We start from the raw sequence: 252,011 nt of genomic DNA on the forward strand, positions 1-252,011 counted from the left end.
AAAAAGATCTTTCAACTGCATTTAGTTAAAATTGTCAAACAGCGAGAATCCCAGGCCAAGCAACTGCACAGACTGGCTTTGCTTGGAGTTGACAGAGAGAGAGAGAACATGACACCACCAGGTCTAATAGTGGGTTCTTATGCTGGGAGGAGAAAAAAAAAAGAAAAGAAAAAAAAAGAGAAAAAAGAGAAAAAAGAAAAAGAAAGGCAGGGTTTTCCCTCTGTAAAATGTGGAAATATAGGTGTGTATATACATTCCAGTAATAATCAGTTGTTTTCATAAGCTACAGCAGTCTGCAGTTTTTTTGTACATCAGCAGAATGGCACATGAAACATATGTCCAAAGTGTATTACTCAGCCTGTATTGATTCAAGGCTATATAGGGCTGAAAATCTGTCAAGATTTTTTTGTTAGTTGTAAACAAAATAGTATTTCCCCAAACTCAGCCAGAAACGGATATAGTTCCATACAAAAATGGGCAATGGGGCATCTAGAAAGAAGACGCAATGGAAAAATTGGGTCACAGAGAGCTGTACTGGGGTTGCTCCACTGTAATTGCTCAGATGCATTAATCAAACCTTTCTCTTTTGTGACCCATGCTGTAGACAATTGATGATCTGCCTCCTCATCCGCTCAAGCACACTGCTGTTCGACTCCTCCAGCTCAACTGTTCCAAACTTTGCTAAGCCATACCTGACCTTTCAGACAGATAGGACAGTGTACTTACATGACTACATTTTGTGCACTAGAAACTGAGTTTATTTTGCTAAGTTTAATACCAAGTTAAATATTTGACCCTTTTGCCTACAGTTGCTAAAACAGGGATTTGCCACAGGAAAGTGCGAGACTGTCTCTCGCTGCTCCATCAGCAGTATTTACTGCAATGCTTGAGCACTGGGATCATGTGAGTGAGCTGCACCCTCCTTCCCCTCCCCTCCCAGACTCCCCGCACTGTGTCTGTGTCTGAGCCCATTGGTAAAGCTGCTCTTCTCTTGTGAATCATTTTTTAAACACCTTTCCAAAATCAAAGAATGATGTATTTAAGAAAATCGTTGTGTACCGAGATTCAGAAAAGAGCTCTTTTTTCCTGTGCATCTGTAACAAGAACTCAGAGGATGTATCTAATATTACAATGTGGGTGTAACTCTTATCGTAATGCAAATCAAGGCTCCAGTCACCAGTGAGGCACAGGGAGCTGCCTGCCCAGCACTCCAGTCTATTCAGAGCCTTACTTCTTTCCCTGCGGATTTTAGATATTACCATTTTTTTTGGCCATACAAGGAATGAGTTCATGTTTTTAAAACCTTCATCAAGCTGTTTATGTTCTTCACTGCTAGAAAGTGAAATTATAACTAGGATTGGGGAATTATTCTAAATATATTGTACAGGAAAAGTGTTTCTGCAAAGTACAGTCAATGTTGTCAGCTTGGTACTGACATTTCTAATGCTGAAATTTCCTGAGAATGCTTTTTAGAAAAGGTAAAAGAACAAGTCCAGTTAAAAACAATCCACAACAACTGGCATAATTATTTCTGAAATTGAGTTTAAACTTAGTTTTCCACAGTGGAAAACGGTGATATTGGCAGCTTTAAAAACACAACTTTTCCCTTGAACATTCACCTGGCCATTTCTTTTTTCATTCTTTTAGACAGAAATTCTCTCAGTCTTCAGGTTGACAAAAATAGAGGTAGCATTCACTGGCCAAAGGACAGTCCTTGGAAGCTCTTGGTCTGAGGTTACATCCACAGTTTCTCCTGTAAAAAAAAAAACAAAAAACAACTAGAATTTGAATTAATAACGTGACAAGGAAATGTGGAACTTCACCTTATTTCACAAGACTCATGTATTGTACTTTTTCTCTGCTGTCCAGAAGTTATCAGTTGTGTGCCACAGTGCAATAATTTGCCCAGCCTGTTGTAGAGAAGTGGATATTGCTGGATTTGGAAGCAAATTCAACTGCAGAGCCTCAGCATACAGCCAAAGCTGGGATCAATACACAGCACAGCTTTGCTCAAGTGAAGGTTCATAGCACTTGTCTCCCCCACCCTGCTATAGTGCTTATACTATGTAATAGCTTTTAAAAACCCTTTTTTGTTTCCAGCATAGGAGTAGCCCAGCTATTAATGTTTATTTGGAGGAATGTGTTGGAAACTGCAGTGTCAAAATTCTAGTTTACTCTCTTTTCCTTCTGTTTTAAATGTCAGCGTAATTCTATGTCTGTTTTAAAAACAAACCCAAACCACTATTCTTTAATCAGAAACATCAGTTCTAGGAGCTCAGAATTTATGAACAATCCTAAAATAACAAACAAGTGCAATCGTTCAAGTAGAAGAAAATGTTTTGGTAAAGGAGCGGGTTTCGGGTCAAATCATTTAAAGAGTATAGTGAACTCTGGTTGCTTAGATTGCACGTGTGCAGTTATGAAAAGCTGTTGTGCCCTGATATTTTCAGTCCACAGTACACAAAAAAGCTTTGCTATCACTGTTGAGACTTGCCTGGTTTTCCAGGTTGCCTCCTTCCTTTCTTCAAGATGGTGCCAGCTTTTTCACTTTCTAACAGCTCATCTATTTAGGCATAGAGACCAAACATGACATTTGAGATAAGGATACGATTAAGAGGTGCCTTACTGGTTCATGAGTTCCAGCAGCCTTGCAGGATTTGGGTAAGGCCTTTGCATAAGGGAAATCCATCGAGAGAAATAGCCTACTCTGGCATTTCAATTTTAAAAGCATAGTGAGCTCTGTTACAGTGGAGTGTTACTGTAGGCTATTTAGTAACCCAACAAACTGAAATGATCTTGATCATGAGTGTCTTAGAAGAATGTTTACACCTTGAAGGAAAAGATCTTAGCCTAGCCAAAGCAATTCTGAAGTTTTTTAAATAATCGTTTTAAAACTGGGAAAGACTGCCGTATTAAATAAATCTTTTGACTGAGTCAGAAAAAGTACATTGTTGATAGCATCAACAATTCACAGATATTTCAGTGCTCTGAATAACAATTAAAAATGTATGAATAAAAGCTTATAGATGTTCACATGACGTACAGTTGAGTCAATACCTACTAGGGAGACAAATTTAGTATTATTTAATGCTACCATATGCCTCTTCTATGAAAATACTTTATAACTCAGTGACATAAAATACAGAAAGCCAAGACGATTTGAGGCTTGAAGATAATTCCAAAGAAATACTGATTATGTTTCTTCCCAAATCCACTGTTTCCTATGCTTTGTGGGAAATTGAGTAGAAAGTAATAATAAAAATAAATTTCTGCCTTTCTCGAGATTTGTATAATACTGGTACATATTCACTGCATGTCATTAGGGTCTCGATTCAGCAAAACACCTATTCTTTTGCTAAAGCCCATCGTTATTCAGGGTACCTTTCAACCACTTGCTTAAATTTTACACCACGTTGGAATCTGAGGCAAAGAATGGGCTTAAGTGTTTTTCTGGACAGGTATAACTTGCTGATTTGAGACAGGAAACCTACCTTGAAGTCCAAACAAATGACTTTCCTGTTCCAGATTCAAATCAGGCATGAATGTTTTCATAGTAAAAACCCTTGCAGAACGTCTTACAGCTCTTTCATTTTCCAGCTACTGATTTTAACCTCTTCTGTCTCATTGACTTCAGCCAAATCCCTTTCCTTTACACACTTTGTAAATGTGAGACTGAGTGCAAACTGCTATATACTTAATCTGATTATATTAATATATGGTAACACACAAGGCGCAATAATTATAGCGTATTTAAATTCCCCCAAATGTCAAGGGGGTTATTGGTAGGTGGCTAATATATTTTAAAAATGACCCAAAGTACTCTCTAAACCTAAATGGTTCATGGTTTTAGATTTCTCCATCGTCTTCTGGCCTTCTGCCCCACTGCTGTAATTACCTTAACTCCTCACCCAATAATAAAACTCTGAACAAATCCTGTGCCTGCTATTAAGTAAAATTAAAGCTTAGTGCAGATTCTCCACATTCTTTCTTCAGCTGTGGTGCTTGACAACTTGCATGGTACAAATGAAACACACAAAGCCTTTAAGCCACCCCATTTTTTTTTTTAAATATAACTCTGAGCTTTCTAATGTTGATATATATATATATACGTGAAAAACATTTGATGTTGGTGAAAAGCAGTTCCAGATTCCCCATTTCTATAGAAAACTCACTGGTGTAACAAAAGAGAATCAGTCATGTAAGCTTATATACACACTGTACCGATTTGTTTCCTCCTGGATCTCATGCAAGCCCTTGTAAGGAGAGGCAGCTCAGCTTCCAGGTCCACCCTGCCCTAGGTCTGTCTGAGGTTGCCAGCAGGAGTGAAAATTGCAGGAATACATTTCACTATGAAACCAGCTATCCTCTAGCTACTGCATCAAAATCACCAAGTTCCTGTTCTACCCGTGTGATTTTCAAGTTCCAAGTTGAGCTCTCACCTCTCAAGCTTTTACTTATCGGTGGGCAAAGACCACTTTGGTGTACCCACAGTTTAAAAATGTTTCGGTATCACAGAGTAAAATTTTAAGAAATATTGAACTTCTAACTCATCAGTTGGTCATCCTGTCACCAAACCGAAATGCAAGCTCAATACAGCTAGGAAAACCAATACAGAAAATAAGGAGGTCATTCATGAAACAATCAGCTAGTATCTTGGCCATTTTCAGCTACTACAATGTCATGTAGAGGTAGAAGATGAAATGGTGGGGAATTTGTTGGGTGTTGCATAATATACGTATTTAAAGAAATGCATTAATGTTCGCAAATTTTAGTGTTTACTTGTTGGTATATTTTTCTTCTCAAGATTTTTGGATAAATAACAACAAACCTTCAAAACTCATGAAAGTCTATTCTTCCATGAGGAGGGTGCCAATTCTGCAAAATACACACAATCTTTAAGAAAACACAGAAAGTATAGCTCCAACTAAGCCATACACAAGTTTGTGCTTAAATTAGGCATAGGAACAGTTCTGTTGGCTTTATTCACACGCTTAAAATTAAGCATATGTTTTAACACTTCACTGGATTAGGGCCCATGTCAGCAAAATAAATTTCTTGGGAAGAAGTAATAAAAACGTAGCTTGCAGTGAGGGACAGCAGAACCATTCACAGCTACAGAAGCTTTAAAACACTAGCTGGTATTTATGTATTTAAAGAAGAAATCAGGCGTTAAACAAAACATTTATTTGAGATAGGTATCTAATTAGTCTGCTACAGAAGCACCTTCATTTTTCTTAATTTGATGAAGAACATTTTTTGCATCCTTGCATCCCTGAAAGCAAATTAAACTACTCATCAAGGAAAAAAAATGTTTTGCAAGCACAAGCTTCAAAAGCAATTTTTCCCACTGCTTAGTAACAGCCTGGTTGTTCCAGAGGTACCATTGCATTCCCTGGAGAAGGGGACAGACGGGAGGCCAAGCTTTTTAAACACTGAGTTTCATTACACACATGCACCTGAATTTGCTTATTTAAATGATTTACACAACAAATCATATAATTGCTTATATAAGTATAAACAAATGCCAGCTAACTAATTATCTTGTATGCATTGTGCACTGATGTGTATTTATTTTTAAGGCTAAGAACCTCTCTAAATATTTGGTATTGTAGTCTAGCCTTTAAAGACAACTTACATCATTTGCAAAAGCAGAATGGATACAATTCTACTAGATTGCGTCTATGTTCATTTTGTTTTTTCCAGCAAAAACTTTCTGTTGCTAACAACAGTGCAGCAAAGTATGAATTCTAGTGTAGATATAGCTCCTTTGGTGTTTTAAGTGCAGTGCTATCTGGCCCTGTTCAGAACAGATCTGTCTTGTATATGGAGACAGCAGTGGTCGCAGCAGCTTGCTCTTCAATTGCACTTTGGCTCTTCCCGGTAGCAGTGGAGCTGTACCAGCCGGCAGTCCTCTCACTAATACCCTTACAGAGAAAATGTGTGAAACTCTTTCACAACAACCGCTTCATTTATTGCCTTAGCATTACTTCACACCTGAATCACCAAGCAATGTGTGTGCATTGTATTTTCTATGTTTTCCAAAGGAAAGTCCTCCATTCACAAAACATGATTGTTCCTTTTCCAGTTAGTTTTTTCTCCCATCTTTAGTAGCCCTCTCCTTGTCACCCGTTTTCTGAAGGGGACAAGCTTGCTTGCGCTCACCCCCCGGTGCCAGGCAGAGCTCGGAGCCCAGGGGACATTTTCAGAGGTGGCCAGGATGACAGTTCAGATTCACCAACAGTTAACTCAGTGCTGTGTTTTTAAATAGCTGCAGTAATGGAACCATAAAAAAAAATCCCATCAGGTTGAGGTCTCCAGTTTGAGAGATTTTTCCTAATGTACCACATATTTTAAAGCTTAATCATCAGCCCTTCTCCAAGCAAAACTCCTACCCATTTCAGTTAATCTTTGTCAGAATCAGTCCCAGTGCTGGGTAACAGGCTGCAGTTAAAGTACAAATTAGAAACAAGTTTCTAATCACAGAAATGACATTCTGAAATAGTCTTCCAACAGCGACGGGGAGTGAAAACAGTTTCAAAATGGAATAAAAGCCTATTATTGCAGCTTCATGTAACCAAGTTCAATAAACCATTGAGGTCTCAGCCAGTTCAATTTCCTAGCTACCAAAATCCAATACCTGGTTGTCATCTGAAATTTATATATGCATTGAACTGTTACTGATTAAAATAATTGTCACTGAGTATTTATTTTAGTGACACCACCACCCTGAGAAAACCAGAAGATTCAAACTACTGTTAGTAACTATTTGTTTTATAATAAGCCATTTGTAAGCTTGCTTGTAAATACCTGATGGCCAATAGCATAAACAGATTTTGTTTTTAATTTAGAGAGTTTCAGTTTTATTTTTAGGAGTAATATTTCTATTCAGAAACCTTGCAACAGTATTTTGCACAAGTTTTTGTTCCAAATAATGAAGATCTACAAAGGCAATGCATATATTAAATTACAAAAGCACCTGTGCATTCCCAAGGCAACAGATATTCAAGTAGTAAGTGTGTTTCAAGTATGATTAGTGCTCTTAGGAATTTTGAGGTTGCAAATCAGTACTTTATATTCTAAACTAGCTTCTACTCTTCAGCTTATATAGGAGAGAAAAAACCTCAAAATAACATACAACAAAGGACCCAGAAAAGAAAGTCAGGTTTTGGTTATTATTCTGATTATAGTTTTCCTAACCCTGAAAAGACAAAGGAAGATCACAGTGAAAGAAAAATAGATGTGGAAAACAATAAAGACACATTAGTAAGCTGGTGCAGCTGAGACTTGTGAGGTACCTGTATAAAGAACAAGTAACACAGCACTCTGCACACGAGGAGGGCAGAGGTGATTTTTAAAGTGTGGAAGTCAAGATGCCCTCAATAACCGGTTTCCTTTTGGCTGCTTATCTGTGATAAATCATTAATTTAGTGTATCCAGCTTTTAGTTTAAGGATGTACAAGCCATTCATTTTGAGTCACAATTCCATCTACTTTAATTTACAGCCTTTATTTATCATACCTGCAGCGTAAGTAAATTTGTAGTTTGCAGCTTAGATAATGCAGCTTCAAAAAAAGAATCACATAGACCACGTGGCTGTGTAACTGGGCAATGTAACTACAAGTGCTTTCTGTTTCTTTTAGAGGTACAATGAGTTGTACAGGAAAATTACATATTAGTAGTCACCCTGAAGCAATGTAGTGATGAAAAAACTACCTGGTATCATTTCAGAATGGAATCAAATAGAAATGTAAAAGGGAGGGGGAGAAAGTTGCATTACAGTGTGTAATTTTCAGCTGAAATTAAAGGACATGCTGTCATAGATGAGGCAATCAAATAATAGTGTACAACATTAAAAGACAACACGTTGCAATAAAGGAGTTGGCTTGCAGATAGTACACCTACATTTCTTGTAAGGTGTTTCATATTGCAGTTGTCTCACTAAAATGAAGAACTCTTCCACGGATATCTTGGGGCCAACATTGCCTTTTATTCATATAGATCTGTAACAAATCCTAGAAATTGCTCTAACCATCTTACGATAGAGAAACAATAAAAACTGGATAATTTTGAAACAGAAATAATTTGACCCAACTTTTAAGAAAAAATGTGTATCTTACTTTGGGAAGTACTTTTAGCAGTATTGTGGTGATACGACTTAAGGCACTGAAATTAGGCTGAAAATAGCTATTGAAATATAGAAGAGTTGCAGTATCCGTATCAGCTTACGTCTTCTTGAGATAATGCAGTGCCCTGCCTTTAAATATGTAGATCAGATAATCAGAGCATTCAAATATACACTTAAAACCTTTTGCTGAGCACAGCTCCAGTGTTGCTGTAATATAGGTAGCAGAGATACTTTCTGTTCTGTTTACCTGGCCAAGCATTAAATTAATACAGCTTTTAATATTTCCACTTAAGGAAAAGATCGGTAGCTAAAAAGAGCTTGTTTAACAAATCGGTTATATATGTTAAAAGGTCTCATTACTGTGGTTTTTGTACAAATAATAAACATTTTAAACTCCACAAAGTCTGTGGTCCTGTGAGCATTAATTCCTGGTTTAGTACTAGCTAGGAGAGCATTTCAAATGTAAATCTGAAGGTTTTGGGTCGTTGACCTTGTGGAGCTGACTAGTATAGATTGTAGTGAGCTCCTGTGTTTGTGGTGCAACTCCAGGTAGCGTTAAGCAAAATTGTTCAGAGCATCATACCGGCAGCGATGTGTGCTACGTCAAATCTCTCTGTGTATGCAGAAACTTTCCCATCTGGCTCACAACAACCTGTGCAGAAGTCACGGGAGGAACACCAGGCTGCAGAAGGTACCAGACAGCGGTTTGTGGCACGTAGCTACAGCCCCAGCTGGTTCTGCAGCCCGTCTGGAGACAGACCCCTTAGTGGTCAAGGTGATTCCATGAGCAGAGTTCTCTCGTGTCACCACTCAACACACAGTACCTGGGCCATGGTGGCAACATGTGCCTTAAAGACACTCTGCTTGAGAGTGTGTGATCAACAGATACTGCAAGCAGTACGATCTGTCTTTTAATCACATAGCATAATGCAGGGCGGTTGTTTGCATGTGCAAGAACTGTTTGTATTGCTACCCTGGCAAAGTAAAGGGCAGAGGGAGAGGTAATACTGTTGTCTTATTTTTATGGGAAAGACAAAGAAGAATAAGTGAGCGAGAGGTTCCTGTCAGGAGTAATGCCTGAAACATTGTCAGTGAGGACATTTGTTGAGCATGACAATTCCCAACATTTTAATCCTGTAGGAAGATGCTCAATATTTATTTCCATCTGTAGTAAGAGAAAAAATAAATACGGTGCCATCCACCTAACACTGGAGACATTACAAATGTCACAATTAAAGGCAAGTATATAGGACAGCACAGCAACAAACGGGTTTGTATCAAACAAATCTACACATAGAAAAACCTCCCCAAAGAACAGAGAGCAGCAGAATTACCTGGGCAGGAGATGGGTCCTTCACCCTAGTGCAGGACAGATTCCTTGGCATGCATTAAGGAAACCCAGGCTGAATGGAGGCACATGGGGAACATGGACCTGTTGGCATTTGGCATGCATTCAACACCAAATGACCCGAAAACATAGAAACCCCTCACCCCGACAACAGCAAAAGCTGGTAAATAGATCAAATGCATCACTGAATTATTTCAAAATACAGAAAAGTTCCATCATGTGAATATTTTTTTCTCTTCCGTGATACTTTCAACATAACATTTTTGCCTTGTATTAGATAAAATTCTAACTATTATTAGAATTCCTTTAGTTTCCAACATGCTTAAAACAAAAGAAATTAAAAGTTCTCCTGGTGTTTACTGGTTCATTTCTACCAGCGTACTCTGGCAAAGTTCTACAATTCTTAGATTTAAACTTATGAACGAGTTACTCTCCTTGTTATTTGTGATTCTGTATTTCCTTTAAAACTCAAAACCTATGCCTTTTGATTGCACAGTTTTTAATTTTCTTATTCATAGCTTATTAAAAACATTTCTACTAAGACCAGTTCACATTAGTTTGTTTCAGTTCTTTTTTTTGAAAGTGCCTGGCTGACACATGTTCTCACCTTCATGAAACGATCCTTTTGTAAAACAGGAAGAACTTCCAAGTAAACAATGTCATATTAGGCTTTATAAACAAGAGTGAAGTCAGCAAGATACAGAAAGTAATCTTGCGCTACTCAGCACTGGCTTTCAGAGTTCACTATGGCTTTAGATCAGTTTTATTGAAACCGGAGAAGAGCAACAACAAAGGATTAGAAGTCAGAAAAATGCAACCTACGAGGAAAAGATTGAAAGTGCTGTTTGATCAAGAGAAGAAAAGGCTGAAGGCAGATAAAATAACAATCTTCAAATACGGAACAGTTGCTTACAAAAAAAAGGGTTTAAATTGCTTCAAGGTTTGTGGCTAGACCTTAAGTGAACCTTTCTAAACAGTGAGTGCAATGAAAGCATTGCAATAGCGAGGGGAGTTCACACAGTTCCATCTTTGGAGATCTCTACAAACAGGTTAATGTATAAACATCTGTCGTCTGCTGTAGGGTATAGTTCACCCCACAGGGGATGGCTTGAATTACTTCTGTAAGTCCCTCCCCAGGCCTATTTCTATTATACATGATTCTAGTTATACAATAAAGATTTGTAATTAAGATGCAAATATTTTTGCTAGCTTATCTCAATTTTTACTGTTGTGATCAATTCCTTTATCAATGTAAAATACTACCATGTTAGACACATGCAAAAAAAATGTTGTTCAATATAAATTAAAAAAAAAAAATCTAAATTTTTAAGAAGTTTTACAGTTCACAGAAGTCTATACCTCTCTTCTTTACCTCTTCCCTCAGACTATCAGGTGATAAAGGAACAAGTCACTTTATTCTTTAATGCTATTTGGTATTAAAAATTATAATCTCTTGCATTATCAGTAAGAAGACTGGTCCACGAGTACTCCAACTTCTGTATTCCAATTTATATACAAAGAATTGGAAAGGATCTCCTGGCTCATGAAGCCCAGGTGCCTGTTATCAGAGTCAGCTGTGCACTCTATAATTTATCAAGCTTAAAATTATTTGCAAAGTTCTGTCTTAAAACAGTGTTTCTATTATATTGACTGGGTGGCTGTTCCCAGAGCTCTCACCTCTAATGTTTCAAAACTTCTTAAGTTTTCAATGTAAATTTAGTTAGGGCAGTTTACACTACTTTGTGCCAGTACTGACTTTTACCTTAAATATCTCCTTTCTGTTCCCCAGTGACAGCTGTCCTATCCCCTCTCGTTTTTCAGGTTATTTGTTTGTTTGTTTGTTTGTTTTGTTTAGGAGTTTTTTGTTGTTCTTGTTGTTAGGGGTTGTTTTGTTTTGGTTTTTTGTTTGTTGTGTGGGGTTTTTTTTTGTTCGCTTGTTTGTTTTGTCTCTTCTTTAGCTGGTCCCTTGGCCACCTTTCCTTTTCTGCTACTGATTTTAATCTGCGCTGCATTAACTTTTGCTGTCCCTGGTGTGTTTCTTTGACATCCAGATGGACTGGACACAATGCTTTCCTTGTGTGCTGGTTTTGGCTGGGGTAGAGCTAATTTTCTTCATAGTGGCTAGTATGGGGTGATGCTTTGGATTTGTGCTGAAAATGGTGTTGATAACACAGGGATGTTTTAGTTATTGCTGAGCGGGTCTTATATAGAGTCATGGCCTTTTCTGTTTCTCACACCACTCCACCAGCGAGCGGTCTGTGCGTGCACAAGAAGGGACCAGAGGGGACACAGCCGGGACAGCTGACCTCAACAGATCAAAGGGATAATCCATACCACATATCATCATGCTCAGCAATAAAACCTGGGGCAAGAAGAGAAGAAGAGGAAAGGAGAGGACATTTGGAGTGATGGCATTTATCTACCCAAGTAACTGTTAGTGTGACAGAGCTCGGCTTTCCTGGAGATGGCTGAACACCTGCCTGCCCATGGGAAGTGGTGAATGAATGCCTTGTTTTGCTCTGCTTGTGTGTGTGGCTTTTGCTTTACCTATTAAACTGTCTTTATCTCATCCCATGAGTTTTCTCACTTCAACTCGTCCAATTCTCTCCCCATCCCACTGAGGATGAGTAAGCAAGTGGCTGTGTGGTCCTTAGTTGCTGGCTGGGGTTAAACCATGACACATTGTCAGCAAGAAGATCAGTTAGTAAAGGCTCATACCTCATCAGTGTGGCATAATCTAGTCCTAAAGTATATGTTGTGTTTTATCTTATTTTTAATTTTTCTCAATATCTTCAGTAATATTTCCTTCAATATTTACAAGCTTTGCCTAGGGTTGAGATCTGATCAGTGGATCTAACTGCTTATGTTGTAGTCTTCCTTCATCTTAACCATAGGCACGGTACTTGCTACTTATGTCCTTTCCTCACTATCTGACCAAGTCTCAGCTATTTATTCAAAATCTTTACTTCCATTTCATGTGCTAGTTCTTCCAATATACTCATTATTTTAATGTATTATCTCTGTCCCACTCTTTAAATAAGCACATTCAGGTATTTCAACTTTGCTGCCATCCCAGATGTGCTCATTTCCATTTCTTAGTGTTAAACACCCTTCGCCTGAAACTGCATATTAGGGGCAATACCATTTTTTACCTATACTTTCCCTCCCTTTACTTGTTTCCATGTCCTGTCTTTCCTCAGATGGTTGCTTACTGGCACTTATTTAAACCAGAGGACACCAGTCAATATTCTTACCAGCTACATTTTGCATGGTAGCCTGCAGCACTCAGCAGAAAGGAGACAACTAGTATTTGGCATCCTCCTCAACCTCCTTGTTGAAGTCTCTCCTACATGCATGGTCTGCACACCCAGCCCACCACAGGTAATTCTCATGTAGGGCCTCCTGCATCCCATCTGTTAGCCTGAGTTACTGCATAGTTCAAATTGAAAAAGAAGGGTTTGGGGTCAAAAGTGGAAGGAGGAAGAAAGAGCATGTGTTTACAGCTCAGTGCCAGGGTTTTAGGGAGAGGTGACACCTGAGGTGTTGTCCCCATGCTGTCAGTGCATTTCACTCAGACGTGGTGCAGTGCACAGCGCTGGCTGCTCCTACCAGCTCTCTGTGGATCAAACGCAGAGGCATGAGTGCTCCAAGATGAGATTCACAACAAAATCACCCTGAGCAAATGAGAAGTCCTGTGTCTCATTCACATTTCAGTACCTACTGACAACGTGGGAGAGCGAAACCTGCCGCTGCGGTGTGAATTGGTGTGCCTTTGGATGGAGAGGCAGGTAAGGAAGCAGGCTGGGTGTTTTGCAGGCTGCATGGCTGCAGTTAGGCACCTGAATTCCACTTTAAACCAAACCAAAGCACTTCAGTGCTGACAGTTATGTCTTTATCAACCATTTGCTGATAAAACCTGAGTCCAACAGAAATTAAAGAGAAGCTTTATGGCTGTGGACTACCTGACTTTTCTATCCACTTCAAACTCCCTAACCTCCGCAGCTTGCGTGTTGGTAAAGGAGCAGTAACACCCTAGCAGAGTTTATGTAACTGCTACTCAATATCGCATTAAGCTTCCTCCATCTGACATGTAAAACTTCCACCTGCTCAGTCATCCAAGTCCTGACTTGAACTAACGACTCTTGATCCTGTTGTGCTATATTTGCTCCCAGCAGACTGATAACAAAGTGTACGGAGGAGCGCCTGATCCAATTTATGCTATAGCCTGAGAAGGTAATTGTTTTACACTGGCCGTTATCACCTAGCAGCAGGATCAGTCTAAGTTTGTTGCTCTCTAGAGAAGGAAACTGCAAATACAGTGAGACATCCGTGTACCATGGTGTTTTAGAATGTCAGAGAGCCACTACTGTACCATTAACTATAATTTTAAGCTTTGAAAATGCTGTCACTAAGTCATGGTATTTTGTCATCACTGTACTATTTGTGAAAATCTGTTTCTCTCCATTGGCTTCTTCTTTCATCTCTGCGGTTGGCAGCCTTGTTATTTGTTTTTCTGTCTAATGGAAATTCTAGAACTACTGGTAGAAAGTGAAGTGTTCCTATGAAAAACACATGATTCCCGTGCTGTGCCATTCCCCCACTTTAAATACCTCTTTATTTCTGTTTAAAAACTAATACTTTACAATGGAAATGAGTACTGTTTTCCCTCCCCCCAATATTTGTTCCAAAGGCAGCAGGAGGTTTTAAAAAGTTTTTTCTCTCTAAACTTACCAGTGAGATAATTCTGAGTCACTGTCAAAAGTTTGTTTCTGTCCACCCCCTTCTCTTTTGCACAGAGACGTTTTCACAAATCTCCTTTTATCAGGCAGTGCTGAGAGTAGAGCAACTGTGGAGTCTCTAAAATGCCAGCAAATATGATTTGAGTTTGCAGTGATAAAGTGGAGGAATAACCAAAAATTGTAGCATGCTTTAAAGATTCAATCCTGCTCTTCGTTTGAGCATTTCCTTTGCCTCATCCACACAAAATAAAAATAAAAAAGGCCAGCAAGTACAGAATAAGCCTCTGTATTCCACTAGAGCAGAAGAAAGCAGCTCATAGGTTTTCTGTTTAAGCAATTTTGTAAAGCTCTGGTTATCAGTGAAGCTTTCAAACTTCTAAATCTGGCAATTTTTGTTGCTACCTTTATGCTCATTACAGGTCTCCAATCTCCAATTTGCACACAAGCGCCCTCCCGCTCTGTTCCTGCTGCTATGTGCAGAATCAGCTTTCTGGATGTTTCCTCACAAAATACAATGCAGCCCAACTTACCACCTGCAAATAGCTCCATCTGCTCCAAAACAATTTGTGTATAAAGAGAAATGAAGAGACAAAGAGCTTCATTCACCTTGCTAGAGGGGGATCACTGGCAGTACTTGCTCCCTCTCTATAATGCTCTGGGAAGCCAATTCAGTGAACCAGTGAGGTATTTCCTTCCCACCATTCCATGAAATACTATTGGCTTTATGGTTCCCTTCTTTTCCCACTTATCTGGCCATGTTAGGACAGGAGATGAGAGTCCGAAGGATTTAAATGCAGTGTTGGCAGGGCAGAGATGCTCTAACACAGGAGAAACATTTCTGGGGCTGTTGCATTGATGAAGGAGACTTTTCACATTCTTTCATTCCTGGTAGAGGTCAGTTTTAGCTGACATCTGTACTAGACACATTCCTGGCCACAGACCAGAAGATCCACAAGGAAAGATGACCATGGCACTGGTGCTGAATTCGGCAGATCCTTATGGAAACAAGACCTTCAGATGACCAGGGACACCTGGTTGGTGAATTCAGGTTTGGATTAGGTGGAAGCAGCAGTGGAGATGCTCAGCTGCATCGATGGCAGCTGTCCCTGGGCAGGTGGTAGCAGAACTTGAAGTGTGTACAGAAAACTAGAAATTCCCAGGGCTCCTCAGGTGCTAGAAACTAATCTTCTATTTCCAAAGTCCTTCTGCCCCAGTTCTCAGGAAGCATATGAAGGACAGGCAGATAGGATTAAAACAAGTAATACGTAAAGAAATCCCAGCTTATTCTACTGATATGAGGAAGGACTTCATAAAGAAACATTTTATCTTGTTAGAACAAGAGTGTTGTGCCAAAGTTACTTCTAAATTGTGATAGGTGTCTATATCCCTTACTCAGTGTGCATCTGTAACCAAAGGCCAGAATGAGCATTTAAGAGAGAAAAAAAGAAATGCCGCAGTGTGAAAAAAGAGACTGAGGAACTAGAAAGAGAGTTTGCTTTCCATTTCCAGAGGCACAATGAAACTAAGTGCTCTACATGAACTATCCCATCAATAGCTTAAAAAGATTAGGAGAGGGGCATTCTTTTCGTGCGCATGACCTTTTCACGAGCATGGCAAATAAAATAAATAAGGAGAATAGTCCAAATACAGAGGTGAGTTTATATTTAAACACAAAGTTCATGTTCAAGTTTCTAGGAGAAGAGTTGGAGCAATGTGGAATAAGCTTGGAGCTTCTCATTCTCTTAAGATCGAATTGCATAGTATTTTTAGACTTCAATACTGTACATGTTTTGACCCACAATGTAGTTAAAGTCTTCTTTTGTTTTGGATCTATTATGATTTGTTAGCACTTGACATTCTGTAAACTGCGGCTGGCATATACTTTCATGCTTTCATAGACATAGAATCAGTGGGGCTGTTTTGTTTTGTTTTGTTTTGGTTTTTTGGTGGTTGTTGTTTTTGTTTGGTTGGTTGGGGTTTTTTTGTTTTTTTTTCTCCAGTAAACACAGATTTATAATGTGCCAAAAACTCTACAGATTCCTTCAATCAGAAGTCAAGGGGGAGGCTTTCAAAACATTCTATGATCTTTTATTTGAGACACCTCATAGCTTTTTGTGCAGGCTTTCCTTCCCAGCAAATAGCACAAGAGCTAGCATGCTGAACAAATAAATATACAAAGGTTATTGAATGTATAACTCTTTCCCGCCAAGCAACCTACTTCTACCTTGCATGCATACACTGCAGGTTTAAATTGCAGGCATAATTTTATTCCCTCAAAACAAAACAAAACAAACAAACCCTGTAAGGATTCAGGAAAAAATGTTACTGAGACATGGCAACTTGTTTTATGTGTGAGATTACTGAAGATCAAAAACCTCCAAAAATTATTTCTGACTGTTGAAACACCTGTTTAGACCTCACCTTAATGTTCACGAGGCGCTCCTGTGCATCTGGACCCCTCCATAAGGAAAGACGTGAAAATTGCTTATGAGAAACACCAAGTTCACGGTCTTGTGATTTTCTGACTTGTAGCAAGTTTCTAATAACAGTACCTAGCTCTAACAGCATCTCTGGTTACATACATGGAGTGAACATGACTTGATAAGGCAAATAGTCTTGTGCAATAAGGTAAGTTTCTTTCCTCATCTTAAATACCTAAAGCAGAACTTGTGTCTTTAAAAGTGGAAAAAGCAAACGGCTCTCATGAAAGAGTTGCTTTGGAAGCGCTTCTTGCTAGTGTACTTCAGACTTTGCTTACCATGTTACAAAGCTGCACCTCTCAGTCTCAAAAATCAAGCTAACTTATTCATAACTAGCCATCTCTGAAGCACATAAACACATCCAAGGAATTAAAACCACCTGCCAGTTATCGTAAGTGGACTGGTTCAATGTAGCTGGAAGATTCATTTTTGTTAGATAAAAATTATATACTTTTGGGCTCCCAAGATCCACACCAGCAGTCTTCAGCTTAAAAAAAAAAAAAAAAAGCTAGAAGGAAGGAAATAGAAGCACCCTAACCACAGTATTTCACAACACTCTATCTGTGCACAAAGTTGATAGCAAGTTCAAGTCTCGTGGTAGGGGCTGAGCTGCAGCGTACTCTGCACTGGCAGCAAAGGCCACTAAAGGCCACTTCCCGCTGTGCATGCCTGCAGCCAGGCCAGCTGCTTCTCCTCCCGTGAGCCCTGTCCCAGATTGCATGGGAAGGGAGGTGCATGGGTTCAGTCTCTATTTCCACTGCTCCTCTTCAGGCGATACAATACATCAGGTGATACAGGTATATAGATAAAACCTACACTTTTACTTATCTCTGTATTTACTCTTATACTGCAAACTTTTCGGAGTAAGAACTGGTAAGGTCCTGCCATAGTGAAACAACCATTTGGAAAAAGTGGTAGCATGGTTAAGGGTAATAAGGATATAAAATTAAACCCATTTTTCACCTGTCAGCTAAGAGAAAATACTGCCACTAGCATCTGGGGACAGATTTCTCATCTCCTTTGCCATGTTGGTGTTGTTCAGTGATTTCTCCCACTACTTTATTTACATAAGTTTTCTATTTCATCTATTCTCTCATCTTGTGTATATCCCAAGGCTCAAGCTTTTTATTCTTCCTTTAACCAACAAAAATATTGAAGTTATTTTCATTTTCCATTCTCTTTCCATTTGTCTTCTGTTCACAACTTCCTTTCTTGCTGCTGCGTTTTCCGCTTCCCATTTCTGTATTTCAGTTCCTGGCCTTTGTTTCTGTCTCATCTCAGTCTATAAACTTGGCTTCTTTTCCTTCTCTCACCCCCTGTTTTCACAGTCTCTCTTCTTGACCTTAATGCAGTCCTGTGTCACTACAAGTAGCCTGCTAAACTCTCAGTAGCTGTGTGGTTTTGCATGAGGGTACCTGCGCACACGCACATTTTGTTGCTTAACTAACTGCCTTGGGCTACCTTGGGGGTCTCCCCCATTCTCAATGACTAATTCAACACCACAATCATTTTGTGACTCTTAAATGTGCTAAGGAGGCTGGTTCTGAAAGTGCCCATAGTAAAAAGCTCCTTCAGATTTTCTCCTTCCACAGAGTGCAGTTTTTTGCCTGTCAGAGCTGTCTTTAAATCTGTGAGTGCCCAGATGGCCTGCTCCCTGATCTCCTGTACTTTGCTGGTAGAAGTTTCTCCCCAAACTCAAACTGCACGTGCTACCAGCATTCAAAAGAATGTGTGAAAAACACACACTTGCTCCCCAGCTCAGATTTTCTGGGGTTTCTGATCTGTGCAGACTAAGCAGTAGCTGTGAAATAGTCTAGTCTGTAGTTCACATCAGTTCTTGCTCTCTCTCTCTGAAATCCTCCAAGTCATCTATTTGGGTTTGCCCACCTGCGGTCTCGCTGTGTCTTCAAGCCCTGGACTCCCTGGGAAAGGCTGCACAGTGCCTGGACACAAGCAGCTCCCAAACCCCAAGGGCTCCCCAGACACCCCTGCAGCGGGAGCATCCCTACTGCTATGATTACAAATGCCCGTCACTATTTTGTCACCACATTCGTCTCAGATATTCAGAAATGAAGGCCACCCCAAGAAGAACTGCCAGGCCCCAGTTCAGTCCTTTGCATACAGTGTAAATACAGCCTGGTTTGGTTGAGAGGTGGATCTAGTCCTTAATCAGGCAGTGAGTGCAGTAGTATGGCTAAGTATAGTAACCACTTCATTTACAGTACAGTGACCCAATAATTATGCAAGATAATACTGTATGCACTTAGCTAGCCTGTGCCATTCAGAGCACTTGCCAATAATACACGAGCACATTTCATTATCTCCTTCCCCAGCTCATGGCTCTTTATAAACAGTCTGTTTTCTCTCGAGATCACTGGAGCTATGACACGGAGGACTGCCTAGGTATATTTAACCCTGCAGATCATTCCAACGTGCTTCTTTAAAAGAAGATCATATTGTTTTTCCTGCTTTCCATTTTTGAAAGGCTAAGCTTTGGCCAGAGGGTACTCTACATATCTGGCTGCAAACAGACTTCTTGGAGCCAAGCAATGCGGTGCCTTGACTAATTTCAGCATTCACTTAAGCTAAATTATTTATGATACTCTCTGCACAGGCCTTTCTCTGTTGTTGTTGTTTTAATGTTGTAATCTCAGCCAGAATAAAAGGATAATTTGCATGCGTTTTCAGCTACTGCACCAGCTCACACATGGCTCTGAAGACTGATGCCAACTACAATATATTCAAAGTTTGAACTGAGTGGCCAGAAAAGGGAAATTCTGACATGCCAGTAAATCATGTCCCTAATGGTGAGAAAGCTTAACATTTTTACGTAAGCAGCTGAAACAACATCAGAAACATTTTCCAATGATACAGTTATTCACTTATATCAAAAGCTCATCACCTTTGCTGCAGCAACATAAATCTGCATGATGTGAAGCAGAGAATGGTCTGTTTTCAGCTCCGAGCTGGTATTATGAGTCCAAGTTCATCACCAGCAGAGCACAGCTCCATCATCATGAGAATGTAAAATGCCACACAGACAGAGGGAAGAAATATAACTATGTTTTTAAGGAGCCTTCTAGTTTCCAGCAGGCACAAGGCACAGGAGATAAGAAACAAAATAAAAGTTACAAGAGAATGCAGAACAGAGAGGTACTCCCGCTCCACTGGCTGGTGGCTTGCCAAAGAAAACAACAGAAGCAGGGATTAGAGCTTGCGATGTGCGCGTTAGAGCAGGACTACCTATTCCCTGCCTTTTCTCCTCTGAAAAGCTGCCATGTGAGGAGAAACATTCCTTTTATTATTTATGGGGACAGCCACTCTTGTTTATTATGCTCATGTTACTATGCTACATGCCAAGTACAAGCCCGCTTTTTCATAGAGAGGTTTTTCTTTGTGCAGAGGGGAAAAAAAAAAGAAAAGAAAAAAACGCCTGTTTGCAGGATTAGTGAGGAAATTAAAGCCAGCGTAGAGAAAGGAGGTCTTTCTACAGGGCTGTGATTCTGCTTGGAAAGGCGGTAGGAGCAGAGCGCAGCAGTGCCCCGACACCGCGGTGCTGGCAGGAGGGATCTGCCTGGAAGCGTTCCCGCTGCCCCAGCGCTGCCCCGGCACAGGGAGCCCCCGAAGCCCCAGGAGCTGAGAACTTGCAGCAGAAGAAAGATTGAACAACTGATAATCCGAACATCAGCCCTTGTGCAGCTTGTAGGAGATGCGTATTTTTTCCCCCTCTCTGGGTTTGGAACAATGTTGATAGGAAGTAAAGGAAAACAAGTTTATTCCTCCCCCTCTTTTGTTTTTTTTTTTTGCAAGGCAGCTGAAGGACAGCTGACCTATTTTCTGCGTTCTGCAGCACAGGAGGCTCCCCAGCACCTGATCACTTCTTTGTGCCTGTCCCCTGAAGCATATTTAATACTCAAAGGCCTGGCCCTGCTCAGTGATTGCAAAGGAGGAAACTCTCAGCTGCTCTTGGAGTGCAGCCTTCGTACTGAATGTGGGCAAGGATTTGAAACAATCTACCAAATGCAAAGCAAATCTCAAAGCAGAGGGAAGGGAAACCGGGCAACAGTTCTTTCTGTGGTAGATGGCAACGGATTTACTGCCTGGCAGTTCACAAATTGCCTACAGCTGGGGGAAATTGCTAGTTCAATTCTCCCATGTTTAATGTGATTACTGGTACTAGTTCATAGGCTTAATTTCATTCCCTTGAATTCTTCTCTACTAACAAAAACAAAACAATCAAACAGAAAAAAGCGCAATAAAAATCTCTTCCAAAATGCATTTTTCAAACTAGGAACCTTCACTCATTTTGTCTTCAGAAGATATTTTTTTTCTTTTGAACCAAATTATATACAGAAAGAAATTATTCTGGAAAAATGAATATGCTGTATTGTATGGAAGAAAGAGAACTCTTTCTCCCTTCTCACTGGAGTTTTTAAAAAAGACTCTGACTGATGCCCCTTGAGTATATAATCTAGGAATTAAATATTTGGATTTGAGGAAAGCAGAAAGACAATAGATTTGCAGCGGTCACATGAAAACCTGACTTGGATGGTGAGAGGGTACAGCTCTACCCAGCCAGAAGAGAGGGATAAGTATGAAGCTCCAGACTTCAGCATCGTAGCTCCCACACAGAGGCTTGGTTCTGCCAGAAAGGGATAAGAGAGTGAACACAAAGACTCCTATCTCACACCTCATTTTTCAGATTTTAGCCTTAAAATACAAGCTACAGCAACATAGTTCCGTTTTAGAAACCACTTGTTGCTTCACAATCGCCTTGCAACAAGAGGCTGAGCAAACATTTTCCTGTTTATCAGCAACACAAATACTGTGTGACAACAGCAATACTTCAGGTAGAATGTTTTTTCTTTATCTGCGTGATTGGAGTTACAGGACAATTTGCAACAGCCAAAATAAACATACCATAAAAAAATCTATTCCAACAAATTGTGTTTTTCATGGTATGAGGCTGCTAATATAAACACTGCAAGCAAATTTTAGGTTTAACATACCAGTTTACCGTTGCTTGCAGTAAGTGGCTGAGCTTACTTGGATTTCATCCTTAATACAGTATAAATAGTTGTTGCAGATAATGTATTTAATACCTTCCCAAGGCAGACGTCTCCAGATTATTGAATCAAAAAGAATGATAGCTTTCTGTGCTCATTCAGTCTTGTCTTAGTGAGTTTTGCAGATATGATTTCTTACATGGACTGAACATGGATGTTTTATTTTTCATTTTTCTCATAAAGAGGCAGAAATCATGGTGATATTATAAACAAAACATCTGATATATGGCAACGCAATACTAGTCCCTGTATTATCCTCTGAGTCCACTGCGGAATATGTTTTGCTTGCAAATTTTACTACCTTTTAAATTTATCTTCTCTGTCACCGAAACTGTCCTTTTAACTTAATTTACAACTGCTTAATTTATTTAAGCATTTCTAATCATGCTTGCCAATGTTTGTCTCACTGTCTCTAATTTGTTAATTAGCATTTGTTGCATATCCGATTATATTTTACTCATTGTTGGCTTAATTTACATTGAACAAGCCACAAACAGTTCTTACTAGTTATTATCAGTTTAGCTCATTACAGGATTAATGTTATGCCATTGTTGACATAAAACTACAGTTAATAATTCACTTCAATGCCTTCAGCCTCACCCCCACGGCAGTCATGGAGTTATTCTCCTGCTGTTGGTATCTTTGACTGCATGGCCCAGCCCAAGCCAGACATTATCTGGCAGGTTTAGAGATGAATTATGTTCCAGAGATCTCTTTTGCATCATCATCATCTTCTTTCATCCCTTCACTGTCTTCACCTAATGAATGTCAAACCAACTCCATTAGCTTCAGGGGAATTACTTTTATTTATAGCGGGAGACGGACGGGCTTAGTGAGCTCTATTTCCTGCCACATCCTGACAGGCACGTCTCACTCCAGTGCCCTACAGCCTTATTTTCTTTACTCCTGCATTTTCTCCTACTTCAGGCTTAGTTCTGGCTTTTTTGCCTTGTTGTTGGTTCAGGTGCTACCAGCTGAGCCCTCCCAGTTCTGCCCAGAGCTTCTCAGTCCTGAACATTTCCACCTGCATTCCTTCCACTTGACAAGTTTATAACATTTTTAGCCACTGTCTTCTAATAGAAGGTGTCTGCAGCCTCTTAATACCTTCCTTCCAACCTCAGTGTATTTATAAAAAACCCAAATTTAATTTCTGGTGTACCATCTGAGATTATTTTCCCTCCAAGTGACCAGACCTTCTCACACAGAAGGAGTGAGTAGGCAAGGAAATCCCTTCTCCCAGCCTCAGTGGACCTGACGTCTTCCCTCCTTTCACCATCAATCCTCTCTCAAGCCCTCCATGCTCTCAAAATAGTACAAGATCACACACTTCTCTCCTTCTCAAAGCCCTCCTAAACCCTCCAAACTTTATCCACTGCCGTAACTGATTATCTAACTCGCCTCTTTTTTGTTTTGTTTAGTCTTCAAATCCAGATGAGCTCTTGCCTTCACAAATCCTTTCCCCTATCAAGGGCCCCACGCTCCCCCTTTGGTGACTCCTGCTGAAGCCTTCAGTAGGGAAGAAACACACCCAGGCTCCCATCCCGGTGGCTGTGCCTTGTCCTGCCAGCCCAGGGCCATGTCCCTGGAGTGGGGGTGACATGCCATCACAGTCTAAAGGTGCAGGATAAACCTTCTCCAGAATCCAGTTACTGGCCACTTCTGGAGGATGAACAAAAGCCTTTATTTTGGCTGAGCAATGCCCCTTCTTCTTCTTAGAAGGATGGATATACCAGTGCCCACAGCATGCAGATCTGAGCCCTCCACACTGTCTTTGCCTGCGGTTGTTCGAAATCCCCCCTGGTTGTGTTTGCTCACAATACATACTCCAAAACTCAGAACAATTTTATTGTGTTGCTCTCCCTGGCTTTAGCTCCATTGATTGTGTGCTAGGAGTGTAAGGTCTTGGTGGAATAACTGGTATCAACTCATCTGTTTCTAAACCATGCTGCAAAGTGTAGTTATGATTGTCCTGGGGAGGCTCTGGGCACCACTACAATACTAATAAATGGTTGGTAATAATAAAAATAAAGGAACAAACTAAAAACAAATAGCAGCAGCAGCTGGCAAGAGCCAAGAGACAGGAATGTTTTCCTTTCTTTGACTTTTTATTAAAGTTAGTAAAAAATTTGTATATGAGAAATCTTTTCCAGCAGAAAATGCCTCTTTTTTTTCCCCAGAGTGAAAACTCACCAACAGAAACACAAAAGTTTCTACAACACCATAGTCAAATTTACTCCGCAGTTATGTTCATTTACTGAAACAAACCATTGTAGGCAAATGCTAACATTTGATAGGAGTTCAAAGAGAATTCATTAAAAATGCTTAATAAAAATGATGGAAATGCTGAAGAAACATAGAAAATGAATAATTTTGAATACTATCACACAGATCCAGTTGCACAATCTCTGCTCAAAAATTGCAGTCTGTTTGAATATATTGAATACGTAAGCGTGTGTGCATGTATTCATATATGTGTATAAATGCATACAAATACTTTTACGTGCTTAGCTGTTTCACAGCCTTACAAAAATGTCATGACCCCCTCAGGTGCTGACATTTGTTGCCCTTGCTCTGAGGCAAAGTACCTGGAAAGACGGTCCCTGCTAAACACTCGCCCCATGACTATCAAGGGGTATACAGGACCTAAATGGGTTATTATTTGTCAAAAGTTCATCTGTCTTGACATGGAAATAGGAAATGCTTTGATGTACTGAAACAAAACCTACTAGTTTTTCTCCCTGTTTCTGGAAGTGCCTCAGCCTCCTTTGCTGAGGAGCTTTTCTTGCAGCAGGCCGCTGTGAGGGCCGCCCGCAGCCGGCCTCGGCCTGCTGGAGTGGGGCTTTCGCTCCTCGAGTGCAATAGGTCGCTGGCTTTAAAAAGTTTCACGTTTCCACCTTGAGTGGAGCTATAACTTTTCCTTGTTGTAAATAATGTCATTGTAATTTCGGTGTAAATTAAAGACCCTGATGATTAGTTTCTTATATTTGTTCTGCAACCCCAAAGGAAATAAAGAACCTGGTAAGGAAAACAGGTATCCAATGAATCACTCTTCTGTTGATTGAATGAGGTTACTATTATTTGTAAAGACTTTAAAAAACATGACCTGTGCTTCTGTGTTTAATTTTATTATTGCTGACACTTCTAGTCAATATAATGCAATGTTAAGGCCGGCTGATTCTTTGGCAAACTTAGTTCTTCTAAATGGCATTGGCATTCACTTTCTGTTGGCAATTGTAGTGTGTTACTTAGCTCACATAGTCAGTGCTGCCTTGGACAGTATGAATATCTGTACCAGTCGGTCTGATCCAGTATCCTATTTCCTATCATGGACCATAGCAGATGCTTAGAGACAGAGCAGAAGCAGCATGGACAGGGTGATCCTTTCTCTGATACACCTTTCCAGCTTCCAGCCATCAGCACATAGGGGATTTCTGGAGCCAGAGATGGCAGATTGTTGCATTAATAGGTCTTGATTGAGCTATTCCTTATAAATTGCCTAATATTTTCTTACAAATTAATTTATTCTTTTGGCTGCCATGTCTTCCTGCAGGATGAATTCCACAGCATAATTGTTCTCTGTGTGTATTGACTTAAACCTGTTGCCCGATCATTCAGATGACACCTAGCTTTTCTGATAGAAGATGGAATGAAAAAGTGCTTCCTGTATACCTTTTCTCCTGCCTTCTTTGTTTTACAGCTATCACATCTCCTCACTATTATCTCTGTTTTCAGGCTAAAAATGACGAACTCTTTAGTTGCCCCTCACATTCCATACCTCTGAGCATCCTTTCTCTCTTTCCTGACTTTTCTCTCATTTGACCAGCTCTTTCTGAGATAGGGGAACAGAACTGCCTGCAATAACCCCAGTGTAGGTAGATGATGAATTTCCATGGTGAAAAAATGATGTTTCCTGTTTAACTCTCCTTTCCTTTCTTACAGACTTTTTTCCCTCTTTCCGAGTCTAATGCAACCATTTTCAGAGAATTAGCCACTGTCACTCCAAGGTCCCCTTCCTAAGCAGCAGTAAGTAATTTAGTACCCAGCGTTCTGCAGTGGTAGCTAATTTCTCTTGTTCCCTGTGTCCCCTGGTTTGTATTTCTCATCACTGAATTTCACCTGCCACTTTACCCCATCTTTCAGTGCACTCTGTACGTGAAAGAGTTAATTCTGAATGCATGGAATGGGAAAGAACAAATATTACATGCATTTCTGATGTATGCATGTATGCATCTTGTCTTTTAATTATCTCTAGCTCTATTTGAACAACATACTCCCCCCTTGCTAATAAAGCTATGCTGATCTCTCACTGACATCCTCAAATCAGAAAGAATTGCTATGTTTTGTAGCAGCATAGACTTCACAACATAGTACAAACTCTACCATGAATACTTTGCTGTTTATTCTGTCTGGAAAGTAACCTGTTGTTTGAATATCTTTACTGATGTTTTATTGATAGGACAGAAAATGTCTAGCACATTCTGATTAACGTTTGCCAGTTAGTTTTCCATAATCATGTTCCATCTGAAACAGGTAAGACTTGGGCATGTTATCATAGCCAAATAATGTATTTTAGCACCATCTTAGAGCTATGAGATCTATATAATGATAATCTGGTTTTTATTCCATATTTTTAAAACGTTAGTGTTGGATTTCTGTTCCATGTGATGTCAAACAAGAACGGTAATAATTTATTCCTTGGGAATTGACCAGTTGAACTAGTGGGCATGGGCTTCACACTGTTTGAATGATTTCACATCAGGCTGTCATCAGCACAAAAATCTCAAAGCACTCTTAGGTGACTACTTCAGCTTGTCTCTGAGCCTTCTTTGAAAGGTCTTCTCCAGAAAAATCCCACATCACCAGTTTTCCTGTTGCCAGTTATACATTTTAAGATATACCATGTTTTCTACCAAAGCGCTCTTTCTAGTTTTATTCTGTCCTTTTCTTTCCTTTGCGTGTCCCTATGGGATAACTTAACTCTTATTCAGAGTCCTGCACACCAACAAAAAAGGTTACTAAAGTGAAAAAGGAAACATTAAATTTGTAACAGGAGGACATCAAGGCAGTAAAAACAAAAATTCAACCAAAACTAAGAGTAAAATTCTAGTAAAGAATAAAATCCAGTTAAGTGAACTACTTCCCAATTAATTTCCCACTTTTATTAGAACACAAATGTGACAGATCTTCAAATCTACTGGATCTTTGGGAGTTCCTGTGGCTGAAGGACTTTCCTGACATAAGCTCATACCTCTGCAGTGGGTGTGTTACCTCCCTGGCTCCTTCACCACATGCCCCTTTAGAGCTGTGCTGCTTCCCTAATACCCATTTGCAACACCTGACTATTTCCTGCACAGCTACAGTGAAATGACGTTTCACCCTTACATGACACCTCTTGCCTTACATCTGTTTTTTGGCCCTTGTAGGCTTCTGTGAGAAAAGAAGTGTGATCTCAGCTGCCATCACTTAAGAATTTGGGAGACAAATGAACACAATCTGGAAAACTGGTTTCAAAAAAGCACCCCCTCTCTTTGTTACACATTATGAAAATACCAATGAAATATTTTAAAAAGTTATCCCAGAACTAGTGGCTATGGATAAATGCAAGCTGAGATGACCGGTGGCAACCACCAGAGCTGGAGGTGTATGCAAAGTGTCAGTGTCTGAGGGCTGGGATCCCCAGGTGCTGAGTTTTGGGGAAATCTCTCCTGCAGGCACAGACCGGCTCCTCCTTAGCAGTTAGCAAGCAGCAGAGATGGTCTTTTGCCTAGGGAAACCACGCTGCCACATATGCTAAACATATATTTTAAAAAGGGCTTTTTAAGGCTATACTCTAAGTTTTGAACAGTTAAAGTATAAGACTAAGGGATAGGACCTAATTATGATAATTATTATCTGATGATGCATGGTTTAGTTTCTTGTAACCATTTCTTTGAACAAGAGCCTCTGAGACTGTTTTTGAAAGACTTTCTTGCTGAGTAATTTGTCAGGAGATCAGGTTATTTCAGAGACTTTGAACTCAAAAAAGTTACACATAAAAGAAAAGAAAGTTTCACGGCCGCAATTATGCTACACGGGACCTAGAGGAAACCTGGGCCAAAGGTAGCAGCACATCATGGATGCAGCCACCTCGCTCCAGGGCAGACAAACCCTGAGCAGTGTGAATTTGAGCTGCTCTTTACCACTTGGCTGTAGAATTATAACCTGGAGTTATGGTTATTACACTGTTTGTACATGACAAGAAGATATGTTTTGTGCCTTTAGAGCCTTTGATGAAAGGCTCTCAAAGCAATTTATGAACATTGAGTTTCCAGGGAGCCCAGTAAAATTCCTGTTAAAGAGTTTTGGAAATGGATGAAGCAATGTGCTGTAAGTTTAAAGTGCTCATTCATCAACACACAAGTAATTTAGCAGCACAGGCCCAAAGCCCAGAAGCTTTTCTGATGCTTGGTAAGCCCATAATAAATGCTACGAGATGACAAAAGGGTTCCCAAGGCAGGGCCCAGGAGCTGATAAGGCAAGAGTCGCATTCCAGCCTCCTATCTCCTGTTTACTTCAATCTGACCACCGGGCAGCATTCTTTCCAGTGGAAGGAATAAAGTGGGAATCTCCTTCTTTCCTTCCTTCTGGAGGGCTGGGCTCCATTTCTGGGCAGAGCGTGAGGGTTTACCTTATCAGGAGAAATTCCCCTGGGCACAGCCTGACAAACAGCTCAGCCACAGGCACCATGCATTCGTGCGCTGCAGCAAGAGGAAGAGCTGGCAGAAGGCGCACTACTCTGCAGTGTCTTTGGGACAGATAATATTGCAATGACAACGTGATCAAGTCTGAATGGTCTGGGAGCTTTAATGGGTTGTAATGGAGCTCTCTTATTCAGAGGTTGCATGGTCTGCATAGTTCGGAGCATTCCCCAGTACATCATCCTGTGCGAGGCACACAACACAAGTTTTTAAATCTCTGAAAAGTGTTTCCCGTGTCGAAGTTGCTGACCAGCATTTCCCGCTCTGTTGTTTGAATGCAGGAAGGGAAGGCAGCTCCTGCTGATAGCAGGAATAAGTCTTGGCCTTGTGAAGAATTGTTTTTCCCAGAGCTGTCAGGAAATAGTAGCAAAGGCATCAGCAGCATGGCGCCCTGGAAAGGCCCGAGGCAAAGGACATGCTGCCGCTGTGTTCATACAGTACCAGCCCCTTGCAGTGCGGGAGGTACTGGGGGCTGAGTGCCTGGGGACAGCAGGAGGATAGGAAGGTTCTCACCAGCTGAGGAACAGCCTGTGGCCTTGAGGACCCGTGGCCAGATCTGCTGCACCAACGCACTGCCTTGTCACCTGGGTGAGTCTGGTTAGCAGCTATGGCATTAGTGTTGCAGGCACCTGTCTAGTTCATATGGCACCATTGTTGACAGTGTCCCCAGGGGGAAAAAGGAAATAAAGGTGCCTTGAAGATTTACTTCTGCTTTTCCCTTGAGCTGAAGCCCTGCAAGGTCCAAATATCTGCTGGAAGGGCAGCCCAGGGAAGCTTCTGTCACAGCTTCGCTTGCTATATATGGCCTGGGGATGGCCAAAGGATTTCAGTCTCTCTCTGACTCCTTTAATAAACATTACTTCCAATGCAACAATTTAAAAGAAAATTGTTTGGAGCACAGGCTCAGTTTATTGAGGAGGAACACTACACTCAAAGGGAAGGGAAGTCCCCAGATGCACTCTGCGTGCAGCAGATCCAGATGGTTTGCTTGGTCGCTCTCTAGCCATAATCTATAAGAGCTTTTTCTCAGCTGGGAGGAAACGCTCCTGCTGGAAGCTCTGGTCTTCAGCATCAGCACTGGAAGAGCCCCTGCTTGCATCACACCACACTGCAGTGTCACATCTGTCCATCCTGTATCTAAATAAGTCCCTATATCAACAACTGTGTCCCAGTCAGAAAGGAAGGATGTTTTGGTTTACTGAAATGCATACGTGTTTTACTCCTTTGTGTATTTTTTTTGTCAGTTAATCTGTGTGGGAGTGGAGACTAACTTTTCATCTCTATTTGAAATTGTGCAAAGATCGTACTTGATTTCAGCAGGGTTCTCTGGGTTTATGTAACACTGTTAATAAATAATTAGGCACATTTGGAGGGACAAATAACAGCAGTTTTCCTTTCAGCATATAGAGCCATACCTGTGAGGCAGGATCTTTTCCAAATACGTATTATTTTGTCTACAGGTGGGATGCTCTGTACAAACAGTGACAACTGTGTGTTCCTAATAACTTTTGCAAAAATCGCCAATATCATCTGTTAAAAAAGCGTCTGGAAAATCCACCTTAAAAAAACCACACCAATGAAATGGCCTGCCAAGCTGCAGCTTCCCGATCCTTCCATTATAAAGAAATGTGCTTATGGTGCAATTTATGTAGGCTCCATATTCCAGCAAAAATACATCAAGCAGTATCAGGTTACCAGAATCAGTCCTAAAGCAACTGTTTCCTTGAGGAGGAAGAAAAAAAAGCAGCAGCAGCTTACTTCACATTCAGTAAATCGTGACACAGAGCTCTCGGGGAAGTAGCTGGAACATGAGAAATGAGGGGTTTTATTCTTACGAAAACCTAATATGGTAACTAAAAGCAGAGGAAACACCCCCTTTCAAAACTAAACCATAATCAATTTTCCAGCAAGGACAGTGTCTCCAGACAGCATTCTATCTGTTACAGCAGAACAACACCTCCCCTCCCTTTTCCGAGAAATTTCCTGAAAAAACGTTGTTATCTCTACATCTTCAAATGCTGTGAAATGCCTTGTTTGAAGAGTTTGATGGCCAAAATGTTTTGACCCTCTGTTTGAGGTCAAAGAGGCTTCCTGAAAGAAGATCTAATACTACAACCTCCCACTCACTACAGATAAGCTTGTGTTCCGTCTTCCAGCAGAAACTCACATTTCAAAGACATGGTTTGAAATAAAAATAAATAAAAGGTTTTCATCTTTTACTGAACTGCTTAGTTTGGTTTTTTGTTTTTGTTTCGGTTTTTTTTGGTTAGGGAAGCAGATATTAGCAGAAGCCAATGCAGCTGCTATAGAGGGTTATTTGTTTATTTGTTTGTTTTTTAAAGAAGTTACATGCATGAAACAAAACTAACCCACATGTTCAATCAGTAGGAGTTAAACTAATTTCACTAGAAGCCACAATCATACATTCATCAGCTGAAAACATCAATTTTTATGCAGGATTTTTTCCCTTATTTTTCCCCACTTATCTGGAGAAGAAACAGCAAACACAGAAGGAAACTTGAGCCCAGACAGTTCCTTATTTCAGAGGCTAACCTGACTACTAGAAGAGGACTTTTGCAAAAAGTGGAAGTGACCTATTTAATGACCGTGAGTCATTTTCCTCTGTCTTCAGACTGGTAGTTAGCTGCCATGCACCCGTTCCCCTCATCCCCAGTGGAAGAGATCTTGTTTTGCTGACCATATGTATGTAGCTTTAACTGTGAAGCATTGCAAAATGTGCCCTGGAGACAAGGGTGAGCCTTAAGTACCTGGATCTACATAAAACTTCAGCTTTACAGGAGTCTTCTTTTGGCAAGCAGTAACTCTGTAGTTACACAGCTGAGTATTATATTGTGTTACAGGGTAAATTCAGACAGGCATATGCTTGTTGAGAACATGTAAAAAAAATCAGATCTGCAGAAGATACTGGCTCTTCTACTTCCTCAGCTGATGTGATCACCTGCTCCCATTGCTTGACTTCTTGAGCCATAAGAGCAAGGCAATCCTGAAGAGGCGACACCCATGTGAGGTATTTCACTTACATACTGGCAAAAGCAATTAAATTTTTAGAGCTGATGCTGCATTATGAGTTTGGATAAATGTAAGAGTGTGACACTGAGTATTTGATCTTTTAAGTTTCTTTTTGGAAAATGTGAACAAAGCTGCATCTTGCTTGTGCTATCCAAGCTCACCTGTGACTTTCATTCACGTAGCCATGAGATCCTAAACATGCCATTTAGTTTCCGGGCACTTCATGGTAATCCTCTCATGAATAGTCACTATGCATGCAGAGGAAGAGATTAAAAACCAAATGGTTGACTCATGCCAATCTAAAGACCGGCATGCTGCAGACTCATTAATGAATAGCTCTGCGAGCTCCCCACATGCATACCTGCCCTTTCTGGGACTCTGGGCTGCCACTGTGACCGGCAGCTGGGTACCGTGCTCTCCCCTCACACCCAGGCCTTCCACCCAGTATAAACTGTCAGGAACCCAGCATTTCCCTGGCCTGACCAGGTCTTTGTCTTGCCACCACAGCCACTGGTGGTTTGGCACCTCTTCTGGAGAACTCTGCAGCCCCAGACCTGTAATTGCTGGCAGACTCAGGGAATGGCCCTGGGGTCTCCTTTGCACAGCTGTCCGAGGCTTGCAATGGAATGATCACAGTATCTGTACCATTTTCTATGCACAGAGTCCTTTTAAAAGTGAGAGAAGAGGAAGGTATTTGTATAGTTTTCTCTCCCTGTCCATCTAGTAACCATTGCTTTAAATAGGTACTGTTAGAGTCTTTGATTGTTTAGTTTCACAATTCCAGATTAAAAATAGGTGAGAGCCAAAACTAGGTGCTAGAACAGCCTTGTGACAAACAGTGGCATTCCATGGCATTAAACTGAATGAATTAAGTCTTTGAAAAACATCTGCGTGCCTCTTGCAATTTTCCATTAAAAAGAAAAAGCACCTATGAGCAAAGCTACTTTCTTATGTTAACAAATTCTTACCAAATAATTTCTTTCCTACATGCAGTTTACCTTTCTAGAAGAGTCTACGTACAATGTAGATTGAAACTTCTTATGGTTTTTACAATGTTACTACAAAACGACATCTTATCATATGGTAAAATCATTTCTCCATTTCAGTTTCTCTTTCTGCCACTGTTTGAGGCTTCTCTATCTCTTGTAGCTTTTCTTACCTTCTCTCCTGTAACTGTTTCTGAAGATTTTCATTATTCTGTCCTTCTGTGACAACCACCAAAATCTCCTCTATGGGCCAGTTCTTCCATCATGCCATGAGCAATTTATATGGTATTAAGCATTAAAGGTGAAGAGAAGAAAAAACCAAAACACAAACCAACAAAGAAATCAACCCTAGAAACTCAGCCAGAGACTTCTCTTTACATGGTGTTCTTTCACCACACATGTGCAGCGCCAAGCTGGTCTTAAAATAAACTTCCTTTAACAGTTTATATCCTCCAACCTCCCCCCTGCCCTTGCCGGGTAGTTCCCCTCTTATCAGCCTCTTTCATTTTTCAGGTGAGTTTTTTAGATACTTTATAATCCTACAAGGACATAGTGGGCAAGAAGGAATCCAGCTTCCAAATGCTTTTATTTCTGCCTTGTCTCAGTCTGTTTTAAAATATATGAGATCTAATTCCTATTAAAACAAAACTCGTGTTTGAGTTTAAAAGCTCTTTTACAGTCTCAGGAGTGCCCAACTTAAAAAAAAAAAGAGTTTGGCAGATCTGCCTCAACGTTCAACTTGGAGCCCCATCACACCACCTTAGGTTGTGCTTTCTCAAGATGCCTTGCAATAGTGTGACAGATACCTATGTCCTACCTTCAAACATCTGGGTGTTATTTTCACTTGGGGAAGAGACATTTGCTTCCTCTAGTGGAGCAGAGACAGAATCTGCCCCCAAACTTGCAGAATTACAGAGACACAACACTGTAGAAAGCACAGATCAACCTTTTTGTCTGCCTTTACTTGTATTGCTCTTCCTGATCTTTGCTGGCATATGAGATTTATACTTGATTGTATTACAGTGGGGAATCAGAATAAGCTCCATAGGAAGAAAGGTCATAGGAGGAACCACAGAAATATCAGACAGACTTCTCATTTTAATTGGCAGCAACACATCCAGTTCAAACAATGGCCAGGAGTCTTCCATTTGTTAACTGAAAAGAATTTACCTTTTTAATACACACCCATTAAGGCACAGCATAAACCTAAAACCCAGAATAATTTAGGTTGGAAGGGACCTCTGGACCACCCAACCTCTGCTGCGCAAAGCAGGGATAACTTTCAGGTTGCTCGAAGCTTCGCCCTGTTGAGTTCGGAAAACCTTAAAGGATGCATTTTATTTCAGTCAGGAGTTCCCTGTTCCCAAGCCAGTCCCCTGACAGGACTGCTCATTCCCTTGCCCATCAGAATGGGCCATTCTGGTACTCCAAGGAAGCTCTTGCAGATCAAAAGACTGTGAACATCCTTCTGCTGCTCTATGGCAGCCTCCCACACTATCCTGAAGTGATGGAATCTGCTCTCCCATAGTCCAGGATTATCACCCTGATATTTGCTTTCCTTTCTCTCCTTGGGAACTTAAATTTTATCATTTAATGGTGACAGTAGTGTCAAATTGTGATATAAATGCAAGTTGTCAGGTAAACAGTAGAACAGTCAGAATATCAGCTTATTTAAGAGCAAATAGTTTCCAAACAAATCTTTATAATACAAATGTGAAGCTCAGAAATGAAGCCAAAATGAGATGCCAGTGAGAGAGACGAGTGGGCATCTTCCTATTACTCATCATTCTAGTTTTTCCTTGCAAGTTTTACCCAGCAATGAAATGGTTAACATTACTAAACTGTACATCGCTGCATGACTTAAGCAACAACATGCCATTAAGATGAATAGCAAAAGTTCAGACCTTTGAAGATCTTGCTCCGCCAGCCTGTAGACACCTTTGTATTGCTTATCTTTGGCTGACATTTTCAAAACCATCCTCACAGCCATTTGAGGGCCAGCAGGATGTTTGTAAACTATTAAAGGCAGTGGATAGGGCACAAAGGGGCAGCACACACTGCCCTCACAGTATGTGTCCACATGATTTATACGCTTCTCTTGGGTCTTATATGCACTTGCTCCTCCCTTCATCTGTATCTTTTTATAATTGCTGTAAGAACACTTTGTACAGATAGAACAGCAGAAAAGCAACACTTAGAATGGACATGGCATTATCTCACTTGTAAAAAAAAAACACAACCCAAAACCACAACAAAACACACACATATAATGTGTATGTGCATGCACGCATGCTTGTATATGTATGGTCACTAAAATTTAGTTTACCAGTTATTGTTTTTCTTCCTTTCCATCCCTGCCTTGTTGACATCCAGAAAGAAATTGCCATTAACAATAGTTTGGAAACTAGCAAGCATGAATTTATGAATAGAAGTTCATTGCTGTGCTATTTTGTAAATCATTAGTACTTCATTTTACATACCATCCGTAACATCCCCAAACAAGAATCTGATTGACTGAATATGTTTTGGCTTTAGCTAATAATAACTATTCTATTTTAGAGACATAAACCATTGCTGCTAGAGTGTGGTCCTAATGAGGAGTTTGTGTTTGAGGAAATCAAGGTCTTGATTTGACCATGGCAAGGAGTTACATCCAAAAAACTTCTAATCTTTTCTTCAGTCTGCCAGACAAGTTGTTGCTGTATTTAGGCAGCCAAGCAAAGAAACCTCTAGCATTTCAAGTTACTTCTGATGCATATACCATGGGCAAATGAGAATATTATGATACAGCAAATAAAAGTATGAGAAATTCCCAATAGCATGAACATCCTGAAAAATATTGACAGCTCGGCCTTTCAGGCTTCTTCTCAAAATGGATGAAAAGCAGCCTGTCAAGCAGCAGCTGAGTAGACCGCCAGTTCTTTTTCCGTCTCTTCAGACTGTGGCTGAGATCTTAAAAGTTATTCAGCCAGTTGACACACATCTCAACAGCTTTGAGGATCTGGGCCTTGGTTTCTTCTGTCAGGGTTATGCAGACCTCTTTAAAGTTCCCTCTACTTAGGGGTCCCATTTTTTTTTTCTTTTAATTTCCTTTCAGAGTTAATTAGTATTATGTTTATCACAGCAGCATTTAGGTGAGTCAGTGCAGAGTGCTACTGACTCTACAGATACAGGCTCTCCGTGTTCCCTCATCCAGCCTGTGACTGATAGCGCTGCTCCTGCACTACTTTCGAGTCCCATGGTAGTGGTGGATGGATTGAAAGCCCTGACTTTAATGAGGTGTCAGCTGCCCTCAGAACCCGCTCCTGTCAATGCCATAATCAGGACCTGCCTTGCTCCCAGCAGCTCGCAAAGTACTTTGTCTATATCATCGACTCTCATCTGCTGCGTTGCTCACGGTGTATACTTTCAAATCTATTAATGTAATGCGATCCTTTTAGCAATTGATATTGCTTTTAAAACCAATTTGTTCTGCACTCAAAGGCCTCTAAGCTCCCATAATACTAGGATTGGTGCCTGCACACTAAACTCTGCTTGCTGACAGAGGTCTCAGAAAACTATCTGGTTACACATCAGGCTGGTGTAGAAACAGTGAAAAAAGAAAAAGAGAGGGACACATTTTAACTACACTTGCTAGTCTTCCAGAATTGCAAAAATCCCCTCTGTTGTAAGTTAAGGATAAGCAGTTCCTCACATGCTCATGCAGCTTAATGACTATTTAGAAGCTCTTTCTTATCACAACCTAGTGTAAAATGCTGATCTTGCGCAGCAGTTCTGAAAACAGAAAGTAGAAACCTGTGGTTTTAAAATATTTTAAATACACTTAATACATCATTACAGTGTTTGTTGGATGAATTTGAATTAAACAATGAGGGAGGTAAAATAACTCCAGTCCCTGAGCACTTTAATCTGCCTTAACAGTGCAAGAGTTCAGAGGAACAAAGGCTTACATAAAGCCCATCTGCCTCTCAGCCCCTTCCCCAAGTACTTCAAGAGTACCCTAGCCAGTTTAAATCATGTTTGAGAGAGTAGCAGCCTCTTAAATCTAATTTCATAGAAATCCAGGAGGGAAGAAGAAGGGGGAAAGAGAGAGAAGCCCAAAACAGTGGCCTTCCCAAGTACTTCCACAGTATCTAAATGAGGTGAGCAGGACAAACCTGGAGACGATGGTCAGAACCAGCCGAGAGTCAAGACCATAAGGCAGTACAACAGCAATGAGACAGGTCTGAGGTCAAGCTGGAAATTCAATCCAGAGGTCAGGGTTAAGATCAAGTTTATTGATGGCTGGGGAGGGCCACAACAACAGAGCTGTGCTGAGGTCTAGCCAGGATGTCAATCTGCAGGTTGAGGTCTGGGTCAACAAGGCCTATAACAAAACAAAGACACAGACAAGCTGGAAAGCATCAACCCTCCAACACAGCTCAGCCAGGGACTGACAGCCCTAGGCTGGGCTTAAATGGAGATTCTGGTCTCATGGGTGTGGGTGGAAGCCCCAGCTGAGGCTGATCAAGGCCATTAATGCTTATTAGTGCACTCAGAGGCCTGACATACACTGACTTGATAAAGAAGATATCTGAGTCTACTTAGCAGTTACCAAGAGCTACTGAAAATATCCCAGAGGCTGGTGTGGCTCAGGTAAAACCATGCACCAAGGATGGCTTGCTGCAGGGATGGAAGCTGCATTCTGTTGTTCACACTCTTATTGCTGTCCTTGCATTTCCCCTGTAAAAACATGTTGGGAAAAATGAGGCTAATGTCTTGTTTGCTTTAACATTTCCTCATACCCACCTGAATCTTAATTGAGAAAAACAAAACAAAAGTCAGTATCAAAGGGTCAATGTGCTGAAAACACACACACACGACATATGCATGCAGTCACTCCCTCTTTATTGAACTTAAATCCATAAATGTAGATATTATATTAGGCAAAACAAACAAATGTTTCTTCTTGGGACTGCTTTTCTACTGCAATTAATTTTGATATCTACTGAAAGGGTAAGAATTATATTAGTACTATGAGAGTGATTATGCCAGCCAGCTGATGATATGAAAGTGGCTATGTTAAAGCTTTTGCTAGGCCACTGAGCTTTCCCAGTGTGAGCTCCAGAAACATGAGCAAATTCAGGCTGAGCTGAATTGCTGATTCAGTCATTATACTAAAACTGCAGTGCCTCCTTGTCCGCCGAACTTGGTGCTTAGCTGAGTGTTCACCATCTGCCCCACTGTGAAATACTCATAAATGTTGCAATCAATAGACTATTTGGGATGTGTGGGCAATGCTGGAAGGTAAAAATATTCTTTCTTTGCCAGATATATGTTAATTAGTTTTTCATTTTGCACATATGGGACAGTAAAATGTATTTGTTTTCTTGCCAATAAAGGAACATTTTCTTAACACTCCTTAGTCACATTGGATCCGCAAAAGGAGAAGTCTCTGATGTTTCCTGTTGGGTTTATGGTTTACATTACAATTCATACACAAATGCTTTTTGGCATCTAAATCCCGAGCTAGAAGTATTTTTAAAATTATGTCCTGAAATAGGAACTTCAGAACACTGTGTCGGCATCTGGCAGATATCTCAAGAGTGTCATGAACTGTTACTACTTGAGGAACTTGGCAGGCACTCCATGAGCCCTGTGTACCTTACAAGTGTGTAGGAGTCCACTAACGGCTTAATTGTTGAGCATTTGTACAGCTAGTCTCTGTAATGGGTGTGTGTCCACCCATCAAACTCAAAAACACGTGGTGGTCCATGCAGATTTCACAGGACACGTCTGAGCTCCTGAGCAACGAAGGCTGCTCAAACATGAGTAAGAGCAACCCACAATTTCATAAAAGCAAGCATTTCCTCAGGACAAACCTTGAACCACTAATCAGTCTCACTGCTCGAAGCATTTGGCATCTATGTTTCCATCCCTGTGTGTTTTACAAAATGCCGATATGCATACTAAGGCTGAAAGCACTTCATAAAGTGTCTGGGATCTCATGTACAATAGTGTTTCCTGGTAGGAGAGCACGGGGAGCGTTGCCGGGGCCCTTGGTGGGAGGCAGTGGAGAAGAGCAGCGGGCCCCAGAGTATGCACGCACGGCTGGCGATGACAACTGTTCTTGCCCAGGGTGGAAGACATAACTGCTGGTAAAAAGTGGTGCCATGTTGAGACATAGGGGTTGCTTGGTCCTTTTGTAGGACTTTTCCCCAAACCTAATTGACATTGTAGCCATGCTTTGTGACTGCTCAAGAGCAGCAGCAGCTGTGCTTGCAGACCGAAGTTTGCCTGGAAAGCAGACTTCATATCCGTCTCCTTAGCTAGGCCTTTGCAGAGGTCTTCTGGTGGGAGTTGTATGCGTGATGTCCTTCAGAACATCTCTGGTCTGCAAATATGCTCTTTCTGGACAAACTTTTGCTCCTTTAAGAAGACACATTTACCATACACTTTGCTATGGCTAATGGGAAGGCAAGACTTTTGCCATTTTTTAGGGTCTTCATGGAAAAAGTTACATAAGTCTACACAAAAATGTTAATATTTTTTTCATGGCTTACTGAAAATTCTGGCACAGAAACCACATATCTCCAGCACAAAAAACAATGGCTTTGGCACTGTCTGAGCCATGGAACTAAGAGCTGGAAACCCAGGAGCCCTACTGGGGTGAACAGCAACACCGGGGACTTAGGAAAGGGAGTTGAGGAAAACAACCATTTTCAACCTGGGTGTGCACACCACCATGAAGTGTTGGATAGCTTTTCCCAGATGTCTCAGTGACACAATTACTTTGCCTCCTGTTTTTTTTAGCAAAGCAGAAAAATGTCCCAAATTGGGAAGACTGTAGAGAGAGGTGCAAAAATCAAATTAAAGACGATGGAGTAAGACAGTCCCACAGCCCACCTCCTCCATGGAGCAGGAGAGAAGTAAAAAAACAGAGTATCGGAAAAGTAGGGCCCTAGGTGAGAGGCAAGTGCTCCTTTGAGGGCTGTGCCACATGTGCTTATTTAAGACACTAGCTTTCCTAGAGCTGAGTGCCTTGTCAGCCCCATCCTCCCCAACAAGAGCTAGTATCTGCCCTGAGAGTGTTAAATTTCCACAATAGTTGAAATGAACCAGAATGCTCCTGCTGTCCATCTCTGGGCCTTAGCTGCTGGGACCAGGCAGGAGGACACATACCCACAAGCCCTTGGCTCCAGTATTTATTGCTTCTTGCCATGCAGTTTGGACAGTTGTAGAATATGTTGCAAGACAAAACTTCTAACTCTGGCCTTCATTTAATTTGACACTGGGTGAAGCCTTTATTCTACATCTTTCTTCAGTGCATAGAAATGTGTTTGGTCTATATTAAATTTTTGTTCTGTTCCAATGGTTGGCATCGATTGGTTTCATTTTTTTTTTGCACTATAAATGCTAAAATAAACAAATCAAGGTCCCAAGTGGTGGTCAGGGATTTTGCCAGACCATGGGAAGTAGTGGGCCCCAAGAGGCTCTGAAAACCATCCAGAGAAATACAGTACAGAAGATCTGCACCGAGCAGGAATAATAATCCATTCCAGAAGCTAGAAAATATTTTCCAGGAGACTCGGCAATTGTGGCTTGAGATGGGGAAAGAGAGAAGGAGAGAAAAAGAGAGACAGATAGAGAGGAACTGCCCCTTTACAAGGAAAATGGAAAAGTCTGAGAAAATAAAAGCCTCTGTTATTGCAGGGTACTTAGCTACGAGGAGACAGTCACTCAGCAGAGGGTTTGCATCTCCAGAGATGCAGAGACAGTTCTTTGCCCACCCATAGAGTCATAGAATCATAAAATAGTTTGGGTTGGAAGGGACCTTCAAAGGTCGTTTAGTCTAAACCCTCTGCAATGAGCAGGGACATCTTCAACTCGATCAGGTTGCTCAGAGCCTCGTCCAGCCTGGCCTTGGATGTCTCCAGGGATGGCACAAGTACAGACAGGCAAAAGCTGCAGGAAGTCTTTGTTTACAAGAGAGATTACAAATATGGCTAGTAAATAAGAATTTTAAAATTTAAACTCACCTGTACCAGCCTCTTAGACCCACAGGATGAGGGCTAGAGAGGTCAATAACTCATCTGGCCTGAGCCTCTCTAAGCTAGTTAAGTTTCAGTCCTTGAGAAGGGCCATTAGGTTTTGGACACTCATTCTCATAAGGAGCCCAGCGGATTGTCTAACAGAAGCTTGTCATTTAGAAAGGCCTGAAGCTTTGATGCGACCATAGCTTGACATGAAGAACTGACCACTTTCTTTGGCAATTTGTTTTAAGGCTTATGCTCACTGTTAAACATTTCTGATTATTTTCTCATTTGAACTTGCCAGGCTTCTGCTTTGAGCTATTGACTTTTGTTGCACATTTCTCTCCTAGATTAAGAGCTCTTTAGTCCATGACATGTTCCCCCAGGAGGGAAACATCCTCCGTAATTGAGTCATTTCTCATCTTTTATAAGTCTTTATTAAACTCAACAGACTGAGTTCTCCAAGTCTTTGCTATGGTCTTTTTCTCTAGACCTTGCATAATTTTTGTGGCTGTTTTCTGCACCCTTTCCAATATTTCAACAACCTTCTAAAACTATGGGCATTGAAATCATCTCCCTAATGCTGTACACAGGGATGAAAGTACATGCCTGCTCAAACTGGATCTGGGTAGTAAAATTTTCTGTTTGTTATTCTGAGATGTTTTTTTTTCTCAGTTGCTATCAGAAGCTGACCTGCATTCCAGCTACTAATGAGATCCCACTCCCTTGGGTGCTTTGCTGATGCCTCTTGCCCACACGCTCGGAGTCATACTGATTGCCTGGCTTGCCTTTGAAAGGTTAAATCAAGTACCTTTGTGAAGTTTTTCACCTCTTTTACAGCAGAGATCAGTCACGCATCTCTCACTTGAACAGCTCCTTGACAATGTGACCCACAGCTGATGCCTGAGATGTTGTAGTCAAACTACAACCTAACTGCTTGTTGGTTCAGCCCGGTCATATCTAAGCCGCATTGAATAACCTGCTGCATATGGATGGCCATCTGAAGGGAACCAGCTAATGAGCTCTTTGGAGTGGCTTCAAGCCCTGTGTTAATCCCTTTGGAAGAAACCACACAGACATTGTATATCATCAGTTTCTTACAGGAATGCTATGTTGTAAACCGGTGCAGACTTCTAGTGACTATGTTCCCATCTAATTTCCCTAACAATTCATTTTTCTGCTGCCTAGGATCCCTCCCTTGTCAGGCAAACTGAGTGCAGTGCTGTCAAGTGTGCTGGTAACCTACTGTGATGTTGGCTGAACAGTCTGCATTGTTCTAGTGTCCTTCTGGTGTTTCAAGATTCACTAAAAATGAGTATTTCTAGGCCAGGAACTTCTCCATCATCTCTGTAGGTCTCTTGACTGCAAGATTTCTAGGTCTGCTGATTTTCAAAATATTCATTCTGAGTCAGTGTGGTTTAATATAGTCCTCTTTTATGAGTGGAAAGAAGGCATTTATATGCATTAGCTTTCTGGCTTCAAATACAGATAAGAACAGAATAATTTTTTTTTTTTTTTACATGACCATTGATCCTTTTATCTTCTTTACCAAGGCACCATTTCCCTCTTGTAACATTCCTTCCATCAAAGTAATCATATTGTTGCTTATCAGAGAAATACAGCCGCTCCATTCTTACCTGTCTTCAGCTGCTGTTTACATCTTCCATGTTCCTAAAGCTCCAAGCTCTTCTCTCTTTTTAATGCGTAGTTCATTTCACTAGAATATTGCTCCTGATGACTGGAGACAATTTTCTGAGAGACACTAAAATATTCATACGACCTGAAGTTTTGGCATCTGGGTCATTCTATAGAAGAACCTATCCCCTTCAGCAGAGAATTCAGGCTCTTGTGTGACGTGCTCTGAATTTCACTAAATTTTGAAAATTTAACTGAGAGTGAGTGTTGCAACTGTGTAGATCAGTTTAGATCTGCTTTTGGTCCCAGTTTACTTCCTTTTAACTCAAGCTTTCTTTTTCTCTTCAGTTTTACCAAATTACTAAATCAGTTTTATATGATTGTCAAATACACTTGTCTCAAAGTTAATAATCATTCTTCTTTTATCCGCTTTTTTTCTCCCAACGCCTCTCAGTTCCAGGAAACTATTTTTTTAAAACAATATGTCTACGACTCATCAGCAGTGTCTTCCATTTGCCCCTACTGACTGTCATGCTGCTACAGGCAGGCTACTATCAAGTTTCAGTCCAGTGACTAACTACCTTTATCTAGTGTAAAGAAAACCAAAAGATTTACCTCTGTGGACACAATACCCTTTTGTTAGAAATACTTTTCAGACAAGGATTATCTTGTAAGGGGATCTTACCTCTTCAGAATTTTTTTTTAAGTAAAGCAGTTAGTCATATCTGCTCTTTCCCAGCCCTCCCAAAGTCTCCGTCTGCAGCTTTGTGCTAGAAACAAGAGCAAAATGAAAGGAAGAGTAGAAGCAGAGAGACAAAGTAAGGCTGGCTGAGAGGCAGACAAATAGTGAACTTCACAGACACTCTTCTCAATCCTAATCTGTTTCCACTGGTTTAACCCATATACTTTATTTTGATCTCTGGAATGCCTCTGCCTCTTTTCTGCTTAATGAGACATAATTAACAAATACTTGTGTTTACCCTAAACCCTGTTTATTTGACAGTCCATGTTATTAAATACTCAAAGCAGTATTGCTTAGACTATTTTCAGTGTTGACAATATTTCTTCCGGTGTACAAATCTCTGATACTGGTACAGTTAGACACTATGTAGGATGCAGTATTCTGATTATAAATCCTCCAATTTCCCTATGTGTGGGGATTTTGGGTTTGTTTTTCCTATAACAAAATATTCTTATCAGAACGGAGAGAGCTTTAAAAAACACTTGCTATTTACTTTTGTCTGAGTTTTAAGTTTCTATTCTGGAAAGCAGAAGAAATAGAAAGTGCTGCTTGATGGCAAGAAATGACAAATGTAGTTCTTCCATTTTTGTGTGTGAAGAGACAGACCTGTTCAGTGAGACCTCTAGCTGAATAGATTTCTTAGTTTCTGTTGAAATTGAACATAAAATTATCTCCTGTACCTTGCATATCAATATTTTTTCTACCACAGTGATGATAGCTAGGGAGTTGTTAAATTCAAAAACAGGAACATAACTGGATAAATAAACCTAAGGGATCTCAACCCATAGAGACTTTGTATCCAGGTATTCAGCCAACCCAAACTGGAAGTGTTTGTCTAAGAAAAGGACTTGTATTTCCTGTTCTGCAACAGGCCCCTTGGTAATTAATGTGCCAATACAAAACTCTTCATTCACCAATGCCCTGCACACATAGTGTGGAGCTCTTGCAGAAGTCCTGAGGAGCCCCAAGCTCAGCAACAAGCATAAGCTTGAGTCAGCTGATGCAGGTTTAGCTGGAGCCAGAAGAAGCAGGAGTGTGTGGGTAATAGAAAGGAGAAGGGAGACAGTACAAAATGTACATTTCAGGTACAAGGTAGCCGAGAGTAAAGAGCCTGTAGTAAACCCAAAGCAACAAGTAACCTTAAATCCCAGCACAAGGTCGTCTCCAAAGGAGCAGACTGTATCCCATACACTTACTGACTAATGGTTCACACTGGAATGACCAGGCAAGACCACTCAGACACTCCCACCCAGACAACTGGCTGGTTGACAGGACCCCACAAAGCAGGAATCAAAGCCAGGAAACCCTCCCAAATGCCAATTTCAGATGTGGATTTGCATTCTTCCATCAGTCTCATTCCTAAACCCTGAAGGCAGCAGGTTGGACGGTCAGGCAACACCAGAAAGCACCTTCTGAGACAGTTGTTTTATTGCTGAAAAGCTGAATGGTATTTTGAAGCAAAAATTGTGTTCTGGGTTATCCAAAACTGAAGGTACTGAGGCGACTTGTTGGAGCCAAGGAAACTCAGTCGCAATCCTTTACGCCAAGTATTTTGCACTTCCAAAGTAATCACAGAGCTGTATCCGTAAACACACATAGAGTGTGTGCAGGACCTCAGAGCAGGAATAAGGCAGGAAGGGAAAGTCACTTACTGTGTGACCAACAGTGCTTGCTGTCCGGTAGATAGGGTCTATAAGAAGGCTGGAATTGAGAAATTTATCTATTGTGCCTTTTTTGTTTGTTTTAAGAAGCTTTTGCCAAAGAAGATGCCATTTTACCAGGAAATAGCTTTTTGACGTAATACCATATTTTTTGCTGCATTTCTCTGGACAGGTGACTGGACTGAATGCCTAGCTCCATGAAAACAACTGAGATCAGGCCTCCTCATACAAAGGAGCCGTTTTCCATTGACACAGCCTGTTTTTGAAAATATTTATGAAGGCACAGGAAGCATGAATGACACTGGAAAGACTGCTACCATTAACGTTTCTAACCTGTGCTGATACATTTTTCTCATTGTATCCCAAAGCAAAGCTGGTGTGGGAACAAACACTTTCCTAATTTCATGACAAGCTGCTCTCTGAGCTGGATCCCAGGCATAGTGCGGTCCTGGAAAGACCCCGGTGAGGAGACCTCTCCACACTGAACTATGGGCAGATTTTGGCCCATTGAATAGGGAGAGAGAAAAATGAACAGACACACCTTTACTTGGTGCTTTAATTTGGCCAGTCCATCAGATGAGTGTAAAAGAATAATAAGATAAGCATGGAAAGAAGGAACATGATGACAGGCACATGGCTAGATCTAGGCTGGCTGTAAAGAGAGGCAATATGACCACTTTCAATAACAGACTTCTTTACTTCCACCTCATGCGGGTAGGCTGGAGAGCCCCGGCTGTGCTTGCAGAGGCAGTCCTGCAGCGGGCACGTGGGTGGTACCCAGAGGCTGCTGTTTGTGGAGAGACTGCATTGTAGGCATCACATCAGCATCCTCCCACATCTGCTGTGGCTGAATCCCAAAGCGTCTACCAAACCCCTGGCTCAAGGGCCAAATCCAGCCATTTGTATGGGAACGTGGTCTACCTGTAAGCTACCATCCACAGGGAGAGGAAGGCACTCTGCAAAGAAGCAAAACATATGTTTGTCTCCCCTTGAAAGATAAAATACTGACTCTTATTAGCAGACCATGCATGAAAAATTTATGTATTGCTCACTGCATTGCAAAACATAAACTGAGTTTCTCTTGGTAACAACTTTCATACGATCCATTTGGAGAACATCTGTCACATTTTCAGTAAGTTATTAAAGATTATTCAGCATAGAGGTTTCTTCTGAAACAGTTCGCTTCCCACAGGTCAGCCATCACTTTGAAACAACCAACCAGCCCCTAAAAAATCTCTTTTCAAGGTTAGTGCAGTCATGATGTCCATAAGGGAGCAACAAGGGGAAAGCTTTAAAGAGATTAGAGATTGACTTGGCATATACTAACAGTAAGACTGACTGTAGTTGTCTATCTTGTGTATCTTTCATATTGTGTTTGCAGTAAAATAAGAGTTATTTGAGTGCTTTGCTGTGTTTCACCATAGCTTCATAGGTTTTGAAGTTGAAAGACATGGTTAGTTTTGACCTGTTCCATCAGGACTCAGCTATTTCTGAAAAATTTCTTTGGATAGCTTGCTCCAGTGGCTTATTTGGCTCACTACAAAAAACGATCATTTACACATGAACTTGGCAAATGTCAATTGCTTCCATTCCAGTTTGGGAGGTTTTATTACAGTGTCTTGAGAAGAGTGACAGTTGTGTGAATGAGGCCTTTTAAGTCCCATTGGCAGTGCAGAAGGGGCTAAAATTGCCCTGTTACAAAGAGCAGCAATTTTCATGATTCTTAGAAGCAGACCTGTCACTCAGTCTTGCAAGCGTGCCCAAGAAGTCCTGCTGGGCTATTATTTCCAGATTCGGAGATAATAGCTTTGAGGACATGGCAAGTGCCTGCTGGTCTGGAGCATCAATCAGTGGTGTGCAGCAGCAGTGCAGCAGCAGTGGAGGTTGAGCAGGTCATGTGCAGCCATGGGCTCCAATTGACTTTCAATCATTGTGCATGCTGAGATTTCTTTTCCTGATACTATTTTAGCAACTCAGCAAATGCAAAGACCAGATGAAAGATGATGAATTTCCTAGACTAGCTAGAAATGAAATGTAAGCAGTGATGTCTGTGGGGTAGGGAGCAGCCCTCTGTTGTAGTAGCTCCTGCAATTTGTTTAATGTTTGTGGGTAGCTCCAGTCCAAATCCTGCTCTATCACATCTGGATTCACTGGCACATCTGAGATGTCCTAATGGTCACAGCAGTGAAGAGCTCAGAAGCCACATCCCAGCCGTAGGACTTCTTACTTCCATCAATAATAAGAAATTGCTGGAAGTTAAGGGGATAGGAGCCAGAGCAGCAATACAAAACATTGTGGCTCTAAGAATGAGAAAAATGTCCACACAACAATGGTAGAAAAATATTTTGGATTCCAATAACAACTATGAGAATACAAATTTCCCAGGGGCACAGATTTGTTAGTCCTCTAGGATAAGTACACCACGATAAAATATAGCGATAAAAAATTACTGATTGAATTGCTTGGAATGGCATATGGAGAAAGGGGAAGGCAGGAGAGGTAATGGCAATAAATCATTGTCCTATCCAGCAGGCTTCCATTGTTCAGAAAGAAGGGCAATTACCAAGGCATACCACTGCCCCGCTTTCAAAGTTTAACATTCCTATTTGATATCTGATCTAGCAAACAGTGTTAGGAGGTATCCAAGCAGCATGCACAGCACTTTAAACGATTAAGGGAGCAGGGTGCTTGAGCACGTTGGCATTCTAGGCCATAGTGCTCCAGTAAATAAAGACATACATACATATGCATCTCCTTAGATATTTGTTAATATGGCCCAAATTTGGTTTCAGTGAGAAAAGAAAAACACATTCCAGGCTCAGTCTCACTGGTGTGAGGTCTGAGGCTGCTGCATCCCTGAAAGAGGTGGGCTTGTGCTGCCAAAATCAGAACCTACCTCTACTTCTTTCCTTTCTAAAGCTGTGGTTGTACCCGGGCTGGACTCTGGCTCTCCACTTCTAGAGAAAGGTCTCTAAAGAGTTGGCAAGATTGGGTGTGCTGTTCAGACAGAGCCACCTCTTTGTCCTCCCCAAATAACAGCCTAGTTGTCTCCAAATCCAGTGACTCTAATCGCACAGGACAGATTCAAACCTAGAGATACTTCGTGCTCAACGCAGTGAGCGTAACACCTATCCTTGAAAATAAAACACAAAGCTACAAACTTACTTCAGCACAAAATCACAAATACTTTGTTTTCTGCGTCTGCATTTATCCCCTCCTGTTTCCAGTGATCATTGGAGGGCTGACCATGAATTAAGGAAACAAAAATCTTTCATCTGATTGCATGTTTGCCCATCATAACCTTGCTGCCACCTTCCACAATGGTCCCAGCAACCACTGACAAGTTGGAGAACGCTGTGCCATGAGTTGGGGTGTTAATTCAGGGGCCCCTCTTGCTGCCCTCGTGTCTGAGCCTGGCACCCCACCTTGACTCTGAAGCCCAGTACAAAACAGGGCTAATGAGACTGATCTGCCTCACTGGGCTGTGCATGTGTGTGCACACAAGACTAAGACTGAGGCAATTATTTATAGATATCCAGTGGACACAGAGTCCAACTGAGCGTATAGCCCAGTATGAACTGGGTGTTGAAACATCAGTTTGGCTTGTCTGACCTTTAGCCTCACATTTCTCTTTGTGGTTTGAACCACCCTCTCCTCCCCCGAGCCCAGACAGGGTTTAATGATTTGAAAGAAGGAAGAGTCAGCACTCAGAGTATCTCTAGCAGTGATGGGATAAGGATAAAAGTCAGGCAATATTTGCAGGGAGGGTACTTACTGTGCATGTTTCCCTTCACTTTTGAATCATGCTTCAACTCTCCATGTCACTTATTAAGCCTCCTGCGGGTTCAAAATGAATTTGCAGAGCAGGGAAGGAGCTACTGTAACCAGCATCTCTACACTGCAGGTGAAATCCTCTGTTGTTTTCACTCTGCTTGGTCAGAAACGTGGTCCTCCCCTTGCTGCTGTGCTGTGCAAGGAAACTTGGAGTGAAAATAGACAGATGATAGGCAGGGTTTCAGCCTGCTAACCCTGAGCTAGTTAAAGCTGACGTATGCCTTTCACACAGGTGGGTGTCCTGTCAGCATTAGCTCCTTCCTCGGGGTCATACTTGCTCTGTAAGTTTCTAGTGTTGGTCTTCATCTCAGTAGTTACCATTTCACTGGCTGTAATGTTCTGGCATTCAGAAGAGATATGCTTTCATTTTCAGCAGAGAAAAATACACCGTATCAAGGCAAGATCAGGGAAGCAATCTGCCCTCTTCGTCCTCCTCAGCCTTCCTCCCATCTTCTTTCAAGAAGTTTCAGCAGCAAACACATCTGCTGGATGGTTTGTGATAGATCTGAATGCTCATCAAAAAGACTCCCAGAAATCAAGTCTCTTTGTAAAAAGAAGCAGCTCTCAAGTCCTATTAGTACTACTGTCACCTCCAAGCTACTAACAGCAGACCTTGCACATGTAATTCTTTGCTCCTCTCTAATTTTTTTTTTTTTTTTGCCACCTGTCTTAAGCAGCACTTTGTTAACAAGAGATGTGAAAGTCTTTTGAGCAATACATGGCATGGTCCAACAATCCAAGTGGATTTGCCTGCACTCCACTCAGGAGGCTGGAGAGCATTCTAGTCTGAGGGGCAAGGTCTTGCCCTTATGAGCCAAATCCAAGGATGGGGATCAGTAGATAACCATGCCAATAGACCCTCCACCTCCTTTGCATTTGCACCTACTGATGAATCTGTCAATGACAGCTGGAACTTTTTGCTGAGCTATCATGGGGAAGTACCGACATGCAGCACCTGAACAGAAGGGTGTCTCGTTCCTAGAGACAAAGCCATGGGTACAGCATTTCATATCCAACTGGCATACACAGTCTAACCCAAAGCAACCTTGAAAGATGGACTGTCCAGGTGAAACCTTTTTGTTCAGTGGACACATTCACGCACTCACATGTCCATGTAACCACAAACTGCTAATAGAACAGCATTAGTTCTCGTATAAAACACTAAACTGAAGAAGCGCCCTTTCATTATGCTTAGGCTTATAATGTTAAAAAAATCGTGGAAAGACTTAACTGTTGAACTTACTGTTCAAGACCAGTTTTCCTGTCATTGGCTATTTCTATGTCGTAAGTGGTGGTACCACTGTTGCCACTGTTAGGTGCACAGTGCAATTGCTGAAGACCTTTAACTGCCCGGGAATGTGCTGAATTTCTCTTGCACTTATCAGTTATGTCCCACTTGCCGTGAATGATCGACCTCTTGAGCCATTAGGACTGCACTATTTTCCTGCAAGGGTTGATACTACTTCTTTTTCTGTACATAAATTCCACATCTTGACTCCCAGCCCACACTAATTTATAGTAACCTAAATAGCAGGACTCACAACAGCATTACTTTTAATTTTAAAAAATTAAATGTGAATGAAATAACCTGTACTTGAGCTACAGTGATACTAGCTGCTTGTTAATGCTACATGAGTGAGAACCATGCAATGAATGCAGGTAATCTGCCTCCTTCTTCCTGATAAAACAGCTTTAATACATTCTTCTGGTAGGTATTTGCTGAAAATGAGACTTACAAAAACCCTTGAGCTACTTGGATCATCTGCCTCAGTCCATCTGAGCTATGTGATCTCCCTTTCCTGCTCCTGACAACAGAATCTATTTTGCTTATTACCTTCACTTTGTTGCTGCAGATAATTCTATGTAGCTTTTGGATATCAACTATGGAAACCATGCCAGCTTCTCCAAAGTAGGTTTTATTGGTAGCTTGTCAAAATTCAGTGGTGACACAGAATTCAGTTTCATCCCTGCATTTTGGAGCAAGATAAACCACTCTTTGATATTTAAGGAGCCTTAGTTCTTTAGCACATAGCTGTTTGCCATTGTCCTTTGGCAGCTTCTTTGGACACCCTCACAGCAGGATTGTTTCTGTGAAGGGCTGAAGTCCTGAATTCCTGCCATGCTGTTGCGGAAGATGCTGCTGGGCCTTACCATGCCCAGGTGAATCTGACACTGGGTAGGAGCTCTGGCTTTGTAGTTGCTGCAAGCATCCATACCCTTCTTTCCAAAGTCCTTTCCATTCCTTTCCTGCCCTGTGCTTCTGGCCTATATTCAGACTCCCTTATATATTGCCTATGTCCAAGAGAACTTTTAAACAGCACCCAGGTGACCTAGGCCCCCAGCTGCCTCTAAGGTCTCTAGAGAGGCTGGTGTGACAGCCCTATACCTCTTGTTTTAGTTGTGTCTCTAACTCACCTTTAAAATCCAAGCAATTCTGCTCACCCCTCTCTTTCTTCTGGTCACGTATCCCCACCTCAAGCACATTGTGCTGCTCCCACGCTGCTCCCTAGCTCATGGCCTCTGAAAGGGCTGGTAGGAGAAATGCATTGCAGGGTGTTTTCCCCAGTGAACAAGAGAGCTGATGCAACAGGACGTGCCTTCCACCAAGTGGATCAGATGACAAGGAAGAAAAAAAATTCTCTTTGAGACCTGCACTCTGCAGAGACAGAACCACCGACTGACGAGGTCCTCCCTCCTGTCATTCCTGCAAGCACAGAGACAGGCTGCCATGCAGAGAAGTGGGAGGTAGAGGCTAATGGAGGAGAATCAAAGCCCTCTCCCCCCGCTCAGGAAATAAATTCTGTGTATCCCAGAGGACATGAAATATGTGCCTTTCGAAGGCAGACATTGCTAACACATTCATGCCTAAATTAGGCCCCGTTACCATAGACCAGATCTTTCTGATATTCAATATATTGTACTAGCTTCTGCTTCAATAGGACTCTCTGAGGTCTCAGATGCTGGCAAGATGCTTTTTAGCACTTGGTGCCCTTGCTGCTTAGCGTGGTGGGAGCGATGAGTGGCTGCTCTACCCAGATCTCACCTCAGTTGCATTTCTGTAACCAAGTCAGGAAAGTGACAAGCAAAACAAAACACATTTCAGCACAAATTCCTTTTGTTAACAGGCAACCATAGTCTTCCCTTAATGTCTGAGCAAGAGACAATCACAGCCACAATTGCTTGTGTGTTGCTTCTGGGATTTGGAAGGATGAACTCATCACGACCCACCACCCCACTCACTTTGAGGCATTTCTGACTAGGCTCATGTGATGTGGTTGCCTCCAATTAGAAGAGACTGGGACTGGTGATTCAGGAGGTCACTTCCAGTCCTGCAGCCCTTAAATAGTATGGAAAGAGTTAGTCTGAGGTGGCCAGTGGAAGGCAACAATAATTGTTAAAAATGTCTCAGGGCCCGGTAGTGTGTGACTAGGGCAGGAGAGGGGAGATTCTGGTCCCAGCTGTTGCTTAACTCGGTTCGTGAGTTTTGGCAAATCTTTAATCCCGCTGTCCTTTATGTTCCGAGTATATTTGTCCCCTGGGAGTGATGGTTCTTCCCAGCCTGTGTAAGGCCCTGTGATCTGTGGGCATCATTGACTCATGCTGGCTACTGGCAGTCAGTCTGGGTCAGCAGCAACAGACTGACAGAATGATTCAGTGTCATTAGAGGTGGCCAGGATACAGTGTTGTACTATATACAGTTTCGTATCAGTTGCACCTAGATCGCGATGGATGCACTCATCACATCTGCAACTGTCCTTTTCCTGCACCCTGATTCTGTCCTGGGGATGTCTCCTTGCAGAGTTCAATAGGCACCATCGCATCTTCTGCTCCAACCCTCTGCAGCGCAGTTACAGATTCAGGAGTATGCTTTTATTAATATAATGCAGCTAATCTGTTGGGCAGGCTGCTTCAAGAGCCTCTACTCCTAAAAAAAACCCCAAACAAAACAAAAACAACAAACAAACAAACAAACAAGCACACAAAAAAACCCCACACCAAAACCAAACCAAACCCAAAACCACACAAAAACCAAAAGTCAAGCAGTCTAATTAACTGCCACAGAATAAAGCCCTTCCCCTCTTTCCCACACGCCTGCCAAATATTAGATAACATCCTTTTACATCCAAACTGGGAGAGACCCCTGCACACCTTGGGCACACAGAGCCTCAAAGCAACTTTTCTTATTTATGAAATAAATATTTATGAAGAAATATGTTTGTATGAATGTGTTTATGTTCACATGTAATTATGCAGCAGCCTGGCTTTTTACAGGCTTCTCTCTGTCTCCAACAAAGATTGTCTTTAATGTCTCAATGATGTACCAATTCAATATTTACATCTCTTTTTATTGTGCAAGCAATTGTATGGTGTCTCACAGCAATATTTCCTGCCTGTTATAAGCAGCACCAACAACTGATTTTCATTTCCTTAAAGAAGAAACCCACATTTGTGCTCTCTGAAGGCAAAAAAATGTATAAAATGTGTTTCCTGAGGATTAATTTCTGGGCATGATATGATGCCAGTCTCGAGCCCTTGTGCTGAAAATTGTTGCTCTGCAACTTATTACTGCTAGTTCCTCCTTTAGCTTGCAGATGAGAGTGCACATACTAATAACTCCGCAGAATAATACATGTGGTAAGATATTCAGTAATATTCAGCTTTACCCATGCATTCTTTCTCCTCTGTTTTTGTACAGAGTTCCCCTTCTTCTTACAGTTAAGCCTGGACATATTTTTCTATTTTAAATTTTCCAATGATTTGTACAAGAGAGTATTAAATTGCTAAAGGGCATATTAAGTATTACAGCTCTGTTAAACTTGAATGAAGCAATACAAGTCTGGAACACATTTAATAAATCTGCAGCTTGATAAGCAAACTTTCTTTGCCGAATCTGACATTCCATTGCACTAATCACGTACGTGAAAGAGCTGCCTCTAATTCTTTTATTCTTTTAACTTCCTCACCTCAGGACTCAAAACAGCTGCAGGCCTCCCATTTTCTTGGCACCATATAATTTAAAACCCTTTCCATAGCCTTCAGAGGAAGGTGTGCAGGAGCCGGCCGCTGCAGGGGCTGCCGAGCTGTCCACATGGCCTCACTGGAGCACCCCTTGCTTACATTTTTCCATGTTCTTTTTTTTTTTTTTTTTTTAAGTTGGAGAATGGGCACATAGCACATTCAGCTCTGAGGAGGACTCACAGTGAGTGTATGGAAGTTGTATCAAGAAAACACCTATGTCAGTGAATGCAGGGAGAAGAGATCAAACTAGGCCACCCAGAATTGCCTGGGAAAGCTTGGAGACTCAAAGCAGACTTTTTATTTTTAACTTTTCTTTTTTTTATTGATTGTTCTCTCACCTGAAAAGCCTGCAGGTCATTCCCAGGGTGATTTACCTCCTTAATTTCACCCACAGGGGCAGTGGCTGTTGGATTAGGGTCCATGAGGAAAAGCTTGTGCAATGTGAGACCATTACAGTGGCAATGGAAGGTGGCAAGTCAGTTTTGATGTATGACAACTCTTCTAGAAGGCTTTTCTTTGTGTTCTGATTTCTGTTGGTGGCGTATCCCATGTCTGTCTTGCTCACTGCACTTTCTTGTCTTACAAAGTGTCTCTGGTCTATTTGCTGCGTCCTACACTTATGCTTACCATAGTAAATGAATTAATCTGGGAAGATTACGAAACCCGCTTCAACAGAGATTTCTTGCCTTAGGATGGGTCTATATAAACTCTCAGACCTGTTGATAAAATAGCAAATACAAAAACCTCTATGCCTCTATGATGAAAGCTTCTGCTTTCTCGTATCATATGATAAATAGCCTTATTACAGTCAACACTTCTTGCCTGAGATAGCCTCTTGCACAGCCCTAGACTTGCTCTTGATCCTAAACTGGAGGGGAAGGCTGACAGTGGCAGAGTGTATACACAGCCACATGGCTGCTGTGCTCTTGGAAGAGCTCCTGACAACTGCTTTACTCTTAGAGCTGCACCTGTGGCAAGTCAGTGAGCTGAACAATTGTTTGACGAGATTTAATTCCTCTATTTGACATCCCTCTTTGCAATGTCTCGTAGTAACTCCATTTCAAGTGATGTAAAGAGCGACAAAATGTGAGCATTATTTTTGTGGCCCTGCAGTCAACAGTGCTTCACGAAACAGAAGCACTTTTCTTCAAGGAAGTGCAACTGCTAGAGAGTGCTCAAATGGCTGATGTTGCAGCACTGGCAAACTCAAGGAGAGTTTCTCAAGTCCCTTGACAGCTGCCATCAGGAGCCAAAAAATTGTGTCTGTTGCCCAGGACCCTGGGCTTTCCCTGGGGTGCAGCGTGGGGCAGTCATGTCTCCAGGGACTCCCGATTCCTCCTCACTGGGCCATCAGCACAACAGTGTCTGTGCCCATTTCTCACTGCTCATCCATTTGAGAGTGTGCCCAGCTGTGTGTCACTGTACCCAGGTACCACCTGGGCACTCAGCTTCATGCCCAGGAGGAGCAAGACAGGAGGGTAAACAGATGGAGGAGATGACAGGGTGCCTGCCAGGTAGTAGGCAGGATAGGACACAACCTCTTATTCAGGAGAAGGGCAAATGGTGATGACAAAATCGTAGCTGCAGGATTGATGGCTGAGTCCTTGATCTTAGTGAGAGGAAACTGGGTGTCCTTCTCCTTTAAAGTGAATGTACAGTAGAAGGTCCCCACGCCTGTGCCAGACTGGCAGGACAGAAAAGGAAAGCTGGTCTGTGTGAAGAGGGCGAGTACGTATTGACAACAGGAGCACAAGGCTCCTCATGCTTTTCTGATGACACGCTTCAACCCAGATCAAGCTCTTTAGGAGTGAGCTGCCTCATGTGTCATAGCCCTCAAATCCTTGGCCTCTGCACTGAGACTACCAACGAGAATGCCAGCTATGATAGTGGGTTTATTTTCACCAGACTGAATGGACTTCCCTCTCATTCCACAGAGAGCATGAGACAGCTGTAAGTTAGCAACAGCTTTTCCTTGGAGAGGGGCCCAAGGCATAAGATTTAAACCACCTAATCTCTCTCTGTGCCCGTGTCCCAGGATCTATGTTCTGTCCGAATCAAAAAAGTGAACAAGGAACCACGGGTGAGTTCACCTAATGGTAATTGCCCATACTACTCTGTATGGTGCTGCTGGAGGAGAGGTAATGGGAAGGGGTGAAGGTATGGGGGGGAAGACTCCTGTTTAAAGTGAGGTGCTAGGAGGAGACCTAGGCTCCTGCTCCTGAAGTGCGAGAGTGGGCAAGCCACATGCTTCTACATGTGCCCTGCAAAGCTGGGATTGTAACAGTCAATGGTATCAAGAGAAAGAGATATGGGTTAGGCTATTCATCTTTCCTGGGCTTTGAAGTCACCAGAAGAAACGTACCATCTGTGCAGAAGTTTAATTTGTTCTTCTCACTGCCAAAAGTCCATGGGAGTATGGTTTTGCAGGTTTTACATTTGTTCATCAAAGATTGTTGAAACCCCAGCCTGGAAAGGACTTTTCACATACTTAGTTTCTTTGCTTGGCTCTTGAAAGTAAGTTGTATATTATCATTTCAGTACGCAGCAAGACACTTCCTCTCTCTTCCTCCCTCCTCGAGCAAGCCTGTTCTTGCCGTGATCTCCAGAGACGCAGCCACTCCCTGGTTTTCCTCTTCGAAATCCTGCCGCATTTCACATCATCTCCCGCCTGTAACCTCTTGCTTTTCTGGGTGCCTGGATGCTCGCTGCCTTCCAGAACCGTTTGTTTGGCAGCCCTGGCCCTGTCCAGGCTCCCTCAGGCAGCTCGCTGCAGCCAAAAGCCCATCCTCCTCCTCCTCCTCCTCGCCGGCTGCCCCGGGCTGCCCGAGGCGCCGCAGGTACCGGGGCCCGGCAGATGCAGACGGGAGGGCGCGAAGCAAGCCGGGGCTGGGGGGGGCGGGCTGCCGCCACCCTGCCACAGCCGAGAAAAAGTGCTAATCCGAAGGGAAACCACGGAGCCAGATCCGACACCGAGTGTCTGGGGCTGCTTTGCGAGCGGGGGCCAGCCCCGCTGCTGCTGCCCCTGCCCGGGCGGGAGCTCAAGGCGGCGGAGGCGGCGGCGGCGGCGGCGGCGGCGGCGGCTCCCTCTAGTGCCCGCCCGGCCCCGGGCCGGGGGAACGGACCCGACGGAGCCGGCACCGCGCTCCGGGCAGCTCCGGCGCGGCTGGGGAGGCAGAGGGCACCGCGTGTCCTTGCGTGGAGCGGATTGTCGGGTTTGTCCGCTGTTTTCCTCAGAGTAATTCTGGAGGAGAAAAAAAAAAAAAGAAAAAGAAAAAAAAATCCACCCCCAAACCAGAGAAGACGCTAAGGGGGAAAGGAAGGCCTTCACCTCTTGCACGAAGAATTGTTTGTTTGCTTTTCTCCACTTCTCATTATAGAAGCTATTTTTCCCAAAACAGGATGTTGGGCCAGGGAGAGGTAATATAAACAGATGCATTCTTTGAAAGCTTGCAGTGCATTTTTGCGGAGCACAGGCCCTGCACAGAAATGCAGAGACCCATGAGGTGTGGGAACAGGGGACTGCAGCAGCCGGAGGAAAATCCCTTCCTCTGAGACAAGTGAGTCAGCTCAGAGCTTCCCTGGACTTTAGCACTTTCTTTCTTTATTTTTTTTTTTTGGAGAAGCAGAGGGCACAAAGCTGAGATTTAGAGGTGAAGAAAACATACAAACAAAGCTGATATTGGCCAGTTGCTAGAAGAAGGCTCGAAACAGTATTATAGGCAGACTTGCTTCCTTTTATGAATCTGCAGCAGTAGTTAATTTGCACCAGCAGTGGCCTTCACCGATGGGAACCAAAAGGAAGAAAGGATCCCATCCCTACTCAGCTCCCCGCAGACTGGCTCCAGCACCTGAAAGACAATGACTTCCAGCGATATTAAGCAGTTTCACCTGGATCCATCACTATGTCAGGACCTGGGCTGAATCCTTTCCCTGTTGCTGTGTGCTCATTTTTTATCAGGTGTGGGCTTTTCACAAAGTGAAAGCGACGAGGGCAGGGAGAGTGGAGCCCGAGAGGCTGTGACTGGCCTTTCTGCCAGCTCCCTTATGGATATCCAGCTGCTTCATACCTGCACAGGGAGTATCTTTCTTTATCTCCCCTTGTACAGGGTTCTGCTCCTTATGCCTCATCATCCATCTCACCTCTTTTTTGGTTTCTCTGCTCTGGTCTCCAAACTTCTTTCAAACTTCATGGGAACAAAACCCTTCTGTCTTTCATGTCTAAAAACCCTGTGGAACTCCAGAGGGCCATAGCTAGTGTTTTGAAGCTGTACACATATAGCTGCTTATGTTCCTGTACAATGCAGAAACCTAACACATGCTAACTGCCTAACTGCAGTGCTGTGGTGGGAACTTGCCATTGCAGTGTGTGCCAGACTGATTTTGCTCCACTTAGTTATTTCAGATTGTGGTTCCCTTTAGGGTGGCACCTTCAATGGGATCTCTTGGCCCTGAGCGAATTAACAACAACCATTTAGGCAGTCTCCAAGCCTGAAGTCCCAACAGCTAATGCGTCGCTTCCCTGAGAATAAGCAATGAAGTCCCAGTGCAATAATCTTCAGGGCTTGTCCACACGATTTCTCTGCCAGGTCTCCTCTTGAGAAATGCAAGTGGGAACAATGAGTAAGGGAGCAATACCTTTTGATTCACCAGACTAAAGCAAACTGCTTTTGGAGGGACAGGCTGGAGGAAACAATGGGTACTTGGGTTTGGCTTTGCTGCTAGTTTTTTCTGAAAGACTGTTTCATCTAAACTGAAATGACTGGCATGCACTGGAGGGGAGGGAAGAAGGAAAAGCTAGCGACCGCCCAGGCACCGAGCACTGCAGCCTAGGCCCCCTCAGCAAGAGGCTCCCGCAGTTTATCTTGCATTCATCCACCTCTTGCATAGGGTCTCCTCTGCATACAAAGCATTTTTTGGTTGTTTTCAATTGCAGCATCTACTGTCCAGTTGAACATTAACACTGTGAGGTAAACACAATATTATTAACATTACTATTAGTCATTGCTATTACTATTTGATCTTAGATGTTGCCTGTAAGAGGAGTCTTGAAGGATATGACGTGACACTGTTGGCTTCACAGTCCATCAGGGCTGGACAAAACCTGGAGGGATGTTTTGGGGAATCATAGAATAGTTTGGGTTGGAAGGGACCTTCAAAGCTCATCTAGTCCAACCCTGCTGCAATGAGCAGGGACATCTTCGAGTAGATCAGGTTGCTCAGAGCCCCGTTTGGCCCGGCCTTGAATGTCTCCAGGGATGGGGCATCTACACCCGGTGGGGATTCCCTATCCTGTTTCAAATGACTTCTCCCAGCTCTCTGTCTGGCAGGAAAATGAGGAGGTTTTCCACGTGGATAATTTCCCCAGGGAAATTCTCAGTGCCTCCTTTTTATTTCCAGAGGAATATAAACTAGTGCAAAGTTTCCGAGTGGTTTAGAGAGCTACATTCAGCTGCCTTCCAGTGGTGTCCAGGCACCCTTCCGAGCTTGGGACTGACACAGGAGAGAGGCAGAGGCTGAAGTTGCACCTCGGCTGGATGTTGAGCAGGCTGGGGCACTTGCTGCTGGGATCGGTGGGAGGCAGAGGAGCACGATTCCCGCCTGCAGAGACGGTGTGTAAATAAGGCAAACAGCGCAGGCGCTGGGGTTTGTGAAGCCTGGCTGCACCGCAGCTATTGTGATCCCTGTTATTCAGGAATTCTACAAAACTGTACCAATTCTCATAAAAGTTCTGCAGAGTAGATAAATACTACACTCCAGTCTTTGTGGCGAGGGGAAAAGGAAAGCTTTAAGCAATTAGGCTGGGCCACACAGCGATTCGGCAGCAAGCCGGGCTGCCAGCTGTGCGGGGCTCCCGAGGCGGCGATGCCACTGCATCCTCCTCTGCCGCCTGCGACAGCACGGGCACAGCACGGCAGCCCGGGCAGCGCTGCGAGGGAGGGGCTGCGGAGGGGGCACTGCTGGACCACATACATTTCGTAATGAAAGAAAGGGCCTGACCTTCCTCATGTTTGCGTGAAGCAGCAGCTTTCTTAAAAGATGCCAACTGGTGGCTAAATGCTTTTTTCCATGTTTGCACTGGATTGCTCCAGTGTAAGCTTTGCTATCTGTTCTGCGCTTTTCTATCTATTTTGCAGAGAAGTTAGAAGCTCTTAACTCTGGTCAGAGCTGTTCTTGGCCAAGGTTTTGCCGAGGCCTCAATTCCCTTTCTCGTGGTGAGAACAGAGAGAGGGGCTGGCTCTCATCTTGCCTTCCTTGCAGGAGCTGGCTGCCATGGTGCTCTACCTACGGAAGATGAAAATGCTGTGGGCTCCTTTGGGGTGACTGGTACATGCTCAGGAGGGATCAGAGTAAGTTTGAAAGGAGCCCCGTTCCCTCAGGCAAAAAGAGGACATTCCCTTTTCTTTCCAAGGAGCAAAAAACTTTTTCCTTTGACTCAAAAGATATTGTTTTGGAAAATCAGAGCTGACCACACAATAATTCCATCTCCTTCTCCCAGTTTTGGAGTGATAAGACATGCGCGATGCTGCTTGACACTGTGATATTTATATGACAAAGTAGAGGTCAAATTTGCTGAACAGTTTCCAAATTCCAGTGAGGTTTATCACAAAGAGTCCCATGCACGGACCCAAATGGTGTGACTGACAAGGGCTGGATTGTGGAGTCACTAGAAATCTCAGTTTCCAGCCAATGCTGATGGGCCAAACCATGTTCTTTGGGGCAAAACCTGCTGGAAAGCTACAATTACATTGAGACTCCAGGGGGTTTTCACAGAAGAGTTTCTGACAAGAAACCCCACTGTGAAGAGCTGTGTATTCCTGCTTCAAGGAGCAACACTGTCCTCTATCAGCACTGTCGTGCCTGGGTCTGGTGAGAACCAGCCCAGAGCTCAGCCGCCTGTGGGGAGGCAGGCAGGAGGCTGCTGCTCTCCCTCCCCGGCACCCTCACATCTCCCCTGCATCCCTCCAGCCTCCTTGGAAGAAAGTTGCTGCTGGGCTCTCCTTGCCAGCTTTCTGTCCTTAATAGTGGAGGAAGAAAGGTTTTTCCCACAGCAAGTGCTGACAGGACTAGCACAAACTTGTCCAAGGGAGATTTGGCAGAAATGCCCACCGGCTAGCTATGACCGAGAAACTGGCTCCATTTCCCTCTCCCCGCTCAAACACCAGCCTCCAGGGCTGCTGCTGACACCGAGTGTCTCTTCACATCGGAAGACTGGCACTGTGGAGGCTTCTTTGCACCCTGATGCGCTCACCTGCCAGCATATTTCAGCCTCCGGCCTGAAGCCAGAGGGGACGGATTTGGCATTGCTAAGCCTCAGTTATTTCAAAAGACAGGCCAGGACTCGCCCTAATACTCAGAGCAGAAACTAGATCTGGAGCAGGAGTGAAGCTGACACCTACAAGGTAGGCTCAACCTCAAGAGCCTTCTCCCAGTATCAAAGTTTAGAGCAAAGCTCAGCAGCTCATGGTCCTCCATAAAGCTCTTGGACACAGGAGTTTGGACTACGTCCCTGTTTACTCACAGTTCCTTAAGATGCTCCCCAGAAGATGTTGGCAAAAGCTTTAACAACACGTGCTGTTCAGGTAAGGGAGGGACTGGGAGGAGATGAGTGGAAAGCACCAGATCTCCCAGCTGAGAGGCACGTACCCCTGTCTGATTGCTGGGGAGGCTTTCTGGTTGATGGACACACCAGACAAAACCAGATACTCGGTGAGCTGGGTGAGAACTGTCTTTTCACTCCGTGTTGGTGTTGGTTGCTGAACAGTAAGGCGTCACTTCACGTTCTGGGTTTCTAAGGACTGTGGAAAAACAAAGGAAAACACAACTTAGGCTACATACATGAACACAGGTTTGATGACTTTTCAGGTAGGCTAAAAGCGCCACATATTTTGGGAGAAAATGTGACCATATTCTTGCAAACGGCTAAATTTGGAAGATGTGACTTCACCCACCCATCCATGTGCTTATCTGCTACAGGATCACCTTTTCCAAACATAAAGCTACTTATAGCCACGCCAATTCTGCAGGTCTTATGCAACTAAATAGCAAAGACTAGGAATTAATCTTTGTTCCAAAAGGACATAAATGGTCTGCTGAAGGCTAAAAAGTCATTCATGTTTAGGCAGTTACTTGAAAAGTTTGCAGAGTTTTAGGGAAAAGATAACGGGAGACAACTCCATATAACTAAAATTTTCCATGGTACTTGTTTTGCCTTCTAAAATCCAGGGCTGATCTTAAGAGCAGGAAAGAAAGTTCAAGGATTAAGACACTTGGCTAAATTATAATCAGTGTTTTTTCACAACCTTCCTGTGTGACATTGGGAGTATCACTTACCCACTTGCTGTACCCCTTCCCAAGGTATGAAATGGGGATAACAGCACTTTGTTACCTCCACTGTGGATCAAAAGGATAAAGACAATAATTTTCCAAGACACTGAGACAATATGGTTAGTGCAGAAATACCCTACACAGATTGACCTTTGGAAATATACCAAATACGGTCTGTGGTTTGTTCAAATAGAAACAAATGGATAAAGTGAAAAAGAAAAAGGCTCACAGCTCTTCAGTGAGGCGTTGGTACCTCATTGCCACTGCTTCTAGCACAACTCTCCAGCATGATCTTGGGAATCTTTTCTTTGGGAAATGAGAGACTAATGACTAGAGTTGATTTCCCCTCCTTGAGCTTACGACCACAAAAACTAGACTGGAGGCTCCTAGAAGAGAAATTCCCATGTGCTGTGGGAAGCCATACCCTGGACTGTCGCTCTTTCGTCTGCCACAGACTGTAACAGCCTCTGTTTTTTTCCTGAACCCACACTGGAGATGATCATGACTTCAAAACTGGGAGATGCAATTAGCCTTTGCTACCTGAAAATGCTCCTGTGAGCCCTGAGGTTATCTAAGGTCTCCTGTATTGTCATGGCCTGGTAAACTGGAAAACTGTATGAATACTTTCCCTTGTGGCACAGTAACTAAATATTACTCTGCTCACTAGTGGCACCACTGTGCTGAGAAGGATTTGTTTCATTCAACTCCTGACTTGCACTCAACCTGGAGAGAGGTTTGCTGGAGGATCAAATCTATGTCTCAGATCAGCTCCTGCACATCAGATACAGGTATAGGCTGTGTGCGTATACTCTGCCAGGTTTCTGAGGTAGAGTGGCAATTCAGCAGTGCATGGAAAAGCCCCCAAATGCTAATTTAATACAAATCACAAATCTGAAGCAGCATTTGATTTTGAAACTCAGGTCTTCCAGATGAGCCAAAGCCATAAAGAGAGTGAGCAGTTTGTGTAATATTTCTGCCGAGTGCTCTATGCCATCCTAGCATTTAGACTGTTATTCTTAACCTTGAATAGCACCACCTCCATGTATTCCTGCTAATTTCCTCTTGCCACAGCACCAGTTCTCGTTGTGGTGTGGCAGAATGCTTTGCCATTGGCCTTTCTGCCCAATGGATCCAAAGAAGGGAACAAAAGGATAACAAAAGTTTGCACAAATCACGGTCCTACTATGCCTGCTTGACAGCAGCATTATTAACTTACTCTTTCAGCCACAATTAGTTAAATACAAAACCAGACTTGCATTCTTCTTTTACCTACTCAGAAAAGGAAATCCACGTTTATATTCAAAATCCACATTCAAATATACCACTGGTCAAATCTTACCATCTTACAGCATCTGAAAAGCCCAATATGTATTTGCAGAAAACCTCCCCCAGCTTCACCATTCCCTATTGCCCCCAGAACATTCTTCCACCCACCTCCAGGCTCTTCCAGTACCACAGTATCAGCCATGGGTGCTGGGACACAACCGTTGTGCTGTGCCGCTGCTTCCATTACACACACCTATTTTCAAAAGCTTAGAACTGAGCTTCGAAGTTCACTTTATGCTGCAGCTTGGCGTGCAGCGCCATTTCTGGGCAAACCGCAGAAAATGTATGACAGTTTTACAGTTGTGAGACATCAGCAACTGATTTATGCTGGTTGAGATTCAACTTTTGACCTTCAAAACAAGATCCCTTCCATCCACTTCCAACGTTTTGCAGGGGATTTTTTCAGCCCCCCAATGGCTGCTTCTCACAGAGCTGCCATCCAGCACCCTTCTCACCACACCTGGAAGCACCCAAGCAGAGCCCAACTTTGCAAACACTCCCTTGGGACAGACCATGCAAAAGTGGTCCCGGTGGTTCCAATACCACTAGACAGGGACTTCCAAGGCTTGGTAACACTTTTTTGTTTTTTCCCCGTGGAGTCTGTATATGGAGGTTGATATGTAACAACGCTCAGTTATTTTCTCTGGTCTTGGCTCACGCAAGCAGATTGATCAACCATGTTTTATATGTTTGCTGAACTCTTTGCAATAAAGGCTGATTCCTTAAAAATAAAAGAGAAGCAATGCTGTGGTATTTTATTACAGTGTTCTAGCTCTCAAAAATGTTGCTGTGTTGTTTTAGGCTATGGTCTAATGTCACAGATATTCCCTTCCTTAAAATGGAGGGAAAGATCAGAGCATCATTACCCTTAACTGGGAATTACAGACCTTTATTTTTTAAGAGGATGTAGTGTTTTATTCTTTGGCAGACAATGGTTTTTTTTTTTCATTTGATAAGAGGATCCAAGTTGGCATGCAATGTGGTTTCCTTTGTTACTTTACATTAAATACTTTTATTACATGAAATATTGAAAGGATGAAGAATTTAATGGCTAGAATCCACAGATCTCTTCTCCAATGTTTCAAATGTGTAATTTTGTTTGTCTTTATGATACTATGTAACATTCTGTATTATTCAAACAATTCATCAAAGGTTCAATGATAAAGACTCACAAAGAAATTAAAATGCTTCGAATACACAATTAGTTTCACTTACCTTCAGTTCTGCTGAGCTACGTCGCTGCACAGAAATAGAGAACATTATAGACACTCTGACTTAGCCTTGCATCATCACAACAATTTATGTGGAAGAGAATTACATTAAACAGGAAGAAAAAACCTGCACCATTTGTCACTGCCACTTGAAAGTTTAAACTAAAATTTATTTTTTCCAGAGCGCTGCATTTTAACAATGGTTCATTCTCTCTTTGGTGTGAAAGCACTGATATTTCACTTACATTATTAATATAACATTGCTTTGGACTATTGGAGCTTTACTGCCTGGCCAGCAAATACCACATCTGGTAAAACACTGTATGGGGACCAAGCTCTTTCTCTCCTGCATAAAACTTCTTTCTACTTAGCAGCCATAAAGCACAGGAGACAATCTATTTTGGGGTACTTACTGCACATCTCAAGTGAGTAAAATAATTCCACCTTGACTCTCACATCTCTAGACAGTTCAGGACAGAGAATAACCCATGCACTACCTGTCGCAGTCTCGCTGCCAGGGTGAGACTTGCAGATGACAAACACAGCTGTGTCCAGCCCTGTTCTGCAAGGTGCAGCTCCAGTCTCTCACCCACCACTGCTGCACGCAGGCAAGAAAACTGGTGTAAGCAAGTGGACTACAGTACTAGGAAGAAAAGTACAAGTTTTATTTTTAAACATCACTGGACTGAAAAATAATTGTATGGCTTATTTATATCTCAGGAGATGGTAGTGAATAAATTAAAGAATATTTCATCACAAAACATACATTGCTTTCATTTATAGCTAAGCTAATGTACACATATGTTTTCTTATTTTCATAAATGTCAAACACCCACCTTTTTCCCTCCACAGAGATTTACAAGTACATGCATGGCACTTCCTACAAAGCTGTCGTGGGCTAAAGGCTTACAAAAATGATTTTTTTTTTGGAATAAGAAATATTCATCAGACCAAAATATAATCATTTAAATCAACTTCTTCCTGAGCAACTTAGAATTTGGAATGTGCTGAAAAATTTCAATAAATAAATCAAAGACTAACCAGCTTAAAACGTACCTTTTAAAAAGTAAAACATATTTCATGACAGACAAAGAGTCTGTAGGACCAGGAATCTTAGACACTATGTGCCAGATAAATTTATGAAGTACCATTCAAGGAGGAGAGGCTAAGTTGATTGTTACGAAAAATACAACAACATTAAAACCCAGTGAGTAAATCATTAAACAGGTTTTGTATTTAGGTTATAAGTAGTGATGGCTGGAGATACCATTAAATAAACAGACTAAAATAGACTTTATGGTAAGCGGCAGTGAACTTGCAGGAAGGGTGACTGTGTTAAGTGACTGATTATTCTGTTACAATGTTGGTAAAAAGAATGCAAACAGAAATTATGAAAGGTGTGAATATTAGTTTTCTTTCCAAAATGTAACAACTCCACAGTGTGTAAACTAATCATTACTCTTTCAATGTAATTTCACAGAAACCACTTAAAATATACAATGCAGCAGATTTGTATTTTAGCTAGTATGTTAGTTGTTATCTGTGCCATTTTCAGCTTTCTTTAATGTAGTCCCCCATGGTAGTGCATTGCTACCACCGACCTGGGATGTTAATAATGAGAACAGAATCTTCCACATAATATTTTCTATGAGTTAGCTTCTTGTCTTAACACAATTATACTTCTTTATTTTCGTTCTCTGCGTGTAGGTACAGTAAAGACTGACTGGTGTTGAAGATGGGCCATAATGTTCATGGGCTCTCAGCAGGCTCATGGAAGAGAAAACCCTCGGAAAGAACATTTGAGCTTAGCCCGAGTTTATATGCCTCGTCCATCACAAAATAACTTTTGCTTGTTATTTCAAACTGCAGGATTACCTTGCAGTCAACAGACACACTGCTGAGGCAGCTGCAAAATAGGAAGCAAAACTTGCCTGGTAGATGTTTGAGAAAGGATGTGAGTTGGACAGAGGTGCATCGCCTTGAGGGGTTACTTGGGCTCATCCTGGCAAGAGTTGCAAATCCTCATCCCTGCTTCTTTCCTGTGCCCTGGGACAGGAATTTATTGCTATTATCCTCTACTCGTTCAGCTTCTTCTGGTCAACAGAGATGCACGAGAGGCCAAGGCCTCATCAAGCCCCTCCCCAAACTCCCCTATTCTGCCTTGGAGCAGATGGCCAAACAGCTCTGCCCATTGCTGCCTGCAGGCCTGTCGCTTCTGCGCCAGCAGCCCTGGCTGGCTGTCGAATAGCCAGCAAGCCTGCACCTCACAGGGAACCCTGGGGACACCCACCTGAGAGACAACAGCATGTCACATACCGGAGCTATTCCCCTTTTCCGCACCAGCCTCTTCCTAATGTTTGCTGATAATACTTGTGATTAACAAGGGCAACTTTCACAGTGACTATCTTACCAACCTACCACTGAATCGGCTTTGGTTTCACAGTGTACGCCACCTTCTTTGTTTTATCATTCTGAAATATTTCACCTAGAGATGTTGTGTATGTCCGTATTGTTAATTTAACTTCTAGCCATGCTAGAAGTCTGGTGTTTGCAATGGTGGGGCAGCTGCGTTCAGCTTCTGATGTGAACAATGAAACTCTGAGATTGCAGAAATACCAGTCATGCTTAATAGCAGTTCCAGATCATCTACATTTTTAACGAGTGACTTTTTCTGTATCTCTTGGGATTTGTGACCCATATGAAGAATAAAAATTTACAAATACCCTTCCTGAACACAAAAACCATACACAGCACCTTTTCCTTCAGAGTCTAATAGAAACATACTCAACTGCAGAAACAAAAGTCTACAGTTTAGGTAACCCTGCCTTATGCTTCGCAGCCAGTGTTGCCATTCACTGACCAGGTAACTTTTTCCGCTCTGTGAACTAGAGGAGTTTGCCAAAACCATCTAGTGCCTGTAACTTGCCTTATGCCCACTAATATTAATTTGCCAGAACAGCAGCCTCGCTCCTCCCGCAGTAGGTAATTCGGAAGCCATTATCTAGCTCTCTCCTGAGCCTGTTATCCTCCATGTGCACAGACATGGTGATGGCTCTAGCTGTACCACTGGGACTCTAGTGCGCTCTGGGCAGAAAAAGACACTCTTCCCACACAGCTCACTGCCCACAGTGCACACTGCCGGTAGTTAATGCCATAGTGATATGCAATGAAGACTTGATTCTGGAGAAAGAAAGACATGAGTTTGTAAAATTCACTTTTCAAGATCGCCTTATTTATTCTTTCATGTTTTGCAGGTTGCCAGAGGACTATTGTGTACTCCAAAAGTTATTTTGTGATGGACGGTAGATACTTATCTCTTCGACTATGCTATACAGCAAGGATGATATAGAGCCAACACCCTATAATGAAACAAACCTGCAAAACCAGGTATCTCCTAATGGCCCCAGCATGTGGGAATGGTCTCTTCTGTTCCATTTCAAATGCTGCTGCTCATTAACTCCGTTCCTCAAGGAATTACTTTTAATAACAATTAAAAAAATCTTAAGCTCAAGGGGTCACCAGAAGAGAAAGGATAGCTCTTCCATCCATCACCTTTTATAGATATCCTCTAGCCACTTTTCATCATCTTCCTCATCGTCTATCGGTTCCTCTGTTTCCAAGGGAGAAGGAATGAAGAACTCGGGTCTGGGATGTGGTTTCCTGATATGAGACTTCAGTCCAAACTTGCGCTTTAGGAGGTGGAACTGTTCTTTGACATAGTAATAAAACTCGTATTCATATCTCATGCGTTGGTAGAGGACCTGTATTGCTTCCGGAGACGGGACGGTCTTTTTCACTGTCACAGTCAGATTGCCAAGTTTCCTGTGTTCTGTAAAATAAAAACAAGCAACATGGTGCATACTGATTAATGAGACCAGATATAAACTTTTTTTTTTTCAAATGATTAAGGCATGGCCCTACTACATCACTGATACAAATGAGCTCAATCTGTCTCCTTAATGATGGATTTACTTTTAACAAGAGATGAAAAAAATACAGATGTTTGAAGTTAGACTTGCATGTTTAAATATGGCTAGTTCATACATGGCGTTTGGCATCGCATGTAGTCACCGAGGATCTTAATTGGCAACAGTTACCTGACAGTGCAAATTGGGTCATACAGTTTATAAGCATAAACTACATGTCTGTGTAGTTACATAAACCTACATAAACCCACAATCTTCCCTGGCTTTGGAAATTTTGCCTGGTGCATGTGAAAAACATATCCAGCACACAGCTGAGATAAGCTAATCAATTATTCCCTCTGTGGCATACTACGGCATGTCTCAGCTGTGCTTTATCATTGCTCAAACCTAAACAGATATATATCAGCCTGGATCCATCTCAGGCTAGCACCAAAGCATTGCTGGCATCGGCCACGTGACACCTCGAGACTGAATGTGCCTGTTGACTTTCTCATCCTGCTATACCTATTCATTAAACTAGACTCATCTTCCTGTTGTGCCCCAGGACTGGAAGATTTCAGCATGTTTTTCTTCACCTGACAATCTTTGCTTTGGTAAACTGAAATAAAATACCTTTATTGTTGATAAAGAATTAGAGTTACTAACAAAAATATTGAATTGCCTCTTCGCCCTCTCTCTTAATAGATTATTCTAATATTGGAAGCTAATGTATTTAAACAAGGTGTAAAGCAAACTCTCAAGGCAGTAATTTTGCTGTTTTGTACCAGATGGCAACAGGCTGCCAGATCATCTTAAGTATTTTCTTCTCCAAGACAGAAACGTAACTGAAAGTCAACTGTGATGAGAAGAACAGAAAAAGCTGGAAGTACTAACCTGTAGCATCACTGTATCCCCCCTAACAACTGCAATTTTCTTTAGGAGCAGTGGAGATGAACGTTACACTGATGAAGTACTATTATAGCTTCTATAATTAGGTTTTCCGAAAGCTCAGTGCTCCAATTCAGTACACCTCACGTGTTACTCTGAGAGAACACGATGCCCGTCGAAATGACGGGAACAGCCTCAGAAAACACCTGGGTCCAGACAAGGCAAGAAGAACGGGCTTGCATGGAAGCAAAGAGAGGCCAGGTAGACATTAATAATAAACGTTTTTCATGGCAAGGATAGCGAGACAGTTCAGTAGAGCATGCAAGTTACAAAAGCTCTATTTCTGGAAGTTTTTAAGAGCAGATTCATCAATTCTCTCGTGAGGGAAGACACTTGACTAGGGGACATCTTAAGGCCATTTTCCATGACTCTAAAACCAACAGATTAATTTTAATCTTGTCAGTCCTTACTTCACTTCCTTGCTCTTTGCTACAACAGCAAGGTCTGCATGACATTTTTTTTTTAGTTTTGTTTTGTTCCAGGATAATGTCTTGGCTTCTGCTGCTCATTCTTTCCTTAGTATTTATATCCTCTATTTGTGCTGCCTCAAACGCCAAACAGAAATCCCCATATTCTACATGACTACATAGATAAACTGTTGCAGTGCAGAAGAGCTGGATTTTGTTATGGAAACTTACTTCTTATTGTAACAGCAGTTCTGGAAGTTGGAGGAATTCAAAAGGGACAGGCCATGAAGCATGGCAAAGGAAAAACTTAGAAAGAGGAAGCAGACGACAAAGAACGTTTCATATTTCCAGAGTCCCAGCAGCAGCAACCACCCTCACTTCCAGAGAGAGTCCCTGAATCAAAATGAGAGTTTTGCTCCCATGAGCGGTCCTAAGTGAGTTCTTCTGAAGCACCTGCCAGCAAAGCTGAGCAGCTTAGCAGCTCTGCAGAGAAACATGCTTACACATAAGGCTAAGGGATGGACCAATGCTTCCTAATAGGAAAAGTGAGCTGTTCTTGGGATTCCACAAGCAAGCCATTCATCCAAGAGAAATAAGCAAGAATTATTTTTTAGGGAAGAGAGGAATTTTAACCAAAGGAAAACCACATATTTCAAGAGGTAATAAAGGATGAGTAAGTCCAGCTAGCAAGCACAACAGCAATGATCTTTAGACAAAAAGTTAGTATTATGCAAGATCTTAAATCTTGAAAAGTACAACAGAAGGGTAAAGCACAGGTATGTGAACATGAACTGCTTTCTTTACATTTTAAATTATTAATGTTCATATAGCCTAGGATATCCACACATACGAACTTATTCTAATTTTCAGATCATGGACACACATTTTCCTACTTCAGAGTAAAGGAATTAAAGAAAAACAACTGAAAGCTGTTAATTTTAATACTATGTGAGACAGCAAGTGCTGCTGGGCTGGACATTCACATATTCATTTGACTTCATTGTGTGACACACATCTGGTGAGGAAGAAAAAAGTTGCATCTGAAAGAGGTCTTCTCCACCTCAGTTTTGCTTACCAATTACAACAGAGTAATTTGAAATGTAAGAAGGATACAATACAAAGAGAGAATAGGTTAACAAGTTACCAAACATAATGCTGTTCTAAATCACAGAAAAAATACGTAAAGCATTCATTTTATTTTGCATTTGTACTTTTAATTCCTTCTCTAAAGAAAGAATGGCTTTCATTAGTTGGTAAAAATTAGAACATGCTGCTCTGTAAATAAACGGAGATTGTACACCAAACGTTGTAGTTCTTTACACTGAAATCTCTGTCTCTGCTTATATATCTAAGTAATTAAACAACTTAGTACACAGAGTTCTTTGTTCTTTAATTACAGTGATATATGCTCTATACTTACTGGCTGTTCACAGTTTATTAACTTGTATAGTTTTATTTAGATAGGAGTTAAATGATTACAATATACAAAACCTGAATCAAAATAAAGAAGTGATCTTTAATGTGCTGCCTAGCTAAGAAAAAGTTTAAAGGCAGGATCATGAAATTCCTGCATTTAAAATAGACATTAGCATAGAAAGCACTACCTGTCACTAGTGAATAGGCAGATTATTTTTGGTGAAAATATTTAGGTTCCTCAAGAGCTTATTCTCTTCTACACCACCTTTACCAGAGACCAGAAGAGCCCAGCAAATGTCTCATCTTTTTAAATTTTCAGACAGATGTTCACATTGCTATTGATGGGTATGAGATGAATACACTCCAGGAAGTACACTACTCAGTGTCTGTCCTTAGATGAGACGGCAACTGCCTTCTGATGACTGAGTACTTCAAGACATTCCGTTTTCTGGTGCTTAGTTGGTAGCTTCCACCAGCTTTGCAGTCTGGTTTTCTTTACAAACTAGGCAGCAAACATACACTACTAAATATTGCATTTATTAAGCTTAAGCCTTTATACTGCTTGCCAACTTCATTTTTATTTTACATAGGTTATTTCTGTCACAGAAAAATCCATTTACCTTGCTGGAAAAAGCTCTTTACTTCTAGGGTCCCTCCAGGACTCTAATTGGGAAAAGCCCCTTCTTGCAGCCCCAGCTCCCTTTGGCGGCTGCTTCCCCAGCAGAGCGGGGCACTCGTGTTGGGCCCAGGAGCGCTGCCAACCACAACAAGGTGCCAAGCACCAGGCTGTTTTCTTGGGGGGGTGGTCGGCACGGGGCAGGACCAGCCACAAGGGAATTTAGTGGTGGTGTCCCAGGCAGGGAGCAGCCAGACGCTGCGTTCCACCCTCGTGGCGGGCAAACTCGTCGTCGGGATTTGCAGTAGTCACGACATAGAGGATTCCTGGATGCATACAATTCTTCTTTGGTCTATGCATACACCTAAGTGTACAGATGTATACATACGTACAGATAGAAACACCCAGGCTTTGAAAGGCCACGGGAGCGACAGAGATTTCTATGGCTTCCGTTGGTTCCCCTTGCAGCGTAATCACCAGTAACCACAGTGCGTAAATAGCTGGGAGGTGCTGGTTGTCAGATGGTGTGTGTTGGGGCTGTGCCTGGCTGCAGGCTCAGCCTTTTGATAAAACAAGTGAACTTTGCTTTTTTTTGCACTTGAATTTTATTTAGACTGGTTTCTAATCTTAAACACTCTTAGAAGGCTCTTTAATACAAATATGAATGAAATCACAGAACTGCCCCTTGAAGTCACCTTAACCACCTCTCCTCATCATAGAAGCAAAATGGAAAAATTAGGTAGATCTGGCTTAAAGCCAAAACAACAATCTGCATATACTACATAAACCCAGCTGTCCCACCAAAGGACCCCCATTTTACGACCTTTGAGACAGCTAACCATATGGAGGGCAACAAACTACACCATTTACTTTTTAGGGTTATTTTTTTTTAAACGGTGTTTGCTTTGGCATTCTTTTAAATTACTAAAAAGAATGTACTATACAGTAACCCAACCTCCCAGTGCAGGCTGCTCATGCCTTGAATAAAGACTAAACGCAGGTATGTAGATATGGATGAAGAAAATTAAATTATTTTCTGTTACCCGGTGATGAATATTTAGCATTACTTTCCCCACTGTGACTTTTTTCTTTTTTTTTTTTCTTAGAAAAAACCCAAACCCTAAGAAATTTGCATTACTTACTGCAGCAATCCAAACCATAGGGAAAAGTGGTTTTTACACTTTGTGGCTCAAAAAACCTTGGACTGCCATATTTGGACAAAATGATCCTAAAGGCATTCTCCACCTCGAAAGAGAATTTCGGAGTGACGCTCTCTGCAGCACCCCGCCGTTTCGGCGGGCACGAGGCAGAGGATTGCTCCCCAGTTCTGCTCCTGGATGAAGGCGCAGGGAGCCCAGCGCCCTCGGGATGTGCTGAGGGGAGGTGAGCCGGGCTGCAGCCAGCGCAGGACGGCTGTGGGCGAGCGTCACTGCCCGCTCCCCTGGCGAAGGTTGTGGTGGAAAAACCCCACGCTGAGCTGTGCTGCGTTAGGGCTGTGTGAACACGATGGCTGTCACAGATATAGTAAACTCATTTCCTGGACTACACAGGGAGGCCCTGCGTTTCAGTTGTACGCAGCTGAGCTGCAGCACATACCTACTTCTCCACAGTTTTAAATGGAAAGAAATGTATGTCACTGTGGTTGGATGTGACGTATGAATCGGCGAGGGCCTCTGCTTGATATGCCGCTCAAATGATCGCTGCAGTGCTAAAACAGGGCTCTGATGGCTATGCTAGAAATGATCTCCCTCCCGAATATCAAACTGCAGCTCAGCAGAAAATGTTCTGGCACAATTGATCCGCTTTTCAGACTTGAAATTTTGGCTCTTGAAGGATATCTGGGAAAGGCTAGTTTTGGACGAACAGATGTGATGCTGATGTGTTTGGCTCACATGCTGTCTCTCCTATGGCCACGGGGCTGCTGCAGCTGAGGAGCGCGCGGGGCCGGGGCAGGTCCCAGGTCCTCCGTGCCCGGCGGGAGGAGGGCGCTGGTGCACTGCGGCCGTGCTGCACGACCGAGCACCTCGCGTGGGCTCACGTTGGCTACGGGAAAGCAGGGACTGTGGAGAACACCTACCAGAGTCACTGACCAGGAAGAAGCGTATTGAAAAACAAATTTGATGAAAAAGTGAGCAGTAATCTGTCCCATAGCATCTACTAGGTTTGTCTGTCTGAAATACTATGAATCCCAATTATTAACCTCCTTACTGCTAGTTTACTCTGTTCTCAGTTATGCACATCAACAAAATAATGTTTTAACAACATGTAGATAAAGATTAGACACTAGTGCATACTGAGGACAGTTACACCGGGCTCACCAGCAATGCTTGCTTTGTTTTCGCATTTCTGTCCTAAACTATTGTGCTGCTTTGATGACATAGAATGACTCCTAACTCCAGGGGACTAGAAGAATTCTAGCCCGCTGGCACACAGCTGTGTCCTGTCTCCTAAAGGTTAGATAAGGATCTCTCTGAAAGGACAGCTCTCCGGGGGTCATGGAAACACCCAGAACTCCAGAGACCTGCAGTCCTAGGCAAATCAGATGTCCTCTTGATCCAACAGGGATTTTGAGAGCAAATACACCAGACTGCAACTAGCACAGACACTGCAAAATGATGGCTGCCTATGACAGAGACTGAACTAGGTGAGATGGTTACAGCAATGCTCTTTCTTCTTTCTTACCACCACAATGAATAAGGAAAACAGAGGGCAGAATAATGTCACTGTTAACCTAATATAATTTCGTTATCAACATTAACATGGACAAAATGCATGGAGCTCAGAGAATGATAACCTGGCAAAGAAAAACAGAGGGATACCAAAATAGAGATTAGCCAGGAAGATCTCACAGACATAATCTAAAAGACACATAATAAAACAACTACTAATGCTCAAGGATGTAAACACCAAGGAGGAGGCATGGCACAATTCAGAACAAGGAAGAAACATGCTAAAAAAACCCAAACCAAAACACAAACGACAAAAAAAGAAAGAAAAACATCAGTGAATGTAAGAAGTACTTTGGCCAATAAGGCTGAAAATAACAAAAGAAGCCTCTTCCTACAGTATGGAAGTAACATATATTTGGAATCTATTGCACTGGTCTGGCTCTCAACTGGACAGTGTAACAATGACATGCATCCAACAGTGTTCTGAAATACTACTTAAGCTACTAAAGGCATTATATCACTATTATGAAACACTTGCCCTACAACACACTCAGCAATGCAAATATATAACTTCCTCCATACTTTGTAAACAGCTACACTATCTGAGGTCTCTTCTCCAGCCAGGAAGTATTTATCATGAAATCTCCAGCTCTCCTCTTGGAAACTTCAGTGTTCTGCCTTTACTCCCACCAGTTCAGAGCTGTGGATCCAACAACGTGGATTTCCAGCAGCATGGGACACCTCAGCCAACCCCCCTGTACCACACACGGCCTCTGCTGCTGCCCCAGCCTGGAAACCTGCTGTATCTCATGCGTGACCACATAACAAATCTCAACAGGATCTTCTAAGAGACTCCTTTGTTTGGCGCACTTTAATGTTGCATTCCCAGTTAAGGAAAGTTAACACAAAAGGGAAAAAGAAAAAGAGCTGAAAATTAACCCACATTGGTAGAGTGAAAAGGCAGATTCTTATAAGAATGTGGCCAGGTACTTTTACTGCTGTTAAGCAACTTCTAAGTTGAGCTAGACAGAGTTGGAGGTGCCAAAACCAAAGTCATCTGCAGAGGAAATGCCAGGATTCTCCAGTTTGAGTTGCTGAGAGAAGAGCTATAGTTCAGTTCATGTGCAATTTCTAATATATCTTTTATAGCTGTATAAGTATTATTGAATGGATCTAGTCAAATCTGCATCTGACAAAAGCACAATCTAAAAATAGGTTCTTACAGATAGCCTGTGAACAGTGTTGCGTAACAGGTTACGCATATACTAACATTAGTACTTTTTTGCAGGCAGAAGAGCAAGTTGCAGTGATTGAGACAAATTTCAGCAGCACTCATGAGCAGAAAAAACTTCACCACAGGTATGTTACACAGAAAATATGCAGAGATATAGCCTGGGACTTGAGAACCTAGAGCAGGCATCTTGTTTGTGCTTCAAGTCACAGTAGACTGCAACCTGTGATTTTTGTCCACAAAAAGGAAGCAATGGAAGAGACGTGCTGTGGAAGCTTAAGACGTCTACGAGGGATGGAGCGAGGTAGAGGTGTCTTTATTTCCATATATAGCATCGATGAGTGCAACACTGGCATATAGCAGCCAGTTCTGTAACCACATCCTAAATCAGACAGGGTATGAAAACAGTCTCAGAATGAATACTGGGGTTGGAAGGGACACTTTAGAGAAGGATGATAAATTAATTCTGGTCAGCTTACCAAAAAAAGAAGATTGAGAGGTGACTTGTTTACAGCATCTGCATATTTTCATAGTGAGAAAATTATGGATACTGAAGGGTTGGAACCTGAAGCCAGAGAAATGCGGACTGGCAGTAAGGCACAGCTTTTTAAAGTGATGAAGGTGATTAATCACTAGAACAAAATAAAAAGGGTTGATTTGCTATCACCTGATATTTTTACATCAATGCTGGATAACTTAACCAACTCCAGTTGGTAATCTCTGTGCAGAAGTAAGAGAAACTGTGTGGCCTGTAGCACACCAGAAGACAAGCTGAATGAGCCAATGGTCCATTTAAGTCTTTCCTTGATGCCAATTCCAAAAGTCTTGCATGTGTCAGCCCCAAGTGCAGAGCACCACTTTTGAAAGCCTTTGTGCCAGTACCTTTGAGATACCTCAATGTGCATGCCATTTCAGGAGAAGTCTGAAGACCTAACTGGCTACCTTTTCCAGTTGTTGACTGTTCAAACCTGGTTACCACCCTGCAGTCTCAGGCCTTGCAAGAATGTGAAGTAACACTACATTTTTAAAAAAGTGGCTTTAAAAAAATATTAATTCTAAGTGCTGCCTCTTCCTGTCTTCCTAGAGCATACATTTGGCTGTTTATTGCTTTATATAACTACTGAAATGAGAAACAAAAGCAAAACTACTAACCAGGACTAAAGTAATGGCCAATAATAAAATTTATGCACTGCCAAAGTAAAACCACTACTGATAGGGTATACAGGACTGGAAGATGTACATTACTGTATGAAAGCTGCTATTAAAATGGAGGGGGAAAAAAAAAATCAGTTCTCTTCTCCCTTGTGAGAAAGCTGCCAGTTCTAAGAAGATTTTCTCCCAACTATGCCTGCACGCAGACAACTAAAAGCCCTGAAATTGCTTTATTTCTTATTATTGCAAGTTACAGGCGGTCAAGAGAAAATTCTCTCTTTTGCCCTTAGGTTCTTTTGTGTATAATGAGTGACTGAAGGCAGCCAGAGGCTGAGGCACTGGTGAAGAAGGAAGAATGCTACCAGAGCAGAAACAACACACTGTTCCTTTCAAGTTCACCCCCTCCTGGCCCACCGCCCGACTGCCTTGGCCATGTGCCAGTGTCTCGGGACAAAGGCTTCCTCCTCTGGCCAAAACCGAGGAAAAGGGTCCGTTGTTTAACACAGGCAGACTTGTTTCAGCCAGAGAAAAAACTAAAAAGAAGAGGAATTATATTAACTGGAAGTCCTGGGAGAGGAGAGTAATCTCCTAGTGTGGCTAATGCAATTCTCACCCCATGCTTTTCCCGCAGAGGGAATGTCTTTATCCTCTACAGTTCAGGCTAGAAGGCAAAGTATAATGTCTCAACAGGGCTAAAGCCCTGCTGCTGCCAGGGTTTTTGTATCCCCCAAGGTTACTATCACCAGAAAAAAGAATGCATCTTTTCTCCTTCCAGGAAGGCCCAGGCAGCCTGCTGCTCCCCTCCATGCCAGCACTAATCAGCTCATGTGAAGGGTGAGTGTCCTTACAAAAAGACAGAAATTTCTATGCACCAAGCAGTCTGATGGATAAATAAGCCGAACGTTTAGTTATACCAGGACTTCACAGTGATCGAGGCTCCTGCTGGATTTCCACAGTCATTAAACCCACGTCAAGGTGACTTCACACCTGGGCTTTTTGCTGCCTCTGCAACAGAGCCTGCAGCCCTGCTCTGCCACGGGGAACTTAGGACGCTTGTGTTCCTGCAACTTGAGAGGTTGTATCCCTCCCTGAAACCTCCGAGGCAGATGCTGTTGCAGAGGTTAAACAGAGACGCGGTGGCTCTTCACACCAACCTCAGCACTTTAGCAGCACAGCCACAGGAGATGGATGAGGACTTGAAAAAGGTCGAAAAAAATCCCTAGGTCTGGTGTGAGCCATTTGATTCTGAGCACCACAGTGCCTACGTGAGGTGGGCTACCTCAGAGGCTGCATCACAGGACACAGCGTCTCAGTGAGCTGTGGCAGGAGACTTCCCTTAGTAATTATTTATACATCTGAAAGTTTTCAGAAGCAGGTCCCAACTCAAGGAGAAGTGCCATTTCAATCTGCTTGGGTTAATATAAATGAATACAGGACATTTTTAGGTGCTTAGGTGCTGTTCAAACACCACTGAGATTTACACATGCATGTACTTGCTCTGTATTCCAGGCAATAGATTTTCCTCCTGAAGGAGGGAGAAATGGCATTTCTGAGACCATTTATGAGACAACACCTGTGCAAATGAAGGCCTTCCTATGCACCCCGTGCCTCTGCACCAGCCTAGTAGCAAAGACAACCACCTCCACAGTACTTCCCATCTGTCTGCAAAGACTTATGTGACCAGCTCCAGCACACCTTGACCGTGCCTGCTCGTGCGTCAGCACTGAGAGCAATCCATTGAGGGAATGGCGTTTACTCAACCATCCTTTTTAATTCAACTTGCATTTAACATCACTGTGCTGGCAGGGAAGAGATACATGGGCACATGGTTCTGCAATCTATCACCTTGTTTACAGGAAGTATATTCTCAGTAGCCTGAACTCTATTGCTGGTTAAAGGAATTAGCCAAGCACTCTGAAAATATCCATGAATCAGAAAGGGAGGTTTACATGGTATGAAAAGCCACTGCTCCTGCACTTAGTCCTACAAATTGTCTTACATCTGGAGTGTTTCAATTAGCAGTTTCATTCCAGTGTTAGAGAGACTGGCTAGTATTAAAGTTTCCAGGATGACTGCACTGTTTTGATTTAATGACAATACTAGCCCTGACATAATGACTACTGTGCTTCAAGGTTATACCATATGAAACTTTCCCTTGTCCTCAAGAAAACAGGACATAAAATGAGCTGCTGGCTTTTTCCATTTCAGTATTTATGGGCACTCATAAACATTAACCCCTCTAAATGAGGATAAAATGGGACAGAAACCAGGAAGGATGTGACAGCAATTAGGAAGCATTCTTCAAGAAAAAGCAGTTTTTGGAGGGAGTGAGGTTACTAAAGAAACCCCTAAACCTGCAGCAAACCAGGCTTTTCCTGAAGAACGTTGCCATTTGCTACATTGCAATCTTCAGGAGCGGCAAAATAAAGGCTCCCAACATTATTCGCATGACATGCAACGTTAAGAGTTGCATCAAGATAAAGAGAAACCCTGTTGTGGTGGGTTGATTCCAGCCAGCAGCTGCTTGCTCACTCCCCCTGCCCCAACCATGCGATGAGAGAGAGAACAGGAAGAATGGAAGTGACAAAAGTCATAAGGACAGTTTGATACATGGGGAAAAAAAATAAGCAATGCAAAGTGTATCCCTCACCATCTCTCACAGAGAGACCAGTGCTCAGCCAGTCTCTGAGCAACGGCCACCTTGGAAGCCAAACCCCCTCTTCTTCCTCCTCCACCTCTGCTCTTACTGCTGAGCATGATGTTGTGTGGTATGGACCATCCCTGTCACCACTTTGGGTCAGCTGCCCTGGCTGTCTCCCCTCCCAGCCTCTTGCCCGTCCCCAGCCTACTGACTGGGGGTGCAGAGCGAGAAGCAGAGAAGGCCCTGATGCTGTGTGAGCTCTGCTCAGCAACAGCCAAAATCCTGGTGCGTTGTCAGCTTCCTTTTAGACACAAGTCCAGAACACAGCACTATATAGGCTGCTCTAAAGAACGCTAGCTTGAACCCATCCAGAGCCAGCAGAGTAAAAGCGGCTGCTGTCAGGTGTGGGCAAACCTGACACATCTGTCTCCAGGAAATTTAAAATACACCCAAAATACATACACAATGCATGTAACCGGTGCAATGGATCAGCTGAAGTACCCACTCAGTCACTTTACTGAGTATTTGAATGGCGGCCAGTAGTGGGTGCTTGGTGGAGCGGCCAAGGCACAGACCTCGTCTTCCTCCTGGTTCTGGTGCTCAGCAGCTCTGCACCCCTCGAGCCAGGAGCTGCCTGGGGGGCTACAGAATGCAGTGACACAGCGAGCTTCTCCACAAATGCAGTGGTTTTGCAATCCTAGCGAGGTTCTGGTCATCAGCATAGTGTGTTGCAGGGAGTTCCACACTGTAGGCATTTGTTGGTTTAAAAAACACAACAAACCAAACCACACAAAGGCTGCCAACCCTTTATGTCTATTTTAAACTTTTAAAAACTGAGTCTCCCTAAGAAATCAAGACTAATCATTCTGCATTCAATCTTTTTGCACTTTTTCTTTCTGTTTGTCCCACTTCACTTGTCTTTTTTCCAAATTCAGAGGTCTATATATTAAATTTATTTTCCTATGAAAGCCATTCCATGTCCCTGACCATCTCCCTTCTTCCTGCTTAGTACCTTTTCAAATTCTGTTAGATCCTTTTTGAGATGGTGTGATTAGAGCTACAAATAATCAATGGAAAATGCTGCAATTTGTGGTGAAAAAGCCATACAACATATCTAATTTTAACTGTTTTCATATTTAAGAATCAGAAGTTAATTATAACCTATGTGTTTTTACCACAGATTTGAACTGTTGCTTATCCCAAAGCACAGACTGAGATTACTCCTTTAACAAAAAAGGCAATTCCAGGGCAAGAGATTTCTTTGACTTCATAGGCTAATTCTAAAAGCAAGAGGGGAACCTATAAGTAACTTTAACTTATCTGGTAAACATAGAAAATATCATTAAGAACCAAGAGTTATCATTTCAGTGCCGAATTTAAACAGATATTTCTCAAAACAACAAATCTGATTCTGAATCTCTGTAATCTTAATTCAATTTGCTAAACTTACCAGAAGAATAAATGCCTTAAATTTCACTCCTGCGCAACAGTTCAAAGAAATCCTGAAACCATAAATGATCATCTTTTTAAAGTCTGCAGACAGAATGCGCTATTGATTTAAACCAAACAAACAAGAAACCCAAACAGAAAATTTTAATGAAGTTCTGTGGAAAACATGATGAAAAAGTTATCTGAGAGAATGGTACATTCAGGGTTTCCATAGTAACAAAAACAATTAAAAAAAAAAAAAAGGGAGCTTTGTAAAGGCCTGTCCAAAAAAAAGAAATGAAAAAAATTCATCTCTAGGAGGCTTGGTGTATGTTTACATGGGAGGGGCACCTGCTGTGCTGGATGTGTATATGCACTTGCACCTGGTGGGAGGGCCCCAAGGCCCAGGTTTTGACCCAGGTTCAGCACCCATTGGGAGCTCAATGCAGGCAGTCCGGTTTTGTCTTAGTGCTGACTATACGGGTCACAGAACCTCGTTCAGTGTCTAGATGGAGGCCAAGTTCTCCTGTGAGCACAAAGGTGCTGGGAATATGAAATTGTGACTCTGAGCTCTTTAAAAATACATTCCTCACAGGCTACTCTGGTGTGGCCAGTGACTATGGTCACTGGTTTCTAAACAAACACGGTAACCCGGGCACATCACGTTCAGCTGACACTTCATCCATCTGCTTGCCACAGTGGTTGACAGCATTTCTGGCACATTCCCAGAGCATTTAATTTCGTTAAGTACATTTACTGAAGAACTGAAAACCCCTAAACTGAGCAAATATTGAGTCCTCAAAACAACTTTTTTTTTTTCATTTGGTCTGAATAACAGTGGGAATGAAAAACCACAAGGCTGAAGGAAGTGAAGGGACTATTTATGTAGCATGGGAAAAATTAAACTGAGATTCAACACTTTAAAGTGGGTGACATCTGTTTATCAAAATAGTTTGGTTGTATCTCTTTTGCCTTTGATTATCCAGTCTGTCTGCTAGAACTTAGAAACAGGGATGCGGTGCTAGATTGGTCCTTTGATTTTAGTGGCAATCTGTGTAAGTCCTGCCACTACTTTGAAATCAAAATGTTGGTCTGGCATTACCAATTGTTAATAAAATACACCAATGTATCATGTGCCTTTCACAGAATCACAGAATCACAGAATGTTAGGGATTGGAAGGGACCTCGAAAGATCATCTAGTCCAATCCCCCTGCCAGAGGAGGAACACCTAGGTGAGGTTACACAGGAAGGCGTCCAGGCGGGTTTTGAATGTCTCCAGAGAAGGAGACTCCACAACCTCCCTGGGCAGCCTGTTCCAGTGTTCCGTCACCCTCACTGAGAAGAAATTTCTTCTCAAATTTAAGTGGAACCTCTTGTGTTCCAGCTTGAACCCATTACCCCTAGTCTTACTGTTGGTTGTCACTGGGAAGAGCCTGGCTCCATCCTCGTGACACCCACCCTTTATATATTTATAAACATTGATGAGGTCACCCCTCAGTCTCCTCTTCTCCAAGCTAAAGAGACCCAGCTCCCTCAGCCTTTCCTCATAAGGGAGATGCTCCACTCCCTTCATCATCTTTGTGGCCCTGCGCTGGACTCTCTCCAGCAGTTCCCTGTCCTTCTGGAACTGAGGGGCCCAGAACTGGACACAATATTCCAGATGAGGTCTCACCAGGGCAGAGTAGAAGGGAAGGAGAACCTCTCTCGACCTACTAACCACCCCCCTTCTAATACACCCCAGGATGCCCTTGGCCTTCCTGGCCACAAGGGCACAGTGCTGGCTCATGGTCATCCTGCTGTCCACCAGGACCCCCAGGTCCCTTTCCCCTACACTGCTCTCTAATAGGTCATTCCCCAACCTGTACTGGAACCTGGGGTTGTTCCTGCCCAGATGCAAGACTCTACATTTTCCCTTGTTATATTTCATTAAATTTTTCCCCGCCCAACTCTCTAGCCTGTCCAGATCTCGCTGGATGGCAGCACAGCCTTCTGGCGTGTCAGCCACTCCTCCCAGCTTGGTGTCATCAGCAAACTTGCTGTCACTAAAAGTTCTAGAAGACCTGGGATGACATTTTTGGTAAGCTGTTTGCTAAAGTGTAAGATGACAGACTGAGGTTTTATTGCTATCGGCCATCGGCATTGGTACAGTGGCAACTAACAGGCAAAGTTGTGCAAGCTGCAATTCGTTCCTGTTATTTTCAGCTAATAAGAGCTGAAAATGCTTGACTATGAAAAGGGATTGCAGTCCCATGGGAGCTATTCTCAATAATATCAGGATGTATATATATGTATATGAGGATGTGTGTATATGTGTGCCTATCAGGATGTCTTTCTTTCAAGGGCTTGGACACCAACAGCACTCATCGTTTTTCACCATGCTGACTGGAAAGAACAATTTGCCATTTGCAAACAAAACAAAATAGTCCTAACAAGAGAAATCTGTTTCATTGTGCTTAAAAAGATTACACATCCTCCATGCTAAGCATCTCACCTGGTTGTTAAAGAAAATAATTTGGTTTAACACACAAAATCATGGACTAAACTAAGGACCCAAAACCAGAAAACCTCTTCCAAGTGCTATTTGGCAACCAGGATTCCCAGATTGTATCCTGTCTCTAATGCCTTTTAATTACCATCACAGGCACTCAAAATTTAACAGTGAATTTACCACTTACTGAATTAAATTCAGTATGGGAATTGACAGGATAAGAATCTAGAGGGGAAAAAAAACCCCCTCACCAGAAATATCCACCAATCCTGAAATAATAACCCTAAGGAAGACATAGAAAGCACTATTACCTGATACCTTTATGGCAAAACTGGACAAACGCTAGTCCCTGTGAAGCAGGATTCAGTGTGGAAAAGCAGCTTGAGGACTTCTCAAACGCTGAAATATAAGAAGGGGATGGTGCAAGACCAGAGACACATCTCACATGTGCTGCATCAAAAAAACCTCGGAGAGAACACGGCAGAAGCAACTGGTGAAATTACCTCGCTGCCTAATACCTGAGCTGGTTTGTTTGACCATCCTCCCTTACCCCTGCTGGTCCTGCCATGCTTCACGCTCTTCAAGATCCCTTCATAGTTTTACTATCCAAATGCTTTCCCCAGGTTTCCTGTCTTCTGCAGTTTATTCGCTCTAAGTGCTCTTCTAGCAGCGGCTTTGGTGACCATGCAGGGGTTTCTCGAGAGTTTACTAGACCAGATCTTCCTCTTCATTCACCTCCTTTGCTCTTGGCAAGGAAGTCCTGGCCTTTTGCTGTGTTTCTTTTCTCCACAGGGAACTAGGTCATAGAGTTTGCTTCTGGAAATGTTGCAGGAAAAGATACTACCAAGGGTGCTAAAAAGCCCTGAACAAACCTCACAAAAACCCCCAAACTATTCCACCAAAAGCTTAGATCAAATAACAATGATGCACAGATTTATCTAATGGATAGACAAGGAGAGCACTAAGAAGACACGATATAAACTTTGCTTTTATATGCATACTTTGCTTTATACGCATACTTCATCCTTGCTCTTACAAACACTACTGTGCACCAACTGCTTGACAACATCCATCTCTACACAACTGTACACCTGTATACAGCATGAGCGAGAAACATTCCTGCTGTGGAACTCCAGGCAGCCACCCAGGGCATCAAATGAATCCCCAAAGAGATAACCAGCCATTCACCTCTCCTGAGTGATCATGCAGAGAGCTCGGTTTCCCTGGTACATTATTCAAGCAGCTGATATTAAGCAATGTCAATAGCCAGTGACGTAAACCAGGTTTGTCAGCTGCCTGAAGATCCTTCAAAGATCAGTCACAGCTACTGCTGAGATTGGCAGGGCACTTACAGGGACAGTGGAGAGTGGAAGAAAACTTAAAAAATAAAATAAGACTTCAATACCCAGCAAAATATTTAGTGGTATTTAGGCTAAAACAGAGTTTTCTGTGAATATTTTCTTTCAACATTTTAAATAAATTTGCTTTGGCTATGCTGTCATTCCTGTCACGTCCAATTTCCACTAGCTTTCAGGACATCTATATTATATATCAGCCACATATTAATCTCACACTCTCATTTTATGTAACAGAAAAAGCACAAGTTCTTGCTCAAGCAATAAACCTCCAAACTTGCTAACATCCCAAAAGCCCCGAGAGCGCAGCTCTGCAAAGCACTGGGGGCTCCTTGCAAGGCAGCCACACACCAAATACTCTGCTGCAGCAACGTCAGCATGCTCCACGTGTTCCCCCAGCACAGGCTCAATACAACTGGCCACTGGGCTCTCCCAGTAGCTTTTGCTGCACTTCTTTCTGGCTAGGAATAAGCAAACAACAGAACAACGCGCCCTCTTCTCTTCTGCTAGGTCCAATGGTGCTCTTTATCCGTCTCCTTTTCCCCCTTCCACCCCACAAAATGCATCGCATCATGTAGCTGACAGTTTGGAAATGAATCAAAGCAGTCAAGCAGCAGGAGGAGCAAAGACCGAGACAAGCATGCAGATTTTGTTCTAAGCCCTGCATTTGCATGCTCTGTAATGCTAAAGATGTAATGACTCACAGGTCCCTGTGTACTCAAGCACAGCAATACATCACACAGTAATACAACTTCACAGACCCTCCAAAACTCAATTGAAAGAAACACTATGGAAGAAGACAGACCCCTACAATTACCCTGTTTAAGATTTTCACTACACAAAAAGTATTAGATGGGCTCATATTGCAAAAGGCACAGCAATATGGTACGTAGCTTTATCATTGATCTGGCAGAACACAAGAAATAAAGTTTCTTCCTATGGTGGATACTCAGAGCTGGTTAATCCTGTAGTTACAGGGAAGTGAGACCAGAGGAGTCAAAGCAAGCCATGGGGAGAGTGAATGGATTGTGAAAAGAATATTCCAGGGCCTGAGAGCAGAGCAGGAGCGCTTGCATGGGCAGGCAAGAGATGCTGCTCCAGACTATCAGCAAGCAGCAAAGCAGGGAGAGATGGGTAAATGCTGGGGTTTATATGTCATTTTAACTTGAGCAATTGGAGGAAGATGACAATTAAAGCACTGGTCCCTGGATACCTCTTCTATTTCTCTTGAGCCTCCAATTATTATTTTTTGCTTTCTTTTCAATACTCTCATTTCCCCTGAGTATGCACTCATCAGCAACTCACATTCCCCAGAAATCCTCCCACTAGCCATATGGAAAGACATCCATGCTAGAGGGCATAATGCTCTTCTAACATGTAGATGCCTTTAAAACCACAAGTCATTTTCAGTAACCAAATTGCACGGAGGTGCATGAAGAATTCCTCCAAGACCTATTTTGGAGGCAAGTGAATTCAGCCAACTCACAAACATCAGCAGTAATTTCAGTCCAGTAAGAATGTTTGGTATTCTCAAAACCTTCCCCCAAACCACACACCTCTTTGCACGTGCACTTCTTTCAAAAATATTTTTTTCTTGGTCTGTTTTAATGCTCACTTTTTGCCCTCAGCCTGTATGATAAAAATGTTTTCTAGGTGAGCCCTGGAGAACCAAGCAGACCAAACACTAATGCTCATATGGAATTTATTTAGAAGGGGGGTAAAAATCCCTTAAGTTGAGTAGTTATGTTATTTTGAACTGGTTTTATATTTTATGCGTACATAGTGGAGCTGGAATTTCAGGGCTGGCTTTTGTTCGCATTCATCATGAAACATTTGTTATATGAGCTGCTGCTACTGCTACCAAAACAGCTGCTACTCACTGCTACAAAACCAGAGACCAACTCAACAGTTTCTTTCTTCCTCTGGTAAGTCTATTATAGCTGGCAAATGAGGTCTGGTGTTTCTCCAGAAAATTACCTTTATTTGGCTTCACTGTCATCCTTGCCATCTTTTTGCCTAGCCAGAACACAGGACTTGAGAGAGAACGGATAAAACAGAGCAAGAGCAGGCAGGTACTGGTGCTCCTGAATCACCTACAATTAAACATAGCTCAGCACTACAGCTGTATGAACTCCCTGCTTTGCAGCTAAGGCAGCACCTCAAATGTGAATGTCTTTCCTTCAGCTGCTCTTGAGATTTAGCCTTTTAGCCAGTATTTAGCCTTTCTGTCCTGTGTCACCATTTTCCACCATTTGGAAAAACTGAGCCATGGCTTGATCTAGTTTTGCATAAAAATTTCTTTGCCACAGAAATGCTGCTGCCCAGTGGCTAGGGTGATCTGCAGGGGGCTGATTCCCTGTGCAGAAAAAAATGCTCACCCATCTGGCAATCTGAGCACTTTCCTACCAACCTGGACACAGACCAGGACCCAGAGCATCACTGTATGGCAGTCACAAGTGCTGAGGACAGACCTCATCAACTGCATGTGAGCTGAATTTAAATGTGTTGCTTTCTTTGGATGACTAAAATGCTTCAATGTTGTTCTTGTTACCTCCTGGTAATTTCATATTGGCAGTGGCCTCTCTCACCTCAGTTGCATCTTTTTATGAGAACATTTACCCCAGGCTGGAGCGCAGTCCCTGTGGGATTCCCCTGCTTGTTTAAAGCAAGAGGACACCACCGAACAATTAGTGCCTACCTCTTTAACCAATTTTATCCTGCAGGAGAACATCCTCATATCCCAACAGCTCATTTTCTTTAAAAGCTTTTGGGTAGAGATCCTGCTGAAAATCACAACTGTACCACTGCATATCCTTGTGCTTGCTGACTCCTTTGAGTAACTAGCTGATTTGTCAGGCTCTACAAACACCATACTGACTCTTCCCAATGGTCTATTAATCCCATTCTTTACTATAGTTCCTACCAGTCAATAATTGAATTCTTTCTCCTGTTGCTGTCCAAGTGACCACTGCAGCCTTTTAAAAGCTGCGAGTAATGTTAACTATCTTCCATTCTTCCAAAATAGCTGCTGACTGAACATCAGGATACACTGCAGAGCTGGCAATTTCAAAAGGGATCCTTGATGAATACTAGCTCTGATAGCAGCACTCCTGACACTTCCAAAGAACAAAGATAGCTGAGGAGAAAAAAACGCCACACCCTAACACTGAATCAGCTATCTGCATTATAGATGGCACCTGCAAGTCACCGAAAAGTTATTCAAATTCGGTCCAAACAGTACAATTGCAACTCAAAAGATGAGATTTATGAAGTGCAGTAACAATTGTGCAAATGTTGGAGATAGAAAAAGCAGCACACTGGAAAGAAGATACTAATTAAAGAACACAAAGGGAGTGCAATTTGGAAAAATGGGAGGAGACAGGGAAGATGACCCTAGAGAGCAGCAGAGGGGAGGATGCTCTTTCTTACTGCATATGTAAATGTCATTCCACTCCAAGAACAGAGAAAAAGAACAAAAAAGGATTCTTCCCAGCCATATTTAGTAAAAACCTTCTTGGAGAGCAAGTTTTTGAGAGGGACAGATGAAAAAAGGCTGGGAAATTCCAACGAGGAAAGGAAGTAGGGACCATAACCTCCAGGAAAGACTCACTCTTGGAAGAGCAAACTGTGTCCAGGGCAGGTAAAGCAAAGGGGCTGGGAGGAAGGAGCACAGGCCTGGTGTGAAGCTGTGCTCAAGGGAGCAGACGATCCCCTCTGGAGCGATGGCTGGTAGACATTCCAAAAGGAATCCTGTGTAGCAGCTGAGAGCTGCACTGCTAATATATTTTCTTCATTTTAATTTTTATAACTTTGAAAACAAGAGCCAACCCTTGCACTTTGCTGAAATTTATTCTACTAATTCTTTCCCTTCTTTTCTAATAGTAATAACCGTGATCTTAAAGATGACTTAGAGTGCAATACACTGCGTCTTCTGGGAGTAATTGGTCTATTTACAGTGGTACTCTGGGGATGTCTCTTCCCTGAGAGTGCCTCCCTGCCACCTCTGCCTGCTGCCCACGGTCTCCCTCTCCCCAGCTCTCTGGTGGGCCACCTAGTTCTGATGTGGTTGAAAAAAATCTTTTAGTATAAACTTTAATGCCTTTAGCAAGCTGCGTGCCAGAAAGTGCCTTGCTATAATTTCACACCTAGGTTGTCAGAATTTATGCTTCTTCATGTTTTCCTCATTTTAATTATTACAGCATTTTAATTTTTACAGTAGTTCATTTTTATCACTGTAAAAACTTGATTTTAAACTGCAATGTTTATATGAAAACCCAAGTAATTCCTTAGGAAGGCCTGATCATCTCCACTGTGCAAGAATTGCAAGTAAAAGCTTTTTTTAATAACGAATTTTCTTTTCTGTAGTTACTTTACCTTCAATATTTTTCAAAACATTTCTGAGCAATCAAAGATACTGTCTCATGGTACTTGAATTGCTCTTGCAAGATGCCTCAGGGATAAGAATAATCACTTTAACCTGTAGCCCATTCTACCACTGATACAATGGGTAGAACCTATGATTAGCCTGAGGGAAAAATACAATAGCCTTCTTTGAAGACTTAAAATATGATTATGCTCCTAAAAGCAAAGTAAATAGTCAGCTCTGAGATCTGCTCCATACTGTTCCTGTGTCTTAAATTGCAAATATGCTCAGTTTTCAGTTAAAGGATGTTTCTCCCCAAACACTGACCCTGAAAATGTAACATGGGACACAATGAAAAGCTAAATTCTCAGTTGTTTTGGTCCTATTATTAACAAAAGTTTTCCAGATTCTAGCCTCAGCCACCTTGTGCAACTTGCTAGTTTCCATGTAAGTCAAATGAAGACCTGTGCAAATGTACTGGAGTTGCAGCTGGGAACAGAAGGAGGCCTATTAACTGGGATTTAATGGCCATCTGCTTCCTCCTCTGTGTCTTCTGTTGCCTCAATAGAGGTCAAAGTTGTCAAAGAGGCAATTTGCATAATCTGTTACTGCTATAATTTTTATTCAAATGTTTATTTTTAAAGTAGAAGCTGCAACAGAGGTTTTTCAGGAATGTTACTGATTAAAATAGCTTTATGATTTTATTTAGTAAGTTAGTCAAGAAGGAATTAACTGCTGTTGCAAGTTTTAACCATCTGTCATTAAAAAGTTTGTGGTATTTTGTCATCAGTGACCCTGAATTATTTATGAGATATAGTTAATGCTGTATCTGAATGCAGCTTCCCCTCTGTGCCAGAGCTTTAACAAAGCTGCTTGTCCATGGGTTTTTCATGTCGTTATACAAGGAACAGGAAACATTCAAAAGATGCATTAGGGAATCAACCTCAGATGAACAGCAGAACACTGTTACAAACCATAATGTCTTTAGTGATTGACATGCTCATTAGATAAACATGACAGTTGCTTGAAAGATACCAGCACCAACCTTTCAAAATGATCTGACACACACACAAAAAAAATACACATGAATTCTTGATATGTGGGATGCAAGGGTTTATCTGACTAGCCCCTTGGGATTTAGACGACAAATAAGTTTTGTTTTTACTGCAACAAAGTATGAAATTACATCTGTGTGGGTTTAGTCCAAAACCAGACAGCCCATCGGTAGATCTAACAAAAGGAAACTGAAACGATGCAAGTATCACGAAGACGTGGGATGAAATGCAAAATCTGGAGGCTGAATTCTTTTGGAATTGCACTAAAAGCTGAAGACAATGCTGTCAGTGGTCTCAGTCTTCATAATCCTACAGGTATGAACACATTATAGAGAAAGCTTAGAGAGGGGAAACTCCACTCATGACAGAGAGGCTCAAACAAGAGCATGCAAAAAAATAGTGTATTTGTCTTCAGGTAGAGATCCTGTCAGCTGACGGGAAAGAGCAATATGAAAAAAGTGGTGGAGAGGAGTAGGAAAAAGGTAGCAGACTGCAGAGCACAAGTTCTGTATATACAATGTGTATTATAGCACAAAGATTCAGTAACTATGAAAAAATAGTTAGTCTATCACTACAATACATTGTAGGTTGTCAGAGCCAGTCTATGAGCTCATATGTCCTGAAACTCTAGTAGCAGAGAAACACTTGATATAGGTTTTTCAAAGGATGACTTAAGGGAACATGGCCTTCACCTTCTACTACGACTCATTCTGAGCAGAGGCTTTGCAAATTCAACAGCTATGAAAATCCGAGCCAAAAATAAGGATCTAAAAATCTGCATTGTAACTGGCAAGCAGAGAAACCATATCCCTCTTTGCCATATTCCATGGTGAGACCTGGAAGGCGGCCAACCTCTTTGAACACCAGCAGCATTGGGCAGGGGCCCTGTGGATCAGCACTGGCCCTGCTGATTCCTCCAGTTCATGTACCATTCCCACCATCCCAACCTGCCAATATGAAATCAATTTCTCACCTGATCTAAATGATTATTGTTAGTGCTGCTGTACTTACAAAGTCAACCAGTCATCTTGACTCTAAGAGAAAGCAGAACCATAGCCACATGTTTGGCAAATGGACCTGTAAATAGCACTTCCCTGCACCGTAAGCTCAGGGAGCAGATTTACCCAGCGTGTCATTGTCAACTCAGACTGTCAGCTACCCCACTTTTCATCTGAAAATGCACCACTCATTTTGGGCTACAAGACACATTTATAGGCAAATGCTCTGCTGTGTAACCATGCCCATATGAGCTAACTCCAATCTAAGAAGTACATGCCAGCAAGGAACAGTAAACACAGTGGACCTGAGCCTGGATGCCTACAAGATCCACGTGGGCTTGCAAAGCCATGCCCCTCTCTTGCCACACCTTTACTGTTGCTTGTATTTAGCAATGCGATTGATACTATCTTGGATAAATCTTTTGGTGCCACAGTTCTGTCTCTCATGCAACACACACATAGTCTGGAGTGGCTTCACCTTCCTCAGCAGAACAAGAACTGCAGCTGTTATGAGCTGTCAATCTTTGCTGTAGAACTTGCCACAGAGAAGTTCAGCTTCTGCAAAAACTCTTCCAAAGACCTAGTGGATCTTTTGAAAAACACAGTCATGAGACAGCCCAGAACTGCTCGAATCCTTCCAAGAGCTCCTATTCTGAAAACTGCTTAGTTTATTCACAATGGGATTTGAAACCTCTGAAAGACAGAAAACAACATATTTTCCTTTTATGGAATCAGAAAAAGAAAGGATATTTCCACCGATTGTGCTTATCACTGATCAGTGCATCCACTAACTTAAAGGCACCCCAGATCAGGCAGTCTGGTTTTGTCCCTGCTCTCCAAACCTTTATTTTCCATGGCTGAATAGCTAAATAATGTATCTACAGCTTTTGAGACTACCTTCAGCTTTATAAAGCAAACCAAGGAGCAGATTAGTTGTGCAGAACATCCTAGACGCTATTGACCTAATTGTGAAAAAACATCCTTGGGATATACACTGTGGCTGTTTCTCTTTCCCTGCCTTTCTTGCACACAGCAAACAGGGAATTTGTTTTACAAGAAACAAAAACATAATTAAAAACTATTTCTAGAGCTTCAACTGCCTGTTTTAGCAAACACATTGTTTTACAATGTTCTTCTATGTAATTTTGAAAGTTCAGACTTCAGAAGGAGAAGAAAGAAACTATTTGTTCACATTTCCTATTAATTTCTATTTTCAGAACAGGATGTTGGGTGATAAAGAAGAAAATGCCACCCAGGCAGAATGTAAATTCACATGGCAAGATGTTAAAATCCCCTGAAAGTCCTTGAAAAAGCAGGGAGATTACACCACCTTCTGGACAAAACTTTTTAAGCCGCAAATACAGATCGCTTCACCTAATGGATGGGAATGTGCCATGGAAGCGTTACGCAGTTACTTACTTGCCAAGTCCAACCTCACGTTTTACCTCCACAAGCAATTTAGAATTTTCCTCTTCTGTAGAAAACTATCATACACATTCAATCCTCTTGAGAGTATTATTTAGGGAAAGCACAAAGTTGTTTTAGAGTGTGAGGTAAAAAAGACTGGACTCTCCAAAGTTTTTGAACATTTGTACATGTTCAAAGTTTTCCCAAACTCTGTTTTAAGAAAGTAACAGATGCAAAGAAGTGATGCAAAAAATCTCAGCATTCAAACTGAATCTAATCCAACCTGCTTTTATTCTCACATCAAAAATGCAGATGTTTGTAGGAGAGAGAAATGCTGTGCATTTGTGCACAAAAGTTGAGCCAATATATTCCCTTTTCACATACCAGTCATAACCCTCACCAGAAAGTATGGCTCATGAGAAGCAGGCAGACTATTAGAAGCTGCAGACCACTTGTCCTCATTTTTTCTTCCCTTTCATTTGTGCTGAACAAAGGCAGAATATAAAATTATCACTATTTAAAGGCACTGCACAAGAAGTACTGCCTCCTTCCACCTACCTGGACTTGTGCAAAACATTTGACACTGTCCTGCATGACATCCTTGTCTCTAAATTGGAGAGACACATATTTGATGGATGGACCACTTGACAGATAAGGAGCTCGCTGGATGGTCACACTCAAAGAGTTGTGGTCGACGGCTCAATGTCCAAGTGAAGACCAGTAACAAGTGGCGTTCCTCAGGGGTCAGTATTGGGACCGGCACTGCTCAACATCTTTGTCATTGACGTGGACAGTGGGATTGAGTGCACACTCAGCAAGTTTGCTGATGACACCAAGCTGTGTGGTGCGGTCAACACACTGGAGGGAAGGGATGCCATCCAAAGGGACCTTGACAGGCTGAAGAGGTGGGTCCATGCAAACCTCATGAATTACAACAAGTCCAAGTGCAAGGTCCTGCACACTGGGTGGGGCAATCTCAAGCACAAATGCAGGCTGGGTGGAGAATGGTTTGAGAGCAGCCCTGAGGAGAAGGACTTAGGGGTGTTGGCTAATGAGAAGCTCAACATGACCCGGCAATGTGTGCTTGCAGCCCAGAAAGCCACCTATATCCTGGGCTGCGTCAAAAGAAGCGTGACCAGCAGGTCGAAGGAGATAATTCTTTCCATCTACTCTGCTCTCATGAGACCCCAGCTAGAGTACCGTGTCCAGCTCTGGGGACCCCAACATAAGAAGGATGTGGACCTATTAGAGCAACTCCAGAGGAGGCCACAAAGATGATCAGAGGCTGGAGCAGCTCTCCTATGAAGACAGGCTGAGAGAGCTGAGGTTGTTCAGCCTGGAGACAAGAAGGCTCCAGGGAGAACTTATAGCAGCCTTCTAGTACCTAAAGGGGACCCACAAAAATGCTGGAGAGCGACTTTTTACAAAGGCAGGTAGTGACAGCACAAGGGGTAATGGCCTTAAACCCAAAGAAGGTAGACTTAGATTGGATATAAGGAAGTAATTCTTCACCATGAGAGTGGTGGGGCACTGGAACAGGCTGTCCAGAGCAGCTGTGGATGTCCCATCCTTGGCAGTGTTCAAGGCCAGGTTGGATGGGGCTTTGATCAGCCTGGTCTATGGAAGGTGTCCCTGCCCAAGGCAGTGGGGGTTGGAACTAGGTGATCTTTAGGGTCCCTTCCAACCCAAACCATTCCATGATTCTGTGACTTCTTTCAACATTTCTTACTGAGAGTTTTTGCTCTTGGAGGTTGTGCCTGCAAAGACATCCATTCCAGCTTCTTCAACGGAAAAAAAACCAAAACGTGGGATCCTCCCGCCGTCCCTTTGCTTTCTTCATATCACAGCAACTTTTCCAGCAATGACCCTTAGTTCCTAAACATTTCCAAATGCGTAGCATCTACATATTGCCAGAGCAGCCCAAGAACAGGGTGGGAGAAACGCTGCCGCAAGAATTTAGTACTAAAGGTGTCAGTCAGAATATAGGGAGCACTGCTAACGAAGTGATGGCCTGGAAGGGGTGATAAGGAAACAAAGAAAAGCTTCTCTCAGCCTTCTCCACTTGCAGAGAGTTTTATTTTGACAAGGAGTGGGAAAATGCTCTCTTCTACTTAGAGCACAAAAAGCATCTGAAGGCATGTCTCACCTTCAGCCGTGCCTCAGCACAGAAGCAGTCTTCAGCATGGTGCAAAGACTTCAGGGTTGATCCCACCCTTTTCTTAACTCCATCAAAAAAGGCTTCATCATCTGCCTCACGGGACCTCAGCCTTACAATAAAGACAAACGGCAGCAACTCTCTCCTTACTGGGTTTAAGGAGAAGGGGAAGTTTATAAATTGAAAACATCAAGGCTGTGTCACTAGCATTCATGAGTAGAATGGAGTTAAAACATCAGCAAGTTTATATTATTTGGGATAGTATTACTACTACAGTTTAAAACATTCCCTGTAAATGTGATTCCTAAGAACAGTCACATTTTTGTTGCATTTTCAAAAAAAAAAAAAAAAAAAAAGAGCACATTTTACAGTTTACCTGAACAATATAATTTCTTCCAGCTGACAGTATGAGTAATTTCATTGCACTCAATAAAATTCACTGTTTGAAAACCTTAAGTCAGTCTTTTGCTTTAGAGTAAAATTTACGCATTCTCCATGCAAAATGTAACATTCAAGAAACAAAGATTTTTTTTTTTCTGGTATTGGGAAGAAGTGTTTTTATAGGGCTTCTGGTGCCAAAGAAAATTTATAAACTCCTGGAGAAAGGTGAGAGGATATGGGTTATTTCTGAGGTGACAAAAAACATTTTAGTGCCTATTCTTTTACATAAAATGCTGTTAACTTCTACCCCATGCCACGGAAGTTGACAAGGTAGAAGAAAATTCTATGTTTTGCTGTGTATAGTGTGCATTTTCTGCCTCTCAAAAACACCAAAGATACAAAACCCACATGTGCCCATTTCAAAAGAGACCGTGTAAGTATTCTCTGCATTCTGGCTACCAGCCAGGCTATGGAAGTGAGTTATGGCCAGCAAAAATGAACAGGACTGACCGGTTATTTTTCTTTCAGTGTGCTCCTGAGAGCGAGGAGAGATTTTATACATAAAGCTATGCTACAACTATTTCAGGCCTTTCAAGGAGTTAAGGAATACTTCAAAATTTGAAGTAAATATAATCCAAGGCTCTGCAACTGGACCCTATCTGCTTCAATGCTGGAGAAAAAAAAGACAGAATTTTGAGTTAATTTTACTGTGCTAACAAAGAAATCTAGTAAACCCATATACATATCTACAAAATTTATTCTACCCATGTATCAATCCGTCCATCAACTCCACAATCTGACTGCCACCCTCCCCCTCCCTCCTGCCCTTCCCTTTTGATCTCTTGTCAAAGGCAGTTCTGGCTGTCAACGCAGGAAGAGTTTGTCACTTTGGCCAAGACAAGCAACAAAACACAGAGTCCTTTTGCAATTCTTGACTTGGTATCAACATTAAGAAAATACTTAATTTCAAGGAGGGAGTGGAAAACGAGAAAAACAGGAAGCCTGTAGCTCTAAAGTACTCTACAAGATAAAACCAGATTGGTTCCAATGAAAACTTTAGCACCACAAAGAGCTTTCACATTTTGTTGTGCATTGTTATAAAACACACAAGTCAAAATATTTGGCATATGGATTAGCTGAAGGCAACATTTTTATTAACGCAATGAAGAAATTTATCCTCCTAGTGTCCTCTGACACTAAAATTTCCTGTCATGCAGAATTGCCAACTCTTTAAAATTCACAAAATTTGAGAAAAAATTGATGTGCATTTCAAAATGTGACACCGTCAAAAAGTAAAGGCCAGCACAAATACAACAGCTGGCAAGCAAAATATATTAAAAAACTCAATAACTAACTGTTAGTGATAATGACTGAACAAGTCAAGTGCATTTCACTCTATTTTTTTTCTATTTTACCTTTCTTCACAGTTTACTTCTGCCAGCTTATGTAAAACAAATCATTAGCATCACTGACAAAAGCACTCAGGTCATCTTGCATTAAGCAGTTATCTGTGTCATAACATATATAGACAGACACCCGCACTCACGTTTCTGTGCTCTCTGATGTAAATGTCCCACTACCATTCTGTTCAATAGAGTCACAGTTTTACTGATCTTCTGCTTTAGAACAATGGCAACAAAGTATTTTTGAAGGTAAAAAGGCTCCAGGCTTTGTTTTCTAGCTAGGAGGAGGGCACTGGGCAAGTGTTCCTTAATAAGCGTTGTTGCATGCTGCCTCAGATGAGAAATTTTACTACAAACACAGAAGAAACAATGAAGCTTGAATATAGCTTGCATGGTTAAAAGAAACAGAGATGAGAAAAAGTTCCCAGATTTCCTGATTTCTGTTAGCATCAACCTATACTGAAGGCTCCTGATAAGAACAAGTTTGCTTGGATGGGAGCTGCAGTGATCTGGCGCCTGCCCAAAGAACCCGTAAGGAGGAAAGACAGTCCCAGCTTTGGGAAGAAGAAGAAGAGCTTTAACCCAGAACTCCTGGCAACATATATTAAATGCCCATGTGATTTTATGGGTTTGATAACATTCAGCAGTTTGCTTCCTACAGCAAGAGACAGGTGCTTTTAATTGTGTTTAGATTATGCCTATTGCAGTGGAGCCTGGTGCAGAGATTCACTGACCTGGAAGCGAATCACCTTTCTGTATATGACCCTTCACTGTGGTTTTTTCAGCTCAATATATTCAAGTGACAAAAGATAAGTTCTGGAAAAGTTTTATTTTCTTCATATGAAAAAAGAAAAGACTGCCATAAGAGTATCTCAGGTAGAGCAGCAGGTCAGCAGACAAAACTGTAAATTGTATAGATTTAATCTGCAAGTGTTAGTTGCAACAGAAGGTCAGTTTTGGCCCAAAGTATCTGCTGCTTTGTGGGGTCATCACACAGCTTGACAGAACAACATCTCTTCTTCCCAGCACTTCATGATGCAACAGCAGAGGGTGTTGCAGATCAGGTCTAAGGTGCCCTGAGGAGAACAATGTAGGACTTCTTACACGCATTTGGAATTTTTTTTTTTCTTTCTGGCTGATTCTGTTTTTTGTAAGCTTACCACCAACTCAGAAATAACATGAAAATAATTATGATTGGAAAAAAAAAAAACCAAACATAAGCATGTATGAAAAGAGGAAGAGAGAGTTGACACAAGGAAACTGTTTCCTTTCTATTCTTCTTTGTCAATAAGTGAATGGGAAAAATAAACCAAAAGCTTAATCCACATGGGAAATACCAAAGTAAAGAGATCTTCAGACATGACACAAGATCAGTCTTACACATGAAATCTCAGAGGAAATCACTGTTCTGAAACAGGGGATCAAATCTCCCCTAGATACCGGAATATACACAAAGATTATCCAGCACTTAACAATTCTGGGAGATTGCTTATTTCACACCTGACAATTTCTAGGGCACCCTGATGAAAATTGAGACCCTGCATGCTGTTCGTTAGCTTCCCCCATCATAAGAGAACTGAAAATCTATGGTGCACTGAACAGCTGAGGAAGTCCTACAGATTCCCAGAGAGAAAGTCTGCTTAATGCAAAGAGAGCATCCTTCTACCGATCCCCCGCCGCCCTGTTGTCTAACATCCCCATGGTAAAACCTTGGAGACTGAATTGTGCAGACATTTAGGAAGACTTCCACATACTTCTGCTACGTTTTATTTTTTAATTTACAAAGAAAAGAGAAATAACTGATCCAAAATTGGGCACTTCTCCCATGTTGATACCATACAATGCTCTCCTTATGCCTGTTATTGAGCAAAATAGCTCTATGGCTGGATATAGCACCATAAGAAAGTAACACACCTTCTAAACAGCTGCCTTAACTACCTTGCTGCAAGCAGATGATGACCCACTGAAATCATGTTTAGGGGAGGGGTGCTACACTTTCCCAGTAACATTGATATCATTGCTAAATACAAAATTTTCAAAGATGCATCCTGGAAGCAGGGATTGGTGCACGGTCACCTGCGATTTCCGGTTATGGACAGAAACCCATAGTTTCTCCAAAGTAACTGATTACTGTGCTAGCTGCTCTTAGTCAAAAGCAAGTGATCAGCTGCACACATTACCAACAAAATTTAGTCTTCGATCCATTTGATTTTAACATACAACTTGGTACAAAACACATATTTCAGTGGCTGCAGGCAATTCACACTAACGTGAATGCAACTGAATCATCAAGCAAGAAGGGAAGTTTTACCCCTCCCTGGTCCATACGATGTTGATGGCCCAGTCACATGCAAGCAGGATATCAGTTCTGCCAGAATGACATGCACAGCGCCACAGAAACATCGTATTTCTTGGTTTAGGTATAGGACACAAGACTGTGTTCTAATTAAGTCAGCTATAAATAAGTGTGGGGAGAGATGGACTGATGCAGAAAAGAGAGAACCCTTTCAAATTGACTGCAGGGTCCAAATTAAGGGGTAGATTAAGTGCTCTCTGTTTTCATTTCTTTACTCGAGTCTCCTAAGTCTTTTTCCTCAGCGTGCTTTGTACTTAAAGTGCTGTAAATATGTGTTCTTATTTGTACTTTATCTAAAACCAGTTTAACCAGAGGTTCATTTCATTTCAACTCTTACTCACGGTTGAGGGAAAATAAATATCCTGGTACTGGAGAATTTCCAAAGTGTCCAGCTCCCCAAACCATTTCGTGAAGGTTTACTTAGGTAGATATTGCTGACAACATTTTGAGAATATTTTGACAGTATTATTTGAGAGCCAAATATGACAGAATTAAAAGAAGAAAAAGCCATTTCAGGGGTAAACGGGAAGCTTTCTGGCATGTGGCAAGATCACTGGAGCACCGAATACTTGCCCAGGAATGAAAACCACACAGCAATATCAAGAATAAAAGCAGAATACATACCCTTCCCCATCAATCAAATCTGTTCCCTAAAAAGAAATTAACACTCTTCATTGAATACAAGGTATAAACACATGCCTTTCAGCAGCCATGCAGATTTTGCCAAAGTTTCTATAAGAATAGCTTTTTAATTGGAAAAGTTACCTGGATTTTTGTAGATGCTAAGCACATCCTTGAAATAATGAGGTAAGAATCTTTCTAATAAAAGCAGCACATCCTCCAACTCCTCCAGAATGCCCACAAGCAGAAAATTTTCATTAACGTTCAGCTTTGCTCTTTCAAGGGCCCATTCACCAGGCTCCCTGTATGAAATTAATGGAAGGAGAGAGGAGGAGGAGAAAAAGAAAGAGTTTAAATATGCATTTACTTGAGAAATTCAAGTCAAGAACACAAGCGAATAAAAAAATATTGTGTTGTACTTAGCACAGAACATTAAAAACAAACAAACAAACAAACCCAAACAACACCAAACCTGAGTGGTTTACTGAGCATTTCCGCACAACATATAGAATTGGTTTGGCATGTAAACACACGATCACATTAAAAGGAGGTTGATCACTGCATGGAAGTGCTCCATCCTGAAGTTATCTTTTGCCAAGTTGTTTATAGGCTCAAACTTGTATGTATACTCCTGTATTTTGACTCGGAAGCACAACCAATCTCATGGGAGGAATGACTTCCTTGGATGACAAAGGGTGCGAAGGGGTGATGGTGTCATAGAATCATAGAATGTCCTGAGTCAGAAGGGACCCATGAGGATCATCAAGTGCAACTCCTGGTTCCTGCATATGACAATGTTGTGTCCCTGAACCACACCAGGAGAACTGCTGCCAGCAACCATTGCCTGCTGTTACCCAGCAAATACCACACAGGAGGCCACTGGCCTGTTCCCACCTTGTTCTTCATTTTAACTTCTGCCAAAGTCTCTATGAGCTTCCCTTTCCCTGCCACTACCCGTGGCTGCCCTGCAGCTTTGCTACAGGATTCACATTTGTTTGCTCTGACTGATACTGGTTTTGAAGATCAGTTTAGGGTTATTCTGTCTTTTTCTCCAGTGGGAGAAGCTGGTAGGACACCAGAACATCTTTATGCTTCTCTCATAGTTTCATGCAAGCACAATTAGGTTTGACAAGTATATAAATCTTAAGTCTCTTAGACGAATGTATTAATTTATGTCCTGGGAGTAGCAGTCAGCATTTATATTGATAAGGGATATAACGCCAGTGTCTCAAAATAAAGGAAATCAGCTTTTTCCCAGGGTCCAGCTGGTATGATGAACATCTGAGTGACACAGGCTACCTGAAAAGGGCTGGCGATCATACCTCTGCCTTGACTTGCATTAGGCTACTGCAAATTCTATGTGATAGTGAACTTCCAACATTTGTCAGAAGCCCATTTGATGACATGTGGAAAAGCTTATTGCTCTACACTCCCACTAGAGCAGACTTTGAGCAGGTTTTTCATTCCCTACCACCTTCTTTGCATTGGTCCATTTTCTGTAAGAACAGAGTGTCCTAAGAAACACTATGAGCCTCCTTGCAGCTCCTTGTAAGACTAGGAAGCAGCTGAAGGAAGCGCAAGGGCATAACAGGAGACACATCTATAACAAGCTACAAAACAGTACTTCAATATACTGCTCAGAAACCCCTTGGAGATATGTGGTGCAAGTATTCAGACATGTCACTGTTGTTAACGGGATTACTCATATATACAAGTTAAGTGTGCAAACATAAGCATCATAAGCATTTGCAAATGAGGCCAAAATACATTAAGAAAAAAGTGTAATGAAAATGAAGTAATGAATCTGTTTAGTTTCTTAATCATACCCTCACTTATGCCAAAAAACTAAAGCAAGATTTTAAAGCAAAGATACTTTGAAACTGAGACATAAGAAACAAACACATTTTCATTTGTTATTACTGCTATGAAAAAATATGGCTTTTGAAGGACATTTTTGAGAACATGTGCATGTTCCACTACAGAGAAGCAGTAACAATAAATAAATAGAACACCTTGAAGTTGAACCAACCTAATAAAGAACATGTTGTGACCAACAGTATGAAAGTACTTGAAAATAGGAAGGTATTTAAAATTAGTCACGTATCATTGGATGAAAATCTACTATGCAGTATCAATAATACAGAACTATGAGAACAGCATAAATAGACACAATAAAAATGAACTAGTTCAATTACAGCAGCAGAAGTCTGCACTTCACATAGTTTTAAGCATGATTACTATTTCTTACACTGACATAGAAACCTGAAATTCCTCAGACACAGACCTGATACAAGCATCTGAGCAGATCTAAAATGTATATTACAAAATCACAGTGCAGGTAAAATGAGGAACGAGCACATAAGGTCACTGCCATTCTCACCTTGCCAACCCAGAAAAGAAAAATCTGCATATTTACATCCAGATTTGATGAATTATTCAAGTATTACATCAAGAAAAAAAGAATAGTACTACATTTGCATTACTATCCTTACTCCAAAAGATATGCATGCAGTTACCACATACAGTGCGACACGGTATTACACTTTTCTCTTGTACTTCAAAAGAACTGTTGCTTCTTTATTGCCAGTTTCTGACAAAACGTTGGCAATAGCTATTTCTGAACAAATCGAGATACCTTATATATATTTACCTGCATCTTGGATGCTGTCCACAGAAATATGGTATGATGTAAAATAACCTGGGATTGGAACATTCAGGGTAGTTTTCAAGGATACAGACATTAATGTCCTGTGGGAAGGAAGGAAAAACAAAAAAGAGGTTGAATACCGCACTTCCTTTTCTCTATTAACAGGTGTTTTCTTTGTCTCATGCTTTATGCAATCATCTCCAAGAATTGTGCTGAGGCTATGCCAAATACCTTAAAAAGTCATTTACCAGTCAATTTGTCTACTTCCAAATATCATTAGAAAGTTTCAGTAGGAAAAAAAAAAACCAAGTGATTTTTGTCCTAGAGATTACTGAATGATTCAAAACGGGACACATGGATCAACTTTCATACTGAGTTATATTTAAAATATTCAGGAGATTATTTTCAGACTCTTCTTTGTTCTAAATACACCCTGGGGGAAACTTGAAGTAGCCAGAATAAATCAAACTGAGACAACAATTATTTTCTTTATATCTTTTTTTTAATTCTGCTTCATTGAATGACTGGAACGAATGTAAGCTGTAATTTGCACAGCTTACTCTTGATATAAAAACATACATCACTTTTGATTACAATTTGTACATTCCTCAGATGTTCAGAATTGAGTTTATTGTGTAAACCCTCACTGAGAAAAGGGTTTATTAGAAAGTATTTATCATTTTCCTCATGTATTGCTTATCTAATTAGGAGCTATTTATCATTTTTCAAAGACTAGGCATAGCTACTGAACCCCGAGGAAATGTATTCCATTTCTAGTTTTACTCTGGCACAATAATAAATGTACCTGCAACTGGGATTGAACTCCCCTATCCTTATTTAGTCTAAAAGATCCTTACTCTGCAAGCAGACCCATTGACTCCAAAGAGGTGCACAGGGCAAAATAAAAGTGCAAGAACACGTCAACAAAGATGAAAGGATCTCATCTTTGCAAAACCAATCTTCATTCTTACTCAAAGATGCATGCTTTTATAATGCAATAGGCTTGACACACATCAACATAAAACCAGTAACTAACCCAATTCATACTTCATCAAGTAAATAAAGTGCGATAGAGAACACTTCAGTGGGCAACATGTCCTCCGCCAGACAGAAGTGCTGGGCAAAGTGGCAGCCAGGAAGAGCATCCCCTCCTCCCCCGGGCAGCAATGGGTACGGGGTACGGGCCTCCAGCCACTGCATCCGCTTCTGAGACCTCAGAGCAGAAAAGCTCCTCCCAGAACTACATCCCTCAAGCCGAACTCCATCAGTGTCACAATTGGGTCCGTAAGCCTCTTAAAGCATATTCCTGTTTCCTCCTCTGCCTTATGTTTATATAAACCAGATTTTATAAGCACATCAGAAGATCTTGGGCTGGGAAGTAAATCACACGGAGAGGAATCATCAAAGAAAACAACAAAAAAAATGCCAACAGGGATACAAACAACCCACCTCCCCTGCTCCCACCAGTGTATTCAAGCATATAGAGAAGGGCTTGCCTTAAATACGTACCAGAAGATTAATGGTGAAGACCTGAATTTTGACATTCAAGGCCTTGAGCTGAAGCCACCCAGCCCCCCATTCTCAATGCTACGAATATTACTAAGAAATCTACTGGTGGCACAATAAGGTGGCACAGGCAACGTGTCCCTCCTATCATCCCAATAGCTTTTTTTTTTTTTTTAACATGAATTAAAAATTGCAGTTCTTAAAAGGTTTATTGTGCCATTACTATAGATGTCACCAGAGATGTTTTCAGGGATGCATATTTTCAGCTTTTATAAGAACTTGCAGAGACCTGCAATGAATTAATAAATCTCTTAGAACTGGAAAAAAATTGGAAATACTGTCTTGAAAATATTTTAAATTATGTCCAAGCCAGCTTCCACTTGATTAATGGATTAATTAGAATGCAGAAAAGCTTATGTAAGATTTAAAAATCATTAGTATCATCCAACTAAGAGCTGTTTCTCTTTCCTTGCTCCTATACAAAGATGAAGTGACATTAACTCAAAACAAAGAAACTCATTGTTTCTTTGCAAGAATAATGAATGCAGTGAGTCAGAAAATATTCCTGGAGATAAATAAGTATCAACACCCAATCCAGAAGCATAACAGGGATGTTTTTGTCGTTCTGAAAGCAATTTTTGATTAATATGGCTGGAGAAACATCGATACAATAAAAACAATGTGAATTCATGTGGAAAATCCTGCAGCTTTAACAATCGAACAGCTTATATTTAGTCAAAAAGAGATTTTTAGTATGCCTTTCTATGTAAACTGCTGTAGGATCACTGAAACAACTGGGACAGCACTAAACTATTGAGTGGCAATTCCCTTAACATTTGATTTGCGGAAGGAATGCAAAAAGAGGAGAGAGCAAAATCTCTCCCCCTTCTCACCGATGCACTCAAGGTTTAAGATAAAGGCCAGGTATATTTTTATAGGAACCTTCAATTTTTCACCACACAAGAGCACACATTTGACGTTCCTGACATCAGAAGCTCCACGTTTACTCTGCAGTAAAAGCACCGGCCCTTCCTAGTCTGCAGTTCACCACCACTGCTGTGATCTACATTACAGTGCTGGAGCATCCTGCTGCATTCGCAGCACGTGCTTGCCTTCCCTATTTTAATGTATTAATAATTTGTGAAATAAATCACCAGCCACCACCCGTCCCCTCAGAGGAGATTTTACTTGATAATAATTATGCAGCTCCATGAGATGTGAAATCAGAGTTTTTAACTAAGAGGTGGGGCAAAAGTAAGGTTGGCCTGAGGTGTGCTGGTCATTCCAAAACTTACCCAGAGCTGAAGGAAGCTGCTCTTTGGTTGCTGCTGGGACTTACAGGAATTTCTGGGTTTTTTTCTGAGCATGAAAGCTAAGGTGAAATTTCATTATTCTAGGCAGTGTTGTTCTGTTAGCCCGAGCAACATTAATGCTACATTTCCCAGTAAGAGCATGTTTTCCCAGCAGGACACATCTTTCAGAGCAGAAAGGTCTTTATGTGAGACAAAAAATTGCAAGGTGACAGATGACAGCCTTGCTCATTTAAATCACTGGAAGAGCCTTGTAAAAAAGATTATTCAAATACAGCTGAGAAGGATAGAGAAAGAAAGAAACAGAGCTACTTTGATCGTACCCCTCCACAATAAAGAAAGAGGAATTTTATTTTATTCCTCAGCTCCTGGCTACAATCCACACCACTCACATCCCGCTGGGTTTCTGTCTCCAGCAGGCAGAGGGATGCCCGGGAAGTAGCCCTGGGGATGCAAGTAACAACAGAAACAGTCTTTCTTTTTAATATTTTTCTATTGTTACAATTTTGGCTGAAAAGGTAAATTGCTAGTGTCTATTTCTTTCTTCTGTAAAATTGTCTTTCATATAAAAATCACAGTGTGCTCTATTCTACTAATTGGTCAACGAGCCAGACTACTCATCTATCAGAAATATATCAAAAGTGTGTTATTAATATATTTTTTTTAAATTATAACAAATGAACCATTTTATTTGCCCTGAGTTCATACATGCAACGTTTGAAGGAGGAAGTCTGCATGTGATTAAAAATACCTCGTGAATACAAAATCCCTTTGGAATTTTAATGCTACCACAAAAAGAAAAAACTTTAAAGTATTTTCTGTAAAACAATAAGCAATTTACTTAAGTAGATTTCTTTAACTCATTGCAAATACTGTACCATATACAAAAAGATGTGATCTTAGATTGGAGAGTTCTTCTCCCCCCTCCCCCAATATAAAAAACTAAAAGTACTGGAAGAAATAATCACCTTGTTTTTTTTCAGAAGGAACACCTAACGTGTTTGGCGTTTTATTGTTTGTTTATGTATTTTTGTTTAATAATTCTTGGGCTTCAAAGCATTCCCTATTTCTTGATCCTCAGTGTCTGAATCAAAAAATTACAGAAACACCAGATTCTGCCATGGATGTATGGCATTTCTTAGTATCCCTAACAATTTTAAACGAGGAATCATAACTCAAATACATACACGCCTTGAAAGTATTTCCCTATTAATCAGCCATTATGAGAAGCCAAAGAAATGGCCTTTCCTTCTCTCACAATCAAAATGAAAAATATGAGTCTTTCCACGCCCTGAGTGGGATACGCAACTCCAGTGAAACCAGGAGATGTTGCCGACAGCCCAGCCCCAGTGCCTGCTCCTTACTTAAGTCTGAAGGTTGCAGATGTGAAGTTGAGGTGTGTCATGGAGGCTACAGAGGAAGGAGTGACCTAAATAAATACCTTTCAAGTTTCCATAAAAGGAAATGAAATAAAATGATGTGGAAAACCAGTGAGTGAGCCCAGTCTACAGTGACCTCTCCCGCTTACAAGGCTGCTCTTCATACGCTGCTACAGTCAGTGCAGCAGTCTAGTCCTCACTGTCGCCAGCCAAGGAAAATTCTTCTGCTCTACTGAGAGCCCCCAAGAATCCTCCAGTGGCTTGTAAAATGTTTTCTCACATACTTGCTTGGTGTTTGTGAAGAGGTCAAGCTGACCATTACATCCTCAGGAGAACGTTGCATCATATGAACTAAATATGACAACGCTGAAATAAAAAAGAAATCTGCTGCGTTTTGTGACCCCTAGTTAGGGAGCTCTGGGTGGCCACAGTGAGAGGGAAGAAAATGTAAACACGACGGCTCAGGAAATGGCTTGCAAGTGTTAATATGAAATGAAAGAAGGCAAAGAACAGCTTCCTACTCTGGAAGGCTGCAGGAAGACGTTCCTTGCTCTGGAGACACTGAAAAGTCAAGGTATAGTTGGAATTAAGGTTTTCGAATAAAAATGTAATGTGACTTATTAAATGTTATTTAAGAGCACAAGTTATTTACACATATTTAAAGAAAATAATACACAATACAATGCTTATTTTTAACCCTAATTAGAGAGGTTTTTACTTCATCGGGTGATATTCAATCTCAATCCAATATTTAGGTAACTAGAGCTGTACAGCAGCAAGATGACCTCTTTCTTTCAAGTTCTGGATGCACTTGGTCCTGGTTTGTGCACCTATGCTAAGGGCACTCACAGCAGATTGCTGTGGGGTGTGCAGGTGCTGGGCGTCCCTTCCCAAACCAGCACCGCCAGCGCAACTGAAGCCAAGTGTTTCCCAGCCCATGCTATTGTGGCACTGGGCCCCTCCAAGGAGGGCTGCCAGGTGGGATGGATCGTGCCAGACTGGGTGGGATGACGGTCCTCTGGACACAACAGCAAGCTGGAGAAGCCTACTGGGACACCAGTGGCAGGCTGCAGAGTGAGCAGTGGGCACTTCAGGGAGAAGCTCCACAAGATGGCAGAGCTGATCTAGCCAACCAAAACATGGGTTTCTGTCCCCGGATGTCCCCTGCACCAGCTGCGAGAGCACTTTGATTCCTCTGCAGGGTTCACCAGCTCAAAAACAAACAGAAACCCTTTTCTTTCCCTCTGTTGTCTTCTGGTCTTCTACCACAAGAGCAAACCACACAGGGCTTGCTCACAGAAATGCTGTGATGCCAGCACATCCCCCTCACAGTGACACAGGCCGTGTTTAATGACTTCAGTCAACCCGTTCATTTCTTTTAGTTATTTTGCCGCTGCAGTCATTGCAATGACTAGGAAGCTGTCACTAGAGCATGTGGCAGCTTCACGCCAGCATGGCCTGTCCTCTATCCCCAAATACTGCCACTGCTGAAAAACGCACCCACGGTCCCATCATCTCCGTCTGTGGCACTTTGCAATCCACGGACACCAGGGACTTCTGTCTTCTGAGCTACCTGGCAGACCTTGGGTAGCTACTGATGAGACAGCAGAGGTGGGACTTGCGTTTCATCCTGAAGAGGAGTGACAAGGATCTCAACTGCTGTGAAAGAGAAGACTACATTGACCAGAGACATCTAGTAAAGCCAGTCCTCTGGTGGGTCCATGCAGCAGATTTAGGTCCGTCTTGTGAAGACAGATGCTACAGCAGATGGAGGCCAGCGACAGGATTTTGGGAACTGGAGCACAAAATGGTGAAGCACTTGGGGTACCCAAACAGTCCAGGCTGTGCTCCCCAAAGACAACCTCTTCTAGCTGGCTTCACCATGGCTTTCCTCCTGGAAAGCCAAGAGGTACACTGTTTACTTCAACAGACAGTACATTTGAAAGCTGAGCTAAGGTTTGCATTTTAAAACTAGTTTCTAGTCACAGATAATATTCCTTTCAACTCTTTCTAGCTTGGAGTGTCTGCTTTTGAAGAGATACACTTCTGAATGCTTTGTACAGCTCCTGAAAGGCCGCACAGTCATTTCACATCTTTGCAGGTATTAAAGTTCCTTTCCTCCGTGTATTTGTCAGGAGTTGGAATATGCTTTTTAAAAAAAAAAAAATCCTTGACCTCTTTAATTCCAAGAAAATCCTCACTATCATTTCTTCAACGAAACACTATTTGCCTTCATCTAAATCACTTATTCAATAAAAAGCAGCAGCAAAAGCAACTGGAGAACAAAAAGAATGGCCCTCTCATCACCCGTCCTTCTGCAAGGCCCGGTGCACTGCTAGAGAAGGAGACGGGTTAACAGCCTGTGCAGGAGATCAGAAGAACATCCTTCAGAAAGTTTCAGGGACTCCTCACAGCAGCACTTTGGATGAGCAAAAGCACTCTTAAAGCCAGTTCATTTGATTCAAGCTGCTGCCCTCCAGCCATCTTATCTAAAGGTTAGTTCAAAAGAGCAGCTGTCCAGTAAAACAAAACGATGTGCTTGTACAAATGTGTTGTTTTTTTCTCCTCCCCAAATAATTTTTCACTTCTTATTACCTGGAAACAGACTCTCTTCCCTTCTCCAGTTTTTCAGATGCTTCCTACAACCACCACTTCTGTCAGCAAATCATCAGTCAACCACTTGCTTTGACACGTGGGGGTGTTTACCTACAAGCTACAATAAAACCTCTCTCTTACAGCTGACTGGTTTTCCCACAGGTGAGCAGAAGTCCTGGGGACCAGGAGTTATGGCCACATGCTGTCAGTAGCCAGGGGCTACCAAGGCCAACCTGATGTCTGGCAGAAAGCCCCTGGGGAGTCCCTGGGAAACAATGAGGACAACTGAGAAGATTGGACCCTGCTGTGTTTTCCTGATAATTCACTGGGCTGTTTTTGAACATAGTCGTTCTGGGGAAACAACAGACAGCTACAGACAGAGGACACATTCAAGTGACCACATTTCAGCTCCTCTCCATATTGACCTTTTGTCTAGCCAGGCTACTGCAAGCCAAAAGGCTCCAAAGACATTTTGTTTGCTCTCTCAGAGCAAGCTCCCTCTCTAGCATTACTGGTCTGGGTAGCGAGTCACATCAATATGTTGGCTTCAAGTCAGTCAACTATGTGTACAAGAAAAAATACATTAAAAAAATGGGGAACATAAAGGTCTCTGCTTTGAAAAAAAAAATATTTAAAGAAAAATGCACTTAAGAAACTTGAAAAAATCTCTACTTCTCCAATGTTTAACCTAAACAAAATTAAAGGAAAGGAAGCATTTTTGTTCATTCTCTAGCAAGGCACTCACTCTCATGAGCAGGACTGCTACACTTCCCTCTCCTGAGTCTCCAGAGACCCCCACGGATGGAGAAGACAGGCCAGACAGCTCTCTTTCCCTCCAGGCAGGGAGAAGTCCACCCACCATCTTGTGAAAGGGTAGAGAGAACTGTCTGCAAGTGCTCTTAGTTGACTTAAGCAAATAAGATTTAAAAGTACTTCTGGTGCTTCTGATAAAACCTTGGGAAACCTGGACATATATATATAGATATATATTTTTTTTTTTTTTTTTTGTTCTCCCAGTTTCACCTCCAGGGAATGAGTTTTCACCAATTTACATGTTCAGATTGAAACTGAACTTACCTCTGTACCCAAAAGAGCACCCAAACTTTAAAGTTTTAGTAAATATGTCTGCCATTACCCATGTGTAGTATGACCGCTGTTCTCACAGACAAATATGGCTTTACTCTAGACAAGTGTATGGTCATCTCCTTGCTGCCCTATCTCTTTGGGGTGTGCACAGCATACCACCACCCCAGGCCACTGAACAGCAGCAGTGCTGTAACTCCCCAGAGCTTTCTGCTAAGCTCACCTCACCTGCAGTTACAAGACCAGCTTACAGATTTACTACTAAATATTTCTGTTTCACACGCTCCAGGGTAGCACATCAATGATACATTTGAGAGAAGGGATGGGAAGCTTACCGAACCCTTAGCAACTACAGATGACTTGAGATCAAACCTAAATATCAGCAGAGGTAGCATAAAAAGGAATACAGAATCATAGAACGTCCTGAGTTGGAAGGGACCCACAAGGATCATCGAGTCCAACTCCTGTCCCTGCACAGGACAACCCCACAGTTCACACCATGTGTCTGAGGGTGTTGTCCAGTCTCTGCTTGAACACTGTCAGGCTTGGGGCCGTGACACCTCCCTGGGGAGCCTGTTCCAGTGCTCCACCACCCTCTGGGGGAAGAACCTTTTCCTAATGTTCAACCTAAACCTCCCCTGGCACATTTTCCTGCCATTTCCTCAGGTTCTGTCACTAGTCGGGAAGAGGTGAGGCTGCACCAGTGCAGAGCAGAGCGGGACAATCACCTCTCTGGCTGGCCATGCTGTGCTTGATGCACCCAGGACACGGTTGCCCTCTTGGCTGCCAGAGCACACTGTTGGCTCATGTTCAACTTGCCATTGACCAGAACCCCCAGATCCCTCTCCACAGAGCTGCTCTCCAGCATCTCATCCCCCAGTCTGTATGTACAGCCAGGGTTGCCGTGTCCCAGGTGCAAAATCCAGCACTTGCTCTTGTTGAACTTCATGCCGTTCGTGATTGCCCAGTTCTCCAATGTGTCCAGATCCCTCTGTGGGGCCTCTCTGCCCTAAAGAGTGTCAACAGCTCCTCCCAATTTTGTGTCATCGGCAAACTTACTAAGCAATCCCTCAATTCCTGAGTCTAAGTCATTTATAAAGACAATGAATAGTGCTGGCCCTAAGATGGATCCCTGTGGAACCCCGCTAGTGACTGGTCGCCAGTCCGACATAACCCCATGTACTAGAACCCTATTACTAGAAATTTCTATTACTAGAACCCCTTCTACTCCTCCTCTCAAAGCTTGATGCTTTTCCTAATTGCATCGGTAGGGTAGACATTTATACTTGCAAGTTAATGAAACTTCATTTTGTTTCATAGCATGAGATAATTTTTCTTTCATTAAAAAAGCCTGTACTGCAAGTGTACAATTATTCAAGAGAAAATTCTATTATTAAAATCTGGAGAAAAAGACAAAACATTTAAAAATGTTAGGATATGAAGGCTGGTTCATGTAAGTCACCTTTTAATTGTGCTCTAATGAGGAAACTTGTCTTTTTAAAGCTAGCCTAGGGTAGCCTATGGCTTGCTTAGATTCAATCTGTGCTGTCTTTACATCAGCACTGCTTTCCTTTTTTTTTTTTTTTGTGGTAGAGGATAATTCTGCATTTTGTTTGAACTGACTTTCCAATCTTTTCCAGCAAAATACGTGTTTTTCATTTTTAACCCCAGACCACATAAGCAAATAGGTTGCCCAGTTTAATTCCCACTTGTTTCTTTTTGACAGACTCTTTTGGCTGAGCTAATTTGCCTGGTTTTCCTGCCAACAATGTGTTCAGCTCTTCTTCCTGGCATTCTAGCAAATGAAGCAGCAGCTAATAAAACAGCATTTTCTGCTGTCTACATTTTAATTTAGCGCAGGCACAAATTATTAATTCATATACAAACTTCTGTCTTTAACATAACAGAGGTGATGAACTATGCCCACAATGCTACTATCTGGATGTGATAAACATTAAACATTTGTAGATCCCAATTTTCTAACTTATAATGACATAGAGAACTTATAATGACATAGAGAAAATACATAGGTGGATATTTTTCTCTCTTCTCTGTTATGAGAAATCGTATTATTAATTTGTCAAAGATCAGATTTGCCAGTTAGAATGGAATCACCTTACAGTTTTAAGCAGGCACCTTCTTGTATCTTTTCCATTGCTTTTGTATTTTTCACCTCAAACTGTCTTAGCATGGGAAATATATGAAAAAAATAGAAAGAAATTATGCCAAAAAAGGGAGAGTGCCTGCCAGCTGGAAGAAGTGCATAAGCATTAAATAACCATCCTGTTACAGAGGGCACAGATCCAAGGAAGACCAAAAATACAGACCATTATACTGTAATCAAGAGTGAATCCCAGTAGCAACTAACAGCAGGGAGACAGTACATCTGTTAATTCTGTTTACTAACACCTATTCATAAAAGAACCTGGAAAATTAGTCTGCTCGGATGATGACCCTTAACAAAGTCAATTAGTGATGGCATACATTCAATACTGCAAATGCTGAGCAGGGAACACCTCCCATCCCAGGGATTTCTCAGCCCTCCCTAATGCAGCACTGTTGGACCCCAGCCAGCAGATGCCTGTGAGAAAAGTAGCGAGTTGGCAGATACATCCAGCAATTTACGCTCAGGAAAGGTAGCTCTTGAGCACAGATAAAGGTATTCTCTGACAGATGATCGTCTCAGCCTGGAGGTGACTATGAGGCTGAAGTCAGTGGGCTTGAAGTGGACAGAGATGCAGGTGGTGGGCGAGGGTCCTCCTGCCAGGCTGGTTCCCTTCGTGCCCGGCAGTGCAGCGCAGCCCTGGCTGCTGCCCGTCCTGGGAGGGAAGGCTGCTACAGCAAACCCAGGGCATCAACAAGCATTTTAGTCCATCCTTTGCGAAGGGAGAACCAAGCTTATCTAAATTTCAGAATGTCATTTGTCCAATCTATTAATAAACATGGTCACATCTCTCTCTAATTCCTATCAGTGCTTTGCTGCTCCTACTGTCAGAAAACCTTTACTGCTGTCTGATGTGGAAACACCTTAATGTAACTTTTTGTCTTGATCTTGTTGAACACAATGAATAACTGAAGGACATCTGCTTCACAACGCATTTTTATTTGTCTAGAGATTTGCATTTCTCTACAGTATTTCCTTTTTAAGACCATCTTCTGGACTGTCTTCAACTTCTTACAAGTCCTAAACCAGAACACTTTCTGACTTGGGCTTTTTCAGCTCAGAGTAAAGCAGAAAAGACCCTGCTGGTGTCTCTGAACAAGAAAGCGCCATGGAGGGAATTAAGGAATAATTTAATGCGTCTGGCTCCTGAAGCCCAGTATCTTTTTTTTGACCTGAAATGCTGGATCCCAGAAATCATTTGTGCTACACATTTTTTAAAAACCAAATTGGAGAAGATACAGAGGAAATCATCATGCTACACTGCAGATCATCACCTCTCTTAATACACCACATCGTTAATGTTAAAAGACTCACTGTCCAGCCAAGCACATTATAATACTAAGACTCAGTGTATCCTGGATTGAGAGCAAGTCCTGCTCACAACTGAGCAGTGATACACACTACAGATTGCTCAGAATGAAAAATCATGCCACAAAACACACCATAGCAGATCTGGGATGCTTTCACATACAGAAAAGGGCCCTCTAGAGAGCATGTAAGTCAGGAGAAAAACAGTATTGAACTGACACGACAGTCAAGGATGCTTTAGAAAACATGGATAGTAGGAACAGAAGATTGCCAGAACCAGGTAGTAATAGATGACACTATAATGAAGAAGGGAAGAATCAACATCAGCAGAGAAAGTCGTGCCTCTCCAGTTTCCAACAGGTCTTTGATTCAGTCACTAAGGATGTGATAAACAGTCCTGTGTTCCTAAATACTCAGGGAAACAACAAACAAAAACAGAGGAGAAGCTGATAAAACACATGAAGCTAAGGAGATGAATAAAGTGGCTAGTTTTCTTAGTGCGTTGAGACACTAAGTAGGGTTGCACAGTATCAGTGCCAAAACATCTCTTATGCATTACAAAGAAGGGTTAACAGTGAAGTAGCGAATTTTTCAGGGAATCATAATGAGAGCAGATAAGAAATCTGACCTCAAGGAGTTATACAAGGGCCCTATACTTGCTGATTAGGCAATAAAATATTAAAAGAAATACAGTGCTGGTAAATGCGTAGGTCCTTGCAACAGGATACTCTGCATGACAAAGGTACAACTGGTTTTAAAACAAAAACCTAAAAGAATAATAATAATTAAAAAGGAAATTATAAAAGATATATTCATAGAAGAAAGGTTGATCTATGTGGAAGCAGTGTTTGTCTCAGGAAACTGGTAAGTTGAAGAATGTCAGGAGCTGAGAGGACACTGGAGGGGAAGCAACCCTTTAGCCTCTGCCCAGCCTGTACTGACTTCCCTGGCTGGGCAGGATGGTGCTCATGTCTCAGGAAAGGCTTAAAGCAGAAAGTTCACACCTTTACATATGACACAACATCATTTGCACAAATATCACAGGAGTTCAGTGTTTCAAAATATTGCTCCATTGCTACAATACAGAAACAGCTATTTTAATAAAAAGACATTTCTGTAGTTTACATTTTTCTCACGTTTTCTTTCCCCGGTCAAATGTTCTCATTCCTTTAAAGCTTGACTGCATGCACAGAAATTATGCTCAGCAGATTTTAGTAATATACATTTTTGAGGTCTGGGCTAACAGAAACACATTTAAGCTCTATGAATGCCACATCATCTTGAAGCTAGCATTATGCTATTTTTAGTAGAGGCCCACAAAAAATATTTCTAACAATACCAGAGTGTAAAAGAGGCCTATTAAAACAAGTATTAGAATTCTGGATGTTAAAAATGTCAGAGACAAGCAATCCATGAGCCAAACGGAAATTAATTTAATCGGCAATGAACATTAAATATTATTGTTCTTGTACATCCCACCAAGACAGAGGCAAAACAAACAAGAGAGATCATTCTATTTGCATATATTTTTACAGAATTTCAAATGAAAAGAATTAGGGAGGAAAATGCCTACTTTCTTCAATATAAGTCTTCAAATTAAAAGAGTATACACATGGAGAAGGAAAGATATGCCACAAGAAATCTAAAAAAATATTGCACGCTTCAGAAAAGCAGTGTTTCTTTTAATTATTAAACTTCTTTCATCTGCATCTGCTGCAAAATTTTAACTAGAGAAAATGAATACTGGCTAGCTGATGCATCTTCAAAGTTTTATTTCAATATACTGCTCAGTTATATTAATAGCTTAGACTATCTGTTGTCATGAATTCCAGTGATATAATTCCCTTTCAGTGATGCTAATGGGAGAGGGACTGTATGCAACAGCTTAGCAAAAAAAGAAAAAGAAACCTGCTGCTGAGCTCTCCATTAAGAAAGGAGAAAATATATGACAATAATAATGCAGTACAGGTTATAGATTTATTTGGTTTTGCCCATTGTTTTAAGTCAGATGATAACTCTTAAAAGCACAGTACTGACTTTTAGGAAAAAAAATAACTGGCTTCCTCTTAGCAGTAAGGTCTAAATATCTTTTACATCCCCTCCACCTACTACACTTGTGGTGGCACTTTACCATAAGCCTTTCGAATGGTGAGAAAAGAGCTAGAAGCGTGAGTTGTGTTCTAATTCTGCTTTCTTATCACCCTTTTCCCCAGCGTCACCTGGCTTTGAATCTCTCCCTTCATCTCTCAGGGCTGAAATGCAGAAGGAGCTGCAGAGCAGAGAACACCACCACACTGCTTCTGCTGGTGGCCTCCCTGCTGCTGCAGCTGGGGGTGGTTTCTGCTCTGCTGCCCCTATTTCCTTTCCCTAGTTATAAACTTCCCCGTGCTGAACAGTTCTAATGCTTTTCTGGAAAATTACTGATCCTCAGCATCATTCGCAGCACTGCCATTCCTCATGGCAGCCACAAAATGGAACAAATGTATCGATCCCACTTTTCAGTTTGACAAGACTATCACTGTATTGACAACTCTAAGTATTTAAACACTCCCAAAGTTATAAGGTTCAGAGGCATAATTGATGTTCCTATTTGCCTCGTTTTTAATTTTCTGAATCTTGAGTCATCTGCTGAAGTCCTTTCTACCACTGTGAAAAACAAAACCATGCCTTCCTCCCGCTATGGGAATCCAGAATCTTTCAATGCCCTCATCTCAGGTGCCAAGGCTTCAAAAAGCACAGCAAGTAATGAGATCAATTATAAGATCACGGAGGTTAATAACTCTGCTGGAAGGAGAAAAAAAAAGTGTAAAATCTGCTTCTTTTCTTCTTGTTTATCAAGGACATCATCTCTTTGGATTAGATTTTATTTTTTCCTTCAACAACTGATGAGCAGTTTAGTTTTGTTTGCTTCCTATTTTTCCTTTAAAGAGAACAGAAAATTAATTTTTTAAAAAAATCTCATTTAGCAGTCCATATTCACCATGGAAAGTTTCCTATTTGCCACCAGTTAGTAGATTTTTCCCCAAGAAAAAGGAAATTACTCCTGACAAGCTCAGTTATGAATAGTGGCTGGCTTTGCTTGGATTAAAGTTCATAGGAAAAAGTTGTGTTCAAGGTAACCTGACTAGACTGTGTTTCAATAATTCACTGAGCAGTAGGCAGCTTTGCTGAAACAATGGCATTCCATTTTCCAGACTCCAGAACAACAAATAATCAACTAAACACCCTTTGTTGCAGGTTTTTTTGGTGTTTTGTTTTTGATTTTATGTAAAGCAACTATAGTTACAAGGAACAGAAGAGCTTTGAAAATACTAGTCAACGAGGAAAAAAAAAAGAATGCTTAGAATAAAACCAGAAAAAGTGAACACTGCTTTTACTTCAAAGGAGAATTTCCCTATTTCGTTCATGGGCAATGTGTTTTCTCAACTGACAGAGAAGGTCTGCCAGTTATTCTGAAAGATGGAATTATACCTTTTCATTCAAGACAGGCCCCCACCACTCCCATGACAGCTCACAACCACACAAAGTCTTCAGCAAATTGGTGAGGGACACTTACATTTTTGAGTAAGGTTATTCTACTTTAAATAGTCATGTTAAGGAAAAAAAAAAAAAGCACATCTGAAACAGCTGATGCCTGTTTCTTGTGTTCTCATATTTCTTTGTCTAAATAAGCTGGAATCATAACAAAGACAAAAAGATGAGCTCCTGACAGCAATACCCTTCCTTACTTGACTGACTATTTGGAAACAATCGCCAAATGCCCCAAACCCCAACTCAATGTCAACAAATACAAGCTTGCAGTTTGTCACAGTCTATTCCCTCATGTTTTCTTCTGGCAACATCATCTCACCAAGTTATGCAAAGCTGCTTTTATACTTTTCTTTAGAATTCGAGTAAAATCCACCACAAAAAGGCTGAAGGAATCAGGGTGTGCATAGCTTTTTGAAGGACTCCTGTGAGCATATAACCCTCAGATGCCTGGGGTTATTTCCATTGGGTTTCCATCTCATTAAGGTGCCAAGACACCTTAGAGCATGTGGTTTGAATTCATCCTCGTCTCAGGTCACAGAAGCAATTAGTCTTCCCAAAGCTCCTGCACTAAGCAACTGTCTGGCAAAGAAGACAATCCATCGCCTCGTTGTCTGAAGTCCTTCATCCTTTCATATCCCCTCAGTAAAAAAATGGTAGGAGAGGACATCTAATACAAGCCTGGAACCTCCATACTAAAAAAGTTAATTTAACTGAAGCCATTAGTATGCTGATAACCTCATAATACAAATAACATTCTTGCAAAAAAAGAAACAAACAAACAAATACAAAACTCAAAGGAAAAAAAAGAAGAAAAACAAAAGCATCTGTAGCAGTACCCTTTATGCCATGACGGAAAATCTGCTTTCTGGAATATCTGACACCTGAAGAGAACTCATGTGGGAAAGCACACCAGCCACTTGCCAGGCAGGGCCAAGGAGCTGGAGAGAACATCCCAATCCAGTTGCCAACACAAACCTATGGCATTTGCTTGTTGTTTTGTAGGAACAGAAATGCACATTTCTATATCACAGGAGCATACTGAAGCAAACAGAGCACAACTAGACAGCCAGCACCTGTTCTTTGGAAAAACTATTCCCCAGTTCAGATCTGCTCATTCTGTAGTGAGACAGAATCAAAAACTAAATTTGCACCTTTGTGCTTCATTTTCCCTATTGTACAAAAGGTTCTTTATCTGCATGTGTGTAGTCAGTCAAGATTTGTAGTCAATTTTATTCTTAAATGAAGAGGAAAAATAAACGCTAGTCAGTGTGCAGTGCATTGTGTTCACAAAGTTGTGAAGCCAAGACCCTTAAAATTTAAATCTCTTCATTACACTCACTTACTACTAATGCTACATTGTCTTCATTCAACAAAGGAGGATGCTGATACTTGACACTGCAGAGAAACAGATGTGTGTCCTTCTCTACTCAAGGGAGAGGTGGAGAGAGCTGATCACAGTGGTGCTCTGGGGGGTGTGTTTTGCAAAGGGAAACACCCCCTGTCCTGACAGTTTCTAGTGTGATACTCAGGGTAAAGACTGTGTGGTCTGAAATAGGAACTGTGCCCTCTGAGAGGCCAAGTGAGTCTGAACAGTGGCTACAGAGGACCTGCGATCTCGCATGGTAATATTTTCATTCTTGAATAAGACATTCCTGCTGTGATTGTTGATATTAGTCCTTTTAATTCAAGTAGACTTCCTTTTTTTGTCCCTTCCTCCATTTAACTAGAAAGACCTGAAAAAATAGCAATATCATCCTGGAAAACACTGGGATCCCTGCACTGAGGATATGGATTTGACACTTCTACTCCCACCAGCAGCTCTCCCTCTTCTCTTCCCTTCTCTTTCCACTCCTCCAGTTCATTCTTGTTCTTCTTGGTCCTAAATTCACATGATATGCCCTAATTTGAAAGATTACACAGTCAAAACAAGCAGGGCTGGTATCTTTTCCATGGTGCTCCAGGCTGTTCTTTACTGAGAAGCCAAACCTTAACACCATAGTTTGACACTGTCCAAACAGACAGTACTGGATAGGTGTTGCCTCAGGAGAAGACTTATCGGTCACAGGCAGTAGTAGTTTTATTTACAGCTTGGGCAGACAACAATGTATCAGCTTTAGCATCTGAAAGAACCCTTGGCAGTGACACTTCAGCACCAGTACCTGCTGCAAAGTGGGTGCGGAGGCAGCTGAGACACTGTGCAGTGGCTGGGGAAGGCAACAAGGCAAGAAGCTATGGAGGCTTGGCCAGCCCTGCTCAGTGGTCTGGCTAAGAAGCACCTCCCACCTCCTCAGCATGGACATGTGTCCCAGCTGTGTCCCATGACACATTCAGGCACTCCTTGTGTGCCCTGGTTCCAGGGACATCAGCCTGGGTGCTGACCATAAAGGAGCATCCTGTGATCCAGCAGGCCCTGGGGTCCATGCGAGATGGGACCAGGTACAAGGTTTCACTTGGTTTGACTGAAAATGAGTTAATTTTCCTCATGCAGTTAGAAACCCTTCTTTTTCATAGCTAGCATGGTCATTATTTGAACTTAGTTTGAGAACAAGAGATAACAGCCCGGGACAGAGTTAATGTTTTTAATTGCTCTGGTATGAGAGCCAAGGACATTCTGAGCACCCTGCCCACAGGTGTGAGGCAACGAGGAAGGGGGACATGGATGGGGCAGAGCTTGACTGACATCCAGACTGATCAATAAGAGTATTCTACCCCATTAGCGTCATGCTTCATATTTAAGGAGAGCTGGGATCTTCTGGTTGCTCTCTCTTACTTCTTGACTTTCTTCTCTCTCTTTGTCAGAGCTGGGAGAGTTCTGTTTCGGACGTTCAGTTTGGCTTTTTGCCATCCTGCTCTTTTGCAGAGGCCTTGGGCCTTTCTGCCTTTTTCCTCTTTTCTCTCTCTGGGATTGGTTGTTGGGACCAGGTGTTGCTTCCTGGGACTGGCTGCTCAATGTGGACAGAGTTTGTGAGGAATTGCACTATCTTTTATATTTCATTTCTATTATATATATATATTTACTAGTAGTATATTAGTATGTTGTTATTTTATTGAACTGTGTTTATCTCAACCCAAGTTTCTCCCTTCCCTTTTGATTCACTCTCCTATTCGGGGGAGTGAGGAGGGGGGTGATCGAGTGGTGTTCGTGGTTGTATTGCTAGCTTGGGTTAAACCATGACAGTAGCCTAGAATAAACCCTGGAGACTTCAGAAGAACTAGGACAAACTAAGTCTTGAGTATGTCTGGGCACCAAATGTCCTTTTTTTCCTGCAACATGCCATCTCTGCTTCCATGTGGTTTCAAAATAAACTACTTTAGAGCCTTAAAAATACAGAATGCACAAGTGTGACCCAGTCATTCTGCAGTCAACAGAAGAGTCCACACCACTACCTAAAATTACATGATAGGAAAATATTTTATTGACGACAAACACCTAAAGCCCAGGAAAATCTTGGATACTTTTATAAAAACACTGCTATCCATCACCACGTCAGCCAAACACCAGGGGCAGGCAGTTCTCCTAACCTCACCACCCTGAATTCTCCCTACCATCCACCAGCTCAGAGCTTCAGCTTTGCTTTAGCTAATGAGTTATAGAGATCAGGATTTCACTTTATTTCACTTCACTGGCAATGCTGACAGCCAGAAAACTCATGTATAAACCACAAAAAGGAAAGAGGAAGGAGAATGACAGACAAGGAATAAAATGGGCTAATAAACTCAGTTTTATTCTCATGGGTTGTCAGTTCCTGCAGGATTTGACACCTACAGAGTGAATATCTGACTGCTTGAAATTACATTATCATGCCACAGCCTGAACATGTTCAATATATTGGCAGTAAGGGGATGGCTGCCTCTTTCTGCCCTTCCTCTATCAAGAGGACTAAAAGGTTCTGCCATTTCCTTCCCCATCACACTGCCAATAAAATAGTTTTCATTTAAGGTGGTTAGAGCATAAAGTAACAAGGAAGGGGAAACAGGTCTACTCCTAGCAAGGAGTGTACATAGAAGAGTGTTTTGCAGGGTTTTCTAGGGAAGGCTACCCTGATTTCATTAGACAAGTCTTCAAAACATTTTAAATTAAACATGAATAGAATACCAAACATTTCAAAAAGTCAGACTTCTGCTTCTAAATATACACACCCCTCCATATATGACTACATGATCTTTTAAAAACAGACTATGTGCTGGTCAATTTTAAAATTTATACTAACTGAAACGGAAATTGGAGGCACTCTTTTCTTCTGGATGATAAAACATTGCAGTTATAAAAATCATTCTGTTTCAACTTTAGACAAACAAAATATCAATCTATAATTAGTTTTACTTGATAACTGCTAAAGACTACTCCCCACCTTCACAATGCACAAAATGTTGGACTATGCACTGAAGATAACATTCACATCACAGAGATTCTCTTGTTTCTATTCATCTGCAATGGTTACTTGCCAGCTAATTGTCATTAAGTCATCACTTACTGGGAACCATTAAAGTGTCTCCTTAAATATGTCTTCCTGTTGCTTTCACATTAACAGAATACATGAGAACTGAAAATGCAAATACTCAAATCAAGACTTACAAAAATTATCAAAACACCTGAGACTCACCCATACTGAAACTACCGTACATCAAAATCAAGAAACTCTACTTTGTGGAGAGCATGCACTGAAAAAAATGCTTAAAGCCACTCTCTTCAGGATTTTCACATCTTCTGTTTTGGTACCTTTGCTATTAGCAGTTCATAAACTAAACTTGTAGATGAATTTTGTACTTGAAATGTATTTGTATCTTAGCTTTTTAAGATAAATTTGAGAATAGTCATGACAGTGTTAACAATCAAGAGCTTAAGCATCAGTTTGGAAGTTGCAAAAATTTCATTTGATGAGCAGAGCTGTAAGACATCGAAACCTTAGGCACTATGGCATGATACCCAAGAACACTCAATTGCTTTAAAGACAAGATACAATGCATTCAACTGGATATGTCTCTAATGTCTCATATAAATCACCTAGTAGTAGAATTCATTTGTAAGTATGTAATTATGAAGTTTGGTTTTGACTTACCCACAGCAGTCACTAATTTCAGAAAATCAGTATGGGTTATGAGGAACATCTACTGTATGCACAGGACCCATTTCTGGATACACCTGGGGCTCTGGCTATGCACTTACCAGAGATTTTCTGCTGAAGAGATCTTGCCTTCATCATTAATAACCTTTGAGGGCTACTTATTTACTATTTTAAAATAGAATAGAGCAGAGTAGAATAGAATATTTCACTTGGAAGAGGCCTACAACAACCATGTAGTCCAACTGCCTGAAAACTTCCAAGCTGGCCAAAAGTTAAAGCATGTTATTAAGGGCATTGTCCAAATGACCCTTAAACACTGACAAGATTGGGGCACCAATCACCTCTCTAGGAAGCCCATTCCATTGTTTGACGAACCCCTCTGTAAAGAAATGTTTCCTAAAATATTTCCTTTTTGAATACATATAAACTGTTACCCACAACGACGTTCAGCAAGGACTCCAACAGCTTAATTACATGTTGTCCAAACCATTGCATCTTTCTGCTCTTTCCTGGATCTGGCAACTGCCCATTTCATTTGAGATCTTCTAGGTCTTCCACTGAAACAACCCACAAGCAATCGTCCGTCATGCAACTTTTCCATGCCTCTTGCAAATCTGTCTTCTCGTATTCTTTCTCTTGTTTACTTCTTCCTCACCTGGAGTCCTAATCTTCATCATTCCTTGTATGGAAATTATTCCATCCTTTTATCACTGCTCCTCCTTGTTTCTGAGTATTTTCCAGTTCTTCCAAATCCCTTTCACAAATGAAAGAAGTCAAATGCAGCCACACTACATATTTATACAGAATGAGGTTCTCTGTTTTGTTCTCTGTTGCTTTTGTGTTTTTTTGAGTGCTACTGAGAACTGAGATGATGCTATGGTAGAACCATCCACCACACACACAAGATCTCACTCCTGCCTGGCAACAGTCCTCTGAGAACCCATTGTCTTCTATGTGAAATAAGGATTATTCCCCTCACCCCCCAAACCACTTTCCTGCGTTCACTGAAAGCAAGGCTGCCTTTTATCCCTGGGCTACACAATAATGCTCCTTTCTGTTCTTGTTTCAACCTCCAGAAATATATCTCCTGAAAACATAACATGGACGTACCCTCTTCTCTTATACAGTTTATGTGGCCTTAGAAGGCCAGCATCAATACGTTAGGCTCTTTGTTCTGCGTTTGGCTTTTTCCACTCTACAAACAATAACTTCCTATAGAGAAACTGGAGAAAACTAGTTCCCCAGGCTACCACAACACATAAAAACCAAAAAAGAACATCAAGAGCTATCCTGTATTCATGCTCAGAAAGGCATAACTAACAAGCTTGGCAGAATCACCATAAAAATGAAGATTCATAATTCTCAACTTACTTAAAACGTCTTTAAGCCAATTACTATATACACAAAGGTCTTAAATAACATATACTGCTTATTGGTGGTACTAAGACCCTGTAATAATGTTAAGTTTAAATAAGAGTGTAGGTACTTAGTGATTGAGACTCTGCTGTTACTTGGCTTCTGGTTTCTTGTGTATTTTCTAAACATTTGCAACAGCCATAAATTTTCAGACCAGTACAATGTTGCATGAAAAAAATACCTCAAGTTTTTACATTCTGAATGAAAATATTGTGGTTATCCTGCATCCTGCCTCCACTAAAAAGACAAGGAATGGTATTAATAAAATCCAGATCTTTTTATTTCTTTGTGATTAATATAAGTATGTATTATGAATTACAAGAAAGATTTTAGTGCTGCAATCTTAACCAATGGTATATTGCTTATTTACAAAGTGCAATTGGCTCAGACCAGTAAAGGAAAACAGATTAGGAAGGCATATTTTCTTGCTCTCGTATAATTGCATAAAGCTGCAATATTTGGAATGCAAACTCCACAGGGGAACATTAAAAAATATTGGTTTGTAAATTAAAGTCACTGAAAAGTAAATGTCTAGCCATGAAAACATTTCCTTTAATATTACATTTTATAAGTTGTTTAATCAGTCCCTCCTCCAGCTGAGGTCTGAAATATCATTAACTTTGTGGCTCAATAAATTATTAATACAAAATGGGAGAATCTAAGGGAAAGATGGTGCTTTAAAGCATAGACAGCAGATGAAGAGTTACAAAAACGGGCCAGAAATTTTGCTGTGGAGAGTTAATGCAGTAAAAGGGAACAGCTGGAGACTATTAAAAGCTCTCATTAGAGGGAAGAAGCAGCAAACTGTTCTGCTGGGGTCAGCTGACAGGTGGCTGCATTTCTGCCATGCCCTCCTGGCAGCCCCATCCCCGCCGCAGAGATTGATGTTACTGTGGGATCCCCCAAGCAGCTCCACTCCACATCAGGACACCTTGTGGGATGTCCAGCGATTGATTCAAAACATCTCAGCACCGACATATAACACAGGGAACACAATGACTACTGTATGTATGGGGGTAAGCTAGGGAAAACATTGAGGATGCATAAAATGTTTAGTCTCTTAAGTACAGCTCAGAACCCAGATACACTTTTTGATGTATATATTTAACTCCCTAATATCTGGTTTGTGCTGCACAGACATAGGCAAATAATTTTAACCTTTGGATGCCTCAGATTTCCAATCTTAACAATGTTAACCAAGTTCACTAGACCCTCCCCAAAAGTTCCAAGGTTCAATCAACAAACACACGTAGCCCTTTTGTGACGCCCTCAGCAGAAAAATCCCTTATAGACATGAACGCTCTTCTTCCTCCTCCACCAAACCAGCAGGCAGGCAACTCTACCACTGCCTTTTTTATATAGAAACACACAAAAGTAACAGTCAGGAGGGGAAGGTGTGGGCTCCATACCATGGTCTCTCCTGGAGGCCATGTCCCTGACAGACTGAAAAGCTCCACGAACTGCATCTAAAGTTGTGAAGGAGAAAGCTCAATGTGTTACTACTGATGACAATTCACAATACAATTAGCCATGGTTAAATACTTCTGTTATCCAGATAAAGACAGGAACCAAGACAGCTAGCTGCCAGAAGAAAACCAATGCAACTTGTAAAAGAATATTTTTCATTGTAGATAAAAATTTGGAGGTAAACATAATAAAATTGGCTAAGCATATTTAGTGAATATTCTTATGTTAATGAAAAATAATGTACTCACATAAATATAAATTCTCAAAAGTCAGGAATACAAAAAAAATTTCTATGGAGTTTAACCATTCAGCTTTTTCTATAATTTTGTTTGAACTTCATGAAATAACCTAAACAACATTAGTTTAAATATTTAGCAAGAAAAGCCAGTCTTTGCCACAAGAGAGGTCCCTACTGCAAGAAATTTGACTTGTAAGTTCCCTGTTGTCCTTCGAATTTTACTTCCCTCCTTTGCAGTAATCCTAAAACACTGTTAACAAGTATTTTAATGTTTAATTTAAAAGACAAAAGGACAGATGCTTCTTTATGGGATTACTTGCACGAGTAATCTTTAGTGTAACCAAGGCTGAATATTGTTAGAATATTTTTATTTTTAGCTGAAGAAAGCATATTTATTTTCAGAGGTGAAGCTGAAAGACTATGCTGAGCATGACAGAGATGTGGTGCAAACTCAACCACTAATTATAACGAAAATCTGAAACGTGCTATAAGAAGGTGAGAAATTAGTAATTTACTGAACGATCATTTTTTTACAGAAAACCTCTCTCTTCTGACAAATTAGCTCAAAGACATTTAGATCTTGCACTTGACTGAGTTAGGAACCATGCTATTCATGAGACTAATGCAGATCAGAATCGCATATAACCAGATTTCCTGCAATTCGGGCAACAATACACAGCCCACACTAGTTTCACACACTCCTTCAGCCTTAGCTTAGATCTAAGTTTTAGCAAGTATTAAGGAAAAGTGAAAACCCCATATATACCTTTTATATCTGAAGCCTCACACTGCACTTGTAATAAATACCAGGTAATTACTAACAAACCTTCTGGAAAGGACAATTTTAATATAAAGTTTTCAAATATTTATGGTAGTCCCTTTCTTTATCAGGAGTACTTGCTACCTTCTGCACTTTTAAGCCTTAAACTAAATAATCTGGTGCATATTTTTCTTCTGCTTGGTACCAGCTGTACTCACAGCTGCACTGATAAGGGGTTACTTGCTTTATTGAAGTGTATTTACTCGCAGTACTCTAGTTCAACCTCAAACACATTCACTATGATGGATTTAAATTAACTTATGTGAATTTACCTCATCTTACAGGACCATAAGATAGGGTGACTCTCACATGAATGTGCTTGAGACTCAACCTGAGGCACTCGCCACCATTTCAGACCATCACCTCTCTGCCATATTCCAAGCTAATGCATTGCCACTATTTATTTTGTGGAAGCTTGGAAGTGATCTCTTTAGGTGACTGACAGTAACTCACTCCAGCACAGAAAGCACTGGGTCAGGGCAAGGAACTGGCTGATCTGGGTGGAAAGTCTCACATGGCAGCAGCTGCCTCTGCCGTATCTGACTCGTGAATAAAGGGCTTGTTTTCTACCCTGGCTTTCAATTAAATTTTGGTAAACACAGACATTTAGTGAAACATTTAAGACAATTTATCTGACTCCTGAATGAAGAGGTTGTTTTCTCTGGAACAGAGTCAAAGCCTGAAGCTCTATTCAGAGAAAATTTCAAATGATCAGTGAACGGTGGAAATTTCTGTCTCCATTTCTGATCTTTGCAATGTCAGCGGTTCAGATTTAAGTTAAACAGTTCCCCCTTTTTTTCTTAAGAATCAGAATTGAGGAGAGTGAATGCCTCCATTAAGGATATAACAACACCATGGCCAAGCAGGAGTTCATCAGGCACAATACCTGATCTGCAAATGCTTCTCCTCCCTTAAGAGCTCACTTTATAGAGGTGCTGAGCTCCCACATTTTCACACTACAGTTTCTGACAGAAAAACACACACTGCCCATCAGCTTTTCAAGGGAGAGGGCCAGTGTTGGCAGCTATTGACCAAGGTGCCAGGATGGCCTGGAAAGGTTCCCAGTTGCCCACAACACCTTCCCAGAGGTGGGAAGGCAGGAACATCATGGTTGAGAAAAGCACAATTAGCCCCTAATATCCCAGTTTCAAAAGATGTATAATACACCTTTCTGAAGGCAAACCTGTCTGTCCCGGCAAAACAGAGGAGTTACATCTACAGCTTCTCCAGTCCGTTTTGTAAGCCCGTAAGTGCTGTCAACACAAGGCTCCTCATGCTCTTTGGCAATGAACTCAATGTTGTGGAGCAATCAGCAGTTTTGTATTTTCCTAGCTGTTGATCAGAGGCATGATGGAAAAGTAGAAGCTTCTTATATCCTTCTCCCACTTTCACATATCTGCTCACAGTCAGGCAACACCTCATCCCAGATTTCTTGGGTTTAATACCGTGATCAATACAGAAGAAACAAATACACTAAATTTAAGCTTATCCTTTAAATAGTCCCCTGTAAAAAAGCAATGCTTTATGGTGAGTTTTCAACTAAACAAAAAAAAAAAAATTAGAGAGGAATTGTGAAAGATATGAGGCCAGCAATCAGGCCAGTCATCAGTCCTGTTCTAAAGGGCCGTACTGGCTCATGCTCGGAGGCAAGAATGGCTGCTTACTTTCTTCACAGCTAGATCAGGCAATTGATTTAGCAGACTTCTGAGGTTACCATTCCGCAAAATCCATTACCTGAGTTTTAAAATGTATGCCAGCAGATTTCCTTGCACCACTCAGGAAGAGATTAAAATGCAGTCATGCAATATATTATGTGGTTGGATAGTACAAGTCTTAAAAATACTTAACATTTGGAATGAGGGGCTTTTGTTAAAATGAATTTCACTGGCAAGTAGCCTATACGTTACTGTGACAAGAGCAACTGCCCTCTTTGAGCAGTGCAAGTGACAGGCAAAATCTGCCAAGGAGGGATGGAGGACAGATTCCAAAAATGTTTCTAGGATTCTAATACTGAATTACCAATAGATAATAACAAAGTGAAAAAGCACAAATAGTTTTTATAAAGGATGCCGATGGTGCCTCAGACCAACAAACTGCTTTTTGACCAGAATGACTACTGTCCTCAGATGGCCACTTTTTATTTCCTTTTCATTTTAGCTTTCATACTGATTTGTGTATGTGGACGTGTGTGTGCATAGAAATAATTGATTTCTTAAAGAATATCCCAACGCAAACGAAAATGCAAGGTGGTTTCTATTAACTTTTAAACCAAAACGAACAACAGGAATTACAGCTATTCATTTCAGTTCTGCTTGAAGTAAAATTTCACTGCCTGTACACATCACATCTTAAACTGCACAGGCACTACTGGATTAATACCAGCTTTTACAGAGTCAGTCAGTCATGAGAGGTGCCAATCAATGCACGTTCCTCTTCAAATGAGAAGCAGAGGCACTCAGAATGAAGTACAGACTGTACCGCTCATTTTTAACACTTTCAAAAAAGAAAACATGACAGTGCTAAAAAAAATGAATGTAATAAAACATCCACCCTGCATTCATTTCTGCGACCCCCCTGTCCTGGTCACAGATGAGGAAGCAAAAGTCCATGCACACGACGTGCAAAGCTGTTGGGATTGCCTTCCAACTCTGCACACCAGGAGGTCGAAACCTGCTCAGCTGATGCAGGGACCTCTTCAGTATTTCTAGACACATAGCAAATAAGAAACCCTTTTCATCATTACTGAAATGAGTTTATATCCATATAGTAGACATCATTAAAGCTTAAGGCTATACATAGTTACACTGATACCCTCGCCCGTTCAGTTATTCATAATTATCTGTTCACAGGACTTTGCAGGACAAACAACAGTAGTAAAGTACAAAAGAAATGAACACAGCCCTGTCTTACGGAAAAATATCCAGCCCTCCTTGGATCCACCTGACCTCAGCTAGGACTGAAAGGTGTTGTGTGGCAGTCATTCAGAGCTGTGCTCTATGGCTCATCCACACCACACCTTGTACTCTACTGCCCCTGCAACACATCATCAAAACATCCTCTCTCTTTGGTCTCCAGAAGCCATAGCCCATTCTTGTTTTGACGTTACATCTGGCCTGAAACATCTCGGAGCAGACCATCAAGCTGTCCTGTCACCGCTGCGTGAACCTTCTGCAGGTTCAAGTGTGGCTGAAGGCTGAGTCCAATCAAACAGGATTTCCATTACAGAGAGAGTAAGAATTAATTCCACCATTTGTCTTCTTAGGGAGGTGTTGGTGTCCATGCAAAGAGACCAGTAGCAAACAAACCAACCACCTCCCTAGCTTCTGTGTTTCTATTCAGCTTGCATAGAACACCTACTGCCATGGGACCTTGGTCTGTGACAAAGGCTGACAGATGTTATGACAGTTCAGCAGTTGCGCAAAATTAAAACTTATGGTCAGCTTATCGAGCATTATTGCCGCCTTCCTAATCCAAAAAGGGAACAAAACCAAACCAAGAACTGAGATCAGAACCCTGGTATAAAGGACACTATGCACAACTTATCACCAAGAACATTAGAGGCTTGGGCTCACTGAGTTTCTCCCTTTCCCAATTTTCCTTTGAGGCTGCACAGTTACAGACATACTTTCAACCTAAAAATCTGTCTGAATATTCAAAGTGATAAATTTAGGCAGAATTATTATGCCTAACCACTACACAAACCACTATACAGTACAAATCCAATGCAGTGAGGGGACCGTAATTCGACGGTGGCAACCTGGGACTTGCTGTCAGCTTATACAAGATCAAACTGGATCACTGAATTCATCAGCAACACTCTACATACTAAAGCTGACCAAACTAAGGACCAGGCAAGACACAAACAGAGGAAAAAACGCAAGACGGAAGATTCCTCAGCCTCCCGCTTTTCAAGCATCCAGTTTGAACATCAGCATTATGTAATGACACTGGGAAATCAGTAATCAGAGCCTTTTGTTTTAACATACCAGATATCTTTCCTCCTGCCTCATGCTGGGGGTACGGATCATGTGATTCTGTTCCCCTCTCCAGTCTCCAAAACGTCGAAAAAAATAATTGGATAAAAATCGATTGACAGGATCTCTAATAATATTGATGTACACTGGCTGGTCTCCTCCAAACCTGGTGGGAAGAAAAACACGTGAATCTCATCAGAAGGTTCCACACAGGCACACGCATCCATCTTTCATCTGAATGTTTTCAATTTACTCTCTGCAGAAGTTCAGATTTTTTACAAGGTTAGGAGTGAAACTGAGAAGCTTACAACTAGCTACCAAAACTTTGTAAAAGCATGCAAGGTCTCTTTAGGATTAATCATAAGTATGATATCATATTGTGTACTGCAAACATTTTATTTTAAGACCGTTTTTTCCACTGTGTCAAAAGTTTGGTTTCTTGAGTTTTCTCCTTGCCGTTTTCAGATGAAGAACCTTCTGCAGCTGAATCTGAGGATGAGCATTTCTTCTTCTCCACACACGTTTCAAACCTGGAAAGTAATGTCCGAGCAAGCACCGCCTGACACCAATGGCCATAAGGCAGCCTTGGATCACCTTCACCTGGACAATGAGCATTGTAACATGGAGAGGATTTTGCAACATTCAGGTCTATTTCAAAATGCTTCCTTTGGATGAACTGACAGATATTCATGGAATTTCCATCTTTATGTTTGCTGGAACTTGTACAGACCTTCCTCCCTTCAGCCCCAGTCTGCACCGCTGGCTGGATTTGAAGTTATTTCAGGGTAATGCAATGCCCTATCCTTGTACTGCACTTCATGAAGATTATTTTTTAAAAAGTCAATATGAAAATTCCTACTTCAAAAAAGAAATTAAGTATCAATTTCAAGTACACACAAGTCCAAGGAAAATGAAAGGGTAAAACCAGCTGTGATCAGGCTCCACACAAAAGCAAAATACAGCAGAGGTACCTGCAATTTAGAGATGAGAAGATACCCTGTTTTCCCAAAAATAAGACTGACCCCGAAAACAAGCCGTGGCATGATTTTTTCAAGATTTTTGAGGATGCTTGAACTAGAAGCCCTATTCCAAAAATAAGCCCTAGTTACAGTTCATAAAAAAGTCAATTTAAATAGTGTCCAGGCAGCTAGTCATGTAAAATAGTAATAACTCTTGGAGCAAAAATGAATATAAGACCCTGTCTTATTTTCAGGGAAACAGGGTAAACCAGAGTAAGCTCATCAGCTCAACTTTACCCTCTTGTATGCCTCCTTCTGGTAGTTAATGACAAACATCTTCAGTTTAATAGGTAGGATACAAAAAGAGGAAAGGAGGAAAAGGGAGTTTGAGAAGGTCTGTGATGATACCATGTTTTCAGAGTGTTAAAATATTGACTGAATATTTTATGTCAATACATAGCAGCAGGAGAACAGGCCTAATGAAGAAAAAAAGGAAAGCTGCTTACACTCTTCCATGGTCAAAATTGAAGGATGGACACTTATGCTATGGAACAGACTTATGGACTACATATGCTGTGAGATAAAGCAGAAAATAAAACCTTTTTGGATTGAGAAGTTCATAGGATAAATTCAACTTGGAATTTGCCAGATTCAAGAACATTAAATCATTTTGGTTGGAAGAGACCCTCGAAGATCATCGAGTCCAATCGTTAATTTAACACTGTCACTAAATCATATCCCTGAGAACCTCATGTATGCATCTTTTAAACAACTCCAAGGATGGTGATTCAACCACTTCCCTGGGCAGCCTGTTCCAATGCCTGACAACCTTTTCCGTGAAGAATTTTTTCCTAATATCCAATCTAAACCTCCCTGGTACAACTTGAGGCCATTTCCTCTCATCATATTGCTCGTTACTTGGGAGAAGAGACCAACACCCTCCGTGCTACAACCTCCTTCCAGGTAGTTGTAGACAGCGATAAGGTTTCCCCTCAGCCTCCTTTTCTCCAGGCTAAATAGCCCCAGTTCCTCCAGCTGCTCCTCATAAGATTTGTGCTTCAGGCCCCTCACCAGCCTCATCGCCCTCCTCTGAACTCTCTCTAGTACCTCAATGCCTCTCCTGTAGTGAGTGGCCTGAAACTGAGCACAGTATTCAAGGTGGGGCCTCGCCTGTGCCAAGTACAGGGAGCCAATCACTTCTCTAGTCCTGCTGGCCACACTATTCCTGATCCAAGCCAGGATGCTGTTGGCCTTTTTGACCAGCTGGGCACACCGCTGGCTCATGTTCAGCCGGCTGTCAATCAACAGCCCCAGATCCCTTTCCACCAGGAAGCTTTCCAGCCACTCTTCCCCAAGCCTGTAGTGCTGCCTGGGGTTGTTGTGACCCAAGTGCAGGACCCGGCACTTGGCCTTGTTCATCCTCATACAATTGGCCTCAGCCCAATGATCCAGCCAGCCCAGATCCCTCTGTATGGCCCTCCTACCCTCCAGCAGATCAACACTCTCACCCAATTTGGTGTCATCTGCAAGCTTACTGAGAGTGCACTCAATCCCCTCGACCAGATCATTGATAAAGAGATTAAACAGAACTGGCCCCAAGACTGAGCCCTGGGGAACACCACTTGTGACCGGCTGCCAGCTGGATTTTACTCCATTCACCACAACTCTTTGGATCCAGCCCTCCAGCCAGTTCTTTATGCATCACAGAGTACATCCATCCAGGCCATGAGCTGCCAGCTTCTCCAGTAGAATGCTGTCAGACACGATGTCAAAGGCTTTACTGAAGTCTAAGTACATCCACAGCCTTTCCCTCATCCACTAAGCAGGTCACTTTGTCATAGAAGGAGATCAGGTTGGTCAAGCAGGACCTGCCTTTCATAAACCCATGCTGAGTGGGCCTGATCACTTGGTTGTCCTGTATGTGCCACATGATGGCAGTCAGGATGATCTTCATAACCTTCCCTGGCACCAAGGTCAGACTGACAGGCCTGTAATTCCCTGGATCCTCCTTCCAGTCCTTCTTGTAGATGGGCCTCACATTCGCCAACTTCCAGTCAACTGGGACCTCCTCAGTTAGCCAGGACTGCTGATAAATGATGGAAAGTGGCTTGGTGAGCACCTCTGTCAGCTCCCTCAGAACCCTTGGGTGGATCCCATCTGGCCCCATAGACTTGTGCACGTCAAAGTGGTGTAGCAACTTGAATTATGTTTCTTCTTTCTGTTTCCTCAACCTAGGACAACAATTCTTACTTAAGCACTAGCTTATGCTTTATTTTTGGAAGCTTGAAGACATAGCCATATTTAAGTATTTAAATGCTGTTCTGATGATTTTTTGAGTCACAATTTATATATTTTCTTTTAAAATGTAAAATATTAAATTAGAAGAGAGAAAACTGAAGACACGCTCCACACCAAGACAATCCTCTTGGCTTCTCTTTAACTTTTGGGTTAGATGAATAATTAAATATGTATAATAAAAGATTAGGGCTCCTCATCAATATTAAAGAACCAGCAAAATTGTTTAAAAATATTAATTCTAGTAAAAGAGAAAAATCCCATACAGTTTCAACCTGATTTTTATTCTGCATGATTCCCCAGACCACTAAATACAGTCTGCAACGGCTTGTCTCATGAATAACTATGCATATCAGTAATCTCATTGACCTCAATGTTGCAGGTTCACTGCCATAATTTGAAATTGCACAGACAGCATAAAACTTTCAAACAATCCAATTAAGAAGGCAGATGCTTCTTGCTTCCTGATTAGTGCATAGCCAGTTTGGACATGGGTGTGTAAGGGAAGTATCCTGAATCCAGTATCTTGAATTCTTCTCTGAGCTTGTCTTTGCTGCTTTTTTCTTTGTACAGAAATAAAACCTACATTAAAAAAAAAAAAAGTATTCTTGCAATTACCATATGACAAAAGGGACATTAAGCTTTGATAATAATTATTCAGATAGAAAGCTTTTGGTGAACACCACGGTGGGTAGCTGTGAAAAACAGATTTTTCAAGTGTAATTGCTGGCAAGAATAGGCTGCACCTAAATTACTGAACATATTATCTTCCCGCTGCTTGATGCAGATTCGCAATAATCTAAAGACATAAAGGAGAAGAGCAAAGAAAAGGGGAAGCAATGAAGACAGCAAGAAGTGATGACCACAGCAGCAGGTTGCCTTAAGACAGAGACAGAAAGATTACAAGATCCAGAGAAGCAAGAGAGCAGGGACATCCTGCCTGGCTTTTGTAGAGGATGCTAAGCCTAAATGCTCCCAAGAAGAGAGAAAAATCAAAAGCAGACAGCTATTAGTTTGCTAGATGGAAATATTCAACACATATTGTCTTTTTGAAGAAAAAAGGAGGTGGCGGATTGCATAACCAACCCACTAAAGTGTCAGAGCCCGTCCTTTTGCGGGTAAAGTCATATGTCCCTGAACATGTGAACTGTAAATTCAGTACTGACAGTTCTGAGAGAAGAGGCACATGCACACTCATCTGTCTCAAGAGGACAGCTGAGATGGGAGGTCACTCCTTTACAAAGAGCTACAGAGGAACTTCTCATTTCTGAAATGGAGACTGTGACCCCACAAACACAGGACAAGCTAAAATTTCTGATTTCCTACACACTGTAATGAGCCTGGTCTACAAACAGCTCCGGTTGCTCCACCAGGCAACAAGCAGGGAATCTTTAGAAAAATTAAGTCTGGTCTGGCTCTTATTCAAATCTGCATTTTTTTAAAAACATAGTTTATAATACTTCAAATTCCAACCATTTGTTTCTACGGACTGTACTAAGACTCTTTTATGGAATCTAAGCAGCACTCACATGGCATAAAGAATTCTATTGGTTAAAAATCAATAACCTTAAGCTATTTAGAGGAAAAAAAAGGGGGAAATCAATGCTCCATTTGTTCAAGTATGTTCTGCATATTTTTAGGTACCTATCAATCACGACGTATTAAATATTACTTAGCTCTAGAGAGTGAAACTTTTCAAATTAGCAACACCCACATGAAAACAGTCTTGCAAACAGTAACATATTGTGCTCTCATTCTACATCATGTCACCTTATTTATACTCAAATACCTATTGTTAAGGATTCAAAAAAGGACACAATCATATTTTACTTGGCCTGGGCAGAAGGCTTACCTGTTCTTAGTGCAATCAAGATTGGATCCTGCATGATAAAGGTACCTGATAATTCTCATGCCCAGCAGCATGTTGCCACGACTGGGTAGAGACGGTGGCCACGACACAACCACTCCAGCAGAGCACTGAAAACATACACACTGATCCTCTGCAGAGCTCTCCTCTACTTAACTTCTCCTGATTTATTTAGTATACACTATTAAATCCCAGTAGTTTTAACTGTGCTGTTGTGACAGGTATATTTTTAGAGTTCTCATCAAAATAATTAGCATATTTGCAGGCTTCAATCAATGATATTTAGGTTTATTAATAATATATTCCCCTATCCTTTTTTAATAAAACGGAATAAAAAAGCCTGGGAAGTATGGCAGATGTTGCAAGTCTGCCCCTTAGAAGAATGTCTCTGATGAATTCCAATTTTATTACCTACATGAGCAAAATCTTTGTTCAAAATCCGCTACAAACCCCTTACGAGTTTAAAAAAAATAAATGAAATAAATAAATAAAAACAAGCCAAAGTTATTTGCCTAGCTGTAAAATGGAGGATCTCTCAGCTCCTATGATTTTTCACTTCAATACTTTTTAAGAAAGGTTAAATAGGAAGGTAGTCCTGTCACGTCACTTCAGGAGGCTCCTGCATTTCCGTTTGGCACAAAACTCTTTGCACAAGCAGAAGCAGGCTCCTCCATCCCTGAAGGCAAACCACATTCCTTGAAGAAAAGACAACTCCCAGCCTATCCTCTATAAGAACTTTGGCTGCCTCTTACTCGTTTAATGTAATACATCTCCCCTTAGACAAATTAGTTGGTTGCTAGAAGTTCAATATAATGGAAGCAAACAAGAACTGACAGTCACCTAATATTAATATGGACAGGCATATTGTGTCCTTCTTAGAAAGGAAGCACAATTTCCTTTTACAGCTCTGTAAAAATGAGAATCATGCACTGAAAGAACAATTGCCCAGCAAGCTTTACACATCGATTATGTTATGGCTCCATCACCGCCTCTGCAGCACAGCTTCACAGGGAGATCACGTAAAAGCACTAATATATAACTTTCACCTTTTTAGGACTTGAATAAGATGCAATCACATCAAAATCTGTCTTCTGAAAAAGGTATCTTGAAATGGAAGTTTAACATCTTGTATTAGCATGCACTCGTGATAAAGCAACCCCATTCTGCACAGCCGGCAGCGGGCACCTCTGGGGTGCTCCAAGGACCCTCTCGAGGACAAGCTGCTACATTTTCTGCAAAGATTCCCAGAGGAGCGGGCTGAGGTTCTGCCTGCCTGGGACTAAATGGTATTGCCAGCCTCCAAAACTAAGGAGTTCATCTTCTTGCTTTTGTCTGTAGTGCCTTGTTTCCAGCTTTTGCGCCTTCACCCTACCCTGTGGCTATGTTTCTAGGCTTTTCTTTGGAATTACAAGGGAAAAATGGAAAGTGAGTAGAGATAAATCTTTTCGTTTCAAAACTGCATCCTTGGCTGTGGTGGCCTTGAATGGGAGGTGTGTGTGGGGTTCCAAAATGCCCAGTGGTTCAAGGTTAACAGTAAAATAGTGCAAACTGGCAACACCCTGCTCAATAATTACCTTTTCTGGAGCTGTGATTTCAATAGTAGAAATTTCATCTTCTAAAGTGATATGTCTGTCTAATGTCATTGTAAAAATCACAACTTAGTCCTCTAGCAATTGCTTAGTAAACTGCCTCAGACCAGTGAATGGCTAAAATATCACACTATAAAGCCTTATGTTTCTCTATTTCGTTATCCTGTAAATCTCCCAGAATATTTTGTGTTGTGTTTCTGTCAGTCTTTTACATTCATGCATGCTAAACAATGAGGGTTTTTTTTCCCTACACCTTTCATTATGTTGAGGACATTGAAGTATTTTAATATATAAATTCGTAATGAACAGCAAGAACAGTGAGACAAATCCTGACAGGTTCTGCATAGCATCCCCAACTCAAGTAAAGGCTACACTTGAGAAGGACATACTAATTGGGATTTCATTTATGTAATGCAAAGTTACAGCTGGAAACAAGTAAGAGACAACACTAATTCTCTACAAAACACTAACAGCAGCTACAGTCAAGCTCTGCATTATTTCAAATTACTTAATTCCAGATACCCTGTATTCAAGACTTTCCAAAGGTCTGGCTCGGGATCTCTCTGCACCTTGGATTAACATTTCACTATAATTCAGAGATGCAAATGTTGCACATCATATAGAGGAACAGGAAAATTAATTACAATTTGTTACAGTAAATTCCCGGCAAATAGTAGAACAGCTGATACAGCTCTTTGGGAAGTATTAAATCAACAAACATGGTGTGTTGCAAAGATACATCTTCAACATTGGATGAGATCACAGATTTGGCTGAGATAGTTATGTTCACATAAAATCTTGGGGCTTGACTTTTTAGGGAGGTTATAACACAAAATACGTTGCAAAGCACTTGGCACTGCACATTCTGCTTCTTGTATGAATATATTTATCAAGAGTGTCACGGGTGATTCCAGCTGTCCTGTGGAAATGGCTTTTGTAGAGAGCTACTCAAGATAATGTTAAGAATGTCCATATGGAAATGGAGATACAGTAATTTGAGTATAATAAAAAAACCACTGTAACTTGGCGGTACATATCATGTATACAATGTACATAATATAAAAATCAATGTAACTGAAACTGAAAACATGGCTGCCCTGTCCCACATATGAAATTTCACCTAATCGCTATCAAATAAGGAGCTGTGGATATCATCATGCTTGAGTCTTTGAATCTGCACAGTTTAATAGGGTAATATGTGATTCAGAAGCTTAGTGCAAAACTACTACATTTTCAGAAAACAAAATTGCAAAAGGAGAGAATAATGAAGGAAGTGGTTTGCTGCTGAAGAGCCACTTGAGCCACAGGGCAAACAAGACATACGCAAACATCATGCACTGTAGTACGGCAAATAAAACCCAAACCATCTAGAACTAGAGGACAGTCACAGGGAAGGAGCCGTTCTGGCAAGGACTTGCATGCCTCCACAGATTATCAGGAGCATGTGAGACCTCGCAGGTCACAATAATCCTAGCTTCCGTTTTTCTGAGAAGCAGGAGCAGAGAGGAACAAAGACCTGGCACAGCACTGATGTGGCCACTGACAAAGTCCATTTTCAGGAAAGAATGCACAAAGTTCACTGCAGAGTCACAAGAAGGATGAAAAAGAAATGCCTTGCAAAACAAAAATGTCAAGAAACTGGAAACCTTAGCTTGGAAAAGAAAATAAGAAGGGAAAAAAATACAGAGAAGGCTGAGGTGACTGCACCATGGCATGTAAGAAATTACACGTGAAAGCTTACATAGAGGAATAGTGGGCAAATGTAGTCTGAGATCCAAGGAAAATAAGTCAATTGGATTTTTCAGAAAAATTAAGAGGAAAAGTAACTCACAGTTTACAACTCGAGAGACCAATTCAGTACTGAAGAATTTACCAAGAGCACCAGGTTCTGCATTACTGATGATTTTGAATCAAGACTTAAATTTTCTTCCTGAAAGATGAAGGTTTTAGGTTCGAAGCTAAATACTCTGTATTGTGCATTACACAATGGTGAGAAAGACTAGAAATGACTTAGGACTGACACAATCCATCTTTTTGCCTAAAGGCAGGATCACCTGTGTAATTGCCACTACCAGCTCCAAAATCCTTAAGTACAACTTATTCTGTTGTTTCGCTGTCCTATTCAAGCCTTTTTCTAAATGTCAGATCTTTCTTAAGTTACTCTCAAACTAGTAATAAAATCTACAGTGTGAACATGAGCACGGAAACCAAACAACAGTAAAAAAGGATAATTTAGGTGTTATGCCTGATCCCACCTTCCGTAACCAAATTTCAAGCAACCATCTCCATTCTGAGAATATATTACCAGCTGAATGCAAGCTAAAAAGTCTATTATGTGAAGAACATGGGAAATCTAGGCAAGCAAATTTTAAATCAGACAATCCTAAAACCTGTGGAAAAGCTCACCCTAGAGTAATGTTTTCTAAAAAAATAAACCTGAAAAAAACCCTTAGACCATACAAAGGTTAAACTGCACGTTAGATTTGTGCTTAGTCTTCCATCAAGTCACAGTTAAAAAACATCATTACACACTCACATCATTCAAAAAAAATGTAGTATAAACAAAGAAAAAAATATGTAGGAGGGATTACAGCACCGTGTGGCCATTCATGAAAAGTATATTTTACAAGGTGGACCTCACATGACGGTAGAAAGTGTTTCATGATGTGTTAGCAAAAGGTGTAGATTATAATAAACACACATAAAGACACAGTGTTAACGCTGGGCACATAAGTTTATCTGACATTTCCCTACTTTTAAGAACTTAGCCAGTGCTTACCCAAATAATTTTTGTTACCATATTTTAAATAACACTCCCTAGGTGTGTATGTTTGGTGGTGTTTGTTGTTTTTTTGTTTGGTTGGTTGGGTTTTGGTTTTGGTTTTTTAAAGGAGAAAAAAATCCACAACATGAAACTACTTTAGTAGATAATCTTGTGCTGCAATCACTTTTTCAAGATGTTGATTCAATAAGTCACTCCAAGAGCCTAATCCCTCCCATGGCTGAGCTGTACAGAACCAGTGCAAGCTGACTCAGCCACTGCTGTTCATACCAAGTATGCAGCATCTCTCTATTCCAGCTCCATTTGCCCAGTACGCTATTTTCAAAAGCTAGTGGAGCACAGTTAAAACACATCATAGGCACATTCTATGAAACACCTACGTTCTGTGTAGTATTACTTAATCCAGAGAAAGGGAGAAACAAGAATCCGCAAGTTATTAATAAATCTGAGTGTTGCAACAAATATTCCATGACTCTGTTTTAAGTCAATGAAGACAGCACCACAGAATCATACTGGTTTTACTGATCTCTTACCAGTCTATGCAAAAATTTAAAAGTGAAATTCTATTTCCAAATCAATGGACCAGAGATGCATACATAAGTTAGGTCACGGCAAAGGAAGATGAAAAAAATGGCAAACGCATCATCCAACCCTTACAAACTACCAGTGGTCTAAGATGCAAGGCTTTCAAACTTCACGCTGTCAGCACAGAATGTGCTCCTGCTTTCAAACATGCAGCTTATTCACATGACACACAATCAAGTTAATTCTTCAACATATACCTCCTTTTTGTTTGTTGGATACAGATACAATCCACAGATACAATTTACAGTGCCCGAGAACAGGGAACACTGTAGTGTCAAAGTGCTGTGTTAAACTGCAATTCTTAAAGCTGCTTCTGCATCAGAAAAAACACAAACCTGATGAATAACAAAAAAGCTGAACAATATTGAGAAACTAAGTTTAGTTTTGGGCTTATCCAGACTGAATCTCTCTTTGTCTATCTCTGCCTTGACACAGCATGTGATTTACTGCTAATCATAATTCAGAATTCAGGTCAGAGTTGAAGGAAAGTGTCTGAACTTATCAGGACTGCTGCATGTGACACTGTCTGCCACTGCAGCAGCCTGATTTACTCATTTTTATTCGTTACTCTTGGCCATTATGTTTGTTTAAAAGAGTAATATTAAAAAAAATTAGTAATGCTGATACAGGCTATCAAAAACGTCTTTTTCAAGAAAAACAATAACTTTATATATTAACTCCGCTAATTAATGAATAACAGAAGACCAGAAATATTTCTCAAGTTGCTTCCAGAAACCAAAGACGAGCACCTTCCAAAGCAGAAGACCCAACATATCTTTCTCTCCTCCCCAAAACCCACCCCTCCACACCCCTCATGCTCTAAGCTAGGGGGACATGCAGAGCCAGGGCTGGCCTCCAAGCAGGGCACAGGGAGGTGGCTGCTGGCTGTGGCCCAGCATAAGGTCCAGCAGCTCCATTTTCCTCAGCTTTCCCTTCAGCAGATGTACCTGCAGCAGTGTGGTCGTCTCAGAGTCTCCTGCTGGCCTTCCAAATTTGGTTTGAAGCCGGCCAACGGGTTTAGAAATTATTTAGAAAACAGGCATAGGGGGAAGTTGGAAAGACACGCAGAATAGCTGGAAGCACTGTATGAGTCTTATTTCCTTAGAAAATTATGCTAAAAGGAAAGTGTTGTCCCGTCCCCTCAAGCACATGCACACAGACACTAAACACGCCGCAGATACTAAACTGCAGCTGAAAGGAAGAGGGCAGCAGCCCAACAACGTAGAAAAGACGCCTTGCATACTAATGCTGGGCGATAATTCATCCCAGCTTTGAACAAATAAGATATACTGAACTGAATTATAAGGGCTAATTAAATGTAAGATTAAATTGAGTCCATGCTTTATCTCTGCATCTCCTTACCACATCATAGGAAATTTTAAAGGAGATCATTCCCCAGTGGCCTATAACTACTGCTGAAAGTAAAGAATTCATGACTCCAGTGAGACATGAAAAAGCCTGCTTCTGTCTCTGGGTGGTCTTTTTAATGCTTCTCCCTCCTATGACTTTACCCTGACCTAATCAGCCAGCCTGTAAACACGCAAAAGTCACTTACCACTCACTGACAGAGACACATCTTTAGGTTTTTACATGTTCCCCTGTAACGTTCATTCAGCCTGAGACAGGAGGGAGCGGCCAAGCTTCCCGCTCTGCCCAGACGGGGATCCGGGGATCCATGAGTGCACAATCTGAAGATAACAGTTTGGTGTCAGAGAGGGGAAGGCTGCCTTCCTGTGTCCAAAATGAGAGTCGCACAATTCTCCCCATCCTTGACTTGCCCTGACCCAAAGCTGTGGCCTCACTGTCCCCCTGTGCCTTCCTGCAAACATTCTTTCTGCTTTTCTGAAATCTGTGACACTTGGAGCAAATGCTGAGCATCTTGTCCAGCTGCCCAAAGGTGGTTATGGTTACTTAATTCAGCAGATTACTAAGAGGTCAAGTGGGGTTTTTCCACAAACTTGAAGCTTCTTCCTGCTTCATTTTTTCTCAAGCTAAGGAAATAGATGATAAGTGGCATTTATGATAAAGCACAGCAAGCAAGCTGCAGCTATTCTAAAATAGCTTTTTGTCTCTCTGCAGGCTAGGATCCTGTACTGCTTGGATTTATCAGTAACACCTGCAATCTTAGCAAATATATCAGCATATAAATATTTACCTGCTTACAGTACAGACACTCTTTAATATTTGCTTCTGATTAACATTTCGGAAGCTTTTCCCAGGAACATTAGTATATAAACTTCATTTCAGAAAGAGACAAAAAAATTATCAGTATTTTTACTAATTTAATGGCTCCCAAACTTATTTTTAAATACATACAACATTGACTTTGAAAACGAACGGGAATATGAGAAAGATAAATGACAACTGTCACCCTGGTCCTGCAATGTGCCCTTTTTGGGCACACATCTGCATGGAGGCAAACCTCCTGAATTCCTGAGTTCTGCACAAGTGAAGATGGGTGCCTCTACCCTGTGCACTGCAGACCACAGCACAGGTTATGACTGACAACTTCTAGAGCTTCTTGGGCATGTGAGAAGTTGTGTATATATATATATTTTTAATTTTATATATATGTATTATATATATATAGTTTTTTTAAACATAAGCCAATGATCTCAGCATTCTGAGAGAACACAAAACTATCAAGGGGTTTTTTTTAATTCAAAGAATTTACTGCTTCAAAGCATCCACTGCAGTAGGATGGCAGCTAGTTATTGTGCATGCATCATGTTGCTCATTTTTTTTTTCCCCTTGTGTAACATATTTAAGAATAAGGAGTGAAGGCCATTTCTACAGAATGGGTAATGGCAGCCTGGCAAACAGTGACTAGGAAAGGATCTAGGAAACACACTGGAAAAACAACTTGCCATGAAAGCCCAGATCACTCTGGCACAACTGTAGCTTTAGAAGGTATAAGTATGAGGACTGCAAAAGTGGTTGGGGTGTTTGGTTTTTTTATTTTTTTTTTTTCTATCATATACAGCATTAGTGAAGCTGATACAGACCCAGTGTACAGTTTTGATCCTTATAAAGTCATAGAATCATTTTGCTTGGAAGAGACCCTCAGGATCATTGAGTCCAACCATAACCTAACTCTGGCACTAAACTATATCCCTAAGAACCCCATCCTTTTAAACAACCCCAGGAACGGTAACTCCACCACTTCCCTGGGCAGTCTGTTCCAATGCCTGACAAGCCTTTCTGTGAAGAATTTTTTCCTAAAATTCCACCTAAACCTCCTTGGCACAACTTGAGACCATTTCCTCTCATCTTGTCACTTGTTACTTGGGAGAAGAGACCAACACCCTCTATGCTACAACCTCCTTTCAGGTAGTTGTAGATAGCGACAAGGTCTCCCCTCAGCCTCCTTTTCTCCAGGCTAAACAGCCCTGGTTTCCTCAACCATTTGCCTCCGCATGTAAGAACATTTCCAAGTAGGGTCATTACAATAAAGCCAGGTATGGAGAGATCAGTCCAGCATTTAGGATGAAACAAGCAGCATGGTGACCACAGAGCTGTAATGAAAAGCCTTGCCCAGGATTCACAAGTAACAGAGAATTCAATAAATAGAGCCACCTTCCCCAAAAGAAATGGTCCCAAAATGGACTGGATGGAGCAGCCACCCTTCTGAGGCACTGGATGGTCTCCTAAAGCCAGCCCTAGCTGCACTGGAGAGACTGGGAACAGAAGTTGCAAACCATTGGGAATAAAAGCTTTTCCTGTGATGACAAGCACTATGTAGAAATTCACTCACACCAAAGAAGAGCAAGAACCTTAGTTTTCCATCTTCTGTTTGAAGCTGTAACTAATTAGATTTATGTCTGTAAAAATTCACATAACATTTGCTTTAATGAGTCCTTTCAGGATTTGCCTTTTTGTCTGCCTCTTTGCACTACTTTGAATTGAGAAAAGATAGTACTGAACTAAAAGACAAAGATGTAGGAGAATAAATGAGGATTCATTCACTCAGCTGAACCAGCAGGCCCTCTTAAAACACTGTTCAAAAACAAGGGGAAAAATGTCCATGGCAAGCATTCAGGTCAGGATGAGATTTTCAAGTTTTTAGAACTTTGTTCAGCAAAGCAACTGGTACCTCAGAAACAGGCATGTGCTCAAACTCACCACGGAAGGCTTAGCTCACTTCCACTAGAGATTTTTTTTCTGATAAGGCGATATAGTATTTTTTTTTTTTTTCAGTTGGAAACATGAGTAAACGCCATGATGCTTTTCTGAATAATCAGAGTGCTTTAAGTGCTGACAGGTTTATAAGCAGGTGCAGGGTGCAAAGCGGGGAAATCCAAGTGATTTGTCATTGCTGCTGTTCAACATCAGTGATGTTAAATAAAAGTCAAGTTTATTTTTCTTACTGCTGTTCAGGAAGTGGAGAAGCACCAATAAGCAAAGCAAAGCAGACTCCTGTTTTGCACGACTCTGCTTACATTTTCTCTGCTTCTCCACTACCTTGGTGATACGCTCCAAATGGCTTAACGTAATTCCTACAGATCTTGAAAGCACTCAACCAGAGAAGTGCAAGATGAGTGGAAGAGACTCTTTCTATCCAAACAGCAACCTTCAAGCTTACCAAAAACGTAGCAAGGAAGGAAGGAGAATAAAGCATTCCTTATGCCTTCCCACAAACAAAACTTTGTTTCAAAGGTGCAAAATACCAAATGAGAGAAGTGAGTTTGTTCTCTGCACTAGCCCCCAGGATGGCTGCCCCTGCAAAAATTCACAATTTTCAGTAACAGCTCTGCTACAATGGTATGTTAAAAGCCTCATACCTTCCCTTGGGAAGGAGCAAGGGGTTTCACCAAAGTGGGGTTCTTCAGGCTGAACTTTGAGCCTTTCAGGGATCTAAAGCTGCCCTAAGCCTGCAGTCAGGAGTCTGTTGTCCCCTACTGCGCTGCCTGCTCATGGCGAGCTGGTGCCTGAGGTCTTCAGGTGTCAGCCAGAAAATACCACGTCCATACTTCGATCCTCATTCTTGTATTTTCTAGGGTATTGCATGGCTTCTGCGTTGAGCTGGCAGAAAAGCTGGCACAAATGGGAAGAATCGTATTTCATAGCTGATTTGAGTTCAGCTATCCACTAGAGATGGTATATAAAGGAAAAGTTTCAAAAAAATAAAATCAAGCAAAACTAAACCACTTTCACAATACTGTAATATTTATAACGTGTATTTAAATCATATTTTTGAAATTTATGCAAAATCGCTCCTCAGTGAAATACAGTTTTTTAAAAAACATCACCCTAGAATTAAGGAAGAGAGAAAAATATTCAACATGCTACTTCACTGTTAGATGTAACACTGCCAATATATTTTGAAACTATAGACTAAAATTCTGATAAATGCTAAATTCATCAGAAAACACTTGGAAATGCTAAACCAATAGTGAGCAATGTTGATGCACTTCAATGACATCTCATTTAAAAGACTCAGCCTTTTCACCTTTATACAGCTAAAGCAAGCATCCTTCTAATAAAAGTTTTCACATTTGCAAGGAACAGCCAAAAAGGAAGCTGCAAATACTTTTATACATCTTATATAATTTTTATATATTTTCACAAATTTGTATTGGAAGAAAAATGTAGAGATTTCATCTCCTGGATACACTACAGAAAAAACATGTTACCTATGTAGCAAGGAGGTACCATATATAAAGAAAATGGAATCTTGGGAGGAGCAAGACGTAACGATGGTCATCTTTTTGTCACATACCTAACATTGTGTACCATCTCTGAAAAATCAGTTTAATCAAGAAACATTTCTTTGACACTCAGGTGTGGCTAGTTGTTTGATTTTGCATTTCAGTAGAGAGAAGAGATCATTTACCAAAGATGTGAAGTCCTATCCCAATAAGATTTATTCTTTAAAGACAATACATTACAAATTGAACTGTTATGGAATCAGAATAGAGAACATCGAAGATCAAAATTTTGTTCAACTCTTCTTGTTGTCATGTAATGAAATCATGTCCATAGTTAAGTTATGTATCAAGTGAATTTCCAATTGCTCCAAGTATGTTATTTTCTAAAAAAAACCCCACCAAAACAACAGTCTCTCCCAATTTTTCTTTTTTTTACTACACTCTCTGCCCATGTCTGAAGCCATACATTCAAAGGACATGCACTGACATTACCATGTCAACAAAATGCTGGGAAGTTAGGCAAGCTCTTGCAAAGATCTGCAGAAAATTCACACTTCTACAGATTTTTTTTAATCTAAATGTGAGGAGTCCAACCTAGTGGCACAGATGGCATAGTTCCTGAATATAATTTCCAAATTAAATTTACAGCCTGGGCAATAACCATCTGCAGTCAGCTTTAACCTCTGTGTCCTGGCTAAATGTGAACTGGCATCACTCATTTGCATCCTTCCAAAAATTCCTCAGAAGTTTCATCCAAATTCAATTTTCTTCACATTCTATGCTATAAATGTCTCTAGAGTCTTGCTGCATACTTTTAAATAGCTGCCAGAAGGGACTGCACTCCCATGACACAGGGCATAATCTGTTTGCGTGGTTTATAAATACTTCTGCATCCTGTGGAAGGGGGGCTGTTATGTCAGAAAAAAATTAAATGGGTTAAATTGGTGAAGAGTCATTGCAGGTACAAAATTAACGAACTCAGTGGAGTTTTCAGTCTCGTATTAGGCTATGCAGAGACGAAACCTTCACAACAGTGTGCTGCTACTGTTAAAACATGAGTGCACAGTCTAAAGACCTAAGTTATCATCTCATGTGTGTTGGCTGGAAACATTGTAAACCAAGATCATCTTGGAGTCAAAGGCATGCAAAAGCATCCTGGGTTTTCTCAAACATACTGCACATAACTATTCTGTAGCAAAGAGAGCGCAGGAGAAAAACTCCAACTTCTGAATGTGACTTTCAGTGCCAGAAAGAAAGCGGGGGGAGGGGAAGTACATTGTATTGCTCATATGGCAAGAAGGAGGGAAAATGTTCTATGCATTAGGATTAATAGATATCAACAAAAAAGACTTTTAACTGAAAAAATGCCTTACCTTGAGAAGTTGAGGAAATGAACATGTCTAGTGAATAAATAGGGCTGCTCAGCAGTGCTTATGTTTTTAATCAATTCCATCTAAAAAAAAATAACAAATAAAATTTTCCATGTTATGTCAACGCACATTTTAAGACGAATATAACTCTCAAATAACATATGATGATGTAGTTCTCAAGTCTGAATTACTCAGGAACTCCTTCCCCACTATCCCTCCCAAGCACCGTCATCAAGACAGCACCACTACTACTTCATGTCTAAGCAAGGAAAGGTCAAGCTGCAGACACCATCCTGCTATCATGGAGCTTGTTAACTTCCAAAAGTGGGTATCAGTTTAAAGAAAGGCATAAACTAAATCTGCACCAGAGCTTTGCAAGTGGCAGCTCCCCTCTGAAGACACTGGCTCTATACATCAGAATGCCAAAATGTAAAATGCCCGAAATTGTAAAAGAAAATGGGATCTGAGCCAATGACCATTTTCATATAACAATAAAAATTGCTAACATTGCCAAAGCACTGATTGATTCAGCTGTTTAAATACAGGAATCAGCACTTTAATTTCTTTTACTATTACAGCAAATTAAGAGTACAAATTAAATGGGCAATCTTAGGAAGATGATGCCACGTTCTAGTTCAGGCACATTTGCCTCTTTTTTTTCTTTTAATAAATGATTTAATTTCAGATCACTAAAGTGGAATAATGTAAACAGCATATACTGAAGACTGCACACCATGGATATGAATGTCTATGTTGTGTAAGCTGAACTATAGCTGTGATCTAGATTGGGGTGTCAAACTCATTTTCACTGAGGGCCACATCAGCCTCGCGGTTGCCTTCAAAGGGCCGAACGCAATTTTAGGACTGTATAAATGTAGGAGTAGTTACATTTGTACAGTCCTAAAATTGCTTTCGGCCCTTTGAAGGCAACCGTGAAGCTAATGTGGCCCCCAGTGAAAATGAGTTTGATACCCCTGATCTAGAGAAAGCTGAAAGTGGCTAGTGGAGCATCATGCTAGAGAGTTGAGATGTTCTGGTTAATTTTGCTTCCTTACTATTAATTTCCTAAGATTTATTTTCTGATTTTCTGTTCCAGGCTGAAATGCAGCCTATAATACGGATGCTGAACACAAATGCATTTGAAATGATAGGTTTACTGATTTTATAAACCCAGTAGTATAAAGTAATACAAAAAGTAACAGAAATTCATAACTGGGAAAAAAAAAAAGAGATAAGAGAAGGTGAATCAAACATTCTTGTTTGAGTCATATCAATTCAGGTACTAAATTCAAACACTATTAAGGAGACATTAATTAAAAAAAAAAATTCTTAAAACTTGAATGCTACAGCTGACATAAACAAAATAAGGAAATACATGGGGTCCAGCCTGTTACATGGTGAAGATAAACTGACTGGTATGTGATGAGTTACTGCACTAAAAGCTTGAAGACCATGGTAGCATTTCCCTGCCATCACATTTAAGTGGCAGCAATTGTCTTTTTTTTTTTTTTTTTTCCTCATTCTATTTCCCAGTTTTGTTATACTGATATTTTGGCATGGTTTTTTTACACTGTGTGTCAGGTTTTACTGTTTATCATCCATCTTTCATTCGCCATTTTTCCTAGGATACATAACCTGCTGCCTTCTTTCAGACTACACAAGCTACCACTATTTAACTTCAAGAACTGAATAAAAAAATGCACACACTAATATGCTTTTCCCTACTTTTGCTCTGCCTTCGACAATTTTATACACATACATCTAAGATGAGCGCTGAAGCAAACAGTTTAGTTTGTCCATTTTCTCAGGATGAGGCTTTTCCTGTCTAACTAGTTCGAGTACCTTAAGCTATACTAGGTATAGACTGTGTATATCAAGGCATATTAGGTCTGAGAAAGGCTGTAAACCCAAGCGAATTGAATCTAAGAAGAGGCTGCCAAAAGAAAGGCAATATGAAAGAAACAGGAGAAAACAAAAATAAGATGTGTGATTTAACAAAAACAAACAAACAAACAGTTGCATCAAGAAAGGATGGAAGATGGCAGAAAGAAGGTGTTGATGTGAGATAAAAACTCTATTCGTGCCACTATGGTCATCACTGTAATTCCATCTTGGAAAAAATGAAAAAGTGTCATAAGAGTATAAATGTGGAGATATAAAAGATAGCATAGCCATACAAAGTAATCCAACTGAGTTTAAAAAGACAGGAAGCTTTAATATAATACTGCTAGATAAACGTGTGGGTGGGCATATGTGTTACGAAGTACCATGGAAGCCTCTCTTGCCCCTCAGCTCACCCTGGGGCTGAACAGGTTGCCCAGAGAGGTGGGAGATGCCCCATCCCTGGAGACATTCCAGGCCAGGCTGGACGGGGCTCTGAGCAACGCGATCCCGTTGAAGATGTCCCTGCTCATTGCAGGGGGGTTAGACTAGATGAGCTTTGAAAATCCCTTCCAACCCAAACTACTCCACGATCCTGTGATCGATTGGCTGACACCAGGAAGATTCACATCATACCACCACCATGTTTCCCATTGCACTTCACCTGCTGTCAGTGTCAGGCTTGTGTCAACCTGCTGCCGGACTGGCACAGGCCCTTCTGCCTCAGGGGCAAAAGGAGCCTGGAAAGATGCACAGAGAGCAGGACAGCATCTGGCTCCTGGATTTTTTTTTTTTTAATCTCTTGCTACCAAACTCAATCACTTGAGCTATGATATTAGTTTAGTCCAAAGCAGACAAAGAATTCTGTTTTGACTTAAAGTACCTTCATATTTAGACACTTAATGATCAACTGGACTTGTAAGCAGATGTGGATAAAGCTACAATGTGCATATGAACAAACAAGAAAAAAAACATTCTTTTTAAAACCCTGCCAAAAGGGTAAGTAAGGCTCAACAGAAACAACACACAGATGTCAAGAGGGAAAAATAAATAACTGTAATGGCTCATGGCCACATGCAAACTGTGGCCATATTTCCCATGGGTCCCTCTCTCTGATCCCACTGTGCTGAACTGATTTCGGCCTAACAAGCTAAACATATAGCTCAGAAATACCTAGTGATCTGCCCCTCCTTTTAAGATGATGTTAAAGGAAAGAAAAAAAAAAGCCCCAAAGAGAAATCTTCCAATGTCTCCCAGAAGAGTAAGGTCTCTTCTCTTGTTGTTGTTCTGTATTGTTTTTCCTTTGTTTTGTGGTTGGTTTTTTTGTTTGTTTTTTTGTTTTTTTGGTTTTTTTACAAGGTGATTAGTGTAGAGGACTAACAGAGAGGAAGAGTGAGCAAAGGGTGTGAGCTGAGGAAAGCAAGCACCTTTGGATGGAACTAGTGATGAAGGCGAGAGGGATATGAACCAGAACACATCCATGTTTGGAGGGAGGATCTGTAAAAATACCCAGAGGAAGCCTGAAAGGAGCACATGCCCACTAGGATAAGGGGACACAAGGAAGCATTCCTCTTTTTTGCTGCTGCCTGGATCTCTCCTGCGGGTATTAGGCCGTTTGTGTGAAACAGTGCTGAAAAAAACAGTAATTTGCTTTTGAAATTAATTACATTGCACCAGAGAGCTAATGCTGCTAAACCAGGATCCCAGGAGAGGGGAGTGCCAGGACACAAGAGCACACGGCGGGAGGCAGGGGGTGGCAGCCTCAGTCCGCACCCACCAGCGCAGCCCGGGGCACAGCCCAGCCACCTCAGCTCAGCCACCACGCACAAGTCAACCACAATCATGGGGCGCTCTGCGCTCCCTGAGGAAAGGGGAGCACGTACACCACACGGCAGGAGTCTGCAGAGATGCTAAACCACAGCAAGCAGCAGCAGAGACCTCTGTGGTGCAGTCGACACACATTTGCTGTCATTCCACCCCTCCCCCTCAAACAGTAATTAATTGTAAGGAACAGAGCTTTTCACCTACATGCTGATTTGCCCCCTAGTGTAAATCTTTCTGTTACTGTGACTCTTTGCTTAAGCTTTTATTCTAAATTTTTCTCTAAAATTAATTTTCTGCACTGACTTTTAAACAGGACCTTTAAAGAAGACCAGATCCACAGAGAAATCCTGTAAATTGCAAGCTATTTTTGAATCTTAAAGCCCATCTGAGCAAGAGCACCAAGAGGCAATACTCCAAGATGAATGATTCTTCCTTGTCTGCTGTCTTACCCCACCACTGTGGGATCTCAGTTGGCCATACTGAAGAAACCATAATGGCTCGGCATAATTTGTGTATTTGTACTCAGCTATTGCTGCATTGCAAATAACAACCCAGCAGATGGCACAGTGAAATGACTCTGAGAGACACTGGACAGGGCCCTCCCCAAAAGAGGAGAAACATGGAGGGATGGCTTTGCTCCAGCCATGGCATTGTCCCTGCACAAAAACTGAACTCGGGCTTGCGAGAGAGGACACCTTCTTCCCCTCTTCTGGAATCGGCCAGCCCTCCACAACAACTGCTCAGAGCAGTCCTGCTTGGTTCGAGATTTGCAATAGGTAAATTCTGCTGGGAACAAAAAGAAATATTCAGATAGTAGTCCCACCCAGACAACATCCAAAACATTACTAGTTTTTTTAAGCTGCTATGTTTCACTGGGAGAATTTGAGGTCAAAATGTATAAAAATGGTGAGGCAACTGGGATTTTCCAGGTGAGGTCAGCTGGATGACAATATGGTCTCCACTAACATTGATACAAACAGGACAACAAAAATAATCTCTATCTGTCTTTCTTGTGAGTTCTTTACCATTTTATACTGTTTTCAATCTCTACTGAAGGCATGTAGGGTCCAGGAGGCACAAGTATCTACAGGTATTTTGTATATCACTTTCATCTCGGTATTCATTTCCATAAACAACTCGCAGGAATGAGACCAGGTCTTCATTTTCAGCTCTCAAAAATTTGGAATGGTTTCAGGAATTACTTCAGCTCCCCAAGCTGCTAAGACCAATTTTCTCTCTTTTAAAGCATTTAAGAAAAATTAGTGATGGATTTTTAGTGTGTTAAAGTGGAATTATACATAAAGCTGGCTGCACAGCCATAAGGATTAGTGGTAGAAGGAAACAATATGAGGATAAACTATCAGTTACTCCCATATGTGATTGGTATTTGTATACCTATAAGCATACTCATTCTTACTACTCCAAATGCAGAAAAATGGGGGTGGAGGAGGAAGCCAAGGGTGAGGAAGAAGTCAGTTTGCAGTAGTTAGTGTGTCATTTTAAAGCCACCATCAACTAGACTGACTTCGTATACATGAATACTACATATTATTTTCTGTATTTTATTTACTCAGAAATATTATAGCAAACAGGTACAACTTTCCAGAACTCACTCCCTTATGCCCATAGGATGTTCAAAGGCTGCACTTCTAATTGCTGGCAGGCACACAGAACTCAGGAAAATTTCTTAGTAGGAAGGAGACTGAAAAAGGCAATGAGAGTAAGGATTCCAGTTATGTGCAGTCTCTGCAGTCATTAAGAACACCTACGTGCTTAACTTTATTTAACAGCAGCAGACTGCATATGCTAAATATTTACAAAAAAGTCTTGGCTGGATCAGGGCTTTAACCAAACACAGGACAGACAAGTGACAGAAGGACGAGAGACGTATCATCAAGAGCGAGAAGCCCATGCTCACATTGGGAGCATATAGCCCAGCCCAGCCCTCTTTTCTCATGTTCAGTACCTGGAGTTTAAGGCCATTCATTCTCTTAACTTCCTCTTGTGTACACTGCATCAAAGGTGGGAGAAAGAATTTTTTCATATTCTGCTCGTAAAAAAAAAATGAGAAGACAACTAAAAATACCCTGGACGACAGAACAGTAACTGTTTCCAGGCATGTTTCCTGGTGATTAAAGGCACTTTTCAGTAAAAGTACTCATTAAATCATGAACCTATTGTAACTATGGTAATAAGACATAAATTAAAAGAGACTCAAGTTATAGCAGGGCAATCTATAGAGTAAATCATCACCTCTATACCAATACTTCCAGCACCATCTGTGTTCCAGTACATTTGCTGTCCAGTAACCTAACAGTTTCTGGAGTACAAAAGGTAATGCAGATATTTATCCTCTGTCAGTGTACTCATTGCATGAAAAACAAGTCTGGGCCTCTCTGGAGGAGCATATTAAGATGCTGGACAAAAGCACAGAGGACTATTGAGATGTGATCTTGTATCATGTTTAACAAAGGACAATCCACCTAGCAGAGAAAAGCGAAACAGAACTGAAACAAAGTGGATGATGAGGGTAAAAGCTGGTAATTATTAACGCCTGAAAGGCTTTTTGGTTTTATGATGGATCTCCTGATCAGCAATGAAACTCAATGAAGGACATAGTCAAAACAAAACCCAAACAACCCGAAACACAAAAGTAGGCATACCCACAGAAATCCTCTACTCTATCTCATATCCAACAGTTAAGCAGGAAAAGTAACCAGGTAGACTCTGTAGCACATTACAGTTTGACCCAGACTCAATGGGACATTTTTGTGAACTCCCCAGGCTCTGTGGTGCTGCTAGTGGGATACACAGAGGGATGCTGCAGTAGCTGCAGCCCAGGGCTCTGTCCCTTCCTTCGGCCATAGACAGGGGCAGCGGGGGGGACACTGGCCTCCTCCACAGCTTTTTGCTGGGGTGTCACACCCAGCTGAGCACAGAAGCCTTTGGGCTGGTGTGGCAGCCCTGGCCAGCTGGTTCGTGCCTTGGGCTGAATTCAAGTGCTGGGTAGGGTTAAGTAAGCTGGCTGGTGGCGGGACCCTCATGGCCACCTTGGAAGGGATGAAGGTTGGACCTCGAGGAGCAATATATGCTCCCAGATTTCCACGAACTGCTGTATCTAAAGTAACAATCTTATGCTCATAAACAGTCTACAAATACATCACCCCCAATCACAGCACAACGCCACTGGCAGGCCCATGTCTGTATTTTCCTCATGGCAGACATCCTTTTGTGGTTTTCAGGCTGCTATTTCTAGGAGTGATGCAGGCAGTCACTGAGACATCTACCTGATCAGCAGATCAAAATAGCAGCTGTGGGCAATGTGTGCAAGTCAAGTCAAGATATAGTCAGGCCTCTGACTATATCTGTACACTTTGGAGTCTGAGGTTTTTTATATTACTTGCACCAATACCTACTGATGGCAGTGATATTCACAGAGGGCACATGGTTACTCTAAATACAAAGGAATTTGGAAACTCGATCTTTTGTGGAATCAAAGCTGCAAAAGCCATGCCTTCTACAGCTTTAAGGGAACATGAAAAGGGGTGTCCCTGTAAGGAGGTTTCATGTGGTATTTTTGCTTGATTTATCAAGGGTTGTGCAATAACATGAAAAAGGCAGATGAGCAAGAGGCTCAGATAGGATCAAGGACATGTCAGATTATAGCAACATGAGTTAATGTGGCCCTGGGAAACAAGTTTCTGAAGCATGTGGTTACTAGAAGTGAATTAAGAAAATGAGAAAAAAACCCCAACCTGTTAGCTCTTATTTTTTCCTGTTCTGCTTAAAGAGATCCAAGCCAGGTCTGAATAAGATGGCCTGATTATATGATAAATGGCTGTGCCCTGCAGATACATTAACATATGTCCCAGAAGCTGTTAGCACCTACCTTCACTTGTACTAACCCGCTTGCCTCTCTGCTGGACTAACTGCTTTGCTGACTAAATTCAAGAGCTGGCTCACTGGAAGGTAGTTTTTCTGGTTAGCTTCCACATGGTGTTGTTCTTGGCTCTACCATCCATTTCTCATATTAAGTGAAGCCACTTAGAGGATGATGAATTCTGGCTGACTACTCAGGTCAAAGTAGCAGTACACCTTTTCAACGTGGCTTCTGCTAGCACAGGCCCTTGTTTCTCAGTTTCACAAACATAATAAGAAAACAGGATCTAAGATGACACTTGCCTGTTCATTTTTGGTCAGTCTTGTTTTGTTATGGATGTCAGATGTAACCAGGTTGAATCCATGTTTCTCTGACAAAATTCTCAAAAGCAAAACCACAGTTCGACTCCCACACTTTCCAACTCTGTTGTAGACCACCTGGCTGGGGAAAGGAAGTACCTAAATAAAAATTGAAAAAAATAGAGTCAGAATATTGGTATTTTTGTTTCTGCGTACCTCTGAATCACAGAATATTTTGACTGCAAACCAACAGATACATAAAGGAGAATTTCTAGGATCCTACCCAGGCCAGGAGAATTAACTTCCACCAGCAAGCTACAAGCTCTTTAGAATAGAAACAAATGGCTCAGGAGATGGCATGCTGAGACTTCCCCCTCATGATCTAGCTTAAGGTAACAATGCAGATCAGTAGCTACTCCAGAAACACTAAATCACTGCTGATGTTTTCTAGTGAAGATGATGAGGGGCTTAAGCCTTTTGCCTGTAACCGCAATGCAAATTGTCAGCTCTAGTGACACCTCCCATACAAAGATTGAAGAGGAGTGAATTTGCACTACAGTTTGGCAACTCAAAGTGAAGTTGACGTAATGCAAGAGGAATGCTTGAATCGCAAAACTTCAGCTTAAAAAGAAAAAAAAACCACAAACCAACAAACAACCAGTTGTATAGATCAGAGTTAATCTGATCTATAGTTAATCAACTCTTTCCATTTCACATATAAATAAAAATCATCCAAAAAGACTCAGAGAACAAATCATGCCACTGGCTAGGTATGTTCTGGTGGAATAAACTACGCCAGGGGCCGCAGGTGGCCTGGATGCCAACTGGCACAGTCTGGTCACATCTGTACAGGTAATGCTCACTAAACCTCAAAGCAGAACAGCCACATCCAACCTGCCCACCAGGAAGGGTCTCCAACCCACGCCAACTCTTGTGCCGTGCTCTCCTCCCTGGATAACTGGAACAAGCAAGTAGGAATTCACTCTCTTGAAGTACACTGGATTCAGCTTTGTTTTGTTCCTGGACAATGCCCATGGGCTATTCTTCCAGTAAAAGGCATTCTGAAGTCATACTGTTGCACTAGATAGGTATTTGATGTATAGCATACAGCAGCAGCATTTGATAATATAGGCCAAGAGGAATGTTTTCAAGACTTTTACATTGGCTAAGTCAGGAGCTCACAGTTTCACCCACAGCAGTGCATATATGGCACTCACTTATGGAAAGCTCTTTTTTCTATTTAAGACAAGGGACACAAAATGTTTCCTGACATGGGGCCCTGGTTCCAGGCGACATGTGTTCAGCACAAAGAATGGCTCATGTGCCAAAGTGATTGCATGTCAACCTATAGTTACTTTTGCTGTTGATGCAATCACAGTCTCCCATCAGAAGGATTTCTAACACACAAGCAGTCAAATAAGGCATATGGGCTTCTGGCACTTCTCACTGTAATAGATCTTCATCAGGGAAGAAAAAATTATTCCTTGGGCATATTCCTTGGGATTAGTTTCAAATAAGACTGAAAACTAGGACAAAACCCAACCAACCAACAAACAACAAAATAAAAAAAAGAAAAATTAAAGAAAAGGAAAAAAACCAAAAATAAAAGAAAAAATAAAAGGAAAAAGAGGAGGGGGGAGAGAGAGGGGGGAGAGAGAGGGGGGAGAGAGAGGGGGGAGAGGTTAAAAAAATAAAAAAAGAAAAAGAAAAAAAATCTGGATTCCCTTATATATAATGGGAACATACTGGCACTTTGCTATCAGCGTTACATTTCAAGACCAAAAGAACTTTACTACTGTTACTAGCTGCAGTGTTTAGGTTACCCTTGACTGCAACATAAACATGGAAGCCATCATTCACCAAATTACCTGGGGAAGGTGTAGGTATTTGGTGATCACAGCCTTGGTTTTCCAAGTTCCAGGAAATCACATCTGCTGATTCGGCAAGTAAACATGGGCCTCCCGAGGCTCATATAACACCCACAAAACACACTGACTCTTACTATTTTGTAATGTTTTTCATAGAGTTTTCTACGAGAAACCTAGCCCCATTACTCCTTATCAATCTTTCCTTCAGAAGCCTTGCTTCCTAGGAAATGCAAAATCTCAGCCTCAATGATTAGAAAACTCCACAGGTGATGAATGCAACATCTCTATGTTACAGCTGTAGTGAACCTTTTTCAAAACAACTGCTAATGATGTCTGCAAGGTTAACAGGTGAACACATTTTGTTTATTATAACACCAGGGACACCATCTTGAAAGTTTTTCCTATTCAATAACACACGAGCCGTTTTCTGGATCATCCCCTTCTTGATTCATTTCTTTGCATGACAAAACTCAGCATCATAATTTACCATGGCCCTCCACGCAACAAGACTGTAACTTGTGGAAGGGGAGCTTCTCCTCTGGTCAAACACTTTTTGTGTACTTTGCTGTCCAAGTATGCAAAAGTCTTCAAGAGAAATATGAAGTAGATGCGGACAAGTGCAAGTGAAAAAGCAAGAGCATGTGTTTGCTTAGCATCCTGGAAATGTGGTAAACGATGAGTCTTCATAGGGCTATGTAAATGTTTAAATGTTTAAAAGTGCTTTACAATTATTAACTGCTTTGATTTGCATAGCAGAGTTGCATTTTGCAACACAGGGAGCAAAATTTTTTCCTCACTCGCACTTCACTCATTTCAAGTGGAATTTTGCTGCACCCAGACTACATTCAAGTTCTAATTAAATCCCTGGCTTAATTAGCTGGTAACTTTGGGTGAATCTTATTAATACCATTGTTTAAAAAAGGAAATAAAATTAAAGCAGGTCTTTGTAAAGTCTCTATTCTAAGTGCAAACAACTTTACCAGCTAAAAAACGAGTTTGGCCAGTTCTCACCTTTGTTTTTGAGACTCACCTTCCCATGTAGCACAGTTCTATTCTGCACACAGACAATAACCATAGCAACTCTCAAAAAAACCCTGTAACCAAATACTCACTGCAGATAGAGAAAACTGAAATAAAGGGCTATTATTTTCAGACAACTGTTTAGCTTAATGGAGGCCAATATATCAATGCCTCAATTCAGTAAACATCTGAATGCACTTAGGTAAAATCAGACAAGATTCAAGATAAACACTACAGCTCAAAGCTCGCTTCAGAAGAACACAATCATTAACAGTAATCAAAACTTCACTTGCAGTGCTGCTGGTTATGGTTACCTTTAGGGAAATGTTGCTGAAGGTTTGCTCATGTTTCATCTGTTTACGTCACCATTCCACTTACACACCTCAATGGACCAGAAAGCGTGTCCAGTACACAAAGCCACGCAGTACACAGGCTTTTGGTGCAAAAGCGAGTATTTGTTTAATGTGATCAATTCTCTTTGGATGCTGCAAATCTGCTTTCTGCATTTTAGAAAGTGTCTAAGTAATTTCTTAGAAAAAGAAATGCTTCTTCCAGAAACCAGAGTTTGTATCAGGCCAAGCAAGCAAGAGACAAAACTTCTTCAGAGAGGCATTTTTACTCCTCACAATCCACATAATAGCAAGACTCAATGTAAGAGATGATGGCAGAGGAGGCACTTGAAAAGAAGGCTCCTATTATATTAGCAGAAACAATATGGAAAACAGCAACTGGAGGTTTACAAAATGCTAATGGGATTACAGTTTATTTGACACTAAGAATATGTATCATGTAGACTGACTAACTGCTGAGGTGATGCTCTGGTAACATGATATTCATGTAACAATATTCACAAAATAATTAGAGTGACTTTATTGAGCACTGCATCAATGCCCAGAGGTAATATAAACAATTCAAACATGTAATTCACTTTGGAGTTATATGAATTAGTACTTACAGCTGTAAAAAAAGCAAACCCCATGGTATAATTGCAACAGCTCTCTCCAAGGGTTTGGAAAGTTATACAGCAATTTACTTGTCAGTTTAAACTGAGGTGTTTTTTCTTGTTGTTGTTCCACAGTTAAAGATATCAAGAACCATTGCAAATGAAAACAAGGAGAAGAAAAGGCAAGTTTATACCAAAATGCATTTGCATTATGGACGAAAACTGCTCAAGCAGCTCTGTGGGCAGGTCTGCCGGTGTCAGGAGGGGGACCATTTCTCAGCCTGACAAAAACTGGAGCTTCCATCTTCAGTAGTGGCTTTGTCTCCAGGTAAACCTTTGCACCATTTAAAAAAATCAGACTGGATAATTACTTGCAGTGTCAACGATTTAGGGATCCATTCAAAGGACTAAATCATTCCACTTTTACTGGGCCAAATCCAGTATAATTTTGCCAATTTGCAAACAATTTCACAGCCCAGGTACAATTGCCCAGACGAATAATGCTTATCAGAGATACACATTCCCAGAAACAATCTTATTTCCACAACTTCTGCACGTGACTGACTGACCCCTGTCCTTATTCATGAGAGGGGCCAGACATAGGCACCAGACCTGGCTTCTCCTTTCTGAGCAGACACTAACCTGTGATCACATAATGTTGCATGTTTTTCACGTGAATGAGGCCAACCAACACAGACAAAACTGGTCAGGTCTTGTGAGCAATGAAACATTTGCTGACATCACACATCTCGCAACCCCTCTATTTTTCTTCCTGTCCGACTCAGACAGAATCATAAGAATTTAAAAAATGGCTTACTAGGTCAAAGCAATGGCCCATTTGGCTCATGAATGCTGGAAGATGCTCATTAGGCACCTGCAAACCTGAGCACCATCAGCAGTTCTCTCCAGGATCTCTCCTCCTCCTCCAGAGACTGCATATTGCATATGCAGTTAGAAGGCACATCTTTGTATGTTGCCTGGAGAATTTCTGCCACAACCTGCTACACCAACAAATTCCAGAATTTTCTTATCCACCATGCATTTACTTCTTAGCTCATCTTCTACCATTTCCAGAGAATACCCATTCTTGCATTGTGGGTTTCAGGAAGACAGATCATATAATTCAGTCATTAGCTCTGATATCTTCTTAGATCCATTGGATGCCTATTTTTTAATTAAAATTTGTCACAAGCCTGCCATGACCTATTGAAAGACAAACACAAAGGCCACTAAGAGACAACATATTCCAAACCTAACTTCAGGAATTGCTGAACAAAATCTCATTCCAAACAAATAGTAACTTGATGAAAAATTGCTAACACAGAGATAAGTCAGTAGAAAACATGACTGAAAGATGACAAAGAGAGAAAACAAAACAAATTACTAGTTAGCCTCCTCCTTCCCCAGCCAAACCACACAGATCCAGTTATGTTGAGATCCATGTGTGGACCGTAGTGACACGGGACAGAGACAAGCTTTTGGAATGCACTGACTCTAAAGCAGACCAGACAGCATGATCTTCTCTGTGGGTCACTGAAAATACACTAGAAACTGCAAGAAAGGTAAGGATGAAGTTAGTTTGTTTTCAAAGTTTGAAAGCCATACAACTGCAGTGGAGAGCTGAAAACAAGGCAGAAGAAGAAACAGAAGATTCTTCTGTTAAATTTTCATTAAGCAACTAATTTAATTGAAAAAGGATGATTTCCCCCCCACCCTACTGCAAACAATGCATTTCATCTGTGTGGCAGCTGATATATTTGGAATAAGTTAAAATCTGTTCTCTAATGATTCAACATCCCTAAGTACCAAAATAAATTGAAAACATAAGCAGGCAGCACAAGCAGCAAAAGGAGGCTGGCTGTAGACATAGTCCTCAAACTTAATAAGACTAAAGAAAAGCATCACCACGAAGTGTCTGCCAAAGCTAATGGTTCTTGATGCAGCCCACAAAACAGATCTGTAAAGCCAACATCAAAATTTCCAATAATTATTCTGTGAAGAAGTACTGCACCCTCACAAATCTAAAAAGAGCTCAGTTCAAAGCATAGTAAAGTCTCCCTGTTAAGTCTCAGATCAGGTCCTATTACGAGATACTATGGATATACATACAGCAAATTGGAATTATGATAATATCAATAGCAACCTGGGAAAATTATGAAGAAAAGGTGAAAGATCAAGCTTTCAGTTTTGGTTGCATCCTGTCAGCAAATTTTCTTTTCCTACTTTTAAACCTTACACCTGATTTATTTTCTTACAACAGCCACTCGTAGCTGAGCAAAACCTCTTCTTCTGCAATCTGCTGCACAAGATTCCCTGCCAAAGAGAGCACAGAACCAGGTGTATTTCAGGCATGTGAAGTTACAGCAACGTTCACATTCAGCACATGTACTCAAAGAGACAAATGGGTTGGTAAAGACCAGATGCTCCATTCACTCAGCAGTTTCAAGTGGTCACTGAAGTCGGGCAGCCTCCAGCAGTATGAGCAGGACTCCTGGATTTCATCACTCAGCAATGCTTGCTGTGTGCAAGGGATGGCAGCTTCAGCTCCTCAGGGATGAAGCAGGTGAGAGGGAATCACCCTTCCAAACACGTAACTGCTTAAGCAAATATTTTCCTTTCACTCTTTCTTAACACAGCATGCTTTTCAACCTCCTCTTCATTCTTCTTGCTTTCCTCTACAGTTTGCAACTTGTTCACCTCTTCTGGGACCAAAACCAGACACAGTGCTTTAACTTGTCACCCTAGTACCAGCAAAAACAGGTTATGCTTTATATCTTGCAGTCACCCCTTTTTATAATACATCTCAGGATGGCATTTAGAAGAATCAAAGCGTATAGGACTGTCGCTGGTATAGAGAGGGGTGCAGAATAAAGCCACCACACTTTTTCAGCTTTACCCTACATGAGTGTATGCAGATTAGAACAGAAAAAGGACAGGAAGACCCTCACTAGTTTTCTTGTGAAAAGCGATATTTTCATCTCTTACTTGTAAAGTTCATAACATTATCAAATCATCTTACTGGTATGCCCTTATCTCATAACAAGATAAAGGAAATAAATGATATAGGGCCATGGTTCACTGATGCTGGCATTTGTTGAGGGAACTACCATGAATTCAGGTAGGTTAAGAATTTTGGTGTCACTTTAATTACCCAGTTTTGCACTGGAAGGTTCTCCATGTAATATCAAAAAAACCCTTAAGCTGCAGAATTTGTGCAAGCCAGATTTTAACTCCAGAGCAGCTTCACATTATATGTATATGTATCTTGGAACTGTAAAGTTTAAAACTGCTGTTTTTCCTCCTGAGCCCAGGGTTTTGCACACTCTGTGATGTGCTTAGAACACACTGGCACAGTTATTCTCTGTTTAAGTAGTAAATCCTATCACATCCAACACACATGTTTATATTGGATACTTACAAAGTGAGAGATATTAAGTAGCTAAGCCTGGTTTTAAAACTTTTTATAATACATCATGGCACTGGTGTTCCCTTAAGTAACCTAACTACATTACAGTAGTTTCTACCCTTTCAATGCAATATTCACAAATTCATAAATTCACCCTGGGAGCAAATAATATTGGATTTGATTGTGGTGAGTGGTGGACTAAATAATTCATTCCTCTGTATGCACTTGTCTTTCTTCACATTAAGGTTTAACCCTTTTGTACCTGTTGTGGTTGACCATCTATTAGGCAACAGCTAGTGTAACAACTCACGGTTTCACCATTGCCAAGGATCTGTCATACTATGTTTCAGTTTGCCCTCCTGCCCGTTACTTCAGGCTCCCTTCAGTAGTTTCAGATTTTATTTTAATGTCTCCAGCATGCCTGTCTTTTCCACTGCACTTTGCACAGGCACTTTATAAGTCAATTACAGCATGAAGTAAAGGTTGTTTATAGCTGTAACTGCATTTTAATTTGTAAAACAGGCCAGTTCTGCTGGACTGCAACCCACACACTTGTTACTGATGAGCTGGCTCCGAGATGCTCTTGCTCCACATGCTCAGAGGAACTCGAAGGGACTGAATCTCCATCACAGGTTCTGCAGTTAACAGATTCAAATCTACTTCATGACAATGTGTCACCACCTGGAAGGAGCAGCACCAAGAAGCACCTACAGGAAGGACAATGTGCTGCTGGCCAACTCTTCCAGCAGGGCCAGAACACAGTGGAAATCCCAGTGTCATTCCAAATTACTCGCAGGACCAGAATACTTTCCCTGGCTGACCACAGCCCACGTCTGAGTCAAATGTGGATCCTGCGGCATTGGAGATGCCGCGTGTCAAAGGCAACAATAGATGAGGCTCAGCATCAAGTTCTCCCATTTCACCCTTCTGCAGTCTGAAATGATTAATCTGGCTTGCTCAGGCAAACAAAACCTCATTCCTGCGGACTGACGCAGGCCTCCTTTCCATTTCAGAGGGAGCTTCTTCCTGGATCGACTCAAAATCCCTGATGGTGGCAGCAGCAAAGGCCTCCACACTCCCCCAAGATGGTGGGGCATCATGGGTGCTGTCCCGAGAGTTACCTGTTCACATGCACCCTGCCCTGTCCTTACAATACTCCCCCAAACTCCACCTGAATTACCATGATACCATCAGCCTCGCACAGACCCCTTCAGCCCAGTCAAGACACCGCCCTCTATTTGCCTGATATTTTGACTCTACTGTTGACTACTCATACGTGAATTCACAAGCTCATTCTTGATTAAGCTCACAGCCCTTACTAGAGTACTTCACCACTATTTACTATTTCCTGAACTTTATAGTTTGGTAAAGCCATGACCTACCAGCTCATCTTCAAAACCATGAGGCTTTCAAAACAATACTAGAATTTTTGTATACACATATTTCCCTCACCCTCGGTATTGCAAGCCTCCACAGCATCCCAAGTTCCATGCTTTCAAATTTTTTTTTCTTTTTTTTTTTCCTTCAAACATCATAGCTAGGAATTTTTTTTTTTTTTTTCTCTCTTCAAGTAAACTGAGATTCAGAATTGTTTAATGGTAACAGTTCGGGATTTAAGGACAGCATTAAAAATACAAGACTTGTGGTAAAATCATGACTCAATCTGAGTCACACGGCTTAGCAACATCAACCAAATCAGTCTGTCACTCTCAAGAGATATCCTGTTATGCTATCCCTATCTAAAATGGGAGACTTTTGCTTTTCCACAGAAGGTTTAGGTCATCCAGACTCAGCTGTAATTGGACTTCAGTATTATAATCCAGCACTTCCTAATAAAAATATAATGAAGGTGGCCATGATTGAGTGGTTATGACATTAATCAATTAATATGAACAAAACAAGCAGACATCAGTAGTTCAGTACTATTCAAATATTTTTATGACCCCATTCACAGTTAATAGTACAGATTTGATTCTAGCTTTTGGCAATATCTCTGTAATACTAGTGTGCTGTATCATTCACCAACTGTAGCTTCAGCAGGATTCTAACTGATTACCAACAGACAATGAGGAAATCTTCTGGAAAATTGGAATTTTCTTCCCTTGAGATACTGTCATTTATAAGAAAGAGGAACACAATTTGAAAAGAACATAAAATTATTCCAAGTATTTCCACAATTATTTTTCACCAACTTTACTAAAATGAGGGAAGTGGATATTTTTTTTTGTTTTTAAACACAGTATTTTATGGACTCTACTAGGCTAAAAACTCAGTTATACAATTAAACAGTACTTCAAACTATTAAAGGGAATATTTGTGTTTAAGGCCCTTGAATGTAATTTATCTGTGTGCACAGGTCCTTTATGTGTATATATCAGCTGCACCAAAAGGGGGACATTACCCTGATGCTCTTGCCAAGGCCCAGGGGAAAAACTTTCAATCAATAACAACAGTAGGTTTGATAAAGATCTCATCTTTTGTCCTCAAAGGTCAGCCTCACCATTTTGAATGAAGGAAAAAACCTCAGGAAGTTTTGCTAAGGGAATAACTAGCCCAAATGCTGGAGCAAAATACACCCATTTTATTAGCTGAAACACTCAGACCTGAAATAAATCAACTGAACATCATCAGTCACTAATGAACATCAATTTCAGTGTTATTTAAAAACAGGCTAGCATCATCCGTAGGCATCACTGAAGACTCCAGTCTACAGAAAAAGGATAAGTAAATGACCACTTTGCTAATACCTTAACATTGATATTTTCAGATGAGTATAAAAAAAACCCAGGAGGTAGTGAAATAGAGAGTTAAACCAGGAAATTCAAGTGCTTTAACTTGAAGAGTTAATTTTTGCTGACAGAGTAGGAGGTCGGTTACATTTGGCTCAACTGTATTCCCTTTTTATCTGTCACACACTAACACCATCGAGACCAGAGATGTGTTAGGGTTACTAGAGGTTGTATCTACCCGCAGAAAAGCACACACAGATCTGTCTTAGGACTCGTGAAAATCTAGGATTAGTCAGTCTCTGGTCAAGTCTTTGGTGCCTAAGGACTAAAGAAGTGGCCTGTGCCAGACACATTACCTTCAGACCACTGGCAAGGGTGACCACTGCTGATCTTGAACAGTCAGGTAAACCTTTACTGTAGGAAGACATGAAAAACTGGCTCAGCTGGCCTTAAAGGGAGAATCAGAACCACATCAGTGATATTCATGTACAGCAGCGAGCAAAGCTTTGCTTATCTACTCACACTAAGAAAGTTGCTGTCGCCACCTTTATTTGAAAAACCAGCCCAGTACCCTGATCTCCTGAAATGTGACAACACTATTTCTTATTCAGAGAATAAGTGCTATTTTCAGTTCATCAACTGGGAGGAAAAAAAACCAAAAAAACCAAAACAAAACAACAAAACAAAACCCCACAACACAGTATTAACAAAAAAAAAAAAAAAAGTTTTGGCACCTAGCCTTGACACAAAGCCAAAACCAACATGATTTCCAACAAAACACTGGAATTTACTCTGCAAAACAGCTACAGTCCAGTGTTTATCAACTGTTGGTGGCCTTCTACTACAGCTAACTACATACCACCAATATTAGCTATCAGTCTTTTCAATCCTGGGCAATGGACTGTTGTTCATTATCTTAATTTCTAGTTTTTAAGCATTTTTAAGCAGACACATAAGATTAGAATCCTTTTGACTCTAAAACTTACTGCCTAAACATACCAAATCCCCCTTGCACATTTTCATTTCATTCAAGGAAGGCTGTAATTCCCTCTGATGAATAATGCAGGCATTAGAAAAACACTGGAGAGCTTCACGTAATAGTGCCACATAGGACTGACCACAGGTGAATGCAACAGGGCAAAGTTATGCTGCCCAGGGTAAGTCATCACCAGGACTGAAAGAAACAAATCGAGGGCTTTGTCATCTGCCCATTACACGTGCTACTAAAGGAAGGTGCATCATGTCATCTGTGCTTTGTGAGCATCACAACTGAAAATACTATTTATAACGAAATTCTTTAAATGTTGGATTCAGGATTAATTTCTTCTGACACCTTTTTATATGTCAAATTAAACCATTCAATGACATCAACCATCTATTAGTTTAAATGTAGACAGTTATCTAGTAATATGAATAGAGGCTACCTGAAAGATAATGACAATTACAGTGAATTTAGTTTCACTCGCACAAGCAGATTTCACAGTTCGGAGCTGAAGCTTTAGAAGGTTATTTAGCCAATAATTTATTTATTGGTTTAGCCAATAACACAATGTGTGAGATTTACAAAGCAAGAGTATACCCACGCAAAACACAAGCCTAAGCAAATCCCAGGAATTACTAATATCTGCTCTTTTTACTAGTCCCCACCCATGTTTTGATTAGATGAAAACCAAAACAAAACAACCCACCCAAGAAAAGCAGGCTTGTCCTTACGTTGTCCTAGAGATGATTGAAATGTGCATCCATCTTCTATCAATGTTTCTAAACACATGAAAGTGCTTCAAAAAGCAAAATATCCGTAACTTATACAAGGCTATAGCCTGTTATTCTACTGAGCTACTCATCAAGGTTTCAGGAGTGAGTAGGAGTGAGGATGATTACAGAGGAAGCCCAATAAGTTTACTGACTGTGAGTAACTAATCAAAGACTATCTATGCAACCAATCAATTATGTAGGTACCTCATCAGCTGGACTTTCTACAGACAGCTGAGCTGCAGCTGGACAAAGCTGTGTGAACACAGCCCAAAATTACAGGTTTAGACAGGCAAAAGAAATTTTCATAAAGTAAACAGGAAAGTGTCCAAATTGGATAAATCTGTCCAACTGCTACTGTCCACTGGAGCGTAGTTCCCATCCATGGCACCATTAATCAGTAATCCCGAAGGACCAAAATCTGAACAAAGTTTTCAAGGTTAAACTTCTTATCTAGATTACAGCCTTTTCCATACTGGTACATCTGGGCATTTCTGAATGCTAACGCAAGTGCCAAAATACAGGTCGGGAATCAGCAATGCTTTCCTCTTTTGAGCTGAGGGTTCACTATGGAGACCTGAACAAACATCATGCTGTACTCCATGCAAGCTGCTGTACTTCTGGGAAAGAGAAGCAGGTGATACCCAAATAACAGAGAAAATGTCTTTCAGGAGCATAAAGGGTACTAAATAAAATTTAAGTCTAAAACATTTGCTTAGCCTTAGATTCCCCCCATATCAGTTAATAATGATAAACTTAAAAGGTTGATTTTGTCACTTCTGTCTACATCCACTTGTTTCCCTAACTGTGGATACAGAAAAAGTGAGTAATTTGTGTTAAAGAAGAAGAAAATCAGATGTACATCAATCCCTCTTTAATTGAGCTGTCTGAACTTTAAGAATGTAACAAATTTCCACCTTATCAGCTGAAAGTTACAGATCTCACCTGTACACAGAGTTTGCAGCAAAAAGGTGAAGAAACCCAGACTATTGTAGCTTGCTTTCATTGATAATTGAGTTGAATTGCTTTCCACATTAGCCTCCTTCCACTGAACAAAAGCCAACTGTTTCACCCCACCGATGCACACGTGGTTTAGCATTTTAACTCAAGGCCTAGTGGCTCAGGATGTGATTTCATGGTCAGTTTGAACAGAGATGAGTGACAACTATCCTCAGAGCGGCTCTTCACCTCCACCCCACCTCTAACTACTCCCTCTCTCCTGCTGCACCAGCATTCACAGGGGGGCAACATCTGTTGCCTGTAATAATCTGTCTGAAAATCAAACTAGAAGACAGATGTGTGTTCAGGTAACTGCTTTAGCTCACCCACATGAACACCCAGCAGGAATCCTGCACCACTTTCATCAGCAGACTCCACTTTTTGGCTTGAATTGACCAGGCAATCTCACCCTTTCATGGGGAGTTCTTACAATAGGTAAAATTTCTACTTAAAGAACAACAGGACTTACAAAAGCATTCAGGCATCTAAGTTCAATTAAAACACTATTGCTTGAGAAGTTTTATACTAAAGAAAGCCATAGGCCATATTACATAAATTAGCCTATGGCAAATTATTAGATTTCCCACCCTCCTTCTGCTTTGGTGTTTTACAAGTAACAACGTAACAGTGAGAATTCTGCATAATTTGGAGAGGAAACTTTCAGAAAACTGCACCTTCACGTGTTGCAACTGCACAGCATAAAGACTTCAAAAATGCAAGTTGTTCTATCCAAATACCTCAATAAAATACCACACTGTACCTACAGATGTTAAGAGAGTGGCAAGAGAATGGTAGGGTTTTTTGTTTGTTTGTGGGTTTGTTTGTTGTTTTGTTTTAAAATAGCTACTGCACAAAAGGAGTTATAACAGCTGTCTGGAAAGACAGACACAAGATAGTACCAAGTCGTGTTCTAGAGAATAAACCAACACAGGGTACAACAAAATAAAACAAGAGACCCTAAAAGCCTGTTTTCACTCTTTCCTCTTGAAGAAACCATCATGATGCTGGTCCTCACCTGAAATTTCATGAGGTGCCATGGCGATGGTGAGGGACAAGTCAATGCTGCACAGTCATACTTGATGGGAACAGTGTACCCTAACACTATAAATGGATTCATTATGCACATTCATTAAATATACCCTACTGCTCTGTTTGAAAACATTGCACCTGCAGCAGAGCCCGTATTGTAGGAACTGCTGACAGCAAAAAGCCCACGTTCACTTGCCTTAATAGCTTCAACTGCGGTGTTGGGCTGCCCTCTCAATCCTTGCAATGCCATAACCATATTGATTTAGAAAATGAACCAGTTAGAGAGGTTCAACCCACCCCTAGCATGTATTGTTTTCCCTGTGACAGCTGAAAGAAAGTAGTTCACCAGGAGGTGACTGGTTCCATTTGCAAGCAAATACTTCACAAGAAAAACAATGATTGCAACAATTGGTGAAATTTCCAAAACCATTAAAGGATGCTTGTCCAACAGAGACAAGTTTTGTTTTTGCATGAATGTGCAGACAGACAAACATCACTAAAATCCTACCTCCCCTTGACTCAATGACAAAAATTCCATTAGTTTAATCACACAGAGATTTAACTCAAGTTACTTACAAATGTCTGAGAACACTGCGGGGGAAGGGGGGGGAAGCTGGAAAGGCCAAGTGCTGTTGATGTAAACTCAGCAGAGCTGCTTTGCACACAAGTAAACATAAAATTAGTTAAAAAACAAAACCAAAAAAGCAAGTAGAAAGCAAATGCAAAATATCAGCAGCTCACCTTTTGAGGGGGTGGTCCGTGGTCATCCAAATAAGTGGAATTTCCTACAAAAAGAAGAAGGATGCAGATAAACAAAAGTCATCCAACACATCTTCAAAACTTGTCAGTTCACAGAACCAGTGTCTCTATTCCAGTGGTTCTGTGATGTCAAATAATTCAAGGGGAAAAAAAAATACCCTCGTTTTAATTTTTTATTAACAAGGAAAAAACCAAAACTAATTTGTTTTGGCTATATTTTTCATAAAAGATTAGGTGCACATTGTCATTTTAGTATAAAACTAAATGGACCGAGGCAGCTTTAATTAAATAATCACGGCATTCAATTATTTACATGACAAAACGGTCAGCTGCATCCTTATACATTTTAAGCAAGTGAGCAGTTAACCTCAAAGACTTCTTAAATAATAAGTATCAAAGGCCTTCACCAGATTCTGATTTGGATTAGACAAGCATTCACTTATCTCTCTTCTAACATGGATTCTCACCTACCTCCAAGCTACTTCTTTGTTCCCAAACAGTATCAACTGAGAGTTATATTCTGATATAATGACAACTGCCTTGTCAAGGTGCTCTTTTAATTTGGACGAAAAGCTCCAGAAAAAAAAAAAAAAAAAGCTTCTAAAATTTTTAAGTGTCCCCTTTTTAGTTAGCTATAATGAAAAAGGCAACAATTTCAGACTTTTTACCCATTACTTACAAACACCCACTGCTACATACAATACACCCTCCCACACAACCCCATAGGCTGTTTGCCTGCAACTGTCCTTCCTGAACCCTTCTCCTGAAGGATCAATCAGGAGCTTTTCCAAGAAGTCCCAGCAGAAGATAAGACCTCGCAGCAAGTCTAAAAGTTGCCCTTGGGCCACACATGCCTCTCCTCTCAGTCATCCTCATACCAAAGACAGCAAAAATACCTCTGTTATAACCTTACATCAATACAGAGTAGGAGAATCATTTTTACAAATGCCTACTAGATATCCAAACGTCACATGGAGAGAACTTTTTTTTTTTTTACAGCACAGTCTAGTTACTACTGTGTCCACTTAAAAGATAATAGTCCAATTTCAGCTCATTTTATGAAGGTTTTTTTCATGGCAGTCACTTCTTCAAATCCAGAGGCAACTAACAGTGATAGAAACTAACTGCCTGACAGACACAAGTGATCAAGGAAATTAAGAGTACTGATTTGAAAGCTAGGCGGAATTACTTAGAAACAAAGCGCAGAAGAAGGAAAGCTGCAGACATTCCCCACTCCCACAGGCTGCCCCATTGCCCCGTGCTGAGCCAGCTCTTGTCCCCTGCCAGATCTCCTGCTTGTGTGTGCAGCAGAGCCCATCTCAGCATCCACAGCACGCCACTTCAATTCAATAGTCTGAATTCTTTTGGGTTCAAGTATAAAATGAGTATTTGTTTTCGGTAATAAAAGCGAAACCTTTTGCTGTATGATTCATGCCATACTCTGAGTTAAAAAAAAAAAAAAAAAAAAAGAAAAAGGAAAAAAAAACCCACACCACTAAAATAACTCAACAAATCCAGCTGTGATGGAGTGCAGCAGGCAGGCTCTGGGGTACATAGGCCAGTTCCTTAACCCTGTGCAGCCCTATACACGCTCATCGGATCATGGAACTGGGCCTTCCATGCTGCTTGCAAAACAGGGGCCACACTGCAGGAGCCTTAATGCACGCAGAAATATCCTGAAAAATGCGCACCTATGTCAGAATATGACTTTCTAACATAAGAAGAGACCATTAAAAGCTTATTAAGTATGACTGCCCTGTTGGGTATTTACAAATCTTATGAACTTAAGACAGGATGCTACTTTCACACATAGGGCCAACTTTGCAGAGAATACGTATCAGACTGAGTTAGTTTAAAAACAAAAGAAAAATTCAGCATTATAAATATTGCAACAATGGAGAAATAGTAAGGTAAAGTCAATCTGTGAAGTATTGTCCACTAAGAGATGACAAAGTAGTACAAACAGGAAAGTTGCACAGTAAAAATGTGGTACTTCGGAATGAAAACCATAAATACTAAAACTACTGTTCATAAGTTCAAGTGTTTACTGTAACTACATCAAGATGACAAGCTATCTGTGATGGAGAACAATATTATGCAGCTTTTATATGCTCTGGCATAGACACGTGTTTGACATCACTAAGTGCCACAAGAAGAGAAGAAGCTTTCTATGGTGGAAATGATAAACGGATAGAAGAGGGGGTCATCTTGTCTCATTAAGAATATAGTCCATTGCCCCAAAGCATCCTATGTCATTAAATTATTAGGATGACTTCTCTGAAGTCTTTTAATAAAGCTTTACTGAAGACATTATTGCTCGTCTGCTGCCTTACAAGATACTTCTAGATTTATTTTATTTTTTCTGGAGAGGACTATTCATTCTTTAAAATCGAACTTTTCTGCCTTATAATATATTCTGTTGTCCTGTAATAATGTGAAAGTCTAAGGCATTTGAAACAAGTCAGACAGAATAATCAAGTCTCAAAACAGTGGTATTATGCATTCCACAAACATGCTCAACAGCACACTTGAGCTGACTGAACACAGTCTCCTCCAGTCTCTGCCAGAGGAGGAAAAAAAAAAAACACCCTCAGTTTTATTACAGAACATGGTGAATACATGGAAGCAGTCCAAATTTTTCCATAATTTATTATCTCTGAGGTTAAGCGAATCAGCTGTATGCAAAATCTTTGGGGAAACCTTGTGGTTATGTTCCTTTTTTTCTTGGAATCACTGAAGTGTGGGGGTTTTGCTTGAAGTGAGCCAAGTTTATACAGAGAAAGATGGTCACTGACCAGGATTAAGGACAAATATTACTGTGTCCAGTTCAGAATCACACACAAAAAACAAAACAAAAAAACCAACAACTGCAATCCTAGAAAAAAAATCTTTCCAAAAAATGGCTGAGGAGTATGGAAAGAGGTGGTGAATGGGCCTGTGTATGAAGACCCTTTGATAGCAAACAAAGCAGGATCACTGCATTTGAACAATTTAGATATCATGCGGAAAGAATTGAGTCGAGATGAAGGGAGAAAGCCAACATGGAAAATGTGGAGTTTTGACTGTTTTCCTGGAGCAGGGTTTTCCCTTGGTGGGAATCACAAGCAGCAGTCTAAGGGAGCTGGGATCCAGCTACTACCAAATTTCATGTGTTTTGTGAAAATCCTGCTTTGTTCTCTTCACTTGGTCACCATCTCAAAATTCCAATACAACCTTTACTGGCATCCCATCCCTTAGATCATCTGATGTCTAAAGGAAGGGAATGGTTTAATAGTTGGCTGATGAATCTTCTGGTCTAGAAATTGAGACGTTGAAGAATAACTTCCCCACCAAGAACTCCTAATCATTAAGAACTGCACCGACTAAATAAACAAAAGTGCCGGTGACTAATCAGAAGAGGATCAGTTCTGCTCTTCTTCCAGACAAAAAAAACTATTTAAGCAAGAAAGCGGAAAGTCACCCACAATTAAAATCAGTTCATGGCTCCCCAGTGCCAGTTATCAGTTTATTCTATGCAATTTCCTCGTTCTTTTCTTTCCAGCACAAAAAGTTTCCCGATACAGAAAACATCATGGGGGGCTCCACTGACAGGAGCATTAACTTGAAGAGGATGCCTATGGCTGGCAGCACGTACCTGGGCCAGACAGGACTGTCCAAAACAACAGGCTGCAGGCAGTTTCTGCAGTTTATTCTAAGTCTCCTACATTTTATAAGTGTTGGTCTCTCTTTCCCCCCCGCTTTATTTTTTTTTTCCTACCAGTGGAGCAGTGGACATCCCTAGAGATTTCACAGATTTTTACACATCTGAAATAATAAGACGTCCTTAGTCATCATATCATAGGGCCCTCTGCAGTCCAAAGGCAGGAAGGGGGCAGGGGACTACAAATTGAAAATCACCAGCTTAAGCAGAACAACATTGTCCAGCTTAAATCCAACCTAAAAGGAAAACCCTGTATTGCTGAAATCAGCAGAGCCATACCAGCTTTAACAGAGGGAATGCTTTCAGAGGTGTGTGGATAAGATAAACATAGTAAAACATAGCAAAACCACACTGACCAGTCTGCACTGGAATACAAAGTGACTTATTGCAATTTCTTCCATCGTATGTAAAAGACTGTATACCTACAATTGGTTTCTTCTGTGCAAGACTAACATCCTGTCAAAATTTTCATTTTGACCACAAAAAAAGTAGAGTAAGCATTATTTTTTTTAAAAAACAGTCTGAAATTGATTTTTTTTTTGCTTCCCTTCTCGCCTTTCAAAACATTTCGGTTATTCCTCATTTTTAAAATCATAAACACCAAAAACATCCTAACCCCAAATGCATACATTTAATTCACTCTACATCATAGCATGCAATGAAGCAAAGAAGCTGGAATATGATAATACCACCTATTTGGCTTTATTACCTAGTCAACTGAACCCTGAAACTTCATTAAGATATAATTCAAATTTGTTTACCTACCAGTTTTATGCTTCTAATACAATTAGGAGACAAACTGGCACACATAAGCATGGTTTCTGAAAACTTACTGGTAATTCCGCATATCTAATATATATAAAAATAACACTGGAATACAGACGCAAAGGGTTTGGAAAATGGTAGGTTCTAAATCAATACAGAATATACATCAAAGAAAGATTCTAAATGAAGAAAAATACCTTTATGAAAACAAATATTAAAGAATACTGACTTTCTGTATACTTGTCAGTTTGTCCAAATCTATTAGTGTTTATATTTATACACTTGCCTTTTAACATACTCAAGAGTAGAGTCTTAACTTGTTCCATAGAATGATTCCTTAGGAAAAATGTCCACGTTAACTGTACTACTTATATTCAAACATACTGAAATGTATAATTCAAAAATAAGAAAGTCAAAACTTTCAGTGGTTTAGTTCAAATTAGAAAAAAAATATAAATCAAAGTTCTGATATGACCCCATCTATCCAAATTACGTGACCTATAGTAAGCACTATGACAGAAATATCACAAACAGTGGGTTTATCGGTGATATTCCTGGTGCTTTTGCTTCTGTCCTCTAACGACAGACTTTCCAGCCTATAATTGTACAAGATGAAAGAGCCATTTTAATGAATGTTTAGAAATATTGGCTAGATGAAGTTGAGTCTGAATACCTGATAAGGGAAACTCTTGGTTAAAACTGCTCTCAAATAAGGAGAAAAATCCTTCCATCTTACAAACTCACAAAGACAGACCTAGGTGGCCTGACCATCAGAAAGTTCATAATCTTCCTCCTACAAGCACCCACATTGTCTATTTATCCTATATACATATCAAGCAGTTTAACATTTTGTTCCAAGGCTCTTTTCCTAACAGTTGTTAAACACTGGCATCTAATCTTCACTCTGGAAGTCTTCCGTGACCAGTTCACACCATTTTTTTTTTCTTATATACTGGCTTTCAGGACTCAGAAGACTTCATAGCCCAGTACATACAGGTCCCAGCCTAATGCACCTACAAATAGCAGTCTTATCCCCTGCATTACTAGTTTTCAGCCCCATTCTACTCCTCTGAGATCCTCCTCATCCTTCTCCAAGATCTTTGCAGGTTCAGTCATCCTTCCTGCACCCACCAGGGCCCGCTGCCTGTCCAGCTACCCCAAGCCTCACCGCTGGCCTGGTCTCGGCAGGTGCAGCAGAGAGGTGAGGGCAGGATGGAGAAGGTGCATGCAAGGCATGGCCCTCCTGCAATGAGAGGAGTCTCCAGAAGGCAAAGCTACTTGGAAATCACAGCTGTTCTCCCAGGTGTGTGGTTAAGCCTTGCTTCAACACACCTTATACAGAAAAGTGACAAACATTTCAAAATGTAGAGACGGATGTTTAATTTTATTGTTTGTTTTGTCAATCAACTGCTTTATTACTACTGGGGGTGGGGGGGGGGGCGGGAAGAGAAAAATCAATCAAGCAATAAAACCGCCCCCAACAGGTATTTTCTCACACTCAAAGGAAAAGTAGATATGCAGTGCTCTATCACAACTGTGCAAAGAAAACCTAATGACAAAAAAAAAAAAAAAAAAAAGGTGCCATTAAGCCAAACCATTTCCATTTCATTTAAATGTGTTTCACTATGAGAATGAAAACTGATCTCTCTCTGTGGCCAGCTAACGCTTTACTAAATCCCAATTTGTTCTTCACCTTCACTGTACTTTTCAGCTGGTTCTCAAATTGAGCTTTCTGGTATCACACAGCAAGTGGGCAATGATTAAATACAGGGTCTTTTTAAATTTTTTTTTTTTTTTCCAAATAAGATTTTTATCCTACCTTCTGTCACAAAGTGTGCCAGAGATTTTGTAACGACTTTTATTCTTTTCTTCATTTCCTTAGAAAGATATACCTTAACAAAAATGCACAGTCAGTTCTACAAATACACACAGGACTATGTTTCTTAGTGTCTTTTGGGGTGTCCCTGGGAAAAATTCTCCTCCCAAAATGTGTGGTGAAGCAATACCTAAAAGATAGGCAACTACAAGCAAAGCTGTTCAAAATTTAAGGGGCGAGTTGGGAAAAGCAGACAGTCTGACAGACAAGCTGCCACCCACTGACATCACACAAAGACTGGTCCCCTGCTTCATTTCCTTACCAGCTAACATGAGAAGAATAGTGGAAACTGTGTCAAATTACTACGGCTGGATAAAAAAAGGATCAGTGTAGCACAGAAACTAGCGAGTTAAAGAGCAGTTAGAAACATCTGACATTTGGAAATGAGCTGGACTTAATGAAAGTCAGGTAGCACACTCAGGAAACTGCCTGTTGCAGGCTTCATTGACAAATATCTTTGAGAACTAATAGAGAGGGAACGAGTGAAAATCTGGCTGAAAGACAGTAGTCTGAAAGTAGTTATCAAAACCCAACACTCAAACTGGAAACAGAAAAGTGTTGCAGTAAGTCAGGAGGATGCAGACTGGCCACCACTGGAGATCTCCCAGAGTGGATCAGGCATCTGCCAGGAACGACCCAGGTGCTGCCATGCTGCTTTAGAACCAACACGCAAATTAAACTAGCTCCTATGCCAGCCCTATTTGTTTTCAATGATTTTTTAAAAAAATAAATAAATTTAAAAAAAAAAAAAAATCAAGCAAACTTCAACTGGGTGTTGTTCTGGGTCCTATCATTCAATAATTCTCATCCATGACTTGAAAAAAATGTATTAAAGAGCACTGGTATTAGATTTGATAACAATACCAAATGAAAGGATTTGGCATCTGCTGAAACTCCAGGGCAAATGCAGAAAGACACCGATCACTCAAAGAAATGGTCTGAAAACACAAGATGCAATTCAGTAAAAACAAGCACAATATTTTCAACTTGGATAAGAGCATCATCTTCATAAAAGCAGAATGGAAACAAAAGGGAAACTGCAGAAAAGAGCATGGGGAGAGACGATGGGAGGTGAATACCAATTCCCTTCCTTTAGATCTGTTTGAGGACTCCAGGAAAACTTTTCAGGAAGATCTTTCCATTCCAGCTGAATGTGCAGTGACAGTTTCCCTAGCTTGGCAAGAGATCTGTCTTAAGTAATTGTCATATGATGAAACTTTTTAAGGCTTAGGGTTACTCTGTTTCCTCTTTTTCCTCCAGAAAGATAGATAGGCGCAAGAACATTTGCAGGTCATTTGCCTGCATCAGAGAAAACTTTTACCTCTACCACGCAGAATGCACGATGCGTAGGAAGAAATTTTGGGGGAAAAAAGATGGTGGCAAGGCCATGACACTTCCCCTCTCAACAAACACACACTCTCTCTCCTGCACAGAGAGCAGCACACCAACCAAAGTGCAGGAGACTTCTCTCTGCACATCTAAGTACAGGACTGCAGCTCCACAGATAAGCCTTCTCCCTGCAAGGCTCTCCTTACCAAATGATGACAAGTTAAAGATGGGGTTGAGGGCTGGATAAAGGACATAATGCTGAAGCTTCAATGAAGACCCTGTCACTTTGAGGCTACTTTGTCTCACTTTACTCTGCCATTCAGGCTACAAACTCCAGGGAATCTGTATCTGACCAGACACCTTCTCAGATGATACCAGTTTCAAGAGTTTCCTATTACATCAATAACAGACATTGGCTCTGCACTTTTGCATGACGTTTTTCCAGAGACAAAGATTTTATTATTTAAGCTTAGCACAACTTGCAAGCTTGACTCCTGTCCATTGCACTTATGCAGATATTTTCAGATACATCCTTCTCTTTCCCCCCTGCTCAGGCAACCTTGGAAAACAGCAAGTCAATGAATTTTGGAAAACACCCAGCTGGCAATTCACCAGTTATTCAAGGAAGACTTTTATTACTATTATCAGTATTATTAAGTACTATGCTGCAAATGCTGTCCAGAATGGGTTGTTTGTGGGGCGTTTGGTTGAAGCTCCTGTCCCTAGGGGCACATTTCCGAGAAGCTGCCTAGGTCTGTGGTCTGACCCCAGCAGCACCTTCCTAGCGGAGAAGAAATGAACACACTTCACAGACAATTGCTTACATAAAGCTCTAAAGAATTATTCATATTTTTAATGTGCTAAAGCCAAACGAGTTTCCCTTGCATGTGCTTTTCACAACATCTCTGCAGTCATACGGTTGCTATGATTTTGTCATACTTCTTTATAGAGACAGCTGCATTAAGGATAATGGACCCCACATATGATGTAGCCTGCAGAATTGAGCTGTACGTCTGTATGGTTTTCTACTTTCTTCACAGTTCAGGTTCTCTGTCTGCTCTCAAAAAGCAAAACTGAAAATAAAAAAGAGCCTTTTTACACGTCTGTCTCCTTTTCATTCTACTTTTTTTTTTTTTTTTGCCAGGAGAAAACAACTGTAAAACTCTTCCCTATACTTATATACCTCTCGAAAATCAAGAGTGCTCTATGTAAGAAGTGGCTATCTTTGTATAATTTTCTTCTCTGAATTTAAAAATTAGAAATTGTTTAACCATTGTTAGCTTCCCATCCTCAAAAGGCTTAACAGGCATAAAACTGGAAGTAGCATTTCTTGCCAAGGTCTGTTAGAAGTCTGTAACTGTAAAACAATATATAAGTAGGTCAGATAAGGAACTTACTGTACCTAAATGAGCTACTACTACTTTATGACACATTAGCATAAAGTTTTATTAATCTCTATTACAAAAAAATACTAAAGCTTCAGATGGTTTTCTAGACTTCAACATGATTTAATACAAATATTTTCCATTACTATAAATGCTTTGGCTAAACTGCTCGATTTTCACACTATCCAGCTACTGGCTTCTGTTCACGAGGACATTTTAACTCCTTTCTACCCACGTCTCAAACAGATGCATCTGAGTGATGATAAGACTTCTCATGGCAAGTGTTTTGTATTTTAAGAACTTCTATATAGAAATCGCATGTTTAAAAATAAGAGGCAAGATTTAGCAACCATAGAGCATTGGACGTGGTTTAAATCTGTCCTTCCATTTCAGCACCCTTTCACCTCCTGCAACTGTAGGAGGACAGGATTAATCCCATTCCTGTCATTCCAATCCCTTGCAATACATACCTTCTACTTCAGATTTCAGTTGTTATTGAGAAAAAGGGTCATTTTAGTACATGGGATAGGTAACTTCAGACTCAATGTTTCTGACAGAATCTTCTTCTACGAAGCACTGCAAATGTCCAGTACAAACATCATGATTTCTAGACTTTTCCTGGCTTCTGCCTCATTGCTTATGATCTTAAACAAGATTTGTACCCATTTCTGATTTGTTAGATTGATTCTTAAAAATTCTGTAGGAGGCCTTATAAAAAAATAATTGAATGTATTGTTAAAACAACTTTTGCTCTTCAAAATCTGATGCTGCCCTTATCACTGAAGCCTAAGACCCAAACCGCATACACAAAGCTTACCTGTATGAAAAAGACAAGAAAACCATCATGACTTTCATCAACTCATAAATGTATCCAGCAGTAAATATAAACATGTACTGATGTTTTCTCCCAGATTATGAATAGCAAAGATTTGGCTATAAACTATCAAGCATTTAGTACGCTTATTTGGAAGACAACAGACACATGAAGGTTTTCAGATGTATTGTCTAATTCTGGCAGCCTTAAGCTCTCCAACAATTAAAACCGTGTCTCATAAGTATCAGCAATGACATGTTCTGCATTAACATCTTTATGTTAAAAGGGTAAGTACACTGGATTCAGTGTCATTCAACCACAAAAGCCGACCAAGTTTCATCAACTTCATCAGAAATAATTGGCATTCTTTCTCTCATGTTCTTTATCTGTCCCAGACAGATTTGCACTTTCTATATTTACCACTAAACTAACTGGTGAGGAGTTCACTTGATGAAGGTACTAAGAAGGCCTAAAATGCATTTTGACTCACTTGGACAACTGTTTGTTTATTCAGCACTGCTTTTGGGTGCTTTGACCGCACTTATGAACTCTGAGATGCAAACATTCACTACTGGTAACAATTACGTAGGCGTGCTCTTTCTTTTTATATCATTTTCCTGTGTTTTATTTAGCTTGAAGAACCACATCAGGATGTCACCACTAAGATGTGGTAGTTTAATAGATCTCTAACTGCCACTCACCAGCCCTCCTAAAGACCATGCTTCTTACAAGAGACATCTTCAAATACATGAGAAACATCTGTGCCATGTAGACTATCACTATATAGTAGCCATTGTCTAAATTCAGCTTCTAAGTGTACTCCTGCATTAGGAGGGGGTTTTTTGGTTTGTTTTTTTGGTGCCTTTTTTTTTTTTTTTTTACTGTATCTACATATAACTATAAAAATATATATCAGCAGCAATCTCTGCTTTACTTGAATGGCTTGGAGACTCCTAACCAACACAAAATTAGTTGTTTAAAAAAGTTAAAACAAAGGTATTTATTTTGGCACATACTACAGGACAGTATAACTTAGATGTATTATTGGATTATATTATTAGGTGGTGTTTTGTTTTTAGGACATGACTGTCAGCCTTCTTTGTAAGAGTAATACTGCTCTTTTTAATGCATGGCTTTTTTGGCAATACTTTTAAACTTCTGCTGAAAGATTAAACTTCTTGTTTCAATCACAAAGCAGAAATCGTGGTATCATTCTACAACATTTCAAAAGATCATCTCAGTGACAGTATTTCATTTCTATAAATTCCCATTGAGCTTGGATGAGATACGGAGTAAAGAAATTGCAGCATACCGAAATTAACATTCAGGTTCATGTAAAATGCAATTCTGCATCCCTTATTCTGTATTAGATTCTACATTTCTCAGAAAGGTGACATTTGGTCACCAATAATGACAGACCAATCTAAACCAGAGAATTATTTATTGTTTTACATAAAAGAAACTTGAAGACACTCTAGAGCTCAACCAGGCTTACTGTTTAATTTTATCTAATTGCCAACAGCAGCAGTTCTGAACATGAATTTATGCAAAGTTCATGACTAACAACTAAATATGGGTTCTTCTAATTTCTTATAGCTGAGAAAGCAACAATACAAACAATAATTAATCTTATACAAATTTAATACATAAGAAGTATCTTTTACCCTATTATGACATTTAGTTGTCTTTTTCCATGTATTAGAAACTTAAATACTAACTTACATATAATTATAGCTCAGTTTAGTCTTACACACTATATGTTTCCTTAAGTAAAAACATTCTTACAAGGCAAGTTCATCCAGATCTCACTCATTAATTTCCTTATGGCTTCGTCTTCCTCCACATGGATTTCTGTCCCTTTACAGCAGAGGTTCTGTAAGTATGGTAATTCTGTAGTTAAACTATTGAGTTCATCATTCAGCAACTTATTGCAAAACTCACTTCTCCTAAATGAGCCCCATTTAGCATGACTGGTTCACACAAACACCACAGGAAACAAAACAAAACAAAAAAAAAAAATCAAATCTCATTCCACATATTGAAGGCTTCACTGCTCCCAGGTTTTGCCTTTTTTTCCTTTTTTTTAAAAAAAAAAAAAAAATTATGTTTTAAAGGCATCTAGCAGATTGGATACCTTGCATCTTTAAAGAAGCAATTTTTAGATTTTTCTGAAGCAAGGTACCTAAAAATTAAGGAACCCAGCATCTTCACACATAGAAACAATGGTCTGCAGGGTAAAAATCATCAGGACAGACACATACGTGGATGGTACCTGAAGTACCAATATTAGTTACTCATGGAGAATTTAACACTTCTGTGGATTGTCCTGATCTCCCATCCAAATACAGAGGGTACTTTCTGACGAATACTGAACTCTCCTTCAAACGGACTCTTGTGAGAAAGGGATTTTATTTCAAACACCCCAAAATCAGTATAATGCCAACACCAAAACTGTTTCAATCTGAATGCAGCCTTCACACTTTAAAGGAGTGTGTTTCACTGAACTGCACTGCCAGAGCAGCAGTCACACTCCATTTGCTAACCTGCTATGAAGGTGAAATAACCTTTTGCTAATGGTTGTAGCAGATTTCTCAGGGCTGCAGTGTATTTGGCCTGAAAACACTCTAGGCTTTGGGACACGTCAGGACTTTTGTGGCATTATTTCCCTCTCTAGCCCCCCAAAATTCCTCTCACACTTCCTATCCAAGTCATCTTGTTCCAAGTCTTGACATCCTTGTGGATCCACTGTCAGAAGCTCTCATGCTATGGTCAGCCAGAGTGTCAGCTCCTCAGCTCCTCTAACTCCAAACAAAACACAGCTGTGAAAATACCTCCTCTCCATTGCAACTTCACACAAGTCATTTTAGAGGTCTCCAGTGTTTTCTTCTCGTTTCCCACAGCAGTTTCCACTGTATTACATTATTTATGAATCAAGAGCCTTCTAGAAATTATTTTTGTCAAAGATTAACAAACAATCTCACTCCCCTAGCTGTTTTCTCAAAAACGGTACATTATTTTCTACTCAAATTAAAACAAACAGTTAATTATTTAAAAAAAAAAAAAAAGAAGAAAAAAAAGAAGAAAAAAAAGAAGAAAATCAACCTGAGACAGACTTCTGGCACTGAAAATATACCAGCCCAAACTGTTGAAAATTAGAGAGCTGAAAATGGGACCTTAGGGAGGTAAAACTGGGGTAGAAACCTTGACAAAACGCTGTGGCACTGAGATTACCAACACTTGTATTTCAGAAGACACAAGTGTATTTACTCAGGCTGAAATGTGAGTTCGCAGCCAAGGCCCGAGCAATAAAGCACTTCAAATGACTCCAGTGGGCCCAGAGCTCCTATTCCCATGCCAGGCAGTTTTCTTCCCTTCACAGAATCACAGAATGTTAGGGATTAGAAGGGACCTCAAAAGATCATCTAGTCCAATCCCCCTGCCAGAGCAGGAACACCTAGATGAGGTTACACAGGAAGGCGTCCAGGTGGGTTTTGAATGTCTCCAGAGAAGGAGACTCCACAACCTCCCCGGGCAGCCTGTCCCAGTGCTCTGTTACACTTCTTCCTTGCAGTCCTTCCTCCGAACATCTCTAAGAGTAACTTTTTTCTTCAGAGTGATCTCAAAAATGAAACAAATCATCATTTGACATATTTTGTAAGAGGCATTATAGAAGTAAACTGATCTACTGGCTACTTTAGTGCAATAGTTATTGCAAAGCCATGAGAGAAACTGATGACATAAACTTTACATTAGCAACACTTGCAGGATTGAGCCTTCAGATTAGCACCTCTTTGGAAAGAAGATACAACCTTCTGACATGCTCATGTAGGGCCCAGCACTCACCAGCTTCACCATGAACTAAACCACATCAAGTTTCCAATATCATTCAGAGTTTCTAATTCATTTATTTAAGTCCAGGACTCTACATACTCTTTTCACTCTTTCTTTGGGATGTAAACAAGTGTTGCATTTGGATCCTAAGACACCTTAAAATATGCTGCCATTTTACTTCATGGAAACTTAAAGGAAGCGGCATAAATATGGTGCCATCAGCTGGAACATGTGGCCAGTGAGCACAAAGAGGATTTTGCACAGGCAGCTATACAAGGCTCATATAAAACTACACAATTTTACAGCAAGACTCAGACACATACCAGTGTGAGAGGAAAACTGGGTAGCTGGGTTGCTTATGTTTTCTTTTTAAAACAAATGGCTTGGCACATGAATCACACCAGGAAACCAGAGCACATCCCCCCACACCCCCTACAAAAAAATTTTAAAAAAATAAATTAAAAAAAAAAAAAAAAAAAAATCAACAAAACAAAAAGCCTAAAGCTCGACAGCAGAACCAGGAAGGCCATCTTTGTCCTCATGTATCCTTTTTGGTTTTGATTTGTTTGTTGCTTCTCTCCTCCCTCCTCACCCACCATTTTAGAAGTGTGTCTTTATCGTAATGGTATCATAGATTATTCTACCTGTAATCTCCATGGGAAGAAAAGCAAATTTGCACTTGATATATCATGTTGTTTTAAGCTACTACGTTTCTGCTTCAGCTGGGAAGGATGCCAGCAGGCTCGGCATACCCTCTTCCACCACCTTCAGTCAAGGAAAAGATTTCAGGGCCTTCTGCTTCTTAGTAGCACTCAAATTGCAGATCTGATGATATTCTCCCTTTTTATACGGCAGCTGAATGACAGGATACTTTCTCACCACATATTCTCATGGCACTCACTGAATGTTTCGCCAAATTTTAAGTACCATGACTGAAAGCTATTAACTAACAGAAGTCATCCCTTATGAATTCCCCAGGAGAAGAAAGAACAAACAAACAGAAACATGGATATCAGCACCTCATCACTGACATTCAAAGTCTCAGACCTACGCTGCAGCCTCCTGGGCTACTCTGGCAGCTGGGCTGCTGCAGGTTGACAGACCCAGGGAAAAGCCCAGACCTCGTGCAAACTGCCAGTCTTGCTTCAAGAGGCTGGGCCATATCCTCAAACAGCAACAGCAGGACCATTTCTTTTAAGTTAAATGTCTACAGAGTCTGAGAGACAGTGTTCACAACTGACAACACCCATGGCTTCTAGGATTTGCAAGCCTTAGTTTAGACTGTAGAATCATAGAACCTTTTACGTTGGCAAAGACCTTTAAGAGCATTGAGTAGAACTATAAACCTAACACTGCCAAGTCCACCACTAAACCATGTGCCCAAGCACCACATCTACGTGTCTTTTAAACACCTTCAGGGATGGTGATTCAACCACTTCCCTGGACAGCCTGTTCCAATGCCTGACAATTCTTTCAGTGAAGAAATTTTTCCTAATATCCAACCTAAACCTCCCCTGGTGCAACTTGAGGCCATTTCCTCTCGTCCCATCACTTGCTATCTGGGAGAAGAGACCAACACCCTCCATGCTACAGCCTCCTTTCAGGTAGTTGCAGACAGCGATCAGGTCTCCCCTCAGCCTCCTTTTCTCCAGGCTAAACAGCCCCAGCTCCCCTCAGCCGCTCCTCAGACTTGTGCTCCAGACCCTTCACTAGCTTTCATTGCTCTTCTTTGGACATGTAATTTGGACACGTTTGAATGTAAACACATTCAAAGTTATTGTGGGAGCTAACAAAGAAAAAGGGAAGTGCAGATGAGTCCCAAGAAATGTGGAGCAAAACATTACAGCATCTAGTTGATCCCTCTCCAATTTTACCAAAAATGAACTGGAAAACAAATATTAGTAAGCTGAACAGTTATCGAGGAGTTTTTGGAGTTCCATAGTTGTTTCTCCAACTTATAGATTCATCAGAGCTGACTCAACACATTGACCAACATTGGTATAATTGCTGGGGCTAAGGCAGATGATGCACAAGCAGCGAACAGGTTATACGGTCACATTAGATAACTGTGCTCTAGCCACAAACCACAAGAAAACAAACAAACAAACACACACACACCCCCCCCCAAAAAAAACAAATCCAAAAAGACAAAACAAACCCACCATTTGCCTATGGCCTCCCGTTCTACATTTCTTAGCCATTCTCCAGAACAGATACTCAGGTCATCAGAACCCAAAATAACTTTTAAAAATAATTTCTGCTGGAAGCCAGTGTTGAAATAGTGAACACTTTTCCAGCTACTTAAGTTTTGGTTATGCAGAATAGTTTCTCCCCTGAAGAGGGATTTTCTGCACAGACCGGAGCTGTTATAAGGTGGACATTTCGAACACTTCACTTTCCGTGCAATATTCTGACAATATTAACACAAAAATACCAGACAGTTAAGGCACTCTTTCTACATCATGCATGCATCCATAAGTGTACAACACACAAATAAAAAGTGACTCTGAAGCTTCAAGAACTTTAATGTGTATATATTACTCTATACAATGTTGCCAGCCAGCAATGTTGTTGCACAGACAAAACAGGACAGCACTGTGTATCAGAAGAAGTCAGGGTAGGTTGGGAAATGTGATTTCATAGTATAACTAAGATCTAGGAATACTTTAGTCACTCAAAGATCACAAAAGGGAAAGACATTTTACTCCTCCCAGCTGCTGACCGATATCCTGGAGGAGCTACAGACTCTGTTAAAACGATCACAGAGAACCAGGCATTTTAAGTTTCAAAATTTGTCTTCAGTGCAGAAATAAGTGAAGGCAGTTCACACTTTTCAGGAAACTCGTAAAGGCAGCACAGAAATGTCAGAAACCCAGTTACAATGTCTTTAATGATCAGAAAATTTCTGCCATTACAAATGGAAGAATATCTTCACGTCTAACATAACACTGTTCTCATACAGCAGAAATTATAGTCTTTTGTATTTCTTTGCTATTTGGCACACAACCTGTTTTGACTTTACTTCCACTGTTAGTATGGTATTTAGTACTCAGAACACTGTGCAGTTCTAGTATTTTAACTGTTTTTCTGCAATTACATCAGTTCCATATTTTTCCACAACTGACTTGTTATTTACTGTCAACCTTATTTTTCTAGGTTGTTTTGAAATGTATTTCTACCCTTACTGGCTTTTATAATATCTTCAGAATCATCTGCAATGTAATCAAAATGTTAGCTCTCCACTTTCTTAGCATTAAAGCAGATGTTGCACAAAACCAGAGTACTGATTCTTAATAGACACCTTCCTTAACATGTACATATGCCACTACAGCTTAGTACCATGGTATAGGAACAATATTATACTCATCACCATTATTCTCATCAGTAAAGAATATGTGCTAATAGAGAGTGAAGGATAAATGATGCAAGGAAAATTTGCGTCTATAAAACTTGATCAGGTTTCTTGATTATAATTGCGGTTTTACACTCCAAAAGCACCCTAAATGACACACAACCACATCCAGCAACTAGATCCTAGTCCAGACCAGCAGCATCCTCAGCACTGCAAGAGACCATTGTGACCAGCATGTGGCCATCCCTCTGCCTTCTGCAGACCTGCCCCAAGCTGTACCCGGGCTCAAAAACGCAACACTTGCATCACTGAGCCCCTGGTGCCACCTCGCAGCACCCCGACTGACACCCTGGCAGCATCCTCCCTCTGCTCCCTCCTCAGTGGTGCTGCTTTCCCTCCCGAGTGGGGCCGTGAAGCATCGTGCCACCTGCTCCGCCAGCGGCTGCCAACTCGACCACTGAGTGCTGGACCACTGCAGCAAGACCATTGCTCCCAGCACACAGCAGCCACCCTCCGGCTTCTCCACGTACTGTGTAAAGCACTTGGAACAGTAACTTTTTTATGGCTGATAGCAAACTGTGTGATACTACATATGATAATGTTTTTAAACATGAATTGGTTTATGACTGAACCAGCAAATGCAGCTTTGAATGCTCCAAAACTATGATGTGGCACGTATGCAGTTATTCACTGAGATATAGTTCTTTACTGTACTTTTGTTTCTAGCGGCCCTGAATTGAAACCATGCATTTTGGAAGCAGGACCCTTGATCAGCTGGTTACTTTGGAGTCTTATAATTAAATGTTAAAGTGAGAAAGGATACATAGGAATTACAAAAGCTGTAATTCTTTTTTCTCTTTGTTTCTATGGAAACTGAAACCTGTTTGCTTTCTCTTTCTACTGCTGCTTTTAGAAAAACTCAAGTACGTTCACATTTTAATTAAATCTCTTGCTTTTACTTTAGCAGAAATCCCTATTCTGACAAATACTTAGAAAAAACTAACTTCTGGTGTGATGAGAGCATCCTGTACTAACAGTGCAAGAGCTGTGCTACTGCTGCTGGTCTGTGTCTTCCCACACTTGTCCTAATTCACTCACCTGATCAGCAACAATAGTGGAAAACAGCACAGAGAGAAAACATTCCAAGCAACAGCTGAATAACTCACTATCCCTCAATGATATTTGAGATTTTGCCAAATTAAACAGAAGGCCAGCTAAATTGCTTTTCCAGTATACTCCATCATACGTTTGCATTTCCTGTAAACACTTTAGCCATGACAATTCTGCACTTTGTTCAACTGCTAGGAATGCAGTTTTAACGCAATAACAAGAAAGAAAAGCTCTGATCCACAACTCCAACCATATACTATTTAAAAACTATAGCTTTTGCTCGAGCACTACAGATACACTGCACTTGAGACACAAACGAAACTAAACCCCCTGACAGCCTCTTATCACAAGTCATGGCGAGTGTACACCACAGGCCAGGTGGGCATGAATTCCATCTTACAGGCCCATCAGCACTTCAGCTTCCATCCTACTCAACACAGAAACTGAAGTCCCTGGCCAAGCTGAGCCATCACATTCTCCTCCAAAGGGCCTGTTACAGGTTACCCACTGGTACCTGCACGAGCCAAACCTCGCAAGGCCCCAGCTGGCAGCCCCACACCAGCATTTTGCAAGCCTGGAGGGATCCTTGTGCAAGCCCACCACGGAAGACCTAATGTTGCCCATGCCCACAGGCAGCCAGCAGGAATTTCTGCCTCATGTGGAGGCACCATGGTCTTACAGTAACTCTCAGACCTGCAGTCATGGTGAATTCGCCACAGCCACAGTAGAAATTAGACTGAGGAAAGCTCGTCAGGGAAACAAGCCCTCTTGCCACTAGGACAGGTCAAGGTACCCATGCAACTGCAGAGCATTAGTGAGCATGCAATACGTGTACGTGGCAGCTGCTGGAGGTATGAGGCAGTCAATAAAAGAGTGTTGGTAAATTCACCCACTGGGCATGTTTGAGCAAGAGATCAAACTTCACACCATCCACATTAGCAGTGGATAAATTTCACTTTTGTCATACGTTCTCCACAAGTACAAAAGAACTACCAGGGAAATGGGAACAGCAATGAGTACCATGGACTTGCCCTCACCCCACCGGCACCACCTGAAATGGGGCTCTTCCAATCTTCTGCGTTATTCCACGAACAAGCAGAGGTTGGCTCCCTGCACACAGGGCAGAGAAGCATCCTGCCTGAACCACAGCTGGTGTCATTTGCACGCTTAAAGCTCCCAGAAATACAACTGAAACATTTTTATTTCTCTGTCTGGAAAACAAGGAATGCTCAGTTTGCACCCACCTGCAAACATGTTGACCTAGCCCAGCTGCCCACTGGAGCACCCGCTGCAGAGGCAAGAACCAACACCAGTCTCCAGAGGGGCACCAGTCCCACCGGTGGGAGGTTTTCCTCTCCCACCCGGTCACTCTCTGCTTCGTTTGGGACCAGGCTTACACCACCATCTGATAATGCTGAGGGCAGCCTGCCTCACTGATGCAACGCAAGCTTCTGCACCTATTCTCCAGTTTCTCTACTAACGCTCCTTGGCACCTATCACTGACACTTTAAATACATGCTGTCTCCTGGTTTTCCTTCCTTTGTGCCCTGACAGCACACCACACTGCTCAGTGACTGCCTGAGCGGGCACAGAACATCTCCTGCTCTTGGTGACCTTCCCAGCTTGACAACAGAACTACTACTTCACTCACTTCTGCTCACCTCCTTCTCCCAGCCAAACCATTATTTTCACAACATGATACAATTTCTGGCATCAAGTCATGGTACAAAGTTAAAGTGATTTTTTCAAGTCACTTTTTTTTTCTGCAACCTAAAGAATGTAGGATGTTTGAACAACTTTGAGCATTTTCCTTCTAAGGCTTTATAATCTACAAAGACTTATAAAAACAGTGAACATTTATTTTGAAACAGACTCTCAAGCTAGACACGGCACTTACAGCTGGAAACACAACCTGGTTTTTTTTACTGAGCAGAAAAAAAGGAAAGCAAGACAACACATACAGACAAAAGCTTGATATTTTGCTATCCAGGTGGTTTTTAGTACACACAAGAAACATAATTATACGACAAGAAACAAAGAAACTTAAATTAAAAAGAACCTTTTCACTGAACCAAAAAGTATCCTATTTTCATGTTTAATTGAATGGTCTCCAGACAAGACATCTGAATTCAATTAACAGAAGTTTTGTTTTGGAGGCTGCTTTTTTTTTTTTTTTAAGTGGCTTTCTTTTGTTATTTTAAGTACTGAAAATTTAACTATGTGAACTCATTATTGCTGAATGTCAGGATCATGGGGTGGTAAAACCATAATCCAAGTTTTGAATAGCTTCTGAGGAAAAGTTGTATGCAAAACAAATGTGGAATGTGATCCCACTGAAATACTGCAGTGAGATATGCAACAGTTATGCTGTTACTAATTCATATATTCTGAATTTTGGTGGTTGTTTATCCTCAAAGTCTTGAGGATACAGATGATGCACTAATTTGTTCCCAACTACCTCATTTTAATGACTTTTCTTTCTTCAGAATACAGATTATGGTTCTTTTTGTTCCTGGTACTATAAAGGCCAGTCAAATAAAATTGTAACGTTGAGAAAAATGCATGTAACTAGGAGTTCTTTTTTGCCTAGTATTTCCAGATATTGTTTCACACCTGATATGCAGAGATCCATACACAAAGTTCTGATGTGACAACACAAAAATAGTCAGTAGCTTCTCTCTGCTGTCACTCATGGGAATTTTGGTTTCTCTGGAAGCACAACCCTGGTGTCAACTTCCCAATTTTTATTTGAAGTATGTCTCAAAGACAACTTATAGGCTGGACGTGACCTACAGGAGGCTTCCTTTGCATTCTTTCAAAAGGTGTGAATGACGACTCAAACTTACACAATGCCCTCCAAAACCTGCCACGATCCCGATTATGCCTGAGACAGAGTGTTGCTGTGACAAGACACTGAGGAGCAGAGTGGTCTGTCAAGTTAGTGACAACATGTACTGAAAGCCACAAAATCCTCAATACCCACAAAAACCCACAGCAGCATCAGACACAGCACATGGGAGGAAGATGGAATAGTCTTGCTAAAACATTAAAATGTAGGCAAGCTGCTACTGCCAATGAGACAGAGAAGCAGTTTGTGGAGGTGGGGGGGGCTGGATTTTAGCTGCTGATAGAGTCAAGTGATTCAATACACATAAAATATCTGTTTCAGATATTTTCAGACATGGATTAGTTTGTTAATAGATCACACTAGACTCTTCTCCCAGCTTCTTTAGGGGTGCTACCCTGGCTGATATGCTACGTAATGTTTTGCATCATGAGATCCTTCCTCTTCCAGAGGCTGTACATGCAGAGATGTCTCAGGCTGTTGTACCTTGCACAGGAACTATGACTACTCTTTTCTTATTAAAAATACACCAAATTATTTGTTTGCACCAGATCCACCTTCTTTACCAGAAGTATCTGCTCAAAAACAAGAGCTGAGACAGAAGTACAGATCTCAGCAAGCAGAGAGTGAGAGCAAGAAGCCTTTCAGCAGTGTCCACGTGAATACTTTCCTTTGCACAGCTTGAGCCCATTAGCTTCTTCTGTTGTCTCCACACTGCCCAATAAAAGTAACTAAATCCAGCAACATTTGCAGTATCCCATTATTTAAATGCAGGCATTTGTGTCTCTCCTTCCTCCAGCTTTAACATGGCACATTTCTTCAGATTAATAAACTGCTCGTGCTGTTAGATCTCCAGCTTTATGAGAATAAAAGGCTGAGTTATTACAAGGGTGGGGATGTGACCTGTGAGTTCTCTGTGAAATTGAAAATACAGCACAAAGCCCACAACAAAATACTCAAACCACACAATTATACCACAATTCCTATCAGCCATGGTAAACCCAACCCTAATTTCAAGTCATCATTTTTTCTCCAAAGTAGCAAATGTTGGTTTCAAAATAAACAGATTCAAAATTTGAGAAACTAGTTTATGCTCTCTCTAACCAAAGCATGTACATTCAAATTAGGTGATCAAGCACTACAGATGATCATTAACTTCTGTGTTAGGCTGGGAAGAGTCACTATAGAATTTATTTTGAGTTATTTGTGTGAGAAGCAACTGTCATCTCTAAATTCAGAAAAATCATTTCTGTGCTTCAAATCACACTGTTTCAAAAACCTTTCTTCCCAAATTTTTACCTATCAGGTCTGACTTAACAGCACATTCACATGAACAAGTGTATCTGTTTTTCTAAAACCATTCTATTTATAAAATTAGCTTGCTTAGTGACATTCTAGGGGTAATCCCAAGCAAAAGCACTCTTCTAGTCTACCTTCAAGCAGATGACCAGTTCACAGTTAACACTGGTAATGGTGGGCATACGCATGCTGACGTGTGAAAGCCTAGGACTAACTGCAATATCGAGAAAGGGCAGCTGGGATTATTCAGTTATGACAGAGGGATAATCTCCTACTCTTCCTGCTGTTTTACACTAAGGAATATAGGAGGAAAGAATCCCTCAGCATTTACAGTCCTGTTGTTCAAAACATTAAGAACAGAGGTATAAAAGGTTCAGCTGCCATTAGCAGAAAAAACTGCCACCCATTTGAAGAGAGCCCAAGTACTGCAAGGTCAGTGCAGAAACAGGGCATCAACATTGATGTTGATGCTAGGTACTGGTTTAGAATTGTTTGGACATAGGAAGTGTTTTGGGGATGTATATAATGTTAACTGAATATCTGCTCTTAAGCCACAAGAATTTACGTGCTTTGTTTTTGATTTCCAACTTCACTTTTTCAGGAGGTCAAACTCCAAACGCAATCCAATGCTAACTCTTTTTGCTGTTTTCTATCAAAAGCTCAAGACAGAGATCCAAGACAAGCACATGCAAAACTTTCTCCTGGCATGTATGAAAATTTCCCAGGAGCAGCTACGATTGTTTTGCTGGTCACTTGGCTCCTCATCCGGGGCAGCCCCACTCCATCAGTGCTGTCAGCTGCAAGACCTGGCTGGCTGGTGTGGCCCAAGGCAGCTCTCACTTGCTGGCCACGCTCTGCAGTGTCCCTGCCAGCCTCCCTGGCTCTTGCTGTCTGCATCTGCAAAATGTGACCTGGCTCCATCAGGTTGAGGCTCAGTGAAGCATCCTCCTTTGCCTCTGTGTCTCCCAAGTCCTGTTGCGCCCACAACCTTTCTTCCTCCCTTTGCAGCCAAAAGGGATGATGATCTTGAAGGGGTATCATGTGGGAGAAAAAGCAGATAGGAAACCATCTTGGTTGAGAAACTTGCACAGCTTGTTCAGAGAGCTCACGGGAAACTCCTTTCTGTGACAGCTTTGTAGGTCTGCTGGTGACAAAGTTCGCTAAAGCCCAGGAGCTCTCCTCTTTCTGGCTCCCATACAAGTTACTTGTTCAAGGCTGTGTCATGAACAAGCTATTATCTGCAGTTGTTTGCAACACCAAGCCTTGCAGCACCTGTATGCTGTAAATGCACAAGTATCTAGCTCAAGCATACAGAGTTTAACCCTTGGGCAAAGTACGTAGAGTGAACAAAGGCAGCCTAAAATGCCACATAAAGTTCAGATTCTTTCCTGAAATCAAAAAACATCTCCCTTCTTTCCCATCCCAAAGGTTGGAGAAGGTTATTCTCGTATCACAGTCCTGTACAACAGATTCGGAAATTTTACCCCTCAGTTATGGGCCAGGTCTCCTACTCACAGAGTATTTACAGAGACCACTTGCTTTCTGTGAGAGCTGCTATTTTTTAAGGCAGAAGCAAAGCAGCTCATACTGCTCAAAACAGTTCAAGTCCATTTTGACAAAGGCTGTTACAGCCAGTTCTGTTTCAAAACTAAAGGGCCACTATGAGGTTGTAAAAAACTCATTTACTTTTGGAGTATTTAAACTCTAGCATTCACTGAAGATATCAGCAGAATATTTTCTTTTTTTTTTTTTTCAGAAAAGACATATCTTTGAGTCATTGCCACAAGAAATGTTTCTGCCCTACATTTTTTATAACCTCCCAGAACATTTTTCTCCTCCCTTAATTAAAAAATGTGGGTTTTTTTCCATAGCTTCTACACAAACAGCATAGGAAAGCCAAAATGTTTCTCATAACATGACTTCCAAGAAAGAACTTGCTACTGATAATGTCAGAGCCAGATCCTCCACAACAGATTTTTCTTTTCGCATATCTTACGATTTTCCCCAGTTTTCCACATAATCACATTATTGTTGCTATTTCCAATTGAAATTTATCTGACTGCAGCTTCCAACTATTGCCTTCCTGTTGTGACTTTCTCATGTACTGTAATTTCCTTGGTATTTTCCCCTTTCAAAGGTACTTGTCCACTCTGATCAAGTTATGTCCCAGTCTTCTTTATGCTAAACTAAGTTTCACATTGCAAGGTATTTTTTCCAGCCCTCAAATAATTTTTGCAGGTTTTTTTCCAGTACTCCTCCAGTTTGTTTTTCCTCCTAAAAAATGTGCCTGTTCAAAACTATAGTACGCACAGAAATAAATGTCATCTCACTGTTCTTCTGTTCACATGGATCAGAAGCAAATAATTCCTTTTTTACCACAGCATCAGTCTGAAGGGCATGTTGATACACAGGACAAAGAATATTACATATAACAGAAGTTTAAACTTGAGTATTGACCTACACAACTGAGTGATTCTATATATTTAAGTACTTGCAAGGATTCTAAATCTGGATGGCATAAGCATTAATTATACTAGCGATGCAGCGGCTGCTGCTTAGGCCAAAAGTGTTTACCAGATATTTAAATATATAAAATACCAGTATATGTCTGCAGGACTGAGAAGATTTTTCAGGTTTTAACAACCAAAATAAGTTTTACTCCTTAAATGACTATATTTGATACCGGCAACACTAATAGCCAAGAGATGCCATTAATAAACAATAAACAATGCTGTTTATTGGAGTTTCCAAGTATTACTTGTCCAACTAATTTTCAGGATTAGCCTTTACAAATTCTGACCTATGGATTGGGACTAATTTCCATTTGGTCATAGACATAACATTTAACATTAAATATTTTAGTCAAAAGGACAGCAGGTACTGATTTATTCTAAGTAAGCACCAGCAATGTATCTCTGTACCGAGTTAGTAATAGCTATAATTTAAAACTGCTATTTTGTCAACAGCCACTGAACTATAGCTCACATTAGTCACTATCATTACATATTTCTGAAGCCAAATACCACATCTACATTTGAAAAAATTAAGTCTACAGGAGCAGAAGTCAAAGTATGACTTTTAATGAAATCTGATATCATCTCTGGACATCAGACAGGCATCATGTTTTGTATGAAAACATACATATCCTCATCATTTTTGAAAAGTCTTCCTTTCTTATGGAAGAAATATTTGACTGAACACAGCCAAAAAACCTACAATGTCTTAAACCCCAAATAACTTTATTTGTTGTATTTAATGTGTTTGAGTATTCTGTAGATTTTTTCCCTTCTTTTTTCCATAACTAGAGGTAATTTCCTATGCTATCATGGTGACTTACACAGATGTACACAGAAGTGGCACAGGGACTTCCTGCCTTCACTTGGGCTTAGCTTTTAAAATGAGGCAAGAAATATAAATACTTAGCATCTGCCCTTTCAACACTTAAAGACGGTGCACAGAGAATTTTTAGCTGGTTCTTAGGTCTTTTAGTTCCTCCTTTGTATTTTAAGTTATCAGAGATTCTGTATTTTGAGTTATTCTTAAACACAGATCAAATGAATCTGAACTAGCAATTTCACATCCAGGTTTCTCCAAATGTTAGCATGTGCCTCTACAAACACCAATTTCTTACTGATTTGCTGGCAGACTTTTAACTCTTGAAAACAAGAAATAAGAAAAACATTTTTTCCAGAGGTCGCCAGTACTTCTTTTTCACATTCCATTTCTATTAGAAATTCCCTCTTAAGAACAGCATTTCTTTTCTGCTGCTGTTGAACGACCCTCACGTTGACAAGTTACTCTCGTAATAAGTGATGAACATCCTTAGTGCTGGCCACAAAGCCGGTGGAAAGCAAGAAAACACTTAAACATATTCATTTCTAGATTTTGCCAAAATTTGCACTGATGACAACATGAAAGAATGCAACTGTGGACACCTCTGTACTCCACAGTGGGTGTTGCAGATAGCAAAGCCACACCTGGAAAAAGAAAAGAGAACCACCTCGACGGCAGGCCGGCACTTGGGCTAAAACACTACAGAGCCCGCGTGCGCCAGGACATGCCATGCTGCCCATGACACACTCCTGCTGCCCTCGGCATGCACATGGGGAACACCTGCCCTCGCCAGCACCGGTGACATCTCTGGGTGCTTCGTGGTGTCCCAGCACTGCAGGTGTGGCCTTGTACCACCACCGGGATCTGACGGGAAGAGGCTGCGACACAGCCCCACATGGCCTTCAGCTGGTCTCCCTCAGCCCTGCAGCAATGGCAGCTGGGGACAGGCCCCTGGCTGTGCGTGCAGCCCACAGCGGCACTCACCTCCTGCCATGAGGGTCTGCTGCCACTTGCTTATGAACGGAAAGAGCTTTGGCCATTTTCACCAGTATTTGCCACATCAGACCTTTGGCATGTGCCATAGGCTTTCAGGCAGTAACACCTGGCGCATGCAAAAAGGAAGTTTTCTCTTATCAAGTATGCAAGCAATAGCAAGTAATGACTACCTGAGAAAGTACTTATTTACCACTAGCAAAGAGCAAGCCAGGAAATACTGTCCAGTGTCGTACCCTACTGACCCTGTGGATTAAATAAGGGGTTACATGCAAGCTGCAAAGCAAAGCAAACAGGTTCTCTGACATACTGGCGAAGGGAAATATTGAGTTCATTTGAAGAGCTCATAAGAATTCCTTCTCTCACAAACTATTCATCTCAGCTAGAAAACATTTTTTTTTACATACGAGTTCATTTTTTTTTTAAACCCAGTTGTAACCATTATCTAATAATAACCTGGCCCTCTTTCCATAATGTTCATCTTCATCAGTCCTGCGGCAGAAATGCAAAATTTTTTTCATGTCTTGAAGGCAGAACAGTTCCAGTACTTCTACTTGAACAGAAGTGTCACTGATGCACAAACACGTGGCTTCTACCTGACATCAACACTCAGTAGAGCACTATGGATTTCACCCCTTTTATTTCCAGGGCAGCTCTCTCTGATACAGTATCCACAGTTAAGACAGTGGAAGATACGAGACATAACAATTTTCAGATTTGCAAATAAAACCAAATTTCAATACTTATGCATTTGCATTTTTATAATACAAGCATTCTCTGAAGTCTAACAGGAACGTGTGTACACAAGAGGAACCTAGCAGAGAACGCAAAACTTAAAACCAAGCTGTATCTAAATCTGTGGTATGATGCCGAGCACCCAGTTTCTAACAGTTATAAACGTGCATACCTTTTTAAAGAAACTGGAGAGAGAAATCTATACAAGTGACTCAAAGGCCATAACCAGAAGCCAGTGAGACAAACGTGCCCAGCTCCTTCCCACCACAGCGTTTCCCAGCCCACATTGAGGGGGTCTCTCTGACTCCAGAGCTGAATGAGGTGTATGCAGAAAACTCTCAGCATCCCCCAGACAAGGGACCTGAGATAGCAGCAGCAGAAAGATCCAAAGGTTCAACTTGTCTTTACTTGCAAACGTATCAATCATTTTTCTAAACCTTGTTTTGTTTCGTCTTGTGAAGAAGGCAAAATAAGAAAGTTTAAAAGAGCATTGCTTTCTCAACTTCGACTGATTATTTATCCTCTCTCATCTTTTTGGCTTATACAAGAAAGGATGGTACAACTGCAAAGGCTTCTCTTTCCTCCGTTTCTCATGTTGTTATCTACCATTTCCTTTTCGAACCCTCCAAACCCTAAGTGCCTGTTTTAGAAGTATTCCTAACCATTTCCAAGGCTAAAAACCACACAAATTCTTCCCCAGAGCCTGTACTTCTAGAAGGGTAGAGGTCATGGGATAACCACCACCACAGCCCTCAAAATCACTGTGAGTAAAATTACTCATATAAACAATGAGTGTAGGCAGGAGGTGCGGGGAGGGAAGGAAGGCATCACAGCTACTGAGAGGACCTGCCACAACTGCAAGTATCACATTCTCCATTGCTCGGTCTCCTGGCATCTTCTTCTAGATCTGCATGAGCTCTCTCCTGCAACAGCCAATTCAACTTCTCCTCATTCTTCCACCTCCCCAGTAGAAGAGTTTGACAGCATCGTTACTGAAACAGGTATTTCCTAAATAAAGGATTCAACTTTTTCTTCACAGAATCACAGAATGTTAGGGATTGGAAGGGACCTCAAAAGATCATCTAGTCCAACCTCCCTGCCAGAGCAGGAACACCTAGGTGAGGTTACACAGGAAGGCGTCCAGGCGAGTTTTGAATATCTCCAGGGAAGGAGACTCCACAACCTCCCTGGGCAGCCTGTTCCAGTGCTCCATCACCCTCACTGAGAAGAAGTTTCTTCTCAAATTTAAGTGGAACCTCTTGTGTTCCAGCTTGAACCCATTACCCCTTGTCTTACTGCTGGTTGTCAACGAGAAGAGCCTGGCTCCACCCTTGTGACACCCACCCTTTATATATTTATAAACATTAATGGGGTCACCCCTCAGTCTCCTCTTCTCCAAGCTAAAGAGACCCAGCTCCCTCAGCCTTTCCTCATAAGGGAGATGCTCCACTCCCTTCATCATCTTTGTTGCCTTACGCTGGACTCTCTCCAGCAGTTCCCTGTCCTTCTTGAACTGAGGGGCCCAGAACTGGACACAATATTCCAGATGAGGTCTCACCAGGGCAGAGTAGAGGGGAAGGAGAACCTCTCTCGACCTACTAACCACCCCCCTTCTTATACACCCCAGGATGCCCTTGGCCTTCCTGGCCACAAGGGCACAGTGCTGTCTCATGGTCATCCTGCTGTCCACCAGGACCCCCAGGTCCCTTTCCCCTACACTGCTCTCTAATAGGTCATTCCTTAACCTATACTGTAACCTGGGGTTGTTCCTGCCCAGATGCAAGACTCCGCACTTTCCCTTGTTATATTTCATTAAATTTTTCCCTGCCCAACTCACCAGCCTGTCCAGATCTCGCTGGATGGCAGCACAGCCTTCTGGTGTGTCAGCCACCCCTCCCAGCTTGGTGTCATCAGCAAACTTGCTGACAGTGCACTCTGTTCCCTCATCCAAGTCATTGATGAATATAGTGAATAATACTGGCCCCAGTACTGACCCTTGAGGCGCTCCACTAGATATAGGCCTCCAACTAGACTCCACCCCATTGACCACGACTTTCTGGTTTGTTTCCTTCAGCCAGTTTGCAGTCCACTTCACTACCCGATCATCCAGTCCACACTTCCTCAGTTTAGCCGTGAGGATGCTGTGGGAGACAGTGTCAAATGCTTTACTGAAGTCAAGGTAGACCACATCCACCGCTCTGCCATCATCAATCCACCTTATTATGTCTTCTTCCTCTTAGGAAACATTAACTGAAGTAATATCTTTCATTATTATAAAATTCCTATGATTTAGGCAAGTTATTTGACTCTACAATAAGACCTTTAAGCACATGCATGAAATCCCACAGCCTGGGGATTCCAGCACGCAGCAGTTTATTGCCTCTTTGTTGCTATTGTAACTTTCTTACTTAATCACCCAACTATGAAAAGCCCAACATGTGTCTCTCATCTTTTTTGTGTATCTCCAAACCCCTTTGACCTACTTTACAAACAACTGCAACGAGGACACTAATAGCAGAAAAACTTTCTGCTGGCTTCATACAATAATAATTTCCAGAAAAACAGCAGTAAAGCTAATACAACTCAAAGGTCTCCATTTTCTGGAATAAACATGCCACTCGGAACAAGAAAAACTATATACAAAGAAATAACAACTTTCAAAGAGAACAAATCTTGTTTCGAGAGAGGAAGCCTTCACCTGTTTGACAGAAGCAGCACCTCTGATGCAGAGTCACTGATGCTTAAATCCTTCTCCCTGCACATAAGGAAGCAAGAACGCAAAAGCAGAAGCTGCATATGCTCAAACACTTTAAAGATTGTTACAAGGACTAAATCTCTACTTTTGCTCTCTATGTACTGGAGTACCAATTTCTGCAAATATAAATAACTCCACATATAATAGTTTTTAAACGTTAATTTGTCTGTGTCATGAATACAGACAAGGAAACCTTTCAAGTTTGCGGGGTTTTTTTTGCACAAGAAAGGCTATCTGGTCTGAGGGAGAACTATTTGATGTGAGGGAGAAAGATTTAGCATCACAGTCTTTTTCCAAGGACAAGCAGTGGATAAATGCTAAAAAACTCAACTGGTTTTCATCCTTCCCTTTAATTGAAGGAGTTACACAGAGAGACCTGAACAGCCACTCTCATTAGCCGCCGTGAAGGCTAGATTTGCAGACTGTGGCCATGATAATGACATTCCTCATTCCAGCAAAATCAAACATCCAGCCAAAGAAAGGCAGACTATGCTTAGGACAAAATGAACACAATACTGCTTTTTCTTATGCTATGATTGCTGCACTCACCAGAACTGAGATGTGGCCTGGCCAGACAACCAGAAAGCTCTCAGGTCACATTTGCTTTGGCTCCCAAGTGAAATCCTGTGGGAGACACCCAGCTAGTTCTGGAAACAAGCCACTCTGATACTGCAGCAATTTCATTGCACTAGCACAATACCCTGCTTGAGCTTATTATCCTGGATAAGTATACAAATTACTAAATTAACTAAAGAAAGTTTAGAGAGACTACAGATTATTCTCTTATTCTTCTCATCTTCAGTAGAATTGTGACATTCTGCCACTCCAATAAGCTTTTTACATGACAGACATACTTGCCCTTATTCAGAACAGTACAGCCATGATTTTTGCCTTCCTGAATGACAGTGGATCTCCTTGGAGACCATTAAAGCCCAGGACCTTGCTACTACTTTCTCTCACTTTCACTGCATGCCTAAGTCTTCCTTGTAACATGGTATGAAGCACACAGCTTTACAAGATTTCTGTCTGAACCTGCAAGTTTATACATCCACAGTGCCTGCACATACTGGAAACAAAGCTTTCCATCCAGCTTCATCAATCAAACCAAAATTATCCATTTCCCCATCAGCTAAATCTGCTTAGTCAGTCAGCACTGCATAAGGAAGGCTGTCTTGGCAATTCCTCAAAATCCATCCGTACATGTTGAGTTCGAGATTTATCTAATCACCAGAGTCATATGGCACACACATGACAACACAAGATCTAAAAACCAGCAGATCCCAGCCTGAATTTCCTACTGTTCCAGTCATTTTTGTTAACCTTCAGCATTAAAGATATCAACAGGTTTTGATTCAGATACATCCTGAAAGACAGATATAGATGGTGTTCTCTGCTCTCCAACCCTCTTCAGTTTAGCCTTCTTACTTCTGCAGTGGGATGTGAAACTAAATGCAATAAAACCCACTATTTTCATTTGTCCGTCCTACCAGTTAACTAGTAAACTCTCCCTGGTTCTTATGGTTTAAGCCATAGAGCCATCTCCTCTGGTCTGTACTCCTGAAGTTCTGATATGTAACACAATCAGTTCGTATTGCTCCCCATTTAAACCCCCTAAGTAAAATTTAAATACTAGGGAAAATATAGGGCTCTTCATTGTTTTTACTAACTTAGCTGAGGGAAGAGTCCCCAGACTAAACATTTTTCCAGTTATCGTTTTTCTATTAACCTTACCACACATTTTGGGCAATGCTTCTTCATGACTCTCCTTCAGAAAGGACCAACTCTGTTTAATTTCCCGATATCCTACTGCATCTTAATGCTTAACAGGCCAATTACTCAGGTATATCAAAGAGAATGAACTACTAATGTCTAAAGCATTAACTGAATTTCTTGTTGGACTAGAAAGCAAAGACATTATTTGGGAACAAGCTATACTTTTCATAAGGTATGGGGAAGAGGTAAAAAGTTGAACCGTCTTCCTGTGCTGCACTGAGCAGCAAAACTATCAGTCGGGTTTCTTAGGGAGGAACTGTACAACTTTTACTGCCCTCAGCTCTGAGATTTGAGAAGTATTGTGAAAGCTATTAGAATTTTACTTCAATGCAACTTCAAATAAAATAGTTTCAAGTATGACACAGTGTCATTTTTCACAGTTTGCTTAGCTCTATCAGTTTCAGGCTAGAATAAAATGGAGAATTTCAGATACAAGGTGGCTGGCCTCTCCAGCACTGCTTAACAAAGACAACTACATATTAAGCCATTTTAGATGGAAACACATTTACCCAGGAACATCAGCAAGATCCACCGATGGTAGGAAGCTCACTCCTCCAATTTCTATTCCACCTTCAAGCCTGATCCACCACCTATTCTATTCAAAGCAGGAACTCGGTGGCCATCCATGCACAGCAACAGTTGAGAAGACAACCACAGAGAATAAAAAGGTGGTGGTATTAATACACACTACCTTCCCTTTACAATGGGGACCTGCTTTACTCGGCTAAGCCTCTTAGAGGAAGTCCTGGCACGGGGTTCTACTGCACTGCAGCTGCAGAATAAAAAGGCAACAATAATCAAAACCAAGAGCATCAGACTAAAACCAAACCCAAATCCCCTCATCAGTGAGGGTGAACAACACAGAACTGAAAGGGGAATCCACTCACTGGAACTGCGGGCAAACCTCTTCCAGAGATTTCCAGAAGCTAAAAACACCAAACACCATCCACCACACAGGATGTATGTACAGATCCCATTGCAATTAGATTCTCATAAAGAAGCTGCTTCTTGAATTCTGTATCTTCCAGAAAACATTTCTCTAACATTCGCCTTCCTACACATCCATGATCACATTAGAAATACCGATTGTTCATTTAAGCTACTACTTCTTTCAAAACGGCCTAAACCGACTTCCTAACACGATTCCCTGCATCAGGTAAGACACTACCACCTGGTCAAACCACCTGTTCAGGACTGAGCGCAGGAATCCCTGATCGGACAAACATGCAGCTCGGTTTCAGCAGTACTGAGCAGATTGCCCCAGTAATTCAAAATGCTTAGTGTACTGCTCACCATGTACACAGCCACTTTGTCTTTTAACAGATAGACACAATTGCTGTAAGAAATCAAACCCAGTATATTTAAGGCATTTCAGAAAGTTTTCAAACAGCAGCTGTTACTTTCCAAGCAGCCCATCACCACGTTATCAATTGCTTGATTCAATAGGAGGTACAAGAGCTGATATGGCCGCTCCAGGGCTACATCTCAATTAAGGCAATTAAGGCAAATTTTGCACAAAACCCATTTGCAAGTCTTTTTAGTGGGGCTTTCTTGCCCCAGCTTGAAAACCACCCTAGCTCTCCCTCTGCCTCCAAATTCAGGGACAAATACTGCTTGTTTCCAGCACAAGAAAACATCAGAAAGCTCTCCTTTGCTATAAAACAGGTACTTTGGCAACCTTGGAAAACACCAGAAGGGAAAACAGACCACCCACACGTTAAAGCTCTACACAAAGTTTCTCTTGCAGATGTGCAGTCCTTCTTTTGCTTAGTAGATCAGATCTCACAGATTTTACGAGGTAGAAACATCTATCCTCATTGTGACAGTTCATTTGCTTTAGCAGACATATAAAAATATTGGGGGAAACAGAGGTCAACAGTTAGAAATATATCACATTTTCAAATGATGGAAAGATACTTTGATATCTCACATAAATGACTCCATATGTTTCTCTGAAAAGAAAGTCTTCTGAAGGCAGGCAATAATATCCAGAGTCAGAGGCAATGTATCTGGCACATGGAAAAGGTAAGCAGCTTACACCTAGTATACTGATATTTTACTTGTGGTATTTATTCATAAAATAAACCAATAAATTCACAGACCTTATAGCAACTGTTGAAACAGCTCCATACCGTCAAGACAACTTTTCAGCATGCCATGGTACAAAACTGTTCAACCGCATCTCTAAATCCAAACTACATACATAGAAACTGCCATGACAGAAAAGAATTACTTATATTAAGCTAGTTGAGCAATCTTACTCTTTATCATGATCTTATAAGATTGTGTACTACAAAACTAAGCTCCCTTCAACAGAGATTTGTCAAAAATGTCACTTTGATATTTTAAAAATTGAATTAGAAAAAAATATTACATACCTCTAGTTCAGTGATTTACTAGATTTTTCCATATATATATATATATAAATAAATAAAATAAATGTTGGGAAGTTCCAACTATTTTATGTTACTACTCAAGAAATAAGTAACTGATGACTTGACAAGTCTCAAGTTCCAGTCAGAGCAATCACTCATGCATGAATCTCATCCTTTTATCTTGAATTTGGTTTCCTGCAAGCTCTGCCAGGGTTGTGGAAAGAATGTACTGAACCTCACACATAAGCTGCCACAGAGCATTTTCAGGTACAGGGCAGAACACATACACAAAATAGAGGAGAAAAGTAACAGTAACAGTTAGCCAGTTCTAGTTATTAGTCCTCGAGTGTTCCCTGCTACCATCTGCCTCAGACTTCTGTAATTTCCAATGGTGTGTTCATATTTTACAAATACATTTGAAGTTATAAGGAACTGAAATGACAAATTCAGAGGGAAGGGCTTGTTTGATCTTAGTCTGATATTTGAAGAAATGCAGAATTGTTACAGTTTCACATAATGACCATAGATCAGCACCAAACCAAAACACAGAATTTGGCCCTTTGCTCCAAACGTAATCATTTCTGCCTGAGAAAGACAGAAGTTTGTAACTGTACAATATGAACCAAAAGTTGCATAAACCTTACTTTGGACATGCTGCAATCTATAATCAGAATGGCATAATTTTGGTAACTACTTTGGGACAAAGGTTAGGGCAGCTATAATGAAGCTTCCTGGTGACACGAAGCTGGAAGGAACTGTCAAGCAGAGGAGGATTACAACTCGGTCTGTGGAGAACTGTGGTGATACTGAGGATCAGAACAACAGAAATGAGGTGAAACTAAATAGTACAAAACCACATGCTGAGTGACCCTCCCTAATAGGACAAGGGCTTTTCACCTGGAAACAATGGATATGAATTAACGTGTCCATATCTATAAAAAAGATGATAATGAATGTTAAGAAAGGCAAACAGGAGCATAATGTGCATCAGGAAAGTTATGTCCAGTGGAGGAAAGGAAGCAGTAACACCACTGAACAAAGCCTTGCATAAGACTGTACATAAAATACCATGTACCATTCTTGTCCATTTTGTTAAAGAACGAGTAATTCACCCTGTAACAGGTGCAAAAGGTGTTAGTAGCACCATCAGAGGAAATGGAGTCCTGCCAGAAAAAAAACCTGCTGTGTGGTCGGGGTTTTGTTTGTTTGGTTTTGGGTTTTGTTGTTGTTGTTTTGTTGTTGTTTTTTTGTTGTTTTTGTTTGTTTGTTTTACACGAAAGGGCTACATTAACTTTTACAAGCTCAGAGGAACAAGAGCTATCTAAACTACAAAAAGACTGTAGCACAAGAACAAAGATGAATGATGAATGAAAGAGTGAAAAGTTTCAGCTGGAAATGAGAGGAATTTTCTAAACATCAGAGCCATGTTGTTTGGTAACAAGCTTTCAGAAGGAATGCAAAAGTAAACAAACCTAACTAGCTTTAAATTTTTTTTTTTAAATGGATTATAGGAGGTAGTTGCTTACAGTAGCAGGGGGTTGGATTGTAAGGTGCTTCCCTCTTGTACTCCTAGCTTTGATTTGTGTATTATTAGTACATAGCTCACACCTCTCTACCTCTCTACCTCTGCTCAAGAGAAAGAAAAGAGCCCTTGAGATTTCTTCAGGTAACATTCTGTGATTTTCTCCTTGCAGTCTGGCAGCCTGACAACCCAGCTGATATTATTGGTTATTTTTTGCCCAGTATAGCTGGTGTCTGTAAAGGCATCATCAAATACAGCATTTATGAACAAACCCATAATCTTTATGTGTTTATGGATTCATGTGTATTTTTAGAAGAGAATACAAGTGCAGGGATTTCAGCTGCTGGGCAACATCCACCCCCTCCAACTCCCTCCATAATCTCATGTTGTTGCCAGTGTATGTGAGATGGGATCAGGAACTCTCCAAAAGCAGGTAAACTTTCAAAGTGACCCTGGAGGCAGAGAGAACATAGAAGACCAAATGCACTGAAGTGGGGTGCTCAAGAACAGTGTTCAGATCTTAGCTCACATTACTAGAGCTGGATCTTTAAGGATGTCTCAGTAAAAAAAAAATCTTAAAAACATTCCTCTGCAGTTTCAAACCTATTTGCAAGCTCAACCATCCAAAAACTTAGTGATCCATGATCAGAAAACAAATATTTGCTCAGCAGGGGAGATTTCTAACCTCGGCTAACTCTGGGAATTGTAAGACCTGCACCCAAAAGTTCCAATACCACTACTGCTGCCACTTGTGTTCACAGGTCACTGCTCCAGAGACATGTCTAGATAGAGCAGCGATTCAGCACAAGATCATCCCCCACACAAATCCAGTCCTTCACCTTACAGCTCAATCAGCAGACAGAGGCATCAATTGGTATGAAATGCACCAAAGCCACAGCTACCTGAGAAGAGACACGTATTCATTTCAATATAACCTACTTCAGATACTTCCAAAACAATTACCACCATTTTTTTCTTCACTTTAAGTTGCACTTCCATCTTATTCTCTTCAATCTGTAACAAATGACATATGGTGATTTGCATTAAAAAGAAAGTGTTTGTAACAATAAAACATTACAAGCTAGACCATTTCTAATAATTGGGCTTAATCCACAAACACTCAGTAGGGGACCTGAACTTCTTCACTGCAGACTTCTGGCAAATGGCAGCTTCCACACGCTGTTGCCGATGGCCAGAATCCCCACAAGAGGGGTGGAATGGCTCTTCAAACACAGTGCCTCATTTATGGTGCTGAACATAAAAATCAAACTTGGAAGAGGTTCAGCATCAGATTTTTTTTTAGCTTATTTACAACTTTCCACTCTTGATAACACAAGAGGAGCTGACAAACAGGAAAAAACCCCTATCCTTATGTTTTCAGCAAATTATGCCACATCATCTTGAAACTTCAGTTGAATTTTAAAACTCATGTGTAAGAGATAAAGCCAACAACTTCTAAACAGGCAAGATTGCTGATATGTGCTACTAAAAAGCTGCTCATTTTGGGCCAACTCAGACCACGCCAAAAAAGCAGTTTTGATTATGTTCAGAGTCTTTCCCGTAATTACACATCCAGAACCACCACAGTGTGGCTTACTATTCAAAAACAAACAGCTTAGCCCATATGCTTATCGAAAGGGAAAATAAAGGTAAGCTATTTTAAACAACCTATCAAATAAAGCCAGCAGGAGAGGTATATATAGAATGTGGGTTGTCTCCCCCATCCAAAGCCTCTAATCATGTTTTCCTCCACTGAATTGTTGCTACAAAAATTCCTAAAATGTCAACAGCTCTAACATACAGGAAAAAATTGAAACAAAACATCTTAACCGTAGTATTGCAAAGGCTCTCAGCATCTGGGGAAGAGGCACATGACAGAACAGTGTTTTCACTTTTAGCTTTATGCTACAAATGCTTCTATAAAGCTACTACTCAACGCATGTATTTTCAACACTTCCATAAAATGTACTGAAGAAACATCTGACATCTGCAAAGTTCAAAAGACAAAGACAGCACTCCCAGGGAACTTGGCAGTGCTCAAATTGAGAAGTTTGCTGCAATTAGTTTTCCACAGATCTAAAAAGCAACTCCAAAATCTAATCCAGTTTATCATCTCCAGCTTTTGTAAATGCTACTCTCCAAGATCTGCAGAAAGGGCTCAGTCATGTAACGGAACTGATCTCTTGAATTTCAAATTGCTGGTTTTATTATCATAACACAAAACAAACTAGCAAACATTTACTTTCCCATTCAAGTATTAACACAATTTGAAGCAGCAGGATAACACCAGCTAGGACAGATGGGATCTGGTATCATAATCAAGGCCAGAGTGTCCCTTTTGACAGGCAGGAGGCTCATTGTTTAGAAAATTCACAAGTGCAGCCTCCCAACATTTACATCTAAATCCAAAGACAAAGGATAAACATCAGTAAATGTAGTTTACATATTCTTAATGTAGCCAATACACAGTTTATTTCCATATCTCACAAAGTAAACCAGCTGATTTGTTCAGTTAGTTTATCAGTTTGCCACTGGTAACTCCATGACTTGGGATGGGAAGAGAGGACACACATCTATGGGTGCATTTCAGGACCAGTGCAGGCACCCAGGTGCTGCACGGAACAGCTGTTCAACATCCGCACTCCCTGGCCTTGTACACAGCTTCTAGATTCACTGCAATGCACAACAATTTATTCTAACACACATCCCAAAAAAGCTAACACAGAGCTATGGGGTGCTGGTCCAAACGCAGTCAGTGCCATGGTGAGAAGTACTTGCTGGCCACCCAATGCCTCTGTCAGAGCCCAGAGCAGACTGGGAAGCTTGCAGATGGGGTTCATGCTTTTAGAATTAGACAAGGATTATGTACGCAGCTTAAGTCCCCTGCTGGTAAGATTAAATGAACACCTTCTGGTAAATAAGCCATAAAGCCCTTGCACGTTTACTCCCACAACCTTCAAGCCATTTTCAATGTTGATGGTAGTGTTCAACAGCCTAAGAGCTACAAGCGGCCTGCAATGGCATCTCGTCATTCTGCAATGGTCAGCACAGATGATTTAGCATCCATCCAACTGGTATTTACTCAGCTAATAGAATTCAATGTTTTAACAGATAGTACCAACTACGCTGTTCCTAAGTAAGCCCTTTGCACTACCAGAAAAATCATAGTTCTGGCAGGACAACCTCCCCAGCTCAACACACACCATTGGCATAGCCTGAGGGAAGGTGGCTTCTCACATCTGGCACTCCACTTGAGCTCTACAGGAGACATTCACCAGCCAACATGACCAGGACATGGCCTGCAATTACCAAAAGACGGAGCTACAGCATGTCCAAAACAATATTCTCCCACATCTGCTCTGTTTATTTTGGGTTTTAAACATTCATATTTTTTTTCCAGCTGTTCATTATTACTAGAAGCTTTAATACAAAAATCTGTACTACATTCTTGATACCATTTCACAAAACTGAAGAGTTTTCTAATTTGTCAAAGATGGGCCTATTCCTGGAGCCATCAGATTTCAATAATGTCAAAAGAAAACAACTGAGTGCATGACATAACCAACTACAGACAAAATGCACAAATTACTATGGTTCCAGTGCTCTGAAGCAACAGAAAAAAGGTGAACTAAAATATGAATAAAGCTAAAACATCACAGTTTCTGAAAAACCTTCAAAGCTTTATCTTGCTACTGCCAGTCTTCTTTTCTGCAACTTTGCTCATGTGACACCACCATCACTCTTGCCATTATGACATATTTAAATGCTTTTCACAAAAAAGTAAAAGTGGCCAGTATGTCTCAGACTCTCTTCTTCCTCTGTGACTAGGGAAAAAAAAAAAAAAAAGTGACTCACTTTCATTCTTTTCTGTATTTATAGAATAAATCTCATGTGAGCTATAAAACAAAAAACAAATTAATAGTTTTGTGCCTTCCATAATTTTTTCTCTTCCTTCACTGTGAGATGTTGCAAAAACAATGTAATTGCAACCAGCAAAAATGGTGTAAGTTTACCTTCTGTGTTCGTTTTGTCAACTACCTAATGTGAGCCCACAAGAATCACAGACACTATCAATTGAAATACACTTTCAATTAATTATATTAATGTATCATAATGTTCACAGAAGGTGTTACTAAACTCAGATGCCTATTTTGCCACATCCTTTACAAGATTTGTTACCAAGGGCCATGTTAGCACAATTTCTCCATCTATTGGGGAACGTTTATGTCGGTACGTCAGACAAATCATGCTCAAAGCTACACCCAGTGATGAGGACCACTATTGTGACCAGAGGGTGCCCTGCAGCCAAGTGAGGTGACAGGCCTCAGGGCAGTGAGGCTGGGGGCAGATCTTGCCTGTCACCTTCCCAGCGAGGAAAGACTTTCCAGGAGCAAGGCATCAGTGAAGGTACAGACAGATGGGTCCTGGCTGTATGTTAGTGTCCCTGTCAAAAACCAATGTAAAACATTACTTTATATGCTTGGCAACAGCAGCACCCAAGTTTCCAGAAACAGCAAACAAGTTGCAATTGTCTTGCCCTTGAAAATTACCAGGATTTATGCAGAAAACAAAACACCATATGCTCCTGGGAGGAGTAAAACCCACTCCCTCAGCAAACCAGAACTTTGTAACATGAACCCAGAAACAAGTTACCTCTTCGGAAACTAAAACAACCTCCACAATTTTTTTCCTGCATGACAAATTATACTTACACTACCTAGAAAATGTCAGTGTTACACCCTTGCTAAAATACAGCACATTGGCTAAAATATAACAAACAGGAAATAAATGCTCTTTTGGCTTGGAGCAAATAAAGCGTTAAACTTATTTTTGTGGAGTTCAAAAATAAGATACTGTATCCTGTGGCATGTGGAACAAAACACACAATAGCAAAGACGACAAAATGCTGTCAGTTCTCAGTAATAACTGATGGATGGAATACTATATAAAAACTTGTAGTCACTTAAAGCAGTCATTGGAAGTGAGATTTTAAGGCAGTATTGAATTTATTATTCACTAGAAGATGGTTAGTCAAGAGTTTCTAGTTTGTAAAAAACTTCCTGCCATATGACAAGCTCTAAGTACCTTTCAGTGATATACAGAGAGATATTTGGCAAACCATCATGCACACAAAAAGCTTCGTGAATGCACACCTTCATAATTATCACTCTCTATACTCACCCCTTTTTTTCCTGATAGTACAGTTTCCCTAATCTTAACCACAAGCCATGTGCAGATTCAGCTGCAGCCTGAACTGAAACATGACACACACTATTTGCTTTTTAATGAAGGGGTCACCCTGCAATGCAGAAGTCCACGAAGTAGAGATATTTTATTAGGCCACCATCACCTACATGAGATGCCTTATAATCCAGGCAAACCAGGCATAAGGCTTTTTTGGCCAACACGTGCTCACCAAAGTGGCATCAGGGATGCTGATGGCAGAATACTGGACCTACAATCCCCATCCGGCAGACACTGACTGTCACAGAAATGTGTAAGAAATGCTAGAAGCACAAAGAAAAGAAAAGAAAAAAAAACCACAACGACAAAAAACAACAAACCAGCATGAAGTTACTTTTAAAAACAACATATATATTATTTTTTTTTTAGTCAAGAAATCTTTAACTCTACAAAACAGCTAGAAAAGCTTGCTTCTGTATGTAAGATTACCCCAAAATATATAATTCTAGCCTGAAACCAAACACCAGAAGAGCCGAGGCGGGCGCTGCTGCCTTTGAGCTATGCTATTTTTCAGAGTGCAGCTGTTCCCTCTCTCGGTTCTGTTTGTACATTAGCTGGCAGCTACAGCCAGCTGCATTTTTCTGAGAGAGAGAAGGATTTTGATGCAAGTCCAACAGTAAGCAGTGGTTATTTGTTCTCTTTAGATCGTGGGGTTTTCTTAACTGTTAGTAGCAAATGTCAGCTACGTGATGACAATTATATTTCAAAATTTATAGACCATATTGATATTCACTTTCAGAAATCCAGATTCAAATGCACATCCAAATTCTTTCTTTAAGAGAACAGTAAAAGAGATATGCAGAAGTTCCTACAATTTCAAGCATTCCTCCTTGAAGCTTAAAACACTGCTCATTTTCTAGAATACCATCTGATTCCTGGTTGTTTCTAGATAGTTGTTCATGTGGTACAGAGAATGGCACACTGACAGAAATAAGCTTAAAACTCAAGTAATTTCTCATTCTTCCTTATAGCTATAAAAGGTTCCTTCTTTGTAGATTCTTGTCTATCTAAAACAAACTTTGTTTTCAGGAAGCTTACTTTGTATTTAATAATAATAATGAACATCATCTCCTAGGCTGTTTCTTCTTTCTGGTCTCAAACATTCTTTTTAAGATATCCGTGTTGGGTTTTTACTGTTGGTTTCTGATAGGCACTGTTTCTACAACCTTGCTTTGATTGTCTAGATTTTTAACTACAAAACTTCTCCCTTCAGTTTGTAAGGAACTTACAATCCAACTAGGACACAACTTTAAAATAAAAAAAAAATTAAAAAAGAATCTCCTACATGTTAGTACTAGAAATCACAATCGTTTTTCCAAACAGTAAAACTAAGGCCTTGTGTAAGGTACTGTATGTATTTTAAGGAGATAAATTTTAATTTCTGGTGCAACTTCAGAAGAAATTCTCTGTGCTATTGCTTACACTCCTGCCTTTCCAAGAAAAGGTAGACTCAAAGAGCAAACGCAGCGGATGAGGGAACGCTGGCTGCCCCATAAAGTTGCCATCTCACAAAGGACTGAGAAACCACTCTCACCCAAGGGTTACTTAAGGGAAATTTCCTATTGCTTGCAACAGCACGTACAGTTCCACAGAGCAACAAAGTGTAGCTTTGTAAAAATGGCATAAGAGTCTACCATAATAAAACAGGACTGAATATTCACTTTACAGTATCAATGCTTATCTGTATTCCCAACTCTTTCTATTGCCGCTGCTTATTTCTCAAAGCAGAGGATCATCAGCTCTACATGAGCTCTGGTCAATGGTGCAGTACTGCTGGCCCCTTCCCTCCCAAGAAGGCCCTCTCACCTGGCTCTTGCTTGCAGTCTGGCTGCTGGTGTCCACCAGCGAAGTCAGAGTCCAGTTTACACCAGCTAAAGTGACAATAAAACAGCAGATAAGCTTTTCATTTCTTTCTTAAACACCACACTAAAGGAAACCAATCTTTTGCACGGCCTGCAACTAATGGGGCAGGTCCCTGCTCCCAGAGCAACAAAACATTTGCCATTTTTAAGGGACCATTACACAGGCCTATTATCTCAGAATTGCTACCCTCTTCTCCACTTGAGTAACTAAAATTCTAACAGAGAGGTACCTTTCCACAAAGGTCACAAGTTATCTTTGAAGTATTTAGTCCATTTTATTTTCCTTTTTATTATCCTTTGTTTCCTAGTTTTGGGCTGTCAGGTTTTTTTGGAAGTGTTCTTCACCCCTCACCCAGCAGTGATTCTGTAGCAGACTCCATGTCAAAGGCACAGAAGTCACTGTTAGCTGGTTTGTCCTTTTGTTGTAACTCTAAGTCAAATGTTCAGAGTTTTAGGGAATCAAGTGGCAACTCAGTGTAGAGAGCTACACAGAATAAAGAAAGTAAAGCCTTCTAAAAGAGTACTTGGTTTCTGTTTAAATGGAGAACATCACAAGAAAGACTTCTATGATCTATTAAGACATTTGAGGAAACAGAAGTGGGAGGAAAAAAACCCTAAAAACAGTGAAATGCAATTATACACCTCAATTTTGAATTATTCAAACAAATTCTTTGTCAACTTGCAACATCACTGCATTCATTGAACCTCTGCAAAGATATCAGAACCTGCCCTGATGAAACAGCACAGATCCTTTCAGTCTTGACCCTTTCGTGGTTTCATTTAAAACTTGCTTCCAATCTCTTAACCAATTAACTAGATCTAGTTAACACACACAATTACAGGGGGACTGTAGGAAAAGGGATGCAAAAGTACTCAAGTTGTTCTTCCTTCACTCCAGGAAACAGAAAAAGTGCTAAAAAAAACCCACCACACACCAAGAAAAATTCTTTCAGATAGGAATGCTTACCACTGCCAAATATTAATGTCATATGTGTAAAGGCAAATCTCAGAATATTATGGCTCATCTCAGTAAATTGATTTACACAACAGCAATTCCACTCTCAATCCACATGTAATTTTAAGCTAAGCTTGCTATAATTTTTTTTAAATTAAACTGTAATTGAAAAAATTCTTTGTTTTTTTTTGTCGCCTTAAAGTTTGAGACTCCCATCCTTGGCACAGCCATTTGAATTAGATCCAACTTGCCAGAGGTATCAATTTCATGGAAACAAATCTGCTTCAATATTTTTCACTTGAAAGAAATTAGACCATGCCTTTGTAAGATAGAATCACACTGGAGTCAGGGAAACAAAAACAAGCAGGCTATATTCTGTCTGACTTTAGCAAGGAGACTGAAGCATCATCTTCTGGAGTTAATACATCCTAGAGGCACAATGGATTTACTGTACTATCTCCTCGTTCTAAGAAATTGCTCTCCTACTGACCCAAGAGGAAAAACACAAAGTTAGAAGAAAAGGGAAAAAGAAGTGATCACACTAAATGGTAAAAGATAACTGGAATTGCTAAAGAGCAACATAATCATATACACGTCTCTTGGATTTCCTCTCCATTCTTTCTCTCCCACTCAGACAGACACATTATTCAAGACACTTTTTTTGGAAAAGCTTCATTTTGTAGCATACATACAGAAGCTAATCAAACAATACTAAAGTTTTTTTGGCTAAAGTAAATTGTAGGTCTAAATTATTTTACTTTGATTCCTAGGCTCAAGTCCAACTAGATATTTAACAGTGTGTAAAACATAAACCCAAGTTTATTACCAAAGTCATTACATATTTTTCTCTTTAATCACTACCTATACCTTTTGAGAATGATATGATGCAAGATGCCATGTACATTTCAATCAGCTACTAAAAGAAACCTACACAAGGAACATCACCACCAAGAAAAGTTTGCAGTAGCATATTTCACCTTGCAGCTTAAAAGAATAAGTAAGATTCAGTGTCCACAGTCAAGTAGTTAGCAGTCAAGTAGTCTGTCCTTCCCTTCGCAACACAAAAATTATATTTTTTCACATTCAATTAATCAATTCCTGGAAAATCATTTTCTAGAGTCCCGAAAAAAAAAAATTCAAGTCATAGAAGCAATTCATCAATGCAACATGCAATTTTGACATATCAATCTCCTTTAGGCTGAGACTTACACTAGGACCCAAGCTCTATTCCTAGACCTGCCACTAATCAGCAACACATCTATCTTGTCCATCTTCCTTAATGCCTGCATATATCAAAGTCTAAACAGCTCTACATAAAGTATAGTACCACAAATAGTGAAAGCTGGCTACATGGACTAGACTCTCTTCTCAGTGTGCAAAGTCTTAATTTTACAAAATCACATCTACAGCAAGAAATACAGTACTATGATGAATACTGTTTTCTATGCACTTTCATTTCCCAGCACCAGATGGGAAGAATTTTCTCCATGCTTCACGCTATAGCTGACTCACCATCAGTTCCAGGAGCACAGCCCCACAGCAGGGCAGGAGGGCACCTCAGAAGAGCCTCTCGCCCACATTGACACCCTGATCAGAGCGGGGACTGCTAGAGCAGGGTGCTCAGGGATGGGTTTTGAGTATCTTGGGCCAACATGTGCCAGTGTTCAATGACCCTCATGTAAAAGAGTGTTTTCTTCTGTTTAAATGGAATTTCCTGTATTTCATTCTGTGCACACTGTCTTTTGTCCTGTCACTGGGTATTACCAGGACAACTCTGGCTACATCTTCCTTACTTCCCTCATGAGGTATTTGTACACATTGGTAAGATCTTCTCCAGGCTGAACAGTCCCAGCTATCTCAGCCCCTCCTCATACAACACATGCTCCAGTCCCATGATCATCTTAGTGGCCCTACACTGGACCTGCTCCACTAAGCCCATACCTCCCCTGCACTTGCTGAAGGAGCACTCTTTCCCATCATCCAGGTCACTAATGAAGATGTTGAACAGTGCTGACCCAGCAGTGAACCCAGGATACATTATCAGTGACTGCCTCTGTCCGGACTTTGTGCTGCTGATCACAACCTCTTGAGCCTGGCAGTTCAGTGAGCTGCCAATCAGCCTCACTGTCCACACTTCATCAATTTGTCTGTCAGGATGCCAGGGGAGAGAAGAGTCAAAAGCCTTGCCAATGCTGAGACAGACAACATTCGATGCTCTCCTCTCATCCACTGATAATCGTCTCACTGCAGAAAGCCATCAGGTTGGTCAGGCATGATTTTCCCCTCATAAATTGATGCTGACTGCTCCAATTTCTTGTCCTTCAAATGTCTAGAAATGGTTTGCAGGATTATTTGCTCCATCACAGAGATCAAGGAGAGGCTGACTGGATGTTCTTGCTTTTCTTAATGGTAGGATTGACTTTTGCTTCTTCCACCCCTTAGGAACCTCCTCCAGTCACCACTACCTTTCAAAAGATAACCAAGACCGACCTTGAAGTGACACTGGCCAGCTTCTTCAGCACTCATGGGTACATCCCACCAAGCCCCATGGACTTGTGTCTGTCCAGTTTCTTTTAACGTTCCCTAACCTGATCTTCTGCATCCAAGGCCGAGTCTTCCCACCTGAGATTCCTGAAGGCAAATCTCACCAGTAAAGGCTGAGGTGAAGATGGCATTAAGTACTTCAGCCTCTTCTGTCCCCATCCAGCTGGAGGCCCTCTTTTCCCCTGCTCTTCCTTTTACTGCTGACATGCCTGTGGGAGCCCTTCTTGTTCCCCTTCACATCCTTCACTAGATTCAGCTGCAGCTGGGCTTTGGCTTTCCCTTTGGCTAACCCCATCCCTGCATGCTCAAACAGTTTCTCTGTACTCCACCTAGGAAGAATTCAATACAGATCTTATCAGAAAGTCATCATCAAGTTCATGTGCAGTAACTGATGAAAATATTTAAGAAGTTTGAAGTATAAAGCAACATTTTACAGGAGCAAGACATGCTCATTGCTGTCTAAGTTGCTGAATTCCAAGAGGAGAGCACCGAGACAAACCAAAGTTACTTTCAACAGCACCTCAGACCAATTGCTTCGTAGGCACATTGGCATCTACATTCACAGGCGACCTGGCCATTTTCATCTTGAGAAGAATTTGTATGAAACAGATAAATCAATATTTGGGATCAATATATTGGGTTATTTAGCCCTTTTTATACACAAACTTATTAGTTACTTCAATCCTTGCTTAATACCAGCTATCTATTACCACAGAAGTAGGAGACAGATCAAACATTTCACTCCTGAACCTCACAAATAAAGCAGATCTAATGCTAAGTGCTTCGATTCTTTATATCCGTTCCTTATTCATTTTTAACTCAGAGGGAAGACACAAACACTGACAAGTAGCAAGGCAAAGAAGAAATCAAGGGTTTAAACAATGCATTACACACACTTCAGCTTTATGTTGTGCATGAACAATGGCATCCTTGTCATGTTGATTAAACTGCGTGTAACCTAGAATATGATTTCTATTTTCACACATATATTCACACACAAGTATTATTGATCTTGTTTTTTCCAGAAGCAGATGATGTCTTCTTTCTATTATGGAAAACATCCTGTAACCCAGCATCTAAGCTTTGCACCACCTCTACGGTCAAGAACATGCAGGAAAGAAATTACCCTTGAAGAAACAAATCTAGCAGACCTTCCTCCTAAAAAAGAAAATATGGCACTACAGACTGAACTCCAAATAAAACAAACTGAAGATAGAGTTGCATAAATAAAATAATATTAAATAATGAAATGTATATTCTAAGACATTTCAATATATGCCAGCATAATAAACCTACTTTGGTCACACCCTATGTTATTTCTAGTTAAAGAAAATAAACATCAGGCCCTACTGAACTGTAATTCTCAGCAGGAACTTAACTTTTGTGTCACAGACAGACTGAAGCTGGTAAAACTCACATAAGAACCATTAATGCAAACTCTGACTTTTTTGTTGCCTAATACAAACTTTCCCAGTTCTAAACTCCTTTTCTTTCCAGGATTTTTAAGCTGGTAAAGCAATTTTTTGTTGCTGCTGGTTTTTTGTCAAAGGAATTGCAATGCATTCAAGAGCACACAAAAGAACATTTCAAATTTATACTTTCTATAAACTCTTCTTTGTGGTTCACAAAGAACTACAGCTGCAGGAGTCAGAACACATTAAGTCTCACATTAGTATTAACACCACTTCGTTATAAGTGTCCAAAAACACAGTGAAGTAAGAGAAAAAATGCTTACAATTTTCCGGTTCCTTGTTGTTTCCTCCAACCTTCTCTTCCAGTTGAGCAGGAGCATTTTCCAAACCATAGATGTGACCAGTACAGTATTAAGAGCCTCTGTGCAATATGACCAAATGCAATACACAGGTATGTACTAAGAAATCTATTTAGTCATGTGGGATCAGGAACTAGAAGTCATTGGTTCTACAATCCACAAACCATTCCCTGCACCAGCGCGCCACTAAAGCAAATAAAAGGGATTTATTGAAAATAAGAGAGATGCCTGGCCAAGTGAGCAGGACCCAACGCAGCCAGAGATCAGGAGCGCAAACAGTCAAGAACAGAAGTAAAGCACCAGCGTTTGGAGAAAAAGAGTGTAAACGATACTTATGATGTTATTTATAAAGTAAGAGTAAGGAAATATTTTAACCAGGGCCATATTACAACTGAATAGCTAAACCAGTCGTTTTTAGCTTGGAACTAACTATATATTGAATCACTGTGGGTTTCCTATTTTCTTTGATGTTGACCATATTCACAATGGAATAATCCGAGACCACCACATTTATTTCTTACAGAAATGAAATTTCAAGCTTGAATTAGGGCTCAGAGTGCTCTGCCTGCAAACAGAAAAATTTCAAACTTTGTGAGCCAAAACATAATCATGCTGCAAGAGCAAAGTGCTAGAGCATAAGCCGTTCAACTAATCTGCCTTAAAGTTTCATAATTATTTTGTGCTTGTGACATGGTAATGATTCTGTTAGAATGCAAAAACAAGTTGTCCGGTCATTTTTCTCATACAATGCAACCATTAGCTCAGAATTAAGGAAATTTGCGAGTGTAAATCTTGGCCAAAAATAGCCAGAGGGCCTAATAGATGGATAAAATTTGCATGAGCCTCTCATTGACTCCCCCATATTATGAGCTTATGGTATTAAAGATATTTCTGTCTTCAGAATAAATAAGTTAAGGAAACATTTCTGAAGCTGACTATACAGCTTTTAAGCTGTGTTGGCTACATAAAGCAGCTGTTTTAACATCTACTTATGCCACAAATACATCTTTTTCCATCCACAGCAGAGGCTTCAGTGAACAAATTCCACAGAGGTGTTGAAGACAGCTGCAGAAAGCAGGAAGAAATACTTTTCAATGGGAACAGGCTCCTTAACATGCTATTTATCATTTACCTGCTTCCCCAGTACTACGCCCATTGCTCGCAAGCTCATTTTAAGCAGAATACATTAAAAGGTATGCTGTTCTTGCTTAAACTGGGAAAGCTTTACCCAGTAACCTGTCCTTCTCTCACCCCACGTTTTCCCGTCCCAGCTGTCACTCTCTCCCACATGCTTCCCTGTCATTCCAAGAGCCCCGAGCGCAATGCACAGCTCTGCAGCAGTGGGCTTTCCTGTTGACAGGCACAGGGTGAGGCAAGACTCTAAAAAGTTGCTGCTTGCAGACATGGAAACGTGAGTTTCCACACCTATGCTGGATGGAGGCTCTGCTGGGTAAAAGCCTCTCCACAGTTTGGTACACCTGGTTTCACGCGTCCCTGAACCTTCTTCTGCATCAGAAGCCCCATCAGAAAAAACAACTTTACTACTTTTCAGGAACGTTGTGCAGATATGAGCCCCACAGATTGTACAAACTCAAACCACCCCAGCCAGGAGAGGCAGGTAAGTGCTGAGATAAGGGCAAGCAGCAGAGGTTCCTTATTCCTGGGCTGTCGGTGTTCTGTCAGACATGCTACACATTTCCAGGCAAACCCCTGGCCTTCTAAGAATGCAGGGAATCATGGCTCTATCCTTGATATGCCATTGATCAGCCAAATGACACCAAGAAAGGCACGTGGCCTATCCATGCCCTTCAAATTAAAAAAAAACCAAAAAGTGTTAATATTTACCTTCCTCTTTGACCTGCTACATGGTAACTGCTGTACAAGGATAAAAACTGAAAGCTGCGCTCTCCAGTTTGCAGTAGCAGAGAGAAGAGGAAGTGAGTAGGACACTTAAGAGCTTCTTTTGCAGAAGATGGAACATTTCCTGGTCTATGACACCTACCAGAAAATGTCAAGCTTGCTTCCTTTTTTTTTTTTTTTTTTTTCCAAGTAATACATTTGTATCAATGAAAAAATAGCTCCAAAGGAACACCTCTAACTATGGAGCAGGGTAGCACAAAGAAATCTACTTTACAGGCACAGCTCCTACCTTGGGGACAGCTGGGTGCATGGTCCCCACAAGCTTTTTAACCCTCAGTGACATCTTTCTGAATCTCATTTTCCTCTTGCACTAAGTGTGGGCAGCACACATGCCAGCATCAAAGCACACAGAAATGGGGAATGAAGCGCACCAGCCCACTGGTGTCCCCACCAGATAAAACCCATCAGACCCTTCGCTGCCACTACACGCTCCCATGCTGGCCTGGCATGCCGTATCCCTGAGCCAGAGCAGCAAAAAGTGGCAGTGCCAGCAACGGCATCACAACCACCAGCACAATGAACTTACCACACATGAGCCACTGAACATCTCAGTGTGGTAATAAGATCCAGTTACTGTCAACCTCAGCTGCATTTGAACTGGGGTCAGAAGGTGAAAGACACTACATGCTATTCAAAAGTCTTTCAGCTTCTAACATTCATAACCAAAATGTTCCAGGGGAAAAAAAACCCAAACCAAACCAAGAAAAACACCCCACCCACCAAACAAACAACCAACAAAACAACCAAACAAAAAAACCACACAACAAAAAAACCCCAAAACTCAAGCTGTCAGCTGTTTCCATGTAGCATAGTGCAAAAAACAGACGACCACTGGGCTATAATGAATCCCAGAGCTTTGCCAAAATTTGCCTCATTGATGAGATGAAACAACTATCAGATTCAAAACTAGAGAGGGGAAAATGCAATAGACTTAATAGAGTAAGGCTGTTTATCAGAAGATTAAATAATTCACGATGAATTTGACTGACTCACCAGAAAAATATTACTGAATGGATGAAATCAAGTCATTGGTTTTGCTCACTATTAGCGAGGCATGTAAAGAGCTTGCAGTTAGAGAGAGCAGCAGTTACTACTTCAGCTTTCATTTAACCACAGTTCTGAGAATGGCTATCTCACATGCAAAAGAGTGGTAGTACTATCCAGTCCTTAACCTGAACTCCCATCAGCTCAAAAGTGATTTAAGAAACAAATCTGCAACAGAAAGACAATATGCAAGTATGTGGTATTTACTCCGATTCTTCTCTCCCTGTGTGCTGAAAAAGACTTTCAAAGAAGCCACTACTTTGCAAAGGACTTCTCACATACATTCTCAAATCATGCTGCCTTGTCCAGAAGATGAGACCATATCTGGAGTAGTCTGTCCAGTTCAGGGCTCCTCAGTACAAGAGACACGGAAATACTGGAGAGAGTCCTGCAAAGAGTCATGAAGATGAAGTGACTGGAGCACCTCAGGTATGAGGAAAGGCTAAGAGAGATGGGACTGTTCAGCCTGGAGATGAGAAGGCTCAGTGGGATCTTATCAATGTGTATAAATACCTGAAGGGGGAAGAAAACAGAGATATGCTCTTTTCACTGGTGCCCAGTGACAGGGCCAGAGGCAATGGGTACAAACTGAGACACAGAAGGTTCCCTCTGAACATCAGGAAATGCTTTTTTACTGTGAGAGTGACCAAGCACTGGCACAGGCTGCTTGTAGAGGTTGTGGAGTCTCCATCCTTGGAGATATTCAAAAGCCACCTGGACACCGTCCTGGGCAACCAGATCTAGGTGGCCCTGCTTGAGCATGGGAGGGTGGATGAGATGAACTCCAGCAGTTCTTTCCAAGCTCAACCACTCTGTATTCTGTGAAGGTGGCTGAAAATTATTTACTTCTGTCAGAAAATTGAATTGGTTGGGAAATAATCAGGGGATGCAAATCTGCAGCTGCTACTCCTTGATTTTCATAAAACCTCAAATTTTTCTTTCCTCCCAAACTGCCTCTGGTTTCAGCATTTCCTCAACCAATAAGTGACAATGCATCCTCAGATTACAGCTAAATCTCAGTTTCTCCTGCCTCCATACCTGTTCCTAATAGTAGCAAATCTATTTGTTACCATTTACTTACGTATACAGCTACCTCTATTTGCCTGTTGCACAGATGCAGCAATGACCAAAATGACGCAATTGGAAAAAACACCACAAATGACAGAACAAAACCAATGAAAAACCTCAAAATCTCAAACAACCACAGGTGGTAGGGCTTAAGCCCTTCTATTTTGTTATTCATCCTCATTTACTTATTGTAATATCTCCCAATGGGCAACACAAAAGAAATTTGTACGTTTGTATGGAGAGTTCTGCTAGAAAACAACAATCAGCTGCAGACATGAAAGGAACTGAGAAGTCAGCAATTTCACAGCCTTTGCCTTACGATATCTGCTGTAACATTTCAGATTATATCAAAGCTGTCACACACTCTCTTCATGCAATTGCAAGACTTGCAAAGAAACAAACATGGCATCAAATCCGCCCATCACGCTGGGACATATATCCCCCACAGTGGTACTTTTCCAGTGCCTTATATTGTCTTTGTTTTTAGGCATCCCAAGCACTCAGGTTTCAATGATCCACTGACATGAACTGACCTATCCATCTAAAAATCTTGCTACTGTAACTTCCAAGTTTCTCTTACCCCTCCTCCTCCTTCTGTTTGGAAGCCTTCCACTGGTCATCAACCAGTGTTTCTAAGAATAAATACTATGACGACCCAGATTCTTCCAACCAAATTTCAAGCATTTCTCCATGCACAAGTCATGGGCTCAGCTGTCATAAAGACACAGGTAGCCTGAGTTGCTCTTTGAAGATCCCTCTGCCTCTCCCCACTGACTTCAGAGGCAACCTCTGAAAGAAGGAGTCAAGGCCTTATAGACAAGCCCCACACAGTCTAATTCTCATGTAAATTTTTCTGACCAACAAGACACCTGTCCATCCCCTTTTCCCCCAACTAGTTCTCTCCCACTTAAAAAAATCTCTTCTAGGTACTATACTGCCCAATCTCAATGCAGTTTCTACCTGCAATCTCATCAAACTTGTACAGAAGAGGTCTATCAACATCTGAGCTCCAAGGTCTTTCTGTGTATTTCAAACTACCTCATTAGCATTTTTCCTTACCTTTTAAGAATGCAAAGGCATGGGCTACTCATGGGACACTTCTAAGATGCCACTTACTTCTGATTTTCAATGCACAGACTGAGGTGGCTCTTCTGTAGATGCAGGTCAAACAACAGAGGCAAGGGTATTTCCTTTATAATACAAGCCACTGAGGAAAGAATACCTGGCTGAAGGAAGCAGGACCACCAGCAAGACATCATTTCAAAACCACTCACTGCTAAACATGGTCTGGTGTTTTACAGTAAGAAATTCACAAGAGGACTGAGTAACTATCTGTAAATACAAGAGAAGCAGAAGGAAAAGGATGTGCCCAAATCTTGGAGAGCAATAAAAAAAAACAAATGAGAGAACATAAGACCAAAGAACCAGTCTACATCGGTAGTGTATTTAACTCCTTTTTGACACACACACAAAAAAGTGGCCATACTTAATGCTATTTCCTGCTAATTGCTATGAGATATAAAGTCATAATAACACTAATTACTGTAGGCATTCACAAAATTACTGTGCCACCTGAAATCGAAGCTGAAACTGGTATATTGTAAGACAAATTCTCAAATGTTTTCTGAAACAACATCATAAGGCTTTGTTTCTTCTCACACCTCCCCATCTGACCTAATATCTTCAGGTGTCATGTCTGTTTTAACATAAATCACTGCCATGGAGCAAAAGTGTCCAACTTCATTATCCGAACAGACAAAAATATTCAGAAAAGCAACGCACACTCTAATCTACACAAGAATTTCCAAATAAAGTTTAGGAGATCTTACAAGATAAAAAGACACACAGCTGGAATTTAGATTTCATGAACAGGCTTTCAATTTTGGGCTGAAATATTGCATAAAAATCTTTGGGATGATCGGAGTTTCCTCCAAAGTAACCAGCCATTCTGATCAAACGCCTAGCACCAACAGAGACTTTATGACAGTCTCCAGTAGTAATGACACAAAAGGCACGAAACATTCACTCACAAATTCATTGTATGTATATTAGGAACACTTAACATTAAACTACCAAGAGAGCTGTAGGGAGCACCTTCTCCCCTCAAATGTCCACGACTTTCCAAATTGAAAAAAATTGAAATGATGAGTCAAATCCCCTTGGCCAGCAGCTTTTAATCCAGCCACTGGCAGCTCATCTCAGCTATTTTCTAGTTGCTAGCAGTTTGGTGACCCCGTATGAGTGCAATGTTTGGTTGGCATCCTCTCTCTGGAGCAGAACATCTGAACCAGCCATCCACTTCACCAGTACAGGCTTTTAAAATAAACATTCTTAGGGGTGCTAAAACATACTGTTTACAAATGCAGATGCACTGCTGCTTTACTCAAACTGTCATGAGCTCCATGATATCCATCTCGGTCTCCCGATGGCTTCCACCCTGAATCATGAAGTGTGATAAGAAGAAAGTTTTGGCAAGCATCCAAATGTCTGTTTCTAAAGCATTAGTACTCAGAAACTCTAATACAAACCTAATTATTGTGCTTCCATGCTTACAAACAAAGCCAAACATCTATTTTCCACAAAATGAGGTCTGCTTCCCTCAGTGCAGCTCTAAACAGCAAGAGAGTAAAATAAATTTCAGTCAAATAATTGCTCTCCACTTCCTATCCACCCCTCTAGTCTCCAAACATCCTCTAACCCAGATTCTAAAACAAATCAAAACAAATGCCTCATTATATAAACAGAAGCTATGTTTGAAAATCTACTTGCCTTCTCACCAATAATGATGGGGAAACTTGCCTTGGTGAAAAGTCATGTGTCATCATTTTCCACAGCTTTCACTTGAAAGTTAATCCCCCCCAGCTCCCCTAAAAAAAAAAAAAAAGACACACCACAAAAACAAAAAACCCAAACAAAACAACCAAAACCCAACAACCTACAGGCTTTTTAGCTTATGCTTTTGAGCCACTGCTCCACCAGTCGGATTAAGTCTTACAGGCAAGCACCTCTGCTGCCCAGGGAAAGACAGCAGCAGCTAAAGCAGCAGCAGCGTGCTCAGGCCTGGTGTTCCCTTCGAAGTTAATGGCAACAGGCTACAGACAACTGACTTCTCTGAAGAGGGCTGATCCGACTTCCATCATATGCCTACCACAAACTGTAATGGCCTGGAAGTGACTCTCTCCCCTCACTGATAAGACAGGAAATCCAGATAAACACCTGAGAGTGATCATGAATCTTACAGCAAGATCAAAGAGGAACCTCATTCTCACAAATGTCAATAGGATTTGCGTCCCTTTTTTGCCCCTGTGGTAAGAACGAGCAGCACGTGGACCCTTTCAAGCCCTGGCTCCAAAACTTACTCTTCCAAAAGCACCACAGCACAGAAGGGTGGTAGGGGGACCTCCCCCATCCACCCAGTTCTTCAGGACAGACAATCCAATTAGAAAGGGCTGTAAACGCATCCTTAAAAACTATCTGCCCTGAATAACAGCGCAGCCGTTTATTTTGGTAAGAGTGCTCACAGACACCGGCCTGAGCACACAGAGTGGCCATTCTCCCCCTTGGCCGTGCTCCTCACTGCGGAAGCACAGGGCATAGGGCTGCCTGTCACCGCCAGTGCTTGCAGGGGGCAGCAGCAGGTGCAAAGTCTCAACTTCGAACTCCCCCCTCCCCACTTCCAAATCTAATAAACAGAACTTTTTTTCTCCAGTCCAAGATGAAAACAAACTCTTACACCTCACCTGCAAACTTGTCTTCACACAGAGGGACAGGCATGAGACCAAAGCAGTCAGCAGTGCTCTTCTTGAATGGCTTACAGGAGCCAGAGCTAACAACATGCAGGTGCTTTCACAGGAGGCCAAGACAACAACTCAGAAGGAAGGGCTCTCTTAAGTACCCAAAATTTATATTCAAAAAACCAGAGCGATTATCATACAAAACACACTCAAGCAATTTCAGTAATTGCAGTATCTTACTAGACACAGAAGACGTTAGAAACTCATGTTATTAATACATGAATTTAAATTATGGGATCAGAAGAAGATGGGGGAGAAAGAACCAATTACCAGCTGGAAACAAGGAGTAGAAGAAGATACTGGAAAAATATAAGATGTGAAAAATAAATGCATTGCTCATTTTCTTTTTATCCTCTTGTATTTGCTATTTCAAGGTTTTGTCTTGGGACAGTCCTAGGATCTTATTTGACCTGTTCAACCATTTTACAGAGTATTCACACCAAAAATCACATCAAAATTAAGTCCCTCCATTATACCTCCATCATATGGTCTACATATTTTTACAATATAGACCTATACTTAAATAACAAATTAAAAACTTCCACTTACTGTCACTGCTGATTTTGACACACACTATTAATTTCAAAATAGTTTTATCAGGAATCAGTGCAGTAGAGTTAACCTCAGATCCTTTACTAGAGTTAAGGGAAAAAAAAAAAAAAGCCTTTATTTTCTTCACAGAGCATTAAGGGTTGAAGCTTTTCTATTATTTACTTTTGCTACAGAGTCTCCCTTTCTTGCAGGCTTTAATGCTTACCATTCTTCGTCAAACCCTAAGCAAAAGCAATCTTTCCCCTCCCTAACTTCATATGAAACTATGAGAAGCACTGCATCAACTACATTTTTTCCCCCATGACAGCCGCAAGTCATTTTGGCTGAGTATTCTCTGATAAAGCACAAAGTGCTTGCCATTCACTTCGCGTGAACAAAGCTTCAAGAAACGGTATTTTTACTTTCATTTTTGCAAATCAAGTATAAGCAGCACCACTGGAAACAAGAAATAAGTGACCCGGTTACATTCTGCTGCACATGAAATATAAAAATTGATGCCCTTTGATGAGACTCTGGAAACCAATTATAGCAATAACTCCTGAAGTAAAACTGCACATAGACTGTGTTAATGACCAGTGGCAAAACCCTTGAAAGAAAAGTAGCTGGACCATTTACTTTGTCTCAGCCTACACAGGAGCTCCCTTCTAACACTCTCTGCCTTACCTCTTTGACATGGCCAAAGTCTCTCCATGACAATACGATTTATCACAAGGATCTTTTTTCCTTTAAGTATTTCTACGGCTATGGTCACTGTAATATCTGATAATATCCTATTCTGTTACACATTTATCTTCAAAATGTCCTTTGGACAAAATGGGATTAAATGCAGACAGAATTAACACACAACTTGTTCAATGGCACCTGATGTCTGTCAGGGCAGGGAACTGAAGCCTCCCTCATCTTCCCAAGCCCAGGTGGAGCATTCCATTAATCAGCAGACCTGGCCTTTCACAGGTGTATATACCTCATTGTCATATAACCTGGAAGTAAACCAAAACTAAATACATTTTGAAAAATCTGTATTAATACTCCTTCTCATCAGGAACTGAATGTATCCTTTAAAACCCTTGTCAACAAAGCCGACCATATGAAAGAGAAAAATGTACACAGCTGCATATATGTAATACCTGACTGCCAGATCAGAATCTGATTTTGAAAGACGAAAATATCTCTCTGAATAAATGCTGTCCAATTTTCCAAATATGTTTAGAATATCATCACAACACATTCACACAGTCTTAAACATTTTTGCTATGACTTCACTGTACACAGTGTTTTATGGCCAGCCAAGATAATGCAGTCCAGGGGCCACTTCATCTTTAGAAAAAGTATAAGGCTCGAGTTGGTCTTATAATGAGGTGCATTCTGGTTCTCCATAAAATATTCCTTGACAGCATCATGCATTAGGTAGAGCTTTGTTAATCTTAAAATCGGACAAGCTGTGAGTGATGAGCAAGTCATGCAGCCTTTTAATAAAAGCTTCTTGGAGATGAGGCACATCTTTTGTCTTCCAGAAAAGCTCATTTATAACTGGAGAGCTTAGTAACATAAATAGTCCAAACATATTTTAATCTAAAAGATAAGGAAGTCCAAAGAGGACAGAAAAGTTAATTAGGCAAGATATAGCTAAAGACTTGTCGTTTTGTTTTAGATCATCTCTTTTCAAGGCTTCAGGAAGCAGCTTCTAAACTGACTTGTCAGCTCCTTACAATGTTAATGAATTTTAAAATGTAATAAATTCCAAGTGCAATGGAATTAAACAATCCACTGAAAAGCCAGAGAAAAATCAAAATGCTTTAAAGTACAGAAGACCTCTTTTGAGAATGCTACAGTCTTGAAAACAATAAGAAAAGTTGCCTATAAGAACATAACCAGGGCCTTGTTAAAAGCACATCTGTTACAAAAACAGGGATTGTGTCACCATACAGTAAACCTCAGCTTTACACCTGACTGTCTTTGCTTGAGTGCGCTTCTCCTACTCACACACCTGAAGGGCCTTCAAATCTGTAAAGGATTCATGATGTACCAAACAAAACTGGACGAGACAACCCTTTTCAGCCACAGAAAATCAGCATGCTGTCTACATACAATGGAGTATGCCAGGTACTTCTGTTTAGAAAAGCAGGCCCTGAACAATTCTGTTTTCCATTACATATAAATGCAGTATTACCAGAATAAAAATCCAAACCAACCCCTCCCTCCCCAACACCAACTGTTGCTCCCTCTTCCACACAGCTTAGGAACAAAATTTGTATACAACACACTGTCAGTCACTTTTATTATTTGCTTTGGATAGTCAGTTTTTCTCTTCTGCCCTACTCTTAACAATCTAAGATAAAAAGCCAGATGCTTCAGAAGAAAACAAACCAACCAACCAAACAACAAAAAACTACCAGCCCCAAAACACCCTACCAAAATAAAGCAAATTCATACCACCGCAATTTAAAAAAGTTTCACTTTGTGTTTAGTTTTAAATATTCTGAAGATTTTTGTTATAACCTCTCCAAATACCTAGATTCCTTTTTGCTGCTTCTATTTGACAAAATTGTGCTTGTATTCCCCCATATGTCCGAAATAAACAGAAATGTTGTCGTGACAACTTTAAGCCTGTTGAGGATATCTGGCCAAAATAGCCAAGAGCTTCCAGTGGCAAGAAGAGTGAGAGAAGGGTGCGATTTAGAGAGCACAAGTGGCCACCTTAAGTCTTTTGTCTTGCATAGTAGGCCACAGCACATGCACCTTCCACATGCAATCAAACCAGGTACTCTTTGGCAGTATAACTCTTGAGGAATTCAACAGGTGAAATGCTTTAATTGACCGAACAAAAAGTTTGCACTGCAAATACTAAAGATCAAAATATTTTATTTGTTTTTATTGGCCATTAGAGGCTTGCTACCAGCCTTGGAAATACTCATTTGTGTATTTTGAAGCATGTATATATCACACGCCAAAGAATGGAAGAATAAAGCAATGCAAAACCACTGCAGTTGCAGGGGAATGGAGTCCCCAGTGCATTCCCCAAAAGCCACAGGGCTGTCCAAGATTTACGATTTCTGTCTTACTCATCCAAGGGAAGACTCTTCTCACTTCCTCCCACTGCTGGAACTGGGTTTCGATTAGGGAGCCAGGATTACCTTGGCAGAATCAACAAGCAAGACCTCATAGATGCCGTGCAAGTCCCAATACTCCAGTTTATTACTGGAAAGCCTGGCAGTTTTTAAACTTTCTGTTTTTTTCAAGCTCATAGATGGTCCAGGACTGGTACGTACATCCACACAGCAAATGTAAGCCTACTGGCCACAGACATGCTTTTAAATATCATCCACAGATTCTTTAGAAATAACCCACTAACATCCATGCCCCCACCGATTACACGCTGAAAACCAGAGCTCTCGATCCATCCTGATGGCATGACTACAGTGTGAAACTTGAGCCATATTCTCATGAACCACAGCCAGAACCAACAGCAGAAACCATCAGCTTTCCACAGACCTTTCTGTCCTATTATATTACGAGCTTTAAGTCAGAACAGGATAAATAACAAAACACAGCCTCATGTCTACTAATCTACGCTCGTTTCCTCCATATGACTTTGCTAGAGTTTTACAAGAGAAGAAAAGTCAATGCAAAGCGGAAATACTGAATATAGCTATCTTTTCCCCTACGAGCTGCCATAAAGTTTTGCCAACAGATTCTCCCCAGTCAGTATGGCAATCAAAAAGGGAGGTGCATATGGACAGGACACCAGGGAAGCTGGTCAAAGGGAAAAAAAAAAAAAAAAATTACTAACAGGCTGAATATTGTGAAAATACATTCATCCCCATCACGACCAAAGGAAAGTCCACAGAACTATTAAATCTTTACACTTAATTCCTTCAAAAATAATCTTATTCCTCTTCCTCCTCCACAGTGTATGATGCAGGCCAAGGAACAAAATGAAAGTTTCTCAACTCCAGTGTTTTCACATTGCCCAGATTTTTCTTTTATGCACACACCTGCCTGACGCAGGTGTGATTTCTCTCCTGATCGCTAGTGAAGTTTTGTGTTTTTACTTAGGAACACTCTTTCAAGTTCTGAGGTAAAAAACATCCAAGCATTCCCTCCAGAGTAACACCACCAACCACAACTTTTCCTTTCATCTAGCCCTTCTTGGTTCTTGTAGATTTAAATGAATAAGGGAAACTGCAAAATTAACACATTACAAACATGGTTTGCAAACGAATTGTTCCTTTTCTGCTTGAGGATTTAAAATTTAACACCACAAATTGTGGGTTGGAGAGACTGGAAGGAGTTGCTTGTACCCTGGATCTGTGGCTTCAGGGGAGGGGAAAAAAAAAAAAGCTGCTCTTTTTTTTTTTTTTGAAATTGTCATGAGACTTCACTAGTCAAACTGTTGCATAAAACACATGGGCAAATATGCAAGGCTTTGGTGGTTACCTGGACTGGATGTCTAATACCTATTCCTCCAAACACTTTTGTTAGTCCCCTGGAAAACAAGCAGAGTACCCGCTTACAAAAAAATTGTTCATAATTTGCAAACATTGCCAGCTGGGTACCACCTTTCTTGCAAAACCTACACTGAGTACAAATCCCCCCCACTCTTTAACAATGTCATTCACATAGATACCCTCTGACAGCTCAAATGAAACTGTACACTGAGGACACACTGCACCCAGCTCTGGAGCCCCCAGTGCAGGAAAGACATGGACCTGTTGGAGAGGGGCCAGAGGAGGCCACAAAAATGATCAGAGGGTTGGAACAGCTCTGCTGTGAGGACAGGCTGAGAGAGTTGGGGTTGTTCAGCCTGGAGAAGAGAAGGCTCCAGGTAGACCTTATTGCAGCCTTTTGGTACTTAAAAGTAGCCTATAAGAAAGACAGGGACAGACTTTCTAGAAGGGCCTGTTAAGACAGGACAAGGAGTTATGGTTTTAAACTACAAGAGGGGAGAGTCAGGTTAGACATGAGGAAGAAATTTTTTTTTTTTTTTTTTTTTTTTTTTTTTACAATGAGGGTGATAAAGTACTGGCAGATTGCCCAGAGAGGTGGTAGATGCTCTATCCCTGGAAACATTCCAGGCCAGGCTGGACGGGACTCTGAGCAACCTGATGTAGTTGAAGACATCCGTGTTCATTGCAGGAGGATTGGACTAGATGACCTTTGAAGGTCCCTTCCGACCCAAACTATTCTATGAAGCGTAAAATAAATTTAGAAAGGAGAATGCACCTTAGCATCCAGGCATATGTTCCACTTCTCTACAAAGGCAGCAGCACAGCTTGCTTAGTGGGTACTAAGACTCCAGCCACACGGACTCTGCTTCTTTCTCAACCACTGGTCTGCTGCAGGATGCTAGACAAGTCCTTGTCTTCTCCACATCCCAGATGACTCAGGCACAGACAGAAAATTCCTATACTAACTGGTAACAAGTGCAGAATTTCATTAATGGCTAGATATTAATAGATCTGTCTACTTTCTCCTGAGAAGAGCCAACACTTCAAAAAAAAAAAAAAAAACAAAAAACCAACCAGACCATTTTCAAAGAAGAGTGCACTCCTTCCCCAGAGGCTCATCATGTTCAAGCACACACAAAAGGCTTTTCTGCACTTGCACAAAAATTATCACAACCCATTCACCAAGACACAGTGGTTTCCAAGTCTTTCATCTACAGGCCTCAGAAGATTTTCCAGCAGAGTCACGACTACTAGCTAGAGGGGTTCGGGTAGAAGATCCTAGTTCTATTTCCTAGATCTCTCAAAAGCAGTCAAAAGGCCACAAAGTGAGAAGCTGCATAACCTGGTGTTTCTCACAGTCTATTCCCACACAAGCCAAGTAATGTTCATCCCTGATGAAGAATAAAATTTAAAAAATGGCATCAGCTCTGCTTTGAAAAATATCTGTGCTTGATCCAACTAAAGAGTCAATCAATTGTAACAAAACCTGCTTCCACCTTGGTGGAAAATTTTTCCTTTTCCTCTTCAACTGAGAAATTTCTTCCTAATTGTAACTTTAAAGGAAGAAAAAAAAAAGTCATTAAAATCCAAGCCTAAAAAGCAATACGTTCTCCTGTTCTCATTTGAATTTTCATTTATTTATTTCTCTAGTTACAATAGAATGGAATAATGTGAACTGGGACTTCTGTTCACCTGGTACTACCCTGCCCTCCTCCCTGCTAATGCAGAGAAAAGTTGAATTTGGTTGCTCAGGGCCATGTCCAGTTGAATTCTGAATATCTGCAAGGACATCCCAACCTCCCTAGGTAGCTTGTTCCAATGTTTGACCACCCTCACACTGAAATTTTTTAATCGAATATCACACTGGAATTTCCCTTGATGTAACTTGTTGCTGATTGTCCTACTGCCATGCACCTGCCAGAAGAGTCTGGCTGTGTCCTCTCCATACCCTCTCATCAGTTAACTGAAGACATGGGATAGTTTTCCATTAAAAAAACCCAACACACACAGAGTTGTATTCCCAATATGTTAATAAGTACAAACAGATCTACATTTTCATGTTATTTTTTTGACATACGAGTACTGTACTTTTGTTTGCAACCTAATGCTGTCTCTTATGGATTACCTTTCTACAGCGTGCACCACCAAAAGCTTAACTTCACAGACAAGCAACACAGCTAACGTGGTAACTCACACCACAAATTATTCCGTGGTAATCCTCCCATAAGGGGAAACTCTTAGTTTTTGCTCCCTATTTGAACAGTCCTGCCAGTCCGAGGTACTTAAACAACCTCAGGATGCACCCTGTTTTTCACAACTTCTCAGTTAAGCAGGGAAGCGACATTTAGCGATGTGGAAACTGGGCACGAAGAAAAACCACGTGCAAACTTGTGGTCAACATGAGGATGAGGACTGCAGGCCACAGAACGGGGCTTGTACCTGCTCTGCCGGGGCAGGCTGTGGCAGAGCACGGGAGTGAGCTCAAGCGTCCCAGCGCTGCTGCTCCGACCCTACTAGCACACCTTTCTCTCCAGAAGCACATCAGCTCCACACGGATGGATGCTTGGTTCACCGAGTGTATGTGTTTGGCGCTTTTGTTTTTTTGGGAGTATTTGCTTCGGCTTTTTTTACAACAGCACCGTCTGCCATGAGCCATCTGTAACCCCGTTCCTCCCCCGCCGGGCAGAGCCCCCACCTGCGCGCACCTGCGGAGCGCTGGCCAGGTAACGCCCGGGCGCCCCCGGAGCGCGACCCTCCGCTGCCGCCTCGCAGCCACCTGACGGCGAGCGGCAGCCGGCGGATCGCGCTCGGCCGCGGCCGCCGGGCACGAAGCCGCCTCCGGCCACTGACCTGTCTCGGGTTTGAGGCGGGGTCTCAAGGGGACTCTGCCTTTCGCTAAAATTAACTTCTGAGAGGGCGCACCCCACCGCCCGCATCCCCGGGCGCCGCCGGCCCTTCTCGCCTCGGTGCCAGACCTCACGGACCCGCGTCCCCCCTACCCACCCCTGCCGGGCAGCCCCAGCCTCCCGCTGCCCCCGCCCCGCTCCCGCCGCCCGGGAAGCCCGGGGCGGGGGGCCCGCCGCCGCTCCCCCGCCGGCGCCGGAGGGAGGCCCCAGCCCAGCCGCCACGGGAGGAGGGGAACCGCAACAAGTCCCCGCTGCCGCCAGCCGCCCTTACCCAGATAGTGCCGCAGGTTCAGCAGAAAGTGCGGGGGGCCCCCGTTGAGCTGATAGAAGAGGGAGCCCAGGCAGAAGAGCAGCAGAGCGGCCATGCAGAAGCCGTAATCGCGCAGCGAGAGGAAGGGCAGCAGCGAGAGGGGCCGCCGCCTCTTCCAGCCCCCGCCCTGGCCCGGGCCCCCTCCCGCCGCCGCGGGGGGCCGGGGCGCCGGGCAGTCCCCGCCGCCACCGTGCTGCTGCTTCTTCTTCATCCTCCCCTTCGCCGCCGCCGGGTCACACAGCCCGCCGGGGAAAGCGCATCCTCCATCCGCCTGCTCGGCTCCCGCTGCCCGCGGCGGTGAAAGTTCCCGGGAGCTCAGGGGACCCGTCCCGTCCTCACCGCCGGCTGCCCCCGGCCCCGCAGGCAGGCGAGAGTCCCCGGCGCTGCGGCGGCGGCTGCTGCGGAGCGCCGCTAAGGGGAGGGGAAGGAGGTGGTCACCATCCCGCTCCCTGGGGCTCCTCTCCTCCTCCGCCGCTCTCGCTCCCTCTCGCCACTCGGCCTCTCGCTCCGGTGTCAAGTTACAGCCAGCGCTCCGCCACCGACCGCCTGCAACTCGCGGCCGACTTGTGCGCGCCGCCCGGCCCCGCCGCCCCCTCCCGCCCCGGCGCTCGCCGCCCGCCCACCCCCGGCCCGGCCCGGCCGGGCCCGGCCCGGCCCCGGTCCCCGCGACGCGCCCGTTGCCTCCGCGCGAGCGACCCCTACGGGCGCTGCCGGGCGCCGCCGCCCTGGCTGCCGCGGGGCCCGGCCCGCCCCGGCCGACCCAGCCCACCTGCCCCGGCCCGCCCCCGCCACCGGCTCTCCCCCGGGGCCGTGGGGCTGCGCGGGGAGCGGGGCGGCTGCCCGTGGGGCAGGGGCTGGGGCAGGGCTTCTCGCTATCCCCCGCCGCAGGGACTTGCGCTCGCAGCCGGCCCCGCGGGGGCCAGCGATCGGGCCTGGCTTGCCCAAAACGCTGGCATGGCCCCCTGCTCGCTCCTCTCCCGCGGGGACAGACCTCGGGACACCCCTCCGGGGCCCGGCCGAGGGGTCTCAGCCCACCTGGTGGGCGCCAGGGCCCCAACGGCCCACACGCGCCGCGTTAGGACTGTCATATCTCTCGTACAGCGATGACAGCGGTAGAAAGGTGATTTAGATGAACCTGATGCAGCATTAAGCTCCCGCACCTCTATGCTCCTGTAGAATCGTTGCTGCTTTGCTGGTATGATGAAAACAGGGCTGTTGTCTACTGGGGACAAGGCTTTACAGAAGTATGGAAATCACAAAATTAAGATTGCTTATGCAACCTTAATTTGACCCCCTTGCACATATGGCTTATGATGCAGCCTCTAATTACTCGGTCATGCTTTTTTTTTCCTACAGAACCGCTTCCTACCATGCACAGGGTGAATGGCGTTCACTCAGCCCTGAGCTGGTTAATAGCTTTATCCTCTTCATACAACAGATGTCCCCAATATGTCCCGATGGCTTATTTGGAGCTATTCTTGTCCTTGGGCATTGTCTGAAGTAGAAGTACATTTCATTCCCTTGTGTGGCTGTGTTGCCCGTGCAGCAGTGGAGGGAGGAGGCCTTGAGGTGGTACTGCCAGGACACGGTTTCATTTTATGGACCTGGCAGGGGAGGGGGGCCCTTCCCCAAGATCTCTCTCGTGGGATCACACACGACTCTTCATTTCCAAGCAGCAGCAAGTTGTATCCACTGTGGTTTGGGAGAAAAGTAGGAAATCATGACACAAGTGCAACTTGCCAGGTCAGAAATTAAAAAGCAATCACCCTTTTCCTTTTTAGGCTTAAAAAAATGCATCCTGATTTAGGGGGCCTGACTCAATCTTTGCACGCTTGCAGCTGGAAATTTTGCTCAGGAGAGTGCATTCAGATGTTTTTGCCACTTACACTGAAAGGTTTGGATGAATGCCTAAATCTTACCTACACTACTGGCTTCACTTTGTTGCTGGCATCCAGCAGCAAAGGGCATGTGCTGAAATATGGAAATTCATCTTGCTGGTGTAGACAAGAGCACGAAGCCAGAATCTGACAATAAATAACCAATCCCATCGCATTCCTCAATAAAAAAACATCCACATACTGGCTAACAGAACAGACCTTCTTAGACCGTTTAGAGAAGAATCTCCTGTTTTAGTTACAGTTTTATGGCATCACTGCACAGATGCTGCACAATCTTACACAAAACCTGTAGCAAAGACAAAGTTATGAATGACACCTGATCTTTGAAAAGGGGAAAAGTAATATGATACCAAAAATAATTCCACTTTGGAATTTGTGTTTAGACACACCAAAAAGAGACAGCAAAAGGTAAAACTTTAAGACTGCAGTTCACTTTAAACAGAAATACCTGTCAACTCTCACCAGATAAAGTCATAACTATAATTGCACGGTTAAACTACCACTTCTTAATTCTCATTAATGTTGCTTTGAAACGCTTAGGACGTATCGGTGGCTTATTTAATGTGCACTGCTGCCGTGGATGTTTTGTTTTGCACTGCTGCCACGGGTGTTTTACATTGTTTTTTTTTTTTTTTGAATGCTTCCATACCTACTGGCTTGCTTGCAATGACCACGTTGCAGATTCATTTATAGTGCTGGTTGCTGTTGCAGATGACAAACAGGTAAGCACTTACACTGAACGTTTGAGAAAAATGGGTGCTTTGATGAGAAGACAGACAACACCTGTAAGGTCAATCAATAAATCTTTATTTTTCTTGTTGCAAAGAATGTCTTTGATCTCTAGGAAGATATTTTCTTTTTTATTTTTTAGAAAAGACAGAAAAAGAGACCAATCAAAGGAGTAAAATTTAAGTGGGAAGACTACAGTATTGAGAGAGTTCTTGCTGTATTTCTAAGCATCGACAGGTAAAAAAATTCTGTTGGGAGGAGGAAGAAATAGAAATCTTTGTTGCTGGAACATATACTTGGATGTATGAATTAGCTGTAAAATGAAGTACTTTCACATATATGAACTATCACACCTACTTTATGCTATCAATTAAAATGCTAAAATTAAACCTAGGACAACAAGCAGGAAAATAAATACTATTTACTTTAGCTTGATACGGTGCAACTGTTCCCCTGTTTTTAATTCTCCTGTGATTTGAATAAAACAGGATAATTTTGCATGCACAGCATAAAGCATTTAAAAATCTATATACATCCTTAACTTATTACATACCCATCTGCACAAAGAAATCCCCCGAATTCCAAAACACAATCCCCACATTGAAGGAGTATTATGATTGAATAGCTAAGTGTTGACACTTTAGGAAAATGCAAAGGTAAGATTTTATTAGACAAACTTGTTTTGACTTGTAGAGGGTATGCCTTACAATTTAGCCTTTAATTGTGTGATGATATTGTTTTGCTCAGAGGACTGCTGCCTTGTACAGTGCATTGGACAGACACTGTTAACTGTGTAGCTTTGCAGTTTATTTTTAATCCTTTGTTCAACGTATGTCCTTGGGCTTTGTTCAAAGCTGTTTAAATCCTGCTGGTAATGTGGAATTATTAACATCATAGCAGGCTTTTCTACAGCATTCATTGTTAAAGTACCTTGAGCATATGATGAATGCTTATGAATTACTTTCATGAGATGTAGCTAATATCACCTTTTTACTGATTGCAAAATGAGACACAGAGAGATTAAGGTTAAATGTGTCTATTAATTTTGGTTGCTAGCCTTGAGATGACGGGGCTTTGCCTTGGTGAAATCGGTGGCATTATTTGTATGTTCAAAGCGTAGCTCCCTTTGATTTCAGATTCAACTGTGAACACTGACTACTTCTACAAATCAGACCCCAGGCTCCCAAGCAGAACACTGAGCATAAAAAGAGCGCTCGGTGGCTGCCTGTAGTTCAAGTCATCTGCTTGACATCATAGAGGAGTGCCGTGGTGCTGGCAGACACAGAATCAATCATTTTCAGAGCACTATTCACCACAGCAGTCCTCATCCTCTGCCTGCCTTGACCTTGGCCCTCTCTTGGTTTTCCTCCTATCCTAGATCTAGTCTCAGCTCCAGGATCTTTGTCCCAATCTGTCTCATTCCATGACCTCATCCAGTCTAGGACCAGCTTTTGCTCAGACCAAATCCCCCTCTTGGCTGCAATAGTTCCAGCAAAAAGGACACTGCGAGCACAGAGGCACTTCCCCAGGGCTGGAAGATGCTTAGTGCAATCAAAGAGGCAGAGAACAGAGCTGCTGGTGATTTCCAAGCTAATTCTTAACTCCAAATGCATGGATTCATAAACAAATTCAACGAGCGAGAGAAGGAGCATGTAGAGGTTTTACATCTGGCAGCACTCACCAGAGAGAATCATTTGGCCGTGTCAATGTGAGTTACCCCTGGTCAATTGGTTCTGTTGTTCAGCTGGCCTGGACATAACATCGTGCCAGCTGGGCTGTGTGCTCATGCTAGTATCATTTGGGAATGCCTGCGCCAGGCTGCTGGGGTGCTGCAGCTCTCCATTACTGAGCACACATAATCTGAGGTTATGCAAAGAGGGCTAGTCTTCCATGGCAAGAGCAAAAACCACCCACCTAAAAAACAAAGACCAATGCTCCAAGGAACAGATGCACTACAATTTCTCATTTTTACAGTGGTGGGATTTTGTTTCTAACATAGGCAAAACATCTTTTCCTTACTCTTAGCAACATCTGAACGTTTTTTGTTGACTTTCTCTAAATAAATTTTCTAAATAAGTATCATTAAGCAAAATTCCCCAGCTGACATATTTCTGAATAGGCAGTTTGCAAAGGTATAAAGAACTAGAAAGGGATAAGATATAACTTGGGCCCTAATTTTCATAAGACAGTAAGGATAGAGGAAATTTAGATGCAAGTCTTCACTGAGTAAAGGTTCACTGATATGACAGAGTAACATAAGGTAATGTCATCTGAGAAGTACCCGTGAAAGATTGCAGCTTTAGATTCCTTCAGCACTTCAATTCAGAAAGTGTTGAGAGCATAGCAGAGTAATCGATGGCAACTGTGCAGGCTTTATTTTGCTTTATTCAGCAGCAGTGAATACTTGATGGAGATCAAATAAGGGTACACCATACCCTTTCATTTTGTGCATATAGAATGCTTGCAAGTTTCATCTGCCTTGACGGAACTCAAATTGCAGCCCTGTGCTGGCTGGTGGTATTCATTTCTGTCCTTTGTGGAAGGGTCAGGAATATATCCCTGCGAAAAATATGACAGTAAATATCTGAAGATAAGGAAATGAGCTTGTGTGCCAGATGGGTACGACTTAGTGACACTCTGATAGAGCAGGTTCACTTCAGAAGAAGTATTTATAATTTGTAATGGAAATGGCATCTGAAATTACATGAGCACGTTCTATCGACATCACTTGGAGAGTAATAGGATTTATCAAAAGTTATTTGTATTAATCCAGTGGCATTGCTGGCTACCTCCAGCAAAGTGCTACTCACAGGTCTATTCTAACACCTGATACCGCTGAGTTTTTTGTTTGCTTAATTTTCTCAGAAAATGGGTAACAGGAGAGTTCAACCAGCACACTTTCCTTCTTAATCATATGCGTATCATTCAGAAGAGACAATTGAAGCTAGAGATACAAGAGGATGTTGTATAATGTATAGCCTTGGCGATCGATCTTTTCCTCTCATAAATATCCACTCAGAACTCTCCAACTGAGTTCACTTTGACTTTGTGTCCTCTTTGTATTGATTTTCCGATAGCAGTCTAAGTCCTGCATCCGTCTGCAGAAACTACTAATAGAAAGGCAGAAGTTTCAATGTGTAAACATGAGTTTTCACACAGCAGATCCATTAAAAGCTACATTTGTTTAGACAGTTAACAGAGTAACACCATATGATGTACTGGACAGATTTAGACATGTAAAGATGGAGACAGTCACACGGGGAAATTACAGTTCTGGTGCTAATTAGGCACTGATTAAAGCAGATAGTTAGACATTTATGTCTAAACCCAGGAAATGCAAAAATATGTTAGAAACACGCAGCTACCTCCAAATGAGCAGGTGCATGCTTGCAACCCCATGCAGAGCCGTGCCATTGTCACACCAGGGAGCAGCAGAGCCGGGTTAGCCAGGGTGGGCAGGGAGCCAGCCCGGCTCTGGTTTACCTCAGCCAGCCCCAGAGCCATTTTACAGCTCCCTGTATGGCACTGCATTCTGTAGCACAGGGACAAACTTTGGGGGATAGTAAGCTATGAGCCAAGAGGTGCATTTGTGTCGCAGCTGGGAATGCTGTGGGATGATGAAACAGACCGTCAGACAAAGCCTTCTAGTCTCCTCTATAAGGAACCTCAATCCACATCTCTGAAACTACTCCTGAAACTAATATTCTAACTCCTAATATTCTACTAACAGTAAAGCCACTGCTTCTTGTCTTATCAAATAAGGCAGACCTACACACAAGGTCTCTCTCTTTTCAACAGGTGATGGTTCCAACCAGTGGGAGAAGCCTTACCAACTTGCTTGCTTTTTGGTTTTAGGGGGGTGGGGTGGGGAGAGGTGGCAGGCAGGAGAAGGTGAAGGAGAAGGCAAGTGAAAAACCAAAGTGAAAAGAAGTTAAATAAAAAAGTGGGAAGCACACTCATACAAGAGACTGGAAAGGAGTGGTGCACCAAAGGCAAAGACAGAGAAGATCCTATACCTAGTGTGGCATGCAAGGTAGAGAGGTGACTTGTACTTACAGGGGAGAAGAAGAAAATTCCTTCCTAGTGGGGTGGGGAAAACAACACCTGATGTAGCAGTCTCAGAATCCAGGTGGGATTTTCAAAAGCAGCTGTCTAAGCAATTTGTGGGCTAAATCCCCCAGTAAATTTGGCCCTATGTTTTTTTTCAGCTCAGCTCAGCTCAGACCTTATGTATGAAACAATTCACAATCTGAAAGTTACTTTACAGAATTATTCATAGGCAGATTGCATGTAATCTAAGTATTTCAGAAAAACTGTTTGTTCGCATATCAAAAAGCCAGCAAATGTCAAGCTCTTTAGCATGGGTCCCTCACTGGTAAAGTGGTATTAACGAAAACCAAAGTTATGCATTGGCTGCCTTTGTATAGCCCACCACAGGGAAGACATTACATATGTTAGCTCAAATTTTGGACAGAGCAAGGTATGAACAAGAGACTGACCCACAAGATGAAGTTTACTGCAAAGTCTGTAAATCAGGTCACTTCATTTTCTAACCTCCCGCATGAGTGGTGGCCACACAGTGCATGTACTGCATGAAGCTGCCTTTGCTCTTCCTTTAGCTGCTTCCAACCTCAAACCAGAAGTACACCAAGTACACCATATTTCAGGTGATAACAAGCTTTACTCATGAGGTACAGCAGAGGGAATGTCCTTCAGAACTGTTTGCCTTTGCTGTACAGGTAACTCAGTCTTTTGAGCATTCAGTTTTATCAGCGAACTTTTGACTATAGAGTGGTGATACTTCACTGAGAACACACAAATATATGAGGTAGTTATAGATGTAAAATGCTGACTTACATTGTTTTGGGCACCTTATTGCAACAGCTGAGAGAGTTCTTTTTCTAACTTCGTTTTGACTCATTTCCCGGACAGTTACATATATAACCTTGGCTTCCTATCATTTCCTTGACACATGCACATATAAGCCTGAAAATTTTTAAATGGTATATAAAGTTTCATTTTGATTTTATACAGTCAGATTAGGAGTTTTATTCAGTGTAAGCTTGCAGAATAACTGTGAGAAATATGGAACCTTTTAATTTTTTAATTCAGTAAGAATCTCATTTAAATAATTCATTCTTGTTACTCCTGCAGTTTCATGTTGCTGTTAAAATATGAAATGTGCAAAGCAGCAAGTAGATCTGCATATCATAAACTATTTCCACCCACTTTTCAATTAGATTCTTTGGCAAAAGTATTTCTGGAATGCAGTAAGCATTTCTTTTAAACCTATACAAAATACATCTGGAAGATAATGCCTATGAAAATGCCTGTTAAAAAAGTAGACTATATAAATATATTGTTTAGGACTTCTAAAGTAGAGCAATAAAATCCATAAAATGAATACAAAAAGATGCAATACCATTAACATAGTCATGAATATTTACACGAAAATAGCAGCCAAGCATTTGCAAGAAGAGAAAGAATGTAATTCATTTATAATGAATTAAGGCAAATAAATCAAAGGCTCCTTGCTCAATTTATTGAGTTTTACCCAACATCAAGGCTTCCTCTGGACCATTTTGATTTTTCTGCAGTCTTTGTCCAGAGCCACGTGACTGGAGCAAAACTATGAATTGCTTTAAGCACTCCCAGATGCTGGGGTTGTCAGTCTTAGATCATACAATTTCCAATTCTCATGGAAAAAGAAAGCCTATATTCTCATCTTACTGGACCTTCAACTGAGTAATCTCCTGATTGAGAGACGTGAGTTTAAAACCTAGAGCAACAATTACGATCAACTGGTCTGATTTCTGTTGCTTGATGAAATAAAAATTGACTCTGTTGTTGCTGCTGATGTTATTTTTTTCTCCATTATATTTTACTTCCCTGCCTCTTGTTGCAACAACCTTAGCTGTTTCAGTGGGACTGTGTGCGTGCTGCTGATTGAGCTAAGCCAGACTTTAACATCACACCTTGTAAAGGCAGCTCCTATTGCCCTTATGGGAGGCTCTTTCAAAAGATGTCACCTTTTTTCCCCTTTTTTTTTAATCTCAAATTAAACACAAGCAGGCTCAACCATATGTCATTTGCATTTAAGAGAACAGTACACCATGTCTTTTGAAGATCTGTTTATAGTGTTGTTGCCTTTTCATATTCGAACAGCATAAAGCAGAAAGACTGTATGTCTCATTAATTTACGGTATGTTATTTGTTAATTTACTGTAAAATTTACTGTAAAATAAAGCTCATAATGCCTTCTTCCTAGCCTTGCCTTTTTATTTCACAGCCACATTTATCCATGGACAGAAGACTGTTGCAAGAACCGTTTATGAGGATCCCTGCTTACACCTTCAGATGAGTTACAGACCTCTTACATTTGCAGAGTTTTATATTGGCTGAAGGAAGGGAGATGACAGATGTGCGTCTTGGTAGGAAATTTCACCCTGAATTGCATAATGGAAACCTCCAAATACATACATGGGTCATATGGTATGTAAATCCCTCTTTCCTTTAGGACAGATAACAAGATAACAAGAGAAGGGTGGCAGGACAAGGCTATTGCTCCAAAATCTGCACATTGCACCAGCTGTATCTCCACTCTTCTGGACCTCAGCTTCAGTTCCTTGTGCCAAACACAGCACGATGAAGAATTATTCCTCCTGCAGTCATCTGTGTCTGATCCCAGATCAGGAAAAAACTACAGCTCTGTGCTGCAAATGCATGAAATGCAAGTGCTGTGGAAGAAAGTATGATAGAGAGTCCCTGAATTGATTGGCTTATTGTCTCTGCGAGATTTGAATTTCACTCCAAGAGGACATTTTAACAATTATTTTAATTTTTATTTGCTTGAGTGTTACACCACCAGCATCCATTTAGTTGTAGATCATAGCAGTGAGAGGACAAACTGTACCTTTTATCCTCATTCGAGCTCCCCTTCCAAATGACAGCCTTGTACCTCAAACTCTTCTGAAGATGGAAAGCTAAAATTTTCCCTCTCTTCATTACCGCATGTATTGCTCACACAAGTGGCCAAAATGTCTCTGTCTTCACAGAAGTAGTGTGTTTGTTCAAGCCGGGGGAGGTAGGTGCAAAGCTGAACACTGATGTTCTGAAAATTCTTCTCCTTTTAACAAGAAACATAAATGTTAGAGGGAAATAAATCATGATTAGACCAAGCCCTGAGCCAAAACCAAAGGAGAAAGTTTGTTATAGTGATGAGATATTATTTTAGAAAAATAGAGATGTCAAAAGTTGTTGGTTTTTTTTTAGATTCCTGATGCTTTAAATCCAAGGTTCAGAAATGTGGGAATGGTTTCAATTTTAGCCTTTAGACTTACCCCAGACGTGATCCCCCACAAGGACAAGTGACTATGTATTGCATATGTATAGAATGCACTAACTGTTAGACTAATGGGGGACTGCTGCAGGTTTCTGGGGTCCCTTCATTAAACTAATGACAAACATTCATCTCTTATTACAGAAGATACATTCCCTCCTATATTCCTTCTGCAACTCACTGTATTTTCTCTTTTCTAAAAGGCTTTTCATTTATGTTATCTGAATTCTTAAGGGAATACAAGACGAGTAAAAGACTTTTATTACCTATTAATTACCAATCACATTTTCTAATACTAATAGGCAGCTGAGGTTCTTGTAATTGCAACAGTTCTTCTTATTATATAATATTATATATTATAGCTGAGACATTTCAACTTCTCTGAGCTTGTGGATATGGAAGTATAAGTCCATTTTCCATGTGGTTTGGATGCACAAGAACTGCAAGCCCAGATATTTCCCCTAGTGTTGAAACAGCAAGCTCTAGGTTTTATTATTTCTATATCACTTTTTATATATCTGAAAGCAAGAATACTGAGGATTCAGTGCATGAGCTTAGTGTGCCATCTCCAGCATGAGCCAGTTAAATAAGAGGCTTGGTCTGGTGGTCTACGTGTTTTTCAATGGTCCTTTTTGGAATATTTCCATTTCACAGCCTCCCTCCCCCTGTATCTTTTGCCTTCTGAAGACTGGTTTTATTGCCATGTATACTGAAAGTTGGGACTCTTGTTGCCCTCACATTGTAAGAGAAAAAACATGCCTTCCTCCCCTAATAGCCTCACCTGTCTCCTGATAATAGGCAAAGCCAAAATCTTGGGTGGCACAATCAATTAATTAATCTTATGTAAATTTATTTCCAGCTTCTGCAAAAATGAGCTACCAAATGCCCACATAGTCTTTGCTTTATTTGCAAATATTTCAAAGGATATCCCCTTCCTACAACTCTAGAAAAGTGAATCCTGGCTTAGAAGTTTTATAGGCTGCTTTCCTAAGTATATCCCTTTCCCCAGGAAACCTATTTGCTCGTGTGGCAGAGCCACAACTCACCTGAAGACAGTCCCACATATTTCCTGTATCTTAACCAGATGGATGTTCATTCCACTGGGTTTTGTTTGATAAATGAAAGGTGGCAAAATGAAAATCCAAATCATTCCCCTACACTGCCTGCAACCCCCAAGATGCCTCGGCTTCTCACCCCCTGGCTCTGCTTGAAAGGTCTTTTTATCCTTTGGAATAGATTTGCTAGAGCAAACCTATAACTAAGTAGCCAAAACTAGGAGGGGGTGATGGTAGTAATTTTACAGGAGTTTTATGGCTTGGAGAACTCTGAGAAGCAAATAAATCAATATAATTTCATAAGACTTTGGGTAACATTGCTCAGTGGTGGGACTTATTAAATGGGGAATGGTGAAGGCACATGAGTACCCCACGTGCTGTTTTTTTGCATAGCTCAAGACTTTTGTAAATTAAAGCAGAGTTGGAAGATCCCAAAGAAGTTTGGCAGAGAGATTGTGAAACATTTTATAACATTTACATCATTGTCTTATGTTTTTCAAGGGAAATTACTCATAGTGTGATTTCTACTGTGAGTAAAAACCTACTCTCTCCTGCGGCACTGCACACTAGCTTGCAGAAAGGCAAGGATTAACTGATGATAGCAAGGTGAGAATTCCCCAAGTTTGTCCAGTGTCTCTCACTTTAAACTCTAACTGTCCTTTACTGAGTTAATATGAAAAAAAAAAGTTAATGCTTTGTGGATGTCTGTAGTAAGAAGCTGAGACGGGACGCTGAATGTGCTGTGTACAACTCAGTTCTTTGCTTCAGAGAAGCTGCCAGATGTTTGCACTTTGAGCATGATTTGTAACATAGTCTGAAAGGAATAATCACATACCTGCTTTGGCAGTGCATCCAATTAGGAGGAATTGTTAAAGAAGATGCTTCAGGGACAGAAAAGTTTTTGAGAAAGTTAAGATGCAAAAAATATCAGAAGTATTGAAGTGTGCAGAATACATCTATAACAACAACAAAATAGGACAAGCTGTATTCTTGCAAGCAGATATGGTTCTAGCTGAATGAAAGCCAACTGTAGGAAGGAGATGCTAAACAGGAAAAGAATGCAAAAAAAATACAGTAGGGGAAATTCCAAATTCAGATCCCAAAAATATTTTCCATTGCCAATATTTTCCAACAGTCTACATTTTGGTAAATGTGAAATACACATAATGTTGCTTTATCTTTTAAAGAAGACATTGCCTATCAAAGAAACCTAAACTGCCACCGCAAGGTTCAGTTTTGAGGTGTGACTACTGTGTGATCCAACATGTTCCTTTTGCACTTAAAAATAGTAGTACTAGACTTGTCAGGAATGATGGACTGGATCTTATATTGAAAGCAAGTGCTACATTGAGAGGTAAGGTGAAGCCTATAGGAATTCTGCTGTCTTATGCATATGTTTATGTTATGCTCTAGAAAGTGAGAAGAAACTGCTGTCATTGAAACTGTCAAGCCCTGTTGGGATTTGGCTGCCTGGGAAATCAAGAATGCAAATAACTGAGAATAGGAGAGTGTTTTAAGAAATTCCAAATGCATCATGTTCAGAATATGTGCAATTTTTGCAAAAACCAGACACAGACAATCTGACACTGTCCCCAAACATGGGTCCTGTGGCTGGCAGGGTGGTAACTGTGCTGCAAAGGCAGCTGTAGAGTATATTCTCATTTAAAAAGGGGCCACAGATGGAGACCACCTTGCTGCGCCTTAGTGCTTCTTTTTAATTTTGAGTTGAAACCACTCTTTAAAATAATTTGAACTTTATATTTGTTATTATGTGGACTTTCCAAGCATGTAATTTTTACATTCTGTTATTACAGTGGTAGAATCTGCAGCAGTCTTTCATGCTGACATTTTAATCACTAGTACTTACTATTGCAAACCTTCCTACAGGCAGAACTGATTTGTAAAATCAAATCTTACATCATTTACATGGTTTGACAACTTACATAGTTAAGTAATTTACTGTACACCATATGTCATTGATTTTCCATGGAAAAAAATATGTTAGACTGAAACTTGCATCTATTATTTTCTTCCAGTTGATCGTTTTGCAGTTATAAATGTTCCTTTTTTTTTAATCCGTTGTCATTTCCATCAGAGAAATTTTATTACTTAGATAAATGTGTCATGGTCACGCAGTCTGGTTTTCAGCATTATTTCTCTTTTTAGAAGTGCAGGTTTTGTTTCTGAATGTGGCTGAAATAGCTCCAGAAACTTATCTGACAAAAGGATGCTTCATATCTTTTCATGTCATTTCAGCTTTCCATAAAAATCAATATTCTGTTTCCATTTGAATTATAACTAGCTTACTGAACAACTTACCTTGCATAACAAGTTTTTCTTCTTTTATTAGTAGTAGAAGCAAAAAGAGAAGAGAAAAAGACACTAATGTTTTATGTCATCTTTTCTTTGTATAATATGAATATAGCTGCATGACTGGATGTATTTTTCTAACTCAAGTTGCGGAGTTATTGTTTTAGAAGCAGAGCAGTTTTATACATGATGGACATATAAACATTATGCATTGCATTTCAGTTTCCTCTATGTTACAAAAAGGTAGCTTGTTTATCTCCTAGTTTAGCAATTCTCTCTTTCAGATAATGCACAGTTAGTTGAACATAATCTGGCTGATCAATGATATATGAGCTTATGGGAGTACAATTCCTTTGGTGTTTTGATGTTAGATACACCTATCATGTAAAAGGTTTCTGAACACAGGAAGAGTGAATACATAACAGGCGAGAAGCAAAACTTGTATTGTACATTAGTCAGCTTGTACATTACTCAGCTTTGACATGGGGCCTTTCCTGTGAGGGTTAGAAGTGATACAGGAACACTAAATGTTCCTTTAGAAGCCTGGAAAGCCTAGGTCCCCACAGAACAGTCAGACTGCTCTTGTCAAGGTTTCAGATGTCCATATCCTTAACCCAAAGCTGGGTGCAGAACCTCTTCCTCAGTGACCCACCTAGTGCTGCCGGCGCTGCTGACCCTGCCTGAAACCAGGTCTTCCCCGGCTTCCACAACCATCTGTGGTTCCTTCCTTTGCCTCCAGCCCGCTCCTTCAGAGGAGCCTTGCTGTCATCCTGAGCTTTCTTTGGGCACTGTTGCTCTCTTCTCCCTCCACATCTTATTTATGGGCAATATGAGCTGTGAACACAAGCGCAGTTATCATCAGTTTGGACAGGAGATGGATCCGAAGTGAATCTGCAAGACAGCAAACTGATGTTGCAGCCTGTCTGCCTTGCAATTCATGGATCTTTAGTTGTTAATATAGTAGAAAAATAACTCAATCTTCTTCTACATGTTCTTTTTCTATTTTCTTCTTCATGCATTTTGCCATCCTGCCAGTCTCTCAGCCCTGACATGTGGCTGTTACCTCTGAGTCCAATAAACCAGGCTATGTCCAAACATCACCTGTTCACTACTCTGCCTGCCCATTCAATCAACTTAAACTGCTCTAGGCTCTCATTTTGCATCTCAGTTTTGGTGATATCTATTTCTCTGCCCTTCTCCAATCACAGCACATGGGATGAGGTATTAACTATGGAATTAAGTCCATTTTGGTCCCTTTGGAAATATAAGCTAATGGAAAACAAGGAAAGAAAGAGCTTTTGGAAAGAAGACCAGAAATTAAAACTATTAAACAAAATACTAATTTTTTTATAGACTTTCTGTCGTAGGGTAAGTAGGACTCTGCCACAAGAGACTTCCTTCTGTGTGAGCCAGAGCTCCATGGGAATACCCAGGGTCCCATTAGCATTTGGCAGTTCTAATGAAAGGCTCAGGCGGAGCACAGTTGGCTTATCTCACAAGCTTCATGGCCCAATTACTAGTTTTAACCCCGGTCAGAGCCCATGCGCATAACGCTGTTGATCCTTCCTGGTCACACACCTTCCAAGCATAGCATTTGGGAGATATATGCCTTTTCGTAGTAAAAATCTGAGTCAGTACATTTTTAAATGTCCTTTTTCCCTCAGTGTGGCATTTTCTGATCCTACTGAAACCTCAAATTTAAAGCCCCGTTGGGTATAACGGTGTAAGAAGGTGACTAAGTCTGATACAGATTAATGAACAGATTGAATGGCAAAGGCATAAGTGAAAACCAGCAACAATAACAAAGGTAAAAAGAGTGCTTATCTGTGCACTTCCTAAGAAACAGACGTTTCAAAGGACAGGAGCAAGCTGTGAATATGATATGGACTAAGATAAGTAAAGAGGACATTTAAAAGCTCTGATCTTAATCTAAGATGATCTGAAATGAAAAGGAATCATAGAATCAAAGAGGACAATCAAAGACAGTAAAATTAAGCAGGGGACAGTATGGCAGAGGAGACGATGTGCTGAATAATGAACTGAAAGTCACCAGTGATTAACAGAAGATATTCAAAAGTAAATGACTGAGTCAGCTGGACCGGGCAGCCTGCAATAAGCATAGCAGGACTAGAAGAAGAGTATAGATTAGAGGTATATAAGTACACTGGAAGAAAATAAAGCTACTATTCTCCTTACTGTGCATTTTCACCTTTTTTTCTACATTTAGGAGGTATTCAAGTTTCGTCAGGGAGTACTACTCTTCTCAGCTCCATAGTTGTGAACCAGCAAAGACTAATGGCTTCATAGTTGTGATTCAGCTTGAGTGTGTTCAGGTATCAAGAACTAATGGATTCTAAAAAACCACATGTACCCATTTTGCTGAACAGATATCTATCTCATTACTTTAAAAACTTCTCTCATATATACTTTACGCATGAAAGACCAAGAGGCTTTAATTATAGAGGCAGGGAAAGTTTTCATCCCTTTGAGTAAGTTTTAAGGTGGCATGGACTGACTCCAGGAACAATCCCAGCCGATTATGGAATCCGAAGGACATAACAGAAAAGTGCTGTGCTCTAGTTGAGGTTTCTGCCATTTTCTTCAGTGAAAAAAACCTGTATGCAACAGGCACAGCTATATATCATTCAGGTCTTGCTTTTGAGGCCAAGATCATAAACATGAAAAACGCTTTCCAAAAAGGAAGGCTCATGTAAAACACCCTTATTTCCATGTTACTGTGGTGAAGATTTAGCGTCAAGAGATTTTTTTGTCCTCTCAAATGTAAAGAAATTTTCTAGAACTATGTAGAGGGTGGAAAGAGGTAGAAAAGATGCATGCAGAAAACATGGGTTAAACCATTGCTCAGAGCCTTATAGCATGAGGATCCCTATATCACTTGTGACCTTGGGGGAGAACAACATTAGAAAACAAAAATGGGATTTTTTTAACATATACAGTAGCTAAAGTCTGCTGTGTTTTATTTTGAAGAGTAGTAGAATGAGAGAAGTAGGTCCACAAGGGACCTTAGTAGGTCACTTAGCACATCTACCTCTCCCAATGTAGAATTAACTGTGCCTGGACTACCCTGACACATGATTGTACTTAAACATCTGAGGGGATGGTCTTAAACCTCTGACAACAAAGAGCTTACCATGTCACCGAACCCCGGTCCTTCCCTATTCTGACTGGTGATATCTCAGCTACATCTCATTTGGTGCAGTTTGAGTTCATTTCTTGTCCTGTTCACAGAGGTCACGGAGAACAGTTTTATTCCCTTTGTTTCCTGGTGGCCTCTGGTGTTTCTGAGGATTGCTATAACCATTTTTCTAAGTCACCTTTTCTCCAAGATAAACAAACCAAATTCCTGTGACTGGTCACTGGTCACGTATTTCCTTGAGTTCTGCTCACTGCTGTTGCTCTCCATGACTCCTCAGCTGTTCAATATCCTTTTTATATCTACCCTATTTATATGTAGTGCTGAAAAGTAGGGGCAGTGATGATCTCTCACCAGGGCAGGCAGCTCTCTGGGGCCCAAACTTCTCATTTTTGCAGACAATGGGAATGGCAAAGTGATGAAGTGAAAGTCCTAATTAAGAGAACTATCTTTGAAAGCTGGACACCAACCATTAATCTTCCAACTAGCATTTTCCCTGAAATGTAACAAAAGAAGTAGAAATCCTTTTCTCTTACAGATATAGGCGTAGTAATCATAGTTCTGATTTCTTAAGGAACCTTTCTTATTCCCTACAGCAAATGACAGACTATACAAACCTTTAGTTCCTTAACTAAGCTGTTCTTTTCTAAGAATGTTAATTAGTTAATTAGAAAGTGGGAGTGGGGGGATTACTTTCTACAACATCCAAGTGATTTAGGAGCGTAATTACCTGTGAAGATATAAGATTAGTTTTTTGAAATCTGCTTTTGAAAATGTGGTCCAGACTTAAATGACAATGTAAAAGCAGAAATAAAATGTTTACTTTTAATGTATGTTTACATTATGTTTAATGTATGTTTACATATTTTAATGTATGTTTACTTCCTAATCCTTCTTTGCTTGTCTTGTTCCAGCCTCAATTTTGTTTGTATTTATTCATTGACTTCTTTTTTTTCTAGAGACAGATATTCCCCAGATGTATTTTATTCCACTTGACCACTGAAGACATATAAAATCTACATTTTTTTAAAAAAGTTGCAAGGGTCATCTCTCTTTCTCTTTTCCCAAGCCAACAGCATCCTATGGCTCAAATAAACAGCCCTTAAGTAAGCTGGGAAGCAAAATTCCTCCTGCAGTCTGTTTTCCCTCGATTAAAGCCTACCTCTGCAAGGATAGAAATTGTAGCTCCTGGCCTCTGCTGGCATTCATTGAACACACCCATACAGCTAAATGAAAAAAAAAAAAAAATTATGTTCATGCAGCAATCCTTAGCATCATGGCTTGGATGAGCTACACTGCTCAGTTGCTAGTGAGCTCCCTGTTGTGGGCTGCACCTGACAGCCTTCTCTAGGAGAAAGACTGGGTGCATTTCTGGAAATATTTCACTGCATGGATTGCTCCCAAAGGGCAATACGGGCACAGCTGCTCCAAGTTTAGCTCCCTCCACCTCACATGGTTTTCTGACATTATTCCAGCAGGCTTTATACTACAAAATGTTTCCCACTTGGCCCCCATGGCATGTGACAATACCCCCTGTTTGAAGCTGTAAAGCCATCAGTATTGTGGGCTGTAATGCAGCCCAGATTGCTTCAAATGCTCCACAATGAAAAAAAAGAAAAATCACTGCCCTCCCACCCCCCAAAAAAACCAACACGACCACCAACAAAACAAAACAACCCCACCAACACCAAATCCAACCCCTCCCCAAACCTAATTATCACCTCCCGAGGAGTCAGTGCAGCAGAGGAGGCTCCAAGGAGGCGCAGGGCCGAGGACTGTGCAGGACTTAGGGCAGCTTCTGCCTGGGGAGGAGCCCGGCATGGAGGAGACTGGCAGGATGAATCCTGCACCACTCGGCCACATATTGCTGCCTGCCATGGTTTATTTAGCAGTACACACATACCCCACTGGACTTGCTCAGAAGCAGCTACAAAGAGTTGTTTAATTGGAAATACAATTTCACACACATAATCCTCTCAGTACTTCTGGAGGAAAAGCATGTCATAGTACACACAGTTTGTGGGTGTAGTTTAAATTGGATTGTATTAAATATCAA

General features: G+C 41.2%; 1 protein-coding gene across 1 annotated transcript; it reads right to left on the reverse strand.

Moving 5' to 3' along the window:
* Positions 1 to 64,365: 64,365 nt before the first annotated feature.
* UST (uronyl 2-sulfotransferase) lies at positions 64,366 to 234,027 on the reverse strand. Its single transcript, XM_065632722.1, has 8 exons — positions 233,432 to 234,027; positions 169,243 to 169,286; positions 154,759 to 154,914; positions 146,875 to 146,954; positions 129,789 to 129,942; positions 101,923 to 102,020; positions 99,417 to 99,574; positions 64,366 to 68,105 (listed from the first exon to the last, which is right to left on the reverse strand). The coding sequence occupies exons 1-8, from the start codon at positions 233,679 to 233,681 to the stop codon at positions 67,825 to 67,827; spliced, it is 1,221 nt and encodes a 406-aa protein (XP_065488794.1). The 5' UTR covers positions 233,682 to 234,027; the 3' UTR covers positions 64,366 to 67,824.
* Between the last annotated feature and the right edge of the window lie 17,984 nt (positions 234,028 to 252,011).

Source organism: Caloenas nicobarica, chromosome 3 (assembly GCF_036013445.1).
Source record: "Caloenas nicobarica isolate bCalNic1 chromosome 3, bCalNic1.hap1, whole genome shotgun sequence".
Taxonomy (NCBI): domain Eukaryota; kingdom Metazoa; phylum Chordata; class Aves; order Columbiformes; family Columbidae; genus Caloenas; species Caloenas nicobarica.

What these genes read in the sequence shown, in the direction of transcription:
- UST (XM_065632722.1), bottom strand. Translation starts at nt 233,681, where the DNA reads ATGAAGAAGAAGCAGCAGCACGGTGGCGGCGGGGACTGCCCGGCGCCC. An exon ending in CATTTCCTCAACTTCTCAAG is followed by an intron (nt 129,943 to 146,874) that starts GTAAGGCATTTT and finishes TCTTCCCACCAG; the next exon opens with GTTTGGAGGAGACCAGCCAG. An exon ending in GGACAGCATCCAAGATGCAG is followed by an intron (nt 99,575 to 101,922) that starts GTAAATATATAT and finishes AATTTCATACAG; the next exon opens with GGAGCCTGGTGAATGGGCCC.